Source organism: Schistocerca nitens, chromosome 6 (assembly GCF_023898315.1).
Source record: "Schistocerca nitens isolate TAMUIC-IGC-003100 chromosome 6, iqSchNite1.1, whole genome shotgun sequence".
In the NCBI taxonomy this organism is placed as follows: domain Eukaryota; kingdom Metazoa; phylum Arthropoda; class Insecta; order Orthoptera; family Acrididae; genus Schistocerca; species Schistocerca nitens.
The window spans coordinates 466,113,870-466,338,184 of record NC_064619.1 but is presented as its reverse complement, the minus strand read 5'-3'; the positions used below and the strand labels follow the sequence as shown (position 1 = coordinate 466,338,184).

At 38.3% G+C, this 224,315-nt stretch overlaps 1 protein-coding gene across 4 annotated transcripts; it reads left to right on the top strand.

The window, feature by feature from the left end:
• The first annotated feature begins 1,148 nt into the window (after positions 1 to 1,148).
• LOC126262298 (poly(A) polymerase type 3) lies at positions 1,149 to 155,432 on the top strand. 4 transcript variants are annotated; one of them, XM_049958835.1, is made up of 17 exons: positions 1,172 to 1,283; positions 10,255 to 10,374; positions 10,531 to 10,639; positions 13,958 to 14,130; positions 26,218 to 26,550; positions 39,571 to 39,829; positions 43,673 to 43,777; positions 47,756 to 47,906; positions 60,190 to 60,401; positions 61,733 to 61,938; positions 80,570 to 80,838; positions 91,077 to 91,146; positions 103,550 to 103,601; positions 109,731 to 109,898; positions 115,338 to 115,472; positions 144,728 to 144,811; positions 153,479 to 155,432. In XM_049958835.1, the coding sequence occupies exons 4-16, from the start codon at positions 14,117 to 14,119 to the stop codon at positions 144,767 to 144,769; spliced, it is 2,016 nt and encodes a 671-aa protein (XP_049814792.1). In that variant the 5' UTR covers positions 1,172 to 1,283; positions 10,255 to 10,374; positions 10,531 to 10,639; positions 13,958 to 14,116; the 3' UTR covers positions 144,770 to 144,811; positions 153,479 to 155,432. The 4 variants fall into 4 exon arrangements, with proteins under 4 accessions (XP_049814791.1, XP_049814793.1, XP_049814792.1 ...); XM_049958834.1 differs by lacking the exon at positions 10,255 to 10,374 and having other exon boundaries at positions 1,149 to 1,283; XM_049958837.1 differs by lacking the exon at positions 13,958 to 14,130 and having other exon boundaries at positions 1,173 to 1,283.
• Positions 155,433 to 224,315: the final 68,883 nt, after the last annotated feature.

Here is a 224,315-nt window from a genome sequence, read left to right as displayed (position 1 = left end):
ATTATCCACAAACCCATAAAAGTTTTAGCTTCTGTACGACAATGCTTTGTAGGAGATCACATTTTCCATTACAAAACTATCTTTATAATGATGAAGGCTTCTCGGTTCTCCAGCAGGGTGGTAGCATTGATATCTCACGACGTTTCAAGAAGTGTCATACTACCCATCTTCTGGCGAAGAAGATAGGTACTATGACACTTCCCGAAACGTCGCGAGATATCAATGCTACCACCCTGCTGGAGAACTGAGAAGCCTTCATCAATAGTTTACGCCGGGAAAGCCTACAGTCACATATATCTTTCTAATACTTATTGTAACAGTCTCAGTTGTAATATATCTTTCATGGTAACCACTTTCGGTCACTTAATGGTTATCTGCGGATCTAACAATAAAATAAAACATTCATAAGTATTTAAGTTAGGTAGATAATGTAGACTAAAATGATTTAAAATACATATATTTTTAAATTGTACCTGATTAATCATGAGTTGTGAAAAGACAATATACTTATAAATGAACATAGATATTAGCTGTAAAAATAATAGGGACAGCACTATAACAGAAGTGTGAAAAATTTAAGTGGTATCTTGTCACAAGTTTGTTACATACATTTGACACCTCCTGAAAATTTTTGATGTTTGTCAACTCCTGATTAATCAGGAAAATTTTACGAATATGTTATCGACTTTATCAGGTACAAATTTCACAATTATAATTTTAAATAATTTCAGTTTATGTTATGTACTTAAATAGATGTTTCTACTCAAATAGGTGTTTCTTATTTGTTTTAAGTGTAAACATGATCATGAGGTGATTCAAAATAGTTTTCATTCGAGATAAATTGCAACTAAGACTTACGTACTAAATTTTTTAAATATATTTTCACCGTTGCGTTATCTCGCATGACATTATCTCAGCCAGTATTAAGGAAAGTAGTCTTCTAAAAGTAGTCATCTTATCAGTATAATATCTCTGGTCCATTACAATAAAATATCCATAAATGTTACTGGAATGATCGACTGAAGTATATAGACAACTATAAGCAATTATGTTTCTTGAAGTCTTATTTGTTTATTTTTGTTCTTATGTCGTTGAGAACCATATCGATACCATAGCTTTAATTGTCTCGATATAGCTCGAAATCGCATATTGGAGTTTTGATACGTCTTTGTTTTTCATTCGACGCCATATTTCGTATAGGATGATTTGTTTTGTATAATTTCAACGTTGTAACGGATTCGTTTGTGTTTAGGTTTGAAGAAGAGGGGAAAAGTATTCTTGCGGTGAGTGTATTATTGTTTCATGTTATTAATATGTTGATTGTAATTTCGAAAAGCATCATTTAAGAGAAAAACACGGATGTGGTCAAGTGGTGGATATTGTATCTGTCGTTGTATATGCTGTCGTTCGGTGCTGCTGTCTCACAAAAACAATTTTGTGATCATTCTTCGGGTTATCGATTTGTTAAGAACACTGGTCATTTCTGTATCGATGATTTGCATCCATTTGAATGATATTGTTTGGTCCGCACACGATACATTTTTTTGGTATTGTGTGTCAACAGAAGTGCACCGATTTTGAAAACCTGTTTCCTCGTGATTGGTGAATATTACTCATGAATGGCTTTTCCTATATCAGTGCGAAAGTTTGCTCATTGCTTGTAGACTTCTGATGCTCATTGAAGTAATTGACGAAAGTTTTGTTTATGCTGTGAGTCACGGATCTAAAGTAATTTGCTTGAAGCTGGATTATCATTAGTAGTCATAAAACAGTTCAACACGAAACAGCCCCCCTGAGACGACAAACATGTGAAAAATTTCCGAATGCTCTGTAATAATGTTTACTCCATTGCTTTCTAACCCACTTTTTCGACTCACGTTTTGTTTGGGGAATTTTGTAGGGCTATGTAAGGACTGTTAGGCATTTATCGTCAAATGTAATACGTTAAATGTGAGTTTACGATTGCTAAGTATTTGTAAATGGAGGATTCTCATACCACATTCGACTGCTTAGAAATTTTTACAGCCGATTCATGTCAGTAGGGGTGTACATACCATGTTGCACACTAATAAACATAACTTTTGCTGGTTATGATTTGTGTTAATTGTGTCAATAGTGTGCTTAGGCATCTCTGAAAGTTTCGTTACATACTGATACAGATACATTTTTATGGTGGTAGCCTATTTGGTGCACTTAATGTGTTAGAAAGAAACAAATGCTATCTTGAATTCGATGCACTTGATTAGAAGCTTCTTTCGTTTTGATATATTGGTTTTGTTTTCATGTGTTTCAACCCAGTAGTTGCTTTCAACATGTAATGTTTTCTGTTGCTCCAAAATTTGGGTTACTTATGTGGCTTCAAAACTCAAGTTTGGAAGTCACACTCATTATTTTGTGAAACAGAGAGAATGTCATAACTGTGTGTGGTCGTTTATTTTTGCTATAGTTTGTGACTGCCATTCATGTGTAAGCAAATTTGGGGTGAAAGGACCAAACAATGAGTTCATCTGCCCCATCGGAATAAGGAAGGATGGGAAACGAAGTTGGATGTGCCCTTTCAAAGAAACCGTCCCGACATTTGCCTGTTTCTACCCATTGTTCCACCTCACTCGGTACTGTGATTTTTCATCACTCTCATAGTCAAGTCCCAAGAAATGCCTTAACAGTTGTGGTATATTTTCAACACACACACACACAGTTACTTCGCAGTTTTGTGAACATTGCATTTTACATGTAGAGGTAGGTCTATCGGCCTTGTTGCCAAAATTTTCACGCTTTTTGATGAGAGAGAATTCTCTCAGTTCCTTGTTTCTTCCACTCCTGTAATGTGCTCCTTGGGCTTACTGTTAAAAACAGGAAGAGGAGAGTGCAATAATTTTCCTGGTTTGTTGGGAAAGAATTGCAATAGTGTCATTGCCAAAAGCCTACCATTAGTAGGCTGTAAGAATGTCACTAACTTTTGTTATTAATAATCTCAAAAAATGTGTTTGTAAGGCAAGTTTTTGTAGAAACTCTAGGTAAACATGCATTTTGATGTCGAGGAGTTTTCTAATTGTTGTTCAGTTTCTTCATTGTACTTGATCTGATGTTGATCGTTGACAGATAACCAGTACTGTTTGGTGAATTGTAAGGTGTGTTCTAAGTTACTTCCTTTGTGTAAAATTTCAATGCCTGTCAATGACAATGCAGATTAAATCCGTCTGGCATTTGCATGTACTATTGTAGGTCATTTTATTTTAGACTACGGGGGGCTGTAATAATACACTATCTTGACTACAGTGTTTGTTTATGATATAGGCCAACAGAAATACGTAATCTGTGCATATTACTGTCTGTTTGCTTATCTTTAAAGTATGTTGTTAGCCTCCACACCTAACACTGGTTTTCTGAAAATTTTGCTAGAGCCACAGCAGTTCACGGAAGTTTGCTTACTTATGAATGATTGCATCCCTCAGAAATGATTGGTTAAGTCATGCTGAAACGCAGTGGTCCACTACACTTCTTTGTGGCATAGTCCTCAGTTTGAATTTTTGGTTGCCATCCAGAACTATGTGCATACTGACAAGGGAAACTCCCAATCACAAGCCCCTCAGATTTAGTGGTATGATGTGCTAGTGGATAGCCTGTCAAAAACTGAACACTGATCATGCATGAAAACAGGAAGAAGTTGCACTGAATTGGGAAAAAAAGAAGTTAAATAGAAATAGTGGGTCGACAGAAGCGTCCGATCCCACGCGTCGGCTTTGACCCGTAACGTAAGGGTGTTGTCGTGTGTGACATTCATGACGGCGCGGAGTTTGGTTTGAGTGTGGCTGTCTCCAGTTCTATTTAATCTTATTTTATTTACTTTTCTGATCTGTTCGTTCTATCTCGTGAGATTTTTTTTAAATTTAAAAACACTTATTACTTATTTTAACTATCTGTTTCCTCCAATTTCTGTTTTAGTTTATTATATTTATCTTTCTGATCTGTTCGTTCTATCCCGTGAGATTTTTTTTTTAAGACAAAAAACACTAATCAGCTACTGAAGCATCTTTATCTTCTATGGGTTGCAGGGGTTACGACCCCTGGGGAGGTGGGTGGGTATTCATGCATGGCTGTCTTCACTTAGACGTTGTAGCTACGCAAGTCGTCTAAATTTGTTTGTATTTAGTTTGCCCCCCACCCAAAACACCCCATTTCCCGCACTTGTCCCGTTAGTGTCATTAGGCTTCTTGTGGAAAGTGTGTGTGTTTTTGTTTCCGCCATATTTGTGACGTCATTGGTCAAAGCAGACGGGCGGGATCGGACGCTTCCGTATTTCCGAAGTAGTGAATGATCCAAGCTCAAGATGTGCATCAAGTGAATTTGAATAGCCATGGTGTGGTGGATATGAGGTCACAGTTTTGGACTCCAATGTGGGAGATCCGTGTTCAAATCTCCCTCATGCACCATATATATTTATTTGTGTTTATTTATTCACTTCACAAAACAATGAACTGTCTGTCCGATCATTGACATATCTGTTCAGTGTATTCAAATTTGTTTGCTGTGTCTGCTTGCAACAGTGAGATGTAAGGAAGGGACCTACAGGCCTACATACCTCCTATTTATTCTAGGCAAGTACAGCATGTTATGACTCTTGCATTCCTTTTTGGAAGTTTTGATTCTTGAATTCCTTTGTTGTAACATAGTTTACTCCTGTGCATTGTTTCCATTTCTGTGAGAGGTCTATGCGGCATCTCGCCTTCTCTCACTATTCATCACATTTACTGGTGATGGTGATATATTCGGTGCACTACTCATATTATATAACCAGTGTATAGTATAACAGTCGCCAAACCTGCAGAAGGAGAACAGACATGTCGGTGACTGGCTGGAAGGTTCATAATTTTGTGGGGGAAACAGAGAGAGTGTGCGAGAGAGAGAGAGGGGGGTGGGGGAGAGACGGAGGAGATTTGTACATGGATCTCCCACTTTGGAGTCCAACACTATGACCATCCAACCGTGACACTGTGGTTCTTGTAATTTACTCGATGTTGCACGTCATAAACTTGGACTGTTCACTTTTTCTATTTTGCTTCTTTTTCTTACAGTTCAGTACACCTTCTTCCTGTTTTTGTGCTTGGTCTGTGTTCAGTTTTTGATGGACTATTCACTGGACCAATTTACCACTAAATCTGTGGGAGGTGCAATGGGTAATTTCCCTTGCGAGTTCTGTCTGTTAAATGCTAACCCAAGTCAGCTAGGACGGAAAATGGAACAGAGCAGAGAAAAATATCCTGGCATTCAAGTTTTTGTGGAAACTACAGATAAATATATTGGGGTGGTTGATTGGTGATTTGATCTCTGCTCTTTCCAGATACATTTGTTGTCTTAGCCACTGTTGAGGCATGGAATTTGTGCAGCATTATTATAAATGTGTAATTGGAGAATAAGCTTCACCATTTGATTAAGCATTATGTACATTGTGGCCACTAACATGCCAGCTCTTAGGTTATCTTTGTGTGTATGGGGATGAATGTGGTTTAAAATGTCGGAAACATTTTGTTTTGATTGAAAGATTATGAGAATTATTTGTTGTAATGTTAAATATGTCGTGCAACTGACTCAGAGGAATGTAACAGAAATAACACAACAGAACACCAAAATATCAGTAATAACAGGGAGAAGTGGTAACAAGAGGTTAACTGTTGTGTGTTGTTGAGCAAGATATTGAGCTTGACATAGGTTTTCTTCTCAAGTAGATGATGATGATATGTAGTTGATTTATCAGAGTATGCTCCAGAATGAATTAAAGATTATCATTTCTGTTTGTAATTTAGTATTGGGTATTGACTAATCTTGGGGACCTATTGCAGTAAAATTTTTGCAGATAATGTCATAAAATTGGTATAAATTCATTTACATATATTATTATTTACAAGAATTTCTCTTCCTGGAGCAGTTAAAAAATTCAACAACATACCCAGAAAATAACTGCCTGGGTAGTCATATGTGAATTGGTCCAGAAAGGACAGAGTGAATGCAGTGCACATAGGTATTCATTGTATTTTTTGCTGGTCTACTGAAAAATGTGAGTTATCCTATGTTTTTTGTATTATGTCGTCATATGTTAAGTAGATGACATATAGGATGCTTTTGTTTTTATGTTTTAGTTGTAGATAAGGGTTGTACATTTTGTTTATAATGTGGGTGGTGGCTTAGTGTGTGTTGTTTACAAGACCGATATAGGTTTAGTGGAGATGATGCATTGAGGGAATGAAGTTCTGAGTTGTGTTGTATACTAGACATACATAGGGTTTCATTTTGTTTTATGATGATGTGGTTATGGATTGAACTAGGCTAGGTTGATAGGTGATAGGTTTTGAGTTGGCAAAGTCAATGAAATATGTTATAAAAAACTGTCCTTTTTGTTAAATGAAGTTTGCAGTATCGGACTATTCTGTATCATAGCCTGAGGCATAGGTTACACTGGAAGATTACTGTGTGATTTTGAGTTGGCATATCCAGCTAATGTATGATTATAGACCTCTTTTGTACAAACATTGCATGTTTAATATGAACATTTATACACTCATCAAAACCAATATTTTCTGTCTGTGGTCTGATTTTTCAAGTTATTAATGTGTTCGAAGATGTTGATAACATGGACATTATAGGCCCAAAACCCTGAGTCCCGTTCAGGTCCTCTTAGTTTGTTGAATTTTATTTTTCTGTTGTGTTCTTGGTGCTAGTAATTTCAACCATTGATCATTTCTTTTTGTGTGGTAATGACCCCATCTGTCTATTGTTGCAGAATCATGTTAACTAATCCCTGCTTTTCCCCCATAAAATGTCACTGATCTGTGTAAGTGGTTCTGGTTAAATGCTTTCACAACATATCAGTGTAGGTTGAAACAGCCTAGTTTGCCTTATTTGGTGAAGGCAAATTCCAGACTGTGTTTATTGGTTGATTTGTGAGGAAAAGTTTCTTTACATTAGTAGTCACTTACAGGAGACAATTGTAGCCTGTCTTTGCATATTTTTCATTGTCAGCTTAATTACTCATGTCCAGCATGCTGGATGGCTTACTAAAATTCAATGAAATTACAAAACCATCAAAGTTGAGCACAGAAGTTTGTTTTTATCTATGTAGCGGCCAGCTTTTGACTTCAGTCCATTATCAAGCCAACCATGCAAGCCCTACCCTAACACTGTAATGTGTGTGTACTCTGGCTGCATTGTTTTTATGAGTGTCTAAGTGCAAGGTAATATTTGCATGCAATAGTCCAGGGCTGTGTGCACCAAAAACCAAACACAGCACTTGACTGTCATGTGGAAATTGTAACTTACACTTAGCTACTCAAACAAGTACCGTGGCTAGTGTAGACACATTATGGTAGGACTTAATGTAGATGGCTTAGTAATGAACTAAAGTTTAAGGCTGGCCAAAATTTAAACAATCTTCTGTGCAACTTTTTTTTGTTGGTTTTGTAATCTCATTGTCTGCTTAATTATCTGTTTGTGCTTGAAAGTGTAGTACAAAGAAGCATGCCTGCTGCAGATTAAATCTTCAGACAGATATACAATGAGGACCAATGTGCCAGCCAGTGTGGGTGTGGTTTTCAAGTGGTTTACCTCTTCCAGCTAGTTGAACACCAGTCTGCTACCTATGTCCCGTTACACTACTCGCTAACATTTTGAAAACGTTGACACAATTTCACATTGGGATAATATTAGATGCAAGCAGATGGCATACAAAGAATCCGTCCCAAGGAGGGAAGGGTTGACGAAAAGACACACATCTGATCACCATTTGTCATTAACATTGCCCAATCCAGATTAACATGCCGAGCCTGTAATGACATGGGATAAGGCCAGAGAAAAGAAGAAGTGAGGGAAATAGAGTACAAAGAGGACTTGTGCAGTTTTGACGAATTTATTTGCTTAGCCTGAGTTTCAGAGATATAAACAAACTAGAAGGATTTCATAAATGATCCAAAGGAACTGCCTTCAGAGATGCTTCCAATGACTATTTTACTCCGTTATTGTTATAGACCAATGATAAAATTAGCATACCCACTGAGGGACATATCAAGCCACGTTTCCTGTATGGTGTGCATAAATGGAATTCGAAAGTTACTAGATGACAACATTGTCAGGCAGGTATATCTCACCACACTGGTAACAGTTATATGTGGATTATCAGAGTTTTTTTTATGTATAGACGTCATGACGGAGTAGAGTTTAGTTTATGCGTATGTTGTTTTTGTAGGTATTGTCTTGTTGCAGTTAGTGGTGTCCTCTGGTGGTATGTGTATGGTCTGCATATTATGTGGTGTATGGGATTCATTTGGGTGTTGGTACTTGAAGTGTGCATTTGTTGGTAGTGACTGTTATAGAAGAATGGAAATTGGTTTCAGTAAGTTAAGAATTAAGTTTCCATTGTGTTTTTGTTATTGCGGTGTCATTTGATGTTATTGGTTTGCTGTTTGTTGTGCAGTAAGTCGTTTAATTCAATTTGTGGCTTCTTTTGTTAGGTATGGATATGACTTCTAAGTTTAATAGTGCGCATCTGAGGGCTGAAATGGGGGACGACATGTTGTCCATAATTAACTTTCTGCAACTTTTTGGGCTTGTGATGGAGATAGTGAAATGTGGTGCATGCAAGCAGAATATGCGAGTTGGGTGTTTATTTTGGTTGTGTTTTTCTTTTTGTGTGTGTGTGTGTGTGTGTGTGTGTGAGAGAGAGAGAGAGAGAGATTGGGGTGCCTGCCCTAGAGTATAGCGCCGGAAGTTTTTTGTGGTAAGTAGTCGTTTTTATGGATCTATTGTTTGCGTGTTATGATGATCAGTGGGGTTTTTTTGTATTGTCGGCTCGGTGTTATTTACTGCATGTGTTGGTGGTTGATGTTTTGGTATTGGCATTTGTGGTTGATGTATGTATCTTAGGGGAAGTACTCGATTTCAATTGTTTTGGTATCGTCAGTTGTATTTGAGCTATATAGGTCATGGGAAGTGAGCGATTCGAATTTATCATCGTAGCTATGTGTGTTTTGGTATCGTGAGCTGCTGTTGACCTATATAGGTCAAGGGACGTGTTCGATTCCACTGTGTCGTCGTCGCCGCTGTGTGTGTTTTGGTATCGTGAACTGCTGTTGACCTGTATAGGTCAAGGGAAGTGTCCGTTTCCAATGTATCATCGTAATTGTGTGGGTTTTGGTATCGTGAGCTGCTGTTGGCGTATATAGCTCTGGTAAGCGTCCGATACCAATTTTTGTTGTTTTAGGTGTTGCTTTTGTGGTATCGACAGTTGCGGTGTGATTATAATTTCTATTTTGTGGTATCGACAATTGCAGTTGAGCTATGTATGTGAAGGGAAGTGACCGATTCCTGTTGATATTGTTAGTGTAGCGGAATTTGGGAATTTTGTGGTGTTTCTATGTTGTCACTTTGTGTGGTTTGGGATTGTGGTGTGTGTGTATGTATAATTAGTTTGTCCCCACCCAAAAACCCCAAATTTCCCGCACTGGTCCCATTAGTTTGATTATATTTTTGGAGGGAGATGTATTTGTTGGTTTTATATGTATTTTTGTGTTTGTGTAATGGCGCCATATGTGCCATATTGGAGATGTTGAGAATGATCATTTCTGCCATATTGGTGACGTCATGGGTCAAAGCAGATAGGTGGAATCGGGCGCTTCTGTATTCCCCTTGTGGCAAACAAGAAAAACCCTATCTGGCTTTTGTTGTCATCACTATGTTGCTTTCAGTCAGTACCATGCCTCACGTCAACTGCCCTTCTGTTCTGTTTTTAAAAATTCCACAATACTCCTCTGTTAACCTCACATAAAAGTCTCCTGTAAGAGAGGGATCTAGGTAAAAAACAAAAAAACTGAGCCCTTGATCACCCTCATCAAAATCTATTCGGGGTTTAATCAAATGATTATACTTAAATGTACTTATTAATATAATAACAGTAGAAAAAAAAGAGACACTTGTTATTAGAATTGAAAACACTACATCCAATCTTGTTTAGCTATTCATTACTATAAAACAATAGAATGATATACATGTTATTTGGCTTCATGTTTTGGCTCCTTTTGTATAATACATTCTTCCATAATGGCTATATTGATAGTTCATTTGTAGGTTTCACTGAAGAAGAAACTCCTTCCCACTTGCAAATGATGGTTACAGCTTTTTTTATTTGTGTTAGGTAGTTCAATTCTAGGCTTCTTCTGATGACTGTGTATTGTAGATGTTAGTAGTTTCTGTCTTGATTATTTACAGATGTTAGAGATAACATAGTGTGTTGGAACAGTTGATTTGGGGCATATAAAAAAAATGCACGAGTACTCTTATTTACAATGAAGAAAAGAAAATCGGATTGGTGCACTAGTTTTAGTACAGGTGAGGGTACCTCACGTGTTTTTGAGGTTTGCTGCATATGCTGTATGCTGGTGGCTTTTTATTTATTTATTTATTTTTTACAGGCTGCTGTGCTTAATCTTGCTATAAAAGGTCAACACAATGCTTATATATTTCAGCTTGTGGTTTTGGTTTCAGATGTGTCATTTCTGGTGCAGCATCTGCAACCCGAGCTAAAAAACAGTTGCTCGACGAATTATCTCTTGAAATTATCATGGTTGGACTGATTTGTAAAACATACAACCAAGTAGGTATAAAATTTGGTGTTGTGTGCAAATAATATTTGTTTGCAACTAAGGTTTCTTAGGAATTAAGTTGTCCTGTCAATTAGAAAGTGTAAATTGAATCGGCTTATAACAGTGTCTTCAGTAATTTCTTACAGTGATTTTACAGTGGCTGTCTTTTAGGTATAAATGTTACAGTTAATGCCTTAACAATAAGGAAGTATTTGTTGTGCACAGTAATATGCAGCTATTTTCCAGTCTTCAACTGAGTCTTTACGCTATGTCAAGTTTTATCAAAATTGGTCAGCTCAGTGGTAGTGAGCAAGCAGTTTACTACTAGTGCACTACTGTGCTCCACTGGAACTTGTAATATCACTGTTTTGAACTGTGGAAGAAACAAGGTACTCAGCTAGGTGTAACTTATTTTGTGTTTTGTTGTGATTTTGTTCATAACATTTGCTGCTAATGTGCAGTAAAGATTGGTTTTTATTGCTTTTGTACTGCCAGTGATTGATATTTATGAAACTTGGCACAATGTAAGGACGCACTATAAGGTCTAAAGACCATTGCATGCTTATACAGTATACCAAGTTGTTGCTAGATAGATAGATAGATAGATAGAGAGAGAGAGAGAGAGAGAGAGAGAGAGAGAGAGAGCGAGCGTGCATGGGCACACACACTGATGCTGAGAAAGCAGTGATGACTCGCGTGTTGTTGAAGTGCTTGTGTTTGACAACCACTATTTGCCTGTGAGTAATTGTCTATTGTCACTTTTTGTATGTAAACTTTAATAATTTGTTTGTTGCTGATATTATTTTGAACTACAGTGGTAAATGTCAGTGTTTGCTGGGTCTGGAGCTGAGATGTGTCTGGAAGTAATGAAGGTCAGTACAAGATGTGTTGTATAGTTAGGGAAGGGACTGGATGATCTACGTATTGTCACTTGATTCTAAGTGTGACCAATAAAATTGCAAATTTATGCCCAATTACTTTTCCAACCTTCAATCACCCATTAAGGGGCCGTCAGTAGTGTCAGAGGGAATGATGTACTAATTATTTCTTGAAGTTCACAGTGAAGCTTTCAATCGTCATGAAGTAATGAGGGATTGCCGGCAGAGAGAGAGAGAGAGAATGTGTGTGTGTGTGTGTGTGTGTGTGTGTGTGTGTGTGTGTGTGTAAAATTGCTATGCAAATTAATGAGGGATAGTTCATACTCTGCTTGTATTTGATCACAACAATTATCGTATTTGATCACAACAGTTATCGATATAAAATACCTTATCAATGCTGCACTTCACAAGTGGGATAAATAGTCAGGTTTCTGTTGGTAGATATGCAAGATGATGACAGATCTTTCTGGCTACTCACTGGAATTTAATGAAGGTCTCTCACTCCACCGAAGCAAATCTGCTGTTTGTCAAGGAAAATGTTCCTCTTAAAATTTTGGAAGTGTAAGTTCCAATTCCTACAAGGCCTTGGCGTGTGACCTGTCCCATTCTCGTTAAAAACATGTATGTATTTATATGACTGTATACATGACATATTTTCTCTTGTATGAAATTGACAGAGCTTGTATCCCTGTGAAAGTGAACCATGGATGAATAAAATTACTCTACTACATTAACATGGGGCAAGAGATGTAACACTTTCTCCATGTACATCTCACAAAATTAGAGAAATATTAGACTTCCATGAGAACAGGACATAAGAAGAGGAGGAGTGGGTATACAGTGATGATAAATAGTAAACATACTGTCTGCCACAAAATGTGGAGTACATATGTAGATGTGGGAGGGTGAATAACTGAGTGGAGGGGCAGAAAATTAACAGCTTATGAAGAGCTAAGATGACAAGCTGCAGTAGAAAATGGTTGATAACCAAAATCAATGCAATAGTGAAACCAGATACTAGCCAACAGGTACTCAGATTTGTTGAAATGGAGGTATTCATGAAAATTACTTTAGAATTTGTTACAAACAGTGGTTTACTACAGTGCTGCAAGTTGGATACTGTAGATTGTAGTTGTTAATGGGATATGCATCAATCCATTACCTGCGGCTGAAGAGTAAATTTAGTGAAAGCATAAAAATAACTGTTGGATAATATTGAATTCTGAGATACTTAATTGTCTGTGTGCTGTACTGATTTATGACATGACTCCCTAAGAATTAGTTCGCCTAACCCAAAGTAAGTGATCAGAAAAATGACTGAGTGGTGTCATTTGTGTAGAGACCCAAAGAAATTTTGTGCATACATCATTTCACAGGTTATGAAAAATGACATAGCTGCCCAACTTTATTCAAGGGGAAAGTGGGAAATCAGATCAGTGGTTCAGCACTTTGAGCTGGTAAAGATAGGAGACTGTGCAGGTCTTCAGAGTAAAAACTGATATAGTGTATATCTTACTGGCTACGAAGACAGTCTACAATGGATGTAAACTACGAAAGATATTGTATCACTGTAAATAATTTAACAGAAGCAAAATCTCATTTAAAATAATCTGTGTGAGAAAGTAATTGAATAGACATTTACTTTCCAGTTGCAAAAATATAAATTCATGTTGTAGAATTCCATGCCCTAGCTGTAAAGAAGGTAGACTTTTTTGTGGCCTGTTTCCATTCCAAACATATTTTGTTGAGTTGCCACATGAAATAATCATCGTATTTTCTGTGCTAAGCCCTTGGCATTACTGTTTGGTTTATAATTTTACTATCTTTGGCAGGCATAAAATGAAAATTCCACTAAAATCACTGCAGCAATTTCCATAAAGGAAAAACAAGAACCAATGAAATTATGGGAGACAGTTGGTAAAATCTGTTACTGCAGTAACATTATCTGTGCCTGTGCCTTTGCTGTTAACAAGGTCCGGTAGTTGTTAGTTAAACTCTGAGAACCTGTTTCATAGCTTTTGTTATGTTACTGCAGCAAATAGTTATTTTGTTAGTTATGGGTTTAGTATTTATAACCTGGGTAGTAGAAGTAGCTCATAACTATTTCATCCTATGCAGAATGGGACCTCTACATAATACTGCTCCTCTGTCTTCAGCTTCATCCCAGCAGGTGTTGACATTTCTCAGGTCATCTTTCAATGTTTGTTTCAAATTTTTCCATGGCCAGCCTTGTTTTAAGTTCTCTTGAAGCGATATCCAATGTATGATTGGCTTTCAGTCATTTTTAAGATGTTTCTAGTAAGTGTTCAGAAAGAGATGTGATTTGTCACCTTACTAGCTCATCATTCCTTATATGTCCGGACAAAGAATACCAAGGACATTCCCAAGGCAACGTCGCTCAAAAACATTATCTATTTGATCATTTTGGCTATGAATTTCCATGTTTCACAGGTGTATAAAGTTATTGGGATGAAGATTTTATTCAAGAGTTTAATTTTCATAGAAGTGCTTATGGCTTTGGTTGCCCAATTAGGGTGCATGAACTGAGATACAATTGATGCCATTCCTCTTCTACAAGTGACGTCCTTCTTGGTTTCTACATCAGACGACATGATGCTGCCTAGGTAAGTGAATTGTTGGACACCCTCTGTAGTACACCCATGAATGGTTGCAGGAAACAAGCATGTAAAACAAAAATCTTTTAAGATGTACCTTCATGTTTAAAAGAGATTCATTATTTATGGAAGATTTTGGTTCCAAAAAGAGCCATCACTTTCTTGTATACAGTCAATTAATACCAGAGAACAGTAGACAAGACCTGAAACACTTTACCATACTATATACTAAAGCACAGTGTGTAAGTATAGTGCAGTGTATTTCGTTTTTTCAATCAAATGATTTTTATATTAGGTGAAATACACACTTTGTGTGGCAGTAAAAAAATCAAGGACAACTGGGAATACCCTAAATGTAATTGTCAGTTACTTAAAATAAAACAGCTTGATTGGCAGCTATGATCTATTTTGTGTTGATGGGGTGCATTTTTAGTGTCATGATAATGAAATGAAACTGTCAGGTGTGATGTTGCCCCTGTTTATCTGTTCTGTGTATCAGAATTTGGCATGTGAAGGCCATACTTTTTCTCGGAGAAAGGTGTGTCAGTAATTATGACCTTCGATTGTTGTTAAATGCTCAGTAAGTTTCTCCATTGACAACTGTGTTTTGAGATATCTTTTGTGAGGAAATATAATTTTTTATCCATTTGCTCAACGAATATTACTCAGCTTTTGTATCCATGTCATTTTCAAACACGTAAAGCTATGTTGTTACACATTGTCAGTTCTACAATTTATCAAAGTTGCAGAAATCAACAAAAACTACCGAACTTGTGGTTTATTGTGCACTTTGTGTACTGTTTGGCCAGTTTCTGTTATGATAAAGAATCTGCCAGATCCAATAAGTCCTTGACGCTAATCTGTGTAGGTATGTACTGCTTTAACAGCACAGAACACACTGGGCAGCCTCCTAGTAGCATGTAAGTACACCATTGTCAAGCCAAAATCATCTGGAGTACCTCATGAAATAGATTATTGTTTGTTCCAGAAGATAGAGGGTACCAGATTTTTACATGGATTTTGTACCTGTATATAAGACACAGCACTGATTTTTGAGTTGAGAGAGAAAAGGGAACTCAGTGTATGAAAAGAAAGGTCACCTTACCTGTTTACAAAGACTTGTCATAATATGGTCCCTCTTATCACATTTTTTAAAAAAACTTCACTATTTGTATTTTTTCATCGCTGTCAGTATTTGTGTCATTTTCCTTTCGAAATATGTTTTTCTCACTATCATATAGAGCATTGGGCATGCACCATTTCTTTATGCCTTTGATGGTAGAATATGGTGATATTGTGTACCATGAAGGGAGAATCTAATCACACTTACGGGCAACTGATGCCATTTTTATTTTGCCAAATCGAATGAGTGCATGATTTCCATTGAAAGCCAATAAGATTAGTGTTTTTGGAGACTGTGTTTAAATTTCTTGTTTGTGACATGATCAAGCACTTACAGTTTTGAAGTCATGCCTCCTGATAAAACTGTTATATCACAACTTGCAAATATCTGAGGTCAGTCTATTGCAGCTTGGAGGGCAGCGCGGTGTTCTCTGCCTCAGAAGATACTATTGGAAAATGTTCAGTAGTATCTGTACCACTCGCAAATGGTCCCACTTCTCAGAGCCTAAGATAAATAGGGTTACGCTGATAGAGGCAGGTAGTTCAAATTGCCGTTGGTTGTGAGTATGACAGCACATATGGGACAGATTATTGATGATGATTTTGCTTCTTTCTACAACTTAACAAAATGGTTACTCAAAATCAGTTGTGGACTCTGGCTGTGACTCGACGTGAGTCATTGATATTGCAAGTCCAATCAGTATTAGTTAAGTACCGTAATTGTCATTGACAGAGTTTTGTGTGTGTGTGAATTTCTCCAGTGAAGTTGTAATTGTCAAAATACAAAAATAATAGTTAAGTCTGTGTGCATGCAGAAACTTTATTTATTACATCAGATGTGCAGTGGCGTGTAAAGGTATTCAGCACTTTCCCTTAAGAAAAATTTTACACTTCAGAATAATGTGGGAGAGAGGGGGGGGGGGTTAGCTTTCATACTGATACCGTGGTAATTTTGTGTTCTTCAATTCTAGTTGTCCCTGTTGAGATACTTTTTTATTCATTTATAGTCTACTGTTGTTGCTTCGTATATCCAAAGTCTCATTGTCATTGCCGATTCATGGAGAGGCCAAGAGTGCAGCCGCTGCTGCTGCATTTGGATTATGTGCCTCTGGCAGCTGACAAATCCCTCAGTAAAATCTTCTGGTGTATGTATGTGTGAGGATCCTGTATCTTCCAACATTAGAATCGTTATATTTTGTGATATTTTTTAGTAAGTTTATTGATTAGCGTTACCACAGAGTATGTAGTTCGTTACTGCAGCTACCATTGGTAACCATGTCCAGCATTTAAGAGAAATCTTTGCCCATTGTCAGTGCTTTCTGAAATTGTGACTGTTGCTTCTTGTGCAAGCTTGACACACAGCATTACCAAGTGGACAGTTGCAGTAGGAAGTCAGCATTGGTTTGCCACACTCTCTAATGCATTCAGGCTTATTAACTGTTCTGCACTCGTATGGTCTACAGGTTTCAGTGTGAAATGATTGACATTGTATTGTGTCATACGGGACATTGCTAAAACTGAGTGCATTGAACTGTTCTGAAACAAAGAACAACTTGGGTAATAAATTGTACAGTCAGTGGTCTATTAGTAACAGCTACCAATTGAACTTTTTGTTGTTATCTCCCTAAGAATACCAGTACAAGAAAGTGGACAGGGTGTAATAGAAAGATATGACCGTACTCTCAGGCAACATTCCTCACATGTAGAGGAAGAAAATATGTTACATGTACATAGGTCCAGAAATGCTTTATTTCCATGCTAGAGCTCATTTTCTGCTTTTCATAATCACATTAATCAAGGGAAACATGAAAGAAAAGAACATATCGGCGCAGTATAAAACACTTTGCTAACTCATATGGTCAAAATGCCCTCTGTTAGAAGGGATACATGCATCAATCCAGTGTCACATTGAATCCCTGATGCACTGGTGTATCCTGGAAGAGTTGCACATTGTTTCACAGCACTTTACAATACAGGTATGAAGGCTCTGTAAATTTTATACCGGGATTCTGTACACAAAGAGCTTTCAAAAGCCCCCCAAGAAATAAAGGTTTTGTCGGTTTAGTGCTGGAGAACATGGAGGTCAAGCAGTTGATCCTCCTCTTACTCAAAAGATGACAATTAATTGCTTCAAACATCCTCCTGCAGGGGCACTGTCATCTTTCTGGAAATCTCTCCCGATTACAAACATTGAATATCATGGCCGTTACCATCTGCTAATCTATACAGCCATTAGGCATTTGCCAACTCCGCATTTGAATACACTTCTTGCCCTGTTATGTAAACCAAGCCCATGGTGAACACTGAACAGTTGATGCTACATGCTTGATGCTAGAACAGCAATGGAGATAGTCACATGTTGACACATGCAATGAAGTGATTCACATGTCAACGTTACCTTCATTACATTGGAACAACAAACACTGTTACAACTGACCATATAATCTAACAAAACATAACCAAGAAGATATTTTGAATGTTTCATGTAAGGAAACACTTCTTGTAATCCTGGTATACTCCGTTGCTGTGTATTTCCCACAATTAGTGTGATTATGAAACAAAGTAGAAAATGAGCACTAACATGGAAAAAGCATTCCTGGACCTACATATAACAGTTTCTATTCCTCAATGTGTGATTAATATTTCCTGAAAGTTTGGCCATATCTTTTTGTTACACCCTGCATAATTAGGCCATTGAGGAGTAGAGGGGGGACACAGCATCTTTCAATATAGCACACCAGCAAGTCATGGTATATGTGCTATGGAAATATTTAATGAGATAGAGGGTCAATTGTATGTATAAACATGTGACACCAACTGATACTTCCATGGAATTCTGCCTGTGTTAGATATCCCATGTTTTCTTTTACCTTGTACAAAGAAATGAATATCTTCAAGCTTAGGCTTTTCCCAGCCTTTGGTCATCTGTAGGACGTTTTTTACTGAAACAGTAGTTTACCATTCATTCTCCATTGTGATCTAACAATGCACATTAGATTCATCCAAACAATACTTTGTGTTGACTCTTATTGGATATACTCTTCACATAACAAACAACATAGTGTTTGAGATTTGCGTCATAATTGCACTGAATTCTGAAGGTTAGTGATAATTTTCTTTTGATGGCAGTGATGCTGCTTTATTTGCAACTAAGGAGCAAGCACTGCAGTTGAAATTTGTACTGTGCGAAAACCCCAATTTTTTTATGACTGAGTTTTGGGGGAAAGGTACAGGTCATATTCAGCTCATTTTGGTATTTAGATGATGAATAGGTTGTTTCTGGAGCTGGTGCTTGACAAACACATTAGATTTGTGTAAAAAGGTTGATATGCACAACTTTTTTGAGGCCAGGTTTTCCCATTATTTTCCTCATATACTTACATAATGTTTTTTCAGCTACTGCTATGGGACATACTCATGATGATAATGCCATGCATTGTGGATAAAACATGAACTATGAAGGCATGAAATCCACTCACAATAAACCTTCTTTAGCTACAGATTGCAATTTCCATTTTGAAAAAGGAAAAAAAAATCTCAATTCCAAGGAGTTCCAAGTGATTTTACTTACTTTGGGACAGCTGCTACTTGATAGTGAATATCCTACTGCACATGTGTTTAACAGATATTTAGATGGAAGACACTATTCTGACAACCATCCACATTATTTAACAGGAAGCTTGATTCATTTCATCTGGTAGTTAATTTCCATGATCCAAACAGGATGTTCATATGTCCACTATAGTTGAAATTACAGATGTTATTGGGCAAAAAAGTTGAAATACACAAGCTACCTGTTGTGCAGTTTTATCTGGAACAGTGTATGATGAATTACATACTCAGAAACTTTTACAACTCCCTGCTGATATCGGTTGACCTGTCATGCTTCATTTCCTGTGTTCACATTCTTGGTGGAGATATGCTTTGTTATTTCTAGTTGTGTCAACATTATTTATTTTTATTAAATGATGAAAGGTGAATGATAGTGTGTGTGTGTGTGTGTGTGTGTGTGTGTGTGTGTGTGTGTGTGTGAGAGAGAGAGAGAGAGAATTAGAATGAATAATGAAGGAATTTGTGGTGCATCACAAGTGCTCCCACAACTCCTTTTCAGAAAATAAAGCTAACTATCAACAGTGAGTGTATGCCCTTGTTACAAAACTTGCATTACTCTTCTCCATTGTGGCAGTTACTTGACCTGCACGCCATGGCCCCATTTAAAATCAAGCAAATTCAGATGTATGCACTATATTTACTGTTCGTAAATCACTTCATTTCTGTTCTCCTTACTTCTGAACTGGCAGAAATTGAACGACTTCAGGCTGTTAATGCTTTGCTTCTAACCACTCTAATAATAATAATAATAATAATAATAATAGTAATAATAATAATAACTGTGTACAGCACTATAGCAGCCCTCCTGTGATTACTGCTGTTTCGTTCTAGCAATTAACTCATTTGTGTGTTTCAAAGTGAATAATGAAGCAATTTCTGAACTACTGCAGGTACTATCTACAACTTGGAGAAGACATTTTCTTGAAATATTTAGCATTTGTTAGTATATGTCTCACTTTTATCATAAGCATTGTGCAGGACAAAGCACAACATGTGTGTTTAGTGGTTGGACTAAGTGGGTAACCTGAAACGTCCTCTGGATTAATGCTACTAATTGAGCAAAAGTAATTATTGATAACTCACATAAACAGTATTGGAGTCTTACAAAATCCTGATAATCTTCTGAAAATAATTTTGTTTTGTGACTGAAATAGAATCGAATCATTAGGTTTTCACACCTCAGAAAATTTTATTTTACCCCTCAGGGGGGTAAGTACTGCAGGTTGGGAACCACTGTTTTAGGCCTTAGGAATTTTGTATCACTTTAATTCATGAGTCAGCCCTTAATCAATGAATCAAGAAATAAATTAATATCTATCGGTAAGAGTAGTGGAATTTATCCACATCAAGTGAGATCAAATTGTGTGCTTTGTCAAAAACTATTCCACCTAAACCATGATTCTGTGACTAAAAGTTCTCAAGGAAACTAATAACAAGAGTGACGTGGATGTGTATCAATCATGGGTACCATCTCATCTTAATCAATGTTATCTCGGTCTCCTCTATGCCAACTCCATATGTGTATACAGCACCTGCCCAAAGAGTGGAACACGCAGAAGGGATGGAGGAAATGAAGTGAAACTTCATGGGGTTGAGGGGGTATGTGGTGTTATTGTAGTGATTACAATACCGAGTCAAATTTACAAAGGATGTGGCAGCCCACTTATGATGTTGCACCCCCTTAGGTCTGGGTGCATACATTGAATTGTTTGGGAAGGTTGTCATAAAGTTGTTGTATCTCCTCATGAGGCGAGCTGACCCACAACTATAGCAATTGTTCCTTGATATTCCAAGGTACTGGCTCTGGGACATGTTGACGTGCTAGCTGGTCCCCACAAGTTCTATCAGAGACAGGTCTGGAGATCTTGTTGGCCATGGGAGTACCTCATCATCACGCAGAAGGTTCACAGAGACACAAGTGCCATGTGTAGAAGAGCATTGTCCTGTTGAAAAATGGCACCACAATACTGTTGTCTGAGAGTTAATGTGAAGATGATGGATGTCCATGAAGTACCTTTGTGCTGTCAGAGTTCTGTCAATTACAATCAGCCTTGACCTGAAGTCATACTCAGTAGCTCACCACACCATGATGCTAGGAGTAACACTGCTGTGCCTCTCCTAAACATTGGAATAATCGCACTTCTCTCCAGTGCTGCCACACTCGACAATGATGATCATGTGGATTAATACGGAATCACTATTCAGCACTGAACACAATGCAGTGCCATGCAGCACCAGTTTGCAGTTCAGGTATGGCACCACTGCAGACACATCTGTTTATGTTGTGGTGTTAACAATGGCCTACGCATAGAATGGCAGTTCCCTAGGCCGGCTGGACTGCTGCTAGTATTTGCCAGTGGTTTGGGATGACATAGAATATTGCCAGGAGTTCATTACTTGTTCTTGGATTGTAGGTGCAGCTGTGAAGGGGTTAGTGTTTCTAGTGCACACTATAGGGATCCTACCTTGTGGTGGTCAGACAGTGTGATTTAGCGGAACCTTAGCAATGAATATGCCTGCCCTCACGTTCCCATGCAGTTCAACCGGACCACTGTCACACCCGAATGTCCCAAAAATCTAGATGCTGCATAGTTCGAGCAGCTGGCTCAGTGCTGACCGACAGTGGGGCCCTTTTCAAACTGTTTGTCTGTTGTTGATATGCTGTATCACAAGAGTAAGCAGCATCTGCTTTCTTTACTGCAATTGCCATCTGATGCTGATCACACCGACTCTAAAACATTTACATACCTGCAAATGGTGTGTAAGTGTACAAAGTACCTCCGATCATGTCTTCATTTTGTCGGTCAGTATATCTGATGATACTTAAATTCTTGACATCTTCACAAATTATGGTATAGCTCTTATTCCTAATACCTAGATATTCTCTGCTTGGGAAATAAATAGTTAAGATAATATTTGTAACAGCTATTTGAAACACATTTTCAGTATTCATGGCTATGTGGTATTTCTCCTGCCAAGTGCCAAATAAATACAGTAAATAAATAAATAGAAAATGGATCCCATCCGTATTATTTTACTTGGTGTCTAGCCAGTTTCTGCAACAGAATGATTCAGTATTATTTTAACTCTGTGTTGTTGGTATCACATTATGTGCTGTCACAGACTTATGTGCTTGTTAATCAGATACTAATAATGTTTGACAAATGTAATATTAGTGACATTTTCTTAGTGACAGTTGCTGTTATATAAGGGGTGTTCAAAAAGAAACGAGCTGGAGGCATAATTACAGAAACCACAAACTGTGTGTTATAAGTATTGACCCTGGCTGTTGAGACACTTGTCCCACTGTGACACAAGGTGGTGAATGGCTGTCTCATATAATTCCCGGGGCTGCAGTGTTAACCAGTTCCCGCACATACAGCTGGATGTTTTCCTCAGGTGAATTGTTTGCCCCTCAGAGCCTTTGTAAGGGGACCAAAAATAGCGTAATCACAGGGAGAGAGGTTTGGACTGTATGGAGGGCGGCCGAGAACCTCCCATTTGAATTTCTGCGGGAGTGCTGTGACTGTGTTGGCCATGTGACGCTTTGCACTGTTGTGGAGCAGAATGACCCCACACGTGAGATTGCCTGGTCGTTTTCATTTGATCGCTTGGCGAAGGGTGGTCAAGGTGTGCGAGTAATGCTGGGCATTCACTGTTGTCCCGTGCTACAGGAAGTGAATCAGAAGGGGGTCATCTTGGTCAAAGAAGAATGTCAGCCTAACCTTTCCTGCACTTGTGTGGATGGCCTTGGCTTTTTTGGTGGTGGTGACCCTGGATACTTTCACTGGAGACTTTGTCGTTTTCATTCTGGTTCGAAATGATGACACCATGACTCATCTCCAGCTGCCACTTGTGCCAGGAACGCGTTCCCTTCCCAAGCATAGCGCTGCAGATGAGCAAGACAATGGGCCATTCGACATGCTTGCTGGTGTGGTTGAAGACTGTGGGGCACCCATTGGGCTTGCACTTTGCACATGTGCAGTCGTTCCTTCATGATGGTGTGAACACTTCCAATGCTCAATCCGACCACGGCAGCTATGGCTTTCATTGTCACCCGGTCCTGGGTAATGAGTGCGTCCGCCAGCTGGACGATGTCATCAGTAATGCAGTGTGGTGCTGCAGACTGTGGGTCATTGGCGAACGACACCCGTCCTTCCCTGAAGCGTGTGCACCATGCCTTGAGTCTTGCAAGGGACATGCAGTGTTCGCCGTACACTTGTGACATTCGTCGATGAATGTCCGTTCCACCTACTCCTTATGCTGTCAAAAATAAACACCACCTCTTTGCTCTTCATTGGATGCCTCCATGTCACTGTTCACAATGTGACTGGCAACATTGGACGATTGATGCATGCTGCTGCTAGCTCTGTATAGTCACGTGACATGCATGCGTGCCCTCTAACGACGGGCTGTGAACTTCCATGTTCTGGTCGGAACCACACCTTGTTACACTCGCCACGATATTACTGTCCTGTCACCAGTTTGCGCATTCCAGACTCCAGCTCATTTCTTTTTGAACGCCCCTTATAGTAAACTCTTCTACTATACTTCTTTGGAAAGATTTCCCTGAATCAGTAGGAGAATGATATTGTATTAAGGACAGAGGAGAATTTACATTACTTTAGTTATATTTCATTTATCCATGGAGAGGGGTCTCTGGATTGGGGAAGAAGTAGGGATATATATTTTATCTAAATACAGTTTGATTAACATTGTGATAGGTCATTGTGTTACAGTGCTAATGTCAATTGTAAAATAACACAATACATTAATTTAAATGTTTCTGTTGATATACCCTTCAATGGAGTGTGGAGAATTGTACAGTAGAAGGTTCTTTAATTCAGTCTTAAACTCCACCACATTATTGTTGGCAGTGCAGAAGAATGCCTATGAGGTTGAGAGCAGAGGAACCAATCTTTCCTTTTTTTTCCCTATGTCCCATAGCTGTCAGTAGTGCGCATTATTGGCCATCTGAACATTATTGTCTTGCTAGTAAGATTTCATTTTCTGTTTTGTTGTGACCTAATTATGCTCTCCAGTATTCTTTTATTTGAATATTTCAGTGGTTGCTTGCACATTACTAATGCTGTAAACCATTTTTACAGCAGCTATGGATACTATGGCAAGACAGATTAAGAATTTGACTGGTTTTATTCCTGATGCATCACTACATTGAAAAGGTGTGATGATTTGTTGCTCAGGTCTTTGTCACCAGTAACGATACCGATGTTGTTCACAAGTCAGTTGATGAAAAGCAAGCAGAGATGTACATATGAACACATGCTGATTTTTGTGATTTTGGCCTAGAGCATGCGGTACTGAAATGCCTGATTGTTTCACCTTTCCCATTTCATGCAAATGTCGCACAATGGTGCATCACAGTTTACTCCATTTGCCAGTTTTCGAGCACACTGATGTGGGTCATTGTGGATTAATGTATTTAAACAGCCTTCATCAAACCTTAAACATCTTCAAGAACGTGGAAAGTCACTAATGTAAAAATGAGCCTTCATGAATTGACAGAACAATATTCTTGCCATGCTCTGTCCACTGGTATTATCCCCATACAAGTTACAAATGTTTCTAGCTGCCTCTGCTGTTGTCACCCCTCCATTGAGCTCAAGCAGAAGAATATGTGGGAAATGTTCACATTTCTCCACTTGGCACTCCATTTTCTAGTGTCCACAGCTCCAGTCAAGATCTCCAAATGATAATATGACAATATGTAAGCTCCAATAGCAGCAGTGAACTATAGGAATTGCTAAATAAACTCATAAACCCATAGCAATCTGAAAAAAAGAAACTGTGAGCTTATGCGCCAACCTAACATGATTTATTATTCCCATTATGTTCCATCAAGTCATGATTCTATCCAGTTCCCTTGTATACCTCTTCCTACTCAGTTCTCCTCTTAATTTATTTGTTTCATAGCAGTATTTCTTTTCACTGTGATACCATTTTTCTAAATTAATTTGAAGAGTGTGGTCATTGTAATTAAGAGATAATAAAGAAGTTTCTGTTCAAAGGCCGTACTGTCCAGAATTGGTATGCCAGTCATGTAAAATCACTGAGCATTGAGGCAATCATCCCAACAACACACTGGTTGAAAATACCTGTATTGTAAAACACCATGTCCTGCTGCACGAAGCAGACCATAACTGCATGCTACAAATCCTCATCTGACAGGAATCATAAACCCTTCAAGGCTGTTTTTTAAGTCATTGAAGCATGATTATCGCACGGGGAGAGATTGGGACTGTGGGGAGAGTGCGCAAGTATCTCCCATCTGATTTGGTGTAACGTCTGTGCTATGACATTTGCAGTGTATGGAAGTGTATCATGAAGCAGCAGCACCCCTTGGTACACCATTCCACAACAGTGGTTTTCGACAGGCATGCTGCCACAAACACATTCTTTGTTCTCCTATGGATGGTTACCAGTATTTGGTCTTTGACAGCCAAGAAAAGAATATAGCATGCAGTCCTGTTTAAACACTTTCGGTAATAACATTGCCATAGTTCACATTTCCACATTTACTGCATGCACTTCAGAAACACCAGAATGCCACACTAACTCCTTGCCTACATGTCAGTGCTTATATACCCTCATTGAAGTGAAGCTACATTGCGTATACGCTGCAGCAACACCCTCGTACAGAAACTTTATCACTTCTTGTATCTCTTGAAACAATTGTAGAATTGATTTTAGTCTTTGCACTTAAAAAGACATGAACATTAAATACTTGACTACAGAAAATATCTTGTTTGGAAACGGAACATTGCTCTTTGCATGAAAATAGGGAAGGACAAGTGATCACCGAGTGCAAAATTGGAGTGTGGGTATAGGGTTAATTATTTTCGTATTCATTAGATTCATGACTTTTACTGAAATAAATCAGCTGTATTTTTATGAGTAAAAAATGAGTTAATTATGTTAACACATAACTCTAATAGTTTTCATTACTTTTGAATCAAATACCCACAATCAAAACAGATTTGGGGATCTGGTTACTAGAGTTGGTGAGATGGTAGTAAAACAGTGCCAGATGTCCTGTGCTGCAAAATAGAACACACACAGTTTATTTTATGTAAAGTAGGCGATACACTGCTATTATTGGACCACAGCAGATTTAATTAATTGAATTTCTGACATTGCTCTGCACTTCTAAAAAGAAATCATTTTTATTCCTGTCTGTCCCTCCGTCTCCCTGAGGGATAGGTGAGTAGGTCTAAGGGGTGGAAGTCTTTGTTGTTAGTTATAGTTTACATGCCAATTCTAGTGCAGTTATTATCAAAATAATAATAATAATAATAATAATAATAATAATAATAATAAATTCATAATTTCTTGTACCTGCAGGATGTGGCCAGCCCAAATACAAACACAGCAGCTCCAGCAGTTGCAAACACAGAACCAGCTTCATCAGAAGCAGGTACAAAAGCAGCAACTGCAGCAGCAGCTGCTGCCACAACCCACTTCTTTGCTGCAACAGCAGCAACAACTACTGCAGCAGCAGCAACAACAACAACAACAGGAGGACCAGCAACAGCAGACTGGTCCTCGTACCCTTGGGATGACCTCTGCCATCAGCCTTGCCATGCCCAAACCCATTGACATTCAGAGAACTCTAGAACTGCAAGAAGTCCTTAAACCGTATAATGTATTTGAAACTGACGAAGAGCTCAATCATCGGTATGTTTACTGAGAGCCAGTGTTTGACTTTAGGTTTTTTGCAATGAAATGTTGACCACATATTTAATCTTTTGGTTATTACAAACATGTTTATTTGTTTTTAAAAAAAAATTTTGGCAAAGTCGTAATAAAGTTAAATATTTTTTTGTATTGCTGTTATGAGCTGCATTTAAGAGATTCTAGCTTAACAAACCTTTGTAATAGAATAATTTTAGCAATCAAATTGTGACATAGGGTGTTATTGGAGATGTCACAGTGCACTCCTTTGTATAAAATAAGTCATCACACACAATAGTAGATTCTTTCACTTAGTATTTCAGAGTTGGGCATATGCAGAGTGTGTCTTACGACAAATTTTGATTCTCAGATTTTGTGTTTTATTTTATCTCAGTTCAGTAAAACCCCTTCTTAACGAATCTCCGTGTACCTAAATATTTTTTTTTCCTTAGATGGCAGTTTTCTTAAATGGATGGTTTTGCCAGTGTACATGAAGGGAGTGACCCAGTATCATAATTCAAACATATTAAGATGATGTAACAGCTATTTATTTATAAAATTACCAATATTCTTTGCTGAAAATTTAAATGCAGTAAATATATAATTATTTCTCTTTTCACAGAACACCACATTTTATTTATTTATTATTATTATTATTATTATTATTATTTTAATCAAGATGTCTTGTCTTGTTCTTCCAGCATGAAAGAAGGTGTTGCTCCAGCTGGTTGGTATAAGTTAGAGTTGATACATCTACATTAAAAGAGAAAATTTCTGACAGTATCAATTACTTGCACTGTGGCAGTGAAACATGATGCAATGCCCTCCTCCTCCTCCTCCATCATCATCGCTGCCACCACCAGCTCCTACCTGTGTTTCTTCATAAGAATTTAATTTGCATCAATCTTCAGTATGAAAGTCACAACAAACAGTGTCCCAGAAGGTTGCACTTTCAGAAATAACAGTTTTGGTACTCCATTCTTCTTCAAAGACAATGTTTTCTTCAATTGATGTACCGTAGTGAAACAGTTTAACACAGACTATTGTGTTACAGAATTCCAGGCCGCAATAAACATATCTGGCGTCCATCTTGGCATCAAAACACACAAAAAAATTTTAAACATTTCTGGCATCTGTGGTGACTGCCGTTGTACTCATAAGCATGAAGAAGTGTTTTCATGTTTTGGAAACACTTGGGAATTAATGGGGGAGGCAACTTCTCACTTCAATCTCTATTTACATGCAGTAGCATTGCCATCTTTTCTTTACATATTTTTATATCCGTGGCATTTTTCTCCCTTAACCCTTTCGCTGCTACAGATGTACTCTTTGGATTCTGTGCTGAGGTGGCTTTTGTTATGATTGTACTGCTCATCAAATGTGGTATCTGTGCTGAGAGATGACATTCTGACCGATGTTGTTGTTGTGGTGGTGGTGGTGGTGGTGGTGGTGGTGGTGGTGGTGGTGGTCAGTCCAGAGACTTGTTTGATGCAGCTCTCCATGCTAATCTATCCTGTGCAGGATTCTTCATCTCCAAGTAACCACTGCAACCTGGAGCCTTTGAATCTGCTTAGCGTATTCATCTCTTGGCCTCCCTCTACGATTTTTACCCTCCACATTTCCCTCCATTACTAAATTGGAGATTCCTCGATGCCTCACAACATGTCCTACCAACTGATCCCTTCTTCTAGTCAAATTGTGCCGCAAATTCCTCTTCTCCCCAATTCTGTTCATTACCACCTCATTAGTTACGTGATCCATGCATCTAATTTTCAGCACTCTTCTGTAGCACCACATTTCGAAAGCTTCTATTCTTGTCTAAACTATTGATCGTCCACGGTTCACTTCCATACATGGCAACACTCCATACAAATACTTTCAGAAAGGACTTCCTGACACTTCAATCTATACTCTATGTTAACCAATTTCTGTTCTTCAGAAACGCTACAAATGCTAGAAACATAGGTTTGCTTTAATCTTCTAAGATGAGTCATAAGGTCAGTATGGACGGATACGAAGTGCTCATGATCTGATTTTTCAAAAAATATTTACACATCTTACAGGCTGATATCTTCACTTGATGAAGAACTGAATTTCTTTTCATTATCCTTTCATACTTACTGTGCTGCTTCAGGTAAAACACTACATGAAACTTCAAAGAGTTTGCAGAGGTAAAAACACATTACATAAACCTTGGTTGATAATAGCTCATACATCGCAGTGAGTGAAATGCAGATAAGATATCAAAATTTTATTTAAAATTAAGGACCTCGTTTCGTTCTCAAGTTATTGGGTGTTATATAAGCAGGTCATTCACATATGATGTGCCCTTTTACATTGTTGCACACCGCGAATCGTGGCCATAACAATCTTAGTATCTTATAAATGATTCAAGATGTCAAAAAGAAGCTTTTTGCAAGTGATAGCGTGCAATAAGGCACATAAGTTGTATGATAAATACTCGAAACTTTTTTTTTCACCAAGATATGGAAGTAACTCTTCCGCAACGGTGAGAGGTCAGCAGCTCAGAATACATTCAGATGCCCATAGCACTGCAGGAAAATCCAAGTGTCATGCCTATACACGTCCACAACACCTTTGAATGGTGTAGCAGGATGTGTACTCACACCCACAGCAGCAAAAAGGGTTAACGGAATATGATTTTGCAAGAAGTAAACTATAGAAGATGTCAGTGTCTTCAAGGTTAAAACTGTACGTGGACTCATAATCCCATATTTAATCATGTCAGTGTAATCTGTGTCCAATAGTTTACACTTTCTATAACTGGAGCCTCACTTTTTTACAACTCGTCAGTCCTTCATTGGTTTGATGCTGTCTGCCACAGATTCCTCTCCTGTGATAACCTCTTCATTCCAGAGTAGCACTTGCACCCTGCATCCTCAATTATTCATTGGATGTATTCCAGTATCTGTCTTCCCCTATAGTTTTTACCCTTTACAGCTTCCCGTAGTACCATTGAGGTTATTCCCTGATGCCTTAACTGTGCTGTATCATCCTATACTGCTTTCTTGTCAGCGTCTTTCCTTTCTGTGCTAATTCTGTGAAGAACCTCCTCATTCCTTACTTTACCAGTCCACTTAATTTTCCACTGAGCGAGGTGGTGCAGTAGTTAGCATATTGGACTCTCATTCGAGAGGGTGACGGTTCAAACCCATGTCTGGCCATCCAAATTTAGGTTTTCCGTGATTTCCCTAAATCACTCAAAGCAAATGCCGGGATGGTTCCTTTGACAGGACATGGCCAATTTCCTTACCCATCCTTGACACAATTCGAGCTTGTACTCCGTCTGTAGTGATCCTGGTGTCAGTGGGACAATAAACCCACTCTTCCTTCCTTCCAGTTAATTTTCAACTTTCTTCTGTAGCACCACGTCTTGGACACTTTGATGGCCTTGTCACAGATTTCCCTCTGTCCAAGATTCACTACCGTTATAATGCCGGCTCCAAATGTACATTCTCAGAAATTTCTTCTTCAAGGCATCTGTTTGGTACCAGTAGCTTTCTTGTGACTTCGTAGTCACTTTTTATGTTCTCCTTGCTCCTTCCATCCTGGGTTATTTTGCTCCCAAGGTAGCAGAATTCCTTAACTTCATGTACTTTCTGATTATCAATTTTGATGTTAAGCTTCTCGCTTTTCTCATTTCTGCGACTTCTCATTACTTTTGTCTTTTTCCAGTTTATTGCCAGTCTGTGTTTTGAAATCACTCATTCCATTCCACAGATCCTTTAATTTTTCTTTGCTTTAACTGAGAAAAACCATGCCATCAGCAGATCTTGTCATTGATATCCTTTCACCCTGAATTTTGATCCCACACTTGAACCTTACTTTTATTTCTGTGATTGTTTCTTTGATATATAAACTGCTCAGTAGGGAGTGAAAGACTGCATCCGTGTCTTACACCCTTTTTATTTTGAACCCTGTGTTCTTGATCTCCCAGTCTTATTGTTCCCTCTTGGTTCTCATATGTATGAGGGGTGATCAAAGGATAATAGGAATTTTTTTTTTAAACAGTATTTTATTTATTCATCATCATCATCAGCTTTGTCCCCTGCAAAATAATCCCCCTCAAGTCTAATATACTTGTGCCGGCACATTCTGTAATCTTGGAAGCACTTCTGGAGCTCACTTTTGGTATGGTATTCAGTTCCTTCAGCAATTCTGTTTTTATGTCATTTATGGTGTTAAAATGACATCCTTTCATGATTCTCTTCAGCCGCGGGAATAGGAAGGAGTTGCAGGGGGCCACATCCGGCATATACGGTGGCTGAAGCAATGTAACAGTTTTGTTGTTTACCGAATAACCATGAACAAGCATTGATGTGTGAGCAGAGCATTATTGTGATGCAGTTTCCCCGAATGGTTGTGCCACAGTTCTCGTCATTTTCTTTGGATTGCTTCACACAAATAACTTCCAGGCAGTATTCCTTATTGACTGTATGGCCATAAGGCAGGAACTCTTCATGCACTATCCCGTTATAATAAAAGAAAACAATGAGAAGAACCTTCACATGCTGTCAGAGTTGTCAATTTTTTTGGTTTGGCTCTTCAGGGAGTTTCCACTGGGACGATTGGGGCTTGGTTTTGATGTCATACCCATATACCCATATTTCGTCACCTGTTATAACCTTCTTTAGAAGTTTCGGTTTGCTGTCTACTTCATTCATCAATTCTTGAGTGACATGTTGTTGGTTGAAATTCAACAGTTTCGGAACAAACTTTGCTGCTACATGTTTCATGCACAGATGTGCAGGAAAAATTGTTTGGTGTGAACCAGAGGATATGCCGGCATCGACAACCACCTCTTTGATGGATGATTTGGCTATTTTCCAGAACCATTTCCCTTATTTCTTCCACATTGTCGTTAGTAATTGACTTGCTAGGGGTCCGGGGCAGTCGTCTTCAGCATCTTCTCGATTCTGTTCGAAATGTTTATACCACTCGTAAACTCCTGGCTTACTCCTAGCAGATTTGCCAAAAGCTACAGTCAACATTTCAAATGCAGTACTGCACATTATTCCATATTTTTGGGAAAATTTGATACAGATTCTTTGATTCATCCTTTTCGAAAGTACAAATTCTCCAAGCACTCGAAAATAGGTAAAACCTTTTCAGCTGTCAACAATAAACTAAATATTCAAAACACCTGAAAATGCAAACACACATCAATAATGTGGCTACCAAAAAGATAAAAATAAAAATTTGAAAATAGATGTATAATGCCCCCGAAATTTAAAAAAATCTTTTGGTTTTTTATCACACCATAACCCAGCTCTCCCTGTAGCTTACTCGTATTTTTCTTAAGGCCCGTCCACACGCAACGATCTGTCTGCGCAAATGTCTGCGCACATCGCATGTGCGCAGACAGATCGTTGCATGTGGACAGAAGATTTGCACCAACCTGAGGTGTGTGCAAACCTGGAAGTTGGAGTTGGAGGTTTGAGCGAAACCTCTCAAATCTGTGGGTTCAAACCACATCTGCGCAGACAAGTTGGAGCGTGTGGACAGGAGATCGCCGCAAATCTGGCACGAAACAGCTGTTTGCTCAGTCTAGTGTTTGTATTTGTGCGCACAGGGCATTAAAATGGCCGATACTTGTCGGTGTTCTCGAGAGTTTGTAAGTGAATTCATTGAAATATATAGAAACCACTCATGTATGTGGAAGATCAAAGTAAAGAATATAGTGACCGAGACAGAAAGACAGCAGCATACAATGCTCTAATTGAAAAATTGCGGGTATTATTTCACTCAACTCTTGTTTCGATATTGCAGTTGAAAATTCCAAATCGTTGTAGCTCCTTCCTGTTGCTAGGAATCTTAATGTTACCGCCAGCCGTTCATGAGGAGAAATTGCCCTTCTCTATACAAGTATTTTTTCTCATAACATGAGGGGTTACAAGCTTTAAGAGATAATTATAAGTTTCGACATCCATCCGCAAATAATTTCGCCAGTCGTTAGGTTCGCCCTGCAACTCTCGCAGTAAATTTACGTGAGAAAACTGCTTTCGCTTTAGCAGCCACTGTCTACTCCATTTTGACCGCTTTCTCTGTTTCCTGCGGTTTGTCTGAATGTTTTTTGCAACACAAGTTGCGAACACAGACCACAACAAAACTTCCTCCATTTCTATATTTCAAAATAACTGAATTAAATTTTTGACGTTTACGGGAAGTGTAGTCGCTAGCCACTGATATTTCTTTTCTACACCGACAGATGGCGGGCGAGTAGTAGATTGGGGTTTGTGTCATGTGAACACACCACATTTGCAGCGATCTTTTGCATGTACAGACATCTGCACCGATGTCTGCGCAGACAGAACGTTGCATGTGGTTTTCCGTGATTCCCGTAAATCACTCCAGGCAAATGCCGGGATGGTTCCTTCAAAAGGGCACATCCGACTTCCTTTCCTAATCCGATGAGACCAGTGACCTTGCTGTCTGGTCTCCTCCCCCAAAACAACTCACCTTAACTCTTTATTCTGTTCTTTTCCCCACAACCACTTTCCATTCTCCCACAGTCATTAGATTTTCATCACCCTGTACATACTGAATTATGTGTTCAATATTCTCGTATATTATCTCTGTATCTTCATCAACTGCTTATGACATTGGCGTGCATGTCTTAACTGTCATTGTCTGCATTGGTTTGCTGTCAAATCTGATAACAATATTGTCACTGAACTGTTCACAGTAGCTTCACTGTGCCCTAATTTCCTATTCATAAAAAATCCTACTTCCGCTATACTCTCCAAATACACTTTGCAATGACAGGTTATGGTGTTCTTTAAAATGATTCAGCCTGTCATTCGGTGCACTGAAATTTCCAAGGTCGAAGTTCAGAGCAGTTTCACGAATCTTCTCTTGCAGTATGTTTCCATTTGTAGGAAGACTTTGACTTCTCAGTACTTGAAACAACTTTAGAAGAATATTGTCCACATAATTGAATGTAGACATATGAATTTTCTTCCGTTTTGGGTCCAAAGAAATTGTTAGCTTCAGCATTTAAGAACGCTTTCTCATTTTTGAATGTGCTGCATGGGTAGATGGCATTAAATTGTGTGTGTTTTCCATGACTGAAAGCTGTTTGTTAGGATTAGTCATTAGCATTCTGAGTGATCGTCATCTTATTCTAAAGTGTGTGCATTCTGTGTTTGCACTCCACAAAAGTAAAATTGAAAACTTTGACACTTCAGTAAACAAACTACTACACTTTTCATGCTCCTTGGACTCGGAGAGACTGTGACATCAGATCATGTGAACTTAAGTTGCATGGAAATACATTTCTGATTCTTTCAACATGTCTGTCGGTATTGCTACAAGCAAAGTGGAGTTATTGACAATTATCTAGGTTTGTGTAGAGTGGTTGAATCGGCGACCATTTACTGTGTCACCTGACAATAAATACCACCTGTGTGAAATGGAAAGAAACCAGAAACTCACTTGAACATATTAGGTATTATGTAGAAAATAGATTTCAGTTTGCAAAGTGTTTCGTGTTTATTCCTTAAAAACAGACTTTTTCTAAAGTATGGTTCATTAAAAGCAGGGAAAAATAACATTGTTCTCGTGGAAGTTGGGGTTTACTGTATTATGTTTTCAGTTTGCTACTTAAATGTCCATTGTCCTGAATCCCGTATTTTCATCACATACAGGCTGATTATCCTGATATGGTTTCTGATTTGTATGGACTGTGTTGATATTTTCACTTGTAGCTTGGCCGAAGCAGTGTTCATATAATTTAGGAGTAAAGAAGACAGCATACCTAGTAGTAGAAGTATTGATTCCTTGATAGGCATACAAAAAATAAGAATCTTTTAACGAGCTAAAGTACACCACTTACACAGCCACCTCACACACACACACACACACACACACACACACACACACACACACCTACCAAAGAAATTCCAGTAGGAATAGTCTCCCCTCCTGCTTGCTTCTTCAAATTTCTAGTGGATGCTGTTAATATAAATGACTCATCCCGCCTTATATCATCTTGTCTTCCTCATCGGAAAAAGATAAATTGTTTGCTAGGAAGCTTCAGAAATTTACCCTCTTTGCTTGTTTATTGTCAGTTACTGTTTCACACTTCATATGCATTTGTCCTCGATGTGCCATGCCTTTATTCGCACTGGTCAAATTACTGAAAGTATGCTCTCCAGCTATCAGTTGGCTATCATTAACAGCTCTTTGTAAATATTTCGTTTGGTATTAGAAATTATTACCTGTTCACAGGCAGTCTCATCTTTATTTTGACCAATTACTATTTTATTTTTCGGATTTGAGTTCCAACCCTATTTCTTTAGTAACAGGCTGTGTGTTTTAGACAATTTCGTAATACTTCTGATAAAATATGATCTGCTTGAAACAATAGTTTGAAACAGATCTTTTGTGGTTGTGCTTGTGGACCCTAAGGTAGCAGTTATAACATAACCCCAATTTCCATTGCTGCATATGGATGATTTTTATGGTCCTTGCACTCAAAGTTCCTTTTGAGCTGTATCATCCTTAACTTTCACAGCTGCAACAGTTCAGTATGAATGTACCTGTTCATCGTACAATATAGTGGTATTTGTACTGTTAATGACGATGTAGGTACACAGCTACACAGTGTAGGTACTACATTCGTTTCTGAACAAAGGATGGAAGTGAAGTTAATCTTCTTCCTCATCTCCTCAGGAGAAAACTTGATGACTTTGGTAATTTCATGCCAATCATTATTTTTTATTTTATGTTGAAAACCTCTTGGCTCCCATAAGCACTTCCACATCTGATATTTTTAGTTGCTGCCAAGACCTCTTTATTGCTAACATAAACAAGCATGACTATTGGATTACTGTTATTTGAAAATGCAGAGAAGAAGCTGATGGTGGAAGCAAGTGCTCTCTTCTGTTTGCAATTTGGCAAATGTGAATATCCTCTGATGATCTGCAAAAAATACTGACAACTGACAGAACGCAAAACTAACACCTACAGATGCAAAACCATATATAGGGAAACATTCCACGTAGGAAAAATATATCTAAAAACAAAGATGATGTGACTTACCAAATGAAAGTGCTGGCAGGTCGACAGACACACAAACATACACACAGAATTCAAGCTTTCGCAACAAACTGTTGCCTCATCAGGAAAGAGGGAAGGAGAGGGAAAGACGAAAGGATGTGGGTTTTAAGGGAGAGGGTAAGGAGTCATTCCAATCCCGGGAGTGGAAAGACTTACCTTAGGGGGAAAAAAGGACGGGTATACACTCGCTCGCGCGCGCGCTCTCGCGCGCACACACACACACACACACACACACACACACACACACACACACACACATCCATCCACACATATACAGACACAAGCAGACATATTGTCTTTAAATATGTCTGCTTGTGAGATGTCTGCTTGTGTCTGTATATGTGTGGATGGATATGTGTGTGTGTGTGTGTGTGTGTGTGTGTGTATACCCGTCCTTTTTTCCCCCTAAGGTAAGTCTTTCCGCTCCCGGGATTGGAATGACTCCTTACCCTCTCCCCTAAAACCCACATCCTTTCGTCTTTCCCTCTCCTTCCCTCTTTCCTGATGAGGCAACAGTTTGTTGCGAAAGCTTGAATTTTGTGTGTGTGTGTGTGTGTGTGTGTGTGTGTGCACGCGCGCGAGTGTATACCTGTGAGGTATGAGTGGCGGCAACTTGAAATTAGCGGAGATTGAGGCCTGGTGGGTAACGGGAAGAGAGGATATATTGAAAAGCAAGTTCCCATCTCCGGAGTTCGGATAGGTTGGTGTTGGTGGGAAGTATCCAGATAACCCGGATGGTGTAACACTGTGCCAAGATGTGCTGGCCGTGCACCAAGGCATGTTTAGCCACAGGGTGATCCTCATTACCAACAAACACTGTCTGCCCGTGTCCATTCATGCGAATGGACAGTTTGTTGCTGGTCATTCCCACATAGAATGCATCACTGTGTGGGCAGGTCAGTTTGTAAATCACGTGGGTGCTTTCACATGTGGCTCTGCCTTTGATTGTGTACACCTTCCGGGTTACAGGGCTGGAGTAGGTGGTGGTGGGAGGGTGCATGGGACAGGTTTTACACCGGGGGCAGTTACAAGGATAGGAGCCAGAGGGTAGGGAAGGTGGTTTGGGGATTTCATAGGGATGAACTAACAGGTTACGAAGGTTAGGTGGACGCCGGAAAGACACTCTTGGTGGAGTGGGGAGGATTTCATGAAGGATGGATCTCATTTCAGGGCAGGATTTGAGGAAGTCGTATCCCTGCTGGAGAGCCACATTCAGAGTCTGGTCCAGTCCCGGAAAGTATCCTGTTACAAGTGGGGCACTTTTGTGGTTCTTCTGTGGGGGATTCTGGGTTCGAGGGGATGAGGAAGTGGCTCTGGTTATTTGCTTCTGTACCAGGTCGGGAGGGTAGTTGCGAGATGCGAAAGCTGTTGTCAGGTTGCTGGTGTAATGGTTCAGGGATTCCGGACTGGAGCAGATTCGTGGGAAAAATATATCTAAAAACACCGATGATGTGACTTACCGAACGAAAGTGCTGGCAGGTCGATAGACACACAAACAAACACAAACATACACACAAAATTCAAGCTTTCGCAACAAACTGTTGCCTCATCAGGAAAGAGGGAAGGAGAGGGAAAGACGAAAGGATGTGGGTTTTAAGGGAGAGGGTAAGGAGTCATTCCAATCCCAGGAGCGGAAAGACTTACCTTAGGGGGAAGAAAGGACAGGTATATACTCGCGCACACACACACATGGCCTTTACAAATGTCTGCTTGTGTCTGTGTATGTGCGGATGGATATGTGTGGGTGTGCGAGTGTATACCTGTCCTTTTTTCCTTTTTTCCCCCTAAGGTAAGTCTTTCCGCTCCTGGGATTGGAATGACTCCTTACCCTCTCCCTTAAAACCCACATCCTTTCGTCTTTCCCTCTCCTTCCCTCTTTCCTGATGAGGCAACAGTTTGTTGCGAAAGCTTGAATTTTGTGTGTATGTTTGTGTTTGTTTGTGTGTCTATCGACCTGCCAGCACTTTCGTTCAGAAAGACACATCATCTTTGTTTTTACAGCTATTAGAGATACATACTCCATTGTCACAAGATACCATATTTACAGAATTGTAACTATTTTGGGTATGTGTTGTAGAGTTATGGCTTTGTAGTACCAGTCGCGGTGCACTGTTTGATAGTATATTTAAAACATGCTTGGTTTTTGCCAGTGTTAATAGGAATTCTTGTATTATTTTATTTAAGAATAATGTTTTGCACATGTATCAATCCTGAAGACAGGTGCTTCAATCCACTGGTGGAAGGTTGTACTGCTGTAAGTGCTAGTATTTTTAATGTTACCAATTTAAATATTTGTTGTTGTTGTTTCGCTGTCGTCTCCTGAAGATGTTACCCATGTGGTGAACTGTTGTGAACTTTATTTAAAAAACAACTTCTTTACAGCTACTTAACCAAACATTTTCATAGGTGGTTGTGAAAGAGGTGTATGACACTTTGTTTATTGTTTTAATTAATTTAGGCTAGGGTTTTTTTCCCCGCCCAGTAATGTCCCTCTTAAGACTAGTGGTATGCACATATTTGTTCATTTTATAGTGTAAATAATTTGTTTTACAGAGTTCCAGTGTCATTATTTTGCGTATAAACCCTTTAGCAAATGAGATATGTCATTTTAGTTTTTTTCTGAATTTGGAAGTATTTTCTTACGTTCCCTGTAGTTTTTAAATATATTTTTCTTTTATTGTCTCGTTTTTGTGGGTATAAAAATTAATGGTTTTACAGTGGTTGTATGGTGTTACCCGTGTGTCGATTGTAACCTCAGAAAGGACTGAATTGCTTTGTGGAATTTTATATTGTACTTAATAATGGTATCTGAATAGTACACACTGTAATCTAATTGTCTTATGAACAGACAAACTGATCACTCATCTGTGTTGTAGCTTATTGCTAGCCAAAGCTTGAGTAGTTTTGGATGCACGCTCCTTCACATGCTATCATTGAACCAAGGAACAGCTTGAATAATTTCTCTGTTGATTTTTCGGTTGATGACTATGCCAGCTGCTGTAGTTGCCAATTTTATTTTCCTCAGATTCAACAACAGCATTTTTTTTTTTTTTATCCAGTGATGGAGGAGGCTGTTTTCAGTACACTATAATGGCATATTTTCATTCAGTGAAGTATTTCACTGTATTTTGTTCCACATTCTTCAACCCATCCAATAAGTCTGCGTCACCAATAATAAAAACGCTATACAGAATACCGGAACAGTGAAAATGATTCTGTTATCAATACTGTGTAAACTGTTGAGTGGTTTATATATAAAGAGATTTTGATGCTAGGACATATATTGAAAGTTTGCCATATGCTGTGAAGGCTGTTTGGTTGGTGGCTTATAGTTAAATGATATCCAAGAAATTTCTTGCAGCAAGTTTCATGAGAATCTTAAAGTAGTGTGAACTACAAGTGACTGTTTTTGCTTTGATGTATCACCTATATGCATGGAAATTTTTGTTTAACATTGATTAGTAGCACTGAACTCGCGACAGTACTCCAGTGTTTTGAGAACATGCATAAAAAGATGTAAATCGTAGAGCTCTCTGTTTATAACATTGCACTGTTCATGTCAACAGGGTTCATGGAATGCTTAATACACAACTGCTTTCAGACAGTAAATAAATAATTGTGCAAATTTTTATCTTTTGCCAACAAATCTGTGCTTCAGACAGGTCCATATTAAAAAAAAATTAAAAGTAACGATGTTTTTAGAATATATATCCTTGGGCTTACATCCATCTAGAAACAGTGTCTTACATAGAAGTTCTGCATTTACCAGAATAAAATTTTGGAGAGTATTTACGAGTGTAACAGTCAAAGTTCAGAGATGACTTGTGATAAATTAGTTTTGTTTGTGCTGTCACTTTTTTATGTTATTCCAGGTAGCACATTGCTCTGTTATACACGATTTCTTTTAGTGTCGTCACTGATTTCTGTGTTTTTATTTTCTAGGATGGAAATTCTTAGTAAACTTAATTCTCTTGTGAAGGAATGGATTTGTGAGGCTAGTGTGAAAAGGAATATGCCTCTGAATGTAGCAGAGCAAGTGGGCGGTAAAATATATACATTCGGATCGTATAGACTAGGTGTACATCACAAAGGAGCTGATATTGATGCTCTTTGTGTAGCACCAAGACACATCGAACGTTCCGATTATTTCACTTCATTTTTTGAACTCTTAAAGCAACAAAAGGAAGTCACAGATCTCAGAGTAAGTATAGAACAAAGTTGTTTTCATTGTTGCAGGGATATATATAATGCAATGTGTATGTGTATGTTATATAGCTGCAGCTCTTCTTCTTTGGTATTATCAGTCACTACTTCATGGAGAGTACACCACTTTTCACCTCACACACAGTGTGCTGGCAACTGTTCTGTGGACATACTGAACTAGAACCATGATTTGCAAAATGTTGTTGTTATTGTTTCCCAGTTTTTGTAATGTAGAGTAACAAGGTATAATCGATAGAGGGAAGGGATCTAAAAGACTGGAAGTAAAATAAAGAGTTAAAGTCTAGAAACCACTAACATATTATATACAGGCTACTACTCAGCAGCTCTAGTTACAATGTTGCCTCTGCCCATGAAACTGACAGCACAGTGAGCTGAAAGTAAAGATGAAGTAGGACAATGCTAGGAAGATTCAAATGACCTTGCTGCAATTAACACCAAGGGGTTATGGAAAATATCCAGAGGCTACACGAGTAAAACAAGGGGAATACAAGGTAGAATGGGGAACTGTGTCTGACCATACTAGATAGGGAAAACAAAGGAAGAGAGAGCCATAGAAAATGTGATCAAAAGTGCTAAATAAGAGACATTGGATACCATTAAAAAAATTTTCAGTAATGAGTCATGAGACTCTGTGCAAACGGGGATAATTGTTTTAAGATAGACATGTGGAAAATAAGGCAGTATGTAAGGGAACATTAATTCCAAGTTTTCTAGATTGCAAATATAGACTAACTATTTCAAGGTATTCATGTAAATATGAGGTGGCCTTTCAATAACTTATAGTGTGGCAGGAGTAAGTAAGGGGTAGGGGGTAGGGACTGGAAAATATTGCTTCTATTTTTGGAAAATTTGCATCTTTTTTTGTCACAACTCTTTTTTTTTTTAAAAAAAATCATTGGACACACAGACACACACACACACACACACACACACACACACACACACACTAAAAGGGTTGTCACACTATAAGAGTGAAGACAGACAAAGCCTTTGTTCTGTGAAATTGACTACTTAAAAAAAAATGCAGATTGGGACTTTTGATGAGAATGTTTGGTTTTGCAAGAATTTCAAGAGCTTTTTTTCTGAAATGACTTTGTTTTCTTCGTTTGGCTGTATTTAAGCTTTCAGCAAATGATCATTCTATTGAAAAGAGTAGCATTTTTCTGCAAGAGAATTGACTGTCTCTGATTTAAGGTGTTTCTGGAAATTATTTGCTTTTTCTGCCCAATTTGACAATTACAAAATCTGCAGAATATTAAGTTAGGCTTTTTGTTGGCATTTATTTCTGTGCAATCCATGCTTGACATTGCCACAGGTAGAACTGACAAGGCACTTAGTAACTCTATTTTAAAGTTAGGGAAAGAATTTCAGCTCTGTTGAAAAACATCATGTCGGATTTTGTTTCTCAGGCGCTAAAGTGTAGAGTGCAGACACTGTACTCCTATAGTGGCAAACAGCTGTGAGCATAAACAAACAAGAATTTTGACCACTAGAGGGGAAGGGAGCAGTGCAGGCAAACAAGCCCCACCTCCCTCTTGCAGGGAAGCAACCTACACCCATATTCTGTGAAAGCTGTACTGACATAGGTATAACTGATCTCCTTTGGTGTCATAACTTGGTGGACCAGGATTAGTCGCTTCATTCATTTCAAAATAAGAAAAGAAAACAGTGAGCAAAGCTCAACAAAAAGCATTCGGAAACAGCTACAGTGCAATTGCTTGTTGAAGTTGGCAGAGTATTGTTCATGACATAGCGTAGGCCGAACCTATAGTGGTATGTGACTCTACCATGGATCAGAACTTCAGCCACCTAATTTGCCATGCTAAAGTATCTGTATTATTCCAACTTTTGGACTTAAGTAATAAACAAAAATATGTCTTTCTTTGTTATAAAATGCTAGATCCCACAGCTGAGTACTATGTTGCATTGTGCGGCTTCCGTCTTAAATAAACCATTCAACCACCCACAATTGCCATGGCACGATACCATCAAGCAAATTGATAAGTTGTTAATGTTTATGTACTTTTTATTACACAGACCGGTTCTGATGCGCATTACCTTTCCAAATTGGACTTTGCTAGATGATGTACAATGCCAGTAACCGAAAATTGGTTGCATATTTATATGTAGAAAATATAGCTGTTTTCAACTATCTCCGATAGCATACTTCAGCTGGATTCAGTTTGCTATAAAATAGTATATATCAGGTATTTTTGCATATTGAGGCAGAATTTAAAGCTACTTCATGTTCAATAAAAACGCGCCAAGATTTTTCCGGTTTCTAGTAAGGAGCATATATGGATACAGGGAGGGGGTGGGGAGTTGGAGCAGCATGGCACCTTTACCACATCAACCTCTTTTGTTACAACTACCACCATCACCACTCTTGCTGGCCCTCTCACAGATGTGTTTCGTACCATCCTAAGTTTCCATTTGGCAGTCCCCAGCCTTAATCTGTAAATCCAAGTCGCACAGTTCCGAAAAGTCCAAAAGCTGTTTAGCGTTGTTGTAATTTATATAGAGGGTTGAAAAATGAATTCAGATCAAATCATAATGCTAGAACACTTGTTTCATTATTGAAATTGGAACAAAATGAATATTGGAGAGGAAACTTGTGCCAAAGGCCATTTAGAACAGTGGAAAGTAAATATAAATCTTAATATTCCTGAAGACTTTATATTTTGGTCTACTTAATGTGAGTACAGCTTTGAACATTATGAGAGGGGACAAAAATATTTACAGAATTGTCATCTTCATGTTAGCTTCATGGCAGATAGCAATATTCACTGTAAAGCAACCTGACAAGTTAGTAGTAATGTACTGTAGGTAGGACTGCTTGTTTGCAGGTGTGGGTAATTATTTTCGTTGAGAAATACCATTGTATAGTAAACCACAAACAGCAGATAAATGGTTTTTTTAGTATAAACGAGGAGGAAACACCTTTTTCAAAGTAGCCACTTTCTTTCTAATTTAATGGATTATATGTAGCTGTTAAAAGCATAAACAGTATAGTGATTGCTTGTGTGTACAATTTCTTGTTCTTTTCTTAATGTATACCTTAATTCATTCCACATTCGTATAGGTTCTTGTTGAATGAATAAATCTAATGCAGTCACTGTCTGGATCGGAGTTCCATCTATCATTAAAGTGGTGTGCACATAAGAAGAAGGGTGGTAGGGCAAGGTGCAGTGACAAGAAGCAGTGTACTGTTTGATGCTTCAGGAAGTAGCATCATACAGCTGTGTCTGTCTGTAGTGCATGCCTCAGGGTGTGAGTAGAACATTTAGCATTGATTTTCATGTCATTTTAGGTACGGTAAGGTTACTTACCCACTACAGTGCTCATTGTGGGTGACATAAAGCAAACATGATAAGTTTTACATCAAGAAGCAACAGATATAGTTTTCCAAGTGCATAAATATCACTAGGGAGAGTCACGAAAAGAAACAGTGGCGTTGTATGGCGCCTATCTCTGCGTTACCAGTTATCAGGGCTGCAATGGCTGTAGCATGAGGTGTGGGGGAGAGACAAAAGAGCACACTGGTGACACCACAAAGTATTCTCTGTCTCTCTCTCTTCTCAGAAAATATAACACAGCTGCCTTCTAACGTGTGCACCAATATAGTGTTTGTTATTTTTTTCCTGTAGCTTTTGCGAACTTGAAACTGCAAGTACATACTCTGTATAATTTTTTCTATTGACTGAGGAATCAGTCAGTGCATGTTAATGTTTGAGATCTCATCACATTTAAAATAAAAAAGTTTATACAAATGTTAAATGTCAAGCTGCTTGCTTATTTGTTCTCTCTGTCTCCTTCACAGGCTGTTGAAGAAGCATTTGTTCCTGTTATAAAAATGAATTTTGATGGTATAGAAATAGATATGTTATTTGCAAGACTGGCTTTAAAAGAAATTCCTGATACAATGGTAAGCCTTAGCTTAATAACTACTGTTGATGTTGATATTAATCTATGACTTCATCTTGTAAGGAATCAGGTGTATGAAATAAGTAAACTTTACTGGATTTTTGTTCATCTTGTCCATGTCAGTAACTAATTTATTATTTATGACATTGTATACAATGATTATTCAGTCTGTATTACATTATTATTATTATTATTATTATTATATTTTAGAAATTGGCAAAAAACCTCAAGTGACACATATACAAAGATTTCAGCTGTTACAAGATTTTTCTATATTTTTAAAATAGGGATGTGTTATTTTAATTAAAAATACTTATGTTCAGCAAGACCGGCAGGTAATTTTGTAGCAATAAACCAGCATCTAACCTAAATTCAGTAATCTTCTGACGTATTTTTGCTCATATATGCCAGTGTATTTTGATGCCCACAAAAACAAAATTCTCACACAGCTAGCATCGAAACCAAGACCTTACATATGTGACCTGACACCATATACAGTTGGCTGTCTCAGCAATGCTGAAAAAAAAGGTGCAATTTTAATGCGTGGTAAGCAAAATCGTCCCTTCTGTTTTTCAAGTATGATGTGTTCTGTACTAAGATCCACAGGGTGAATGGCTTTAGTGTGAGAGTACTGGCATATTAAACTACTGTATGACCTTGTTTTTATGTTCCCGGAATTAATGTCTTTCTGCTGTTTATGACAATTTTTATAGCGTCCATAAAATTTCTTATGTTCACAATGTTAATTTGCATCTAATTTTACATTTACATACATCTAATTTTCTCACAATTTATGCTGTATGGGACAATGTTCATGGAGAAAAAAAATGATGTATAAAATTACACTGGCATAACTTCGGGCTTCAACTAGTGTTTAGAGTTGTTACATGGTTAATTTTCTTGACAGCAGGGTACTCTACTGAACAGATCTGACTTGGGGAAAAATCAGAACAATTTGTGCTTTATATCTTGCAGCTGCCAAGCTCTCCTCGGCGTGGTGGGTGATGGGAGTAACTATGTTTGTTCCCATTGAGGTATCATGATCAGTCACAACCATTTTCAAACTGTCTCCACTACACATGCACAAATTTGTGGTCATCATGACACCTCAAATGCATATTTCGTTTGTTTCATTGTGAGGCACAGTACCTTATAACCTCAAAAGGATTACTACAGCTCAAGAAACACAGAACAACACATATGCAAACATAGCACAAAATACTTATATAAATATCTGAACTTTATAACGAGAATAAATTCTTGAAACGTATTAGGCCAAGCATGAAAAAACAGATAATTGGTGCCATGTTTCATTATTTAAGTAATGAACGACACAGTTGCTGGCTTTCCAGAAAACATCGATTATGTCAAATGTTTCTACTTCACAAACAGTTACCAGTTCCATTTACACCTGTGGCTAAACAGAGTACAAAGTCCAGATAACCTTTATTTCATAATAAACAAGTCCCTGATAAGTATTATGATGCCTGTTGTGTACACATATGATACATAAACTACCCATATGCAATTTTACTGCTTAAAAAGCTATTTCCTATGTTTTATATTTTCTTGCATTTTACACTATTTTTTAAAGCTCCTTGAAAAGTGTAAAATTGCGGTTTCTCTGTATTATCACAATTAAGCCTGTGTTCTCCCCTTTTGAGAAAAATTGTTCTGTGCTGTTTGTTTATAAAAGGGCCCAGAATAAATAAGATATTATATGTGAATGAGATTGGATTCTTTGAAAAACACAAAATACATTCAATTTTTATAAAAAAAAATAAAGTGCACGAATTTTAATAGCCTATGGTTTATTTAGACAAAATGTGGATTCATACAGATTATATTGTGGGTAAATACTGGCAAAATGATAGAGTCCGAGGAGTATTGTCAAACAAAAGTGCTTTCTGTGTTTAATTACCATATTGCGTAGGGGGTTGGCATTCAGATGTGTAGTGTGTGACAGTGCTCCACCTGTGAGAACACTGCAGTGTATGCTATTACTAAGTCCCTTTCCTGTTTTCATTTCTTAAGCACAACTGTGCTTGCCAGCCTTGCCAGATCATCAGTTAGCTTCATCGGGTAATGCAGACAACATTTCCAGGGTTAATCTTGCATTCCGTTTTACATTTTTGCTTAAAATAGTGAAGCAGTGTCTTGTTTTCTGTTGTGATTAATAAAAGATAAGGTTTCTTGTTGTATTGCATCTGTGTGTGTTAGTATTTTAAGTTATAGTTTGGTTCAGTATTCAGTATTAATTTAGTCTTTATCAGAGTGTCACTAAATGTTTGAGACTGTGCCAGTGGGAATTGTTGGCATCTGTAAGAATACCTGGTGCATAAAAAAATAATAATTTTATTATGTGATTGAATATGAATTATTTGATTTGGTATCCTACCTCATTTTGTTATCATTAGGATAATTCATTCAAAGTTTTGTTGCAATTTAAAGTGAGCATTTTAATTCACAACTATACCCCATTTGAAAATAGCCTTTTCAGTAAAAGATTTTTACCATTTTCTTAATGAGATGTATCAAAGGTAACATATTCTTTTCCTTAGTTTTACATTAAACTAGTGTTTTGTGAAGTAGTGGGGTCTGTCCAGGATACATCTTAGATTTAGATTTAACCCATTGACCATTCTGGTTCCTTTGTCCCTAAGAGCTCTCTCTCTCTCTCTCTCTCTCTCTCTCTCTCTCTCTCTCTCTCTCTCTCTCTCTCTCTCTCTGTGTGTGTGTGTGTGTGTGTGTGTGTGTGTGTGTGTGTGTGTGTGTCAAGGACCATTTTGAGTTGCAGTGGTCAAACATTGTTTGTTACAGTATGGGTAGGTTTCAGCCTCTGTATCACATAGCTGATGAGGCACCTGGAAGTGACCTATGCACTGAGCTGATGAAGGAACATTCCTAAGCAGTCACTCTGTGGTATACTTTTATTACAGTGACCCAGATTTTTTGTGTGTGTGACTTCTGTGATCAGTATAGAAGTCAAAAACCAAAACTTCAGCAGTTTTGGTGGTCTGCATAGCGTATTACAGTTAGCTTCCAAAGAAATGCTAATTGCTCTGTGCAGTAGCTTGTGCAGTATGTATGTATATGTTATAAAGAATCCTTTTAAAAGGTATAAAAGTTAACTGGTCAAACATAGTGCTATTAATTGTTTGCCTTAGTAAAACACAGATCTCTTGTTTTCAATATTATGATAAGGAAAGTTGCCACTCACCATATAGCGGAGATGCTGAGTCGCATACAGGCACAATAAAAATACTCTCACAATTGTTTTGTTATTTAAAGAAGATTCTGCGAATGCAGAGCTTCAGTGAAATTAAGAGGGTGTTGTTTGTTGGTAGGGGACCATTATTAAGTTGGTTTGACGAGATCGGGGAGGGGAGGGGGTAGGGCGTGACAACAGTGTTTAACTAAATACAATAACACACTTTAAAAGAAAGTCATTGTGGAGAGTCATACTCTCAAACTTCCGAGATCTAACTTTCCAAGAAGCATTACTTCCTCAAATTTACTTTACTGCTTAATGATCATGAGAATAAAATTGGGGAAATTTGGGTTTCTACAAATGGTTACTGACAATCATTATTTGTGCTTTTGTTTGTGAATGTTAAAAGAAGGGAGAAAAATAATTATATAATACATTATGTACTGTCCTCCAAATAGTAGTATATTCCAAAGTATGGGTATAGGGCAAATATAGACTGAACAGTTGACCAATTAGGCACTAACAGAAGTGCAGTTACGTTTGTTTGAATGTGAATATTGTATGGTAGAATTAATATCTGACTTGTAATTTACCAAACTACAATAATTAACAGTGGCTGACACTCTTTAAATCTTGCAGTTTAAGGGGCCTTTAAGCCTTCCAGTTTAGATGCTAATTACTATATTCACCCATCTGCAAAGTAGATGTGTTGGATGTGTATATTATATGTTTGTGTATTTATGATTCTGTCTGTGTCAATTGTTACAGGACTTGAGAGATGACTGTCTTTTAAAAAATCTTGATCAAAAATGTGTGAGAAGTTTGAATGGCTGCCGAGTGACTGATGAAATCCTTAGGTTGGTTCCAAATATTGAGAGCTTCCGTTTGGCCCTTCGAACAATAAAACTTTGGGCGAAAAGTGAGTAGTGATAAAATGTTGTCTTTTAAAGACCTAACTTTCAAGGGAAATATAACTTTTTCAGTACTTTAAGAACATACCTCATGAATTTATAAAAAAGCCCTTTCTTTTCTGTACTGAGTATTTTTGTACATGTAATGCTGTTTACTAACTGAACATTTTTACATACAAAAGCAGTGTAAGGGTGAAAGTGGCAGGAAACAGCAGACAGAGCATGGACTGACAATAAGCTTGGAAAGAGGGCAGAAGTGATATAGGGATGGGATAAAGGAATGTTGTATGAAGCAAAGGAGCAAGTGTGCCCCACCACCGCCACACAAGGTTGTGCACATGTGCCCCCCCTCCCCTCCCTATTTTACACACACACACACACAGATGTATAATTATATTGTTTTAATGGCTTCGTTTGTGGCCCAATATGACTGTCCAACTCCCCCATCCCAGCAGAGTCGTGCTTAAGTGATAGGGGTAAAATATGCCCCCAAAATGGATGTTTTTGCAATTTTTTCTGTTATTTTTAGTGTTATGTCTCGTGAAGGGCTCAGGTATTGTTAGCGTGGTCCTATTAAAAGTTGTAGGCACTGAATTTTGCATTTCTTGGACTACCTGTTCCCAGACTAGAGCTCATCAAAGTTGGACAAATTTTCATATTTATGAAAAAAATTTCATTTTAACTTCCGCTTTTTGGTAATATCATCTAAAGTTACCCATCTATCAATAAAGTGGTCTCTAGAAAAGTTACAGAGGAATAAGTTCTGCATCCTGTGAGACCAAAAGTGAATGTTTTGGACCACCTGTTTCCGTACAACTCCACCTTAAAGTTGGACCATTTCCCACCATCTATGAAAACTGTTTAAAGTGAAGTTCTGCAATAATTGTTATTTACATTATATTAAATGTAGTAATATGGTACTCGTTTGTACTAGTCTTGTACTTGGTAAATATAGTGGTACAATAAAATATTAAAAGTGTAACATATATAAAAAGATAATATTAAGAAATGGTTTCATGTAGAATAAGATGAGGTCCACTAATACGATGATGGAGGCAGGATAAGAAACACAGTTCTTGAAATCGATTAGTGAGGATTATATTTCATAATAAGAAAAATTGTGGGTAAAGGTATGAAGATGAAATGAGGAAAAAATAGGTAGGGTCACAGATTTCACAGGCGTCAATCCCTTGCTTGTCTTTGGATCAGTCGGCTCCTCAGAGTTTGTAATTTTCGATTGGGAATTCGTTGCTCCCACCACTCAGATTCTCAAAGTCTGTAATTTTTGTCTCCCCATAGGTGCATTCCAGATCTTTGTCAGCATCTGGTTTTTCAGTTTCATGTGGTTGGGGGAAATTAGTGCAGGAGTTCCCTTTCCAATTGGCACAAATCAAAGAGCAGTTAATCCCAGCCTTCTGGCACCCACAACCATCTCACACCACTTGTCGCATTTGCAGAAAATTGTGGAGAGAAGAGACTGCAGAGCTGTTTTCTTGAAGACCAGACTTTGAAGCCTGCCAAGCCCAGAGGAGGAGATCCACCTGGTGTCGTAACTACATTTGTAGTTTTAGGTAAAAACTCAAGCGATGTTGCTGGGCTGTGTCAGATGTTAGTGGTATGGATGTCAGGTTGAATTTGAATTTCACAAGGGCTTTGGAAAAGAGGTTGAATCACAATTTATCTAAAGTATCTCGTGCCCTATCTTCGTAGAGGGTTGTTAAAGTCATACACCAGCTTTGGCAGTAGCTTCTGCTTGAATGGCATGCTCAAAGAAAGGTTTGATTTCTTCTAGAAGAAACTTATTTTCGACAGACAGCTTGACCATCTTCTTGTTCTGCTTGAAGAGTGCTAAATTTGTGTCGCAGCCACTTGTGGCATGGAGAAATATGAGTGGCCTTCTGACGTCTGCCAGTTTGAAGCTGTTGGGACCAAATACTTTTGATGGTGTCATTCCTCTCCCAGGTTTTGAGAAATATATAATTGCTGATGTGGCTAGGCATTGAGCATGATAAGAACATCGGCATCTTCACCAACTACTTCTCACTCTCCAGTGATACCTCAAGGGCCATGGCAACAATCAGGTGATCTGTGCCTCCAATAGCTTGCTGTACTGAGCAGCCTTTTCCTTTGAGCCTCTCAGTAAGCAAGCTTATGAGACACACGTTATTTCTGTCACTGGAAAAGAATAGGGACCGAGTCATGGTCACCAACCTTAACTCTGTAAAGGTGATCTCAGAAGTATTGTTTGGTTTGCTTCAACACAGGCGCTCAGCATATTTGGTGTACAAGTCTTCTGGGTAGCCATCAAACACCATGTGTGTTGCACTTGGGCCATAGTGTCTTTTTAGGCAGTCAGCATATTTCGTTAGGATTAGTTGGAATGTTTCACCATTCTTTCACACAACCCAGTAGGGAAGAAATCTACCATCAACGACAAAAGTTGCTCCTTCCAGGTTGCCCTGATTCACTGGTGTGAACAAGTCATATAACACTGACTAGAGAGTCTTCCTCATTCCAACTGCATCAAACAGAGAGAAAGGATAGGTGCCAGCACATAACAGAATAATTCTTTAAGCAACAACAAAAAACTTCTCTACTCTTACTCACAACCTACACAATCAATGTGAGTTGGTCCAAATTTAAGGAGCCGGCCGAAGTGGCCGTGCGGTTAAAGGCGCTGCAGTCTGGAACCGCAAGACCGCTACGGTCGCAGGTTCGACTCCTGCCTCGGGCATGGATGTTTGTGATGTCCTTAGGTTAGTTAGGTTTAACTAGTTCTAAGTTCTAGGGGACTAATGACCTCAGCAGTTGAGTCCCATAGTGCTCAGAGCCATTTGAACCAAATTTAAGGTGGAGCTGTACGGAAATGAGTGGTCAAAAAGATTCGCTCTTGTTCTCATAGAATGCAAAATTCATTTCTCTATAGCTTTTTTATTGACCACTTTATTGGTAAATGAGTTGTTTTAGGTGATATTACCAAATAGCAGAAGTTAAAACAAAAATATGTAAAATTTATCCAACTCTGATGAGCACTAGTATGGGAACGATTGGTCCAAAAAACGTGTTCTGGTCTCATTCAATGCGAAATTTAATGCCTTACATCTTTTAATAGGACCATGTTTTCTGTACTGTGAGTCCTTCACTAGATACAAGTATAAAACCACAACAATACCCCTCCTTTTGGGGGTACATTTTTATCCCCCGCCACCTGCGGAGAGGGGGGCTTAGGATCATCATAGTGGGCCACAAATGAAGCCATTAAAACAATAAAACCTTTTGCATCAGCTGTTTCTGATTTGCTACTCACCATATAGTGGAGATGCTGAGTCAGAGATAGGCACTGGCAGCTCTGACAGGAATTAAGAGATAAGGGAAGCCCAGACTGACCGTGACAAGGTATCATAGACCGCGCAGCTGCCCCATGCGGCGCATCACTCCTTTGTCGACCTCAAAACTCAACACACAATGCTTAACTATGTTCATTGCTTAACTATGTCCACTGCTTCAGTAGCATATGATATTGTAGGAACAGGCAAAGGCTCTGATTCTTGTCTTCACTTTCTTCTTGTTTCTCTGCCATTTGCCCCAGCAACACTTCATCAATTATCACAGATTGACAGACATCTACACCTTTTTCATGTTCAACATAGTCATCAGAATTAAGAGTGTCGGTTTTTTCATCTTGCTCCATTATTTCTTGCTACTGTTCGGCTGCAATTCCTTCGTTTTCTGGTGAGAAGTATTCTCTGAAGAAAGCTAACTCTCTTGAAGCAGTTTGAAATTGTGATTTCTTGCATGTAATTCAAGGAACTTTTTCAAAAATGTGTAATGTCCAAGATCATTACCATTTTCATTCCATTATGAAGACAGGCCAGCCTCTTCTGTAGAAGAATTTTTGTCTCAGGTATTTTATAATGCATTGGTTGGAGGGGGTGAGGGTGGTTTGTGCAGCTGGGAGGAAAAACGCTACATTTATATCACGTAGATACACTGTATCTTGGGGACGCACAGCACAGTGGTCAATAAACGAGATGATTTTCCTATTTCTAACACCTAACCTTGCATCATAGTCAGGCAAGAATTGTTCAGATGTAGTTGTTAATACCCAAGCTTTCACATTAGACATATATTTACTTGGAAATGTCAACACATTTTTAAAGCATCATGGACTCTGCCTTTTCAGTTATCCATGGCACCAATTTTTCTGTTCCTCTTTCATTACAACATAATAAAACAGTTAGCCTCCCTTTACTAAATTTTCTGGTGAGGCGTTTCTGTGGTGTGCTATGGTGTGCTGTGCTGAAATCAAAAATTTTATCTGGGTCCACATCTGCCTTCAGTACTGTGCAGGCCATCATATGTAGTGTGGCAGAGGGTACTGCTGGTACTACTGACTGACCAGTGTTCCACTCGTGAATGGCATGTGGGAAGAATGATTGTTGGTAAGCCTAAGCTCTAATTTCTCAAATTTTCTCATCGTGTTCATTTTGCAAGATGTATGTCAGAGGAAGTAATATGTTGACTGACTCTCTTGAAATTTCAAGTGTGAACCTCTCCATTATGCACAATGCCTCTCTTGTAATGTCTGCTTCTGGAGTTTTTTGAGCATCTCTGAAGAACACTGACCAAATGGTCCCATAACAAAACATTCCACTCTTCATTGGATCTTCTCTATCTCGTCTACGAATCATACCTGGCAAGGGCCCCAGATTGATGAACAATATTCAAGAATCAGTTGAACATGTGCATTATAAGCCACTTTCCTATTTGTGTAATGTGTTTATTCCTCTTACGGCCACTCTGGGTAGTTGCTCCTAGTACTTTACAGTAGGTACATTTTTCAGCAATTTGTCAACAGTAGTTTAGTTGTACAGCAGCAGATTTATTTTCCTTTGTATGCACAATATATTACATTTATTTACATTCTGGGTCAACTGCCAAAACCTGCACCTTTCATCGATCCTCTGTAGGATCCCACAAATCAATTTTGTATTGTGGTGTTACTGCTTTCTTACATTCAATCTCACCATCTGCAAACAGTCACAAACAGCTTATGCTTTCTACTGTATATTTTACATACATTGTAATTAATAATGGTTCTATCACATGCCTTTGAGTTTCTCCGGAAATTACCTTTACATCTGTTGTTTTTGTTCCGTTAAGAGCAAAGTGTTGAGTTATGTCTGCAAGGAAGTCCAATTGCAAATCTGGTCCAATGCTTGGTTTAGCTCATATTTTTTTCACTAAACAGCAGGGCAGGATGATGTGAAATGTCTTCCTGAAGTGAAGGAATGCAGCACCTCCTGAGCGCCATTGTCTACAATGCTATGGATCTCGTGGAGGAACAGAGGGAACTGAGTTTTGTGAGATCTGTGTTTGCTGTATCCATGTTGATTTTTATAGAGGCAATTTCCATTCTCCAAAGAGTCGTAATTTGGTTCTTGAGCATAAAACACGTTCCATAATTCTACTACAGTATTGACGTCAATGATATAGGCCTAAAGCACCTGACGAGATTCGAACCCACAGCCTTCTGCATGTAAGGACTAGGCCTTAACCATTATGCTAAGTCAAGCAGAAGGTGAAAAAATAAGCCCATTTTATCTGTATTAAAAACATCATTTTTACTTTACCTTTTTACGATTGATGGTAGAGTATTTTTCCACAATGTAACAATGCCAGTGTTTACGCTTCCAGCCTCACCTCAAACACATTTGTACAATAAACAGTGTCAGTCTTTGAAATTTTCAATCTAACCATTAGAGGCTTTGAAATATGTGAGTTCCAACTTTTGTGCCAAATATATTGCTTTAGCATGAACCACAGTACCATTAATTGGAATATTCAAAGCAGGGACAACACGGAAACGAGTGACATACTAACAAGATTCCACTGTAATGTCTGACCTAGTTGGGTACATCATTTATAAATTGAGAACAGTAACAGAGGTATCAGACTTAAAGCTGTACTGGTTGCAAATTATGCTTTTGACTGAAAAATGTTCTGTTTGTCAAGAAGGCTACAATCTTAGAATATACCTGTACCTTAAATTCCCTAAGTGCCCTCCCCTTTCAGTCTCCAAATAAGATGTGATATGCAAGCACAAAAGTTCCAAAATCCTTCTATAAATTGATGCCATCGACATAGGTCTCCAGTTCAGAGTATTTGATCTGTGACATTTCTTAAAGCCTGAAATTTTTTGCACATTTTCCAATCGTGTGAGATGCTCCTTCTTTTCTGCGAGCTAATGACAATAGACTGTTGTGAGAAGGAGAGCAAATTTTCTTGTATATTTTATATAAACTGCTGAAAAAAATTTTGCAACAACTACATAATTGTGAAGGTGTGTGGGTTTAATTGACTGGGAGCAGAGAATGAAAGAATAAGCCCTGTAAAACCAACAAAATAACTTTATTGTGAAGTAAATATAAAAGAAGACGAAAGCAAAGGCAGTCTGTGTAAAAGTGCACATTGACGAAATCAAAGTCTACTTCTGGATAACATGTAGTAATGTATTGCTCACCCTGTGAATTGTGATATTTCTGGATATTCCACACCATATTGCCCACAAAGTGGCTGAGACATTGGTGCTCAGGCCTTCTGAGTCTGATCACTCCTGTGTGAGAAGGATTCTTACAGTGCACTAATAGTTTCAATTGTTTCCAAGCATACTCACTTGAATTCATGTAAGCAGATATTGCTAACCTTTGCATTCAGTTTACTCATGCCTCCTGAAGGAAGGTGTGGTGGGATGTACTCATGCATTCTAATGTTTGAAAGACGATACCATAGTTCAAATGTTTATTGTAGGGCTAAACAGTGGATACCTAACTTAAATTAATATTAAATAAATTCTGTTTTTTTATTATTTTAATAAAACATGTTAAAAGCAACAGAACATTGCTAATTCTGTAGATGCTATGTAATACTTCTGAAATAGTATTTTATGATTCATGTAAGTTGTTCACATTTTGAATGCTGAAACCAATTAAATTCTTCAGCCCATATTTTGCTATCATAAATTGAGAATCTATAACAGCTAATGATAATGACAGGATAATGGGTTTCACAGATGACCTATTGTTCTGGCTAATTTTAAAATTGTGCTAAATATCAATGATAACATGAAAATCAGTTAAATGGCCCATTTTTCCAATAATAGTGGCCATTCAACCAATGCTGTAGAACAAATGATCAGATTTTACACGTATTACTGCAACCCATGTCCATCAGGTGAATTAACATTAATTAAATATTAATCATGATTTTAAACCAGAATGAAAAGTACTCCTGTCATAGCATAAAAAAGTGACTGTGTCCTGGGCAAGGTTAGGGATGTAAAAAAGGGACTCACTTTTTGACTTACCTGACAGCTTCAGAGATATTCAAATCAACACATCTTTTTTGACTTTTGAACCATGTTGCTAATGCAACAACAGGTATAGCTTTCACAAAACAACAACATGACCATTAATTAGATATAATTGTCTACCATTTTACAAAAGCTTTGGAAGAAGTGGCACACACAAAGAACTCCCAGATATATTTTTTATGCACTTTAAATTCAAATGAAGCTAGATTTTTGAAAGCGAGTTTTTAATTTGTTTTTGCATGTAAAATCAGAACAAGGGTGGCTGTTTTTGCACATAAAATCCTAATGGCACACATACAAATGGTGCCATTAACTGAGTGTTAATTTCAGCCCAAAAATATTTTATGTAAGGAGTCAATTGATTCACCCAATCTGCCCGAGTGCCAGCTCCAGTTGTCATTCAAACATTGCTTAATATTTTGTAACATGTCTATAGTAAGACAGCTGTTCAAATGGCTATACAAGTGGCCACTTTTCGAGGCTGAAAAAAAAAAATTTAGACACAAAATTTCCTTAAAGATGAGTCATTTTGCACAGTATTATAAACTGGTTTTAAATTTTGTAGAAATTCCAATTTTTTCATTTTGCTTATGTGGCAGAATGATTTGTGGAAGGAGTAGATGACTAAATTCTTGTTGCTACTACATTAATGTACAAAGAACAGTTTTTTTGTGTGAAAACTAATGTAAATTAGAATAGTGCCCCCTATCAGGCAGCTTAATTGTGCTGTAAAGTACATATTATACTTCGTTTTTGTGATGTCACTTCCCTTTAACTGACGGGAAGAGGGCTTTCTATAAATATATTTTTGAGACACACAGCGACAGGCAGTTAAGGGTGAGTTAACATTGATGTAGGTCATGTGAACAACAATACATGTATTTTTGTAATTGCCTAGCGAAGTTACATAGGCATCACTGGAAAAGCATTGCTGATGATGCTGTTACTGTGTTTGTCAACTATGTATTCATAATGAATGTAATTATGTAGTAACCAGGTGATACACAAAACCAATTAAGTTAACACAAATACGGCTTTATTCATAAACCTCTGAACAGTAATTGAAGTAGCCTCTCATGAATCCACATGTAATGTGAGCAGTACAACTAAGAATGCAAAGGGAGTCAGTCATCACTGCTCTGTGCATATATATGTGCAAGTTGACAGCACAGCATGGTCTCCACTGTGCTGTCAACTTGCACATATATATGCACAGAGCAGTGATTACTGACTCCCTTTGCATTCTTAGTTGTACTGCTCACATTACATGTGGATTCATGAGAGGCTACTTCAATTACTGTTCAGAGGTTTATGAATAAAGCCGTATTTGTGTTAACTTAATTGGCGCGCGCGTACTACTAGCAGGATGTAGCAAATTAATATGAAGTCATATTTTGACTTACTGCTTGGTACATTGAACACAGTGTTGGTACAAGTGAGCCCTGGGACCAAACTCCTGAAATGGACTGCAGCCACACCAAAATTCTGAAATGAACTGCGGCCATTGCGGTTGTTCATTTTTCGTATTGTGTGGTCCAGAAAATTTAGTGTGTTGTCTGTTTCTGTTTCTAATGAGTATCACCATTCACAATCTGTTGAACCACCCAGTGGCACACAAGCAAGCAAACTTCAGATTCATGCTCCACAGACTCAACAGAACACTAGTAAGCAAACAGAGTTACACTCAGGAGCTAAACACAATAAAACAGAATTAAGGGTGACTGTTTTTGCATGTAAAATCCTAATGGCACACATACAAATGGTGCCATTAGCTGAGTGTTAATTTCAGCCCAAAAATATTGTATGTAAGGAATCAATTGATTCACCCAATCTGCCTGAGTGCCAGCTCCACATGATAGAGAAATTAAGCCAACAAATTTCTAAACAGAAAAGGAACAAATGTACAACACAAACACAAAAACTTACAAAACACAGACCAAGTCAAAGACCACATTCAAGAGACAACAATGCACACACAAAACAAAATGGCACACACTCACCTACAATAACAAAATTGTCCACAGAGTAGACAAAATATTAAAGAAACAGAACTTCAAATAGGATACGGGACAGACAACATAACACAGAAAAAACTCAGAACATAAAAGACACCCACAGATAAATTCAATAGATCAGAAATATATGAAATCACATGCAGCACTGCCAATCAGTATACATAGGAGAAAAGTAACTTCACACAAAAGCCAACACAAACAGCTAAAGGAGCTTACACACACACACACACAGAAAGAGTAAACAAAATTCAGATTTGGCACCAAACTATCTTTGGAACAAATGAACGCCATCAACGTTAGGAAACACAACATAGTACTCACTGCATTTTGGGAAGCGAAACTGCATTTATAAAAAACGAAATCGTGCAAAGTATGTTAATATGTGTGTCCTGTGCCCTCAGACCGCATAAGAAGAAAGCCCAGTCACAAAAATACGTGAATAATAACAAACATATACACAAAACATTTTGCCACCCCAAAATAATGTTTTTTTAAAAATCGAAGGATTTGTTAACTTGCCTATGAAATCTACATTTACATCGTTTGGTTTGCAGATTACAAGCTATCAGTGCAGGACATCATACGGATGGTCCTGCAAAATCATATAGAGGGAGAACCTATATCCTATAATTTAACTGCAAATGTGGAAAGAAAGACAAGAGCTGCAAACCCAAAAGATGAATTTCATTTAGGGCAATTTAAAATGTAACCGGTATCCTGTCAGTGCCAGTGATGTCTTCAGCTTTTTTTTTTTTCAATTCCTTGGTCATTTATTTCTTTATCTGTAATTTTCACTTCTGAGCAATGATCAAAGGTAGGAGCTCTGTTATGATGTACTTGGAGAATGAACCACATGGTGCCTATATTTCTAGCTCAGTGTAATAAAGGAGAGGGCCACCTTGAAAACAGTTTGTTGCGCATGTGTAGTTGTTTATCATGGAGAGGATTATTTCTAGAGAATCACTAACATTCATATTGCCTTTAAAAGCATTGAAATGTACAATGTATGAGCTTAACACTGACATACTGCAGATTTCATTAATCTCTTACGTTCACTGCAGTTATAAGAAACAGGCAGCATTTAAACATTGTCGTGACTGCTTAGGTCTTGCAGCTTTGAAAAACAGAGAAAGAAAAATGTTAATAATAACTATTCAGTGTTTTGCATTAAGGTCCTTAATACAGAGCCTTTATGGTCACCAAATTGTACAGGATGTTTCAAAAAGAATGACCTGGTTTTGGACAGTAATAATTATGAAACATGGGATATGTCAGCAAGGAAATGTATGTCATTTGAATAAGTGTGGCCTAGAGTTTCAAAAAATCACCATTAGATGTCAGTCAGTGTGCCTTCTCAGTTTGCAATCAGTCAGAAGTAAGATGGTGTTCACTCAACAAAAGGCATTTTGTATGCTGCAGTTTGCAAAAGTGAGTCTCTGATTTCAGTCCAGTGAGCTTTTCGTCAGAGTTTTGGCATAGATCTGCCTGCACCCGAAAGCATTAATTGTTGTATCGCCAATTTGAAGACACAGGGTGATTATGCAAAAGTTAGAGCCCAGATCGACCTCACAAAGGAAAACACAGTGACTTTAGTGAGCTATCTTGAAATGTTGCAGAATTGGCTTTTTCTACAACTTCAGAACTCCATTGATTTCATTTTTCAACAGGATGGAGCTCCACCACACTGGCACAATGGTGTATGTCAGTTTCTCGATAACATTCTACCTCAACACTGAATAGTGCGCACAGGACCCAGAGACACTGCCCTGCATTCTTTGTCTCCAAGATTGCCAGACATGACCCCATCTGATTTTTTTACTGTGGGGATGTGAAGAAAAGTGTGTTCATCTCCCCTCCCCTTTACCTCATGGCGTAGAAGTAGTGAAGAACAGATTAACAACTGCCGTAACTGATGTGTAAAACCAAATATCAGTGTGTCAAGTTTATGACGAATTTAGCTATCATTTGGATGTTGTTCGTGCTGATGCTGGTGGACACATGCAGCATTTGTAATAGCATAACCAAAACGTTAAAAACAATTTTGAGTATTTTGCAGTCTATTCCAAGATTGTAATACGTTTTTGTCAGTAAATATAGTTTGAAATCGGGTAATTCTTTTTGAAACATCCTGTATATCACAACTGTCAGTTTTTTCCATTAATGAAATGATTTGGATGGTATGCACCATTTGACTTGGGAAAACTGAAAATTGTCTGGTAACCTCATAAAATCATATGAATTTGTTCATTTAAATTTAAACAATTACATTACCTATGCGTCTTTTTTTCATAATGGTGCCTCTGACATTCATTCATTAAAAAACGGTTTTGTTTCTTCATTTGTTTTTATAGTATTTATGTGTTTTGCATGTATTTTTGTTAGCCGCTTCTAATGTGACGAAAAAGTGTGAATGTTTTATAATGTTAACACTGATGCATTAAGACATGTTACTACCTGCTGGTAGCAATTTTGTTACAACACAATTGCAGTGTGTGTGTTCACTATCTTCACAGTTTCTTATTTGGGTTATGAATGAGCTTAGTAACTCAGAGCTGTTTATATTTGCTGTATTTCATGCTGCCAGAACAAATTGTTTCTGTTATAATTGTTTTAGTTGCTTCGTCTGATGAAACTTTTTCTGTAATTTCTTGTATGCAGGACAAAAAAAGTCTGAATTAAGTTGAAACTTTATTAAGTACTAATTATTTTGTGGACTGCATACTTCTCAAAAAATGTTTTGATATTGTTATTTTTTAGTCATACAAGACACTAGTTTTGCACCAGCATTTAGGGAAGCTGTTATTTGTACCATATTTGTCCAATATGTTTGTTTACTGCATAAATTCATTGCCATGTATTGCAATTGGTTATGAAATGACTATTCATGTAATTGCTTGTATCCAGAGCATGGGATTTACAGCAATGCACTGGGATATCTTGGAGGTGTCTCATGGGCAATGTTAGTTGCACGAACTTGCCAGCTGTATCCAAATGCCGTCGCTGCGACCTTGGTGCACAAGTTCTTCCTCGTTTTTTCTCAGTGGAAGTGGCCCCAACCTGTCTTGCTGAAACCACCGGACACTGTTAACTTGGGATTCCCTGTGTGGGATCCAAGGGTAAGCTAAAGATTCATTATAAGATTATTGTACAAAAAAAAAGATTAGTTCATGGTTTGTTGTACAGTTGTCTTGAAAATGTATTTTATGCTGCTGTATACCTTTGTAGATTCTAGAATAGTAAACTTGAAATTCTCACTTTAAGCTGATGTGAAGTAAAAAGGAGGAGATATACTTTGAATGGAAAGAAAATTTAAGCCTTATTAGTGGGAACATATTTTTATTTCTTTAAAGAGAGGGAAAGTAGAATTGGATTGAGGAGGACGCTTAGTTGAAAAGACTGATCATAACTGGGCAAACAATTGAGAAAAATGTGTGTGAAGTAATTATATTGTTCAGTGCTTTGCTACATTTCTTCTATCCCATTTTATTGTGCAGTGAGTGTACTAATATTCCTTAGTATTGGATATATTTCTGGTTTATGTCTTGTTGTCATCTCCATAATTCTGATTGTACCTTATCACATACAGAAATTTTCACAGCGTGAACTGCCATCGTTAGACTTGGCATTAAAAATCTACTAATGTAATGAGATATCAAAAGAAAATTTATTTAGTCTTAAAGTCATTAAGTTTTCTGCTGGTTTTGACTTTTGCTATGTTTTCTCATATCTTTTGCTAATCTCATTGTTTTGTGTGCCTTACAAAATGTTCATTTGCCTTTTTCTCCTGCCAGCGAGCTGCTCATTTTCACTGCATGCATTGGCAAGTTTAACTCAGCGCTGTTGCTATTTTGATTTCACTCCTTGTATAGTAACATCCCCCACTACATTGCATTTCAGATACTTCTTCTTCTAGGGTTTTCTTGCTTTTTAAATTTCGTCTTCATGTTGTCCAATTCTCAGGATATATACTTTCAGAAACATCTGTTTGGTCGGTGTTTAGAAATCAGCAGATATCTGCTAATTACTCTCCTGACCATGTGACAAAAATGAGTGACATTGTGCAAACTTAACCATATTATGGAAAAGGATAGTTGCTATTCACCATGTAGCGGAGATGCTGGGTTGCAGAAAGGCACAACAAAAAGACTGTCACAAAATAAGCTTTTGGCCAATGAGGCCTTTGTCAAAAATAGAGGATGCACACATGAACCAGTCTGTGGCTTCAGCTGCCACAGACTGTGATCATGTGTGGGTGAATTGCATAATATTGTTACATTCCATCCTGAATTTTCTATTGTTCGATTGTCCAAACTTAAGATTATTGTATCTGCACTGTGAGTTTTTGTTTCTAGTGGAAGTACCTATTCTTCTTGCCTTCAATATCATTATTGAACAAAATATTTTGTTCGTATGTGATATTTTATGTATCTTATAAATTATTTTTCAGATAAATGCTGCAGATAGATATCATTTGATGCCTATTATCACCCCAGCATATCCACAACAAAATTCTACTTTCAATGTATCTATATCAACCAGAACAATAATGCAAGAAGAATTTAAACAGGGCCTAGCAATAACGGAAGACATAATGGTTGGAAAATGCACTTGGAACAAATTATTCGAGCCTCCTAATTTTTTCTCCAAATACAAGTAAGAATATTATACATACAGATTATATATTTATTGAAATATTTCTATTCCAGTAATGCACTGATAGTGGAAGTTTAAACTCACTTCTGTGTGTTTAAGATTTTGGGAATACGTCTGATCAAAATATTATTTTCTAGAGAAGTTAAAAGTCTTTCTTTTTTTGGGCTTGTAGAAATAATCTTACTGCTTTCATAGAGTACACTGATTAGGCAAAACATTATGACCCCCCTCCCACTATGAGATTGAATGCCATCTGATGGCAGTGCGAATGCCACCTGATGGTGATGCAGGCATGTTGTGTGGTGAGGAAAATATGCTGCATAACGCCACTCTCATGTTTCCGGAACTAACATTTTCCTGAAGTTTATGAAATTTTTTGTCATTCATCACCTGTGTTAATTCACACCCAGTTTGACGTTAAAGTATCTATTATTATCTATTATTTTCCCACAATTTACACATGAAAAAATATTCATGGAGAAAAGAACTAAAGTAAATGGACGTTGATTGTCAAATAATGTTTACAAATGTTACGTGGTTAAGCTTCTTGACACCAGGGCCCTCTACTCAGCAGATCTGAACTGGTAAATGGATAAAAGTCAAAACAATTCATGCTTTATCTCCTACCACTGCCAAGTGCCACTCGGCATGGTGGCAGACTTGGTTTGTTTGAATAAAGGTATTATGACGAAACACAACTATGTCAAAAATTTCTGTACTGCGCATGCGCAGCTTCAAGATTGTTGCTGTCGTCTTGAAAACTTTGTGTTATTGAAACCATATTTAGTGTGTTTTGTGTTAGTTTGGCTACATGTAGAGCTAGTTGACACCTTTGCTCGCTTTGCTTTGTTCAAATATTTTTGTTTGAAACACAGCACCAGGTTCATATTTTTTAATGCTTAGCGAGATGTGTTTCAAGAATTGATTCTCGTTGTGAAGTGCAAATATTTACGGCACAGTACCTGATAACCTCAAAAAGATTATTACGGTGCAAGAGACGCAGAACAACACATACGCAAACACCATGTGAAATACTTATATGAATATTTGCACTTGACAACAAGAACAAATTCCCAAAAGGTGTCATGCTAAGTGTGAAAAAACATGTAACTGGTGCAGTGTTTTGTTATTTATGTAATGAATGATAGTTGCAGACTTTCCAGAAACATTGATTATGATGTATGAAATTGAGTTAAATGTTTCTACTTCCCAGACAGTAGGTAGTTACATTAGTGGTTTTTATTAGATAACAAACTGTTATTAAATAATAAACAAGCCTCTTGACAAGTATTTTGATCCCTATTACATACATATATCATACATAAAGTGCAAAAATGCAAAGGAAGATACTATACGTAACTTTTACTTCTTAAAACATTATTTCCCGCATTTTATGTTTTCCTGCATTTTACACCATTTTTTCAAGTCTCTCACAAAGTGTAAACGTGAGGTTCACTGTGTAAGAAAAGCAGAGATAATGAGGAATCCTTGTGATTATATGTGCCACAAGTAGAGAGTACAGCGATGGTGCAGGCATAAGTGTTTTCAGAGCACACTGTTCAGTGCACATTTTTGGACATGGGTCTCTGCAGCAGGGAACCTCTGTGTGTTCACATGTGGACAAAACAGCATGGTAAGTTACTATAGCAGTGGGTACACCATCTTCAAGACTGACCACTCAATCAAGGGAAACATGTCACTTGGTCAGGTGAATCACATTTCTTTTTACACTATGTCAGTGGTCATCTCGGGATACACCATCATTCTGGTAAACAGCTGCTCAAAAGATGCACGCTGCCATGGATGCAGGAGTGTTAATCCAAGTGACATTGAGCTGGACTCCATTGGAGCTATGGTAGTTACCAAAGGCACCATGGTAGCTGTTAACTGTATGATCATAACTGCATATCACCTGCATCCCTTCCTGCTGTCTTCACTGACAGAGGTGACATCACTGCCATGTTAGAATAATGGTATTGTGGTTTGAAGAGCATGATATGCTCTTTGGGGAGACATGGCTTAGCCACAGCCTGGGGGTTGTTTCTAGAATGAAATTTTCACTCTACAGCGGAGTGATAGCTGATATGAAACTTCCTGGCAGATTAAAACTGTGTGCCAGACCGCACACTCCGCTGTAGAGTGAAAATTTCATTCTAGAAACAACCCCCAGGCTGTGGCTAAGCCATGTATCCGCAAAAAACTTTTCTTCCAGGAGTGCTAGTTCTGCAAGATTCGCAGGAGAGCTTCTGTGAAGTTTGGAAGGTAGGAAATGAGGTACTGGTGGATTTAAAGCTGTGAGGACGGGGCGTGAGTCGTGTTTGGGTAGCTCAGTCGGTAGAGCACTTGCCCGCGAAAGGCAAAGGTCCGGAGTTCAGGTCTCGGTCCGGCACACAGTTTTAATCTGCCAGGAAGTTTCATATGAGTGCACACTCCGCTGTAGAGTGAAAATTTCATTCTAATAATAATAATAATATTAATAATAATAAAACCCATGGAGGCCCGGGAAAAGAATAGGCCTCCGGTATGTTCTTCCAGTCGTAAAAGGCGACGAAAAGAACAAACCACTAATAGGGCTAACCCCCCTTTTAGTGTGATTAGTTGGTTCAGGACAGAACTAAAGAAGCCTCGGACAAGCGCCGTCATGGTCGGGGACGACACTTGAACCCTATGCCCGCCCACAATGGTAACGACACTGCTAGCCTACTGGAAAATGATTTAAATCCAAATAGAGGTGTTTTGCAGGATATGCTTCCTGCAACCACTCTAGAAGGAAAACAAAGACAGAGGATGAGATGGTCAGATGAAGTTAACAGACACCTCATGTTCTGTTATTACCAAGCAACAAACCTAGGAACCAACACAACTGGATACAGATCACAAGTATACACAACATTTATTACCAGATACCCAGAATTAAAATTTTTAACAGAACAACGACTAGCTGATCATATCCGTGTAATAATCAAAAATAACAGGATACCCCAGTCAGAATTAGAAAACATCAAACAACAAGTACAACAAATACTGGAACAAAATAATGTGCAATCAAAAGAAGAAGAAAATACAGTAATGGACTCAAACATCCCAGAGCAAACAAACAAAGAACACCACACATCAATTAAACAATCAGAGGAAAACGAAATCTTAAGACAGCCACCAGAACAAGCACAAATAGAACTCGAAGTAACACACATGTTAGATATAGAAGAAAAATTTCAGCTGACATATATATAGAATACAAAGACACAAATACAGACATTAGACCATTCTTGCATAGACCGCAAAATAACCCACAAGTCGAAACAACAATAAAAACTATCAACACAATCACATGCAACAAAATAAATGAAAACACAACTATGGAAGAGTTTTTACTACTGATTTATATAGGAGCACTCACTACACTAAATATACACACTAGGCAGAGATCAGAACCAACCAACACACAGAAGAAACCCACAAAACCAGCATGGCAACACAGGCTACAGATCAGAATAGAAAAACTGAGAAAAGACATCGGACAGCTAAGAAATGAAATTTCAGACAAAAAACGAAAAAGGTTAGGTAAAATCTCACAACAAGAAGCGATATAGCAATTAGATGAAAAGAAGCAGAAATTACAAGCATTGGCCAAACGACTTAGAAGATACAAAAAAAGTGAAAATAGAAGGAAACAAAACCAAACATTCAACACAAACCAAAAGAAATTTTACCAGACAATAGATAACACACACATTAAAATAGACAATCCACCAAACACAACAGACATGGAACACTTCTGGAGCAACATATGGTCAAACCCGGTACAACATAACAGGCATGCACGGTGGATACAAGCAGAAACAGATACTTACAAGATGATACCACAAATGCCTGAAGTGATAATTTTGCAACATGAAGTCACGTGAGCAATTAATTCTACTCACAATTGGAAAGCCCCTGGAAAAGATAAAATAGCAAATTTCTGGCTAAAGAAGTTCACCTCAACACATTCACATCTAACTAAATTATTTAACAGTTGTATTGCAGACCCATACACATTCCCTGATACACTTACACATGGAATAACTTACCTGAAACCTAAAGATCAAGCAGACACAGCAAACCCAGCTAAATATCGCCCCATAACATGCCTACCAACAATATACAAAATATTAACTTCAGTCATTACACAGAAATTAATGACACATACAACACAGAACAAAATTATAAATGAAGAACAAAAAGGCTGTTGCAAAGGAGCATGAGGATGTAAAGAGCAACTGATAATAGATGCAGAGGTTACATATCAAGCTAAAACTAAACAAAGGTCACTACACTACGCATACATTGATTACCAAAAAGCTTTTGATAGTGTACCCCATGCATGGTTACTACAAATATTGGAAATATACAAAGTAGATCCTAAATTGATACAGTTCCTAAACATAGTAATGAAATATCGGAAAACCACACTTAATATCCAAACAAATTCAAATAATATCACGTCACAGCCAATACAGATTAAGCGTGGAATATACCAAGGAGACTCATTAAGTCCTTTCTGGTTCTGCCTTGCTCTGAACCCACTATCCAACATGCTAAATAATACAAATTATGGATACAGTATTACTGGAACGTACCCACACAAAATCACACATTTGCTATACATGGATGATCTAAAACTACTGGCAGCAACATAACAACAACTCAACCAATTACTAAAGATAACAGAAGTATTCAGCAATAATATAAATATGGCTTTTGGAACAGACAAATGTAAGAAAAATAGCATAGTCAAGGGAAAACACACTAAACAAGAAGATTACATATTGGATAACCACAGCGACTGCATAGAAGCGATGGAAAAAACAGATGCCTATAAATATCTAGGATACAGACAAAAAATAGGAATAGATAATACAAATATTAAAGAAGAACTAAAAGAAAAATATAGACAAAGACTAACAAAAATACTGAAAACAGAATTGACAGCAAGAAACAAGACAAAAGCTATAAATACTTATGCTATACCAATATTGACCTACTCATTTGGAGTAGTGAAATGGAGTAACACAGACCTAGAAGCACTCAATACACTTACACGATCACAATGCCACAAATATAGAATACATCACATACATTCAGCAACAGAAAGATTCGCATTAAGCAGAAAGGAAGGAGGAAGGGGATTTATCGACATAAAAAACCTACATTATGGACAGGTAGACAATTTAAGAAAATTCTTCCTAGAACGAGCAGAAACTAGCAAAATACACAAAGCAATCACTCATATAAATACATCGGCTACACCACTGCAATTTCATAACCACTTCTACAACCCTTTAGATCACATAACATCAACAGATACGAAGAAAGTAAATTGGAAAAAGAAAACACTACATGGCAAGCACCCGTATCATCTAACACAGCCACACATCGATCAAGACGCATCCAACACATGGCTAAGAAAAGGCAATATATACAGTGAGACGGAAGGATTCATGATTGCAATACAGGAACAAACAATAAACACCAGATATCACAGCAAGCATATTATTAAAGATCCCAATACCACAACAGATAAATGCAGACTTTGCAAACAACAAATAGAAACAGTAGATCACATCACAAGCGGATGTACAATACTAGCAAATACAGAATACCCCAGAAGACATGACAATGTAGCAAAAATAATACATCAACAGCTTGCCTTACAACATAAACTTATAAAACAACACGTTCCCACATACAAGTATGCACCACAAAATGTACTGGAGAATGATGAATACAAATTATACTGGAACAGAACCATTATAACAGATAAAACAACACCACATAACAAATCTGACATCATACTCACCAATAAAAAGAAGACATTAACGCAACTAATTGAAATATCCATACCCAATACAAAAAATATACAAAAGAAAGCAGGAGAAAAAATTGAAAAATACATCCAACTGGCCGAGGAAGTCAAGGACATGTGGCATCAGGATAAAGTTGACATTATACCAATTATACTATCAACTACAGGAGTCATACCACACAATATCCACCAGTACATCAATTTAATACAGCTACATCCAAACTTATATATGCAACTACAGAAATCCGTAATTATTGATACATGTTCAATTACCCGAAAGTTCCTAAATGCAATATAGCATATATCGTACAGTTAAAAGGAAGTCACGCTTGATCAAGGTCTGTGTCACTTTCCATTTTTGACCAGACATAACGTCTGAGAAAAGAAAGAAATAATAATAATAAACCCTCAAATCCACAGTTAGAAACAATTTTAAATTTATAATGAAAGAATGCATGTTTGAAAGATGCCGTGTGAATTAGAAACAGTATCATAATGATACCCTTACATAGAATTCCAAATAGGGAAATGTCCTTGATTGTCTAGGTAAAAACTTCAGTGTGTCATATAAAAACTAAAAGAAGTCAGTAAGAAGAAAGGTTAGATAGCTGCCAAGCTTTAGACAGGTACAAGAAGTGAACCTTGTGAATGAGCAGAATTTATTGACTTGGTCAGAAAATATGGAGTAAAGTAAATGTCTGAGTTTTCAGTAGGAAAAATGAGAATACAGAAACTAAAAACACAGAATTGTCACAAATAAAAATTTGATGGCGAATACAAGCTGTGTCCAGATTTAGGAATTTCAGACCCTTATGCCCTATGTAATGAAGTGCCAGAAATAAATGAACCCAACATCAGAAGTACCTACAAAAGAAGGCACTAAAGAAATTTGGCCTGTTTTGGTCATATGCTGAATGAGAAACTGCTCAGTACAGCACACTATTTCATACTCAGAAAATTGGCTTAACTTTATATAGAAAAAAAATTTCCACTCAGAATATTCCTTAAAAAAATTTATAAACTAGATTACCACGGAAATAAAATTTCGCATTGAACTAAAATGCAATAAAAATTCTGATTTTACTAGCTATGTTGAATGCTTTAATACTTGGAAAACTATTTTAAAAAATTGCAGCAAAGGATAAAATGAAAAATGAAAATTCCATCCTGAAACATTGCCAGGACTCAAAGGTGGTGTGACTTATTAAATCTGAGCTAGATATTACTGTTAGTAGCCGAGAAGTTCCCAAAATTTAAGTCATGAAACAAAACTATTGTTAGTGATACTTCAATACCAGAACAGTTCAATCAATTTATTGAAACAGTTTCTGAATCATTACTTGATGTGTTTGCTTACATTGGCAAAGTACAGTTACATTGTTTAGACCTGCAAGAAAAATAATATTTAGGCAGGTTTAAACAAGTTGTGTCAAAAGGTAAAGGAAAACCAATACTATGCTGAAAAAATAGGAAAAGGGGGGGGGGGGGGTGATGTATAGAGTACCTGCTATAGGAGTAAAAGCAGTTTGTGAAGAAATAACATACCCTCTTAGATGTAAGATGTTTCCCCGATATTCAGAAAAATGTGCAGAGATAAAACCACTATATAAAAGAAGGTTCAAAAGAGGACTTGAGACCATAATTACCATTGGATCTCCATTATTCCTATATTCTTAAGTGTTCCGAAAAGTTGCTTAACAGATATAATATTTCAGTGTCATTGTAACAAAAAGAAAAAAAAAATCAATGTTGAACCATACTCTTATGTTCCATAAATTAGAAACAAAAAATCAGAGATGCTTTGGTGTGGTTCATGTAATATCTCTCTAACTGAAAACAAAGATTCAGTGTAGCATCAAACAACAAAGCATTTCTCGCGGTGGAAATCAGTTCCACAATGGAGTCCACAATTCTCGATGAATTCCTTACCACTTTTATGTAAATGATCTATCTATAATTCAGTATTATTCACTTATATCATAAACTCTCTAAATAACTCAGTTAGCAGATTTCATCTAAATGACTAAACTTTGAGAAAAACCAAATAATGCTGTTTAGGACTTAACAAGAAGACTACATAGCAGTTGGATTTTTGTAATTATGGTATGTGAAATTCAGACCTCAGATATCAATTTCCCAAAGCAGTTCTATACAACTCTCAAAAATTCTCAAGAAAATTGAGTTTGAGGTTTTTGGAGCGTCTTTAAGAAAGATTGGTGATTAGTGTCTCATTTTAGTCATTATATTGTGCCCCCCCCCCCCCCCCCGGTCCCCAAATTAGAATATCTATGTCATTTAAATCTACTATTCATAAAATATATACTAATTTTTATGTAACTAATTACTATTTTAATGGAAATTGCGTTTGAGTTGAGGGGAAAACTGAGTGAATGCAGGCATTTGTACTGTGTGTGCGATGCCATGAAAATTATTGTTTTCCATGTTTTTACAATGCTTATCACTCTAGTCAGTGTGAGACCATATATGTGATATAAACATATAATCACAGCCCAGATAAACAGTATTTAATTTTTCATTTTTTGCCCCCAAAAAATTAATTTGTAATATTTTTTTTTAATTTAATAAGTCTTTATTAACAGTCTTAAAAATCATTAATTAAGAATTTGTTTGGTATGACAGGATATTTTTATTATGTTTGAAACAGAAACCATATACAATAGGATAATAACTGGGAGAAGAGTGGTGTGTGTTTGGGATGGTATTGATCTTTTCTCTCATGTTAGGGATGGTAAGAAGTGAGACACAGACCTATTTACATCATCAGTTAATGTAAAGGAAACATGTTGATTGTGTTGCTTCTATGAGTGACTTGAGAAATACAGATGCTTTAGTAAGCAAGCTAACATAGAACCATACAATCAAAGTTTGTGAGGATGATAATTCTATGTAGCAAGGTGAATGTTACATCAGAGCCCAATGTTTCCTCTGAAAATCGGTGCATAATTTGCATGAGAAGTTAATTTTAGGCCTTTTGGAGTTTTCATGCAACATAGGGAATAGCTGAGTGTGCACTGTTGTACCTTTTGTTATAACAGTGTGCAAGTAAGAGAGCAGATGCTTAATGTGTTCTGTGCAGACAAAGACTGAGCATACTTCATTGCCAGGGTACACTCTGTCTTTGTCCTACACCCCTTATGCTCCATCTTTTACATACCATGTTTACTGGTAGTGCTGGGGTAAGTGCCACTTTTTCTGTCTCTTGACTGTCCGTAGAAGGAATTATATTCTCAGGAAATTTTTGCTGTCATTTGTCGATATAATACTTGATGTGTTTGCTTTACACAATCGCTAATCAACCCTGCAGCCACCAGATACCTTTACCACATCCAAACTAACTTGAAACTCAATGCTAAATGTTCGGTGTGTACCCCGAAGTGGACCCTATAGGCAGGTGCTCCACATCACCTCACCAGGATCTGGAGGACAGTTTGGCAGAGTATAGGAACAGTTAAGCTTCTTTCACATTTATTTTCCATTTGGGTTCTACGTATGTCAGGTTTCATCAAAATTGACATGGTGTGGACCAGATTTATAAAATTTGGTTTATTCTTCTTGTATCGTTCTTCTTGTATTACAGTATTAAGCCCATTATTTATAAGAGCAACTGATTCTCCTTTGAGGGGAAGGTACCGATATATAAACAAACCTGCATACAGCCATGGGCACCTACATAGCACCACATAGCACCCTCCTATGCAAACCTTTTGTGGGCCATCTAGAGGAAACCTTCCTAGCCTCCCAAAACCTCTTGTCTGATTTACGTTCATTGGTGATCTCTTCATTACCTGGACTTAGGATCAAAAGGCACCCCATCCTCATTCATCCGCAGCCTCAACACCTTCTCTCCCATCTGCTTCATCTGGTCCCCCTCAGCTGTGTTACATTCCTGGACATTAATGTTCACCTCTGTGATGGCTCTGTCCTCACCACTGTCTGTGTTAAACCCAATAACTGCCTGCAGTACCTGTTATTCTTTCTACACCAAGAAATCACTTCCATACAGCCTAGTTTACAGACAAGCACTACCCCCGTCCCTCTCCAAACCTAGTCCACAAACAGATTTCCCAAATTCTGTCCTGGCACACTCCTAATCCTCCCATCATCTCCAAGAATAAGCTACAAAGGAGTGCCACCTCGTCACCCAACATACCCTTGGACTGGAAAAACTGAACCATATCATCCTTCGCTAGGGCTTTCATTATCTGTCATCATGCCCAGAAGTGACACATCCCACAGAAGGTCCTCCCTACCCCCCAGAAGTGATATTCAGTCACCCACCCAACTTACACATCATCTCCACCCAACATATACAACTTTCTGTTCCATTCCTATGCTACTCCCACTCCCAACGCCTTGCCACAGGGATCATATCTATGTGGAAGACCTAGATACGAGGCCTCGCCAATCCACTGATCCAGCAATTCCTAAACGAGTCCTGTCACAGGTTTGTTATGCCCCATTGGAGGCAGGGCTACCCGTGAAAGTAGCCATGTTCTGTATCAACTCTGCTGCAGTCACTACATAGCATTTTTGTTGGTATATCAACCAACCAGCTGTCCACCAGAATGAATGACCACCACCAAGTTATGGACAAGAACATAGTTGACCACCCAGTACGACAACAGTCAGCTGAGTACAACATGCTTGATTTAAATGACTGCGTCACCAGTCAGTCCTTATCGATCCCTCCCTCTTCCACCACCACCTTTTCCAAACTACGAAGATGGCAGTTATAATTGAAAAACATCCTTCAGTTCCATAAGCCTCCTGGCTCGAATCTCTGTTAACTCATTGTCCCCACACCACTCACCAAACAGGATCCCCTTTGTCATTTCACCCCCCCCTCCCCCTGATACACGTCACCTTTATCATGTGCTGCACTCCACTGGCACCTATGAATCACATGCCTAGTCCATGCACCTACCATTCCAACCCCCACATTCCTAGCCAGCAAACCTGCTGCCTACATCCTAGCCACTAGCTACATGCCCCCATTCTCTCTTCCTGCCTCCCACCTCTTTGTCCCATTACCCACTCCACCAGACATAACCTCCACCTCACTCTAGTCCATCTGCCAAGATGCAGCCCCAACATTGGGATGTAAGTGTGTGTGTGTGTGTGTGTGTGTGTGTGTGTGTGTGTGTGTGTGTGTGTGTACTCTATCTCGACAAAGAATTTATTCTGGAAGCTAGTAAGTTTCCTTTCTCTTTTGTCTGTACCTTTTGATGACTGAACACTTCTGCTATTTGGTGGAGTGATTTTAACTCCTAAAAACCTATATAAGAATTTGTAACATGACACATCCTCATGTATAGCTCTGTCCAAGAAAATATGTTCATGCTAAAACACTGATGCTTTCAGGAACTGCATGAGGTGCACTGTGTTATGGTCTGTTTTGTCATTGCATTTGGTTTTAGATCAGCAGCAAAATACAGACTGTAATATACTTGCTGTTCCATATTTAATACCTTGAGTAGACATACACTAAGATGACAAAAGTCATGAGATACCACCTAATATTCATTTGGACCTCCATTTACTTAGGGTAGTGCAGCACTTCGATGTGGCATGGACTTGACAAATCGTTGGAAATCTTTTGCAGAAATATTGCCCCATGCTGCCTCTATAGCCACTCACAATTTCAATATTGTTGCCAGTGCAGGATTTTGTGCATGAACTGACCTCCAGATAATGTCCCATAAATATTCGTTGGGGTTCAGGTTGAGCAGTCTGAATGGCCAATTCCTTTGCTTGAGTTTTCCAGGAAGCTCTTCAAACCAGTTGTTAACAATTACGGCCCGGTGACATGGTGCATTGTCATCTATGAAAATTCCATCGCTGTTTGGGAACATTAAGTCCATGAATGCCTGCAAATGGTCTCAGTCCATGAATGCCTGCAAATGGTCTCCACATCGTCGAACATAACCATTGCCAGCCAAACCTAACCATTTCCATGAAATAGTTGCAAATATGAATAACCATCAGCTGTATAATGTAATGACAACAACGAAAATTTGTGCCGGACTGGGACTGCAACTCGGATTTCCCAGTTATCATGAATGGTTGCTTACTGTTAGGCTATCCGAGTACCCCAAACTTACATCTGTCTACAACCAAACTCGTACATGTATTATGTTTGGGTCTGGCCATATGTGTGCTTGGATAGCCTAATGGTAAGGGGATTGCTCACAATAAGCGGGAAATCTGAGTTGGAGTTTCAGTCCAACACAAATTTTCACTGTTGTCATTCCATTATACAGTTGATGGTTGTTCATATTCGCAACTGCAAATACATTTCATGTATTTCATAATAGCTGTAGTTGCCTAGTTGCTGCATGTCTGAAGGAATATTACATTTTGCTTACTACACAGGTGCTGCACTATTGAATAACCATTTCCAGTCATCCAGTCAATGATTGATGAGGTGTGTTAGCTCACACTATTATGGAGCCATCACCAGTTCGCACAGTGCCTTGTTTATAACTTGAGTCTACGGCTTCCTAGGATCTGCGCAACACTCGAACCCTACCATTGACTCTTACAACTGAAATTGTGACTCATCTGACCAGGCCATGGTTTTCCAGCCATCAAGGGTCCAACTGATATGGTCATGACTCCAGGAGAGGCATTGCAGGTGGTGTCATGCTGTTAGCAAAGGCTCTCGTGTCGGTCATCTGCTGCCGTAGCCCATTAATGGCAAATTTTGCTGCACTGTCCTAATAGATACATTCATCGCATACCTCACATTGGTTTCTGGGGTTATTTCACACTGTGTTGCTTATCTGTTAGCATTGACAACTACACAAACATCTGCTCTCGGTCATTAAGTGAAGGCTGTGAGCCACTGTGTAGTCCGTGGTAAGAGGAAATACCTGAAATTTGGTACTCTCAGCACCCTCTGAATTCCTTAATAATTTCCGAAATGGAATGTCCCATGCATTTAGCACCAACTATCACGTCCCATTCTGAGTCTGTTAAGTTCCGTCATGCGGCCAGAATCCTGTTGGAAACCTTTTCACATGAATCACATGTGGACAAATGACAGCACAGCCAATGCACTGCCTTTTTATACCTTGTCTACGCGGTACTACTGACATTTGTATGTGTGCTTATTCCTGTCCCTTGACTTTTGTCACCTTCGTTTCTAACTGCATCTCTACCCTTTGAGCACATCACCACAAAGGGCTAACTTCATCACCAGACACTCATTTGATAGGCCTATATTTATATTTGTAGTTCTGAAAGGAATTCTCTGCTTATAGCCCGCACAGGGTTGTTATAAGAAGGCAAGTTCAGTAATTGAGTAAGAGCAATTGACCCCTTTTTTTATGTGTATTATGTGCTGCACTGTTGTTCTTTCACGTGTTGAGTAGTACTCTGTTGACAAACTTGTTCCTATATTTTTAAAATTTTGTTTCATGTTACTACACAGTGTGTGACTGATTATCTATAAATATGAAATGGTGTGTATGTTATTTCAGTCAATGTGCATGATAAAATATCTTTTTATGTACTGCTTGTGTTTGTATTTTGCCATTGCTTACTTGCTTGTTCATTATTTCAAGTTATAGATTCTGACTGTTTCTTGCGTCGTTTCACACACACATTTGATTTCTGCTGCAGTTTTCTCAATTAAGTTTGTGCATTTTTGGCACACATTCTGTTTTTTTAGTAGGCAATCGAGCATTTTTTAGTCAGTTATAGCTTAGTGTATTCTGGGATTTTGTTTTCATATGCGAATAGTTTTTGTTAATATCATGATTATCCTTCTGTAACTTCTGGTTATCTTTTATGACTTAATGTAATGATAGTATTCATGTTCGGGATTAGTATAGGATTTGTGGAAAGAAGTTGCTTCTTATTTTCCCATGTTGTATGGTTATCAGGAATCTGTTTATTGTATATGAAATGTAATAGCCCTATAACTTGTATAAATGTGTTTCTTAACACACTGACCTAATCATCCTAAATGACTGAACTTCAAAGAGAATTACAAACATCAGTTCACTACACATTTTGTGTCTGCAAAAAGTTGAAGCGTTCATGAAGCAAATCAGTTAGTGATCCGTTGTAAGCAAACTATGGATCTTAATAGTGCCCCGATTTTAACTTTATGGTCAAGTATATTATATTTACAGCATCAGTACTTTTGCTCCATTGAAGAAAATTTAAATGTATAAAGTGTATTACTTAACAACTTCTGTAATTGAATACATATGCTCATTCTGATTATCTCCCTCTGCTGTAGCAAAGAGAATAAAAATTTAGATTTTATACAGGGTGTTTTAGTAAGAGTGTGCAAAAATGTAATGGGATGTAGAGGATGCACCACTGAACAATTTGAGGTAGGGAACCTGGAGTTGGAGAAGCCAGCTTAAGGAGATAATCGGAATAAAATCACATTACTGTTTTCCTTTTTATTTACATTAGTTACAGTTAACTGCAAATACCATCATTGACACAATGAATCTACCATTTGTACTGTATCTCACAAAATGTGCAGAAACTGACAGCCATCTCTCTCAGTACAAGCACGACGTCAGCGAACAAGATTCTGATACACCCAGACAAATACCCAGGGTGTTTTTCAAATCACATCACATCACAGGCAGCTACAATTCTGGCAACTAATTCCTTCTCCATATCCTTGGAATACGACCTCCACTTCCAATCCAGCGACCAGGAAATACACCATTGAGATGGTTGTGGACATCCACATTGAAGTGAGGTGGTGCACTGACATGGTGTATCCATATCCTCTCACGAACAGCCAAGGGTATGTTCTCCAACAGCTCAGGAAGAACTTGTTGCACGAATCTCAAGTACAGGTGACTATTCAGACAGCCAGGTAGATGACATGGCCGAATGATATTGTCACCTACAGTGCCAGCTTAGATATTCACAGCAAAGCATACTTGATGGTGTGACTCTTATTACAGTGTGAGGGTTTTCCTCATCCCACACATGGCTATTCCTGCTGTTGGAAATACCATCATGATCAAGTGCTGCCTTGTCAGTAAACAGCATGATTTGGATGAGATCTGGTCAATCATTCCTTGTTGGAGCAACCACTGACTCAATGCAACCCTTGGTGCAAAGTCAGCCACAAGCATTGCATGGACCCATTGTGGATTATGTGGGTGTAATTGTTGTTCATGGAGTACTTGCCATATGCTAGTGTGTGCAGCGGCGTCCATTTCACATGCAATACGATGAGTTCTCTGCTGCAACACTTTCCAGCACCTGCTTTTCACAGTTGGATGTGCGAGTGGTTCTTATGTTGCCAGGTCTCCCATTTTTTCTTTACAATAAACCAATGTCCCACATTCGTTGATCAAGAGAAATAAAAAATCATCGTGATGGATGATGCCTGTTAGGAAATCGTTCCCTGTACAGCCTTTCTTTCAGCAGTGAGAGCATTGCAACATACTTCCACTTACACAAGGTGTATGTCTCCCACTGCAGATCCGAGGGTTAGAATAGGCTCAAGGTATTCCTGCCTGTCGTAAGAGGCGACTAAAAGGAGCCTCACACGTTTCAGCCTTTATGTGATGGTCCCCTGTAGGGTTTGACCTCCATTTTTCAAAATTTTCCCGAAGAGTGAGCCAATTGGGGAAGGGTACCTTACATGGTGCATAGAGTCCATCATGCGCAGAGACCTCTCACATTCTTGGTCAATATGGATCTGCACTTCGCTCATTCTCCAGCTATCCTCTGTGCATTATCGCTTTCTGCGTTGTCGATGATAATTGACTTCTTAGCTCATTTGCGCCTGATATCCAGCATGGTAGCCAGTCCATTGTGGTGGGGCCGCTATGTTCCCTGCTGGGTGTAGCCCCCTGACTACACAGGGATCACTAAGCTGATGCCTGCACCGTTAACTCCCCAAGGAGTAGATGCCTGTCACCCTAGGGCATCAGGACTCCCGGCAATGGCCATCCTGCCAGGTGGCCTTTGCTGCGGCTGGGTGGTGCCCATGGTGAGGCCCCCTGGTCAGAGTGGGTGGCATCAGGGCTGCTGACATGCCATGAAGCATAGTACGTCATCTCTTGCTAGTGGTCCAACACCAGCAGTCTCTAAGCGATCAAGCTCTAACTTCAATGCTAATAAGAAATAAGACTCCAAATGCCCCCCCCCCCACCCCCCACCCCACCCCTCCCCCGGCCACACCATGAGAGGAGCACCAGGCCAAGGATGGCAGCGAAGCTGATTCAACCCGATACCTCACATGTACAAGAGTTGATTGGGAATCTTTCGTGTCAGTGAAACCTAAGTTTTTTGTGGAGCATTTAGAGCACAAGTTTTTGGAGGTGGATGGCTTGTCCAAAATGCGGTCAGGGTCAGTCTTGATCAAAACAGCATCCTCTGCCCAGTCACGGGGACTACTCGCCTGTGACAAGCTGGGGGATGTTTCTGTTTCCATCACGCCTCATAAGAGCTTAAATATGGTCCAGGGTATCATATATCGCAGGGACTTTGTTTTGCAGTCAGATGATGAGCTGCACGCCAATTTAGAGCAGCGAGGTGTCCATTTCGTCCAGCGTGTCCACTGGGTTCTGAGGAATAATCAGGTTGCCACCGGTGCCTTCATCTTCGCCTTCGCGGGTGACCCATTACCCGAGGGTGACTTATTACCCGAGAAGGTCAAGATGATATTCTACCGCTGTGACGTAAAGCAGTATATCCCTCCCCTGATGCAGTGCTTTAAGTGCTGGAAGTTTGGCTGTATGTCTTCCTGCTGTACTTCCAGCGTCAACTTTCGGGATTGTGGATGTACTTTACATCCCAATACTCCCTGTGCCCTGCCTCCCATCTGTGTCAGCTGCAGAGAACAACATTCGCCTTGCTCGCCAGACTGCAGGATTCTCCAGAAAGAAAGAATAATAATGCAATACAAGACCATAGACTAACTGACCTACACTGAGGCTAAGAGAAAATAAGAGAGCCTACATCCTGTGCATATGACGTCAACCTATGCCGCCACTATGACAACGGCTCTACCATCTTCCGTTCCGCCGCATACAGTTGGCTCTCAGAGCCGTCACCCTTTACCTGCCCCCTTGATGGTGGGGAACACTTCCCTTCCTGTTGCTCCTGCACCACCTACTTCAGGAGCAACACCCCTCCAATCATCGGGGACAGTCCCCACTTCTCAGCCGGAGAAGTGTAGGTTTTATGCCACAGGGTTTTTCGGCTTTGGGGGATGGAATGGTATAACAGTAAGCACAACAAACTGTGTGTCATTAAGGAAACTATGAACGTATGGAACTCTTCCATGCAGTCCTCTTGCAGGAAATCAGTTGTCTTCTGCTGGCTCCACCTTGGCCATATGTGGCTAACGCGTGGTTACCTCCTCCGTCACGGGGGGCCACCTCAGTGTCGCTGTGGCTCACAAATGACGGTCATCCATTTCTTGCTGGACTGCCCACTTTTAGCCGCTCTTTGGTGGACTTTTAACTTTCCCAGCACCCTACCTTCAGTGTTGGGCAACAATGTCTCAACAGCAGCTTTAGTTTCCTGTTTTATTTGTGAGGGTGGGTTTTATCATTTGATCTAAGTTGTAGCTCATATCCTTTGTCCCTCTGTGTCCTCCACCCTAGTGCTTTTAGGGTGGAGGTTTTAATGTGTTGCAGAGTGGCTGGCTTCTCCTTTTTATTCTCATGGTCAGCCAGCCCTGGTAATCTGCTTTCTTGTTTTGATTTCTTTTACATGTTCAGTGAGTTCTGCGAAGCTATACCGGTACTGCTCCGTCCTGTTGTACTGTACATCTCTGACTATCACTGAGTGATGAATGGATCTGTCATTGATTCATATCACATTCTGTCATGGGCCAATGTAAATACGATGCAACAGAGCCATCATATGGACAACTAAAGTAAACTAAACCTGCACTGTGACTTCCTAGTAATCAGGCTTGTCCTCCTTGTTTCCTTGCAGCAATTGAAGAGTAAACACCACAGTACATATCAACTTTTACACATGTTGGTTTAAATATGCCGGAAAACAGTAATGCTAGAAAAGCGATAGACAAGTTTACTTCAATATCTCCTTAAGTTGGTGTCTCTGACCCCAGGTTCCCTACATAGAATTGTCAGTGGAGCATTCTCTATGTGCTCTTACACTTTTGCATGCTCTTAAGGAAATACCCTGCATGTATAGCTTCTTAATTTAGTATTGTAATTTAAATTTGTGTGTGTAGAAATATGGAATAGAATAAACAATAAATGTTTTATATACTATCATCTTACCTTTATCTGTACATATCCACTACCTAATATATAAGCGATCTTGTCGGACATCAGATGCAGAAGCTACTTATGACAAAAAAATACAGTCTGAGAGATAACTATGTGGCTTGCAGAGTACATTTCACAAAATACTCTTAACACATTTTAATAAAGTTCGGCTTTAATATTCGATTTCGTATATCTACATATACTCTAGGAACACAAGTCTCAGTCAAGACAAAGAACTGTAATGTTTTAAATGTATATTGACTTTATGGTCAAAATTGTTTGTTATTGTTAATGTGAGAACCATTCTTTTTTCAACCATGTTAATTGTTAAAAATAGCCCCCCCCCCCCCTCTCTCTCTCTCTCTCTCTCTCTCTCTCTCTCTCTCTCTCTCTCTCTCTCTCTGTGTGTGTGTGTGTGTGTGTGTGTGTGTGTGTGTGTGTGTGTGTGTGTGTGTGTGAATTTAGACTGTGTTGTCTTCCGAGTGTAGTTGACATAAATTTAATCTAACTTTTACTTAATTCATAGGCATTTCATAGTTCTTCTGGCAAGTTCAGCTTCAGCGGAGGATCAGTTAGAGTGGTGTGGACTAGTTGAATCTAAAGTGAGGCACCTTATAGGCAATTTGGAACGCAATCAGCATATAACATTAGCACACGTGAACCCAGAGTGCTTCCCTCCTCTTGATGCTGAACCCGGTGTATTCTGTTCCATGTGGTTCATTGGACTTGTTTTTGCCAAAACTGAGAATTTAAATGTTGATCTCACATACGACATTCAGTCATTCACTAACTCCGGTAAGTTCACCAATGCTATAAGTCTTCCAAACAGCTTTAGCATTTTCATTGTATTTAAACATTGGGTTTGTGTGAATTTAGCATTATCATTTGTATTTATGTCTGCAATGCTAGGCATATCTTTTTCCATGTACATATAGCGATTACCTCAATTCGAACTAGGAAGAATTCCCTTAAAAACAAAAATACAAAATGATGATGATGATGATGATGATGATGATAACAGTAATTCACTGTACATCCGTTCTCCTAAAAAAAGAGAAGACACTTGTTGCTTATGTTCAGGAGTTAGTAAATAATGACAATATTAAGTGTCCGTTGTGGTTGAATAGGTAAACTTTTTGAGTGTGCTACTTATGTTAGTGTGTTCTGTAAAACAGAGAAGTAATTTAATGGAAGTTACAAGTAATTAGTTAATTAACAAAGTCTCTGAATTTTAAGGGATGATTCACATTATTGCTGAAGTAACAACTGTGAAAGTCATGGGCCATTCTTCATTCTTTTGGCTGTAAATACTTAAAATTTATTTAATTGTATTAGAAATGATTGAAGTGGTCAGTAATTATTTGAACAAATGTTGTGCTTATGCAAATAGAGTATAGTAAATATCTACCTCCAATCATTCCTTTTAGTCTTCATACATTCTAATGTGAGTGCAGTTTCAGGTTTTGTCTTATCCATTTTCCTGGACAGTGTCTGGTGAAAAACAAAAACGTGTGTGGAAAACACATTAATTCCTCATAGTATTATTTATTTGTACACAACAAAAATGCATGCAACACTGTACATTACCTAGCTTTTTGTTTGTGTTTTTATTGTTAGTTCTGTTTGTCAATATATTTTCATGTTTATAATTTCTTCTGCAGTCATTTGCACTCCTTTTGTTATGTTAATGTCAGAGCACAATTTTTCATGTGTATTTCTAGTTCCACTTTCAAATACCTTCTTGAGAATTGGGCCCTTTTTTTACAGTAGCTACAAGAAACATGATCTTTTACTACTGGAAGTAAGTTTGATTTTTTTTATGTGTATTAAATTCAGAATTTCCATATTATTACTTTCAGGAATGAGTAGTTGCATTTCATCAGATCATTTTTGTTATGCTAGGTGAAGATTCTGCATCTGAATTTCCTGACATTTGAAAGTTTTGATCTTTTTGTTGACCATTACTTATATCCTTGTTATGAGAAGGGAAGTTGCTACTCACAATATAGTGGAGATGCTGAGTCGCAGACAGGCGCAACAAAAAGACACGCACGCCCACAGACACACACACACAAAACTCACCACAGTTGCCCGGGACTGCAGTCATGTGTGTGAGTTGTGTTTTTGTGTGTGAGCTTATGTGTGTCTATTCTTGATGAAGGCCAACGGCCGAAAGCTTTAACTGTGAGGGTCTTTTTGTTGTGCCTACCTGCGACTCAGCATAGCCGCTGTACTGTGAGTAGCAGCTTTCCCTCTCATAATATCGTTACATTCCATCCTGGATTTTCCATTGTTTAATTATACCCTTAGTGCATTAGGTCATAAACAGTACCTCTTCTAGTGTAACCCATTCTTGAGTACTGCTCAAGTGTTTGGGATTCCCACTACGTAGGATTAAAAGAAGAAAATGAAGCAATTCAGAGGCTTGCTACTAAATTTGTTACTGGTAGGTTTGATTAACAAGCAAATATTAAGGAAATCCTCCTTCAATTCAAATGGGAATCCCTCACGCCATTTGCAAGTGGAACAAGGAAAGGAATGACTAGTCATGGTACAACATACCATTTTGAATTTTCTGCACTGTACATTTAGTCTCTGTGAATGTTTCTGTTAAAGAAAGAGGTTACACTCAGTTCAACAGTATGGTTGCTGATCCATTACCAGTAATAAAATCCCACATAGTGCAATTACTCTCTCTCTCTCTCTCTCTCTCTCTCTCTCTCTGTCTCTCTTTTTAATATTGGCAACTGGTACTCTACAAACAGTTCAGAAACAAGTTGCTGTTGCTTCTGAGAATCAGTATCACCACTGACATAGTTGTCAGCCGTATTCATTTTTGGCGCAGTTTTGAAAGAGTTGTGTCAAAGTGACAAAATTATACTTGTATAAAAAAAAATCCTTCTGTTCCAATTTTCGATGCATTTCAGATACTTGACAACAACAAACATTATACAGAAAGTTAGTTTGAGTATATTTCTGAGAGTTTCTTAGTGTGATTACTAGATGGTATTTTCTACATGGCGGGACACCTGATTCAGTATCACTTTCTCTGGTTAAGAACGTATCGTCATCATTGTACTCCTCATATACATTGTCTGCACAGTCAAATGTAATGACACCACACATTACACTGACTCATCTTGCAGAAACACTAATATTTCATCAGCCACTTCTCTCTCACTCTGCAAGATTCCTTGGATTCCTTTCTGTGGAAATGTTGTTATAGCTGTAATGCAATGTTTGCTTTGTTTATCATTGCCATTGCTATGCTTTGCATCAACACCACTAGCACTGTTGTGGATTGCTCGTTGACTAAACAGCTCAACTACACTCCGTAGCCTCATGCTGTGCTAACCATTGGGTACCTCCAGTCCTGTACCCTGTTGCCATTAGCAACGAATATTGTGGTTGCATGGTAGACAATATGCAGGGCATCGAATGCATAAACATCACTACCTTTTGTGACCTTGCACTCAAGGGGTTCCTTGTTAGTATACAGATGATACAGTAGAAAAAGAGCAATCAGTTAGCATGGAAACTACAGATTGATAATCCTATCTTTTAGTATGGAAACTACAAATAGAATTACTATTTTGCTTGTGATTAGCAGTATACATAATTCCAGTAAAATTGCTGAGCTATCTTCTGTTTGGTAGTTAACTTTGTTTGTTAATTGTACTTGGTTGAATTTGAAATGACTAAAAATATCAGTTTCTTCAAGAATATTAATTGTAAAATAAAGGAAAAGTTTAAGTGAGCAACAGAACAAGTGGGAAAAAAATGCCGCATTCATTCAGTAAACATACGGTTGTGGTATACTCAAAGGAGAAGATTGTTGTTTGTGACTCTTTTGTCATATTCTGTAATTGCCCTCTTCATTGCATAGAACTGCTTTTTCTTCTATTAGTGCTTGTATACCAGTCCTATCCATACTTTGAGATGCCAAGAGAACTGGTTGTAGAGTTCTGAAAGCTTAAGTTTAAATGTCTCTTTCTGCCATTTGTGGGTCTGTCAGCACTGAAAAAGTAGTTTCCATTTAAGCAGCTAAGATTGGCACTGCTGTCCCATCTCTCTCAATCCAAAAGTTCACAGCTTTGGATGTCCTTTGGACTTGTAATTTCTTTATAGTGTAAGTTAATATAACAACTTCAGCATTTTGTAATCTAAATTTTAGAGCAGTAGTAGTAGAAACAAACAGAAATAAGGAAAAATAGCATGATAGACACTGTAAACCTAATTCAGTATTCAGAATAGGAAAAAATACCATAAAGATTCACATTAATGTAATTTTATATGTAATGGTCCATTTTTGTCACCAAGAATGTGGATTGGAATGAATGAATGAATAAATAAATAAATTCATTTATTTTTGTGAGTAATTCATTATTCCTCTTGAAACTGTTAGTTAGCTACATTCAGATGTGTTCGACGATTTGGCAGTGTTCAGTAAACAAGAATCATCTGTTAAAACTGGGAACCGGTGGAGGAGATTAGCCATTACACACCTTCTGGAAATACAATTGCAAGAACTGAAGATACAAGTGCTCAGAGTAGAAAATAATATTCCTAACTCCCCTCTTTTGGAAGCAGAAAGAGATTAATAGAAGAATTTAATACATACTATATATATAAGAAAATCGAGCATGGATAGACGAAATGGAAACAACATATCAACTAAATGGAGAAAGAAGAAAAAAGTAATCAATTATAAATTAGTAGGAGAAAGAAAAGTAGGATGACCAAGGAGCAGATGACTTCACTGTTGAGGGAACAGGCTGTAGGCTTACTCCGTGAGTTGAAGAAGAAGAAGAAGAAGAAGAAGAAAGAGATTAAATGGAAGGTGGGGCAGAACAGATTACGGAGACCCTAAGTTGAGAACAGCTCAGCAGCTGTGGGGGACGAGGGTGGGAGGCAAAAACAAAGGAGAATGACTTCAGAGAGAGTAGGAGGTCAAAGATAATAAATCAGTTTCCAAGTTTTAGTTCAGATGTGATGGGAGCTGCTGAGTGAGAAGTAAAGATGGATGGATAATATGAGAAAAAGAAAGTGTAAACTCAAAGAAACAAAGCAGTTAAGGGTAAAAAGAAGAGAGAGAGAGAGATGAATTTAAAGGTGAGAAAGAGAGTAGGGGGTGGTAAGCGAGAGAGAGAGAGAGAGGGGGGGGGGGGGGGTTGGATGAAAACAAGTAAGTAACTGAAAGGAAATTCTACGATATAAGAAAATGGAAGCTGTGCTAAAAACAGGTTAGTTAGAGTGCTAGGTGTGAGGATCCAGTACACCATTCTTGGCAAGTGGACACCAGATGCCCAAGGAATTGTTATTCTTCATATAAGAATATAGCTCAGTGATGTTATTGGCTGCAAGTTTCATGTTTTTTTGACATGTCAGTTGCTTTAGTAAACTCAAATTTTCAACAGCTTTCTCTGTCATCATTGTTGGGAGTTGACTGTCTAGACTGTGACATATCTTCGTATGTAAATGGCTAAATTGTATCATCGAGATGCTACAAAGTCACGGTGCTCTCGTATACTACCAGAGATTATGTCTACATTTATGACGAAGGAATATTAGTACTGATGCTGGATAACACTGATTATTTCTCTGTAGCCTTTCTACATCAATTGTCTGTTTCCGTAGCCAGTAAGGACCCTACTGCAGTGGGGTGCCGCAGCCAGTCTGCTGCCAGAGATGCCAGGCACAATGCGTGGAACTCTGTGCAGCCGCCACACCTGATATCAACTTGAGTGTGGCAGCTCTGCCAACAGAGCTGCGACCTCGAGGTTCTGCTGCCAGGGCTGCTAGCTTGGCAGCGTTGCCAGTTTAACACACGGCAGCATAGGGTCACTCCCAACCAGGACACCATTAGAGCCACCTCACACTACTTGTCATTCACTAAGACATATAACGGGCAGTCAAATGAAAAGCGAATACCCACCACTATGAAACCATGGAATGGTTACATTCAAAAGTAATCACCACACGCATAAAAACATTTATTCCACTGGGAGAGAAGATGGTTGATTCCTGTGTCGTAGAATGTCATTGGCCGCTGACAGATCTGCACCCGTACCCGCTCTTGCACTTCATCGTCTGACTGAAAGTGACTTCCATGTCTCTCTTTCTTCATGTAACCAAAGATGTGAAAATCACCACGTGGTGACAGACCTTAGCTGTAGGTAGGATGTTTCAGTGTTTCCCAGCAAAAGTTCTGAAGTGTACCCTTTGTTCGATTGCCAGTGGGAGGCTGGACGTTATCGTGCAACAGTGTGATAATGTCCGACAGTATTTTTGGGCATTTTGACTTTACAGCGTGTTGCATTTTCTGCAAAAGTGTCTTAATAGTGCAGTGCATTGATTGTGGTTCCACACTTGAGAAAATTGATGCGCTGAGGGACCCTGCAGTCGAAGGAGGTTGTCGTGACCCTACTGGAACTTGTGTGAACAGCTTTGGATTTCTTTGATGGGGGAGGGAGGGGGGGAAGATGTATGATGTTTCCTTTGTTGGCTTTACCATTCGCACTCGGGCTGTCATCAGGCGGTATCATCCTGTTGCATGATAATGCCTACCCCACACTGTCAGTCAGAGTCTATGCTTCAGTGACTTGGTTAATAAATCCTGCGGCAGCACTGCACACAGCCCAGATCTGACACTGTCTGATTTTCACATCTTTGCTAACCTGAAGAAAGACATGCATGGACGTTGGTTTTAGTTGGATGAAAAAGTGCAAGAGTGTGTGTTGTTGTGGATCTGTCCTCAGCTGACTGTGTTCTGTGAAAGAGGAATTAATCACCTCATTTCCCAGCGGGATGAATATCATAACACATGATGTGGTGATTACTTTTAAATGGAACCATTCCGTGGTTCTGTTAAGGCAGGCGTTCTGTTTTCATTTGACTGCCCCTCATAGTTTTCTAAATTTCACGTTTGCTGTGGATGGCATTGATGCCAAATCTTTTATCTGTGATATTCAGAAGAGACCAGCAATTTGAGATACTTTATTTCGGTACTATTCAAACCACGAACTGAAAAAAGTGTGTTGAAACAAAATCTGAAACGTTTTGGAAGCAAGTTTGGAAGACATAAAAGAACTGGGTGTTTCAAAAACACTTTATTTTATTTTACTTCATTTTAGTGAACATAAGTATTTTGCAACATAAGGGTATCATGTTTAACAAAACACTCAGCAAAAATCTCTCTCTCTCTCTCTCTCTCTCTCTCTCTCTCTCTCTCACACACACACACACACACACACACACACACACACACACACACACTACAATCACAGATCACTCTCCTCTGCCTTAATACCTAATGCATTCATTATTCTCTCTCTCTCTCACTACAATCACAGATCACTCTCCTGTACCTTAATACCTAATGCATTCATTATTAGTTACAGAAGAAGAGGAAGATTTCAGGAGTTCTTTTGCTTATGAACTGCACTGCAGGGAATCTGTAAAGCCAAGATCAGGTGCATTCTTAAAGAAGAGTGAATATGTGTATTTCAGTCAGGTGGTGTGTTTCCAGGTTTTTGCTGGCATAAGGAAACAAGAACAAATCAAAGCTGCTCTCAGAGATGAAAAAACTTCCTTACCTCATGAGACCTCATTATGACGATGATGACCTTTTAATTAAGATGCTTAATGCAAGTATGCAGTTGAGAGTTAAGAGTGTGGCAAGCCGAAGAGGACAAAGACAAGATGTTGTTACTGTCTCTGTTGAACTCACTTCAAAGTATTCCCAAAGAAAAGAAAATTACCACTAAAATTAGAATCATGAGTGTCATAAGTGAAGCGCAGATTGTAGAATATGCGCCTCTACATTACGGAAACATTCAAACTACTTATAACAATGTGCTTTAACCTGTTCCTGTTCTTCTACTCAAGTCACAAGAACTTTACACCATAGACAAAGCACATTACTAGCTGGGATATGGAGGCTTTCCTCAAAATGTTCTACCTGTTCGAAATAGCGTCCCTACGTCTTGTGCTGCAGTGAATGTCATTAATGGGTCTGATACATCAGATGCAAGAGAATTATTTTAAGAAATAAGACTTGTAAACAAATGAGACAGATCACATAATTTTTGTCTCAATTATTGTGGTATAGAATTTGAGTTTATTAAGAAGCGCTTTTGAAATAAAAACTGAAAAAATCTCTTCCGTGTATACAATAACAGTTACAACTAAAATTGTCGAAATCTCTGCATGTGACAAATAATTGGCTTCTTATTAGACCTGAATTTAAGAAAATCTTTTTTTCCAATTAGAACGCTTTTTTTAAATCAGTGTTCTTTTTTTCAGTTCATATTGGCAGATCTCAGATAACATACAGATATTTTCATGGCACCGAAAAATGTATGACAGTAATTTGTTAAATCATTGTATAGTGTGCGAAGTAATCTCTCTATGTCAGTCAGCAGTGAAGGATTGTACCAAAAACTACTATTTCTGCATTCTCTTTTTATTTGGATATCACACACAAAGTAGAGCTACTAGTTCTTCTGTGTGTATTTTGATACTGAGCTTAAATTGAAAGAATTTCCCTGGTATCTAAAGCTGGTGGACCGGAGGTCTGCTAGCAGATGTGCCATGATGCCCCAGTGCAGTAGGGCCCTAAGAGTACAACTGCTATCCCAGTGAAAGTTATTGTTGCACATTCAGATCAGAATGGCTACTTTGATGACAGAATTACAGTAGGTAGGTGCAAGGCATAAGAGTTTTGTTCATCAAACATAATCATATGTTTCTTTATGAGGCCATGTACACCAATAACAAATTTTTCAAAATTGTCTGATTTAATGTGCTGCATTCTAGAATGAAACAGAAATTGTGTTGGAGGCATCAAGAAACAGAAACATTTGTCAAAATTCTTTTATATATATTCATGCTTTTGGCCAGATTTATGGTCACCATTCTAGGACAAGAAGCCATGCAGCACATACATTTTAGTTACTGAACAAAATGAATAGTTCCATATATCACTCTGCCTTTGATGGATGATTTGCCAGTAGTGGTGCTGGAATTAGTAGTTCACATGCTGCAGATGGCAGGTTGTACAATAGCAATGATAGTGAAATTGAGAATCTTGGTATTTAAGGATGATTGTCTGGGATTATACAAGGGCAAATCAGAAAGTGTATGCTCCTATTTTTTATTAACCAAAATAAGGTGTACATACAGGTAACTACAGATATAAGTTTCATTTTATGTACCTTAAGTGGCCTACAGATGATCTGTTTCGGACAGTTGGTTGGAAGGACTTAGTGAGATGTTTTTGGGCCGTGTGTTGCTGTGTCAGCTGACAGGTTTCTTGTCGGGTCCTTGTCAGGTGGTTGCACTACCTGACCACACCGGACCGTCTGTAGTGCTCTTCAGTTGTGCTTTGGACATCACCACAAAAAGGTCATGTGTATGTGCATCACAATGGTGACTGTCGCTATTTAGCGATGAGTCATTGTGGAGTTCTTAGAATTCTATAAGACTTCAAATGCTTGTATTGCAACAAGGATGCCAGAAAACGGGCACTACAAATCCTTGCAGAGAAACTGAAAACATTTGCAGCTATATGAAACCCAGATGAACAAACAGGTCACGTTACATGCAGGGAAAGACATGGTACAGATAGCATAAGAAAACAGGAAAATTTGACATGGCACAGTCATTGCTTTCAGCTGGATGGGGGGGAAGGGGCAGTAGATGAGATATATGGGTGGTGGTTGGCCTATAACTATGAGAACTGAATGGTGTTCATTGGTGCATTGCAGAAAAATTAATATTTGATGTTATTTTACTGTCATCGATCATGAATTTAAGTGATATCATCCCGTGCCGTCATGATTGGTTTCATCAACATCATCAAGCAAGTGCAGATTCAGTTATTCCAGCAGTACACCCAGTTCAACAGTTCCCCCAGTTATTTCAAACATACTGTTCTGTTGCTCAACATGAAGCAGAAGAACAAAAATCCGAAAAGAGTGCTTACTTTGTATATGAGTTCCTTGTATTTAAGAATATTGATAAACTATAAATACATGAACACTGTCTCTGGCCACAGCTGATTAGTGAAGCAATTGTTCACTTGCCTTTCATCGTGTCATCCAACTGCTTAGGCACGGACCAATATGAAACCTTCCAGTACCTGAAGCACATGTGAACTATGCCATAAACACTCCCTTATGAAATGCCAAGCTCCTGGGAAATGCCTTGAGGTGGACACACTGATCTGCTTTCACCATTGCATCCACCTGGAAAATGTTGTCATCAATGAACGATGAATGTGGCCTCAGTGAATGCTCATTTTCATGCAACTCTTCATGGCATTTTGTGCACTCTCAACACCAGCACCTCACGTTTCTTAAAGCGAGGCACTTTTCCCCAAACATGGGTTGCATTTCCTGTTTATTTTGATGGACATTCATCCCTTGCTCCATAGAAAATGAATCGCATTTCATTGTTCATATACGTGGGTGCGAGCTTCAGCAGATGACAACAGTGCCACACTGTTGAGCTAGTGGTAGATAAGGCCAGTCCAGTCCAGTCCAAGAAAGGTCCATTGCTGGGAAGGGATATGGTGATTTCATATTTACAGCCATAGTTTGGGAAAAAAATAATACAGGCAAAGACTTTGATTCACTCTAGTAATACTGTTTGACAAGCTTTGTGGCAACAGAAGCAAGCTTCATCCCATAATCTCAAATAATTTGTTTTATGGTAGCAACATTCACATTTAGTAACAGTGTATGTGTAGTAATTCATGCACTTTAGTTAAATTTTTAATGGCAACTAAAGCATTAAGTCTTGATAAAAATGTGTAATCACAGTGTAATAATTTTTATGTAGTTTTTATACTTAATTTGTTTGCAGACGTTTCTTGTAATCTTCATTACCATTTACTGGCTTGTGTTGGGAATAGACATATCAGACCTTGTGTAAGTTGTATTGCACCTCAAATTGTAATGTTTCAGTGTTAAAATGTTTTGTGCCCATATTTTGATTTTGTGTTTTGATGTGCATGTGGGATCTAATTTCAGTTCACAGACAAGCAGCACAGATAAAGATGTTGAAGGATGGGATGAAAATAGAAGCACGCCATGTAAAAAGGTAAGGGGTTATTTGTACAGTACAACCTCATATTATGGAAATAAAACTTAATAGTTTCCTTATCCTGTGGGATTGCAGCCAAAGAAGTGTAAATAATGGGTGATGGGAAGTGGGAAATGCATGAAAAGGAAGATCAGAACTTCACTGCAGAAAAGAAATTTCAGTTACACGGGGAAGTATTGGAGCATAATAATGACATATTACAGAGTATTGTACAAATATATTCTAAGTCACATAAGATATAGAAAAAAATACAAATATGTTCTACAATTATTGGAATTCATTATAAGCAGATGGAATGTTCATGTAAAAGGAAACATGTTCCATGTGCTTAACTGCTTAGAAATTTCTATGCTGAGTTTAGCTGTGACAAGTTCAGGTTTCAGAGAGGAGGAGGTGGAGGGAGGGGGCGACTTTCTTTAACCCTCCTGCAAGTGTGCTGCTTTTTATAACATAAGTGGGCATGTGGTGTACTTTGTACACAGATAAAGAATAGCTGTCTTTGTTACCAAAGTATACATGTATGAACAAAATCACAGTTTAATCTTAGTTTAATTAAACTGTGATAAAATAAACTTTAATTGTATCACTCTGATGCTGCGTAAAAGTGTTAGCCCACAGGAATACCGTATTTACTCGAATCTAAGCCGCACCTGAAAAAGAGACTCGAAATCAAGGAAAAAATTTTTCCCCGAATCTAAGCCGCACCTGAAATTTGAGACTCGAAACTCAAGTGGAGAGAAAAGTTTTAGGCCGCACCTCCAAATCGAAACAAAGTTGGTCCATTGTAATATGAGACACAATTTAGGCTGAATGAATGACGATACAGCTACAGTAGTTTGGTTCAAGTCGTAAGCTTAGCAGTTAAGCTTTACCAGGTAGCCATTGCTATGCGTCAGGCAGTCCGTCCGTATATATAAGGGTACCGTTCCTTTTTCACGTGCATTGTCTGGTTTGAATTGATTGCTTATTTTTCTTTGATCTGATAAGTGCGGTTCTCTTTGTTACAGGTGTTTACATCACTCTAAGCTGAAAATGCATTACTGTACTGTGTCATGCATTGTTTGTCGCATTCTGATAATACTGCCTGCCGCCGCTCGCGGCATGGCTTGCTTTTGTGCACGCTACTGCCGCTTACTATTAACAATTAGCGAAACAATGGCAAGAGACCGCTATTTGTTGTTACTTACACTGCTGCTTTCTTTGATAATGATCAACAAGAACCAAATAATAGACTGAGGATGATAGATGATGATCTGAATGAGAGTTTAGTGAAAATATTTCTCTGTTTGAAAATCTTTGCAGGCACCTCTTTAGTACATTATATTCTGCACAGAAATTAGTGTCATCTTAGATTTAAAAATTTAGTCAATTGCCGTGCTTAATTTCTGACTGTATCACTATTAGGCATAAGAATAATAAGAATATAAACATGACATGATATGTATATCCTTCCGTGGTTTGCTGTTGTCTCACTCTAGTTTCGTAGTTTATTAGGCAGACAGGATTTAAATGAGATAGCAGCAAACACAAAAGAATACATAGCAAAATGTTTATATTCGCTTTATTCTTATGGTGAAGAGAATACTGCATGTGATTCACAATTCATAAAAGTCCCTATTAGCAACCATCTCTTCTCACAGGAAGGAAAAAATTCAGAACGTAGAGTTGGCCATATTGACAAACAACCCAAACAGTCTTGCCAGTCGGATTTTCGTAGTTCATTGAAATGCTGCAACATTCGAAGATGAACAATATGGAATTTGTATTTACTTCGTTGGATATTGTAGGAAGTGCAGTGGTCGAAGCTCGGGGCGTAGAAAAAAAGCTCGTCTTCCACCTTTCTTTAATTTATTTACTGATGCAGAGGTTTTGGCGCCATTATTTATCTTTGTGCCTGCAAAACATGCCTGTGTAGCACTACATATATTCGACGGCAGTAGTTTGTGGCGGCACCTACCAACATTTTGCAGAACTTCCATTTACTCTGCACTCGATTCTAAGCCGCAGGCGGTTTTTTGGATTACAAAAACAGGAAAAAAAGTGCGGCTTAGATTCGATTAAATACGGTAATACACTCGACATAGTAAACAGTGCAGTTGCATTAGATCATAGCCAACCACTTATTCAATTGCTAATTATCTAGTAGATAGCTGCCTCATTGTGGCGTTGTGCCACTAGCTTGGAATCAGGGTCCTTTTTCTTGCATGGACTGTACATTTTTTCTCGCCTAGCTCACTGTTTATTGTATATTATGGCTGCTCACTTGTACGTATAACAGCACAACTTAGCAGTGTGTTAGCTGAAGCAATAATGAAGGAAAAGGTATGGGCTCACAATTTTAAAGCAATAATGGATAAGTACAAGGCAGTGTTATTTGTGGTTGGCACACTTCATGCAGAGGCTTGCCCGCTCTAGGGTTAAGGTTTATATGTGATATTGTAATTCTGACAGAGACTGCAGTTCAATGGAATGATTAGTGCCCTGGACCTAGGTTTTATGATGAATCTCCACAAAAGTAAAACACGGGTAATAGAGTGTAGCTGAATAATGTCAGGTGATGATGAGGAATTAGATTGGGAAAGGAGACTAAAGATAGTAGATGAGTTTTACTATTTAGGTGGCAAACTAACTGTGACGCCTCAAGTAGAGAGGATATAAGTTGCAGACTTACATTAGCAAGAAAATTGTATACGAAACAGATACGTTTTTAAATATATAATAATAGAAATTTAATTATTAGGTGTTTTCTGAAAATATTTGTCTGTAACATTATCCGTTGTGGATAGATTGGGAAGAAAAAACTTTTTTTTGTACAACTTGACTAAGAGAAGGGATCAGTTAACAGAACACATCCTGAGGCATCAAAGAATAGTTGACATGCTAATGGAGGTAAATGTTCGGGTTGGGGTGTAAAAATTGTAAAGGGAGACTAAGGTTTGACTAGAGTAAGGAAAAAGTGGTGGCCTGAGGGGGCAAGTGTAAAGGTAATACCTTTATATTTCATATATGCTTCCTCCATTGTTGGCCTTGTCATAACCTCAACTGTCACAAGTCAGAAGCCTTTGGCCTTCAGGTGTCAGACCAAATCCAGATAACTATGCCATCAGACAATGTTGCTTGGCACTTGTATGATGTTATACCCGAAGTCAGTAGATCGCACACTGCAATAACAATTTTACACCCAGAATTGGACTATGCCATATTTTAAACAATTTATTATGGCTGAAAAAACTAATCTTACGAAAATATTATAATGAAACAGTAGCTTCTTTTTTCATATGATTTAGAAAGTATGTTACAACAAAATACATTATTAATACTCATCTATTAAGCTACAAAGCTATTTAGATTTTGATTAAGTGACTTTAAGGATTCCTTAGCATTGCTTGTATATTTAAACTTCAGTACAAAGATAAAAACACACATCATCTGCTCCCCGCGTGTGATACCAACAAATATGCACTACAGGCAGTGTACACTTGGTGGCTGTTCTCTCCTGTATTGACATTTTTGAAAGGGTGGGGAGATGACAAGAAAATTATCGGAGAGAGGGAATGACATTGGCAGCTTTGGAGAGGTGAAGGAGTTTTATTAACATTTCATGTAATTTATTGTTGTTTAACTGTCCTGTTCTGAAGTCGCACTATCCCAGGACTCGTTTGAAGCAATGAAAAATACGTTCAATCAACTTTTTTCTGATGCCTTCCATCATTTCCCCCCACCCCCCTGTGCAACATGTAAACACATTTAATGCAGTTTTCTACCATGACACATCAATGGCTTCCTCAAATAATGTCTTTAATTTTGAGTGTGCAATTTCTAGATGGGACCTTTCTTTTCACTAGGGGTCAAACATTTTCTGTCATGTTGTATTGGTAATGGTATTGGGCAGCCTACAAGCTCATGATCCATTTCCATTGCTAAGTTATCAAGTTCAAATTCCTTGTAAAAGCACTTGTGATGCCCAGTTTCCTCCAACATCTCTGCTTTCATATAGCAGGTCGAAATCGATATAGTTTTCTTTTCCAGGCACTGTGCAATTTCTTCCTAATTGCAAGAATAGGTTCCCAGTAGTGGGATCGACTTATTGAAACCATGTATGTGGTCCTGTAGCTTAAGGTCCAAGGCCTTACAACCTGCAACCATCCTCCGTGGTGGGCCCTCATTTGTTAGTGATCGATGAAAAAAAAATTAAGTATTTGATGTGATACTTTGAAACTTTAAATAAATTACAACTTACAAAATGCTTGCATAGCGTAATGGTTATAGCACTAGCTTCATGTGCAAGAGGTTATGGGTTCGAATCTGTTCAGGTGTTTCGAAATTTCTTATTATTAAATCTTTATCAAAATGATTTTGAACATTATTTTATTCAATTCATTGGTTTAAATGTAATTTTGTATTTGTATTTCTTCGTCACATCATTTCAATCACCATGTTAAGTTTTTCAATTGCTGTTATTTTTAATTTTTATATTTTTTTCCCAGTTGGAAGCTTTGTGCACGTGACGTTAATTATTAAATTTTTTATTTATCTGTCATAATATTTAAACGTATGAAAATACCAATGTATCAGTTAAAAAAATGAAAAACAAAAAAATCTATTTTATGGGCAGTGGTGCCAAAAATGCGATTTTCGTACAAGGTGTACATTTTCCTGTATGGTAATCATTATACAAACATTTAAAACATAAGTTCTTACTGCATAATAGACAAAATAACACAGATGAAGATTTAAACCAAGAAAAGGATTGCAAGTAAAGCGAAATTCAAGCAGAATGAGGAATATAAATAATAAATGCTATAAAATGGATGAAAATACAGGATGATGAAACAGAAGAAATTAAATTGATGTTAATACACGGCATTCATTAAAATCACATGCATAAAGATTCAAAGTGGAAAAAGAATGATAGGGATTAAAAAGACAGCATTTGAAAAAACTTAATACCACGAATAAAATGCTTTGACAGGGGAATAGAAATTTTAAAAAAATCGATTTAAACAATTAATTGAATATAAATAATGATCAAAGCTATTTCGATAAAGTTTAAAAATAAAAAATTTCAAAGTAGCCAATGAGATTCAAATCTACAAACTCTTGCATATGAGGCCAGTACTATAACCATTACACTATGCAAGCATTTCGTAATTGGTTACATATTCAAAGGTGTAGAGCATAACGTAAAATTCCCAAAAAATTTTTTGTCAGTTACTTGCAAATGAGGGCCCACCAGGGTGAATCGTTGTGTGGTATAATACCTGGGAGCTTAACCTACATTACCATATAGATTACTGGAAAAAAATGGATCCCTCTGCTGGGGACCTTTCCTTTAGTATCTGCATTAGAAACTTGCTCCTATTCTCTTGAATGATAACAGTTATTAACCATAACTATGAAACAACCCTAGATTAAACTGTGTAATAAATCTAAAAATTGCTGTTTAAATAAATTACTGTTCATCACTTCATGATAATCACTGGATTCATAGGATGTAAATATTGCCTTTGAACTTTTTATGAAGCCATATTCAGAGGATACTGCATGGCAGTAAATATGTCTGTTTCCTTTGCCAGTCAGTACTTTCAAACCACCGTTACCCTTTGAATCCTGCAATATGTGCTTTCTGGCATTCTTTTGATTGAGTCAGGCATCATAGAGATAAATAGGGCAAGAATTATTTAATTTTCTGATCTTCTGGATTTTTCTCCGAAAAGTTGACCTAGTTGCTACAATATCAGACCTTTCTATCAGAATGTGTGTTTCATCATTGCATTTTCTGTATCAGAACCCTAAAGATTTAAGAATTCTTTCACTCAAATGGTGGCCCCTGTGGAAACAATCTCATCATGTAAAATATGTGTACCTTTTGCCTCGTAAGATACTCACCACAGCCATAAAATTCCAATTCAGTATGATGAATGATGCCTTTCTAGAAAGCAGCCAAGTCAGTGGTGTTTCTTCTTCCAGTAATGTCTTTCCATGGCAATTGAAATTCCATTTTTTAGCCACTGGTTTTCATTTTCTGTGCTTCTACAAATGTTCTCTGTATAGTTTGTAGTGAAACACAATACACCTTTGCTGTTGCAGTCTGCGGTGCTGATATGATTTCATCTCTTCTGGATTGCTTTTTGGGTCATGAGTGAATTCATATACCTTGTATGTGATTCCCTCTGTTGTGCTCTGTGTGTCTTGATACTTACGCCTCTTAACTCGCCAACAAAAATAGCAATATCACGTGTTGAAAATCAGTCTTCACAAACATACAGTTCCATATAAAGATGTGTCGGTTGTATGAATGAAGTGCAATATTGCCACATAAACCCTGTTAACAATAGGTATTCAAATTTAGGGTTTACAGTAATTCCTCAGTAGATTAAGTCAATACCTTCTATTGCCCTTTATTCTCTTTAGTTTGTACTGTAGACATTGAAGCATTTAATTATGGAAGTTCAAAATTTGGCTTTTATGGATATGAGTTCTCAAAAGTAGAAATAAAGAAACAGATGCAAAGGACTGTTGCTTGGCATATAATGAAGTAAAAAAGTTCAAAGCTAAATATGTGAAGAACTCGTGAACAAGCTGTAGTGTAATGAAAACAAGAAATACATAAAAATACAGAACTGAAAGAAAGGGTACTAGGAAAGCTTTGCAGTATAGCTTTGTTTATTTTGTCTAGAGAATTTTCCTACTCTGAAAGCATCTTGCTATCTTTCAAAATCTGTAATATCACTATTTCTTTCAAGTGGCTTTTGGTAAAATCAGTAGTGCTTCAACATTTTGTTCATATATGGAAATAAGGTAAATGAAAGGCAGGAAGGTCAGGGCTGTATGGAGGATCTTTAAGGACTGTGATACCTCTGCAGCTAGCCAGTAAACACAAAAGTTTTAACTGAAATAGTTGGTCATTATCGCAATGAAAGAATTAACTGTTAAGCCCTAAACTTCAGAAGATGCTTGTAAATATTCCTGTAACATAAAATTATCATTGTTTCACCACCAGCTGCCATCAAAGTCAGTTCAGAATTTCAAGTATGATGAAGAAAGACCCCATCATTGTACCCTTACAAACCACATACAAATATTTGTGCAAAAATACATTAAATAGAGGGAGTGTAATTGAATTTGGGTACCAATTCACAGGGAAGTACACCGAAGCGCCAAAGAAACTGGCATAGGCATGCTTGTTCAAATTCAGAGATACGTAAACAGGCAGAATACAGTGCTGTGGTCGGCAACGCCTATACAAGACAAGTGCCTGACGCAGTTGTTAGGTCGATTACTGTTGCTACAATGGCAGCTTATCAAGATCTGAGTGAGTTTGAACGTAGTGTTAAAATCAGCGCACAAACAATGGGACAGAGCATCTTCAAGGTAGTGATGAAGTGGGGATTTTCCCGTACGACCATTTCACAAATGTATCGTGAATGTCCGGAATGTGGTAAAACATCAAATCTCTGACATCGCTGGGGCCGGAAAAAGATCCTGCAAGAACAGGACCAACAGTGAGAGAAGCGCAACCCTTCCGCAAATTGCTGCAGATTTCAATGCTGGGCCATCAGGAAGTGTTAGTGTGCGAACCATTCAATGAAACATCATTGATATTGGCTTTCGGAGCCAAAGGCCCACTCATATGCCCTAGATGGCTGCATGACACAAAGCTTTACACCTCGCCTGGGCCCGTCAACACTGACTGTTGATGACTGGAAACATGTTGCCTGGTTGGACGAGCGGATGGACATGTATGGGTATGGAGACAACTTCATGAATCCATGGACCCTGCATGTCAGCAGGAGGCTGTTCAAGCTGGTGGAGGCTCTGTAATAGTGTGGGGCATGTGCAGTTGGAGTGATATGGGACCCCTGATACGTCTAGATACGACTCTGACAGGTGACACGTATGTAACCATCCTGTCTGATCAACTGTATCCATTCATGTCCATTGTACATTCCAGTGGACTTGGGAAATTCCAGCGGGACAATGCAGCACTCCACATGTCCATAATTGCTACAGTGGGTCCAGGAACACTCCTCTGACCACTTCCGTTGGCCACCAAACTCCCCAGACATGAACATTATTGAGCACATCTGGGATGCCTTTCAACGTGCTGTTCAGATGAGATCTCTACCCCCTCCCTCCCCCATACTTTAACGAATTTATGGACAGCCCTGCAGGATTCATGGTGTCAGTTCCCTTCAGCACTACTTCAGACATAAGTCAAGTCCATGCCATGTTGTGTTGCGGCACTTCTGCGTGCTCGCGGGGGCCCTACACGATATTAGGCAGGTGTACCAGTTTCTTTGGCTCTTCAGTGTGTATGAGACATTGAATCCTGTGATGAAGATCAATGTTCAAAAATTTTGGAAGTTACTCACATAGATTTTGCATTAAAAGATGAGTCAATTTGAATTTTTTGATTATTTGTGTGCACCACAAGACTTAATGTCCCATATGCTGCTCTATCCATTTGATGTAGTTTTGTGAAGTTGTACGAGTTAATAGAATAGCGTGTCCCAATTTCCCTTGTGTCTTCTTATGAGACACACATTTATCTCGCACCCCAGGATTCCCTTTAGCAGCAACATTTGCTTCAGTGATCCTTGAAGAAATGTGAGTCAACAGGAACTATTGTTGGCTGAAGATTCCTCTGTGGCATCAGAAGATGGTAGAGTAATGTGAGAACTCTCTTCTAGACAATGGAAACATTTCTACAGTGTAGTCATTCAGACACTCTATGCAATAAAATTTTTACTATGAGACATACTTGAATGTATTTTCTACTCCTAAAATCACAAACCAGTTTTGTCCAAGAAATAGACTAGTTGTATGAATTGTATTAAAGTAGTGTCACACGAAAACCAAAAACTTAATTTAGAAGTGATCTTTAATGGACAGTTAATGTACATGATGCAGAAAATGTTAAAATTGCTTTCGATGTTATAAACACAGGAGAAACTTACTAAAAATTCTTCTGACAAGTAACAGCTTGGTTGCTACATCACAAGTTCAATCTTTAGTAAGGCTCATTTGAAAGTGTGGTGTTAACAGTCATGAGAGGAAACACATTAGCTGCTAATGACTCACCATGTGCATAAGGAGGGTGACAGAAAGTGAGTGTCTGGGAGTTACAGAAATCAATATTCTATGGGATTTATGTTTACACTTCACAAAGTTGACAGCGTCGACATTTAAGAAATGTTCAAAACAAACCATTAAGTTGCACCATGAACACAGAGTGAAAAATGACATGCCACAGTGATCACAAAAGCTTGCACCATCAAGATCGGGGGCAAATTCCTTGGGAGTTACAAACATTGCAGAACATTCAGCTATTTATCCACTCTTAAGGATTATGTATAGAATTATATTGGGGTAACGGGGTGATGAGAACTAATGGAATGCGATGGCATTCAACTGAATGTGAAACAGTCTGCCATTGAACTTACCGTGAAACTGGCTATCCTTTAAGGCATAGCTGCAGATAGTGTGATAATATGTTGTATAGTCATGGAAAAAACAAAACATCCAGAGGCTGAATTTGTCCACCTGTTTCAGGAGAGATGGCTTGCTCTAAGGAGTGATTTGTATGCGCAGACCAGTAATGTGGAGGTCATACCACAGTTGTAGTTCTCTTATGCCCATTTTCTCGCTCTATGTTGCTGTGACGTAAACATCACCTGCTGTCCTTGCAAGATTACGCACATGTGAAAAATCATATGTAGCAGAGCGCCTCCAACTTCTCGCAGCACAATAAATAACTTTCCAGCCACTCTAACATCCAGATTGACAGTCCACTTAATCATATACTAATGCATTAAGACCTTGATGTTAGTTGATCTCGATACAACTCTCTTGGTACCTCTAATTTCCAGGGCTCCTTTTATATGCATTTCCTCTTCAAATTCTGTTTGGTCAAAGTTGAACACAAATTTCCAACCGAACAGTGGGATAAGTTTATCTCATCTACAAATTTTCAGGCCAATTCCACCGTTTGCTGTGCACCATCAAGTTGATGGTTTGCTTTAAATTGCATTATATTACATCTTCAAGTTCTGTAGCAGTGTTTGAAGTTATATCCACTACTTTCATTGAAATCACTGTAATTTGTCTCTCACACAATTTGATGTGCATAACGTGGTAGGTCACTATGATGCATGTCCTATAACTTGCATCGCGCATCCTTGATACGTGCAAGCACCAATTTTTTAACAAATGCACCTTGTCCTCCCTTGAATATTCATGTTTTTCTTATGCACTACATGGTCATATTGCTGCAAATTTATTAGAAATCTATTCATAACTATTGATTTTTTTACTATGCTGTGGATGATTTTCCATGCACATAATTATATTGAGTATCCACTCTTTGGTCAGTGATTGTTCCTTACTATGTTTCGTTGGAGATGGGATTTGTGGCTTCCTGCCTGACAAGGATGATGAACAACATGGCTCGACACAGGTTTCACTATCACTTGCACTTGTTAAACATGTATCATCCTCAGTGTACTCCTCATGTACATTGTCCGCTTACTCGAGCATATGTGACACCACACATTACACTGACTCATCTTGCAGAAACGCCAATATTTCATCTGCCACTTCTTTCTCACTCTACAAAATTCCTTGGGTTCCTTTCTGACAAAATGTCAACGCTGGCAACTGGTGTTCTACATATGAGGCAATGTTTGCTTTGTTTATTGTTACCATTGCTCTGTTTTGTATCAGCACCATTAGTACTGCTGTGAGTTACTTATCGACTAAGCAATTCAACTACACTCCATAACCTTATGGTGTGCTTACCACTGGATACCTCCAGTCCCACGCCCTATTGGTATTAGCAGCCAGTATTGTGGTTTCATGGCAGATGATATGTGCCATAAACATCGTTGGCCTTTTACGACCTCATACTCAAGAGGTTCCTTGTGAGTGTGGTATATCTTGAAGCAAGGATCCACACGCAAGGTTTCAGTCTTCACACCAGATTCTTGTTTCTTTCCGCATTGGGATATTATGGTATTCAGTCTTTATACAATGATCTTGTGGTCACTAATCCCTGTATCCATTGTGATGGTCCCTATTTGCTCTAGATGATTTATTGCTAAAAGATTAAGTATGTTTCCACAACCACTTACACTTTGAGTGGGCTCCTAAACTAATTGTTCAATTTGGAGAAACTGTTCAATATGGTTTCGGATAATGTTGTATGCCAACCACCGACTTAATGCATGTATTTCCGCCAACGTACAAAGGGTAGATTGAAGTGATCACTAACTATAAGTGTGTGAATGATATTCCGTCTTTATACTACAACCTTGTTGTCACTAATCCCTGTATCGATCATGATGGTCCCTATATGATCAGGATGATGGTAGATTGAAGTCACCACCAACTGTAAGTGTGTGAATTCTGTACCTATTTGAACTGAGACTCCAGTTTTCTTTGTTCAGCAACTGTATCTGCTAAGCAGGATCAGTAAAGGGAAGCAGTTATTAATTTATTCTGATTGTCAGGAGTTAACTACTTCAATTTCACTACGAGGTAAATTACTTCTGACAGCAGTAAACACTTCACAACCAACTGTATTTACTGTATCCTTTCTGAACACCATTACATCCTTTGTAATAATATCAGCTGAACTTATCTCCAACTTTAGCCAGCTTCCAGTATCTATAACGGTTTGAGCTTCAGAGTCTCTGATTAGCACTTGGAGCTCCAGTTCTTTCCCAACACTGCTACCGTAATTTACAACTGCAATACCATTTGTTCCTAAGTTTATATTCGTCCTCTGTTTGTCCTGTATATGTTTCATTTTGCATATTTTAGTAATTTCTTTCTTAATCCATCACTTTTTAGTTCTTTGGTTGTTTTCTGGCCCTTGCCATTTCCGTATAAATTTGGATTTATTTTCTTAGCTTGTTCTTCTTTTATTGGAGAAGAAAATTGCTCCCTCTGCCTCTTTCACAAAGAAATTTAAAATTGACACTACTGGTCATAATCTTTTAGTGTAAGCACGCTAAATTAATTTTCAGCCTATGTGGATTTAACATGATGATTTATTAAGAAAATCCAAGAAAGCAAGAGAGAGCGCAAATGTAAATGAAAGAGTTAGTATTTAATTGCAATGTAACAAAGTTCACTCATAATTGCCTGACTAGGAATTTACAGCCAAAGATTGATGTTCTGAAGTAAAAAGATAGTAAAGAAATAAAATGACATTAATGTAACTCTTACTGGGTTCTTATTTCTTTCGGTAATAGTTTCTGTGTAATGTCGAGGAATTCATTCTTTCATACTGATCATTAATCTTCCATACAAAGGTCCTTACTACATGAATTTCAGTTATTTATGAATTTGTAATTTTTATGTTATAAACTAAAGCCTTTTATCTTTCTCTTTCCAGGAAACAATTACATATGTATCTGTCACCAAGCCTGCTCAAAAGAGAGAAGAAGGTATACACTCCATTCACTTTATTTGTATAGTCAACGTACTGTACGCATTGATTGGCATAAATCAGTAGTTGTTACAGATAGATTATGTTAACCTTTCATTCATATTTTGTTAGGTGGACTTGTATGCTGTGTTATTTGTACACAACACATCAAATATGTGGCATTGCATAGTCAAATCTGATTGTATCTCTGTTGATCTATTCAGAAAAAATGTAGTGACTAAACCACCGCCAACTTGCAAATGCTGCAAGGACTATCGGAAGGTGCTCGTTGTCACACCCTTGGTGGAAAGTGTGACACCTGTGTGGTCTCGTATTGAACATTGTCATCCATCTGGTATTCTAATAAAATTGGAACATCTTTAGAAATTGAAAAGGTTTAACCAGGCGTGGCTCGTGGTTTCTATACTGGGGAAGGCTGCGGCATTTGTTGATCGGAGTCAACATAGACCTCGGGTTACGCTACAGATTAGTCTGACATAAACAACTAAGAATTCAGGGGGAGGGGGGTGGGGGTCGGCAGATCACTCTCTACCCATAATTTTACATACTGCATCTTCTATAATCAGGTATTAAATATCATTAGAAGCTAACTTCGATTTGAAATCTTTGGTTAGTGTTTTTATACATCATCATTACATTTTCTGACACTTTGCAGCAAATCTTATGAAAAGACGTGTTTCGGAGAGATCTTTAATGCGATGAATGTTAACTTTGCGGCTGCTTAATATTTTTGGTGTTTTCAGTTCTAAACTTAAGGCATTTATTGTGGTTTATCTCCAAAGTTCGAAGTTTACGAGTTAGCATGACGATACTGTGGTTTTTTGGTGACGTCACAGGTCTTGTGCTGTGATTGGGTGGCATGAGCAATCCGTGCAACTGCCATATTAATTCACATGTTTAAGAAGCGAACAGTTCGTATTTATTGTGTATTATGAAAATATGCATTTATGTGAAATAGCGCACTAAAGATCTCTCCAAAATAAGTCGTTTTTAGTACGGTTTGTTGTGCTTAAGTACACAAAATGTGACACTGTAGCGCAACGCACTGTACTGGTACCAAAAGTGATTCGTTTCGGAAAATGTCATCATGTTTATGACTGGCTAAACATGACACTACCCTTTTTTACTCACTTCGCTTAATAGGCTAAGTAGGACTTCTTATCAATTATGAATGCACTTTTGCTTACCTCAATTCATTTGTTTATAGATGAAGTTAGCTCGTCTCCCCTTCTGCGCAGCAAAATGGTCTATGACCATTTCATTGAAATTTGGCCGATTCAGTAATTCTTTTTCTAGGGAACACATTGCAAGCGCACAAAATCTGTCCTCATTCATAGTGTTGCGCATGAATGTTTTCACTCGCTTTAAAGTAGAGAAGCAGTGTTCTGCCTCTCCGGTCGTCATAGGGAAGGTTACTATTATTTGCAGAAGTTTTACACTTTCAGGAAAAGCTTTAGCCAGATTGTTATCGTAAACAAAGTTCAACAAGGTCAAAGCACCTGACACCTTCATAAAATCTTTTTGGCTGTACAACACGTTCAGCTCACGACGTAGATTTGAAGACTGTAAATTGAACAAATTAACAGCTATTTTAAGCTTTTTTTCCGGAAAAATAGTTTGATGTTTTGCAAACAACAATGGATCAAACAGCTGTGCAATCGATAAGTGATCATTGAAACTGAATCGTTCTCTGATCTGAGTTGTGATGAGGTTGCAAACGTTTTGTGCACACACTATTCTTGATTCTGTGAAACATCCCCGTTTTGCAGTTAGTTCTACCTGTTCCCAGTGATCGTCAGTTTCAAGTGAGGATCTAATTTGCTGGACAGAATCTGCAAAGTGCGATACATATTCAACAGTTTTCACTGCATCAGTATTCCTCTGCTGCAGTTGATTAAAGAGAATGTCACAATGAGGCATGGCTGTATTAAAAAAATTTATCTAGAAGAGGAAATCTTCGTCTTGCAGGAAACCCTTCAGTCCCGTGGCCTTGTTTATTGTCTTGTAATCACTGGCATCATCATCATCATCATCAATAATTCTTCCTAGGCACTCAATTTCCTTTTGGTATTTGTGCACAGTGGTTACGCTCCGTGATTTAAAATTCCATCTTATGGACTGAGGACAGGTAGGAATACGCTTATTCACTTCTTCAAGAATGGCTGTATGGCTAGAAGACCGGGAAAAAAAAGGTGGAAATTCCTTCCAAGTTGCTAAAGAAGATCCGCACTTGTTTATTGCCCGTCGCACAACGTTCAACAATTATATTTAACTGCTGGGCGTAACAGTGAATAAAGTGAGCATTCCTGTACATTTCTCTAATTCTAGTTTGAACTCCACTTTTATGACCACTCATAACAGGAGCACCGTCGTAACACTGAACTATCAGTTTTTCAGGTGTTCCATGTACATTCATTTTCTCTAGCTCGCAGAGAACAGCTACAGTTACATCGTCTGCACTGTGACTTTTTGGGCTTACAAAGGAAATAAATCTTTCATTTATTTATCCCAGTAGCTCATAGCGAATTATTAGGACCAATTGTGACAAATTTGCACAGTCAGTAGTTTCATCAACTTCTATTGCGAGAAAGTTTGCCTTCAACAGTTCACTCCTGATGAGATTGAGCCATACCTCATAAATTGATTCCAGGAGTTCATTTTGAATTGTCTTTGATAGGCCTAAGAAAACATGGTTTTCTGATTTCTCAATGTGCTGCTTCAAGACGCAGTCCAGTTCTGCCATAAGACTGACTAAGCCTCGAAAAATTCCTAGGTTTTTCGAATCTTCTGTTTCGTCGTGGCCCCCCTAAGGCAAGCTCGAATTTGCTGCAAAATTTAATACAGTCTATGAGCTTACCCAGAATATACCGATTTTTTTGATACATTTTCATTATATATCTTTATATTACAGCGGTAACCACTGTCTAATTGGCACATAATGTCCACTTTCCCTAGCATTGAAAACTCAATGAAACCATTAAACTGTTTTTCGCTGGAATTATGTTTTTCACCTTTGCGTGAAAATTCTGTAAGTCAGTGATACCAGTTTCAGTCCAGTACTATCTGTGAGGAGACAGGTGAAACAGAAAAATGCATTTTTCACTTCACAACCACACAACCACTCAGCTGCAGCGTACATTGCAACAAACTTCAATCCTGAGACTGGTTTGATACAGCTCTCCATGCTACTCTATCCTGTGCAAGCTTCTTCATCTCCCAGTACTTACTGCAACCTACATCCTGCAAGAATCTGCTTACTGCAACCTACATCCTTCTGAATCTGCTTAATGTATTCACCTCTTGGTCTCCCTCTACAATTTTTACCCTCCACAGTGGCCTCCAATGCTAAATTTGTGATCCCTTGATGACTCAGAACATGTCCTACGAACCGGTCCCTTCTTGTTGTCAAGTTGTGCCACAAATTCCTCTTCTCCTCAATTCTATTCAATACCTCCTCATTATTTATGTGATCTACCCATCTAATCTTCAGCATTTTTCTGTAGCACCACATTTCGAAAGCTTCTATTCTCTTCTTGTCCAAACTATTTATCGCCCATGTTTCACTTCCATACATGGCTACACTCCATACAAATACTTTCAGAAATGACTTCCTGACACTTAAATCTATGCTCGATGTTAACAAATTTCTCTTCTTCAGAAACTCTTTCCTTGCCATTGCCAGTCTACATTTTATATCCGCGCTACTTCGACCATCATCAGTTATTTTGCTCCCCAAATAGCAAAACTCCTCTACCACTTTAAGTGTCTCATTTCCTAATCTAATTCCCACAGCATCAGCCGACTTAATTCGACTACATTCCATTATCCTCGTTTTGCTTTTGTTGATGTTCATCTTATATTCTCCTTTCAAGACACTATCCATTCCGTTCCACTGCTCTTCTATGTCCTTTGCTGTCTCTGACAGAATTACAATGTCATCGGCGAACTTCAAAGTATTTATTTCTTCTCCATGGATTTTAACACCTACTCCAAATTTTTCTTTTGCTTCCTTTACTGCTTGTTCAATATACAGATTGAATAACGTCGGGGAGAGGCTACAACCCTGTCTCCCTCTCTTCCCAACCACTGCTTCCCTTTCATGCCCCTCGACTCTTATAACTGCCATCTGGTTTCTGTACAAATTGTAAATAGCCTTTCGCTCCCTGTATTTTACCCCTGCCACCTTCAGAATTTGAAAGAGAGTATTCCAGTTAACGTTGTCGAAAGCTTTCTCTAAGTCTACAAATGCTAGAAACGTAGGTTTGCCTTTCCTTAATCTACTTTCTAAGATAAGTCGTAGGGTCAGTATTGCCTCACATGTTCCAACATTTCTATGGAATCCAAACTGATCTTCCCCGAGGTCAGCTTCTACCAGTTTTTTCCATTCGTCTGTAAAGAATTCACATTAATATTTTGCAGCTGTGACTTATTAAACTGATAGTTCGGTAATTTTCCCATCTGTCAATACCTGCTTTCTTTGGGATTGGAATTATTATATTCTTTGTGAAGTCTGAGGGTATTTCGCCTGTCTCATACATCTTGCTCACCAGATGGTAGAGTTTTGTCAGGACTGGCTCTCCCAAGACCGTCAGTAGTTTTAATGGAATGTTGTTTACTCCCGGGCCTTGTTTTGATCAGGTCTTTCAGTGCTCTGTCAAACTCTTTACGCAGCATCGTATCTCCCATTTCATCTTCATCTACATCCTCTTCCATTTCCATAATATTGTCCTCAAGTACATCACCCGTGTATAGACCCTCTATATACTCCTTCCACCTTTCTGCTTTCCCTTCTTTGCTTAGAAATGGGTTTCCATCTGAGCTCTTGATATTCATACAAGTGGCTCTATTTCTCTAAAGGCCTCTTTAATTTTCCTGTAGGCAGTATTTATCTTACCCCCTAGTGATACAATCCTCTACATCCTTACATCTGTCTTCTAGCCATCCCTGCTTAGCCATTTTGCACTTCCTGTCGATCTCATTTTTGAGACGTTTGTATTCCTTTTTGCCTGCTTCATTTACCGCATTTTTATATTTTCTCCTTTCATCAATTAAATTCAGTATATCTTTTGTTATCCATCGATTTCTACTAGCCCTCGTCTTTTTACCTACTTGATCCTCTGCTGCCTTCAATACTTCATCCCTCAAAGCTACCCATTCTTCTTCTGTTGTATTTCATTTCTTTCCCCCATTCCTGTCAGTTGATCCTTTATGCTCTCCCTGAAACTCTGTACAACCTCTGGTTTAGTCAGTTTATCTAGGTCCCATCTCCTTAAATTCCCACCTTTTTGCAGTTTCTTCAGTTTTAATCTGCAGTTCATAACCAATAGATTGTGGTCAGAGTCCACATCTGCCCCTGGAAATGTCTTACAATTTAAAACCTGGTTCCTAAATCTCTGTCTTACCATTATATAATCTATCTGATACCTTCTAGTATCTCCAGGATTCTTCCATGTATACAACCTTCTTTTATGATTCTTGAACTAAGTGTTAGCTATGATTAAGTTATGCTCCGTGCAAAATTCTACCAGATGGCTTTCTCTTTCATTTCTTACTCCCAATCCATATTCACCTACTATTTTTCCTTCTCTCCCTTTTCCTACTCTCGAATTCCAGTCACCTATGACTATTAAATTTTCGTCTCCCTTCACCACCTGAATAATTTCTTTTATCTCATCATGCATTTCATCAATTTCTTCATCATCTGCAGTGGGTAGTTCTTTCATTTCACCAGTTAACAAATATGAAATGAGCTTCCCTTGAGAACACTCAGCTAAGTGTCACTGCCAATCTCTACAGTTCGTGATCTTGCCTCTTGTATCATTAGTTCCATTCAACATACAAAGAAGCAATCTGTCTAAGTGTCTAGACGTGCCTCAGGAGAATTACTTTTCTGAGATTAAAGTGAAACTTAGAGTATCTTAGCCTATACAATATGTACAAAATCTTTAATGTTATGGATGCATTGATTGTAGGTACTGTAACATTTACTGATAGCAGTGTATATTTTCATTAATGGATTAGATCTAAAAGTTGAATGTGTTCCTCATTCAAAATTAGTATATTTTGTTTCAGTTGTCTGTCCAGAAATGAGATTTACACCATAACAACCGGTAAACTACTTTTTCAGGCAAGTGGCACCCCAGGCAGCACTCCACCACAGCAAAGGAATGGTGCTAATAATGTTTCTGTGCCTGCTGATGGTAGTGGTAACACAGCTGGCAAGAAACGTGTTTCTGATTCGTCACTTGATGGACTGCCCAAAAAACCAAGGACAACAGATGAAAATTCTTCGCATGTAAGTTATCCGCAAGCCCTTTCAACTTTGTAAGCTTTCTCCAGATTCAAGACGATAGAAATTGAGGCAGCTGTGCCTATGATATGGCTGAATTTTATTATTTATGTTGGGGAGGGGGAGGTGGTGGTGTATACACAAAAGAACAGATATGCACTCAGCTGCAGATTATGAAAATCAGGCTTTCAAATAGGTACTGGGCTCATACAATTATAGTTTGTGGTAATTTTAATGTGCCCTTGTTATGTTGGCAAAAATACACATTTAATGTAATTGTAAACATGAAAGATAGTCCAAAATTGTACTAAATGCTTTCTTTGAAAGTTATTTTGAGCAATTAGTTGAGGAGCCAACACCAAGCATATATTTTTGCAATAATGTACCAGACCTCTAGCAACAAACAGAGAGTATCACATCAAATACAGGAATTAATGGCTACGAGGGCATTATAGCGAGACATTGCAGTAACATCTAAAACCACCAAAAATAAATGCAAAATATATATATTTAATTAATTAAGAAGCACATAAAAGTTCACTTATTCCATCCTAAGGGACAGTCATCATGTCTTCCATACCAACTGTGCAAGCATCCGCCAAATATGGCTTCATTTCAAAGAATAGTGGTGATGACAGTACACCAAGTAAATTAGCAGTAGACACACATTCACAGCTCTCTGAGACTGCAGACGTGTGTGCAACTTGCGCTTGCGCGCACGTGTGTGTGTGTGTGTGTGTGTGTGTGTGTGTGTGTGTGTGTGTGTGTCTACTGTTGACAAAGGCCTTAATGGCCGAAAACTATGATTGTGTGAATCTTTTTATTGTGCCTATCGCTACTCAGCATCTCTTATATATGGTGAGTGGCAACTTTCCTTCTCTCATATTGTTACATTCCATCCTGGATTTCCCATTGTTTGATTTTCACCAAGTAAATTAGTGAGATGGAACAGATCCCCCATGGTATGCAAAACAGTTCAGGGCACAGTTGCAAATTTGGCAATAAAAGCATACCACATTTACAGGAACACAGTATCTCCAACATGGATGGCAGTTTACATAAACTAAAAAAAAAATGCGGATTTCAGTGCAAGGTGCTCTTAGTAGTCTTCACAACAAAACCAACTCAAAATCTGGCAAAAAACCCAGAGAGATTCTGGTTGTACGTAAGGTACACCCCAAGGGCAAGAGACAATCAGTGTCTTCACTGTCTGATAGCAATGGTAATTATTCTCGGCCATAATGGCTATGTTTGTGAACTGTGACTGTGTGGGATGATTATTTATATCTAATTTCTGCTACCAGTCACTTTTTTATTTTAGTTTAATCCAACATAATAAAACATGTTTCGAACATGTTCTGTTCATCTTTAGGCGTTCATATGTACATACAGAGAAATGTTACTTAAAAATAAACACTCAAACAGTCTTAAACTAGATTAATCTAATTGTTTGTTACTGGAGCGGCTGGTGTGGCATTTGGGGGAGGGGGGTGGGTGCCACTGGATGGCTAGAAATGGAAATCAGTGATGTCTTTTGCTGGTTTTCTTCCTTGTGGTTGACTATGTATGATATCACAACCTGTATAGGATGCAGATAGATTTGCATCAGTTATGTGTTATGAAAATAGTGTGAAGGGCTTTTATATGACAGTTGATCACTTACAATTTCATCATCTTGTTGCTTCACTTGTATCACTCACTGGTGTAATGGCGGAGCTGTTGATTAATATTACGCTATTGCACATTGCATTTTCTCACTGATGGCCAATGTAATTTGCTACACAAATTGCTTTGACATACATGTAAACGTTATGCACACAAAACAAGATGGCGGATGTAGCATGTGAGTCTGTATCGATTATCGAGGTTTTTGTACCGATATTATTGGTACTAACAGATTTGTAGTCCTATACAGGCTGTGATATTATACATAGTCTACCACAAGTAAGAAAACCAGAAGAAGACATCACTGATTTTGATTTCTAGCCATCCACTGCACCCCCTCCCCCCTCAAAATGCTACACCAGCCGCTACAGTAACAAACATTGGACAAAGAGTTCTAGATTTATTTAGTTTAAGACTGTTTATTTTGGAGTAACATTTCTCTTTATGTATGTATAAATGCCTGAAGATCAACAGAGCATGTTTGAAACGTGTTGTATTATGTTGGATTAAACATAACATGAAAAGTTACTGGTAGCAGAAATTAGAAATAAATAATTAACAATAGTAATGCTACCATTGGCAGTGCCACCAAAGCAGAGTTAATAAATACTGTTTTCTGAAATTCATTCGCCAAAGAAGATGCAGTAAATAGTCCAAAATTCAAATTAAGAACAGCTGCTAACATCAGTGATTTTGTAGTAGATACTTCGTGTACCGAAGCTGTGTAAGTCACTTTAGAAAGCCAAGTCTTTTGGCTCCAATTGTATTACTGTGTAGCACATATTAGTAGGGACCGGAAAATGTAGGATATGTTTGTGGAGAAATTTACTTCTTTTGGACCTACAAATGAGGGAGGTGATCAGCTTAGTGGTTATTGGGGAGATTTTAGACTGAAATTTTGCTGTTTCAAAATTTGAATATTTTCTTTCCACAATGGTCATTCCCATTTTCCCCACCTTCCAACAAAATAGTGTTTTTTTTAAAAAAAGAAGCAGCAGCATTTTCCTGTCAACGAATAGAGTGCTGCTCTGATTTAAGGTGTTTCTTGTTATTATTTTTCTTTTTGCTACCCAGCTCAATAACCACAAAATCAGCAGAACATTGATTTCAATCTTATGTGGTCTTTCATAGCCATCCAATCCATACTTGATAATGCTACAGATAGAATGGATTTGGTACTTAATGTAGCAGTAGAACTGAAAATACTCGATTAGGGGAAGACTTTCGGCCTGGTTGAAATATGTTGCCAGGTTTTGTTTTCTGGTTGCTATTGTGCACATTGCAGACTCCGACGGTTGACTGCAAGCATAATAATTTTGACTGCTTTAGCGTAGAGTTACGCAGGAGAAACAAGAGTCACCTTCCTCTCGCAGGGTTTCTAACGGTGACAGCAGAACTTGTCATATTGATTACTGATTGATGGACCAGGATTACTCTCATCAGTTATTTCAAAATAAGTCAGGAAAACAACGATCCATATACAACACACAGTGTTCAATAACAGCTACCACACAGTTGCTTGCTAAGACTGGCATTGTTGTAAAAAAGGTCGTTCATGCCTGACTTCTACTGATACTTAACACATTCACAGTTACTCTCATCAGCTAAAACTGCCGCTTTAAAGTGCAGTGCATTACACTATCTTTTGAACTTCAGCTAGCAGACAAACATTTGGTATACATTTCTTCATTCTAAGGTGGTGGACCCCATGGCTGACACATCTGTCCCACTACACCAGATGGATCTTATAGAGACTATTCAGCGGCCCACAATTGATGTGATACCAGATCATTGAACGCACCTATGTATCATTGCGCGATCCCATCCCCCCTTCCGGACACGTTTTTATTCATATTATCTTTCTTGTCTGGAGTTTCTCTGATGCTGTGCAATACCCATAACTGAAATCTGGTTACCTTTCTGATACTTGTGTGCTGAAAATTAACCTGTTTCAAACTGCCTATGATAAAATAGTTCATCTGGGTACAATTCACTATTAAATAGTGTAACTATGAAATTTTGTGTTTTTGCATTTTGAGGCAGCATTCACATATATATTTGCATTTATTGCAAATGTGAATTTTTCAGATCCTTACCAATTAGGTTCCTTTCGAAGTATGTTGATGAAATAGTTCCATTTTAAGCAATCATACCCAGCCGCTCACTTGATTGAAGATCTGTACCTGGAAAGTTGCATGGGTCACACCAATATGCAATAAAGGAAATAGAAGTAATCCACTGAATTATAGACGGATATCATTGACGTCAATTTGCAGTAGGATTGTGGAACATATACTGTATTCCAACATTACAAAGTACCTCAAAGAAAATTGACTATTTACGCACACCAGCACTAATTCAGAAAGCATTGCTGTTGTGATACACAACTAGCTCTTTACTTACACGAAGTAATGAAGGATATCGAATGGGATCTCATTGATTCCACATTTCTAGATTTTCAGAAGGCTTTTGATACCCTTCCTCCCTAGCGACTTCTAATTAAATTGGATGCCTATGGAATATTGTCTCAATTGTATGACTGGAGTTATGATTTCATTTCAGGAAGATCACAGTTCATAGTAATTTTTAGGAAGTTATCTGGTAAAGCAAAAGTGCTGTCTAGGCCCCCCCAACGAAGTGTTACAGGCCCTCTGCTGTGCTTGACCTACATCAATGACTGAAGAGACAATCTGAGGAGCCCTCTTAGATTGTTTGCAGATGATGCCGTAATTTACAGTCTAGTGAAGTTATCAGAAAATTAAAAAGAATTTGCAAAATGATTTGTCAAGCTATCTGCATAGTGCAAAATGTGGCAATTTTCACTAAACAATAAAAAAATGTAAGGTCCTCTTGACGAGCAGTAAAAAACTTTTGATTAAGTCATAAATCACACAAATTTAAAGATTGTACATTCAACTACATATCTAGACATTACAATTATGAAAAACTTAAATTGGAACCATTACATGGAAAATGTTGTGGGGTAGGCAAACTGAAGACTGCTTTTTATTGGCAGAACACGTAGCATATGCCACAAATCTACTGAAAAGGCTGTCTGCACATTACTTTTCTGTCCTCTTGTGGGGTATTGCTGTGCTGTACAGTACAAGATGAGATTGACAGAGGACTTGAAAAAGTTCAAAGGAAGGTAGCTCTTTGTAGGGGAGACTTTGTCACAGATATGATAAGATATTTGGAGCGGCAGTCATTAAAACAAGGGTGTTTTTAATTGCGGTTAGTTCTCCAGTACATTATGCTTGAAAGTGGCTGATAAATTACTGAACAAAAACTCTAATACATTGTACAAGTTAAATTGGCTGTGTACAATATTTCTTGGAAAAAATTTAAATAACTAATTTTCTCCTCTGAATGTGAAAGTAGATTGTTTGTGAGCATCACCCACCTACATAGGGAGAAGTTAGCTTCACAATAAAATAAATCAGAGCTTGCACAGAAAGATTTGTGTGTTAATTTTACCCGTGTGCTATTTGAGCGGAATGGTTGAGAAATAGCATAAAATTGGGTCTGTGAACCCTGTACCAGACAAACTGATGTGATTTGCAGAGTAGTCATGTAAATATAGATGTATACCAACTGTGAATGGTACATAAAAAAGAAGGGACCATGGGGAAATTAGTCTGGCATTCATCACTACACATTGTGGAAGTGACAGAGATAAAGTGCTATATAATTTATATAATTATTTTCTTAATTTATAATAATTTATATAATTTGAAATTACTGGGTGACTGTACACGTTTGCTTCTTTTCTATGCATAGGGTGATGAATCCCCAAGCAGTTCAATAGTAGTTCACTGTTGTGAGGATTCCAACTCTGTGGATGAACGTGGCCTTAGTGGAGAAGAGTTGAGAAGTGAAGAGGATGTTTCTCAGGACATCTCAATCAACAGAGAGGTACAGATAACACCTGGTATTTTCATAGGTTCACGAGTCACATTTGTAAGAAATTGTTCTGGATTAGTCATACAACTTCATACAGCTGTGTAACATGTTTTTGTGTCCAGGTGGTTGGTGATCAGGAAACTCTGTTGAATTTGGAATTTTGGAAAGTTGATCAAAACTGCAGATAATTATTGTTTAATGTAATGCTCTGTGACACTGTCATGGAAGAGTGATTTTTATTATTGTTATTTCGTATCATAGCTAAAAAGTTATATTTTCCACTGCTTGTTCATACAGCTATACAAGCTGACATGATTAATTTAAAATTTTGTTTCGCTTGTTGTTCCTGGCAGTTTTGTCATATGTTAGTGGTTGTACATGTTGCAGATAAGTTGCATAGATGACTTTGGCTTTTCCCCAGACTGAGCTACGCGACTGGAAGTTGTGATAATAAAACAATGTTTTAATGTTGAACAGTTGAATTCTAGGAGCCAGGTGTCCCAAACCGAGAGAGATTGGGCTATCTCCAACAAACCTCATACCAATAGATTGAATTCACAAAACTGGTATCTGCTCCTTTAATAAAATACAAAGTGCACTTACTCTTTAAACACACACACACACACACACACACACACACACACACACACACACACACACACACACGAGAGAGAGAGAGAGAGAGATTAAGTGTGATGGAAGAATGTAACTCAAAGAATGTATTAGCACAGTATAGTGCTAGAGTTTTTATGAAAGTAAGCAGGAAGCAATTCTGAATTGGTTGCTTGGGGTTAAAATTACTTTATGAAGTGTTCAGTCTTCTTGTGTAAGTTTCATCAATGTTGTTTTGTACATTATTATAAATTGGAAAATGTGCTGGTCAGACCAGGCGACAGTGTTCGAAGTACACACTGTGAGGCACAAATTTTCCATTGTGTAGAATGTAAAGTGTCAATCTTGAAAAGTTCAAATGAAGTAAACATTGCTTGCAAGTTGTATAACAAATACGGGATGGCCAAAATTAAACTGGCTTGTTGAATATTTGTAAGTCCAACCTAAAATAAGTTGCATAGTGTGAGGATCCTTTATCCTCACACATCAAAGGGATTTGTTACTTGTTGGCATATTTTTTATTTCTGTCCAGTGGTGACGTGTGGCAGTAATTATGCGTCAACAGTTGTTTAAGCTGTGCTCAGTGGTAAAAAAAAAAGTCTTTAGTATCAACAATGTTTCAGGATTTATCATTGTTGTTCGTACTGGGTGTAAGATTTGGAAAAAAAAAATCACAAAACTACCAAAAACTTCCTTTACTTTGGGTTTATTAATGCTCTTTGCATTAAGGGGCCTTCCTTTAGTTTGAGGTAATGGTGTCTGTGACTTCAAGATGATCACTTGACCGAAACTGGTTGTCGATAAATAAATGCACAGTGCAGAAGCTTTTGGTGGTTTTGTGATGCCATGTTTTACAAATACACTGAAGCTGTGCTGCACTGTGTAAAGAAGATATTTTGTAAGATTTGAATGAGTTGTTGCAGCTGGTCAGTAGCATTCTTTAATTAGTCAAGTCGAAGTTTGTGACAGAGATGATGTTTTAATGTGGAAGAATGTCTCAAAAGTCATGCCGTACAAGCATTTTTCCGACATCTTGTATTTCCAGTTGTTGGTGTTTATGTAAGAAACAGCATAACAAAAAATAAGTTTATTATTCTTAATCAACTATTTGAACTTGCAGCCTTCATGGTCTATATCATTGTCCAATTCTACTTAGAAAATTTCACAACACCATTAAAGCAAACTACAGATTTATGACCCACAGTTTAAGAAAGTATAAGGTAGGGTTAGAGTAGAAGAGGATTAATATGGCATTACCATTTCAGTGGAATTAGTACCCTGGTTTATGTGCTGAGACAACTTTTGAACTGCTTGTATCAATTTTTACAGTTCTGTTTGCTGTTAGATTGTTCTCACAAAACACAAAAAACACTTCTAAGGCTTGTTTTAGTTGCACCACTCTGTACATTAATTGACCAAGAAATTTTGCATTCATGTGGCTGTGCCTAGTTGGAATAACATTTCCTATTTATGCTTACCATAATTGACCCACAGAGCTGAGAAAAATTTAAGAAAAAAGGCCACTTTTGCATGTTGTGTCACTGCCAAGTAACGTAGCTCGATGACACTTGGACCATGCATTGGAAGAACTGCTACAGTATAGTACATAACATAACTAAGAAATATGCAAACAGAAATGAAACTTTTATTACAAAAATTACACTGAAGCTGCTGTGATTTATGATGACCCTGTGGCCATTACAAAAGGCAGGACATGGTTCTTCATAAAAAGTGTGATCGCCACGGATGTCAGTGCATGCTCTACACCACCCGCTCATGCTGGCCACAAGATTGGTAAGGTTATCTTGTTATAGGATGTTCCATTCCTCCATCAGTGCAGTTGAAACTGCTTAATGGTTATTTGTGCATTTGGATGCACTGCAATACATCTCTCCCATGCATCTCACTCATTTGTGCATGTGGACGTTCTGTGATACGTCTCCCCAACACATCTTACAAGTGCTCAATGCGATTTAAGTCGGGGCGGTTTAGCAGTCCCCTAGCTGAATATCCTCTTTTTCCAAGAGCTGCTCCACCTGTGCAGTTCAATTTGATCACGCATTGTCATCCATAAAAATGAACTTGGGGCCGAATGTATCCATAAAAATACATATATGGGGAAGGATTACAGTCACAGTAATTTTGAAAGTGTGCCTTGTTCAAAGATTCGGAGGTCAGTATGCCTCACAACTTTATGCCTCCCAATACCATAACACCTGTACCATCAAAACAATAATGTACCACAGTGTTCCTGGGTGCATTACATTTTCCCACCACTCGCCGTATGAGGGCCCAGCATTGTTGAACATCATCTATTTGGTGGTCTAGGTGTTAAAATGGAGGAGCTCTTGGAATGAGAGGATATTCAGCAAATGGAGGGGCATGCATGTTCCCCAAATTTAAATACCATTGAGCGCGTGTGGGATGCGTTGGGGAGACATCTTGCAGCGTGTCCACATGCACCAATGACCATCTAGCAACTGTGAACCACACTATGGAGAAACAGAACATCCTACCACAAGAACTCCTTACAAATCTTGTGGCCAACATGAGAGCATGTTTGCAAAGTGTGCAGTGCAATGGTCATATACCCTATTGGGATCTGTGTCCCATCTGTTGTGATGTCCAAGGGACCATCATAAATCAGTGACTTTAGTGTAATTATTGTCTTTGAATGCAAATGCCATTTCTGTTCATCTCATTGGATTTTTATTTCAGTTACCTTCTCTACTGTAGCAGTTCTCTTTATCTGTGTGGCTCAGTGGTAAGTGCCAGACTACAAATCAAAAAGTCTCTGGTTCGACACATGATCAATCCAAGGATATTTATCCATCACATATCACATCTTTCGCCTCTGGCTGTTTATGTGAAAAATGCCGAGTGACACCGTTGTTCAGAATCCATATTAAACTGTAGGTCCCCCTGTAAGTAGCTAGGTAAGTCAGTTCAAAGGTTGGAGGAAGCAACAGAATATCACCTCCAGGAGGACCATTTCTAGTAAAGCACTGTAGTGTTTGAAACAATCTCTAGATTGATAATTGCATTAACTACTTATGGCCCAAGTGTCGGACTGTGTTACTAGGTAGTGACATGCTATGTGTAAGTTACTTCTGTCCGTAAGTTTTGCACATCAGTCTATAAATTATTTGAGTCCGTAATTTCTGTTTACCTCACTGTTGATACTTAATGCAGCATAATAATTATTAGGAAAATAGTTTCTTATTTGCCACTGTGCAACAGATTTTCATCTTTGCATACATTCACAATCAAAAATTGGTAAATGATGGTAGGTAGTGTATTTTTTCCTTGTAATGATTTAAGTTGCCACTGTTTTTAATATTTGGAATGTCCATTAGTTGTATCAACACAATAATACACTTGCGCTTCATATTTCAGTAATGCATGTACTGTGTGTCAGTCAGCAATGTAAAAGACTGCTCAGAATGTCATGTTGGAGCATTACTCAGGTCATCAGCCCTTGATGAAGATTGAAAAGGCAATATCAGCATGAGGCGCACAAAACTTCACTATATCACAGTGACATGGTGTATGTGCAAGATATATGAGACCATCCACATACAGTGTGTGGGTTGAAGTCAAATGAACGGGACTGCCAACAATAGAATCACAGTTTTATGCATTGTGCATTAGGTAACTGCATCATTTGTGTTTAGCCTTGTCATTTTGGTGCTGCTCTGTGACGCAAGTACACCCTTGACACCTTGCATCACATGCATTGATTGTTGACTAAGCACTTGAATTGTGGCTTCACAATTGTAAGAAGATACATCATCATTCTCATTTGAAAATGTTGCTGTATTCATGGTGGTGATTTTATTGTCTGTGCGAAGCAATTTGTAATTATTGCAATATGGCCACACAGTTTTCCAACACTTATGGATGCCTTCGTTTTCTACTATTCATTTTTGGCCCTTGTTTTTTAAAAAGGATTTATAATATTCTTACAAATTGCCGTATTTACATCAGTATGAGCTAATAGCTATTATAGTTGAAATTTGTATGAAAATTAGTGACAAATTATTCCAATTTTATTCAGCTTATTAGCATACTTGTTGAATATTAATAATATCTTCTTTGGAGTAGATCTGAAAAATGTAGACATAGATTAGATAGTGGTTCCTTTGTTTGAGACGTGTGCAAAAACTTGTTTTTGTTGGCAGTTAATTACTGATGCATTTCTTTACGCAAAAGCGACTTTGCCTTGATTTTGTATTTACATCAAGGTGGATGTGGGACTTATCTGAATTCTACTTGTCCTTCTATTCACAAACATCCTACATCATGACAGTCTCATTTAAGTAATAAAACTTACAAAGATTACTCAGCTTATAGAAATGAAAAGGGAAAAATAAGAGGAAGATAGGTAGTGCATCAGCTAGAAAGGTGTTACGGATTCAGCATGTATTTCAGTTACTGGAGGAGCAAATAAGAGAGACAGTAGTTAACACTTCTTTTGCCATATTACAAAAGCCAAAGTTGTCACTATCACTGCCTCTTTATGTATCAGAAACACTCAAATTAAGTTTCAAAACTTCATAAAATGAAATCTCCGGAATCATTGATCCCTTCCTCTTGCAACAGCAATAAAAAAATTTAACAGATAAATAGATAACAGACATGCAGAATTGGAAATTGTTGGTAAAAAGTTATTGAACCAAACCATACAAATTATTTACATAATTCTGAATTAATATCTGGACCTTATGCATGTCATATTCAGTTTCTTTTTGTTTCATTCTAATTGTCTCTGTTCTCTCACTTTTTGCAGTATCTTATCAGTTTCCACCCTATCTTTCCAACATAACATTTTCCATTCTCTGCTAAGTCAACACTTCAAAAGCCTTCAACCTTGCTGTATCTTTCATATTCATTTGACATATTTATTTATTGACCTTTTATCATTATGTGGGTTTTGTCAGGTGTGTACACATCAGTGATGATGGCACTATATTCAGTATCCTTCAATTTGTCCCATGTCTTGCCACAGATGGTCCTCTTTCCTTGGTACAACTACCACCCTCTCCCTCCCCATTTCCCATTCCCCCTCTCTACACCCCATCTCCCCCCCCCCCAGTCCCCTCTCCCCCATCTCCGTCTCTCCTCTTGAGATACTGTCATCCCTACCTTGCAAATAGAAAAATTAAACCACCGATTATACGCCTTCTAAATGTCCATCTGTTCAATAGTAGCTAGCAAACCTTGACATTAAGTTACTTGTTAGAAAATTGTGTGAGTAAGCCATAAATATTGTTTTATCTGTCATGTGAGCACAGTACAATTTTTGTTTTAATGGTCATGTTACAGTGCTATAACATGTTGTGATCATTAGTCTGGCTGTTCTTCCCCATAACAATGTGAGAATGCAAACACTTAAAGATCTAGTAGGCTGTGGCTCAGTTGTCTTGTCAATAAAATTGAAGGGGTACGATTTGCACTTGCAAGAGGCATTTCTTATGGCGAGTGCATAATGTTTTTTGTTTCAAATATTTAATGCATAGCCATTCAGATAGATACAGAATGCTCCTAGTCGAGCCAAACCAACTCTCACTATAAATTTAACATCATCCTTCCAGCAAAGACAAGAGATGAACTCCTAATTATGATTATATTTATTTAATCTTTTTTAGATAGATGCTGATAATGAAAGAAGCCACAGATAGAGTTTAAAGAATAGTAAGAGAGAAGGGTTGTTGCACAGAAAATAAAATACAAAAAAATATGATCAACTTCAGACCCATTAGGTCTCAACTAAAAATTCACAAAGAAGCAGCTCTCCTTGAGGAAAGGTATTTTAAGATATCTGGTACAATTCTAATCCGAAACATAATCCTATTTATACATTTTGAAATCATTCTCTCTTTCAGTTCCAAATTTAAATCAAAACCATAAACAGACATAACTCTCATAAGTAGTCCTTTCAGTGAATGCTGCTGTCATGTAATGATTACCTAGTTTTCTATCGGAATCAATCATTTAATGACAACAAAAGTCATTCTCATTAATTTTAAACTTTATGAAATTCACGCAATACTGGAGCTGGAAAAAAAAAAAGGAAATATCATGAGGAAAGTGTGCTTGAATTCAAATGCAATGCTAGCCAAGCCTACAGGCTGCACTGTTGTATTTGACCACAAATGGCACCTGTGCATTGTCCTCAATACAATGCAAATGTCACTCATGTGGAGAATGGTGTTCTGCATAGCTGTGAGTGCATTATGTCGGAGCTAAGTGAATTCAAACCTGGGCAAATTGTTGATGCTTGTGTGATAGGCGCTTCCATATCCAAGGTAGCCAAAATATGAGTGTTTCAAGAGAAACCAGTTTGAAGATTTATACTGCATGCAGGGAAAGTGGAAAAATGTCATAAACAAAGTTATAATGAGGACAAAAGTGTAGTGTATGTTGAGTAACCGTGATGAACAGTCATTGAAAAGGATAGTCCAAAAAATAAGATGACAGCAGGAAAAATCGCTACAGAACTAAATTTCATACTCATTAACGGAATATCCATAAGCAGGGAAAGCTGGAATTGCAAAACTGCTCGTCAGTGACACAAATGCCCGTAACAGGAAAAACATGGTGTCAAGGCCATAAAACTTGGACTGTGGAGCAATGGAAGAAAGTCATGTGGATGGATGAGTCTGTTTTATACTGTTTCCGACTTCTGTCCAAGTTTACATCCCAAGAATGAAATATTTTGATGATTTGAGCATCCATATTATGATATTCCCAAGCCTCGTGTTTGTGCAGCAAGGCCACATTACTGCCAAGGATTATGTCACAATTTTGGCTGATCAAGTCCATCCCATTGTGAAATGTTTGTTCTCCAATGGTGACACTGTCTTCCGAGACAACAGGACCCTTGTTCAACAGCTCATGTCCAGGACTGATTTTGGGAGCACAGGGATGAACTGTTGCATCTCCCTTGGTCACACCTGTCATCAGATCTCAAAATTATAAAGCCATTGTTGCCTACTCTGGAGAGAAGGATGCATGATTGTTATCCACCTCCATAATCATTACCTGAACTTGCCTCTATTTTACACAGAGAATGGTATAAGATTCCCTTGAAAACCATAGAGGACCTGTAATAACTGTTATGAGGTGACAGGAAGCTGTTCTGAATGCCAGTGGGTTTCCTACACCATATTAGGCATGTTAATGTGTTGCATTTTTGGTGTTTTCATATTTTTGTCCACCCCCTGTATTTCTCCCACTAGTCAAGCTGTCGTTGTGCACAGCTCCGTCTCATAGAGTGAAATTAAAGTAAGTGTCTCTTCTTAATGTTAAGATTTGTTCAGTCATATCATTCATGTTTCTCCTATTTCATCTCAGTCTTACGGTAGTGTCAAAAGTTTGCTTTTGCACTTCACCAAATTGACTTTCTGTAGACTTTAATTTGTTTTATATCTGTATTTACTTCATTAAATTATTCATTTATTTCATTCCTAACAATATCACATAGCTTAACTATCTCAGAATGTAATTCCCTTTTAAATTTAATATAGTGGATTTTAATTCCTGTATTTCTTTTTATTTATCGGAGCCTTTTCTTGTCATGACTCATCTGTAATACACATTGTCTCACAAGCAAGAAAAATAAAGATGTTTTGGAGTTTATGCAGCTCACTGGCTTTTCTGTGCAGCGTGCTTCACTGCACTGCTGTAACACGGTGCAGCTGTGAAGTGGGATCACAACTGTCTCTCATGCTGGAAATCGCTTCATGATTGCCCGTTTCCTACTGAAATCAGCTGCCGTCTGCCAAGCAGTTGAACATTCTTCTTTTGTTCAGTCATCTTTTAGCAGTACTTATTTATGTGGTACAATGCTGTGACCACTAATTGTATATCATCAGCACCAAGTTCTTCTTGATCACTGGTTTGTGACACTTGGATTAGCATGTATACCTTCTTTCATGGATCAGTCATTTTTTCGGTTGCTAAGGGCTACACCACATTTTCATAATAATTTCTCATGGATTACAGGTTTTTCCTCTCATATACCTAACTCCACTAATCTTCCTTATCAGTTTTTCTTTAATGTTCATCATTTTAATCTTCTTTTGTGGTTTATGTGTAGTCTCTTGTTAGTTTCAGTTTTTAATTCACATCCAACAATAAATTTCATCTGTCCCCTTCACTGGAATGTCACAAATTAGGTGTAATGTTTAACATGATTTTGCCCTTCTTTACCTTTATTCTTGATCAATCTACCTTTTTACATTCAACTTCTGATCTCTCTTCTCTTGCATTGCAGTTATGAATTGTTACACCACATTTTTAAATCTTTTCCAGATAACTCAAGAGATTTCAATAGTATTAACTACATTTGTGTTCTCTTCACAAAACGTACATTAACTAGTTTAGTTTACATTTACACTGTCTTGGTTCAGTGTCATGTCCCAGCTCAGAATCAGAAAGAGTAACAAAGATTATTTTAACTGCTCTCTTCTTACAAGATTCTACTATTTCTCCCTATGTTTTGGAACTCAGCATATCTCCAAGGCAGGGCAAATCCATGGGACTTTTGTTGCTGCATGAAAGCAGGTATTTCTTCTCGTGAAGTCACTGCAGTTGTAGTCCTATGTTAAAGATGTGCATCATCCTTCGATAAAACTCACCACCTATATAAATAAAAATGTTAGTGTTCGTTTGTTCAAAGTCGTGTGTCTCTGAAAGTTCGTCATTGATTGATTTTGAGATTTTGACCCAACGTTGCATTTGAATAACTGAGTTTTTTTTTTAATATACGTACTGGGACGCCATATGGTTTGTGTGTGTGTGTGTGTGTGTGCGTGTGCGTGTGTGCGTGCATATGGCACTTCAGCAAGTATATGAAAATGCATATATTTGAATGCAATGTTGTTTTTAAATTTCAAAGCTTTCAGTGAAGAATTTTAAGAGATTTATGATTTTGTACAAATGAACATTTAAATTATACAAACGTAAATGATTGTGCGCCCAGTATCTTAAATCTCCATAATTTCTTCACAGACTGCTTTGAAATTTTAACACAATGTTACACTTAAAATGCATGCATGTTTTTATGAAGCTGCTAGGATGCCACATATAATGTATGTAATAATTACAGGTGAAATCAATAAAAGCGACAATGTTGTTTTGTACAAAATTGTGAATGTCCAAATTTTTTTCACTGATCGTTTTGAATTTTAGACACAGCAGTCCATTTAAATACACACTTTTTTTTATACATATTCACCCTTTCTCAGAAAACTTCCTATACTGTGTATGTCGAGAGAAGAGCTCTGACAGCTGGCAGTGCAGTTGCCAGTATTCGACACAGACAGGCAGCGAGAGAGGGGGAGGGGGGGTGACAGGCCTTCTCGTCCCACCACCCTTCGACCCACGGCAACACTTGGCTCCATCAGAATCTAACAATGCTGCGTCATTCATTGCAGCATTAGCTTTCCTGTAGGAACAGCAATATACTGACTGATGTGTTTCTTGATGGAATATTTTTTTCACAAGCGCTACCAGTGTTCGTTTGTCACCACACACACACAAATATTTTCTTTAATGATGTTGCAGACATTTGACTACAACAATTTTTATTTTGTTGTTACACGGTTCAGATTTCGCTGTATTTCATACCAGTCTGATATCTTTTGACATATAAGTAAGTTACTGTACTTGAAAATGGCCTGTAGCCGAACTCTGGACTGTATAACAATGAAATAAAAATTGATACTGTCAAACGAGGATAACATCATTTAAAAAATTACCATGACTATGGTTCCAGCCAAAATAAAAAATACACACAGTCAGATTTTCAGCATTAACAAGGTGAAGCAAATTACAAAAATGTTATGTGTAAAATATCGAATAATTTTTCATGCGGGAGGACAGAAAACCCAAGATCATCATCATCTGATTGATCATATCTCGTCACGACCACAAAGTCTTCGGTATCTTTGCTGCTGCTGTCCTCATCGTCTGATAAAGAAATTACAATATTATGAAGGGATTCTTCTCTTACACCTTCTTCTATTTTTGACCTTGTGATCTCTTTCTGCACTTGGATCACAATATTCTTCCAATTTCCTGGTGTTATTCAGGTGACAGCTTCATTTACCACCCTCTTTGTGTCTCACAGTGTTAAGGTTTTATTTCACTCCGTATAATCTGCTTTTATTTGAGCCCAGATGTGTTCAATTGCGTTGTAATGGCAGTTGGGACCGTGGTTCTCTGCTAATGTATCAATCACATAATGCGTCTTCTATGGCTTGTATTGTTTCACTAATTCCGGAAGTTCCGCTTTCCGCATATTGTGTTCAAAGCCTGTTTTACTCTCTTTCAACCAGCTCTCCTTGCAGCAGCCATTGGTGCCTTATTTAGTTGTACAGGATGGTACGGCGCATTTTCCATTACAAAAACACTACCATAACAGACATTTGGTAGCAAACTAGTAACAAATCAGTCTTTGAATGTATCTGCATTAATCTCCTCGTGTTAGTCTACATTTCTTTTTCACTGAAACATCATCATAGCACCGGGCAAAAACCATTCATAGAGCCAGCACGAACCCGAACGTAGCATGTTGCACAAGTGGCTGAAAGCAGCAGTCACGCAGCACAACAGCAACACTGGGACGTTGCCATGGTAACGTAAACAAAAGCTCACGATCTGATTGACCATCGTGAATGCGCAAAGCACGTGTGCCAAGGCCGCATCAACTGTCAAGAGCTCTTCTCTCGCTGTATGGAGTATAGGACAGGATTTTTTTATTGCTGGTATTGCAGTACTAAAAAGGAACAAATGTTTTAATGTTACCTGGTATGTGTGCATCCTTGAAATGACCTTGGTCGTGTTTCTATGCAAGCTCAGTAGGTGGCAGGGCCGTGCTGAGCAACATACTGTATGGGTTCTTGGCACATTAGTTATGTGGACATGATGGATGCTAATTGTGAGCAAAGAGTGAACATTAAGTTCTGCTTTAAGTGCAGGAAAACCCCTAGTGACACCTGGACAATGACTAATCAAGCATATTCAGGCGAGCACTTTCAAGAAGTCATGTTTTTGTGTCACACAAAAGGTTTTGTGAGGGCATAGATTCAGTGCAAGACAATCCGAGAGCTGATCACCTGTCTACAGGACATACCAACGTGAAGCATATAAGGCAGTTATTGCAAGAAGATCTTCATATAACTGTGCATGCAATATCAGAAGAATGTAATTTGGATGGTGACATGTATCATAAGATTTTATGCAAAGATTTAGGCAAACAGAAACTTAACGTGAAACTCATCCCTCACACGCTAACACACAAACAGAAAGAGGAAAGGCAAAGAATTTCTGCTGAACTACTGGATAGAGCCAGATGTGATCCCACATTTCTGTCAAAGATTATTGCTGGTAATGAAAGTTGGTGCTACAAGTATGACTGTAACACAAAGCATCAAATGCTGAATGGCATTGTGCCAGATCACCAGCCTCAGAAAAAGTCAGACGACAACCTTTGAGAACAGAGGCAATGTTGGTCGCATTCTTTGATAGTAAAGCAGTAGTTCACTGTAAGTATGTTCCTCCAGCTCAAACAGTGAACCAGACTCTTTACACCGAAGTCTTGAGACATTTGTGACAAGCAATTCGATATCATTGCCCTGATTTGTGGCATTCTCACGACTGGTTCTTATTGCTTCATCTATTACCTAGTATCTGGGCAGACAATTTTATTATTGCCACTCTACATCCACATATTCATGCAGCCTCTCGCCTTGCAATTTTTTTTTAATTTTTTTTTTTTCTTTTCTTCTTATATTGTGTGTCCGCAGCTCAGTGTCTAGTGGATAGCACTGCTGCCTCTGGATCACAGGGTCCAGGGTTCGATTCCCGGCTGGGTTGGCATTTTTTTTTTTTTTTTCAGGGACTAGGTGTTTGTGTTGTCCTCATCATTTCATCATCATTCGTGATAGTAGCTAGATTGGACTGTGTACAAAAATTGGACTGTGTAAAAATTGTGACTTTGTAAGGGCGCCATTCATCATCATCATCATCATCATCATGAAATATCACAGACATCCAATGGGCTTTGACAAATTAGCTTACAAGTATTGCAATTGAAAATTTCCCTGCTTGCTTCCAAGACCTCCTGAAACATTGGCAACTGTGTATAGATAGCAGTGTGGACTACTTCAGTAGGAGCTAAGATTGTTACTGGGTAAGTGCTACTTTCCATTTTTTTTTTAAATCTGTCTTGGAACTTTTTTGAGAAAGGGAGTATAAATTACATTATTACCAAAGATCTTGAACTTTTCTTGACCGATTTAGTTTAAATTTCTACACAGTGCTCTATATTTTTCAATATAGTAAAACGTTGTTAGCCATCAGGAAAATTGTACTTTTTGCCTATCAGCTATGTTTAAAATACTGCTACAGAATCTGCATGTGCTAGAACAAAGAGAGGGGGCAGGAGAGGAAATGGAGGGAGAGGGGTGGGAGGAAATGGAGTGAGGGGGGGAAGAGGAGAAGGACAATGAGAGGGGGAGGAGGAGATGGGCAGAGAAAGCAGAGAGGAGGAGATTAGGAGGTATATCCAGTTCCCTTACATATTAGAAAAATGTGCTCTCTCTCTCTCTCATATGTTTGTTTATTTTTTTATTTTATATAGCTCCATAAGACCAAATTGAGGAGCAAATCTCCAAGGTCATGGAAAGTGTCAGGACATGAAATTATAACATAAAAGCTATAATAGATAAAATAAAATGTTTATGGACCCAAAAAAAGACAAGCCATAAGTTTAAGTAAATGCAGTCAATCACTTACTTCAGATACTGTTTGAATAGTAAAAATGGCAGCGCTAAGCCTAAACATGGGCTTTCCACAACAATTTACTATCTATCTGAACACCTAGAAATTTGAACTTTTCAGTTTCGCTAATCATATGCCCTTTCTGTGAGATTAAAATGTTAGGTTTTGGTGAATTGTATGTTAAAAACTGAGTTATGCTGTGATTTAGGGTTAGTTAATTTTATACAAGCAAAGAACTTACGTCATGAACTTCACTATTTGAAACAGAGCCAACATTGCACACAACAGACTTTACTACCAAGCTAGTGTTATCAACAAAGAGAAATATTTTAGAATTAGCTGTAATACTAGAGGGCAAATCATTTATATAAATAAGGAAAAGAAGTGGCCCCAGCACTGATCCCCGGGGAAACCCCTATTTGACCGTGCCCCAATCAGACCCCACATCACAGTCATTCTCAACACTGTGAATAATGACCTTTTGCTGTCTGTTGCTAAAGTAAGAGGTGAACCCATTGTGAGCAATTCCTCGTATTCCATAATGATCCTACTTCACGAGCAATATTTTGTGATCAACACAAACAAAACACCTTAGTTAAATAAAAAAAAGATGCCTAGCATTCGAAACCTTTTGTTTAATCCCTCCAGTACCTCACAGAGAAAAGAGAATATAGCATTCTCAGTTGTTAAACCATTTCTAAAGCCAAACTGTACATTGGATACCAAATTATGTGATATAAAATGATCAGCTATCCTAACATACACAGCCTTTTCAATAATTTCAGCAACTACTCGTTGTATAGAAATAGGTGTAAAATTGTCTACATAATCCCTTTCTCCATTTATATAAAGCAGCTTTATTACTGAGTACTTTAATCATTCAGGGAACTGGCCATTCTTAAAGGAAAAATTACAGATATGGGTAAGTACAGGGCTAACATGTGCAGCACAATACTTTAATATTCTGCTAGGTACTCCATCACATCCATGAGAGTCCTTAGTCTTTAGTGATTTATTTATTGACTCAATCTCCCCCTTGTCAGTATCACAGAGGAGTATTTCAGACATCGATCTCAGAAAGGCATTTTCCAAGAGAGTTTTATGTTTCCATGTGGAAACTAAATTTTTATTTAATTCACCAGCAATGCTGAGAAATAATTGTTAAATACTGTACATATATCTGATTTATCAGTAACAGAATTATTTTTACTTCAAACTGACTTTATATTGTTGACTTTGTGCTGCTGACCAGACACTTCCTTCACAATGCATTTGAGTCGTATGCTGGTAATACTGTCATTTGCATTGTCTACATTTTCCACACAGTTAATCATTTCTTATCCTTTAATCACTCCTCTTTAGTTTCTTCCATTACGCTGTCCTCCTGAGTAGTAAATCACATATTCTTCTGATTTCAGTCTTCGTGTCCATCCTACAGTGTCTCAGCAACTTCTACCGGGCTAATTTTATTTCTAGCCATCTCTCTTTCAAGATTTTCCAATTTCCTGAGATCTTAGTGGCAGCACATTTTACCTTCAGGTATAAATATAACATGAAGGAAGCCATATTTTGCATAGGAAATTGTGACTGTGTATTGCTGGGAAAGTAATTTGTAGTAGTATTCCATTACCTTCCTTAATCCTGGAGGCTGCCCCGTGTCATAGGGGTATATGTCAGATGTTGCATTGCCTGTTGGTCCCAAAGAGCTATTTCATTTCCCTCCTCCAGCTGTATCTGGGAGACATTCCCTTATCTGCCATGTGGGGAAATGCCTCGTAGCTGGCTGTCCTTATGTGCCTTAGCAGTTAAGCAAAAAGTGATGCATTGTAAACTGTTTCCTTTACATTATGGGCAAATTTGAACCAGTCATAAAATCTTATCTGCTTGCAAAATGTCATAATTTATGACAGATAATGATTTTGTGTTTTGTTCTATATCATTATGATGAAAGTGTTCACACATACTGTATTTGACAAGCCGCACCAGACAGATCTGATTTAACTTAGTTTGTTTGCAACTATGTGGCACTTAAAATGTTCTGTCATTTCTGTCACTCGTTCTTATGTGAATATTAATCCATAAGCCACAATTTGTAGATGTATCCTGTGTGACATCCAAAAGGTGGCTGCTCATTCTTCATAATATGTGGAGTGTATATGCAAAAAGCAGCTTTCGTATCTTGCTTGAACTACTATATTTAGCCGAGTATAAGACAACACTAAATGTAGGACTACCCCCCCACCCCCCCAACCCCACCATTTTTAAAAAGCCCCTTGAGAAAAATTTATTTTTAACATGTTCTTACTAATCAAAATTACAAACTGTTTTATTGTCATAAAGTATCTGCCAAAAATTTAACATTATACCTATTCTAAACTTATGCCATTTGCTTATTATGTACATTCTGATAATATTAGGAGAAATAAAATAAAAAGAAACAGTTTACGTTAATTTTTGGTCCATGTTCTTTTCTGTCTTTTTTGCTTAGTGATTCTGTAGTCTGTCATATCACTATTGTTAATAATCACCACCATCGCCTTAATAGCACAGCTGGAAATTTATATCTTCATTCTCACTGATAATTGGCTGTTTCTATACTGACATGAGAATGGTACAGTGTCTCGTGCTTCCAAACATATGAGCTGCCCACCAATCTCTCATTGGCTGTTTTGAACCAGCTGACACACCACCTTTCATTACCATCATACATCATGGTTAACATTGATGACTTTGCAGCAAGAAACATGTAAGTATAGCACTGACCCTTTCTAGACTTGGCCGTTTCCTGCAGAAATGAATACTACTGTTGAGTATTTTTCCACTTTTAAGTCTGTTCAATGCCGACTACAAACTGCTTTAGGTAAACTGCAGTTTAAATGCAGTAGATGTTCATAAAAAACCAAAGTACATGGTATAGATTCCCAAGGTTGGCAAGATGGTGAAATTTGCTGCTCACTCACTTCTCCCCTCCACCCAATCATCATAGCTCTCAGCCAAGCTGGTGTCACTGTTTCCCTTCCAACTGAAGTGTAGTGCTGAGCTTGAGCAACTGTAATAAACAGACTGCAATATCTTCTAGCATACAGGTCATATTAACACCATGACCAAATAAAATATTAGTCTGGGTTCTGAATCAACTAATGTTTTTTGAAGGACAACATTTCCATTTTTGAACGGCACCATTATTTAAAAAGCAGCATTAATGTTTGTTAACGCATTGGTACACGTATGAGAACATTTAATGCTATTTCATTCTGTTTCACAAAATTGTCAAATTTTAATCAGATCAGTAGTCTGTTGTAGTGGCTAGTTCATAGTTTCTCGCTTATCATATGATTGTTTGAGCAACATCAATACTGTATCAAGCACTTCGGCATATCGGGAAAATCTTGAGCTTGTTGTAAGGCAAGTATCATTTGCTGAGCCCTGCCTTTCGGAGTTCTTCAAAAAAAGTCTGCACGTAATCTCATTAGCCAAAGCTTCATCTCCTATAAATGTAACACTAACCCTATATACTCTACCGATCAACCTAAAAATATTGACCTTGGCTGCAATAGTTTAATCTGTGAATATAAGATGAACCTGTATTTTTGTAATGAAGAATTTGAGAATAAACCTCATCTTATAATTGCAAAAGGGGAATGCACACACAATCAATTACATCATTATGTAACTGGGTAAATATGATATATGATATTGAAAATACAGTATATGGTATTGCTACACATAGGTTTTTTTTTGTGTATTTGTTCCAAGTATGCATAATGGAGATAAAAAATTGGAAAAAGTGATTGGTAGTGTCTAGCTAATGGAGATACAGTGATAGTAAAATAAATAATTTACATTTAATGGGGGAACAGAGGTGTGCATAGACAAAAGAATTTGCCAGAGGAGGAGAGGGGAATGCAAGACAGCAGAAGACAAAACCAGTAACAAATTAACGAAATTGGGTACAGTAATGGATAAAAAGTTGGGAAACTGCAGATATACCTTAATTCATTCTATAGTATTAAAAACTGCACTCAAATAAGTGCTATCAAACAAGAGAAACATCACCAGTAAAATTGAAATGATTGTTCATTGGTTATTTATAAGACCATTTTCATAAGATTTGTGAAGATTCAAATGTCAGAAAGCTGAAGGCTATTGTCCCTTTCATTTGCGAGCACGATTCTGTACGGAACGCACATAAAATTTAGCACTACAGTTTTAAACTGCACAATGAATTATGGCACCATCCACAGAAACAGATGACTTTTTGAATATGTTAATGGTCCTAAGAAAATATTGTAAGCTAATGCTTGTGATTCCTATTATCTTGTTGATAACTGGTACACTGCTGTGTATTTGCCGTGGCATATTGCCAGCTGGTGTTATTTACAATCTCAATAGAACCGATAAAAATAAAAAGGACATTGTAAATGATGAGCAACTGTCAGTAACAAGCATCCTTCCTTGGTACAGCAAGTTGGAATGCTAGTGATAAAAATAAATAAAGAAAATTAAAATGCTTATCACTTCTTTCCTTTTGTTCTTGGTAATACAGGCAATGAATGGCACATGTATGTTCAAATATAAACATTTACTAACTTATAATATTGGGAGTATAGTCCCATCCCTTATTTTAATTGGTAAGTTATACATTGTAGCTGTAAAAACTTTCAAAAGTACTTTTTTAAATAAATACCCAGATTTTGAGCATTTAAAATTGCTTTGGGCAAATTCCCATTTATAAATATTCTGCCCACTGGACATTTGCCTGGATCACATCACTAGTTATGTGTGCCATCACATCAGGCCTTTGTTGTTATCGGTACACTTGACCTACATGCCGTGCTCAATAAAGTCACTAACCCCACTGTGACATCCTCCCCATACTCATATTGAGAGAGTTATCACTTTTGCCTCAGCTACATCTGACCAGTTGCATGGATTGTAACATACTGCTTAACATGCTCCAATCTTAATTCCTGCACTGCAAATAGCACAGGTCAGACACATTGAACAAATGATCAGCATTACTAATGCACAAACACATAGTATTCCAGAAAATAGGTGTTCCCATTATTTTGATGACAAATTATATTGTCTTCACTGTCACCTATGCCATAAATAAACAAATTAGAAAGCCATATATAGGTTTGTATGACAGCTGGCAGATTGTTACCCCCATGGAATATAACATTCTCTAATGTTCCCCTAGTCTCATCTGACAGGTCGTAGGTTCTTGCTGTTTTAACATGTAACATGAACCAGACGGCAAATTAATATTTATTAGTAATCCAGAAAGTATTGGAAAGGGGTAGGGGGATGAATTGACATTCAGACATGAATTCTTTGGTCTATTGCCCTGACAAGTAAAGGACGTAGTTTCATATGTCATATGTCTGACAGGGAGGCTAGATCCTTCTGGCTGAGTTGATTGTAATCTACATGTAGTTAGCCAGGACATTGTAACTGTTCAGTGTGTGTGTGTGTGTGTGTGTGTGTGTGTGTGTGTGTGTGTGCATGCTGTCAACAACTCAGCATCTCAACTCTTCATGGAGTTATTACCTTTACTCCTTTAATTATTTATATTCCATCACGGATGTGACATAGGTCATCCACTCATTTCCCATGTTTCTCCCCTCTTTCCTCCACCCAGGCGCAGATAACACATTGCAAGTTCTTTTTAGGTAAAATGAAGTTTGTTCCATTGTTTGGACTGCACAAACAGTTTATTTTTTTAAATTGTAAAAGCCAGTAATCTTTGGGTGTTTTCAGTCTCTTGTTATGTCTCATCTCTCATGATCTGAGATTGTGTTAGTTTTGTACTTTGTCCCTGATTAGTCTCATTTCCTACAGTGTCTAATTTCTTCTGGTGAGTAGAAGGTCCATTGTTTTTGGAAGCTTGCACTAAATGTAATTTCTTCTTCATGCCTATCTCTGTTTCTGCTCTGTAAGTTAAAAATTTAATTTTTAGTTATTTGATGACAGCTTTAATCTGTTGATAATTTTCCTTGCCTGTTATCCCGTTCTACGTGGTTTAATACTAAAAGATTGGATAGTTTAGGGAAAACTTCCAAGGCATTTGTTAGATGTGAAGTGGCAGTTCATTATTCATTAAAATTACCATAACCATTTACTGATTGTCCTCACTGCATAATTAGACACTCTTGTGACTTCTGCTGAGTGTATTCTAACATCTGAAGTTTCAACAATCCATTGAATTTTTGTTTCAGGGTTATCTTAAATTCAATCTGTAAACATAAATGTGGAATTTGGGATACTGTGATTTTTACTATGGTCTTACATAATGTAAGCTGCTAGTCAGGCTCCAGTGACCACGGACAGTGGCCATGCATTTGCACGCACGTTTGTGTGTTCTATTTCAGGAGGAGGTCATTATCGTCCGAAATCATAAATGTTTAGTAATCTTTTTCGTTGTGCCTGTCTGCAATTCAGTGCCACCTCTATCTGATGAATAGCAATCTATCCTCATTGTATTGTTATTCTGTAATCTGAGAAATTTAAGAGTTACAGCAATATGAAATAGAATACACTGCTACTCACCACTTAGATGAAGCTGTGAGTGATAGGCAGATAGATAGAAAGTAAATTGCTTCATTTTACAGCTTACTAGGCAAGTGTGGTAACCATTGCCCCATCTGGGACATGGCGGTACCGCAGCTGCACGGACTATCTCGGTACGTCTCTTCGCTGATCCTCATTCCCTTTGAGTGCCACCTATCCGCAGTCCCTGTCCATTATACTCCTGTTCACTACTTAGAGATTTCCACCTGAGGTTGGATGTATTCGTGCATTTGCACTGAAGAAAGTGGATCCATTGCCCAGAAAGGCCATTCCTGTGTCTCAGAAGGTGCAGTGGTTACCACACCTGCTTAGTAAGCAGGAGATCCTGCTTTCAAATCCCGGTCTGGTACACATTTGGGTTCATCACCACTGATTCCGCAAAATATCCTGCTGCAACTGATAGCAGTGATCCTCCTGCAATTTACATATATAGTGCTCCACAGCTGCTGGATCTGCGTGGTGTCTGTTCTTTGGAAGGAGCAAACACTGTGCATTCAACTGTTATTCTGGCTGATAAACATGACGACATATGACAATTATGGAACTAAAGTATTTTCTTCCTAAAAAACTGTAGGGAATCAAGAAGTGACTGCAGTTACAAGAATCTCTAGAACAATGACAGTAAATGGCATAACTGATAGAGATTCCAGACAAACTTTGAAGGAATCTGTAAGAACACTATCTTGTTCTTGCTATTCACAGCAAAACGATGTCAACTTGATGAATGTATTATAGTGCCCTGCTTCAGAACTAGGAAAAGGCTGATCCTTACAGGAACTTTCAGTTTTTCAATGAAGCATTTATATTTGCAGTTAAATAATATTTTGCAGATGTGAGCAAAGTGTACTCAATAAAGGCAGCACTACTGTATTTTCTTGTTCGATGTGACATGCCCACACACACACACACACACACACACACACACACACACACACACACACCACACACACAGAGAGAGAGAGAGAGAGAGAGAGAGAGAGAGAGAAAGAGAGACAGAATGAATGAATGAATTTTGTATTAATATGAGAGATGAATGTGATACAACTATGGCATATATTGTAAACCAGCTCACTGTATGTTGCATAAAATTAAAATTAACGTGAAGTCTTGGAAAGATATCTCTAATTGTTTAAACATTTTAATGATTTATTTTGTGGCACAGTCTCACATAATTCAATAAGAAATCATCAGTTTGAGTCATCACAAGTCTTTTCGTATCATAAGAAGGAAACAATAGTTTACTCCCAAGCTCTTTGAGGAAACCAATTTGTCAAATGATATTTCCAATCTCTTTCTGGGTGTGATTTTTCTCTCATACATGCAGGATCATGGGACCAATGTAAGAATGCTAGTCTAATCAACCCCATTATTAGAATTGGCTCAAAAAATTGTTTTATTTCATTTTTGTTTGTCACTGTCCATTTGTCCAAGTACGGTGAGGCATAAAAGTTTGTTTGTTCATTGGTTTCCTCAAAAAATTTATCCAGTGCAAATAATTTGTAGAAGGTTTCTATTGCTACATCTGACCTTATATTCAAACAATGGAAAATCCAGGACGGAATGTAACAATATATGAAAAGGAAGGTCGCTACTCACCATATAGATACCAGAGATGCTGAGTCGCAGGCAAGCACAACAAAAAGACTATCATAAATAAGATTTCAGCCAATAAGACTTCGTCAAAAGTAGACGACAGAGGCACAAACACAATCACGCAAACACAACTCTAGCACTGTGTGTGAGTTGCTTTTGTGTGAGTGTGTGTGTGTGTGTGTGTGTGTGTGTGTGTGTGTGTCTTGTATTTTTGACGAAGGCCTTGCTGGTCGTAAGCTTACTTGTTACAGTCTTTTTGTTGTGCCTATCTGTGACTCAGCATCTCCACTTTATATTGAGTAGTGACCTTATATTCAAATTTTCAATTCCAGATGCAGACCAACAGGCGAAAGGTATAAGCTATGTTTGATAACTTTTCAGATCATGCTGTCCTGCAACATTCTTCTCTTCTTCCTCTAATGAAAAAACTCAACCACTCTGTGCTGTTTATTAGGGTAAATAATTTCACTGCTGTTGCTTTCACTCTCTGTGATCAACATTTTCACATTCAAGGCTAAAGACAGATGTTTGTGTACACTTGACCAAGAACTGGAGAGAAATGAATGAATATAAACAACAAACAGTTCTACAATGTTTGTATTGCTTTGTCATAACTTAAACAGATCCCAGGCCACAAGCCGGTCGTGATGAAATCCTATCTAGTGAGCCAAAAAGAAAAAAAAAAAAGAAGACAATAAAGTGCAAAAGCTTGCAAAGTGTTGAAAGAATATCCATAATCATATCATTCTAAACATAGTTATTTTGTACTATGATAAGAAACATTGGACCTTATATGTTTACACACCTGCAACAAGTAAGTGCCAATCTTGCTTGAGCATTTAGCATTACAATATCAGAAATCAGAGCAGTTCTAAGCAGCATACGTGGCCTGATGGAGAGATCGTTGCAACTTTGTGCAATAGTCAATGCATTGATGATGATAGCATCCTAGTGGGCAAAATTTTCCAGGGGGATGGCAGCATCAGAAAAAACACCATGGAATGTTAGATCTCTTAATTGAGTAAGTAAGTTGGAGAATTTAAGGGAAATTGATAGGTTGAAATTAGATAGGGGGAGAATTTGTGAATTGTGGTGGCAGCAAAAACAGGACTTCTTGGACAGGTCAGTAAAGTGCCATCAACACAAAATCAGAATGAGAATTTCACTCTGCAGCGGAGTGTGCGCTTATATGAAACCTCCTGGCAGATTAAAACTGTGTGTCGGACCGAGACTTGAACTTGGGACCTTTGCCTTTCACGGGCAAGTGCTCTACCATCTAAGGTTCGCAGAAGAGTTTATGTGAAGTTTGGAAGGTAGAAGATGAGGTACTGACAGAATTGAAGCTGTGAGGATGGGTTGTGAGTCGTGCTTTGGTAGCTCAGATGGTAGAGTGTTTGCCCGCAAAGGTCCCGAGTTCAAGGTTCTGCCCGGCACACAGTTTTAATCTGAACAGGAAGTTTCAACACAAAATCAGTTGGGCTAATCCAGGAGTAAGCCCAATAATGAATAAGAGAATAGGAATGTGGGTAAGCTACTGTGAGCAGCATAGTGAACACATTATCATAGCCACAACACACACAAATTCCAATACCCACCCCAGCAGTACAAGTTTGTGTGCCAACTAGCTCCACAGATAATGAAGAGATTGGAAGAATCTACATTGAGATAAAGGAAATTATTCAGGTACTACAGGTAGATGAAAATTTGTTATGGGTGACTGAGACTTTGTAGTTGAAAAAGGAAGATAAAAAAATATGAGAACATGGACTGGGGGAAGGTAATGAATGAGAAATCTGCCTAGCAGAATTGTGCACAGAGCATAATTTCACCATCGATAACACTGGGTTTGAGAATCATGAAAGAGTTTTGTATTCATGGACAAGATATGGGAACACTGGACTGTTGCAGATTGATTATGCAATTGTTAGACACTGGTTTCAAAACCAGTTTTTAAATTGTTATGTATTTCCAGGGGCAGAAGTGAACTCTGACCATAATTTATTGATTATGAATTGCAAATCAGAATTGAGGAGAAAATATTAAAATTCAGCAGGCAAAAAGGAATGCAAAAAAATAAAAAATTAAACAATGGAAATCCAGGATGGAAGGTAACAGTATTATGAAAAGGATAGTTGGTACTCACCATATAGCAGAGGTGCTGAATCACAGAAAGGCACAACAAAAAGACTGTCAGAAAGTTAGCTTTTGGTCAATAAGGCCGTTGTCGAAAATCGACAAAACGCGCGCGCGCGCGCACACACACACACACACACACACACACACACACACACATATGACCACATTCCCTGGCTGCTGTAGCCAGACTGCAAGCAGTACTGCTTTATGGGAGAGGCAACCAGGTGGGGGTAAGGAGGGGGCTGGGGCAGGGAGGGGGAGGGGTAGCAGAGTAGGGGTGGGGGATGGTTAAGTGGTGTTGGGAGTGTGCATGGACGAGGTGCACAGCAGTGCAGCTAGGTGCAGTCTGGAGGTTAGATGGATGGCAGGGGAGAGAGAGGAGTGTAGCAGAAAATGAGAGAAGTAGAGAGAGTGGGTGCCTTGGTGGAATAGAGGGCTATGTAGTAATGTATTGGGAACAGGGAAGGGGCTAGGTGGGTAAGGGCAGTGAGTAATGAAAGTTGAGGCCGGGACGTTTATGGGAATGTATTGCAGATAGAGTTCCCATCTGCGCAATTCAGGAAAGCTGGTGTTGGTGGGAAGGATCCAGATGGCACAGGCTGTGAAGCAGTGATTGAAATGAAGAACATCATGTTGGACGGCATGCTAAGCAACAAGGTGGTCCAATTGTTTCTTGGCTACAGTTTGTCGGTAGCCATTCATGCGGACAGACAGCTTGTTGGTTATCATGCCCACATAGAATGCAGCACAGTGGTTGCAGCTTAGCTTGTAGATCACATGACTGGTTTCACAGGTAGCTCTGCCTTTGATAGGATAGTTGATGTCTGTGACCAGACTGGAGTAGGTGTGTGGGAGGATGTATGGGACAGGAGATGCATCTGGTTCTATTACAGGGCTGTGAGCGATGAGGTAAGTGATTGGGAGCATGGGGTTGTGTAGGTAGTGATGAGGATATTGTATAGGTTTGGCGGTCGGCGGAATACCCCTGTCAGAGGGATAAGAAGGATAGTGGGTAGGACATTTTTCATTCAGGGCACAATGAGAGGTGGTCAAAACCCTGGAGAGAATGTAATTCAGTTGCTCCAGTCCTGGGTGGTACTGAGTCGTGATGGGAATGCTCATCTGTGGCTGGACGGTATTGGATGACTGGAAAGAAAGGGAACAGGAGGTCTGTTTTTATGCAAGATTGTGAGGGTAATTACAATCTGTTAACACCTTAGTCAGACCCTCAGTATATTCAAAAGGGAGCACTCGTAACTACAGATGCGATGGCCAAGCATGGTTAGGCTGTATGGAGGGACTTCTTGGTTTGAAAAGGGTGGCAGCTGTTGAAGTGGAGGTATTGCTGGTGGTTGTTAGGTTTGATATGGACAGAGGTACTGATGTAACGATCTCTGAGTTGGAAACCAAAGATGGGTAGAGTAGGACCAGGTAAAGCAAATGTGCGGGGGGGGGGGGGGGGGGGTATTGAGGTTTTGGTGGAATGTGGATGGAATGTCCCCACCCTCAATCCAGATTACAAAGATGTCATCTGTGAATTTGAACCATGTGAGAGGTTTGGGATGCTTGGTGTCTAGGAAGGATTCCTCAAGATGCCTCATCAGTAGGATGACATTGGATGGTGCCATGCTAGTGCCCATAGCAGTACCCTGGATTTATTTATAGGTGATGCCTTCAAAGGAGAAGTTGTCATGGATGAGGATGTAGTTGGTCATGGCAACTAGGAAGGAGATTGTTGGTTTCGAACCATCGTGTGTTGGGGAACATAGTGTTCAGTAGCAGTAAGGCCATAGGCATTAGGGATGTTAGTGTCCATAAAAAATAAAATCTAAAAATAAAAATAATAAGATTAGATTGACAGAAAGTGCGAAAAGCTTTACCAGGAATATCTAGAGGACATATGCAAGGCTGCAAAAGCTTACATAACTATTGATGCTGCTTGTAGGAAAGTTATGGAGTCCTTTGGAGGAGAGAGAAGTAACTGTGTGAATATCAAGATCTCCAATGGTAAGCCAATACTATGGAAAGAAGGAAAACTTGAAAGGTGGAAGGAATATATAGTATGCCTGTACGAGGGGAACAAACTCGAGGAAACTTGACGACAATATTATAGAAAAGAGTAGAGGAAGTAGATGAAGATGAGAGGAGAAAATAAAAAGAATTTGACAGAACACTGAAAGACATACGTGGAAACTAGGTACCGCAGGTGGACAGCATCCTCTCAGAATTTCTGAGGTCTTTAGGAGAGCCAGCCATGACAAAATTATTCCACCTTGTGTGCAAGATACATGAGACATGCTGTATACCCTCTGGCTTAAAGAAGAATTTAGTAATTCCAATTCCAAAGAAGGCATATGCCAACAGGAGAGAATACTACCAAACCATCAATTAGATAAGTCATAGTTGCAAATAATGACAAGTTATTTAGAGAAGAATGGAAAACTGGTGGAGGTCAACACTAGGGGATATCAGTTTAGGTTATTGAGAAATCAGTGAACATGTGAAGCAGTACTGACGTTTTGACTTATCTTGCTTGATATATTGAAGAAAGGCAAACCTACATCAAGTGTTTGTAAATGTAGAGAAAACTTTTGACAATGTTGACTGGACTACACTCTCTTAAATTCTGCTGGGAGCAGGGGCACAATAGAGGGAGTGAAAGGTTATTTAAAACTTGTGCAGAAACCAGACTGCAGTAAGAGTTGAAGGACACGAAAGGGAAGCCATAGTTGAGAAAGGAGTGAGACAGGGTTGTAGCCTATCCCCAATGTTGTTCAGTCTGTACATTGAGTAAGCTCTGAAGTAAATCATGGAGAAATTTGGAAAAGGCAGTAAAGTTTAGGGAGAATATATAAAAACTTTGAGGTTTGTCAATGACATTGTAATTCTGTCAGAGATTTATAAATACTTGGAAGAGCAGTTGAACAGAATGCATAGTGTCTTGAAAGGAGATTGCAATATTACCATCAATAAAAGAAAAATAAGAGTAATGGAATGTAGTTGAATTAAGTCTGGTGATACTGAAGGAATTAGATTAGAAAATGACACACTAAAAGTAGTGGATGAGTTTTGCTATTTGGACATCTACATAACTAATGATGGCCAAAGAAGAGACAATATAAAATTTAAAAAGACAATAGGAAGAAAAACATTTCTGAAAGAGAGGAATTTGTTTACATTTAATATCAATTTAAGTTTTAAGATGTCTTTTCTGAAAGTATTTGAAGTGTAGTCTTTTGTGGAAGTGACATATGAACAATTCAAACACAAAGAGAATAAAAGTTTTTGAAATGTGTTGCTGTAGAATAATACCAAAGATTAAATGGGTACATCGACTAATGATTGAGAGGTACTGAATTGAATTTGGGGGGGGGGGGGGGATTATGGTGCAACTTTACGAAAAAAATGGATTAGTTGGTTGGATACATCCTCGGGCATCAAGGCATTGTCAGTTTGGTAATGGAAAGAAAGTATGGGGTAAAAATTGTGAAAGCAGACCAAGACTTGAATACAGTAAGCGGGTTCAAACAGGAGGAGTGTGTGGTAGTTATGCAGACATGGAAAAGGCTTTTACAGGGTAGACTAGCGTAGAGAGCTGCATCAAATCAGTCTTTCGACTGAAGGACACAGCAACAACATATTTTTTTTATATTCCATTCATTTTTAAAACTTGTGTATTTTGTCTCCATTGATGAAGTATTATACTTCTTGTTGCTTTCTATAGTCATAAATGAGCTTTATTTCTCCCTTTATGTCATTTTTAATGCGTTTGTTAACACGCTCATATTATCTATTTCTGCTCTGAACTACTATCTGTATGGAATCTACCTCATCTGGTTGTCATCAGCTTTCCTGTAAATGTGGAAAGACGGGAATTTTTCGAACATAGCATTTAAGAGATATTTGAAAAGGAGTTTAGGAGATATAATGCCAAGTACTCGTTCAGTAAATAATCTGCAGAAAACAGTAGAAGCTAAGGGAACATGTATGCATAGTCATTTTTGGACTGAAGTCCTATACAGTAACAGTCTTCTATGTGTGTGACTGTGTCACAATTTACAATAAAGACTGACTGCCATTTCAGGCAGCCTTCATCAGGATAATAATTATAATGTGTCATTGCAGATGTACTGCATGTGTCCTATTTTTCCAAGTGTCGCATGTCACAGGCACTTGTGTTTGGTTTTCCAGGATGTAGTAGCATTCGGGATACAAGATGACAGACTTGGATACATTGTATACAGAAAGCTATTGGGTACAGATGGATATCTGAATGCTTTGTGCTGCCACTGTCTAAGCCATAAAAATATATTAACCATAGGGACCCAATGAATCAAAGATGCTGACAGTCAGAGTAGAGCTACAGGAGCTATTTACACCTTAACAACAAATGTATAGAGGGAAAGAATCGTTCTGTTTTGACATCGAGGAACAGGTTCAACAAGGAAGAAGAACAGTGCTTTGGTGTTTTATAATACAAAGAAAATCGGTGGTACTGCCATTAAATGTACCATTAATAAGCCTCATACAAGAGGAACAAAATTCTTTCTAACAATTGAGACTCATTCTATATTGATGCTACTAGTTTACCCTTTACCGTATGTGTGGCAATACTACTTAGCAAACCGAGCGAGGTGGCGCAGTGGTTAGCACACTGGACTCGCATTCGGGAGGACGACGGTTCAATCCCGTCTCCGGCCATCCTGATTTAGGTTTTCCGTGATTTTCCTAAATCGTTTTAGGCAAATGCTGGGATGGTTCCTTTGAAAGGGCACGGCCGATTTCCTTCCCAATCCTTCCTTAACCCGAGCTTACGCTCTGTCTCTAATGACCTCGTTGTCGACGGGACGTTAAACACTAACCACCACCACCACTACTTAGCAAAGCCTATGCCCTTCTTAAGCAGCTTCCTAAAATCAAGAGAAGAATTATAGAAGCTGGCAAGATAATAGAAACAAATACCAGCATGAACCGCAAGGACAATTATAAACTTGCCATTTTGTTACCAACGATTACCTGTCACTGGGCCAACAGGGAAGACCTACCAAGCACATTAGTAAGTAATCAGAAACACTGAGATTCAAGGTGTTGTGCAAAGTGCATAAACATATGTCATGGCAGCATTTGCAATCTAATCCTCAATTACAAATAACAAAATAAAATGTAAATTTTTTCACCAGCAAAATTCTCTCTTTGCCCCCCCCCCCCCCCCCCCCTCCATTGAATATCTGCAGATATAGCAGCCTAGTAGTGCTGCATCATTGGCACAGAACAAGCAGACTCTCATCATGTCTACCTGTAAAATAGGCAAAACATTGGCTCTTATTCTTCTATTGTTCATTCTACTACATGAAACATAACCTGCATTACAATTTTTTATAGAATATGTACACTAACTTCTAGAATTAATCCCCACATTTTCTTTTGTGAAATATAAAATTAAATACATTTTTTTTTATTGTGTATGTAGTATGTTTCATTTCCCATGCTGTAACTTTTCTGTACTAATCACCTGCTTGTCTTTTGTTGTTCATTTATTACCACTTACTATTCTTCCATTTTAGGAAAGGCCAAACAGTCTCCAAGAAGGCTTTATTTGTACATGACAACAAGAAACAAATACTGAAAGACTTCGCTGTTAATTTCAGGTAAGTGTGTTTTAAATTGTAGGGTTCATTTACAAGTAGTTCAGTTAGCCATTGCAATGATTATGGTACCGAATTTCTCTGAAGTCATCAGCTCCAAGCTACCCCAGTCACACACTATTGTTACTTTTTAAAGAAGTATTATCCTTTTACAGTTAGCATCTCAGAAAGGTAGTCCATCACAATTTCTCTGTGGTCATGAAGCCAAATGTCAAAAGTAATGGATAAATATCTGTAGCTACAGTTGCTCAATTGGCTAAAAAGATTAGTAAATCTGCTTTCCAAGTTGTAGAAGAGATTGACGCATCTAGCTTATCTGTACCTGTGTGTTAACTTTCAGCTTTGCCAGTTGTAAGCAAAGCAATTTTTTGTCAGTGTTTGACTGAGTTCTCATTTTATTTGTTATTATGTAATATTAATACAGTTATTACTGCTATGGATCCAGAGATGTCCTCAGGTAGCGATTACATTAAAGTTTCTAACCATTGCCACGCTTGTCACACTTCTTTTTCCAAGCTCGCACCTTCTATTGAAATTTTATGAAAAAAAATGTAAAGTTCCTGTCCAGAATGTGTAGCAATTAAAAAAACTGAGATACATAAGAATCTTCCATTGATAATAATATTTACTGGATAAAATTTTCTCAGTTTTATTGAAATAAACATTGACAGTTGTTCCTAGAAATTAAAACTCCTGTCTGCTGAGGTAGGCCAAAAGAAGAAAGGAATATTAGTGTTTGCTGTCACATTGACAACAAGGTCACTATAGACGGCTGAGATAGTCAAGGCAGCAGCTTCTACAATGTTCCACAGTTGAGCCAAATAATCGCATATGCAATAAGATGAATTAAGCAGCCAATGTAGATTGGTTGAAGTTATTGCATCTTAATCAAATCTCTGCTGTTTCATGTATGATAGAATTCCAGTATGTAGCCACATGAGCTGCGCTCCTCATCTTCTGAAATAATATGCCATAACCATTCTCCAGGCTTACTATGTTTTACTCGGCACTTGTGTTCAATCCAGCACACAGCGACTGTGCAGATTGTTTGTCCTATGTAACTACTGCAACATTTGCAGGGAATATAATACACACATGGCACTCTTAAAACAAATTTCATCTTTTTGCAATAATCAGTGTGTTCCATAAACTCTACAGAACACGTCACATCTTGCTAATAATCATGCCATAGTAAGGAAGACATGCTGTTTTCTTGACCACCTCTGTTGAGTCATGAAGGATGAGGAGAAGGTGATTGACTGATTTACAGGGGCAAAACTGTCAAAACCTAACATTGGTGTGGATAGAACACTATTTGCACGTGTTGTATTTCCTAATAAAGGAAATGGCATGAGATTACTTGATACTAAAGATAACCAGCACATATTGTCACTGTTAATGAATGGCAAGACATACTGCAAACTTAGTCTTAATGCTCCTCAACGCATTGTCAGAAAGATGAGGAGCCTCTTATAGGACTGGTATACCAGATGAAGTGGTTGGGAAATTTGTAGTGCATGCCATCCAATTTCCCAGGCTATATTGACTGCACAAGGTTCATATGGAAGGGGGCTCTTCTTGTTGGGTTCCACAGACTTGTTGTGCCACAATAACTGAACAAGGCATATCTGCTAAGCTGTGTGTGTGTGTGTGTGTGTATGTGTGTGTACTACAATAACTGGATGTAAGCTGATAGCAAAATGCTGTCACCATATCAATATTATGTTAAAAATTAACAGGGATAAACTCAAAGAATCTCAATGCTGGTTGTCATTTATTTTTGCGATCTGATTTTCTAGCTAGTCAATGTAGGCAGTGCAGTTTACATGCATTATGAAACTGATTTTTAGTGGTATGTGTGCAACTAGAATATTGAGCCAACTGACAACAATATTACTACTTTGTATTAGTTTGTTTCAGAATTTTAAATCAGTGACCCTACAATTCACTTTCCCTTTTGCGTAAACTTATTTGTGTAAGCCCTCCTTCCCCCAGAACTTGAACATAATGTGGCTTGAGAGTGAAACTTCTTTCATTTAGGCTGGTTGCAAACTTTTTTCTTTACATCACATTGTGTCCACTTACAAATAAAACTTTAAACTAATGCACTTTTACGGTATTCAAGCTCCGGTTTCCTTTTTAGTTTAATACTGCCTTTACTATTAACATTAATTTGTTGAAATTTGGAATGGCAGTAGTAACTTAATATTTTCGTTTCAATAAACTGTATAATTTATTTCAAAAAGAAATTGTTAACACTTCATTCTGCGTTTCTGAGCTGAGATAAAATTTCTTTAGTTTATATACAGCCTCTCCCTTCAAAGGAATAATAATCTTTTTAAAAATCTATCTGAAGTGCCACCTCCTTCTACCAAACAAAAATTACATGTGATCAGGGAGGATACGGCGACTTTACTCTCATGCCAAAGCTACACAACTCTTCCTCGCACATCTAACCCACACACTATCCACTCAACTTGGCAACAAATATTTCTGTTGCTTGTTATAATTTACAGCAATACCATTGAAAGATGGCTTCTCACTCAGCATGCTTCTGTCTGGATGATAGGTAAAACGTGACTCTGATTTCATGAAACAAACAAGCTGATGGAAACAGAACATGGTAACGGGTCGTACAAAATAAAAATGGGACATTAACAGTGAGACCCATTGACTTGTTGCAGCCTCTGTGAACACCATGTTGTTGACTCATGTACATTTCATTTAGTAAGCACGTCAGTGATGCTTCAGCTATTGGCTGATACAGATTTGCAGCTCTGTAGCTGTTAAGTGTTTATCTTTTTCCGTCTTTTTCTCATAGTATATTTATTAAATTTCATAAATGTTTCCAGAGCTGTAAGCACGCATTTTATAATTGTAAATTCAGGCAGTCTGTAGAGCAGTTTTTATTTTTGAACAGCCAACTTCATAACTCATTGAGGCATCAGCGTCCATTGGTGACATATCAGGATGGTAGAAAGTTGCATGTCTAGGATTCTGAGTGCTTTTATAGTTTACTTCTTTAGTTAGTCTCCAGGTTGTAGCAGTAGCCGAGAATCTGGTGTGCTGCACGGAATGCCTTGTGTCGCTTGTTTTTCGCGTGGGCTCTGCTACCAAGGTACCTTGTGTACCCAATGTTGTGGATTCACCCTCAGGGCAGAATGGGTGGCAGGTGGTAACATGTTCACGTCACTGGATGCAGAAGGCCAATGTGTAGATTGGTCATCAGGCTTCGCCCAATACCGTGTGAGTGGACAGGTGGCCACTCCTTCAACAGGGTCCGAGCAGGCACACAGGTGCAGGGGTTTACTAGCTATTGGGAGCTCCAACATTAGGCACCTTATGGATCTCTTGGGCAGATGGTGTTCAGGGCTGGAAAGAAAGCCAAAGTGGACTCGGTGTGTCTGCCAGGGGACCTCGTCTGAGATATGGAGGTGGCCTTGCCTGTGACTCTAAAGTGTGCAGGGTGCAGTCATCTGCAAGCTGTGGCTCACATTGACACCAAAGACACCTGTTGTATGTGTTCTGGGGCCATCTTCATGGCAGAAGTGGTGAAGACTGCTGATCTCTCGCGTGGGTGCAAGCAGAGCTCTAAATTTGCAGCATTGTACCCAGATTTCATCGGGATCCTTTGGGTTTAGAGCTGAGTGGAGGATCTCGACAAAAGGATTTGTTGACTCTGCGACGGCCTTGGCCTTGGCTGCAGATATCTAGACCTGCACTATCAGTTATAGATTTGTAGGACTCCCCTAGTGCATTACTCGGGTAGCAGGCTACTTGTGGAATGCATGCGAGGGAAGTCAGACTGCATTCATTGTAAAGACACTTAAGCTGTCAAAATTTTAACAGTAAATTGTCGAAGTATATGTAACAAAATTCCTGAATTTGCTGTCCTTCGGGAAGTTCTTGCACTCAAATTCTTTTTGGGATCTTGCTGAAACCTGAAATGGAAAGCTCTGACAGATTTAGCAAGACTTTAGACAGATTAGAGGCTATAGGAGGGGAGAGTATTCGTTGTGAGATCGAAGTTGAGTGTGACACTGAAGTTATCTTTTTTACTTATAACAGGTCTAGGTGAAACCAAGCTAATTGTAGGATATTTTTACTGGCCTCTTGATTCTACTGTGACAGTTCTTGAGCCATTCAAAGAATGTCTATGGTCAGTAGCACATTAATACCCAAGTTATTAGTTGGAGGTGATTTTAACCTACCGAGATTAGACTGGGATGTCTGTGGATTCATTGCAGAGGATTCACACAGACAGTCATGTGAAGTCCTTTTGAACACATTTTCTGAAAACTGTCTTGAACAGATAATTCGGTAGCCGACAAGAAGTGGAAATATCTTAGACCTTACAGCTACAAATAAGGCGGACCTTATTGACATCAGTATAGTAACAGGGGTTAGTGATCATGATGCAACTATGGTTACAAAAGTTAATGACTCAGTTAAGAAGGCTAGGTGAGTGTTTCTGCTAAAAAGAGCAGGTGAGCAGTGTTAGCATTTCACTTAGAAAGTAAACTGACATCACTTAGTTCCAGTAAGATGGAAGTAGAAGAATTATGAGCAAAGTTTAAGCAGATTGTAAATCTTGGTCTGGAGAATTATGTGGAAAGTAAGTGAATTAAGGATGGAAAAGACCCACCATGGTTTAATAATGAGATTTGGAAAATGCTGAGAAAAGGTTAGTTGAGATTCTTGTGCATGTGAAAACATCTGTGCGCGAAGCATACAACTACTACCTGGGTCATACCTTCATAAAATATATGGCAGAGAAAGTGAGAAAATTTTGGTGCATTATAAAATCGCTAAGTGGGTCCAAGGCTTCCATTCAGTCACTTGTTGACCAACCTGGTGTGGAAGTTGAAGATAGCAAAATGAAAGCCAAAGTTTTAAATTTCATATTCAAGAAATTCTTCAAACAGGAAAATAGTCCAAACATACCTTCATTTGACCGTCAAATAGACGTAGTAACTAACATCTCTGGCGTATAGAAACAACTGAAGTAGTTGAAAACAAATAAGTTACCAGGTCCGAATAGAATCCCAATTCGGTTTTCCAACAAGTACTCTACGGCATTGGCGTGTTACTTAGCTTGCATTTATCATGAATCTCTCGCCCAGTGCAAAGTCCCAAGGGCCTAGAAAAAAAGCTGTGTGTAAGAAGAACAAAAGAACAGACCCACAAAATTACAGACCACTGTCCCTAATATCGGTTTGTTGCAGAATTTTTGACCATGTTCTCAGTTCATATATAATAAATTTTGTTGTGACAAGGAAGCTTATGTCCATGAATTGGCATAGTTTTAAAAAGCATCACTCACGCGAAACTCAACTTGGACTTTTCTCACGTGATATAATGTGAACTATGGATGAAGGGTAACAGGCAGAGCCCACATTTCTAGATTTCTGGAAAGCATTTGACACAGTGTCCTATTGCAGGCTGTTAAAGAAGGTATGAGCATATGGAATAGGTTCACAGATATGTAAGGGCTCGAAGACTTCTGAAGTAATAGAACCCAGTGTGTTGTCTTTGACGGGGTGTGTTTGTCTGAAACAAGGGTATCGTCAGGAGCGCCCCAGGGAAGTGTGATAGGACCGTATTATTCTCTGTATTCATAAATGATTTGCCGGACAGAATGGGCAACAATCTGTGGTTGTTTGTTGATGATGCTGTGGTGTACGGTAAGGTGTTGAAGTTGAATGTCTGTAGGAAGATACAAGATGACTTAAACAAAATTTCTAGTTGGTGTGATGAATGGCAGCTAGCTCTAAACGTAGAAAAACAAACTAGTAATGTTCAGATACAGCGTTAGTAGTGTCCTGCATGACACAGTCACGTCATTTAAAAGCCTGGGTGTAATGTTGCAAAGCAATGTGAAATGGAGCGAGCATGTGAGGATTGTGGCAGGAAAGGCAAGTGGTAGACTTTGGTTTATTGGGATAATTCTTGGAAAGTGTGGTTCATCTCTAAAGAAGACCGCATATAGGATGCCAGTGCAACCTATTCTTGAGTACTGCTTGAGTGTTTGGGATCTGTACCAGATCAGATTAAAGGAAGGCATTGGAGCAATTCAGAGGCGGGCAGCTAGACTTGTTTCTGGTAGGTTCGAACAACAAGTGAGTGTTATGGAGATGCATTGGGAACTCAAATGGGAATCCCTGGAGGGAAGGCGACATTCTTCTTGGGGTACAGTATTGAGAGAATTTAGAGAACCGGCATTTGAAGTTGACTGCAGAATGATTCTGTTGTTTCCAATATACCTTGTGCGTAAGGACCATGAAGATAAGATACGAGAAATGAAGACGTATATGGAGGAATATAGGTAGTCATTTTTCCCTCGTTGTTTTTGTGAGTGGAACAGGAGAGGAAATTACTAGTATTGGTATGGGGTACCCTCAGCCATGTGCCATAAGATGGGATTGTGGAGTATTGATGTAGATGTTTAAAGAGCTGAAGGTAGACCAGACAAGTAGTTCATCGTGATGCAGTGCCACTTTTTACAGAGTATGTGTACAAGACAAGTTCGATTTTTTGGCAAAAAACTTTTACCGTTCTATACAGTTTTACAAAAACAATTACTTAGAATCCCTACAGGTAAGAAAGGCTGCATCAGAAAGTCCCTGTCCTGAAAGCAACAATTAATGGCACAGTGCGACAATATAATTTTTGAGCTTAGAGTGACATAATTAGGTATAACAGAGGATAGTACTTATCATGGTAAACAATATAAGAAACTGATTTGAAATGAGTGCAGCATATGAAATTCAAGAGTGATCCAGCACTTGACATGCAGCAGTTGCCGTAGCACTGAAAGGGTTAAGCGGTGACAGTTTTCACGTATTAATTTACTTTGCGCATTTCTGGGAGAACCCAACAACTGGCGAATTGGACTTGAAAATATACAAATATCTGTTTGCATTCATAGTTCCTAATATAACACAACAAAATAGTTATACACTAATGGCCTTTAAAATTGCTACACCAAGAAGAAATGCAGATGATAAACGAGTATTCATTGGACAAATATATAACACTAGAACTGACATGTGATTACATTTTCACGCAGTTTGGGTGCATAGATCCTGAGAAATCAGTACCCAGAACAACCACCTCTGGCCGTAATAACGGCCTTGATACGCCTGGGCATCGAGTCAAACAGAGCTTGGATGGCGTGTACAGGTACAGCTGCCCATGCAGCTTCAACACGATACCACAGTTCATCAAGAGTAGTGACTGGTGTATTGTGACGAGCCAGTTGCTCGGCCACCATTGACCAGACGTTTTCAATTGGTGAGAGATCTGGAGAATGTGCTGGCCAGGGCAGCAGTCGAACATTTTCCGTATCCAGAAAGGCTCGTACAGGACCTGCAACATGTGGCCGTGCATTTATCCTGCTGAAATGTAGGGTTTTGCAGGGATCGAATGAAGGGTAGAACCACAGGTCGTAACACATCTGAAATGTAACATCCACTGTTTAGAGTGCCATCAATGCGAACAAGAGGTGACCAATACGTGTAACCAATGGCACCCATACCATCACGCCGGGTGATACACCAGTATGGCGATGACGAATACACGCTTCCAATGTGCGTTCACCATGATGTCGCCAAACATGGATGCAACCATCATGATCCAGAACTTGGATTCATCCGAAAAAATGACGTTTTGCAATTCGTGCATCCAGGTGCGCCGTTCAGTACACATCGCAGGCGCTTCTGTCTGTGATACAGCGTCAAGGATAACCGCAGCCATGGTCTCTGAGCTGATAGTCCATGTTGCTGCAAACGTCGTCAAACTGTTCGTGCAGATGGTTGTTGTCTTGCAAATGTCCCCATCTGTTGACTCATGGATCGAGACGTGGCTGCACGATCCGTTACGGCCATGCGGATAAGATGCCTGTCATCTCGACTGCTAGTGATATGAGGCCATTGGGATCCAGCACAGGGGTTATTTTTCTACATTTAACAAGGGTGAAATTGAGTTGCAGTCTGTCCCATCGTGGATTATGAGTGTACCTTTGTTGTAGGTGCCTGTGTCATAATAATAATGTGACCAACAGTCAGGTGTGGAAGAGAGAACATTGTTGTTATTTCACTTTACCTGCACAGAAATGGCAATGGCAGCATCTGCTGTGTGATTCAGTATTGAATCCATTTAAAAACCTCCCCCATTAACATGAAATAATCAGTTTGTGTCACATGATTTTAGTAGCCATATCACTTTTCTATGCACCATAGCTGCTAGTTTCAGATATTCTGTTATGTAAAAATAGAGAAATAGAGCACAAAGCAAAATTGAATCATAACTGTTGTCTAAAAACCCTTAATTGTAATCTGCAGCTCCATGTGGTAACTGAGACTTGGGGAAGCAGACTTTTTTTTTTTTTCCTCCCCCTACTTATATGTTATCTTCCTTTCATGAATTTGTGTTTTTTTCTGTTTTTGACCTTTGTATATCACTTCAGTCTTTCCATTAATGCTGCCACCCCACTAAGACACACACACGCACACACACACACACAACACAACACAAACATGGTCTCTCTTGTTCTATGTCCAGTGCTCTTTGTCGTTACCTTTTACACTTTATATATGTTTTAATATTCTTTCTCTTTCTGGCCTGAGCCTGTCTGTTCTACCACTAAAGCACGATTGTGTTTCTTTCCAGGTAAAGCAAAGCAGCTATCAGTTACAGAATCCCTCATTGTGGATTTGTAGGCTGTCACTGCTGTTGGGATGTTTATAAATGCTTTGTCAGGCATAGAGATATGACAACTGGTATACACAAGGGATACTTGAATTTCTTTCTTCTTAAGATACACCTCAGGTGTTCATCAAGTTTTACGACTTCAGAAGAGTATGGATATTACATGATCTTGCATATGTACATTCAGGCAAATGGTAAACAGTACAACTGAATGTTGTGAATCCATTCAACACAGCTAGCTGTGTACTTAAATTGTGTACATATTCCTATATACATTAATAATGTTTTAAAAGCACATAGCTTCCTTGAATGTTTTGTCACACCAAACATTTTTTTCTTGAGGGTTAAAAGTAATTAACCAGAAATAGATTTTTTATTCATTGTACTGACTTGTACTAAATTTTGCAGTGAGTAGTGTGCAGTAAGAGAACTTAAGAATACATGCTGTACAGTACAATTGTATACACACACACACACACACACACACACACACACACACACATATACACATATATATAGATATATATAAATATATACATATAGAAATTAGAGTGTTTTATATTTTTCTTTTGACTTGTTCAGTGTATTTCAATGAGCCCTTTTGCATTTTTTTACTGTTCAGTGGGGGTTGTTGTGCCACCACAACATAGTGTGTTATGTTTATTGAGGGATTAAAGCTGATAGAGAAAGTGATTAGATTTGTTTCATACTGAAGTGTTTGACACCTATAAATATATTTTATATGGACAGAAATGAAAGATTGAATTAATATCAACCATTGTAAATAAATTAAATCTTCCAAGGAGTGTGTCATTAAGTTCTCAGTCTGTGTCCAGTTTATTTTCTAATGCTGAATGGGAATCTGACTTTTTACGTGTGTGTACATGAATATTGAGTGATTTTTTTATTTATACGTACCTCACACATTGTAGACTGCATTTTATAATGTGCAGTTTTGAAGTTGTTAGAATTGTGCTCTTTGTACCCTCATGAAATGCCGTATGTTTAACATGCAGGGACGTCTGCAGTTTTGTTTGAGGATTCATCTTCATGACTAATTATCACTACAGGTAATTGGGTTAAATGTCTTTTGTTTTTAATTGTTGTGGTAATGGAAAAAGAAGTTATAGCTGTTTGCTGCAGGAGAAAACATTTATTTATTTTATTTAATATGTTGCTCTTTGTAAAACAGCAAATGAAGTGTCCTGCAGACCTGCTGTAGGTTAATCATAATTAGTAATAAAGTATGTTTCTGGAAACTCTTCAGTATTGAAATACATACCTCCTTGAAAGTAATATGAATTACCAAACTATCTTTTGTTATTCAGTAGTCTTGTGCCAGACACCGATACTAAACTTATTGCATGTATCTGAATGATAATGAGGATTATAGTAGTAATAAATGTCTACTCAATTTTATTAAAGCAAAAATTTGATTTGCCTCAAACCACAGTTTTTTTATTTTCTAACTTTCCACAGGTTATGTGCATTTTATCATCTGTAATGATAGTCATGTTAATAATAAACATGTGTAATGTGAATTTTATGACCACATGTCTGTCCTCTTAACAGATATACAAAGATTCAAATTTTATTTTATATCCTGTTATAACAATGCCTTTGCCAATCAAAGCTGCATAAAGTTTTTTACCCTGGAAAATATAAAAATGATGAGATTTTTTTATATTTATGTAGGATATTAATGAGAATGAAATTGAGAGAATTTGGCGTCAGCATTCCATTAGCTATTTGTCTTCGTTACTTATTTTTTACAATTGCATCAAACTATCTACCAGTCAGTATTTTCATTTTCAGTCTCATTTAACATTTTGTTTTCTGTTAAAAAGCAGATTAACAAAATTATGCTCAGATAAAGCCTGAATTATGTCTTTAAGTGGTATGGTGCAATTCTGCAAACATGTAGAGATTAGTATGAAATGATTTGTAAAGAATATAAAGTGTTTGATAAAAATCTATGCTCATTTTATTTTTACCCTACCTTATTTCATAGAGTTATTTTGATTAGTTCTGAAGCTGTGCCACTGTCTTAAGAATTTTCATTTCTGTACTGTATTTAATAATTGTACAGTTTGCTTTATATTTTGACACAATCTCATTTTTCCTTCATCAATGTGGACAGGCAGCCCACTTGCTCCCCAAACATTTCCTTGTTTGGAAATTGGAAACAGGGACTCCAGTCCTTCAGACATGTTGACCGATTGCCTGTGGAAGCTGGTTTGCATTTGCAGCCAAGACGAGAGTTACTAACTTCCAGCCCTAGAATGTCAACATATGTGGGATTGCCAAGATAAGCTGCATGGGAGTTGGCTACAAAAGTTATTGTCTTCTGATGTTATGTTGTGGACAGGAGTTTCATAATAAGGTGACTCACGAGTGTGATTCGTGGGAAATTGTTTCCTTTATACACACCTTGCTTGTAACAGTCCGATGAAACCAAAAACATGGGGCAGTTTTAATATGAAAACATTATTTTCTTTTGATGTCAATTTATATTTCCAGAACATTTTATTTGCAGATTTCACATTAAAATATTGAAAGTAAAGTTAATAAATATATTTTCTTCCACTAAACCATCAACTGTATGACTCCCTAAAAAGCAGTTGATGAAAGTCATTCTTTGAAGATGAAGTCAGTCAGTGAACTTCTTTGGATAGATTTAATCTTCTTTGCGGTGTAAAAACATTGCTCATAACAACTATGTAGATACAAACACAGACAAAATCATAGCTGCAAGCTTCAGTTGCAAATAACAGAAATTTATGCAACTAATTTTTTTATAAATTTTATCACAACTACTCTATCTGCATTCAACCATCCAGGTTAGTTCTTTCAGGTTTAAAACAAGGTAATTACTTTGAAAAGCTTGTTCCCCATCCTTCTCCATTCTAAGCTTCTGACACTAAATTTCCTTCTTCCTGACACACTGTAGATCTGTGTGTTCTAAGTGTAGGTCAGTTTCCAAATTATCCATACCAACAGAAAAGGGCTACAAAAACATGTTAAACATTTTGCATGCCCTAAAATTAGAAACTGATTTCTAATCTGTGGGGATAACTTAAAATTTTGGCCACATGTCGTGAAAGCTGACAACTTGGATAAATCAAGTGTTTCTATTGTAGTAACAGGTTGTTTCCCTGTTATACTTTGGCGTCGTGGGTTGGCAGTGTTTTGGAAGGCCTAGAGCAGGAACCCCTGCCTACAATGACAACACCCAAAAACAACATAAAAAGCTGAGGAGAAATGTCATTCTCTTATGTTGTGTTCTTAGATCCACTTCAGATATGTTCACTGAAAAGGTAGTTATGTCATTTTGTCGCAAGTTTTTGTATATGTGAGCTTTGTTACAGGCTTCGACCTTCTGCAGACAGCAAAGATGTCCCACGGTACAAGTGGTGACACTGCATAGTAGGTGCACAGCATCAAGAAAATGTAACAAGGTAACATAAATCTTAAATAACATAAAAGTTCTCATGATCATCATCAGGGTGAGAGCTTGCTAGTGAAGCTGTTGGTTCAGTTACAACCCACAACCACTTCTGGCTTCTACTGGCCTCTTTTTGGTGCCCAAAGTGAAGGACACGAATAAGAGTGCATTTGTGACACTAAAAGAATTTTCAATAAATAAAAGTATATATAATGTTGTCCAGAGCAACCCATGAACCATGGACCTTTGCCGTTGATGGGCAGGCTTGCAGCGATACAGATAGCCGTACCGTAGGTGCAACCACAACTGAGGCTATCTGTTGAGAGGCCAGACGAATGTGTGGTTCCTAAAGGAGAGGCAGCAGCCTTTTCAGTAGTTGCAGGGGCAACAGTCTGGATGATTGATTGATCTGGAATTGTAACACTGACTAAACGGCCTTGCTATGTTGGTTCTGCGAACGGCTAAAAGCAAAGAGAAACTACAGCCGTAATTTTTACCGAGGGCATGCAGCTTTACTATATGATTAAATGATGATGGCGTCCTCTTTGGTAAAATATTCCGGAGGTAAAATTGTCCCCCATTCAGATCTCCGAGCGGGGACTACCCAGGACGACGACGTTATCAGGAGAAAGAAAACTGGCATTCTACAGATCGGAGTGTGGAATGTCAGATCCTTTAATTGGGCAGGTAGGTTAGAAAATTTAAAAAGGGAAATGGATAGGTTAAAGTTAGATATAGTGGGAACTAGTGAAGTTCGGTGGCAGGAGGAACAAGACTTCTGGTCAGGTGAATACAAGGTTATAAATACAAAATCAAATAGGGGTAATGCAGGAGTAGACTTGATAACGAATAACAAAATAGGAATGCGGGTAAGCTACTACAAACAGCATAGTGAACGCCCTATTGTGGCCAAGATGGACACGAAGCCCACGTCTACTACAGTAGTACAAGTTTATATGCCAACTAGCTCTGCAGATGACGAAGAAATTGAAGAAATGTATGATGAAATAAAATAAATTATTCAGATAGTGAAGGGAGATGAAAATTTAATAGTCATGGATCACTGGAATTTGGTAGTAGGAAAAGGAAGAGAAGGAAACGTAGTAGGTGAATATGGATTGGGGGTAAGAAATGAAAGAGGAAGCCGCCTGGTAGAAATGTGCACAGAGCATAACTTAGTCATAGCTAAAACTAGGCTCAAGAATCATAAAAGAAGGTTGTATAAACGGAAGAGGCCTGGAGATACAGGAAGGTTTCAGGTAGATTATATAATGGTAAGACAGAGATTTAGGAACCAGGTTTGAAACTGTAAGACATTTCCAGGGGCAGATGTGGGCTCTGGCCACAATCTATTGGTTATGAACTGTAGATTAAAACTGAAGAAACTGCAAAAAGGCGGTAATTTAAGGAGATGGGACCTGGATAATCTGACAACCAGAGATTGTACAGAGTTTCAGGGAGAGCATAAGGGAACAATTGACAGGAATGGGGGAAAGAAATACAGTAGAAGAAGAATGGGTAGCTTTGAGTGATGAAATAGTGAAGGCAGCAGAGGATCAAGTAGGTAAAAAGACGAGGGCTAGTAGAAATCCTTGGGTAACAGAAGAAATACTGAATTTAATTGATGAAAGGAGAAAATATAAAAATGCAGTAAATGAAGCAGGCAAAAAGGAATACAAACGTCTCAAAAATGATATCGACAGGAAGTGCAAAATGGCTAAGCAGGGATGGCTAGAGGACAAGTGTATGGATATTAGAGGCTTATGTCACTAGGGGGCTTGATAGATACTGCCTACAGGAAAATTAAAGAGACCTTTGGAGAAAGGGGAACCACTTGTATGAATATCAAGAGCTCAGATGGAAACCCAGTTCTAAGCAAAAAAGGGAAAGCAGAAAGGTGGAAGGAGTATGTAGAGGGTCTATACAAGGGCGATGTACTTGAGGACAATATTATGGAAATGGAAGAGGATGTAGATGAAGATGAAATGGGAGATATGATACTGCGTGACGAGTTTGACAGAGCACTGAAAGACCTGAGTCGAAACAAGGCCCGGGAGTAGACAACATTCCATTAGAACTACTGACAGCCTTGGGAGAGCCAGTCCTGACAAAACTCTACCATCTAGTGAGCAAGATGTATGAGACAGGCGAAATACACTCAGTCTTCGTGAAGAATATAATAATTCCAATCCCAAAGAAAGCAGGTGTTGACAGATGTGAAAATTACCGAACAATCAGTTTAGTAAGTCACAGCTGCAAAATACTAACGCGAATTCTTTGCGGACGAATGGAAAAACTGGTAGAAGCTGACCTTGGGGAAGATCAGTTTGGATTCCGTAGAAATATTGGAACACATGAGGCAATACTGAGCCTACGACTTACCTTAGAAGATAGATTAAGGAAAGGCAAACCTACATTTCCAGCATTTGTTATTCAGTCTGTGTATTGAGCAAGGAGTAAAGGAAGTGAAAGAAAAATTTGGAGTAGGTATTAAAATCCATGGAGAAGAAATAAATACTTTGAAGTTTGCCGATGACATTGTAATTCTGTCAGAGACAGCAAAGGGCTTGGAAGAGCAGTTGAACGGAATGGACAGTGTCTTGAAAGGAGGGTATAAGATGAACATAAACAAAAGCAAGGATAACGGAATGTAGTCAAATTAAGTTGGGTGACGCTGAGGGAATTAGATTAGGAAATGAGACACTTAAAGTAGTAAATGAGTTTTGCTATTTGGGGAGCAAAATAACTTACGATGGTTGAAGTAGAGAGGATATAAATTGTAGACTGGCAATGGCAAGGAAAGCGTTTCTGAAGAAGAGAAATTTGTTAACATCGAGTATAGATTTAAGTGTCAGGAAGTCATTTCTGAAAGTATTTGTATGGAGTGTAGCCATGTATGGAATTGAAACATGGGCGATAAATAGTTTGTACAAGAAGAGAATAGAAGCTTTCGAAATGTGGTGCTAAAGAAGAATACTGAAGATTAGATGGGTAGATCACATAACTAATGAGGAGGTATTGAATAGAATTGGGCAGAGGAGGAATTTGTGGCACAACTTGACGAGAAAAAGGGACCAGTTCGTAGGACATGTTCTGAGACATTGAAGGGATCACCAGTTTAGTATTGGAGGGTAAAAATCGTAGAGGGAGACCAAGAGATGAATGCACTAAGCAGATTCAGAAGGATGTAGGTTGCAGTAGGTACTGGGAGATGAAGAAGCTTGCATAGAATAGAATAGCAAGGAGACCTGCATCAAACCAGTCTCTGGACTGAAGACCACAACAACAACAACAGAGCAACCCAGGGTAAACAACGAAAAATATATAGGTGAGCCCATAAAGTAGTTTTTCCCAGTGTAATTACAGTATTTAAGAAGAAGTAATTATGTGATTTGGTAAAAACCAAAGTTTGAATTATCACAACAGAAGCAATAAATGAGATTAGTTGATCATAGCAACAAGGTCAATGACAGAAAATATTTATACGTTGAAGTAACTGTTGTCATATGATTCAAGAAACACTATGTTGGGGAAACGGAAGATTTCAGTATGCTGATTCTGAGGCTACAAGTGCAAGAGCAAGTTCTGAGATCAGTTCTGTAGCAGCCAACCAGTGTAACAGCATCTTGACATTATTTTTTTTTTTTTTTTTTTTTAACAGCATCATAGGATTTTACTGTTCTTGGGGATATGTGTATGTGATTTTGTTATCACTATTCCAGTATCTGCACACAGAATGGATAGCAGTCATGTCAGACATCCTAAAGAAACTAGAAGAATTTTCAAATAGTCCAAAACCCAAATGGAGCAATCAAACAATAGTATTAAAAACAGTAAAGAACAACTATCAAATAATACTAACAGTCCTGGCCAAGCATTAGAGGAAGTAAAAAAGTAGTATTAATACTCAGGGCAAATATTAGAGGAGGCCGCTACGAAAGTATGTAAGATTTCTAGTATAGAAAATACGTTGGCCCAATTATGTAAGAAGTTACAAACTGAAATAGAAAAACAATGAAATTTAGTCAGGAACTAGCAAACGGAACAACTTAAAGAAATGAATGACAAGATACTACATATCGAGGAGCATCCACACAGGAAACTGAGGGTATACATAGTGAAACTCAGAAAAACAAAGCCAAGTAGCACTCTTATAACAAAGTAAAGATTTTGGCAAAGTAATTAGCACCCCAAACATTTTGACTAATCTGGAGGAGCATCTACAAGAATTAGTTGAACAGAAAGTACAAGAGAGAGTTGAATTAATTAGTGCTACCACTAATTCTTTTGGTGACACTATAAAACATCAGACGGAGATTCAGAAGTTGTGGGAAGCATTAGAACATACCCAAAAAAAACTTCGTAAGAAATTGGCCTTCAGTAGTACTTGATTATCAAATAATGTGGTAGGGGAACTACAACCTGGAAGTAATATGGTTTTATCAAAAAATTTTCCAAAGTTTAAACCAGACTGTGAAATACACCTCAGTTATTTTCTACGAGTATTTTGTATATCATTACCTAAGAAGTGGGAAGAACAGAAGAAAATTAACTGTGCCCTTAGTTTTTTGGAAGGGGACACACGCCAAAATGGGGAACAGCTCATTCAGAGGATTTGAAATCCTAGGATGACTTTCAGGAGGAATTTAAGAAGAAATATTGGTCCTCTAGTACACAGGAGAATTGACTTTAGAATTTGTTACATCTGAAATACTATAATAATTCTTGGGGAAGTTATTAGAAATACATTTAATGACATTAATTAGATATAAATATTTGGATAACCCAACAGAAGAGTATATCTTGCAAAGATATTAGTACGCAAATTACCACATTTTGCAAAAAAGAAAATGTGATGGAGAGCATGGATAACCATTAGTGATTTGTTGACCTGCATTGAATGGTTAGACACATTAAATAAACAACATAACAAAGATGTCCAGGCAGAGAAGTGGGGGCAGTAATAATACAGAAGGTAAACATTTCCCCAACACTTTTTCAAGAAAGAGGGAAACCAATTTATGTCATGTGAGTAACAGAAGTAATAGTCAAAAGTCATGAAAGTGGATAAAGGATAACACATAGTCGCAAGTGTTTTTTCAAAAAACAGACTACAGTGATATAGTTTATGTAATACTTATGAGTACATGTATGGCCAATAATGTGGTACTAAAAGGGAATTATCCTATTATTAAAACGGAAAAACTGAACATCCTTGGACAGGGCCTAGGATCCAAGATATGACACTATAATTGTATGCTCATACATAGAAAAGTTTATAGCCTTTGCCCATAAGTAAGTTTATTTACTCGTCAAGTTCCATAGGACCAAATTGAGGAGCAAATCACCAAGTTCATGGAACGTGTCAGTATATGAAATTACAACATAAACATAACAACAGATAAAAATAAATGTTTGTGAACCTTAACAAAGTCAGTCCATAAGTTTAAGTAAACGCTATCAGCAATACAATAAAAATCAGCTTAATTTTTCAAGGAACTCCTTGACAGAATAGAAGGAGTGGCCCATGAGGAAACTCTTCAGTTTCAATTTGAAAGTGCTAGGATTATTGCTAAGATTTTTCAATTTGAGTGGCAGCTTATTGAAAATGGATGCAGCAGTATACTGCACACCTTTTTGCACAAGAGTTAAGGAAGTCCGATCCAAATGCAGGTTTCAGTTCTTCCGAGTATTAACCAAGTGAAAGCTGCTTATTCTTGGGAATAAACTAATATTGGTAACAAGAAACGACAATAAGGAATATACGTATTGAGAGACCAATGTCAAAATACCCAGACTCGTGAACAGAGGTCGACAAGAGGTTCGTGAACTAACACCACTTATTGCCCGAATCGACCATTTCTGAGCCAAAAATATCCTTTTAGAATGGGAAGAGTTACCCCAAAATATATACCATACAACAATAGCGAATGAAAATAAGCAAAGTAGACTAATTTTAATGTCGAATGATCACTCACTTCTGATACCATTCGAATAGTAAAAATGGCTGTATTAAGTCTTTGAACAAGATCCTGAACGTGGGCTTTCCACGACAGCTTACTATCTATCTGAATGCATAGAAATTTGAACTGTTCAGTTTCACTAATAATAGGCCCATTCTGTGAAATTAAAACGTCAGGTTTTGTTGAATTGTGTGTTAGAAACTGTAAAAACTGAGTCTTACTGTGATTTAGCGTTAGTTTATTTTCTACAAGCCATGAACTGAGGTCATGTACTGCACTATTTGAAACCGAGCCAGTGTTGCACACAATATCCTTTACTACCAAGCTAGTGTCATCAGCAAACAGAAATATTTTAGAGGTACCTGTAATACTAGAGGGCATATTATTTATATAAATAAGGAACAGGAGCGGCCCCAACACTGATCCCTGGAGCACCCCCCACTTGACAGTACCCCACTCAGACCCCACATCACAGCCGTTATCATCATTGTGAATAATGACCTTTTTCTGCCTGTTGCTAAAGTAGGTGGTGAACCAATTGGGAGCTACTCCCCGTATTCCGTAATGGTCCAACTTGTGGAGCAATATTTTGTGATCAACACAATCAAATTCCCAAGTTAAATCAAAAAATAACTCTAGCATTCGAAACCCTTTGTTTAACCCATCCAGTACCTCTCAGAGAAAAGAGAATATAGCATTTTCAGTTGTTAAACGACTTCTAAAGCAGAACTGTACATTGGATAGCAAATCATGTGATATAAAATGATCACTTATTCTTACATACATAGCCTTTTCAATAACTTTTACAAACACTGATGGCATAGAAACAGGTCTAAAATTATCTACATTATCCCTTTCTCCCTTTTTATAAAGCAGCTTTACTACTGAGTACTTTAATCGCTCAGGAAACTGACCATTCTAAAGCAAAAATTACAAATATGGCTAAATACAGGGCTAACATGTGCATCACAGTACTTTAATATTCTGCTAGGCACTCCATCATATCCATGACAGTCCTTAGTCTTCAGTGATTTAATTATTGACTCAATCTCCCTCTTGTCTGTATCACAGAGGAGTATTTCAGACATCAATCTCGGAAAGGCATTGGCCGAGAAAGTTATATTATTTCCTGTAGAAACTAAATTTTTATTTAATACACCAGCAATGCTTTGAAAATGACTGTTAAATACTGTACACATTTCTGATTTATCGGTAACAGAAATATTTTTACTGTGAACTGACTTTATATCGTCGACCTTGTACTGCTGACCAGACACTTCCTTCACAACTGACCATATGGTTTTAATTTTTTCCTCTGAATTAGCTATTCTATTTGCATACCACATACTATTTGCCTTCCTGATAACATTTTTAAGCACCTTACAATACTGTTTGTAATGGGCTATTGTAACTTGATTGTGACTACTTCTAACATTTTGATATAATTCCCACTTTATTCTACATGATATCCTTATCCCACTAGTCAGCTACCCTGGCTGCCCATTATTGCTAGTACCCCATTTAGAACATTCTAAAGGTAAGCAACTCTCAAAGAGCAAGAGAAATGTGTCAAGGAAATCATTTTATTTATCATCTATGTTTTCGGCACTATAAACATCCTGCCACTCTTGTTCCTTGACAGCATTTAAAAAACTCTCTATCGCTGTTGGATTAACTTTCCTACATAGTTTGTATTTAAATATGACATTGGTTTGAGTACAGAAGCCTTTTAGTGTTAAAATTTGTGCATCATGGTCTGAAAGGCCATTCATGCTTTTACTAACAGAATGCCCATCTAGTAATGAAGAATGAATAAAAATATAGTCTATGGCTGTGCTACTGTTCCCCTGCACCCTAGTTGGAAAAAAACACAGTTTGCATCAGATCATGTGAATTTAGGAAATCTACCAACATCCTTTTTCTTGCACCATCAGATACAAAATTTATATTGAAGTCACCACATATAACTAGTTTCTGGTACTTCCTACAAAGTGAATCAAGAACCCTCTCTAGCTTGAGCAGAACTGCCCTGAAGTCGGAGTTAGGGGACCTATAAACATCAACAATTAGAAGTTTAGTTTCACTAAATTCAACTACCGCTGCACAACATTCAAATATCTGCTCAGTGCAGTGTCATGATATGTCTATGGACTCAAATGGAATACTGTTTTTTATGTACAGAGCCACTCTCCCACCCAGCTAGGAACTCCTTGAGAAACAGCCAGCTGATCTGTAGCCTGGTAAAGGAAGCCTCTGAATTGTCAAATTATTTAAGTGGTGCTCTGATATACCAATAATTTCATAGTCAACATCTATAAGCAGTTCACTAACTTTATCTCTAATACCTCTTATATTTTGATGAAATATGCTAATTCCTTCTCTACTTGGAAACATTACATCCTCTAAAGGTGAGCCCTTAATTACAGGGACTTCCTTTAAGCAGGTATACTTATCAGCTGACTTCATTCTAAAAAAGGTGCACCCCTAACACCAACTACTACAGGAATTTTTCCATAAGTGACACCACCACCCACTACACTGTCATTATAAGCTTAGCCAGCATCCCCTTCCCATAACTATTAAGCTGCAGGCCATGCCTTGTGAAACCCAATCATCTGATAGACCCAACTGGCACCACTGAGATGTGACCCATGCCCTCTGCCATCAGCGCCCTCCCCAGCCTCACGTTAACGTGGCTAACAGCCGCATTAAGGTGAGGTCGATCATGATGCTGAAACAGTTGCACAAAATGCACATTAGTGCCACCAGTTTGAGCAGCTATCTTAACCAGGTCACCACCTACATCATATTCCCCGCCCCTCTCGGGACTGTTCCCTGCTCCACCCACTAATCACTACCTGACCCTCCTTCGTAAAATTCTTACATAACTCCCCTATACTGCCAGTCATCTGAGCCAACCCTGCACTAGACTTCACAATGCTGGTGACCTGGTACTCACTCCCCAACACTTCCTGCAACTGCTGGCCCACACCTCTACCGTGAGAACTACCTAGCAGCAGAACCTTCTTCTTCCTGCTAGACTTTGCGACTAACCTAGGCCTCCTAATTGCTGAGGACTGCTGCATGTTCCCTACATCTACAGCTACACGAGGTAAATATTTTTACAGACTCAGGCAGTGAAATTTCCCTATTCTCTCAGGAGTTTTTACAAATGATGAGAAATAAATGTTGTGTCCTATATTGTCTGTTATGAAGGTATATACTGTAGGGGTTATTGGAAGGGAAGGTAAGGAGATTTAACAAGAAATACTTCTATCTATACGTGTAGTAAATTACTGATTTATTCAAACTTTACTGATAGTACCAAATGCTAACTTACAAATATTATTTGCTGTAGATTGTTTAATGAAGCATAACGTGACTTCAGATTTTAATGCTGAATTATTGTTCTGGAAAATTGATGATTGTTGGGCAGTTTTACCTGTTAAGATGGACCCCGTGATGTGTTAAAAAGACAAATCGGTCAACAATATATGTTTAACTGCAAATGCGAGATTGATGAACCAGGGAGAACCTACACATAATACACAAATTGATAACTAACAAAGACATAGTAAGATTTATGAATCCATCCTCTTAGGGAAGGAGCAGAATAAAGAATTATACAATATCATATCAAAATATAGATCGGTATTCTCTGATAAACCAGCAGGAACAAGGAACTACATTTGTCAAAATAAAAGATGGAACACTTGTTGTGTAAACCTTATCCTGTACAATGAAGTTTACAAACTGCGGTACTGGAAGGAATAAATAAAATGATAGGAAATCAAGTTATTGAATGTTGTGTGTGTAAGACAATTCATTGCTAATTGTTAAAATAGGCACAGGCAGTGTGCACCTGGTCTTAGCTGCACATACTCTCAATAGGCATATAAGAGACCGAAAGATGGAGATTTATGTGCACCAGTGTATTGCTCTCTAGGGTTGAACAAGCCAAATATTTCAGTTCAGAGAATGTGACACCTTGATACTGGCAAGTAAAATTACATGAAAATTTGAATCATTATACAGCTTTCTAATTTGATGGAAAGTCGTATCAATTTACAAATGCTATCTTTTGGACTAAGTACTTCAGTTTCAGCATTTATTCGAGTCTTAGATGAAGCTTTAGAGGAAGAATAATTGCATCTAGTAGGAATACAAGGCATTAAATTGGATTTGGGAAGAAGATGAGCCATAAAAGATTGTCTAGAACATAAAATAACTACGCACTTTTCTCAGACTAACCAGATTTTATTGCTGATATGTGCAGGATCAGGTATGAACAATGCCTCCCTGTTTATCATTAATAAAAACAAGTGGTCTAAACGGGTATGGAATGAATGGGCAGCAGAAGCTTTTAAGATAATTAAAGAAGCATTAGCGAAAGCACGTGTACTGAATCAGTCTTAAGTTAGCAACGAACACTTCAGAAAATGGCGTTGTGGCAGAATTGTTTCAAGGACAATGGAATCTGGAAATTGACAAACATAGGAACACTTTTACTAGCAGAAGCTGTAACAAACATGAGTAAAATTACACAGCTACAGAGAAGGATTGCTACTGTTGTTTGGAGTATACAAAAATTGCAGACATTAATTTGAATGAAATGAAATGTACTGTGGGACCAGGTGTCATTTTCTGATTAATTTTTTTAACAATTAGTTACACCAATAATAGATAATGATCTAGCCTCAAGAATAAAGTGAGGCATAAATATTTTAGCATCAGATTTCAGCAATACTCACAGGCCAGAAGATTCTCATATGAGCAGGAAGTACGAACAATTATTTATATTTTGTTCTGGAGACTAAACAACACCATCCCTATGTTGAAGTTATGCATACCTGGAAGTGTGGAAGAAGATTTAATGTGGTTTACCCATAAGAAATATGGGCATATTGGTGTCCACAAGTGCATCAGGCACACGAATAAATTTTATTACTTTAAGAACTCAAGTAGGAAAATAGTAATTTATAAATTATAAGATTGACTGCTGCTCTCTATAATTTACAAATCACATAACAGTTGCTGAGTGCACGCACTTTTCTAATGGAAGATAACCTGAATAAAATAGTAAACCACTGCACTCCTGTGAGGTATATCAAAAGATTAAAGAGATGATAACAGCCATATATGATATAAGTTATATCCAATAATACAAAAAGAATTACATGACTTAATGGCTGCTGAAGGTTGAGGAGTAACTTACATCTTTGTACTAATAGATTGTTGGTCAAAATATGTAAAACATTACCCTGTTAAACAAGCCAACACAGATAAAATAATAAAATGTTTAAGAGACTATTTCAAAGAATTGGGTAAGCCTTTTATATTCCATACTGATTATAGGTCACAATTTACAAGAAATAACTTGGAGGAATTTTTAGCATGGGAAGATATAAATGCATCCATCTCGAAATATCATCCACAGTCAAATCCTTGGGAATTCTTAATGAAGGAAATTGGACTTCTATGTACAGCTTATTGCCCTCATAAAAATACTACATACGCCAGTTTCCCGACTATACTGAATGAATTACTCCATAAGTCTAGAGGTCTAGCACCAATGAATAGGACTTTTATTGGCAAACCGCTATTAAAGTTGTTCAGCAGGCCACCTTCAGTACCTATTGAAGCAGCAGAACTATAGAATATGGTAAAGGGAAACGTATGAAAACATGCGGAAAGTAGATTAAAAATGCAATGAAAAACCAGTTTATGTGATTTTTTTTCCATTCAGCAAAGGACCCTATAATGTGCTGCGTATACCATGTACAAAGGCAGTATACTAAGTAGACTCAGAGTCTACCAGAAGAAGAGCTTACACAACAGTGGTATGTTAAAGAAATTTAAATCCTCAGGAGAATCTGCCACCTTTACAGATTACGTGGTTTGATGACTGCCAGATTGTGAGATAATTGCTTCATTGCTTAATATTTAGTTTTCCATGGAGCGATTTCTTCCTCTTCAAATATCCTGTTATCTGTGATTTACAACTCTCTTATTTCACTATCTTGCACCATGCAAGTAACAGAGAAAGACTTATTTTGGACATAAAAAACATAGCTGCTGAGAATTCTTCCAGGTTGTATGGCCGTGGTCCATGGAACTCTTCTATCCCTTACGTTTTGTCCAAAGCTACGATGGACATCTTCAGAGGTGCTCATGGTTGTCCTGAGTCTTGCCGACTGCAAGACTCAGCACAACCAGGAGCACCTCCAAAGGTGTCCAACGTAGCTTTGGACTAAATGTCAGGGATAGAAGAGTTCCGTGGACCAAGGCCATACAACCTGGAAGAATTCTCAGCAGCTGAAAAATCCGGTCATGAAAGCCTTCATTGTATTATGAAAAACATACATTACTGAATAGCGATTATAAACTGTATTTGAGCAAAACAATAGTGCTTTTGTATATTTTGGTCATGGGATTTTCTACCTTTCCTTTCTTGTTATGAAAAATGGTTTGGTTTCATATTACTTTTGTAGAGGAGATTAGGTAATGTAACATGTTAGGTAGGTTCCTTAAGTGAGGTACTTTTAGTCAAATATGTGTGTTTCATAGTGATGAAATACTGTAGGCAACCTTTGACTTACAGACTGATGATTACAAAGGGGTGTCATTTGAATCAACTTTTGGGGCCTGTACATTGAAACCAGGACATGTCCGTTATGTAAGGCAAGCCGACAACACTCTTCCAGTGTGTTGGTGAAGGACCCATCAGGATGGGTACCTTGGGGTTGTGGGTAGTATGGAAAGTCTCTGGGGATCTATCTTCTTTATTTCTTCTGTCCTAACACACTCTGGTATTTCCTTTCCTCCTCCTACAGTTGGAGTACCAGTTCTGTCTTCCCTCTTTCCAGATTCATATGTTCATATTGCTGAAACCCTTCTTTAATCCATACCGCATAGGGTAGACAGGTAGAGACAAGAGATAGAAGGAATAGTCCATATCAATTCAAGCAGGGCAGGAAAAAATCTTACCTTCATAGTCTCAGATGTTATTGAATTAAGCATATGTTAAAATGAAGGACTAAGTAAGGAAGATGTATTTTTTTGTTTTCTCCAAAAAAAATTCTGCTCCGAGATACAGCCCTCCAAAGATGACACTGCACATACCATTCTGATGAACCAAATTTTGGAAAAAAAGATTTAAAATGTTGTATCTCTTGAACACTTCTAGATATTTTGTTGGGATTTTTTATTTGAAAGATAATTGCTTTATTATTACAAATAAATCCTCTGTTTGGACTTATCTGTCAAAGTTCCTTTACTATAGCATTCTGAAATTTTTTTATAATTTATGGAAAAAAATTTTTTTTTCAAAAATGCCAACCCATAAAATTTTGCTGTTTTGCTGTTGATTAGTACCATATAGTTCTACATTCCCTGAAAAGGAGAGCTTCTGCTTTCAGGTTGAAAAGGTTTTATAAACAACTGAAATTTTTGCCATACATAAAACCTGTATTACCATCACTTTGTCACCTAACAGGCTCTTAAAAATCATAACTTAGTCCTATGTAATATAATTTTCATTTTATCTAAAAACAAAGATGATGTAACTTACCAAACGAAAGTGTTGGTATGTTGATAGAGACACTAACAAACACACACACAAAATTCAAGCTTTCGCAACCCACGGTTGCTTCATCAGGAAAGAGGGAAGGAGAGGGAAAGACAAAAGGATGTGGGTTTTAAGGGAGAGGGTAAGGAGTCATTCCAATCCCGGGAGCGGAAAGACTTAGGGGGAAAAAGGGACAGTTATACACTCGCACACACACAGACACACACACACACACACACACACACACACACACACACACACACACACATTCACATGGGGGCACGAAAGCTTGAATTTTGTGTATGTGTTCGTGTTTGTTAGTGTCTCTATCAACATACCAACGCTTTCGTTTGGTAAGTTACATCATCTTTGTTTTTAGATATATTTTTCCCACGTGGAATGTTTCCCTCTATTATATTCATATCAGTTTTAATTTTGTAAGATAAGTAAGAGACTCATTTTTTAAGCATTTTAAATGGTTCCAAAATGTATGTGAAAGGTTCAAAGACTTCAAGGTTTCAATTTATATAACTTCTGTACATGCTGTTTTGTACTGAAATTAGCCAGTCAATGAGCTAAAAATGTGTTCCGTTGCTTCAGTATCTTATTTTGATATAGAGTGATGCCTTCCTGTTGAATCAGTAGGAACTGGAGCACTTACAATCTTCAGATCATTGTGAACAGGAAGTGAACACTGATGGTGTAGTTGCTGTCCTTCAGCTGGAAACCCTATATCCAGCAGCTGGCCCATGTGGTAGCATAAACTTCACTACAGTTTCATTTAACTCATAAGTGGTGTCTATAATCTTTGCAATCCACCAGTCACAGTAATACGCCTGCTGTTTCTGAGGTGTTGGCCGAACAAATGAAATTTCTTCTTTCTTGCTCTTTAAAGTGCGTGCAATATGAGTTCGCCTGTCTCTTTGTGTTCAAAAAGGTGTTTTCTGAATTCTTTTCACAGTCCAAAGACATTTCAAACAGTCCTTTTCACAAAACACACTGCAACTGTGTCAACTGGCAAATTCCTCACAAAAATGCAGAAATCACTGGATGGTCTCAGATTTCTTAGAAGTCTATTCAGTAAACAAACTAGCACTGAACAACTACAATACAGAAATCTGCACTGAACAACCACGACAAACAAACTGACAAGAAACTGCAACAAAGTGTAAGAAATATGTGCAACAATGAAAGTGAAAAGAAATAACTGCAACAAAGAAAGTGATAAGAAATAATGGCAACAAAGACAACAGAAATAAACATTGTAACAAAGAAATTAGTTAGAAACAACTTCAGTGAAGATATACTTTCCCCTTGAAAGTGAAAAAAAAAAATGATTTTCTAAAATAAAACCTGTCCAACTTAAAAGTGGAAGCTCTCTTTTTCAGAGAATATAGTACTACATGGTACTAATCAACAGAAAAAAATCTAACTTTTCTGGATTGGAATTTTTTATAAAGAAAATTTTTTTCTTTAGATTATAAAAAAAAATCAAAAGGTGACAGTAAAAGAATTTTGACAGATATGTCCAAATGGAGGATACCATTGTAATCATATAGCAATTATCTTTCAAATAAAAAAACTCTGACAAAGTATCTAGAACTGTTACAGAGATACAGCATTTTTAAAAATTTTCCAAAATCGCATCTTCAAAATGGTGTTCGCAGTGTTGTCTTTGGAGGCCTGTACCTCGGGGCAGGAACTTTTTTGGAAAAAACAAAAAAATACATGTTTCTTACTTACTCCTAAATTTTAACATATGCTAAATTCAATAACATCCGAGACTATGAAGTGACATGGATTATGCCATACATAAATGTATTGACAAAGACGATGTTTTCTCCGTTTTTTTTTTTTTGTGACGCAAAGTGACTGAGGTAATCTTTTATACATCTAAAACACAAAAAGAGACACATAAAGGAATTATCCAAATGGGGCATAAATTGGTAGATGTGATGTACATGTACAAAAAACAATTGATTAAAGTTCCAGAAAAATTGGATAATTTATTCAAGAGAAAGTGCTTCACAAATAAAAGTCAGTAACATGTTGGTTCACCTCTGATCCTTATGCAAGCAGTTAATCGGCTTGGCATTGATTGATGTAGTTGTTGGATGTCCTCCTGGGGGACACCTTGCCAAATTCTGCCCAATTGGTGTGCAGATTGTCAAAATCCCAAGCTGGTTGCAGGGCCCTGCCCATAATGCTCTGAATGTTCTCAGTTGGGTGGAGATCTGGTAATCTTGCTAGCCCAGGTAGTGTTTGGCAAGCATGAAGACAAGCAGTAGAAACTCTTGCCAGCTGTGGATGAACTTTTTTTTTTTTCCAGTCTTCTGACTGGTTTGATGCAGCCAACCACGAATTCCTCTCTTGTGCTAACCTCTTCATCTCAGAGTAGCACTTCCAACCTACATCCTCAATTATTTGCTGGATGTATTCCAATCTCTGTCTTCCTCTACAGATCCCTCCAGTACCATGTAAGTCATTCCCTCATGCCTTAACAGATGTCCTATCATCCTGTCCTTTCTCCGTATCAGTGTTTTCCACATATTCCTTTCCTCTCAGATTCTACGCAGAACCTCCTCATTCCGTACCTTATTAGTTGCAGAGTTACGTGGCTTTATGCTCAATTACAGACTTACTATTTTATCAGTTGATTTGTTTTCACCACGTAACGCCCGCTGTTTACGTCCTTCTTCGTTGCTGAGCGATGTATCACTTTTTGTTCTGACGCCACAACTCTTCCTTTCCTATATCTTTACTACTTTTTATCTATATAAATGTTGAACTATTGGTTTTGCCGTTTAACAACTTTTTAATAACTGTGGAAGTATTACAGGCATCAGGTCCCACCTAATGTGTCACCCGCCTATATGTTTTACATGAACCTTTCAAGACTCGATCAATCTGTTTACAAAGAGAAAGCAGAATATCTCTTTCTTTGACGTTGTCCAACAACAACGTAGGAAGCTCGACGCCCTCACGGCCCAGGCTCTTCCATGGCTCACGGTAGTTTGCAGCATTCGTTTTATTCCTTGCCCACTTGCCGCTACGTCAAACTTTCGTGGTGATCTTGGGCAACGTCTTCCATGTTATCTGCAACATAAATAAACTTTCTTCCCACAGTATTTCTGAAAACCCAAAAACAAACTTAAAGAACATAATAATAATAACTGTTCTTACAATTATTCATATAAGTCTTGGTCAATTTAATGAGGGGTGGTACAGGCCTAAGCCTTGTGACACCACACAGTCCACCTAATTTTCAACATTCGTCTGTAGCACCATGTCTCAAATGCTTCAATCCTCTTCTGTTCCAGTTTTCCCACAGTCCATGTTTCACTACCATACAATGCTGTACTCCAAACATACATTCTCAGAAATTTCTTTGTCAAATTAAGGCCGATATTTGATGTTAGTAGACTTCTCTTGGCCAGGAATGCCCTTTTTGCCATTGCTAGTCTGCTTTTGATGTCCTCCTTGCTCCAACCGTCATTGGTTATTTTACTGCCTAGGTAGCAGATTCCTTAACTTCATCTACTTTGTGACCATCAGTCCTGGTGTTAAGTTTCTCACTGTTCTCATTTTTACTACTTCTCATTACTTTCATCTTTCTTCAGTTTACTCTTAATCCATACTCTGTACTCTTTAGACTATTCATTCAGTTCAGCATACCATGCAATTCTTCTTCACTTTCACTCAGGATAGCAATGTCATCAGTGAATCATATCGTTGATATACTTTCACCTTGAATTTTAATTCCACTCCTGAACCTTTATTTATTTCCAAAATTGCTTCCTCGATGTACAGATTGAACAGTAGGGGTGAAAAGCTACATTCTTGTCTTACACCCTTTTTAATAAGATCACTTCGTTCTTGATCATCCACTCTTATTATTTTCTCTTGGCTGTTGTACATATTGTATATGACCCATCTCTCCCTATGGCTTACCCCTACTTTTCCCAGAATTCCGAACATCTATCACCATTTTACATTGTCAAATGCTTTTTCCAGGTAGACAAATCCTGTGAACGTGTCTTGATTTTTCTTTAGTCTTGCTTCCATTATTAACTGCATCATTAGGATTGCCTCTCTCATGCCTTTACCTTTCCTAAAGCCAAACTGATTGTCATCTAGCACATTCTCAATTTTCTTTTCCATTCTTCTGCGTGTCTTGAACTTCAGCGTACTCTTCATCACTACTATTGTGATCTGAGTCTATGTCTTCTCCTGGGTACACCTTACAATCCAATAACTGATTTTGGAATCTCTGTCTGACCATGAAGTAATCTAACTGAAATCTTCCCATATAACCCAGCCTTTTCCAAGTATACCTCCTCCTCTTGTGATTCTTGAACAGAGTATTCACTATTACAAGCTGAGACTTGTTACAGAACTCAATTAGTCTTTCTCCTCTCTCATTCCTTGTCCCAAGTCCACATTCTTCTGTAACCTTTTTTTCTACTCCTTCACCTACAACTGCATTCCAGTATCCCATTACTATTAGATTTTCAAATCCCTTTACATACTGTATTACCCTTTCAATATCCTCATACACTTTCTCTCTCTCTTCATCTTCAGCTTGCGACATTGGCATGTATACCTGAACTATCATTGTCAGTGCTGGTTTGCTGTCGATTCTCATAAGAACAACCATATCACTGAACTGTCCACAGTAACACACCCTATGCCATACCTTCCTATTCATAACAAATCCTACTCCTGTTACACCATTTTCTGCTGCTGTTGATATTCCCTATACTCATCTGACCAGAAATCCTTGTCTTTTTTCCACTTCACTTCACTGACCCCTACTATACCTAGATTGATCCTTTGCATTTCCCTTTTCAGATTTTCTAGTTTACCTACCAGTTCAAGCTTCTGACATTCCACGCCCTGACTCGTAGAATGTTGTCCTTTCATTGATTAATCAATTTTTTTCTCATGGTAACCTCCCCGTTGGCAGTCCCGTCCCAGAGATCTGAATGAAGGACTATTCTGGAATCTTTTGCCAATGGAGAGATCATCATGACACTTCTTCAATTACAGGCCACATGTCCTGTGGATACACGCTACGTGTCTTTAACGCAGTGGTTTCCATTGTCTTCTGCATCCTTATGCTGTTGATCATTGCTGATTCTTCCACCTTTAGGGGCAGTTTCCCACCCCTAGGACAAGAGAGTGCCCTGAACCTCTGTCCACTCCTCCACCCTCTTTGACAAGGCCATTGGTAGAATGAGAGGTGACTTCTTATGCCGGAAATCTTCGGCCGCCAATGCTGATTATTAATCAAAATTTAAGTAGCGGCAGGATTTGAACAAAGACATTTTTATTATAAATCAAAGATGCTAACCCTAGACCACGGTGAACATTACCTTGTTCAAATATAAGGCCAGGACACCTTGTCATGAATGGCAACGAAACAGGGTTTAGAATATTGTTGAAGTACCACTATGCTGTAAGGGTCCATGGGTGACAACTAAAGGGGTCCTGCTATAAAAAGAAATGACACCCCAGACTATGACTCCTGGTTATTGGGACATACAGCGGGCGACAGTCAGTATGGTATTCCACCACTGTCTGGGACGTCCCCAGATATGTCTTTGCTGATCATCAGGGCTCAGTTTGAATCAAGACTCATCCCTGAAGACAGTTCTACTCCATTCAAAGAGATTGCAGGCTGAAGACATTTCTGGAGATGTCCCACACAGCAGTGGGATATCATCCTGTCACCTGCCATACTGTTTGACAACCAAGCGTGATGGTCTGGGGTGCCATCTCTTTTCATAGCATGACCTCTTTGATTGTCAGTCATGGCACCACTACAGCACAGGGGTAGGTTGACGATATTCTATGCTCTGCTTTGTTGCCCTTCATGGCAAACCACCCTGGGCTTATGTTTCAGTAAGATAATGCTTGCCTCCACACAGCAAGTGTTTCTACTTCTTGCCTTCGTGCTTGCCAAATCCTTCCTTTGCCAGCAGCGTCACCGGTTCTCTCCCCACTTGGGAACATTTGGAGCATTATGGGCAGGGCCCTCCATCCAGCTGAATAGCGGCACATAGGTGGGCAAATAAATAATGAAAACTGATAAACAATTGCTACTTCAGTAATTTAAAAAAAATAATTTGAAAGAATAATTGAAAGAAATTGGCAGGTACACATATCCTGAGTAAACTTTAACTGGTACTAATATCAACAGATCTTCAATGTCAATACATTTAAGATCAATATTCATCATTTTATTTACATACTTCTTTACATTAATTTCATTGTGCCTAATCCTGATTATAAAAATGCCGATGCAGGATTGCTCCTCCGCTGCTTGCGCAAATTCCTTGTCTGCTCTGAACCTCCTGATGCAGGATTCTCGGTGCGGGGAGAATGATGAACAGAACAGACAGGTGTGGTTGATGTGAATATATAAATTAAACTTTACTTTCCTAATACTTTTAATGTACACTTGAAATACACATTTTAAACAATACTGGTATGACAGATATTGTCATACAGCTGCCCGCTACCACTTATCGAAATGAACAGGTGAAGATACAGAAATTAATCAATTGAAGAGCATACCTCTTCCTTTTTTTGCGGCAAAACATTTTCTCTGATACAAAGTAGCTCATTAATTTGGCTTTGTGTATAAATAGCTTACATCTATAAAAGGAAAAGAATGAAGAAAGAAAAAATAATATAATCCATTATAACTGTCCCCCCTCCTATGCACTGATGTCATGTGGAGGTATGCATTGTCTGAGCATATTTCCCTTTTTGAGGGTTAATAACCCTGGCCTGTATGGGCATAGCCTTTATTTTCGGCCTTATGGTAATCAATTTATAAGGGCATTCAGCTTCTTTTAACACATAAATACATAAGTTTTCTCTCCTAACAAAGTGCTTGCTGTAACTACATATTTCCATTGTTGTCAGTCAGTACCTGCACAGTATTAAGCTTGTGAAGCAGCTCAACATCCGTTATCATCCCAGTTCACACTCACAGGTTCAATACAAGGCCAGAGTGCCCGCGTCATGCATTTACAGTAGCTTTCACTGCACAAATTTATGAAGCTCATGTTCAGAGGCATGATCCTTTGTAAAATCTTCGATACGGTGAAAACTGGTTTCCATATCAGCAGCCCGAGGAATTTGTTTCACCTCATCGCTCTCACTTATTCAATGGGGACACCAGCCGTATGTCTGACATCCGTTGGCAAGGTAAGTTTCTTCCCACTTTTATGTCATTGTTAAGCACAGAAAATTCATGTTATGCAAAGTATTGCCACCTTTAGTTTATCTCACACCCACCCACGTATATTGCAAGCACACTTAATACTTTGCAGCCAGGTTTTGTATGTTTTTGCACATTGTTTTTGAGCATCTTTCATACAGTTGCATCACATAAAGTTTCTTTAGCGTCCTTTACACATACTACGCACATAAAAAAAATACAATTACAAAATACACATATCCTATTGATTTGCCGAAATGCCATTATTGTCACTTATTCGGACACCCCAAAAACATACATTTTTCATATTAGGTGCATTGTGCTGCCACCTACTGCCAGGTACTCCATATCAGCGACCTCAGTAGTCATTAGACATCATGAGAGAGCAGAATGGGTCGCTCCACGGAACTCATGGACTTAGAACATGGTCAGGTGATTCGGTGTCACTTGTGGCATACATTTGTACGTGAGATTTCCACACTCCTAAACATCCCTAGGACCACTGTTTCCGATGTGATAGTGAAGTGGAAACAGGAAGTGACATGTACAGCACAAAAGCGTACAGGCCAACCTCGTCTGTTGACTGACAGAGACCCCCGACAGTTGAAGAGGATCTTAATGTGTAATAGGCAGACATCTATTCAGACCATCACACAGGAATTCCAAACTGCATCAGGATCCACTGTAAGTACTATGACAGTTAGGTGGGAGGTGAGAAAACTTGGATTTCATCGACGAACGGCTGCTCATAAGCCACACATCATGCCAGTAAATGCCAAACAACACCTCACTTGGTGTAAGGAACATAAACAATGGATGATTGAACAGTGGATAAACATTGTGTGGAGTGATGATTCACGGTACACAAAGTGGTGATCTGATGGCAGGGTGTGGGTATTGCGAATGCCTGGTGAATATCATATGCCAGCATGTGTAGTGCCAACAGTAAAATTCGGAGGTGGTGGTGTTTTGGTGTGGTTGTGTTTTTCATGGAGGGGACTTGCACCCCTTGTTGTTTTGCATGGCACTAGCACAGCACGGGCCTACATTGATGTTTCAAGTACCTTCTTGCTTCCCACTGTTGAAGAGCAATTCGGGGATGGCGATTGCATCTTTCAACACGATCGAGCACCTGTTCATAATGCACGGCCTGTGGCAGATTTTATTACACAACAATAACATTCCTGTATTGGACTGACCCGCACAGAGTCCTGGCCTGAATCCTATAGAACAACTTTGGGATGTTTTGGAATGCCGACTTCATGCCAGGCCTCACCGACCGGCATCGATAACTCTCCTCAGTGCAGCACTCCGTGAAGAATGGGCTGCCATTCCCCAAGAAACCTTCCAGCACCTGATTGAATGTATGCCTGTTTGAGTGGAAGCTGTCATCAAGGCTAGGGGTGGGCCAACACCATGTTGAATTCCAGCATCACCGATGGAAGGCACCATGAACTTGTAAGTAATTTTCAGCCAGGTGTCCGGATACTTTTGATAGACTTAACTGTGATCCCAAGAACAAAATAGTTTTTTGTTTATAAACACAACTCAAATCTGACAATACCAATCGTATCAGATACTCATTCAGTGTTTAAAAGTGCAGCTCAGTATTTACTTGTTATGTTCATTGTATAAAGGATAACCATTTCATATGCTGAGGTATACAGAGTTGTCTCATCAATACGATATGTTACGTACAATGAGCATGAAACACTATTCACATAAGTAACAAATGTGCATAAAAATTTTACACTTTTGTAGGTAGGTTTCAACCCCTTGATTATTTGGTAGTACAAAATCTTAGTTTAGCATCGTGGTATGTGATGTACAGCAACAGTTTTCTCCTTCACATACTTTCACACTATCACATTCATATGTATCATAAACATACAACTATATTTACTTGCCGTATAGTCCTTTCTTATGGTTATATGGTACCTAACACTCTACAAGCATTTATCTTTCTTCACTTTAGGATGTGCTGATGCATCGTTCCCAGGAAGGAAAAAAACTTAATACTAACTTAAAACGAAATCTTCATAGATAAGTGTATAGTGGCTCAATGGTTACCTTTTTCATATCTTCAACCATACATTCATTCACTTCAGTGTGCAGTCGTGCTGTTACAAAACTTATTTAATGTCAAGTGTGTGTCTCTATTTACCTTATAAATCTGAAAGATAAAGTGTATTAGAGGCATGGTGCGACCTCTTATTCAGTTTGCCACTTGCACTGTACTCGCTTGTTTACCTGCAGCAAGACTTTTCTCGTTCATCAAGTATAATTAGTGCACGTACATTCAGTACTTAAATTTGTAAATATTGTACAAATGTTGATATAATGTATGTAGTAGCAGAGCTTAAGTAAATATCTCATAGTTTAGCGGCCCTTTCCTGTGTATATTAACTTATATTTGTATGTGTGTATTGTGTAGATAGTTGTAGTATACTCTCTCCCTTAACCTTCTATTGCATGACTTTTCTTTAGAAAACCTATCTCAATGAAAAATATATCTGGGGGTAGGGTTTGACATGCAAAATACTGTATAATAGCTTAAACATAGAAATTTTTTTGTAATTTTGATTAATTCAATATTTTAAGTTTGTTGCCATATGGCATCTCCTTGGTATGTCAACACACTTCCCAGAAAACTCAAACACTTATATTCACATACATGTATAAAATGACTTAGGAAAGATACACATATGTGCTCCTATATACACTAGTGAATTGTATAAGATGAAGAACTGTTACTTTTCTGTTTAAAGAAATATTTTGTCATATTATTCAACAATTCAACACCTTGTTTCATCACTCAGTGTGAAATTTCAAAAAACAGTTTTAATTTGCAGTGAAACATAAATGCACTTCGCATTTCAAGCACTTCACTCACACAATTCTATTGCATGATGGAACTTTGCACCTTCCTTTGATATCCATAATACGCAAATGTTATATGCCATCTAGCCACATATCTTCTTCAGGCAGTGCAGCTGTTGGTCCTTTCTTCTTCTTCTTCTTCTTCGTGTAGGCTCTCTCAGTGGAATTACTTCTAGGTCTTCCTTGCTTTCTTGCCTCACTTTTCCCCTGGAACAACAAACTTCTTCCTATGGCCTTCTTGAACTCTGCTAAAGTAAGCATGCTTTTCCAATGCATTCCACTTGATAGTGCATCTCTTCTGTAAAGAAACAAAGCATTCACTACCGTCAGATCTACAATATGAAAAAATATTCTATGATATCATTTTTTGTAACGCATCTGAATCCTAGACAATGCTAGAACTGAATCCACACGATCTACACCTCCATGAACTCATTATACTCTTCTACTGCCCTGGGGCAAGGCACCTTGACTAACTTCTTCAACTTCTTGTCAAACCTGTCTACTTCATTCATTGGATTTGCTCCCACAAAATTGCTGGGTAATGTCACAAACTTTTTGTCATGCCACTTTTCAGTAGAACACTGTCTTTCATCTGTTGCATTTCTTCCAGATCTCTTCATTTTCTTGTCAGAGTTGAACACACATCCCTTTAGATGATTGGAATGTACAGTGCCTAGGCTGTAGATTCCTCTTTCTGCCAGTTTCATTTGCAGTTCTAAACTACAGATCCAGTTGTCAAAAAATATTTTACAATTTTTGTGCTCAGGTATTACACTAGCATGCAGATTTCCACTGGCTCCTATGTCAGGAAGATGTTCATTTTGGTTAGTTCTGCCAGGGTGCTATCCAAAATTTTCAGGACTGGTGCTGCCATCTGTTGAAAACTTTACTTTTGGACTAATGGTCACCACCACCCTCAAAATAGTTCCCATCCGCATGTACACACCGGTCCCAGTGCTTCTGCCTCTGGACAAACATTTTCTGGAAGTCCTGTTCTTTGAGGGTGTTTATCACTGCCAGCGATGCTTCTTGAATCCTCTCTAGAGTGTAGAACTGACAGCCTTTCAGCATGAGTTTCTGTTTTTGGAATAGCACGAAGTCGCAAGGTGCCAAATCTGGCAAGTACAGTTGGTGGGGTACAACAGCCATGTTGTTTGCTTGCCAAAAAGGTCCTGGTGAGCAAGGACGTGTGACAGGGTGCGTTGTCGTGATGCAGCAGCCAGTTCCCTTGACACAAAAGTTCGGGCCGTCATCGCTGCACATTTTCATGGAGCGGTCTTGGAGAGCCTGGGCTCTTTCACTGGGACGATTGTTACTTTGTCTCTGGGTCATAACCATAAATCCAGCTCTCATTGCTGGTGATAACCCATGACAAGAAGGTTGGATCATCAGAGCGGTCTGACAAAGGTCTGTGCACACTTCAACATGCTGTGCCTTCTAATCGGCAGTCAAGATCCTTGGCACAAATTTTGCAGTGACACGATGGATGCCCAATTCATCAGTCAACATTCGTTGACATGTCCCATAACCAATACCCACTTCATCCGCAAAGTCTTGAGTGGTTCAACATCGATCCGCACGAACCAGTTGTCGAAGTTTGGCAACAATGTCTGGCGTTGTGTGGCTAACGGGCCTTCCAGTGTGAGCATGATCTTCGACATCTGTAAGGCCGCCCCTGAACTGAGCTTGCCACTCAAACACACACATACAGCTCATGCTGTGTCCCCCAAACACTTGCTGAATCATTGCAAGGGTCTCTGTAGCACTTTTCCCGAGATTTGCACAGAATTTGACACAAACGCGCTGTTCTGTTCACAGATCCATCACAAAATCGCCACACACAAAACACAGAGTATTACCCCTGTGGACACGCAACACGTCTGCACACTGGCTCATCAGATACGCAGCTCTCGCTACCTAGTGGTGCAAAGATCTACTACACCTACTTTCCAGATGGCAGCACCAGTTCCGAAATCTTTGGATTCCACCTCGTACAGTTCAAAATTGTATACTAAACCATTCACATCAGGCAGTACAAACATTTTGTAGCCCCATCTCTTTGGTTTTCTTGGATTGTACTGTTTCATTGAATGACACATTTTGAATGGCATAATCTGCTCGTCAAGGGTGAATTTTTCCGGCTTTGGTAGCATTTTACACTTAGAAAGAGTGAATAAGGCTTCTAATCTCATATATAGAATCATACCCTGGCTCTCCTTCATGTATTGTTCTCCAATTATGAGAAAAATCTATGTTACTTTTTATTTATTCAAAGCAATTTGTACACATTCTATCAACTACAATGGGAACTATAGTCTCAGAATTCCAGTAATCTCTAGTAGAAGGGAGTCTAATCACAGACATAAAAACACCATTCCTATCCAAATTTCTAATTTTTGTCTGTCAGGTTTCAGCCCTTTTGCAGGATTTTTTTTGAATGGATAGTCTGTTTGACTCCTCAACAATAATGTCCAATATTTCACTTCCAGGAAACATATGAAAATATTCTTTCAGACTGCATATATGAGAAGGGATGTCAGGTGTACCTGTCCATTCTGGCATAACTAGTACTTTCTGGCATGGAACTAGGCCTAAGCACGCCTTTAATTGCCTTTTGTTTTGAGGAACACGGCAGTTCCTAATGACATCAAGTTTTTTAGGATCTGGCAGTATGCCTTCCGAAGAGATTGTGTGTCCTAAAAATTTTACCTTTTCTTGTCCAAAATTAGATTTCTTGAGATTTGCCATTACTTCATATTTTGAAAAGCGGCTCAATACTTATTCAATTAATCTTAAGTGTTATATCCAATTGGATGTAGCGACTAAAAGGTTGTCCACTTATACCATTACCTTACTCAAAAGTTCGGGCCTAGCACTTTGTCCAGTCAAGAGAAAATACACCCGCACCTTATGTTCAATCCAAACGGTACTACTGGAAATTTGAAGCTCCTGTCCCGACATATGAACGCAGTATACTTCCGACTTTCTTCACGTAGTTTTATTTGCCAGTATGAAGACCAGAGGTTGATTATAGTAAGAAATTTAGCATCATTGAATTTCATAAGCTGTTCCTCTATATTGTCTGGATGTGTTCGGTCTGTACAATAATCTTATTAATGTTACGGGTGTTGAGGACCAAGCGCACCTTGCCATCTGACCTACTCACAGCCAAAATAAGACTGCAATAGGGGGAAAATCGTGCCCCTTTCAAGCGTCCTGTTAATCTCTTTTCTTACTGCTTCACTTTTTGTCCAGGGTATAGGGTATGAAGTAGAACAAAAAGTTTCGTGAATGAGATTTTCACTCTGCAGGGGAGTGTGCGTTGATATGAAACTTCCTGGCAGATTAATACTGTCTGCCAGACCAGACTCGAACTCATGACCTTTGCCTTTGCGGGTAAGTGCTCTACCATCCCTTTATCCCCCTTTTTTTTTCCCCGTTGTGTTTGGTCGTTGCTGACATCACATGACATCCGTTCAAGTTCATTGTTGATCCCTTCACTCAGTTGTTTTTTTTTTTTTTTTTTTTTTTTTTTTTTTTTTAGCTACCCAAGCACGACTCACAATCCACCCTCACATATTCAATTTTGCCAGTACCTTCCAAACTTAACAGAAGTTCTTCTGCAAACCTTGCAGAACTAGCACTCCTGGAAGAAAGTATTTTACAGAGACACGGCTTGGCCACAGCTTTTTCCAGAATGAGATTTTCACTCTGCAATGGAGCGCAGTTTTAATCTGTCAGGAAATTTCATATCAGTGCACACTCCACTGCAGAGTAAAAATCTCATGCTGGAAATATCCCCCAAGCTGTGGCTAAGCCATGACTCCGCAATATCCTTTCTTCCAGGAATTCTAGTTCTGCAAGGTTCACAGAAGAGATTCTGTGAAGTTTGGAAGGTAGGAGACAAGGTAATAGCAGAACTGAAGCTGAGAAGACAGGTCATGAGTTGTGCTTGGGTAGCTCAGATGGTAGAGCACTTGCCTGTGAAAAGCAAAGGTCCCAAGTCCGAGTCTCGGTCCGACACACAGTTTCAATCTGCCAGGAAGTTTCAAAAAAAAAATTCGTGAGGATATACTTCCATTTTGTGCACAAAATCCTTGATGATACCTGGTCTTTTTTCAAAGTTCCGCTTGCTGTTCTTGAGACATGCACTTTGATTCACTTACCTTTGTGTTTATTGTGTCTACATTTAACTCTTCTGCTGCCAAATGTTTGTTACTGTATGTGTTGACAAACACAACTATCGGGTTTACCAGCTGAACTTGAAAGTCGTGAGTAATTTCAGTTTTAGGTCTATTAGTACTATCCCTGATTAGGTCTATTGCAAACAACTGGTTATTTACAGTGCAATGACATTGGCCCTTTCCTACATCAATTTGTACTTGTTGTTGTTGTTGTTATTGTTATTGTTGTTGTGGTCTTCAGTCCTGAGACTGGTTTGATGCAGCTCTCCATGCTACTCCATTCTGACCAAGCTTCTTCATCTCCCAGTATTTACTGCAACCTACATCCTTCTGAATCTGCTTAGTGTATTCATCTCTTGGTCTCCCTCTATGATATTTACCCTCCACGCTGCCCTCCAATACCAAATTGGTGCTCCCTTGATGCCTCAGAACATGTCCTACCAACCGATCCCTTCTTCTAGTCAAGTTGTGCCACAAACTTCTCTTCTCCCCAATCCTATTCAATACCTCCTCATTAGTTACATGATCTACCCACCTTATCTTCAGCATTCTTCTGTAGCACCACATTTCGAAAGCTTCTATTCTCTTCTTGTCCAAACTAGTTATCGTCCATGTTTCACTTCCATACATGGCTACACTCCATACAAATACTTTCAGAAACGACTTCCTGACACTTAAATCTATACTCAATGCTAACAAATTTCTCTTCTTCAGAAACGCTTTCCTTGCCATTGCCAGTCTACATTTTATGTCCTCTCTACTTCGACCATCATCAGTTATTTTGCTCCCCAAATAGCAAAACTCCTTTACTACTTTAAGTGTCTCATTTCCTAATCTAATTCCCTCAGCATCACCCGACTTAATTTGACTACATTCCATTATCCTCGATTTGCTTTTGTTGATGTTCATCTTATACCTTCCTTTCAAGACACTATCCATTCCGTTCCAATGCTCTTCTATGTCCTTTGCTGTCTCTGACAGAATTACAATGTCATCGGCGAACCTCAAAGTTTTTATTTCTTCTCCATGGATTTTAATACCTAATCTGAATTTTTCTTTTGTTTCCTTTACTGCTTGCTCAATATACAGATTGAGTGACATTGGGGAGAGGCTACAACCCTGTCTCACTCCCTCCCCAACCACTGCTTCCCTTTCATGTCCCTCGACTCTTATAACTGCCATCTGGTTTCTGTACAAATTGTAAATAGCCTTTCGCTCCTTGTATTTTACCCCTGCCACCTTTAGAATTTGAAAAATAGTACTCCAGTCAACATTGTCAAAAGCTTTCTCTAAGTCTACAAATACTAGAAACGTAGGTTTGCCTTTCCTTAATCTATTTTCTAACATAAGTCGTAGGGTCAGTATTGCCTCACGTGTTTCAACCATTTCTATGGAATCCAAACTGATCTTCCCTGAGGTCGGCTTCTACCAGTTTTTCCATTCGTCTGTAAGGAATTTGCATTAATATTTTGCAGCTGTGACTTATTAAACTGATAGTTCGGTAATTTTCACGTCTGTCAACACCTGCTTTCTTTGGGATTGTAATTATTATATTCTTCATGAAGTCTGAGGGTATTTCGCCTGTCTCGTACATCTTGCTCACCAGATGGTAGAGTTTTGTCAGGACTGGTTCTCCCAAGGCCGTCAGCAGTTCTAATGGAATGTTGTCTACTCCCGGGGCCTTGTTTCGACTCGGGTCTTTTCAGTGCTCTGTCAAACTCTTCACGCAGTATTGTATCTTCCATTTCATCTTCATCTACATCCTCTTCCATTTCCATAATATTGTCCTCAAGTACATCGCCCCTGTATAGACCCTCTATATACTCCTTCCACCTTTCTGCTTTCCCTTCTTTGCGTAGAACTGGGTTTCCATTTGAGCTCTAGATATTCATACACGCGGTTCTCTTTTCTCCAAAGGTGTGTCTAATTTTCCTGTAGGCAGTATCTATCAAACCCCTAGTGACATAAGCCTCTACATCCTTACGTTTGTCCTCTAGCCATCCCTGCTTAGCCATTTTGCACTTTCTGTCGATCTCATTTTTGAGATGTTTGTATTCCTTTTTGCCTGCTTCATTTACTGCAGTTTTATATTTTCTCCTTTCATCAATTAAATTCAATATTTCTTCTGTTACCCAAGGATTTCTACTAGCCCTCATCTTTTTACCTACTTGATCCTCTGCTGCCTTCACTACTTCATCTCTCAAAGCTACCCATTCTTCTTCTACTGTATTTCTTTCCCCCATTCCTGTCAATTGTTTCCTTATGCCCTCCCTGAAACTCTGTACAACTACTGGTTTAGTCACTTTATCCAGGTCCCATCTCCTTAAAATCCCACCTTTTTGCAATTTCTTCAGTTTTAATCTGCAGTTCATAACCAATATATTGTGGTCAGAGTCCAAATCTGCCCCTGGAAATGTCTTACAATTTAAAACCTGGTTCCTAAATCTCTGTCTTACCATTATATAATCTATCTGAAACCTGTCAGTATCTCCAGGCTTCTTCCATGTATACAACCTTCTTTTATGAGTATTGAACCAAGTGTTAGCTATAATTAAGTTATGCTCTGTGCAAAATTCTACCAGGCAGCTTCCTCTTTCATTTCTTACCCCCCAATCCATATTCACCTACTACGTTTCCTTCTCTTCCTTTTCCTACTACCAAATTCCAGTGATCCATGACTATTAAATTTTCGTCTCCCTTCACTATCTGAATAATTTATTTTATTTCATCATACATTTCTTCAATTTCTTCGTCATCTGCAGAGCTAGTTGGCATATAAACTTGTACTACTGTAGTAGACGTGGGCTTCGTGTCCATCTTGGCCACAATAGGGCGTTCACTATGCTGTTTGTAGTAGCTTACCCGCATTCCTATTTTGTTATTCGTTATCAAGTCTACTCCTGCATTACCCCTATTTGATTTTGTATTTATAACCCTGTATTTACCTGACCAGAAGTCTTGTTCCTCCTGCCACCGAACTTCACTAGTTCCCACTATATCTAACTTTAACCTATCCATTTCCCTTTTTAAATTTTCTAACCTACCTGCCCAATTAAAGGATCTGACATTCCACACTCCGATCTGTAGAATGCCAGTTTTCTTTCTCCTGATAACGTCGTCGTCCTGGGTAGTCCCCGCTCGGAGATCTGAATGAGGGACAATTTTACCTCCGGAATATTTTACCCAAGAGGACGCCATCATCATTTAATCATACAGTAGAGCTGCATGCCCTCGGGAAAAATTACGGCTGTAGTTTCCCCATGCATCCAGCTGTTCGCAGTACCAGCACAGCAAGGCCGTTTTGGTTAGTTTTACAAGGCCAGATCAGTCAATCATCCAGACTGTTGCCTCTGCAACTACTGAAAAGGCTGCTGCCCCTCTTCAGGAACCACACGTTTGTCTGGCCTCTCAACACATACCCCTCTGTTGTGGTTGCACCTACGGTATGGCCAACTGTATCGCTGAGGCACGCAAGCCTCCCCACCAACGGCAAGGTCCTTGGTTCTTGGGGGCAGAGGGGGGGAATTTGTACTTGGTATATCCTAAATGTATCCATACCAATTAAACAATCAACTATTAATTTCTCTACTATCAAAACATTGCATCTTACAGATAACTGTCTTAATTTTAAGGGAATTATGACTTGTATTTTGACCCCTTTTGATTTCTGACCAGTGGGAATTTGTACCTTGCAATTTTGCACTGGCAATGTGGGTGTATGCCCAGATTTCTTCAGTTCTTGAAAGAATCCCTGACATCAAATTAGTTGTAGCACCTGTGTCAAGCACAATGGGTACCGTACATGAAGGTCAAATATTTCAGCTTTAATAGTAGCTTGTACCTTGCTGTCTGTCAATTTTTTCTATGTATCCTCATTATTTTGATGGAGATCAACTTTCACGTCACTATCTTGATTGTATCTGATACAGCAAGTGTTGATCGAGCTCATGCCCCCACTCTCCTCCAGGGTCACAGAACAGGGGCCTACCATGACCAGTTCAAGTTTTCAGGCATCACAATGGCATCAGTCTCTGGGTTAGGTGTAACTTCCATTATATGGACTGTTAGTGTTTGATTACACCAATTAGTATCCTGTGAGGCTCACAACTGAAATTCTCTTTGCCTTCGCGTGTTCTTCAGCATAAGTGCATTACTTTGCTGGCCGAATCCTGCTGTCTGCGGATTATTCAGCTGTTTGGTACTGTTTTGTGTTTGCCAAGCAATCAGCTGATTATTGCCGGTAGCTGGTGTCTGTACATATTATACAGGCTGGCCATATGCTACTTGACTCTTGTAGTTGTTTTTGTCAAATTTTTGCTCATTTCTTTTACATCCACCTTCGAATTTACGACTTTCTCCACAGCCGTTGTGATTACCATTACGCATACAACATAATTGCTTTACCACACACACATTTGGGGCTACACTCGTCAGATATGAGACATTACCGAGTTTTTGGGGGGGGGGGGGGTACTACTGGGGGCCGAACTGCACAATAACCCTGGGTTCGGTGTGGATGGAGCCTCTCCATTGTTTCGAGGTACCCGGTTTAATACACAAGGTTTTGTAACTCACCTGCAAGTTGTTCTTGTTTATTGTCTACAGATGATACTTCTTCCGTTAATGTATTTATATTGCGGAATATATCAGTAATTATTTCTTCTTTTAGTTGTTTACCTAGCTTTGTCAACTTTCCGAACAGTTCTTCAGGTAATTCAGTACGTACACTTTTGCTCACCTCACTGAACTGTTGACTAATACTATTCCTGAAATCATTAAACACCTGATTTTGCTGTGTAAGCTGTTGTCCTATATTTTCCTGGTGTTTTGTGAACTGCTGTGTAAACTGTTGTGTTGTTAGTTGCACGAGTTGAGCAAATTGTGTGTCTCACTAGTATTTACATTGGTTTTGCAAATTGTTTCCTTGTCTTGCGGTCATGACGTTGTGAGCAAATAATCAAAGAAATTTTCACTGTCGCACTTCAGTTTCACTATTTGGAAAAATATTTCCCAGAGAGAACTGAGAAATTGTCTCATTGAGCATCATAAAAGTGACATTACGATTAGTTATATTACCAATGTCATAATTTTTTGATAGTGGGACACCAACCATGTTGTTTTGGTTGCCATTGGCCAGATCACAAGTTCGCACGTTACCTTCAACTGTTGCCAAGCTCGGATTTCCAACATCTTGGCATATTGCAATTTTGTCATGAGTTTTCAAAAATGGCCATTTCCTTTGACTCCGTTGTGAATAGCTTTTAACAAAATTATGAACAAAATTTTTCAAAAAGATGAAGTTTTGTATGTTTTGGCACCCTTCAATTCAAGTAGATTTAACTGCTTATTCACTAATAAACCTGATTATTTTCTGACACAGTCTTATCGAATTTGATGACCTATCTTGCACTTTCATGATGACTTTATACAAATTTTCGTCTTTTCTTTAGAAATGCACATTCTGTTAAGGATATTAATTGGACGGATAGGAGAATATCTAGTGCCAGAGAGATGGCACCAAGAGTGGCCATATAAGCATGCAGCGTGGCAGTTTCCTACCTTTACCTCTGACATCAGCATTCCCGGTGCGTCTCATTTGTGGGCAGAAATTAATTTTAATTTGCTCCTTCAAGTTTTTATGAGTCCCAATCTCGTGGACATGTAACAAATACACTGAAAGTTTTATTAGTTTCTGCTAACAATAAAACGAAATATTGATCTCAAAAAAACAAATTCTCAACAATTGTTCATATTTCACTTAGCGCCATCCATTGAATAATGGCATATAATGGGTGGCTAAATAATGGAAACTGATTAATAATTGCTGCTTAAATAATTTAAAAAATTAATTGGAAAGAATAATTAAAAGAAAATGGAAGGTACACATTCCTGGGTGAACTTTAACTGGTACTAACATCAACCGACCTTCCATGTCAGTACATGATTATTATTATTATTATTATTTATTTTATGGCCTTCATTGGACCACTGTAGTCAAAAATACAAGGTTATAAACAAGTTGTTACACAGGGATACAATTTGGCTCAACAATAACTTAATATGATATTTAAGTAATATAATTATTAGCGTTTATTCTTATATGAAAGGTGTTTTGCTCTTCTGTCTGCCCAATATTTCTTCATTCTTTCAGATATTTTCTTTCTTTCTTTCTTCATTTGAGACCACTCTTCCTGTACTCCTTTTATTGATTTTCATTTGTAGTCTGGTTTGCGGGTCTTGCAGTATTCTGGTTTTCTCTGTCTTGTTTTTTAGGTCATCTACTGTAATTTGGAGTTCTTTTATATCTTCCTTAATTTCTGTGATCCATTTAATGTCGCTCTTGCTATTCCACAATTTTTGTATTATTTTTTTACTAATTCTGTTTACTGGAGTTCTCATCAGATGTCCAAAGAATGAGATGCATTTCTTCCTGATCGTGCTCATGACTGGTTCTATTTTCTTATATACTGTTTCATTTGATGCTATTCTCCAATGTCCATTTATTTTGTACTGTTTATTTATACATGTCCTAATTATTCTTCTTTCTATTTTTAGTATTCTGTCAATTTCTGCTGTATAGTTGTTTTGAAGATAGTTTCAGCTGCATATGTTATTTCTGGTTGTGTAACTGTTTTATAGTGTTTTAATTTTGCATCTGTAGATAGGCTTTTTTTGTTGTATGTAGTTTCGGTAATGTAATTTGCGTGGTTCAGTTTTTTTATTCTATTCTGCCATGATGGCGTCTCATTTAGATTGTATGTTATTATTTTGCCTAAATATTTAAATTTATTGACAATTTTGATTTCCTGTTCTCCTATTGTAATTTTGTTTGCAAGTGGTGGATCAGTTAGCATACTCTCCGTTTTTTCAAATGATATTCTAAGGCCTACTTTCTCCACTATTTCTTATAGTGATTTCACTTGTTGCCTGGCTTCTTGAATGGTGTTGGCTAGGAGAGCAAGATCATCAGCGAATCCCAAGCAGTTTAAGCTAATATCATCTTTGGATTGTCCTTGTACCATTCTCCCATTATGTATTCCAGTGCACAGTTGAACAGTAATGGTGAGGCAGTCACCTTGTCTTAAGCCTGTTTTTATGAGGAATGGTTCCGAAATTTCTCCTCTAAACTTCACTTTTGATTTGGTGTTGGTTAGAGTGAGTTATATTATTTTAATTAGTTTTGGATGGAGTCCTAGATTTCTTAAAATTTTTAATACTGAAGGTCTGTGGAGACAGTCATATGCCTTCTTAAAATCTACAAATGTTATTGCCAGAGGTTTGTTCTGTTTCTTGTAGTATGCCATAATCAATTTTAAACTAATTATCTGCTCTGAACAGCTTCTCCATGGTCTGAAACCTCTCTGATATTCCCCTAACTCCTGTTCTAATTGCTCCTTGATTATTTCATATAGGATCTTGGATAGAATTTTGTATGTGCAATCTAGGAGAGAGATTCCTCTGTAGTTGTCTGGGTTGCTTTTAACTCCCTTTTTGTGTAGTGGGTGGATGATAGCTGTGGTCCAATGTTCGGGGAATCGTTCTGTTACCCAAATTTTCGTTAGAGCCATGTGTAAGGAGATTTTGACTGTGTCACTTGCATATTTCCACATTTCAACAAAAACCTGATCTTCTCCACATGTCTTATAATTTTTTTGTTCTTTAAGAGTTTTTTCTACTTCTTGGAAAGTTGGAGGGTCTAGTTTGTTAGGTTAGGTTTTTTGCTGGGGTATTTATGTTGATTTGTGAGAGTTCTTTGGGTTCCTCGCAATTCAGAAGTTTGTTAAATGCTTTTGCCATGATTTCTGCATTTTCCTTGTTACTGTGTGTCATTCTTCCATCTTCATCTTTCAGTATTAGTGTAGGGGCCTCATATTGTTGTAGTTGTTTCCCAAAGATTTTATAGTAGTTCCTGGAGTTGGTTTTATGATAATTACCTTCTATGGAGTTTATAATATCTTTATGGAATCCTCTCGATTCTTCTAATATTTTGTGTGAATTTTTTTTCTTTCATTTTTTAGGTTGATGGCATTATCTTCTGTTTTGTGTGTTTGAAACTTTAACCATGCTTGGTGTCTATCTTCATGGAATTTGTCACATTCTGATGTCCACCAGGCATGTTTCCTTCGGGGGTTCAAGGGAGCTAGATTCTCTGCTTCTTTTTTAAGATTAAGCACTAGTTGTTCTAGATCATCTGTTAATTTGATGGTTTGTGTTATTTGTTGGTATTTATTATTTTTAATTAGCTGATGTGGGTCAAACCTCCTTTTTATTTTATTAGTTTTTCCGGTCCTCTTCTTTAACGGAGTGAATTTGATTTTAATTTTAACTATATAATGGTCTGAGCCTGTGTCTACTCCTTCCTCTCAGTACTTTAACATTGTGGATCTCCTTATGAAAATTTTTGTCCATCCAGACATGGTCTAGTTGCCACTCCCCCTTCCTCCAGTCTGGATGTTTCCATGTTTTAAGTTTACTTGGCTTCCTCTTAAAGTATGTTGATTTAGATATTAGGTTGTGTTCTCTGCAGAGTTCTACGAGTCTTTGACCGTTTTTGTTCGTAAATTTATGTGGACTCCATTTTCCAATTATATCTTTATATTTCCTTTCTTTTCCCAACTGAGCATTGAAATCTCCCAATAAGATTTTTACATTCTTTTTATTTACTCTATTCACAGTTTGTTCTAGGAGGCCCCAAAATTTATCTACCTCTTCCTTTGTTTTTGTTAGACAATTTTTTTCATTTGTTGGGGCATGAGCATTTATTATTGTACATTTAAGATAAACATTCATCATTTAAGTACTTCTTCACTAGAAGAAGGGATCGGTTGGTAGGACATGTTTTGAGGCATCGAGGGATCACAAATTTAGCATTGGAGGGCACCGTGGAGGGTAAAAATCGTAGAGGGAGACCAAGAGATGAATACACTAAGCAGATTCAGAAGGATGTAGGTTGCAGTAGGTACTGGGAGATGAAGAAGCTTGTACAGGATAGAGTAGCATGGAGAGCTGCATCAAACCAGCCTCAGGACTGAAGATAACAACAACAACAACTTCTTCACATTAATTCCTTTGTGTGTAGTCCTGATTACAACAATGCCGATGCAGGATTGCTCCTCCACTGCTCGCGCAAATTCTTTGTCTGCTCCAAACCCCCTGAAGCAGGATTCTCGGTGTGGGGAAAATGATGAACAGACAGGTGTGTCGATGTGAATATATGAATAAAGCTTTACTTTCCTAATAACTTTTTCTATTGCTTTTAATGGTCGCTTGAAATAGGCATTTATAAACAATACTGGTATGACGGATCTCATCATACATTCACCTGCTACTACTTCTCGAAACGAGGAGGTGAAGGTACAGAAATCAATCAGTTGAAGAGGATCTCTCTTCTCTTTTTTTGTATCAAAACATTATCTCTGCCACAAAGCAACTCATTAATTTACCTTTGGCTTCGTGTATATATAGCTTATATGAATATAAGGAAAAGAACGAAGAAAGAAAAAATAATATGATCCATTATACAACTCAGGATTTGATCTAGCACACCAATTGGACAGAATTTGGTACAATATCCCTCAGAAGAACATCCAACAACTCTGTCAATCAATGCCAAGCCAAATAACTGCTTGTATAAGGGCCAGTGGTGGACAAATGCATTATTGACTTTCTCAGCTTGAGAAACTCTTTCTCTTTAATAAAACATCCAATTTTTCTGAAATTGTAATCATTTGTTTCTGTACGTGTACATCATATCTACTGATTTCCATCTCGTTCACATAATTGTTTCATGGTGTGGTCTTACAATGTATTACAGTTAAATATATAATTTCACCTAGGCTCCATCAGAATGTAATATTACTACTTCAGTGATCCAAAAATATAATCATAATAGTCTAATAACAATAAATAAACCAGAGGTGAATAGACTTTAGCAACATGCATAAGAAAATTATGAAAGAGTCAGGAAATAACCATTTGAAATAGCCAGGTACAGCAGGATATGAGCAAACTTCATTATTGAAAGTTACGGGAGTAAAGGTCATAAGCTGTAGATATAATTTCAAATTTTTAAGTTTGGATGGGTCCAGTTTCGTGTAGGTATGAGAGGGAAAAAGGGTAGACAAACGCAAAGAAGGAATGATTTAATTTTTGGTCAGGTGAATCCATATATGCAACAACCTATACTATTTTAGAGGTGTATTGCAGAGTAAAGGGCAGGTGGACCCAAAAAAAGGGCATATGCCTAGGTCAGGTGGGCCCACAGGAGGAATGACCTGTACCACTTCTTTTATGTAGAGGGGTAAGGAAAGAGCACCCACATCACAAAAATAATAATATATGTATACAGTGTCTTCCCATACGATAAGGTGTGAGTGCAGTTCTTACAAATGTAGGGACTTGTAATGTGACTGTTAGCCAAGCTAGTGAAGTATTCACTCAAGTAGTCAAAACAAATGGCCCTACCTGCGCAATGAATTTTCATTTCCTTACATGTTGACTTACAGAAAATCTGAGATTGGAAGTTATGGAAAATAGCATAGAGTGTCATGTCGGCGTGCAATCCTTGTGGTAAGTAAAGACTTAAACCTTGTACACTGTAATAAATTTGAGGCCCTGGTGCTGTTATATACAATGATGTAAAAACAACATAAAGCTACTTGGCTTTGAGCAAAAGTAATGAACTAATGGTTGAGCCTGGTCAAATAGAACTAATGTCTTATGGGTTTGCTTTCTGCTGTGGAAATCTAACAATGCATTTATGAAGTAGTTGGATGGCTATAGGAGTTTAAGAAAATGTGGGAGAATAGAAAAACAAACTTAATGAAAATACATTTTACACTTTAATTAAGCATAAATATGCGCTAAAGACATAATCAAAAGATAAATGGAGCTATTGTTGAATCTAAGAATTAAAAACTTAAAATAATTGGCTTAAGATGTATGATTTATGTGATGAAGTTAGATTAGATTAGATTCAGTTTTCGATCCATAGACGCAAAAATATAAAAATGCAGTAAATGAAGCAGGCAAAAAGGAATACAAACGTCTCAAAAATGAGATCAACAGGAAGTGCAAAATGGCTAAGCAGGGATGGCTAGAGGACAAATGTAAGGATGTAGAGGCCTGTCTCACTAGGGGTAAGATAGATACTGCCTACAGGAAAATTAAAGAGACCTTTGGAGAGAAGAGAACCACTTGTATGAATATCAAGAGCTCAGATGGCAAGCCAGTTCTAAGCAAAGAAGGGAAGGCAGAAAGGTGGAAGGAGTATATAGAGGGTTTATACAAGGGCAATGTACTTGAGGACAATATTACGGAAATGGAAGAGGATGTAGATGAAGACGAAATGGGAGATAAGATACTGCGTGAAGAGTTTGACAGAGCACTGAAAGACCTGAGTCGAAACAAGGCCCCGGGAGTAGACAACATTCCATTAGAACTACTGATGGCCTTGGGAGAGCCAGTCATGACAAAACTCTACCATCTGGTGAGCAAGATGTATGAGACAGGCGAAATACCCTCAGACTTCATGAAGAATATAATAATTCCAATCCCAAAGAAAGCAGGTGTTGACAGATGTGAAAATTACCGAACTATCAGTTTAATAAGTCACAGCTGCAAAATACTAACGCGAATGCTTTACAGACTAATGGAAAAACTGGTAGAAGCCGACCTCGGGGAAGATCAGTTTGGATTCCGTAGAAATGTTGGAACACGTGAGGCAATACTAACCTTACGAGTTATCTTAGAAGCTAGATTAAGGAAAGGCAGACCTACGTTTCTAGCATTTGTAGACTTAGAGAAAGCTTTTGACAATGTTAACTGGAATACTCTCTTTCAAATTCTAAAGGTGGCAGGGGTAAAATACGGGGAGCGAAAGGCTATTTACAATTTGTACAGAAACCAGATGGCAGTTATAAGGGTCGAGGGGCATGAAAGGGAAGCAGTGGTTGGGAAAGGAGTGAGACAGGGTTGTAGCCTCTCCCTGATGTTATTCAATCTGTATATTGAGCAAGCAGTAAAGGAAACAAAAGAAAAATTCGGAGCAGGTATTAAAATTCATGGAGAAGAAATAAAAACTTTGAGGTTCGCCGATGACATTGCAATTCTGTCAGAGACAGCAAAGGACTTGGAAGAGCAGTTGAATGGAATGGACAGTGTCTTGAAAGGAGGATATAAGATGAACATCAACAAAAGCAAAACGAGGATAATGGAATGTAATCGAATTAAGTCGGGTGATGCTGAGGGAATTAGATTAGGAAATGAGACACTTAAAGTAGTAAAGGAGTTTTGCTATTTGGGGAGCAAAATAACTGATGATGGTCGAAGCAGAGAGGATATAAAATGTAGACTGGCAATGGCAAGGAAATCGTTTCTGAAGAAGAGAAATTTTTTAACATCGAGTATAGATTTAAGTGTCAGGAAGTCGTTTCTGTAAGTATTTGTGTGGAGTGTAGCTATTTATGGAAGTGAAACATGGACGATAACTAGTTTGGACAAGAAGAGAATAGAAGCTTTCGAAATGTGGTGCTACAGAAGAATGCTGAAGAAAAGGTGGGTAGATCACGTAACTAATGAGGAGGTATTGAATAGGATTGGGGAGAAGAGAAGTTTGTGGCACAACTTGACTAGAAGAAGGGATCAGTTGGTAGGACATGTTTTGAGGCATCAAGGGATCACAAATTTAGCATTGGAGGGCAGCGTGGAGGGTAAAAATCGTAAAGGGAGACCAAGAGATGAATACACTAAGCAGATTCAGAAGGATGTAGGTTGCAGTAGGTACTGGGAGATGAAGAAGCTTGCACATGATAGAGTAGCATGGAGAGCTGCATCAAACCAGTCTCCGGACTGAAGACCACAACAACAACAACAACAGACGCAAAAAATGAGATGATTTTTGTGGGTGTGGAACACGTCAGAAAGTATAATATAAAACATTTGAATATAATACTTACTACCCCGATTATTTGTCAGGAGATTGTCGAAATAGGTGATTACAATGCGGTAAAAGGGAACAGCTAATATATACAGAATTAACACACTGTCAGAATGAAACATGGTTATGCACTTATTAATAAATTTATCATTCACGAAATATATAATCTTGACTGTTGTGACCAGTGCTGTCAAAACTGAACTCTAATAGACATTTTTACATAAGCTGGCTTAACAGTCTCTGTTAAGATATTCATCTATAGAGTAGAAGGATTTTCCTATCAAAAAATCTTTCAAACCCTGTTTAAACCGTGTTTTATCTGAAACCAAGTTTTTACTGGTTGCTGGCAATTTACTGAAAATGTGTGAACCTGAATATTGGATCCCTTTTTGGACCAAGGTAAGTGATTTTAGGTCTTTATGTGGATTGTTCTTATCCCTAGTATTGATACTATGTAAGGAGCTAATGGTTGGAAATACAGATATATTACTTGCAACAAATTTCATTAAGGAATAAATATACTGAGAAACAGTGGTTAGAATACAAAGTTCTTTGAACAGGTTTCTACATGACCACCTTGAATTTATGCCACAAATGATTCTTATCACACGCTTTTGAACCCTAAAAACTTTTGCTCATTTTGATAAGTTACCACAGAATATGATCCAATATGACAGAATAGAATAAAGTACACAAAGTATTCAAGTTCTTTTACATTTATATCTCCTACATCTGACATCATTCTCACTGCAAATACAGACTTGTTTTGGCACTTAAGCAATTCTGAGGTATGCCCTTCACAGCTGAATTTATTATCGAGTTGTGATTCCAGAAATTTAACACTGTCAACCTCTTCGATCTGCATGTCTTCATATGTTATACACATGCTGGAAGAAAATCTCTTACAGGTTCTGAACTGCATATAGTGGGTCTTCTCAAAGTTTAGTGACAGTGAATTAGCTTTAAACCATTTATTAATATCAGTGAAAATTTGATTAGCAGCTATTTCTAAATCTTTACTTGACTTGCTACTTATTGCAATGTTCTGCTTTGTGGAGAAGTGACATTGAATTAAGTCTTCTGAGATATTAATTTTTGTAACAAAAATAATTTATCAAAAGTTGAGGATGATAAAAAATTTATATTTAGTTAAGTAAAATTCAACCATGGAAAATCCAGGACAGAATGTAACAGTATTATGAAAAGGAAAATTATTACTTTCCATATAGTGGGACACTGAGGCACAATGAAAAGACTGTCACAAAGTCAGCTTTCGGCCAACAAGGCCTTCATTGGACACACGCCCGCGCGCACAGTTTCTGGCTGCTGAGGCCACACTGCAAACAGCTGCGCATGATGGGAGAGACAACTATGTGGTGGGGGTAAAGAGAAGGCTAGGGTGGGGAGGGGAGGGGATAGCAGGGTACGGATGGGGGACAGTAAAGTGCTGCTTGTTGAAGCATACAGGGAAGAGGTGGAGAGGGCATAGGGTAGCTAGGTGCAGTCGGGGAGAAGACTAGGACACATAGCAGGGAGATTTGCCACCACCACAATTCAGAAAATCTGGTGTTGGTGGGAAGGATCCAGGTGGCACAAGCTGTGAAGCACTCACTGAAATGATGAACACTGTGTTGGGCAGCATGCTCAGCCTTCTAAGTGAGCACGACAACTGACAACTAACAAGCTGTCTGTCCGCATAAACGGCCATCAACAAACTGTGACCGAGAAGCAGCTGGACCACTCCATTGCTGAACACGCCATCCAACACAACGTTCATTTCAGTGAGTGCTTCACAGCCTGTGCCATCTGGATCCTTCCCATCAATACCAGCTTTCCAGAATTTCACAGGTGGGAACTCTTCCTGCAACGTATCCCACATTCCTGTAACCCTCCTGGCCTCAGACTTTGTTTGTCCTTACTCTCTAACTTCTACTCTATTCCACCAATATACCCACAGTATTTGTAACTCTCTCCTTATGTGCTAATACCTCCTTCCCCAACTGTGCCTAGCTGCCCTACCCTCTATCCACCTCGGCCCTGTGTGCCCCCATAAGCAACACTTTATTGCTCCCCACCCCTACCCTGCTTCAGCCTTGTCCTTCCCCCCCCCCCCCCCACCCAATTATGTCTTCCATCATGCACAGCTGCTCACAGTGTGGCCTCAGTACCAGAGATTGTGGTCATGTGTGCATGAGTTAAAGGGGAGGGGTGGGGGGGTTGCACTATCTTCAACAAAGGCCTTGTTGGCCAGAAGCTCATTTTCTGAGTGCCTATTTGCGACTCAGCATATCTGCAATATGGTGAGTAGCAAGTATCCTTTTCATAAAATTAGTTAAGTAAATTATTTTACACACAATTTCATCTTAGTTAGGGGATCCATGGTGTAAGATGTTGTTCCATTCCACCTTTTCTTCACACTCAGATGTTTAAGACTGTTGGTTAGGTAATTAGCATATAGAGAATTTCTACTGTGCCCACTTTTATTTTGGTCTGTGCTGAGACAGTGGGAAAAGTATTAGTACAACGACACAATGCTGTCAAAAAGTCTCCACCTGTTGTTGGGTTGGTATTTATGATTATGCATCACAGTGTTTGGGAAGGCACAGAGCAAGCAGTTCTTCCTACAATGACAACACTCAAAAACAGTTGAAAAAGCTGAAGAGAAGTGTCATTCTCTTATGTTGTGTTCTGAGATCCACTTCAGGTGTGTTGTCTTGAGTAATAAGAGATTTGTCACCTAATATTGTAGATGTTGAATACAAAAACAACCAAGTACCATTGGATAAGCAGCTGCAGCAGCAAGTCGTATACTCCTAGCTCACTCATTTGTTACATAGTTTAATTCTTAATTTCTTTGCGTGTTTTTGGTACTTGCATTGTTTAATTCATAAATTTCGGGCGTATTATAGTATTTGAGAGTTGTAGCATCGCGTTTTAGTACCTGAATAGTGTAAAATCGCGTAGTCTCCTTCCGCCGCCGAGCAGTGTGTCAGCAGTGCGCAAGTAGCAGCATTACTGCATTTACTAGGCAATCTTGTATTTTAATAACCGTTTAAATTTTGTGTCGATTTGTTTGCGCTCTCTGTTGATTAGTTCAGACGTTCTTTGCACAGCAGTTTTTAGCATGGATAGGGACTGCAACTGCTGTGGTCGGATGCAGGCTGAGTTGGCATCCCTTCGCTCCCAGCTTCAGGCAGTGTTGGCTTCGGTCACACAGCTTGAGGCTGTTGCCAATGGGCATCACTGTGGGGGTCCGGATGGGGGTTTGTCGGGGACGGCCAGCTCGTCCCACGCATCCCCCGATCGGACTACGACTGTGGTTGCCCGGGATACTGCCCGCATTGAGGCTGATCCTTCACCTGTGGTAGAGTGCGAGGTCGTCTCAAGGTGTGGCAGGGGGCGAAAGACATTCCGGAGGGCTGAACGGAAGGCCTCTCCAGTTTGTCTGACGAACCGGTTTCAGGCTCTGTCTCAGGCTGATACTGATCTTCGGCCTGACATGGCTGCATGTCCTGTTCCAGAGGTTGCCCCTCAGTCTGCAAGATCCGGGATGTCGCAGAGGGTGGGCTTACTGGTAGTTGGGAGCTCCAACGTCAGGCGCGTAATGGGGTCCCTTAGGGAAATGGCAGCAAGAGAGGGGAAGAAAACCAATGTGCACTCCGTGTGCATACCGGGGGGAGTCATTCCAGATGTGGAAAGGGTCCTTCCGGATGCCATGAAGGGTACAGGGAGCACCCATCTGCAGGTGGTCGCTCATGTCGGCACCAATGATGTGTGTCGCTATGGATCACAGGAAATCCTCTCTGGCTTCCGGCGGCTATCTGATTTGGTGAAGACTGCCAGTCTCGCTAGCGGGATGAAAGCAGAGCTCACCATCTGCAGCATCATCAACAGGACTGACTGCGGACCTTTGGTACAGAGCCGACTGGAGGGTCTGAATCAGAGGCTGAGACGGTTCTGCGACCGTGTGGGCTGCAGATTCCTCGACTTGCGCCATAGGGTGGTGGGGTTTCGGGTTCCGCTGGATAGGTCAGGAGTCCACTACACGCAACAAGCGGCTACACAGGTAGCAGGGGTTGTGTGGTGTGGGCTGGGCGGTTTTTTAGGTTAGATGGCCTTGGGCAAGTACAGAAAGGGTAACAGCCTCAACGGGTGCGGGGCAAAGTCAGGACATGCGGGGACCAAGCAGCAATCGGTATTGTAATTGTCAACTGTCGAAGCTGTGTTGGTAAAGTACCAGAACTTCAAGCGCTGATAGAAAGCACCGAAGCTGAAATCGTTATAGGTACAGAAAGCTGGCTGAAGCCAGAGATAAATTCTGCCGAAATTTTTACAAAGGCACAGACGGTATTTAGAAAGGATAGATTGCATGCAACCGGTGGTGGAGTGTTCGTCGCTGTTAGTAGTAGTTTATCCTGTAGTGAAGTAGAAGTGGATAGTTCCTGTGAATTATTATGGGTGGAGGTTACACTCAACAACCGAGCTAGGTTAATAATTGGCTCCTTTTACCGACCTCCCGACTCAGCAGCATTAGTTGCAGAACAACTGAGAGAAAATTTGGAATACATTTCACATAAATTTTCTCAGCATGTTATAGTCTTAGGTGGAGATTTCAATTTACCAGATATAGACTGCGACACTCAGATGTTTAGGACGGGTGGTAGGGACAGAGCATCGAGTGACATTATACTGAGTGCACTATCCGAAAATTACCCCGAGCAATTAAACAGAGAACCGACTCGTGGAGATAACATCTTGGACCTACTGATAACAAACAGACCCGAACTTTTCGACTCTGTATGTGCAGAACAGGGAATCAGTGATCATAAGGCCGTTGAAGCATCCCTTAATATGGAAGTTAATAGGAATATAAAAAAAGGGAGGAAGGTTTATCTGTTTAGCAAGAGTAATAGAAGGCAGATTTCAGACTACCTAACAGATCAAAACAAACATTTCTGTTCCGACACTGACAATGTTGAGTGTTTATGGAAAAAGTTCAAGGCAATCGTAAAATGCGTTTTAGACAGGTACATGCCGAGTAAAACTGTGAGGGACGGGAAAAACCCACCGTGGTACAACAACGAAGTTAGGAAACTACTGCGAAAGCAAAGAGAGCTTCACTCCAAGTTTAAACGCAGCCAAAACCTCTCAGACAAACAGAAGCTAAACGATGTCAAAGATAGCATAAGGAGGGCTATGCGTGAAGCGTTCAGTGAATTCGAAAGTAAAATTCTGTGTACCGACTTGACAGAAAATCCTAGGAAGTTCTGGTCTTACGTTAAATCAGTAAGTGGCTCGAAAGTGCATATCCAGACACTCCGGGATGATGATGGCATTGAAACAGAGGATGACACGCGTAAAGCTGAAATACTAAACACCTTTTTCCAAAGCTGTTTCACAGAGGAAGACCATACTGCAGTTCCTTCTCTAAATCCTCGCACAAACGAAAAAATGGCTGACATCGAAATAAGTGTCCAAGGAATAGAAAAGCAACTGGAATCACTCAACAGAGGAAAGTCCACTGGACCTGACGGGATACCAATTCGATTCTACACAGAGTACGCGAAAGAACTTGCCCCCCCCCCCCCCTTCTAACAGCCGTGTACCGCAAGTCTCTAGAGGAACGGAGGGTTCCAAATGATTAGAAAAGAGCACAGGTAGTCCCAGTCTTCAAGAAGGGTCGTCGAGCAGATGCAGAAAACTATAGACCTATATCTCTGACGTCGATCTGTTGTAGAATTTTAGAATATGTTTTTTGCTCGAGTATCATGTCGTTTTTGGAAACCCAGAATCTACTATGTAGGAATCAACATGGATTCCGGAAACAGCGATCGTGTGAGACACAACTTGCTTTATTTGTTCATGAGACCCAGAACATATTAGATACAGGCTCCCAGGTAGATGCTATTTTTCTTGACTTCCGGAAGGCGTTCGATACAGTTCCGCACTGTCGCCTGATAAACAAAGGAAGAGCCTACGGGATATCAGACCAGCTGTGTGGCTGGATTGAAGAGTTTTTAGCAAACAGAACACAGCATGTTGTTATCAATGGAGAGACGTCTACAGACGTTAAGGTAACCTCTGGCGTGCCACAGGGGAGTGTTATGGGACCATTGCTTTTCACAATATATATAAATGACCTACTAGATAGTGTCGGAAGTTCCATGCGGCTTTTCGCGGATGATGCTGTAGTATACAGAGAAGTTGCAGCGTTAGAAAATTGTAGCGAAATGCAGGAAGATCTGCAGCGGATAGGCACTTGGTGCAGGGAGTGGCAACTGTCCCTTAACATAGACAAATGTAATGTATTGCGAATACATAGAAAGAAGGATCCTTTATCGTATGATTATATGATAGCGGAACAAACACTGGTAGCAGTTACTTCTGTAAAATATCTGGGATTATGCGTGCGGAACGATTTGAAGTGGAATGATCATATAAAATTAATTGTTGGTAAGGCGGGTACCAGGTTGAGATTCATTGGGAGAGTGCTTAGAAAATGTAGTCCATCAACAAAGGGGGTGGCTTACAAAACACTCGTTCGACCTATACTTGAGTACTGCTCATCAGTGTGGGATCCGTACCAGATTGGGTTGACGGAGGAGATAGAGAAGATCCAAAGAAGAGTGGCGCGTTTCGTCACAGGGTTATTTGGTAACCGTGATAGCGTTACGGAGATGTTTAATAAACTCAAGTGGCAGACTCTGCAAGAGAGGCGCTCTGCATCGCGGTGTAGCTTGCTCGCCAGGTTTCGAGAGGGTGCGTTTCTGGATGAGGTATCGAATATATTGCTTCCCCCTACTTATACCTCCCGAGGAGATCACGAATGTAAAATTAGAGAGATTAGAGCGCGCACGGAGGCTTTCAGACAGTCGTTCTTCCCGTGAACCACACACGACTGGAACAGGAAAGGGAGGTAATGACAGTATGTTGTCATATGTATCTGAATTTTCCCTGAAACATTGAATATAAAAGATTCATATATTGAATAATGTTAGAGAGAGATGGCACAGCTCTTCAACAGATTTATCACTATGTCCATGAAATTTAATACAAAAATCCCTTGAATTATGCTTCAACTAAATCAGTATATTTCACAGTAATGCACTAAATCCCTATAACACCTTTACAGGTATTGCCAAAAGGATTTTCATGGACAGTATTTTGAGTTAATGCCCACAGATGAAACAAGCCAGCACACTCAACAATTCTCTTATGTTTACGTTCTTTATATATATATTGTTTTGTGGATAACTAAGAGTATTACAGAAATGGATAAAAATTTCAGTGTCTCTTGTAAAATTACAACAATACTGATATTTCATTCATCACTCCTCACCACAGCACATATTGCTTGGGAAGAGAGAGAGATCCTTCCACTGCAACTCATACTGACATCATTCTCCTATACTCTTGCAAGAATATTTGCACCTGTTGTGGCTTTCATTAGAATGAGGTACAGTAATTGTGTGATGAATGCTGATCAATTGCATAAATTTAAGTTGCCAACTGAGCAGCATGAGAGCTGTTGATGCACTTGTTAGCATCATAGAAAATACAGTTTAACTTTAAACTAGAACAACAGTTCTTTTTTAATGTGATGGATCATTTTTTTACTATTTGCATTGAGTGATTTAATGAGGGTGACTACTCACCTTACATTCTGTTTCTCGAGAATTATTTCCTCTGCTGCGCAAACTAAATATTTACACACAATCAGACCTGGATTAGAGAGATCTTACTGAGGTTTCTCACTTAACCAGATCTTCAGTTACACAGGTTTAGTGACTTCTCTCACTGAGAAAGGTTTTCCTTAATCCATGTCTAGTGGCTACATCCCTCACTTAGGGATTTTTAAGAAAACATTGGAAATAGATCAGGAATGCACATAGGATTAAGAAATACAGCAATCACCTTTAACATAATAATCTTAGAAATTTGCAGTATCACTTATTTGAAGGTGTTGGTCAGTTTTCCTATTTTTTCTATGTTGGTACATTGAATTTGTTTTCAAGATTGTATATGTTATCAAAAGTTAACTGATCAGTATCCTTGGAAAATTCAGAAAATCTGTGCACTGTCTCTAGTGTATTTAAGCTCCTTGCTTCTTTGGATAAGAGATTTCGTACATATCAAAACATCCATTTGTCTTAAATAATCATCTTCTTCATTTCTGTCTTTAGATGTACTTACAGTCTGCGACAATGTCATCACCTGTGTATTCTGTGACAACCAGTATATCACCAACCTCTACAAAGTCTTTGAATATGGACGCTGACATGCTCGTTTCTTCATAAATGAATTTGGTCCATTCCTAATTGCTAGGTCCAGTTTCAGCATCAATTTCCTCTAGAAACTTGGCTGTCTTTGCTGATCCAAAATCAAGCTTTGTTGAAGCAATTCTTCATGAGTATTGGAAAATCAATGTGAGTAGAACAGTATTCAATTAATAGAATGATTTTTCTTCCTTTGTTCTTGACTCCATTCTCTTCCTTCAGCTATCACTCTGATTTTTCCATTGTCATGCAACCCTTCATTGTTGCTATCATAGGCAATGGATGGAATCTTTACACCCGTGAACAATCAAATTACCATACTGCAAATTTAGCTCATGCTTTCCCTCCCTCCCCTTCAAAGGCAGCTGAAATTAACCCCATTTGTACAATAAGAATTATTCAGACAGAAGTAAAGGTATCCTGTTCAATAAAAGACCAACAATGGCCTCAATTCCTCTCAACCAGAACCAGCAAGGGCCCAGACATCCCTGTTGCCAGTGTTTATCACAGCTGGATCTCATACAACTTTGCATGTGTGTGTGGCAGGTACATTTTTTAGTCTTGATGTGAACATTGTCATGAGTGGCCAGTGACAGGCAGCCTGCCCAGTTACAATAGCTTTGTAGATAGTTAAGAAGACGTCCCATAAGTATCCCATTATTGATAAAGCTGTGAAATACAATCACATTTTTAAAAAATTTAAACTGGTTTTGTTATGGGCAAAAAAATGAAAATAAAATGACATTTAAACCAAAGACTAAGTATACAGCAGTCAATGAAATGCTGTTGCTTGCTCATCAGTCATGGCTGTTTTGATGAATGATGTAGTGTTATCATTAGTTTCATTGCGGTATCACAAATTAGGATGAAGTGCCCACGAGTATCTTTCAAGACACATGTATCATGCCCCAATGAAAGCAGTTTTTCCTTTCAGACAATAAGATACAGTTTGCTAGCATGGTAGATTAGATTAGATTAATACTTGTTCCATAGATCATGAATACGACACTTCGTAATGATGTGGAACGTGTCAGGTTAATAAAAGATGTCTGTACAAGATATTACATTACACAAAATATTGCTTGACACTAATGTTTAAGTTTTTTTCCCTTAATTTATATCTAAAAATTCAGCCAATGAGTAGAAGGAGTTGTCATCTAGAAATTCTTTTAATTTATTTTTAAATGTTGGTTGGCTATCGGTCAGGCTTTTGATGCTGTTTGGTAGGTGACCAAAGACTTTTTTGGCAGCATAATTTACCCCTTTCTGTGCCAAAGTCAGATTTAACCCTGCATAGTGAAGATCATCCTTTCTCCTGGTGTTATAGCTATGCACACTGCTATTACTTTTGAACTGGGTTGGATTATTAACTACAAATTTCATAAGTGAATATATATACTGTGAGGATCGCTAGATCCTTAAATAGATGTCTGCAGGATGACAGTGGGTGGGCTCCAGCAATTATTCTGACTACACATTTTTGAGCAATGAGTACTGTTCTACTAAACGATGAATTACCCCAGAATATGATGCCATACGAAAGCAGTGATTGAAAGTAGGCATAGTAAGCTAATTTACTGAGATTCTTATCACCAAAATTTGCAATAACCCCAATAGCATACGTAGCTGAACTCAGACGTTTCAGCTGACCATCAATGCGTTGCTTCCAGTTTAACCTCTCATCAATGGACACACCTAAAAATTTTGAAAATTCTACCTTAGCTACAGACTTCTGTTCAAAGTCTATATTTATTGCTGGAGTTGTGCCATTTACTGTACGGAACTGTATATACTGCATTTTATCAAAATTTAAAGAGAGAGTGTTTGCTGAGAACCACTTAATAATTTTGTGAAAAACATCATTTACAATTACATCACTTAGTTCTTGGTTTTTGGATGTTATTACTATACTTGTATCATCAGCAAAAAGAACTAACTTTGCATCTTCATCAATGTGGAATGGTAAGTCATTAATGTATATCAAGAACAGTAAAGGACCTAAGACCAAACCCTGTGGGACCCCATACTTGATAGCCCCCCAGTTTGTGGAATCAGCTGTTGTTTTAACATTACATGAACCACTTATTTCAACTTTCTGCATTCTTCCAGTTAAGTATGAATTAAACCATTTGTGCACTGCCCCCCTCAAACCATAATGATTTAGCTTATCTAAAAGAATTCCATGATTTACACAATCAAAGGCCTTTGAGAGATCACAAAAAATACCAAGGGGTGATGTCCGGTTATTCAGAGCACTTAATATTTGATCAGTGAAAGCGTATATATCGTTTTCTGTTGAAAAGCCTTTATGAAAACCAAACTGACATTTTGTTAGTACTTTATTTTTACAAATATGGGAGGCTACTCTTCAATACATTACTTTCTCAAAAATTTTTGATAGAGCTGTCAGAAGAGAGATTGGGCGATAGTTGTTGACATCCGACGTATCCCCGTTTTTATGCAATGGTTTTACAATGGCATATTTCAGTCTATCGGGGAAAACATCCTGCTCCAAAGAGCTATTACATACGTGGCTGAGAATCCTACTTATCTGTGGGGAACAAGCTTTAAGTACCTTGCTGGAAATGCCATCAATTCCGTAAGAGCTTTTACTTTTCAGTGAGTTTATTATTTTACTGATTTCAGAGGGAGAGGTTGGTGGAAACACAGTTGTTTCAAACTGCACAGGTATGGCCTCTTCTATTAGTAGCCTTGCCTCTTCTAGTGAAGATCTAGATCCTATTTTCTCCACAACATTTAAAAAATGATTTTTGAAAATACACTTGTCATTCAGTTTTATGGCACTAAAGTCTTCCTGTGCTCTTGGTTGCCCTGTTTCCCTTTCAATATCCCAAATTGCTTTAATTTTATTATCAGAGTTACTGATCTCAGACATGATACACATGCTTCTGGACTTTTTAATAACTTTTCTTAGTACCGCACAATAGTTTTTATAATATTGAACAATTTCGGGGTCAGTACTCCCTCTTGCTGTTAGATACAGTTTTCTTTTACGGTTGCAAGATATTCTTATTCCTTTAGTTAGCCAAGGTTTTTTATATGTTTTCTTGGAATTATGTTTAACTATTTTCTTGGGAAAACAATTTTCAAATACCCTTAAAAATGTATCGTGAAATAAGTTATATTTCAAGTTTGCATCGGGTTCCTTATACACTTCATCCCAGTCTAGCTGCTGTAGGCTTTCCCTAAAGTTTACAATATTTATATTGTTAATTGAACGCACTGCTTTGAAATTCTGATTTGATATACTGCATGGAGCTATGTCATGTACTGTAACTAGCTGTGCACCATGATCTGAAAGACCATTCTCAACAGGATAAGCATTTATGTCCTTAAACTTATCTTGGTCTATAAAAAAGTTATCTATCAATGTCCTGCTGTTCTTTGTTATCCGAGTAGGAAAATCGATGACAGAGCTCAAATTGAAAGAACTGAGTAATACTACAAGATCATTCTTCCTATTACACTCTTTCAGGGAATCAACACTGAAATCCCCACAAATGATAATTTGCTTCCCCCTGTCTGACAGATAGCACAACAAAGTATCCAAGTTTTCTAGAAATAGCTGGAAATTCCCTGAGGGGGACCTATACACTGTTACAATTATGAAAGTGCCATCATTTAGTTTTAGTTCAGTGCCTCCCACTGGACACTGATCTTACACTAAAAAAGAGTTTCCACCATGAGATGTAGTTCCTCCCCCCTTTAAATTTCCTGCTATCAGCCCAGCCAGTTTACCCTTCCCTTTCTTGCTGAGGTGTAGGCCATGTCTAGTATAGTCCCACCTACAGAGTGAATCAACAGGAACCACACCAATGTGTCACCCCGCACCAGATCCAAGTAGCCGTTCCAACTCCAAATTAACTCTCCTGACAGAAGAGCTCAAATGAGGTCGGTCGTGGCGCTCCAGAACCGACACAAACCCAACACTGGTATGACTCGATGTTGATGCAATCTTTGCCAGGTCACACTCTATGCTGTACCCCGGATCTCTGTCAATACTGTTGTCTGGCCCACCCACAATAACCACGGTATCTTCCTTAGTAAAGCCTCTACATAGTGAACCTAAATCCTCTGTAACCTGCCCCAGACCAGCACTAGGTTTGAAAAAACTTGTGACCTGGTATTCTGACCCTAATTCGTCCTGCAGAAGTTGGCCCATACCCCTAGCATGCGAACTACCTAGCAACAAGACTTTCTTTCTCTTTGCAGACTTCCCTACATTCTTATTCAATTTGCTGCTGAAAGCTTGTTGAGCCCTGTCTACATCTACGTCTGTGAGAGGCTCATCAGTTTCTGACTGAGGCAACAGGTCAAACCTATTTTGTACATTAATAACAAAGCTGTCAGAAGAATTTCTTGGCCTGTTCCTTATGCCTGTTGCCACTTCCCACCCCTGTTTACCCTTCTCCCCCCCTTAACCTGCCCAGTTCTCACCTAGCCTCATCTAACTCAGCCTGAACGGCAGCAATTTTCCCCTCCTGTTCCACAATATTTCTATCTCTACTGCATAGGCTACAGGATAAGCATTTATGTCCTTAAACTTATCTTGGTCTATAAAAAAGTTATCTATCAATGTCCTGCTGTTCTTTGTTATCCGAGTAGGAAAATCGATGACAGAGCTCAAATTGAAAGAACTGAGTAATACTACAAGATCATTCTTCCTATTACACTCTTTCAGGGAATCAACACTGAAATCCCCACAAATGATAATTTGCTTCCCCCTGTCTGACAGATAGCACAACAAAGTATCCAAGTTTTCTAGAAATAGCTGGAAATTCCCTGAGGGGGACCTATACACTGTTACAATTATGAAAGTGCCATCATTTAGTTTTAGTTCAGTGGCACATGCTTCCATAGGTTGCTCTACACAAAATTTTTTAGTTTCTAAATTTTTTACACTGTGGAAGCTTTTGACATATGTGGCAACTCCTCCTCTCATCATATTATCTCTACTTACATGTGCAGCTAATTTGTACCCATTGATGCTAACCTTTTGCATATCAGTGACAAAGTGATGCTCAGACAGGCATAGTACATCTATTACATTCTCAGTTTCTATATCTTCTAAAGAAAGCAGAAACTCATCAATTTTATTCTTCAAACCCCCAATATTTTTATGAAATATACTAACATTATTTTTCACTTTACTTTTGTGAGTATCTTTAACTTTTTTAACATCTTTAGTACTTGCCTGGCTGAGTTTCCCACTGGACACTGATCTTACACTAAAAAAGAGTTTCCACCATGAGATGTAGTTCCTCCCCCCTTTAAATTTCCTGCTATCAGCCCAGCCAGTTTACCCTTCCCTTTCTTGCTGAGGTGTAGGCCATGTCTAGTATAGTCCCACCTACAGAGTGAATCAACAGGAACCACACCAATGTGTCACCCCGCACCAGATCCAAGTAGCCGTTCCAACTCCAAATTAACTCTCCTGACAGAAGAGCTCAAATGAGGTCGGTCGTGGCGCTCCAGAACCGACACAAACCCAACACTGGTATGACTCGATGTTGATGCAATCTTTGCCAGGTCACACTCTATGCTGTACCCCGGATCTCTGTCAATACTGTTGTCTGGCCCACCCACAATAACCACGGTATCTTCCTTAGTAAAGCCTCTACATAGTGAACCTAAATCCTCTGTAACCTGCCCCAGACCAGCACTAGGTTTGAAAAAACTTGTGACCTGGTATTCTGACCCTAATTCGTCCTGCAGAAGTTGGCCCATACCCCTAGCATGCGAACTACCTAGCAACAAGACTTTCTTTCTCTTTGCAGACTTCCCTACATTCTTATTCAATTTGCTGCTGAAAGCTTGTTGAGCCCTGTCTACATCTACGTCTGTGAGAGGCTCATCAGTTTCTGACTGAGGCAACAGGTCAAACCTATTTTGTACATTAATAACAAAGCTGTCAGAAGAATTTCTTGGCCTGTTCCTTATGCCTGTTGCCACTTCCCACCCCTGTTTACCCTTCTCCCCCCCTTAACCTGCCCAGTTCTCACCTAGCCTCATCTAACTCAGCCTGAACGGCAGCAATTTTCCCCTCCTGTTCCACAATATTTCTATCTCTACTGCATAGGCTACAGAACCACTGATGAGTCTCGCTCATTTTCCCAATTCTCAAGCCACTACAATCGCCCCAATGAAAAAAGTTACTACATCCATCACACCAGACCCCAGAGCTAACGATTCTACGACACGTCAGGCACTTTACACTCATGGTACAAATCGATTTTAGTGACAGAAAGACAATTAAGTTACCGGAACACAATGAAAATACGTGTGCGAAAAATTAGGCCTACTCGCAACAATGTAAACAGTGGTTCAGAAGTTTATTATTGGAAATTACTTAAGAGATGACGATACTCTACAGATATAAAGGGGCAGCAAACTTATTTAGCACACTAAACTATCAATAAATGCACTTAAAATTGCGGTATGAAGTTTAATCTGAAAGCTCAAAAGTTCGGCCTGGCCGCGATATGTAAACAAAACGAACTTTACGTGATTATTGTGAAAATACACGAGTAAGACCAAAACCTTTAATGGTACGCTTGAAGAGCACTATAATTAACGTAATAAATTAGTTTAAAGTGTTAAAAACAGTTTATTACTACTTAAATTACTTATCTTGTACGAGAGCTGTGACTCAAACGTCCGTATGTATTACTGTACTGTAATCAAAAATGCAGGTAATGGTTTGTTGCCAGGAACAGGTGGTCTGAGGTGACAACTTGGTGCTGCACTAGGAAACCAGTCTGATCTGGATTGTAAGTGTTGTCTGGATGAGACCTGCATGAAAGAATTAGCACATCTTCAGCCCAGTGCTTACAAAGACTCTGACCCACAGATTTTCTTTCCCCAGAGCCTTTCTCAAAAACCTAGTTGTTCCATTTTTCAAAATTGACCAACCAACCATTGCTAGCTGGAAAATTCAGTATTCCCAGTTTTTTGGTGAAATTTTATACTTTTCCTTTTGACAGTGCTCCATCTACGGCAATGTTGTAATCAAGAATTTGTTTGATGCATTCTAATCTTCTTAGCGTTAGGAAATTCAGCAGCTCTGTTAATACTTCTATGTCCCTAAAAGCACTGAGAGATTATGGTATATTTGTCTTTTATGATCTTATAAAAGGTGGATGGAGCTAAAGTTAAACTTGTAAAGAATCTCACTTTGCAACTTTCTGCCCTTTAACACTATCAAAATAGTAAGTTTATTGCTTACAAAAAGCACTTTAATTTTTCACTTTGACATCCTGAAAAAGTAGCAAAAACTTATCAGGTTATTTTACCGGACATCCACAGCTAAAAAATTTTACTCCATTCCAAGAATCATGTCACACCCCTTGTACATTGTTTATCATGGGGTGAGATGTGATGTAATTTTTAGAATAGATTAAAAATTCAAGGAATCAAGTGAAAAGTTTAATCTCAAATGTACTCCAGCATCATGCTGTAATTGACTTCATGTGATATGTAACTAACATTACGAAACTGGATGAGCTTTTGAAATAAAGCTGCAGTGGTGTTTTTATTCAACTTATCAGAGATAGTTGTCAACTAATTCGCGTGTCTCCAAAAGCATTGTCACCATGAAGAGAGAAAATGATCACACACCTGCCTGTCGGATCTATCGAAAAAACACTCAACACGTCATTTCCCATGCTATGTATGAATAACCTGGTTACCCACACTGTCATGGAAGTGTTTAACAATACATACATGGCTATTGCATATACATTTAAAATTCTGGATAAAATAACTGTTTAATTAAGTTGTTTCCCCACATTTCCCTCAAATTACTCTCAATGAGTGAGAAGTTAAAATTAGTAATAGATCCATTCATTCCATTTTAATGGAATATTTGGACTTCAGGAGTATCTCAGCAAAATTTGTGCCGAAGTTGCTAATAATCAAGCAGCAGCAACTTCGTTTAGAGATCCCACAGGACATGCTTGATACTGTGGACAGTAGTCCCAACTTTCTTAACACAATGATCACTGGTGATGAGTTCTGGGTTTTTGGTATGACCAAGAAACAAAGTTTCAGTCTTCAAATTGGAAGCATTCATCATCCCCAAGATCCAAGAAAGCGAGGCAGGTGTACAGCAGTGTGAAAGTCATGCTGACCGTCCTTCCTGACTCCATTGGCATGGTCAATTATGAGTATGCCCCAGAAAGTACTAATAGCAATAAGGGGGTACTACCAAGAGGTTCTGCATCACCTTTGTGAAGCAGTAAGATGTAAACAGCCGGACTTGTAGTTAGTGGGCAGTTGGCACCTTCACCATGATAAAGCACCCACTCATCACTCTCAATTAATTCAGTTCTTTGGCCAAACAGAAAATGGCTGTGGTTTGTCAGCCTTCTTATCCCCCTGACCTAACAGTGAGTGACTTCTGACTTTTCTCTAAACTGAAACAGACTCTGAAAGGATTTCAGAACAGGGGAGACATATGCAGAATGTGATGGAGCATTTGTGCACCATACCAAAAGAGGCTTTCAGTCATACTTCCAGCAGTGGCAGCAAGCATGGGGAGATGTGTGTGGAAGCTGAAGAGGGCTACTTTGAAGGTGTATCTGAATAAAAATTTATTTTACAAAGAAAAGTCAGATACTTTTTTGAACAGCCCATACACTCAAACCTGTAATGCAATGGTGGACCACTCCCTTCTTTTTATCATTCTAGTTAATTGGTAGGTAGAAGAATGACCTGCAAAACTATATGCATTACTTGTTTACCTTTTGGATACTGTCCGTATCTTAACTCACTGTATATGTTTTATGCAATGGAAGGATTAATAAATGTCAAATTTCTGATAATGTGAATATTTGTTAATTTAATATTTACACAGGTAGCAGCTCTGATAGTATAAGCATGCACAACACACACACTGAAAAATAGACATTTCACTTCCTAAAATATTAAGTTAGCTGACTATTAATGTTTTGCTTTTTATCTGGAAACTTTGCACAATGTATCTAAAATGTGAGGTTTTTCTGCAGGAGAAACTACAAGACTTCTACATGAAACTCTCATACTACAGGGTGCTCTGTTGACGACATGGCACATTCAGTCACTGAAAGAAAAGCACTATTTAAAAATTGTGTACTTATAATCTTGTTTTTCATATTCCCAATGTACCAAGTGCAATTTGCATTATTTACACATGAAGATGAAAAAGAGATAATGACAAGATACCTTACTTCTTCTTTTCTTGGTTGCTCCAGAAATACCAACCTTTTATCTTCATTAACTGGTGTGATAAAAGTCATACCAAATGGTAGATTCATCAGATTTCAATAGATGGACCAAATATGAATAGGCTGTTTCTGAAAGAATATGAAGCACATTCAGCATAGGTTAAACTGCTAGATATTGGTAGTTGGGGCCTTCATTACACGTATAATCCTTTCAAAGATGCAATCAAGGCAGCACTTTGGGGCATTGCATTATTTTTGAGAGCCTTAAGTAATGTGTTCCAGAACGTCTCACCATGGAGAGCATTATATACTCAGTACGACGACAGGTTCCACTACAATTCCAAAAAATACTTAGTAATATCAGATGCCTGGAGCATTCCTCAGTTGCTCATAGATCATTCAATATAAACATGGAGAAACTCATCGAGGGTGTGAAGAAAGACAAGAATCAACCAAAGACTGAAAGTTTCATGTTGATGAGGAAGTTTGTTAATGGTCCATTGCTATGTTCCAAATCTGTTTTTCTTTCAAGTCATTTGCCTGCGATATCGAACCTTTCCAAACAGATTTCTAGACACGTGTTCCATTAACTACATTTCTCCACACGGCTCTGGTATCTACAGTAAAGACAGTACTAGAACATTTCATGGGACAGGAGATAGCAGAGAAAAGCATTTCAACCAAGTAAGCAGAGTCCAAAGCAGGAAAAATATATGCTACTTGCAAAAAACATAGTTCTAGATTTTGGTACCCAAAAAGAATTAAAGAAAATCAGTTTGGTTGTAAAAAGTATTGATATTCTTAAGTTTCAGCAAGAATGTACTACGAGTATATATATATATTTCAAAGTCAGATCAAGCTGTGTCTTGTCACATCTTAATTGCTGGTAGAAGGCAATAATATAATTATATTGGGGTTAAGTTCACTAGCTCTTATTGGTCACTTGCAGTAACAATCCTCCTCAATGTATGATAGCTGCCCTTACAAGTGTTACCATTGAACAATATTCACTGCAAGCTTCCTTTGTTGCAATATCTAAACCAGAAAACTTTTCCTTTCAGTGTTTCCTTTACTGGAAGGTCTACATAGCTCTCAGAGCATATGAATAATCTTATACGATACAGTTTGCTGTCAAATGAAATCCTCATTTGGTTTGGTACAGCTATAATTTGTCACCAGTTGCAATATTGAATATCAAATCAGATCTTCAAAAGATTTGTTGCAAAGAATAATATAAAAAATTATACAATTACGCAATGAATCCTGCAAATACACAGATTGTGGTAACTCTGCCAATTGCATTCTATTTAATTATTTCATAAACAGAAAATACATTTCCTTTAGTAGCAGTTGTTACTGACTTTCATCTCCCAGGGAATTTCTCTCATCTCTGAACTGATTCCACAAACAAACTGCCACGACCATGAAAGAATTTCAACTATCCAAGACACTGATCTGCATTTACTCAAAATATCATTTCATAGAAATACTCCCTCTCGACGATCTGGTTGAATATGATGGAATACTGCAGCAAGCAATAAAAATGAGGTGCCACAGAATTCTGATAGTTTCACATTTTCAAAATTTGCAACAGTAAATAAGCTGATATTGTTAATTTTGCTTACTGTTCTCGGCAGTGTGATGATGCACCAAAATACAGTCAAACTTGAGCACACATAATGCAGTAATATAGAGACAAATAAAGCAGTTTTTAAATTATAGTAGGCAGGAATTACCTCCCTTTAGTTACTTTCGTACAATAATGTTTAGAAATATGTGCTGTTTTCCATGATGATAATACTGTGAAGTCCTCCTATCTGGCAACTATAAGTATCCTCATCAAGTAAGTTATCCACGAATTCGAGAATACTGTCTTTCAGCTGTTAATGTGCCACATTTATGAACAATATGGTTCTAGCAGTGGAGCTGTGTGCAGCAACATCTTGGTTAAAATCCATTTAGATTTTGCAATTTCTCAAAGATGAGTCCTGTAAGGAGACAAATTATCATATCTTCAATAGTTGTCCAGATGAACCACACTCTGCCTGTTGTTTTCAGTTTTCTTTCCTCTCCCCCTAGTATTTGAAACCTTCATCATGTAGTTAATTGTAAACAGAATGAGAAAATTAAGAATGCACCAATTTAATCATACAAGAAACAAAGTAATTTTTCTTCACATTTTTGTCCAGTCTTTTAAGCACACACTAATACAAGACTGAAAAAAGGGAAAAAATGTTAGCAAATCATTCACAAATTGAAAGTCAATGGAGGAGAAATATCTACCTACCTTCCTTCCTCTCCAGGTTCAGATGCACAATGCAACCGACTGTGGGCAGTATACCGTTTAAGCACTTGGCAACGTCCAGAACTGTTGTTCAATGACACTATATGGCCTCGAAATTGTATTGACCAACACCTACTGCAAGGTCATATTTTTGACAGCAAACATGAGTGTTTGCTGATGGGCCATTATCAATACTTCTTGCAATAGGCCAGAAAGTATTCATGACAATAGGTGGTGTTGGATGCATTCACGCAAGTCACGACAACACTGTTTAACTACATAAATTCACTTCTGCTACTGAAGGGGTGGCCTAACAACAGGCATTGACCTTTTAACTTCGACACAATGTAGTGTTGATTCTTCGAGATGTGTTGCTTTCCTCATTTTGTTCCTCAAAACTTCCTCTACGACCATTCAAAGTTTGTTGCTATCGTTTTGTTACAACTTGCATATCCCTTACAGCATGCTGCGCCACAGTCCTTCACTGACAATTCTCATCCCCCAATAAAGCAGGAAATCTGAACTAAGAGTCCCAATCTTACACAGATTTTTTTAAATTAGCGCTACATTTTCATTACCTTTTGCTTGTGCTAAATGAATATCATAATCTAAATATACAACTGTCAACTTGCCTCCTATCATATTGCTACTGGAGCAATTCATTTCCAATTATAATGTTCAAAATTATTTTCACATCCAAGATTCAACAAGTCTAGAATATTTTGGTTTTTGGAATTAACTACCAATCCAACCTGAGGTTCATCAATCAAATCTCATAAGTATAATGAATGTATCGGTAGATATACTTGTCCTCTTAAATCACTGTACAAATTAGAAACAATTCATTTGGTGTGGGTCACTACTCATCAGTTCATACATACAAAAGTTTTCCAGCTGCTACAAGAGAATAACAACCTAACTTATTTTTGCCACTGCTTTGGTAAATAGCAATATGTTCTACAAGCTAGTAACCAAAAATGGAAGCCTATTACTCCCAGGCCATACCAAGTACATCTCAATAATCCTATATCATCATGGCACTTAATGGGCATCACATTCAGGTCAAATATTGAAAGAATAATCATAAGACATATCATCACAATATATACAAAAATCCATAATGTTTTTGTGCCTTTGAAATTATGCTTTCACTTCCCACTTCCATTACCACCCACCCAAAGCCAATATCTTCTAGTGTCAGTTTCAGAGTTTTAGAAGCTATCTCGTCTCCAGTATTTAAAGTTCTCAGAGATGATTTTAAACTAGTACTGTTTAAGACTCAGTAAAACAGAGAGCAAGCTGTCCTTGTGGTCAGAGCACGTCTTGCCCATCGTGGTCTGCTGAGAGTCAGTGCTGTGCACTAAACATGAGTAATAGTTCTGATGATGACCAACTGTTATTTTTATTTACGCTCATTTTGAGAAAGGGAATAAAGTGTGTACATGAAAACAACAGTAAACAACAGATTATGATGAATCTATCCCCATCATCAGGCAATGGTTCCACTGACTTTTCAACATTTGATGGTATAGGACATGACGACTGTGTGTCAGAAAGAAACTTCAAATGACATGCCCATGGCCAATTCTGATACTTCTTGGCTGAAATTGCACCTCCCTCTATGAATTCTAGTATTTGCAGTAGTAGTCTCTTAAGTTCTTCCACTTTGCTCATGCATCTTTACCTGTCAAGCAAGCCATATGAAAATTGCCAATTTCATTTCATATGATGCAATTATTACTAACGTATAGGCCTAGAACATTTGGTTCCCAATATTTGGCCATTGATGAAACACCAAACCACTACTTTTTCATTCCACATGGGAAGAACAACTGTCTCCAGTATAGTCAAACATGTGTGTCAGTAATTGTATAACTTTTTAGATCAATCATATTTACTTCGATTGACAGAGGAAATATAGAAGAAAACTGAGATGAGTTTCATTGAATGATGGCAATTTCCTCACTGCTTTGGCAGCACAGATGGGAAGGAAGTGAGAATAAAGTGTCCTTAAGACAGTGGATCAAATTGACCCTCCAGCCTGTACTTTCCCTTGTTCGCATCAAACTATTTTTTTACATAAACTGTATTTATTTGTTCTGCTTGCAGTTGTTAATCACAATTACAGCTACATGTGCTGTTATAGCAGACACTCTGACTGCACATTTTTTTGAAAACTTCCAAGTTTTTCTGTGAATTAATACAAAGCAAATGTATTCTGTTGACAAAACCATTGCCAGGAACAAACGTGTCCATCCCTCATGAGCTGATTGGTGACGAAGGGCTTAAATTACAAACATATCTGCTGTGCCGTTTCCCCAAACCTGCAGTTCTGGAAGATCCTTCAAAGTCAATTTTCAACGCACAAATATGTGGGGTCCATCATGTCGTGGACAATGCTTTTGGTATACTCATCCAAAATGGCAAGTCTTTGCAGAACCTGTTGTCAGAGCAGAATGTTGTCTACAGAACATCCTTCAAAGTGATACAAATAGCATGCCTACTGACTGACAGGAACAGCACGGCAACAGACCAACTAACACTTTTTCAAACATGCAAAGGTTAATGGTTCCATTTATGTTGTTTGGACCAATTTCTGACTAATTCGTATAGTAATAAGTTGTAAGGTAACAAGATATTCCCTCTTGTTATGAATAATGTGTTTGTAGCTAAAATTATGCTACAAAGGCACCACTAGTTTGTGCAAACATATTATTATTTCAACTGAACTGTATTTTACACTACAATATTCATCTTGTGCTACACATTATGCAACAACCCATGTATTTATAAACAGAGAAAATAACTGTCTGATTTATACTTGCGCCTATTTCCTTCCTTGTTTCAACCTTTTTCCATCACATTTTCATAGTCACCACATTGTGCATTGTACAAGAATACATTTGCATGCAACAACTCAAGCAATCTTTCTACTACTTCTGTCACCTTATACTCACTTGGCCACCACAGTCTCTAGAAAATCACACTCTGCAGCTTCCCACCATGGGCAAGGACAATCCACCGTGGATGCCCACCTCCTGTTTGACTGGAATAAAGCCACAGCACACAACAAACAGACTATAATGAGAGGAATGCCCATGCGAGCTACCCACTACGTTTCACTGAGCCCCCAGTGGTTTTTAGCTATAAGTAGAGTATTTTAAGAGCCTTATTCTCAAAGAAACATTCATTTTACATGCAAAGACAAATGTGAACAAAAATTACTTTACAATGAAAGTAAAGTTGGTTAAAGTTGATTATTCATAGGCGTCAAATCCAAGCCTGTGCTGCATCTTCAACAACAATGACAATTATAGGAAAGGAAATTGGCCACTGCTTTGTTTAAAGAGCTATCCCAACATTCATCTTTCGTGAGGGTGGGGAGGAGGGGGGAACCAGAAGACATCAATCAAAATGGCAGAAGAGTTGCACGTCCCACCCCACACAAATGCAGTTTACATACTTTAACAATATAATGAAAAGGATAGCTGCTACTCACCATATAGCGAAGATGCTGAGTCGCAGATACAAATAACAAAGAGACTGTCAGAAAATAAGCTTTTGTCCAAGGAGGTCTCTGTCAAAAATAGATGGCAGACACACACATGCACACTCGTGTAAATGCAACTCACACACATATGACCACCGCCTCTGGCAGCTGGTGTGTGTGTGTGTGTGTGTGTTCACCTATTTTTGACAAAGACCTTCTTGGCTAAAAGCTTATTTTGTGACAGTCTTTTTGTTGTGCCTATCTGCAATTCAGCATCTCCATTATATGGTAAGTAGCAACTACCCTTTCATTCCATCCTAGATTTTCCATTGTTTGATTTGTATATTTTAAACATAATTCCAATTCACTCAGGGTTTCAGAAGCAACATGTGAAAAAAATATAATCTCTTCTTTCTTATAATAAAGACTTTCTGGGGGGAGGGGGGGGGGAGGCATGGTAAGAACATTTGGCCAAGATGACATCACTCTGATTCTGATTACAGTTGAGCATCACTTCACAATCCAGTTCACAACTTTAATGTGCCAAAACATATGCTTGGAGGGTTCAGTTGGTAAAGCACAGGCTGCCAAAGGCTAAGGTCTGAGTAACATCAGCACACGCACTACGAAACATTGAAAGTTTCATTCTGTTAAAAGGCCAGACTCTAATTGTTCAACACAACTTCTGTTCTGCTGCCTGAGGAAGGTATATGTACATTTTTATATAAAAATATTTGAATGTTCCTTTACTTCACATACTGCTTATCACTACTTTCTTCACTGTTCTGTCTACCAACACTGTTTCAAATTTATTTCTGTAATTTTTTTTTTTCTGTTGACGATTAGGGCTTCTTGTTAAATTGTTCTTTTCCAGCACAATTTTGCACAAACTTCCAAATAATGTGTACAGAGTATTTACATTTATTCAGATTGCATGTCTGTAACAATTATTTCATGGCACCAGCATTTTATGTATATGGTCACAGAGTCTTAATTAACTATCAAGAGAATTTACTGATTACTTTTCAATACAATTTTAACACAAAAAAATGCCCTTTCATACCCATCCTGATGAACTCCAATCTAAAATTTGCCTACACCGCAATAAAATTAACATGGTATTTCCATCTTGTATTATTATGTCATGTACCAAAATATTTTATTCAAGTATGTGATAACAGCAATTCATAGTTAATGTTCTACTCAGGTAACCCCGAATGACATACCAAAGAGCATGTCTCCATTTTGAAAGATATAAATTCAGTAAACCTAATCTTAATAAATAAATAAAAAGATGTTTCATTTTGTAAATAGTTGATCAAACAATGAACCAAAAAAAAAAAAAAAGTTTCATTTTGAATATCTACTGTAACAGCTGTCACATATTATAAATTCCAAAGACACTTTAATAGAGTTAGTGATTACAGAGTCGAACAAATAAACAAAACATCTGTGATTTACTAAGCAGTTACGATTCTACACAAACTGAAGTATCTAAATTAACTTAAGGTTAAAAATAGTTGTTTTACATTATACAGTGATCAACATGCAACAATTCTTAAATAAAAGAAAAGAAAAGAGACAAAATGGATGCATAGCTGCTTCTAAGTTTACTTTCTTATACATTTAATGCTAGAAAATTTCCACACTGACACACAGTATCTGCTTGTCTTATTTGTAACCAATCATATGTTATTTCCAATTACTTCCAAATTTTTAAAATGTCATTTGATAAAATATTCAGTAAGGCACACCTAAGTCTCCTAAAGTCACAGAAATGCTGGGTGCTACCTGTGGAGATTAATGGGTGGAGAAGAATATAAATTATTTACGGAAGCTCATATTTTCTTTATCGAGTTTTTGTGCCACAAATTCATGCTGAGACAATACACTATAAACCTCTCACAAAATTTTCTGTATATAATTATACACAAAACACATCTGAACTGTAGCACCAAAGTAGTGTGCGAACTGTATTGAGCTGTTTATGTTAATCATATGTAATGATTAACTTACACAAAGGACATCCGTTTTCAGGTGCAAAAGAGGTATGCATAATTATACAAGTAAAGCGAATATTTTCAAAAGTTTTGGGGCTCTGATATTTTCACCTGATTCAGAACACAACATAATCTGAAAAGAGGGGGGAGGGGGTGGAAATCTTCCGGAGTTCTTTGGACAAATAATTCCACATAAAGAGAAGCAAGTAACCTTTCTTAAGACATGGTATCCCTTGACGATATATTCACGTAAAAAATTGGAGGTGGTAATAAGTGTGGGGAGATAGGATGATCTGCTCTCTCTGAACTGGCCACAATGCAGAAACAGCAAATCTCTGACTGTACCAACGTTTTTCTGTAACAACGTTTTCAATACCTGATATATATATCTAAAAACACAGATGATGAGACTTGTCGAACGAAAGTGCTGGCAGGTCGATAGACACACAAACAAACACAAACATACACACAAAATTCAAGCTTTCGCAACAAACTGTTGCCTCATCAGGAAAGAGGGAAGGAGAGGGAAAGACGAAAGGATGTGGGTTTTAAGGGAGAGGGTAAGGAGTCATTCCAATCCCGGGAGCGGAAAGACTTACCTTAGGGGGAAAAAAGGACAGGTATACACTTGCGCACACACACACACATATCCATCCGCACATACACAGACACAAGCAGACATTTGTAAAGGCTTACGATAGACACACAAACAAACACAAACATACACAGACACAAGCCTTTACAAATGTCTGCTTGTGTCTGTGTATGTGCGGATGGATATGTGTGTGTGTGTGTGCGCGCGCGAGCGAGTGTATTCCTGTCCTTCTTTCCCCCTAAGGTAAGTCTTTCCGCTCCCGGGATTGAAATGACTCTTTACCCTCTCCCTTAAAACCCACATCCTTTCGTCTTTCCCTCTTTCCTGATGAGGCAACAGTTTGTTGCGAAAGCTTGAATTTCGTGTATATGTTTGTGTGTCTATCGACCTGCCAGCACTTTCGTTCGGTAAGTCACATCATCTTTGTTTATATAAAAATTAATAGAGGGAAACATTCCACGTGGGAAAAATATATCCAAAAACAAAGATGATGTGACTCACCAAACAAAAGCACTGGCACGTCGATGGACACACAAACAAACACAAACATACACACAAAATTCAAGCTTTCGCAACAAACTGTTGCCTCATCAGGAAAGAGGGAAGGAGAGGGAAAGACGAAAGGATGTGGGTTTTAAGGGAGAGGGTAAGGAGTCATTCCAATCCCGGGAGCGGAAAGACTTACCTTAGGGGGGAAAAAAAGGACTGGTATACACTCA

Bases quoted from the DNA above. Each gene is read 5' to 3' on its own strand.
- LOC126262298 (XM_049958834.1), top strand. The intron at 80,839-91,076 runs GTAAGTTCACCA...ATCTAATTTCAG, and splicing joins TCAGTCATTCACTAACTCCG to TTCACAGACAAGCAGCACAG. The intron at 115,473-144,727 runs GTACAGATAACA...CTTCCATTTTAG, and splicing joins ACATCTCAATCAACAGAGAG to GAAAGGCCAAACAGTCTCCA.